The 288,358-nt window shown below is 46.6% G+C and overlaps 1 protein-coding gene across 1 annotated transcript; it reads right to left on the reverse strand.

Annotated features, from left to right (window-relative positions):
- Window positions 1–7,756: 7,756 nt before the first annotated feature.
- Window positions 7,757–236,588, reverse strand: farp2 (FERM, RhoGEF and pleckstrin domain protein 2). The gene is given in 28 exon segments (XM_038816227.1): window positions 7,757–8,258; window positions 9,799–9,950; window positions 22,189–22,296; window positions 30,345–30,508; window positions 32,379–32,497; window positions 39,132–39,214; window positions 41,830–41,850; window positions 46,841–46,930; window positions 49,916–49,984; window positions 51,159–51,289; window positions 55,651–55,888; window positions 57,334–57,415; window positions 62,613–62,746; window positions 63,292–63,381; window positions 65,008–65,192; window positions 107,158–107,542; window positions 108,293–108,350; window positions 115,107–115,175; window positions 121,960–122,123; window positions 128,911–129,006; window positions 130,036–130,183; window positions 142,683–142,797; window positions 147,355–147,452; window positions 149,693–149,771; window positions 152,584–152,626; window positions 179,459–179,563; window positions 236,373–236,534; window positions 236,536–236,588. Coding segments are annotated over 28 exon segments (3,300 nt in total). The 5' UTR covers window positions 236,566–236,588; the 3' UTR covers window positions 7,757–8,176.
- Between the last annotated feature and the right edge of the window lie 51,770 nt (window positions 236,589–288,358).

The following is a 288,358-nucleotide window of genomic DNA, read 5'->3' on the forward strand; positions in this document are numbered from 1 at the left end:
TACTTCTTCTTTACTTCTTTTTATCCATGCATCTAATGCCCCTCTTTGATGGGACTCTTCTTCGACTCTGGCCCTCTTTTCTTTCCTGTTCTGTGCTCCACTCGTTTGTACACGAAATACTCATAACATTTCATTTTCTATCTCAAAAACATAAGACGCATGAGAAAATGGGAAGAAAATGGTAAACAATCGGTCAGTTGCAGACGGATAAACCATATTTCATTTCTTTGTTCCTTCGTATCAAATTATTTCACACTGATTCTCCACTGATAATTTTGTGCAATTTATATCATAGACTTGCAAATTAGTGGTATCTGTATTCAAATATTAGCATGTTAAGGAATAAATGTCTCCTATTCCAAGATTAAATGCCATAGCAGTCCTCTGATCATCCTCTTACTACATCCCACGTAAATATTTCATTAAATATCACCAAAAAACCTATAAAAAACGTAGTTGCACCCGTTCTAGAGCTATTCACTGACCTGAGTAGGTAAAAGAACTAATCTAGATGCACAAAAAGCTGAAGAAAAGACGAGTTATGACTCGAGGAAACGCAGGAATGAACAGCCACGTCTGCTTGTTGCTTTTGATGGTTGCACCACGTACATCATGCGCATGCGTGTGGGGGGATGGGGAAAAGCACCATTTTCTCTAGACAGAAAGGGTACACCATGTTAAAGGAATAAAGGGCTAACAGCTGCCTCTGCAGTGCGGTGAGCCTCCAAAAATTGATTTATCACCGCTGAAATTTAAAAATTACTATCTTATTTCCTTCTCTGATTGAATGCCCCCTTCCAATGGATGCCCGGGGCCAACGCACCGTCGCCCCCCCCCCCCCCCCCCCCCCTCTGCACGCCACTGTCGACAACCATACAACTGACGCCTGTCCTAGAAACAGTAGAATCAACTCCAGAAGTCCCACCTCCGCCAGTTTGCGAGGTTATATAGGCCATTCTCGATGTAAGACATACTGTTCTAATGAAAAAGACGCCGGCCGCGACCGGAAACTCTTCCGCGGCAGATGTTAATGCAGCACTAGGGGCTGACGAACAACAGCTAGAAGAGGGGTGGACTGCGGTTAAGCAGCGGCTATTATACAACCCACCAAAAACTGATTGGGCAAAGGTGACTGCTTGTATTCAGAAGGGGTCAGAGCAAGTATCAGAATATGAAGAAAGGCTTAGAGTGATATGGAAGGAGCACTCAGGAGGGGCAGGAGACTGGGGTCACAAGTATTCTTGGACCCTTGAAGGCTGCCTTTGTTGCTGGTTTGAAAACGGAGTTGTCAATGCATTAAAACTGGCGTTTCCTGAATGAGACCAAGTAGCAACGACATACGAGATATTCATAGACTGATGCATCCAAATTGACCAGGACATGCGAGCTAAGATTTGTGTTCTTCAGAGCAAATTAAAGCCCAAAGAGTTACCATTTCAGTCAACAATTAATGCCCTATCTAATTCAAATGCTCCACGGGAGCCGAAACCACCACAGGGAAAATGCCACAATTGTGGAAAGGATAGGCACTGGGCCAGGTCATGCCGGGCGAAACCATAGGGGCGTCAGGGTTGCGACTTGTTTGCCAATGAGAAAGAAGGATACATGACAGCATTTCTAGCCCAGGAACATGGGGATCGACAGAGACCAATTGGGTACCGTTCTGGAAAACTGGACACAGTAGCCCTCGGATGGGGAAGTTGCCCGAGAGCCATGAAGGCCACATATCAGGCTGTAACAGCTACTGTAAGCATTGTCCTGGACGAAAAACTGACTAAATGCCCTCATACAGTTCATGCGTTACTGTCAATGAATAGTCGCACAAGTCATCCCAGCCAGATGGATCAGGTGGATTTTTGGAAGCCCCTAACCTCCATTTCCAACGAACAAGATGGATAAACCCATCATCTATGTTTCCGCTTCCTGAGGAGCACGAGGGGGGGGGGGGGGGGGGGGGGGGGGGGGGGGAAGGAGAAGAGCATGACTGTGTTGAAATCATGGAGGAAATGGAGGAGGCGCACCTGATAGAAGAAGATCCATGACAAAACCCAGACTTTATTTTATTTACACATGGGCAGTCACAAGCCTGTATACAGTTATGGGAAAGGAGAGTTTGCCCCCAAGGACATCGGCCCAACAAGTTGAGTTAACGGCCTTAGCCGAAGCATGTCGTGTGGCAAAAGACCAGATAGCTAACATCTATACAGACTCAAGGTATGGTTTTGGAGTAGCTCATGACTTTGGCCAAGTATGGAAGAAAAAAGCATCCCTCACCAACACAGTAACATCAATTCAAAATGGGAATGAGGTACTGGACCTACGAAAAGCCTTAAAACTGCCAAAAAAGGTGGCCATTTTGAAATGTAAGGCCCACACTAAAGAGGAAACCGCATAAGCACAAGGAAATGCCCTTGCAGACCAGGCAGCGAGAGCAGCCGCCTCACAATGCAATTCTCCAGAGACCAAAACAAATCTACAAACTGGGAGTGTGCAGCCTGTTACAAGACCTATGTGAAATGCAAAGTGGGTGTTCACAAGAAGAAAAATGGACATGAACGGAAGCAGGTATCAAGCTCGGTGAAGATGGCATTTGGAGACAAGCAGAGACTGACAGACCAGTTACATCATAGTCACTGATGCCCTTTTTGGCCCAACCTGGCCCTTCAACAGATGTTGGCTCGATTCCATAAAAGCTGGTAGGGTCGAGGATTCAAGAAACATGCCCAGGCGGTGGCAGACCATTGCGTCACCTGTCAGAAGAAGAATTCAGGACCTATGACATCAATGCCTCTGTTAAGAGCTCCTGCCCTTCAGGGCCATTCCAGCATGATTACACTACCCTTCCGCCTTTTCAAAGGTACACTGACATCCTGGTAATAGTGGACAAGTTCTCCTGATGGGTAGAGGCCAAAATAGCTACAGCTAGCCACGCGACTAAGGTTTTATGCAAAGAATATATTCCCAGACGGGGAGTACCAACCAGCATAGACTCAGAACCCACTGTTTGCAAAGACGTTTGAAGATTAAGTGGGAGCTACATTGCCCTTATCATCCATAATAGTCAGGACAAGTGGAACATATGAACAGGACTCTGAAAGAACGATTATCGAAGTATCGCCAAGAAGGAATGCAAAGGCCTCAAGCCTTACCACTAATCCTGTGCAGCATCAGAGCAACACCAAACAGAACCATGGGCTGGTGTCCATTAAAAGTAATTACTGGCAGGCCCATGTCCTTGCCAGGAACTATTGGCTTATGAAAAGCGGATTGTCATTTGATGAGTGATGCATTACGCAAATATTGTCAGAATCTATCAAATGCCGTCAGTTCTGCTTCCTTACAGGTATCGGCAACGTGGTGTGACCCTCCCGAAGGTGGCAATGACCTCGTGTCAGGAGTTAAAGTCAAAGGAAGAAAATGCAGAAAGAGCCGTTGGGGGTCGAAGTGGGAGGGACCCTATCAGGTGCTTCTCACAACCCACGTGGCTGTGAAAATCCAAGGAAAGAAGTCCTATAACCATGCCTCGCAAGTTAAAAGTTCTCATTATGATTGAAGCTAATTTTTGTAAAGTATTTGCCGCCATTTTGATTTTTGGTTGTCTTAATTTAACAGGCCATGGCCAACCCACAGAGGCTCGCAAGGAGTTCAATGATAACACTTTTGTTTATATGTCCAAGGTGTATGCCAAAGATTTCAATGACTCCAATTGTTGGGTTATGCATTGCCAATCCCACCCAATCAGGGGAGGGTATTCCCTTTCTGTCTATTCCTTTTAATATTTCCAAAACAGCAGAATGGTACAAGCACTGCCCGTTCTTCCCAAGCTCGTGAGGGAGCCGCCACATGTAGAGGAACCAAATCCTGAATCTTCCTGAAAGAGGGTTCAGTTGTGGAGGTCTGCAGGTTATCCGCTGACTACCTTTTCAGGGTGGTACTAGCCTAACTACGACAGGGGGCAGAATCCTACCTATATAAACCTCCCAACCACTTTCACTCAGAAGGGGTCCGTATGTTTGACAAGTTACCACCCTAAGGAACTGGAGATGGGCTTACAAATGTACTCCAATGTTAATAGAGGCCACTCTGGGTTCTTCCCCACTGACAGGCCTATACAATTCTACTGCCATTGGGAATTTCTGAAACCGCTGGTACCCAGATGTTGCTCACTTTACTTCCTATAATGGTACTTGTTTGTGACCACAGCGCCTATCCTTGGCTTCCATGTTTTTGGTCAGGATCATGTGATCTGGGGTATGTGATACCCACTATTCATCATTCCTTCTCTATTAGAGGTAGCAGGGGAAGAAGTAAATGTGCCATTACTGAACGTGGCAGGTTGTTCGCTTTGTTCCTTTTTATGGTGATGCCAAGGTAGCCAAAGAGTTTAATAAAATGGCATAATCACAGAAAAGAATGATACCTCTGCAGCCCTGTTCAAAATTTCCGCTGAAATGCTAGCTATCCACGCCTTGCAAAATCGAATAGCTCTTGATTGCATTCTCGCCGAGAGATGGGACATGTGCCCTGATTGGGTCAGAGTGTTGTACTTATGTTCCAGATAGCTCCGTATAGATCACTGATTTGACAAAACACATCCAGAAGGTGGTTGATAAACTCAAGCAACCCGGATACAGCATCCTTAGGCGTTGAGCCACTGGGAGCCTCAGTGGTGCAAGGCTTGGTCATGTTATTTGTAATATGTCAAAGGTACCTTGCTATGTATATTTTGTTTCTGATGGTCAAATGTATCTGCAAGAGAACGGCAAGAAGCCCTAAAATGGTGCCTCTGTATTCGCTTAAACAAATACCTCCACAGGGTATATGCGGTTCTTACTATTAGTCCAAAGTGCTTCTGACTCTTTCGAAGCTTGCCATTTCCAGTGTTGAAGGCTGTTCCTAAATAAAGGAACCATCAAAGGCAACTGTGAATGTGTTCCTTTCAGCTTCTTTTTATTATATTTTATTGTCCTTTTCACTTTACTTTAATTGAGATTTATTCTGTTAAGTTTATAAGAATCAAAGGGGGGACTTATAGAATCAAGTTTTATTCATATAGGAGCCAGTTGAATGCATAGAGCTAACAGGCAAAAATATTAAAAGTGTCTTGACTGTCGGAATCCAGTCAGTGTCTCAAATAATGAATTAGCCATTGTATCCCAGTGTATCCAGCACTGAGAACGTATTGCTCTCTGTCTAATCAACTACTCAGTTCTAGCAAGGTCTCCACCAAGCTGTGCAACATGGCAGGAGTGGGAAAACATATACAGTACTTTTACTAAGACTGCACACGTAGACATTAAGCTAGTTTTGATAGGCACCAGTCAATTTTAAGTAATGTCCAATATTTGACCAACAAATCATCCTCCAAGTAACGAGCATTCATTTGAACAAACCAGTAGATCTCAGCTGAGAATTACAACCAAATGAAAGTAAATTAGAGGTTAAACCAGAGATATGAATTCCCTTAAAAATAGGACCTTGTGGTAGAGGTCTTCGTTCCCGAATTCTGCTTGTTTGTGTTAAAGTGATTTCCTCTTGTGCTTTTGGCCATGTGCTTGACTTTTTTTATGCAATGTTCGACATTTTGTTTCTACGTTTTTATTCAGTTCTTATTCAAGTGAGTAATTAACAATAATAAAGTAGTTTTTTGACACCTCCCTCCAACCAGACTACCAATTCTTATCAGAAGGTAAAATAAGAGTCCCAACTGTGTGTATTAAAGCAATCAGATTCTAAAGTCAGCATGTACCAGAGTAATCAGATTCTAATGTCAGTGTGTAATGTCAGTGTGTATCAGAGTAATCAGATTCCGAAGTCACTGTATACCAGAGTAATCAAATTCTAAAGTGTGCGTACCAGAGTAATCAGATTGTAATGTCACCATGTATCAGAGTAACCAGATTGTAAACTCATAATGTATCAAAGTAATTGGATTCTAAAGTCAGTGTGTATCAGAGTAATCAGAATCTAAAGTCAGCGTGTACCAGAGTAATCAGGTTTTAGTCAGTGTGTATTGGAGTAATCAGATTACAAAGTCAGTGTGCACCAGAGTAATCAGATTCTAAAATGTACCAGAATAATCAGGCTTCAAAGAAACTGTGCATCAGAGTAATCAGATTCTCTACTGTACTCCCTATACACACATGACTGTGTGGCTAGATTCAACTCTAACTCAATCTATATGTTTGCGGATGATGACTGTGGTGGGCCATATCTCAAACAACGACAAATCAGACTACAGGAGGAAGATAAATCGCTTGGTTGCATGGTGTACCGAAAGCAACCTCTTTCGAAAAGTCAGAAAGACCAAGGAACTGATCGTCGACTTAAGGAAGCGTAACACAACGCACATTCCCGTCTGCATCAATGGCTCCTTAAGTGGACATGGTCGATAGCTTTAAGTTCCTGGGGGTCACCATCACCAACAGTCTGTCCTGGTCCACTCACGTTGATGCAACAGTCAAGAAAGCCCAACGTCTCTACTTCCTACGGAAGCTAGAGAAATTTGGCATGTCTGCATCGACTCTCACAAACTTCTACAGATATGCGAAACAGAGCATCCCATCAGGCTGCATCACAGCCTGGTATGACAACTGCTCGGTCCAAGATTGCGAGAAGCTGCAGAGTGTGGTGAACTCAGCCCAACGTATCACATAAGCTTGCCACCCCCACATTGATTCTGTCTACACCTCCCGCTGCCTCAGGAAGGCAGACAGCATTATCAGAGACCCCTCCCACTCAGACATTGCTTTCTTCCAGACCCTTCCATCAGGCAGAAGGTATAGAAGTCTGAAGACCCGCACATCCAGACATAGGAACAGCTTCTTCCCCACAGCTACAAAAACTCCTCAACGACTTCCCCTCGGATTGATCTGTTCCCTGTAAGAACACTATTCACGACACCCCATGCTGCTCTTGCTCATGTATTTGCTTTGTTTGGCCCCTTGTTTCGCACTGTAACCATCACTGTTTGTTGATGTACCATTTGTCAATGTTCTCTGTTGATTATTCTTTTTGTCTACTGTGTACGTTCCCTCGGCTGCAGAAAATTACTTTTCACTGTACTTCGGTACATGTGACAATAAATCAAATGAAAATCAAATCAAATCACTGTGTACCAGAGTAAAGAGATTATAAAGTCATCGTGTACCAGAGTAAACAGATTAGGAGCTCAGTATGTATCAAAGTAATCAGAGTCTAAAGTCAGTGTGAATCAGAATAATTACATTCTAAAGTCAGTGTGTATCACAGTAATCAGATTCTAAAGTCACCATGTATCAGAGCAATCAGATTGTAAACTCAATGTGTATCAAAGTAATCGGATTCTAGTCCGTGTGTATCAGAGTAATCAGATTCTAAAGTCAGTGTGCACCAGAGTAATCAGATTCTAAAGTGTACCAGAGTAATCAGGTTTTAGTCAGTGTGTATCTGAGTAATCAGATTCCGAAGTCAGTGTGTACCAGAGTAATCAGATTCTAAAGTCAGTGTGAATCAGAGTAATCAGATTCTAAAGTCAGTGTGTATCAGAGTAATGAGATTCTAAAGTAACCATGTATCAGAGTAATCAGATTCTAAAGTCACTATGTTCCAGAGTAATCTGATTGTAAACTCGGTGAATAATTGTGTAATCAGATTCTAAAGTCACCATTTACAAGGGTAAACAGATTATAAACTCAGTGTGTATCAAAGTAATTAGATTCTAAATTTAGTGTATACCAGAGTAATCAGATTCTAAAATCACTGTGTACCAGAGTAATAAAATTCTAAAGCTATTTATTATATAGAAAGCAATTCCTTTGGCAGATGATAAATGCTGTATCAGATCTCCCTCAACAAAATGTTAAACTGTTAAATAGCAGGAATGAAATTGGTTTCATTTGAAAAGCAGACATTAAACCATCAGTCTGGACCCAACCTCACATTGGGAAGTGACTCTTCCACTGATGCACTACCGCAAATGGAGTTTTCCTTTGAAAGGTAACAAGGTTTGTTCCTGTCGCTGAGTGACTAAGATGAGTTAGTTCACTGTAATCCTGTTGTATTCTGATCCGAGTAGATATGTTTTTCTATGGATCTTTAACCCATTCCCGTTTTCCTTAATGTCCTCCATCAAAGGTTTTCTGGTGCTGTCTCCTGCAGGAATATCCAGATTCTGGATGATGGCATTCCAAACATTTCAGCCCAACCAAGTATCCTTCTGGCTGAGGTGGATTAACCGCCCCGGTGAACTGGCTGCACTTTTAATAACTTCCATCCACCTGGAGAAAGAGTTAATTAAGAGTTCAGTAATGAGAAGGTAATACAGAAACAGCACTGCGAGACGTGTAAGTTTTGAGTTGATGACTGGACTGTGAGGATAGCTGAAGCACTCTATATGGGGGCCACATGATCCTACACACCATTGGCTCAGTTGGCTGGACGGCTGGTTCGTGATGCAGAGTGACGCCAACAGCACGGGTTCAATTCCTGTACCAGTTGCCCCTCGCCTGAGGTGTGGTGATCCTCTGGGACTGTGGTGATATCTACATCTATTTCCCTGCCCCTCCATCCCCCATGGCTATCCTACCCTCACAACCCATTAAACTCAGTCCGGATTATGCATATTAACTGATTTTATACTTCACTTTACAGGATCTGAAAGTTTGGAACGGATTTTTCTTAGCCTCGTCGGTGGATAACTCTGAAATCATCTCACCAAGATCGTTTTGAAAATTAGCAGCAGTGTTATCTGCACTGACTCTGTGGTGTATACCTCTACAGGCTGAGAACTTGCACACTGCTCTATCTCATTTCTAAAGCCATCTCTGTTCCTTCGAAGATTCACTGTCTCAGAAGATTTGCAGAGCATGTTGACTTTTATCCATGATGTGGAGATGCCGGCGTTGGACTGGGGTGAGCACAGTAAGAAGTCTTACAACACCAGGTTAAAGTCCAACAGGTTTGTTTCAAACACGAGCTTTCGGAGCACGGCTCCTTCTTCAGGTGAATGTGTTTGAAACAAACCTGTTGGACTTTAACCTGGTGTTGTAAGACTTCTTACTGGACTTTTATCCAGTACAGGATAACTCGCATCAGGTCCAATTATTGTAATTAAGAATTGTAATGTGCGGAATATTCAACATCATTACAAGTCTGTAGGGTAGGGTAGTGAATCAAACCATCAGTAAAAATAGACATGGGTGCCACAATGTCACCGATAGAAGTGAGCATGTATTTTCCTACAATAAGTCGCCAATATAAAATGAACACATTGATTCATAGTTAACCTTGGAATATTTTCTCTTTCTTTATTCTTTCATGGGATGTGGGCATTGCTGGCAAGGCCAACATTGGTTGCCCATTGCTAATTGTCCTTGAATTGAGTGGCTTGATAGGCCATTTCAGAAGGCAGTTAAGAATCACTGTGGATCTGGAGTCACAAGTAGATCAGACCGGGTAAGGACATTAGTGAGTCAGGCAGGTTTTTTCAACTATCAATGATAGTTTCATGATCACCATTACTAACACTAACCTTTCCAGATTATTAACTGAAGTTAAATTCTGTGGTAGGCTTTGAGCCCATGCCTCCAGAACGTTAGTCTGGGCTTCTGGACATTATCACTATGCCACTGTTTCCTCATGGAACAGACTGACATCAGATGCAGAGTCTAAATATGGATAGAATGGACTGGCATCTGATATAAAATGATGTGTTTGGTCATAACATTACAAATCAATTATAACTGCTACTAACAACTGCATTACTAAGTGCAAGTTCAGTCGTACACAAGACACAGAGACATGAAATCTGAATCTCACCTTTCAAAAGTGTACTCGCTCTCTGCTCTGAAGAAGTAGACGTGAGATTTGAACTGAAGTTTGAAGACGTAATCTTTGTGAATGTGGTCAGTGTCTGTGGGCATGCTCGCAATGTAGCCTAACAATGGAAGACTGGCCAAGGGATAGTCATCCTGTAAACACCAACAAATAACATCTTTATACATTATTTGCCCAAATAACCAACAAGCAATACTAAGGCTTTATGGCTCACACTCTGCTTTATGCCTTTCAAAAGCAACAACACAATTGACTATTTATCTTTTAACCCTTTTATCAACTGTGGTAGTTCAAAGTCATTGCGTTACGTGCTTGCACCTTTAAATGACTATTAGTGAATGTTCAGATTCATTCAATTCTGAAAGTATATGGTGGAACATAGACCAGGAGTGAGCTATTCAATCCTTTCTGCTTGTTTCTCCATTCAATTAGATGGAGGTTGATCAGTCTCTTAAACTCCAACTAACTCATCCAGCAGAGGGCAGCAGAGCAGAGCTGCTGATCAGCTGTTCTGGGGAAATTTGCATACGTGCAGTGCGGTCAGCCTAAGTTGAAGGTGAATCTGCGAAGGGGACCCGAGGAGTTTGAGTGAAGGCAATCATCCAGCAGAGGGCAGCAGAGCAGAGCTGCTGATCAGCTGTTCTGGGGAAATTTGCATACGTGCAGTGCGGTCAGCCTAAGTTGAAGGTGGTTTGTGGAGAGGCTGTTGGCAAGTGACAGTTAAACCCGAAACACTTCGTGAGTGTTTCCCACCCTACCTCCTCCTCTAACCAACCCCCCCACCCCACGGTGGTTGGGAAGCGGGAGCAGGGGCCTGTCGTGAAGGTGAGTGAGTTCCTTTAAATTTGCTTACCTTTGAGCGGGAGCAGGGTTTGAGGTAATATCAGGTAAGCTCTTCCTTTCTTTTTCTTTTTCTTGTTATTTTTTAAATCTAGAGGTGATGTCAGGGAAGGCAGTACAATGCTCCTCCTGCAGAATGTTTGAGGTGAGGGACGCCGTCAGTGTCCCTGCTGATTTCATCTGTGGGAAGTGCACCCAGCTCCAGCTCCTCAAAAACCGTGTTAGGGACCTGGAGCTTGAGCTGGATGAACTTCGGATCATTCGGGAGGCAGAGGGGGTCATAGATAGGAGCTTCAGGGAAATAGTTACACCAAAGACTGGAGATAGATGGGTAACTGTAAGAGGGACTGGGAAGAAGCAGTCAGTGCAGGGACCCCCTGCGGTCGTTCCCCTGAGTAACAAGTATACCGTTTTGGATACTTGTGGGGGGGACGACTTACCAGGGGTAAGCCATGGGGTACGGGCCTCTGGCACGGAGTCTGTCCCTGTTGCTCAGAAGGGAAGGGGGGAAAGGAGTAGAACATTAGTAATTGGGGACTCAATAGTCAGGGGCACAGATAGGAGATTTTGTGGGAGCGAGAGAGACTCACGTTTGGTATGTTGCCTCCCAGGTGCAAGGGTACGTGATGTCTCGGATCGTGTTTTCCGGGTCCTTAAGGGGGAGGGGGAGCAGCCCCAAGTCGTAGTCCACATTGGCACTAACGACATAGGTAGGAAAGGGGACAAGGATGTCAGGCAGGCCTTTAGGGAGCTAGGATGGAAGCTCAGAGCGAGAACAAACAGAGTTGTTATCTCTGGGTTGTTGCCCGTGCCACGTGATAGTGAGATGAGGAATAGGGAGAGAGAGCAATTAAACACGTGGCTACAGGGATGGTGCAGGCGGGAGGGATTCAGATTTCTGGATAACTGGGGCTCTTTCTGGGGAAGGTGGGACCTCTATAGACAGGATGGTCTACATCTGAACCTGAGGGGCACCAATATCCTGGGGGGGAGATTTGTTAGTGCTCTTTGGGGGGGTTTAAACTAATTCAGCAGGGGCATGGGAACCTGGATTGTAGTTTTAGGGTACGGGAGATTGAGAGTATAGAGGTCAGGAGCACAGATTTGACTTCGCAGGAGGGTGCCAGTGTTCAGGTAGGTGGTTTGAAGTGTGTCTACTTCAATGCCAGGAGTATACGAAATAAGGTAGGGGAACTGGCAGCATGGGTTGGTACCTGGGACTTCGATGTTGTGGCCATTTCAGAGACATGGATAGAGCAGGGACAGGAATGGTTGTTGCAGGTTCCGGGGTTTAGGTGTTTTAGTAAGTTCAGAGAAGGGGGCAAAAGAGGGGGAGGTGTGGCGCTGCTAGTCAAGGACAGTATTACGGTGGCGGAAAGGATGCTAGATGGGGACTCTTCTTCTGAGGTAGTATGGGCTGAGGTTAGAAACAGGAAAGGAGAGGTCACCCTGTTGGGAGTTTTCTATAGGCCACCTAATAGTTCTAGGGATGTAGAGGAAAGGATGGCGAAGATGATTCTGGAAAAGAGCGAAAGTAACAGGGTAGTTGTTATGGGAGACTTTAACTTTCCAAATATTGACTGGAAAAGATATAGTTCGAGTACATTAGATGGGTCATTCTTTGTACAATGTGTGCAGGAGGGTTTCCTGACACAATATGTTGACAGGCCAACAAGAGGCGAGGCCACATTGGATTTGGTTTTGGGTAATGAACCAGGCCAGGTGTTAGATCTGGAGGTAGGTGAGCACTTTGGAAACAGTGACCACAATTCGGTGACCTTTACGTTAGTGATGGAAAGGGATAAGTATACCCCGCAGGGCAAGAGTTATAGCTGGGGGAAGGGCAATTATGATGCCATTAGACATGACTTAGGATGTGTTGGTTGGAGAAGTAGGCTGCAAGGGTTGGGCACACTGGATATGTGGAGCTTGTTCAAGGAACAGCTACTGCATGTTCTTGATAAGTACGTACCAGTCAGGCAGGGAGGAAGGGGTCAAGCGAGGGAACCGTGGTTTACCAAAGAAGTGGAATCTCTTGTTAAGAGGAAGAAGGAGGCCTATGTGAAGATGAGGCGTGAAGTTTCAGTTGGGGCGCTTGATATTTACAAGGAAGCGAGGAAGGATCTAAAGAGAGAGCTGAGACGAGCAAGGAGGGGACATGAGAAGTCTTTGGCAGGTAGGATCAAGGAAAACCCAAAAGCTTTTTATAGGTATGTCAGGAATAAAAGAATGACTAGGGTAAGAGTGGGGCCAGTCAAGGACAGTGGTGGGAAGTTGTGTGTGGAGGCTGAGGAGATAAGCGAGATACTAAATGAATACTTTTCGTCAGTATTCACTCAAGAAAAAGATAATATTGTGGAGGAGAATGCTGAGACCCAGGCTATTAGAATAGATGGCATTGAGGTGCGTAGGGAAGAAGTGTTGGCAATTCTGGACAAGGTGAAAATAGATAAGTCCCCGGGGCCGGATGGGATTTATCCTAGGATTCTCTGGGAAGCCAGGGAAGAGATTGCTGAGCCTTTGGCTTTGATTTTTAGGTCATCATTGGCTACAGGAATAGTGCCAGAGGACTGGAGGATAGCAAATGTGGTCCCTTTGTTCAAGAAGGGGAGTAGAGATAACCCCGGTAACTATAGGCCGGTGAGCCTAACGTCTGTGGTGGGTAAAGTATTGGAGAGGATTATAAAAGATACGATTTATAATCATCTAGATAGGAATAATATGATTAGGGACAGTCAGCATGGTTTTGTGAAGGGTAGGTCGTGCCTCACAAACCTTATCGAGTTCTTTGAGAAGGTGACTGAACAGGTAGACGAGGGTAGAGTAGTTGATGTGGTGTATATGGATTTCAGTAAAGCGTTTGATAAGGTTCCCCACGGTCGTCTATTGCAGAAAATACGGAGGCTGGGGATTGAGGGTGATTTAGAGATGTGGATCAGAAATTGGCTAGTTGAAAGAAGACAGAGAGTGGTAGTTGATGGGAAATGTTCAGAATGGAGTTCAGTTACGAGTGGCGTACCACAAGGATCTGTTCTGGGGCCGTTGCTGTTTGTCATTTTTATAAATGACCTGGAGGAGGGCGCAGAAGGATGGGTGAGTAAATTTGCAGACGACACTAAAGTCGGTGGAGTTGTAGACAGTGCGGAAGGATGTTGCAGGTTACAGAGGGACATAGATAAGCTGCAGAGCTGGGCTGAGAGGTGGCAAATGGAGTTTAATGTGGAGAAGTGTGAGGTGATTCACTTTGGAAAGAATAACAGAAATGCGGAATATTTGGCTAATGGTAAAATTCTTGGTAGTGTGGATGAGCAGAGGGATCTCGGTGTCCATGTACATAGATCCCTGAAAGTTGCCACCCAGGTTGATAGGGTTGTGAAGAAGGCCTATGGTGTGTTGGCCTTTATTGGTAGAGGGATTGAGTTCCGGAGCCATGAGGTCATGTTGCAGTTGTACAAAACTCTAGTACGGCCGCATTTGGAGTATTGCGTACAGTTCTGGTCGCCTCATTATAGGAAGGACGTGGAAGCTTTGGAACGGGTGCAGAGGAGATTTACCAGGATGTTGCCTGGTATGGAGGGAAAATCTTATGAGGAAAGGCTGATGGACTTGAGGTTGTTTTCGTTAGAGAGAAGAAGGTTAAGAGGTGACTTAATAGAGGCATACAAAATGATCAGAGGGTTAGATAGGGTGGACAGCGAGAGCCTTCTCCCGCGGATGGAGGTGGCTAGCACGAGGGGACATAGCCTTAAATTGAGGGGTAATAGATATAGGACAGAGGTCAGAGGTGGGTTTTTTACGCAAAGAGTGGTGAGGCCGTGGAATGCCCTACCTGCAACAGTAGTGAACATGCCAACATTGAGGGCATTTAAAAATTTATTGGATAAGCATATGGATGATAAGGGCATAGTGTAGGTTAGATGGCCTTTAGATTTTTTCCATGTCGGTGCAACATCGAGGGCCGAAGGGCCTGTACTGCGCTGTATCGTTCTATAACCTTATCTGGCAAAAGTCTACCAATCTCAGTTCAGAAGATTTTCAATTGACATCACTCCCCAATGTCCCCCCCCCCCCCCCCCCCCCCCGTGCCTGTTCACTCACTTATTTATCAATTTGCTGTTGTAACTTTCTTTTTCCATCTACATTGTTTTTTTAAATAGTTTTTATTCAAATTTTCACAAAATATCAATAACAAAATACAAAAATAAGAGAAGAAACAAACCCCCCCCCCCCCCCCCCCCCCCCAATATATACAAAAAGTAAATAAATTAACACCCATCATCAACATTGAACAAATATACACGCCCCTTCAAAACAAAACGAAGAGACGGACCAACCCCCCCTCTCCCCCTGCTGCTGGTCTTTTTCTACCGTTCTGCCAGGAAATCTAGGAATGGTTGCCACCTCCTGAAGAACCCCTGCACTGATCCCCTCAGGGCAAATTTCACCCTTTCCAATTTAATAAACCTCGCCATATCGTTGATCCAGGACTCCACGCTGCCTCGCATCCTTCCACTGAAGAAGAATCCTCCGCCGGGCTATCAGGGACGCAAAGGCCAGAATACCGGTCTCTTTCGCCTCCTGCACTCCCGGCTTCTCTGCAACCCCAAATATTGCGAGCCCCCAGCTCGGCCTGACCCTGGATCCCACCACCCTCGACACTGTCCTCTCTACGCCCTTCCAAAAGTCTTCCAACGCTGGGCATGCCCAGAACATATGGGTGTGATTTGTTGGGCTCCCGGAGCATCTAACACACCTGTCCTCACTCCCAAAAAACCGGCTCATCCTTGTCCCGGTCATGTGTGCCCTATGCAGCACCTTAAATTGTATGAGGCTGAGCCTCGCGCAAGAAGAGGAGGAGTTTACCCTCCCTAGGGCATCCGCCCACGTCCCCTCCTCGATCTCCTCACCCAGCTCCTCCTCCTACTTACCCTTCAGCTCCTCCACCGAGGCCTCCTCCTCCTCCTGCATCACCTGGTACGTTGCCGAGATCCTCCCCTCTCCAACCCACACCCCCGAGAGCACCCTGTCCTGGACCCCGAACGGCGGCAACAGTGGGAACTCCGCCACTTGCCGCCTGACAAACGCCCTTACCTGCATATGCCTGAAGGTGTTCCCCGGGGGGAGCCCGAACTTCTCCTCCAGCTCACCCAGGCTCGCGAACGTCCTATCTACAAACAGGTACCCATCCTCCTAATACCTGCCCTGTGCCAACTCAGGAACCCGCCGTCAATTCTCCCTGGGACAAACCGGTGGTTCCCCCATATCGGGGACCCCACCGAGGCCCCCACATCCCCCCTCTGTCGTCTCCATTGCCCCAAATTTTGAGGGTAGCCGCCACCACCGGGCTCGTGGTATACCTCGTTGGAGGAAGCGGCAGCGGCACCGTCACCAGCGCCTCCAGGCTCGTGCCCACACAGGACGCCATCTCCAGCCTCTTCCATGCTGCCCCCTCCCCCTCCATCACCCACTTGCGCACCATCGCCACGTTGGCGGCCCAGTACTACCCACAGAGGTTGGGCAGCGCCAGCCCCCTCCCCATCCCTACTTCGCTCCAGGAACACCCTCCTCACCCTCGGAGTCCCCTGCGCCCACACACACCCCGTAATGCTCCTATTAACCCGCCTGAAGAAGGCCTTCGGGATAAGGATGGGGAGGCACTGGAACAGGAAAAGAAATCTTGGGAGCACCGTCATCTTGACTGACTGCACCCTACCCGCCAAGGACAGCGGCAACGCATCGCACCACTTAAACTCCTCCTCCATTTGCTCCACCAGCCTCATAAAGTTGAGTCTATGCAAGGCTCCCCAGCTCCTAGCCACCTGGACCCCCAAGTGCCTAAAGCTCCTCTCCGCCCTTTTTAGTGGGAGCTCACCAACCCCCTCTCCTGGTCCCCTGGTGAACAACGAACAGCTCGCTCTTCCCCATGTTGAGCTTGTACCCTGAGAAATCCCCAAAGTCCCTGAGAATCCTCATCACCTCCGCCATCCGCCATTCCCCCCCCCCCCCCCCCCAAAACCGGATCCGCCACATACAACAAAGCATCCGCTTAGAGCAACACCCGGTGTTCCTCCCCACCTCGCACCAGCCCCCTCCAGTTCCTCGACCCCGTCAAAGCCATGGCCAGGGGTTCAATCACCAGCGCAAAGAGCAGGGGACAGGGGACACCCCTGCCTCGTCCCTCGGTGTAGCCGAAAATACTCCGACCTCCTCCTATTCGTGGCCACACTCGCCACCAGGGCCTCATATAGCAGCCTCACCCACCTGACGAACCCCTCCCCAAACCCGAATCTTTTCAGCACCTCCCACAAATACCCCCACTCTACCCTATCGAAGGCCTTCTCCACATCCATCGCCGCCACTATCTCCACCTCCCCTTCTACCGCCGGCATAATTATGACATTCAAGAGCCTCCGTATATTAGTATTCAACTGCCTCCCTTTCACGAACCCCGTCTGATCCTTGTGAATAACCTGCGGCACACAGTCCTCTATCCTCGTGGCTAAAATCTTCGCCAACAACTTGGCGTCTACATTTAAGAGTGAGATCGGCCTGTATGACCCACACTGCCAGGGATCCTTGTCCTGCTTCAGGATCAAGGAAATCAGCGCCCGAGATATCGTCGGGTGCAAAGCCCCTCCTTCCCTTGCCTCGTTAACGGTCCTAACCAACCGAGGGCCCAGCAGATCCGCATACTTCTTATAGAATTTGATCGGGAACCCATCCGGCCCCGGTGCCTTCCCCGGCTGCATGCTCCCTATCCCTTTGACCAACTCCTCCAGCCCAACCGACGCCCTCAGTCCCTCCACCTGTCCCTCTTCCACCCTCGGGAACCTCGGTCCAGGAAGCAGAAGTCCCTGAAAACCCCGTTGATGCCTACCCCACTTCGCACCACATTCCCTCCCCTATCCTTAACTCCACCGATCTCCCTAGCCGAATCTCACTTCCGAAGCTGGTGCGCCAGCATCCGTCTCGCCTTTTCCCCATATTCATATACCGCCCCCTGTGCCTTCCTCCACTGCGCCTCCGCCTTCCTGGTAGTCAACAGGTCGAATTCGGCCTGGAGTCTTCGCTGCTCCCTAAGCAGTCCCTCCTCCGGAACCTCCGCGTACCTCCTGCCCATCCTCACCATCTCACCCACCAACCTCTCCCTCTCTCTCTGCTCTCTCCTCTCCCTGTGGGCCCGAATGGAGATCAACTCTCCCCTAACCACCTCCTTCAGCGCCTCCCAGACCATCCCCACTCAAACCTCCCCATTATCGTTGGCCTCCAGGTACCTCTCAATACATCCTCGGATCCGCTCGCTCACCTCCTCGTCCGCTAGCAACCCCACCTCTAAGCACCAAAGCTGGCGCTGGTCCCTCTCTTCCCCCAGCTCGAGGTCCACCCAATGCAGAGCATGATCGGAAATGGCTATCGCCGTGTACTCAGTATCTTCCACTCTCGCAATCAGCGGCCTACTTATAACAAAGAAATCAATCCGGGAATATGCCTTATGAACGTGGGAGAATGAAAATTCCCTGGCCCCCTGCCTCGCAAACCTCCATGGGTCCACCCCTCCCATCTGGTCCATAAACCCCCTCAACACCTTAGCCGCCGCCGGCCTCCTACCCGTCCTAGATTTAGAGCGATTCAGCACCGTGTTAAAATCCCACCCCCCCCCCCATTATCAGGCCCCCGTCTCTAAGTCTGGGATCCGGCTCAACATGCGCCGCATGAAACCCGCATCATCCCAGTTCAGGGCGTATACATTGACCAGCATCACCCGCTCCCCCTGCAGCTTGCCACTTACCATCACATACCTACTGCCATTGTCTGCCACAATGCTCGACGCCCCGAACGACACCCTCTTTCCCACCAAGATCACCACCCCCCGATATTTTGCATCCACCCCCGAATGAAACACCTACCCACCCCTTCCTCAATCTTACCTGATCCACCATCTTCAGGTGCGTCTCCTGAAGCATGACCACATCCGCCTACAGCCCCTTCAGGTGCGCAAACACGCGCCCATTTGACCGGCCCATTCAGTCCCTTACATTCCAGGTTATCAGCCAGATCAGGGGGCTACCTGCCCCCCTCCCCCGCCGACTAGCCATAACCCCCTCCTCAGCCAGCCACGTGCCCACGCCCCCCCCCCCGCACAACCCGTTCCCCATGGCGGCAGACCCCCGTTCCGACCCCCTCTACCTGCTCCAGCTCCCTCCTGGCCATTACAGCAGCAACCCGGTACCCCCTCCCAACCCAGCCCCCCCTCCCCCCAGCTAGGACCCCCCCCTAGCTGCATTGCTCCCCCCATTGCACTCCCGTAAGTCGGCCGACTCAGGCTGACCCTGGCCACTCCCGCCAGTCCTTCGACCCCTCCCAGTGTGAGGCTTCCCCTCCCCCCCATTACCCACCAGCAGGCTCTCCTCCTCCCCCATCCGCTCTCAGCGCGGGAAAAAGCCCGCGCTTTCCACCCACCCTACTCTGCCTCATCTGGCACAGCTTCCTTTGCAGGCCCAGTCCCCTCACCCCAACTCAGGCCCCCCCTCCCCCCCCCGCGGGACCCCATCACCCCCCCCCTCGGCACCCCATCCCCCCTCCCCGCCATCAGCCCCCACACCGCGGGTCTGCCCCCCTCCCCGAGCCCATCCGTCAGACCCAAGCAAAAACAGTGCCCAACCCACCCTCAAAGCAACAAAGAACCAAAAATAAACAGAGAACCCCCCCTCGAAATGTAACACAACTATCCCTGACTACCCCTTCACGCGACCCCCCTGTACCCAACCCTCAGTTTTAGTCCAATTTTTCGGCCTGAACAAAGGACCACGCCTCCTCCGGGGACTCAAAGTAGAAGTGTCGGTCCTTGTAGGTGACCCACAGACGCACCGGCTGCAGCATGCCGAACTTCACTCCCCTCCTGTGTCGCACCGCCTTCGTCCGGTTGTACCCGGCCCTCTTCTTCGCCACTCCGCGCTCCAATCCTGGTCCATGCAAACCTCCGCGTTCTCCCACCTATTGCTCCGCTCCTTCTTGGCCCACCTGAGCACACACTCCCAGTCAGCAAACCGGTGGAACCGCACCAGCACCACCCGCGGCGGCTCATTAGACTTGGGTCTCCTCGCCAATACTCTGTGGGCCCCCTCCAGCTCCAGGGGCCCCTGAAAGGACCCTGCTCCCATCAGCGAATTCAACATGGTCACCACGTAGGCCCCCACGTCCCATCCCTCCAGCCCTTCCGGGAGGCCCAGGATCCGCAGATTCTTCCGCCTCGACTGGTTCTCCATCTCCTCGAACCTCTCCTGCCATTTTTTATGGAGCGCCTCATGCGCCTCCACCTTCACCGCTAGGCCCAAGATCTCGTCCTCGTTTTCGGAGACCTTTTGCCGGACCTCTCTGATCGCCACCCCCTAGGCCGTCCGGGTCTCCAGCAGCTTATCAATTGAAGCCTTCATCGGCTCCAGGAGGTCCGCTTTAATCTCCCTCAAGCAGCGCTGAAGAGCCTCCTGCTGCTCCTGCGCCCACTGCATCCACGCTGCCTGGTCTCCTCCCGCCGCCATCTTGTGCTTCTTCCCTCGCACCTTCTTTGGCTTCACTACCACTTTTTAATCGCCCCACTCCTGGTCCAAGCCATACACTGCTGGGGAAATGTTGCTGTCTCCTTCCCACACTGGGAAACGTCGAAAAAGTACCGTTGGGGGCCCTAAAAAGATGGAGGGGAGCTCCTGCACTACTGACATGTCACTTCATGTGTACAAGTCATCACAATATACACATGAGCATACAGTCTACATTGTCCCCGTTTTAGTTGGGGCGACCCAAACTCGCAATCATATGACAATGCCCGATGGCGGTTACAGAACATTAACTATGAACCACCTAATCTAGCGCAAAGCACAATATGTTTTCCCCCCAGCCTTTTAAAAAGTACGGCCCATATATACGCCAAGTCAGTACATTGTCCTTGAGATTGGAGTTTGGTCTGCTCAGGTGCACCGAGCATATAATTGTACCAATTGGCTGTGCTGGGGATACATTCATGTTGTTGTCCACAGGGCGGGTGGCTTGGGTGCATCTGGGGTGAGCAGTGGCTGGAGGACTTGTTGCATTGGTGTCTGGAAGGGGCGCCATTGCCTCCAATGCAGATTGTGGACTCTATTTGTTGAGCCCAAAGGCAGTTGGTGGTGCTGGCTTGGGTAACTGTAGCAAATGATGCTGATTCCTGACATTAAAAAGCACCATCTGAGGCAACCACATAGCTAATGGGTTGGGGCCGGGGCCGTGGCTGTGGAGCACTGCCAGTTTGTCATGGCCACGTGTGGCTTGTATTACGACTGTTTGACTTAAGACCATAAGGCATAGGAGCAGAATTAGGCCACTCGGCCCATCGGGTCTGCTCCGCCATTCAATCATGGCTGATATTTTTCTCATCCCCATTTTCCTGCCTTCTCCCCATAACCCCTGATCCCCTTATTAATCAAAAACCTATCCATCTCTGTTTTAAAGACACTCAGTGATTTGGCCTCCACAGCCTTCTGCGGCAAAGAGTTCCACAGATTCACCAATCTCTGGCTGAAGAAACTCCTCCTCATCTCTGTTTTAAAGGATCGTCCCTTTAATCTGAGATGCTGTCCTCGGTTTCTAGTTTTTTCTGCAAGTGAAAACAGTCTCTCCACATCCACTCTATCCAGGCCACCCAGTTTCCTGTAAGTTTCAATAAGATTCCCCCTCATACTCCAACGAGTACAGACCCAGAGTCCTCAACCGTTCCTCATACAAGCTCTTCATTCCAGGGATCATTCTTGTGAACCTCCTCTGAACCCTTTCCAAGGTCAGCAAATCCTTCCTTAGATAGGGGCCCAACACTGCTCATAATGCTCCAAATGGCGTATGACCAGAGTCTTATATAGCCTGACCGGAATCTTAAGAATCTAATTGAGTTTTAATGTTGCTAATCCTCAGATAACTGTGATCTGGACTATTTCTCTGCAATGGAAATAGGTCACATCCACTTCCACAATTTCCAGTGGTTTTTAGAACTTGCAGTGCCAAAGTCAAAACAGGATTTGTGTTTCTCTTCGTTCTCCCTCTAGCTTCTCTCTTCACCCATCTTATCCCGAGGATGAATGGTGACTCACATTGATTGGTTTGTTTCCCAAGAGTAATGCTTTTTCAAGTGACTGCTCGAAACTTGAGTGGGCACAGTGAGCGTTGGTACGTTATTTAACCATGGGCACCATCACTGTTGAGACTGTTACTGTAGTACATTACATGTACTTCCGACCAGTGTCTCTCACTAAGTTTCAGGAACCCAAGTCTAAGCGACGTTCCTCAGAAATATCATAGCATTTGTGTCACCTCCATGTGTTACATGTATTCAGACTACGCTGGGGAAAGTGTCCTCAAGTTACATAACAATCAAGATTGCAGTTTCAGATTCAATGATGAATTATTATCCTAACTACAGTAGTGTACATCAAGCTACAAGTGTATCCAGTTGAAAGCACGCCTTCGCCAAGGAAACACCCAGATGTCACCAGTCAGGAACTGTACCTGGTGGGTCTTATAGAAGAAGAGGCAGAAGTTGGTGAAGACAACCCAAAGTTTTTGCCACCCATTGCTGTTCTTGAACTTCCGCAACAAGTAACCCGAGAGCTGGTTCTGCAACAAAAGCATCTAAGGTCAACATCATATCTTGAGCATGAATGCAAACATTGTTTTATTAAAGCCTATATATTCCTATAATTCTGCATTGCTAAAATCATCCCAACGCAGTGCTCTGTCTCTCTCTTCTCTCAGTTATCTAGATTCTGCGGCTGCAATCAATTACATTCCATAAGATGGAATCCATTTAAACGCAAAGTGTTTTGATGCTCGACACAGAATCTTTTCAAGAAAATGGAATAAACCACATAGAACGGTGGTGAAAGCAGATAGTACCAGGACAGACAAGGCAGGAGTGGATAGCTAAGGTATAGAGTGTATGATATTTTTCCACTTTTGGGGCCAGCAACGTCCTTTAGTCACCTATGAGACTGTGCATTCCTGTTTCCGTCAAAGTACGCCTCCTCCTTCAGGTACTGTGCCCTAAGAGAGTGTTGGTGACCATGGACTCCCATTGGATTGGTCTATGCTTATGTTTGATAAAGTACTGCAGTGGTCTGCTGTTGCCTTCTGCAGTATTGGAAGGATTCACTGGCTGATAATCAATTACTAGTGGTGGGCAGCATGGTGGCGCAGTGGTTAGCACTGCTGCCTCATGGCACCGAGGACCCAGGGTTGATCTCAGCCACGGGTCACTGTCCGTGTGGAGTTTGATTTTTCACCCCGTGTTTGTGTGGGTATCACCCCCACAACCCAAAGATGTGCAGGGTAGGTGGATTGGCCACGCTAAATTGCCCCTTAAATGGGGACATTTTGATCAAATAATGCCTCCTCACCCTGTACTCGTCTCTCACATAACTCACTAGTTAAATCTCTTCTGATTGCTGCCCCTTCCACAGCATGGTCGTAATCAAAGTCAGTCAGATTCACAGTGGCTGTACCCATGGTGTGTTATCCCTCCTTGGTCTCTCCAAACCCATTAATGCAGGTGACCAAACTATCCTCCGCTAAAACCTCTCCTCTACTGATCTACTGGATAGGATTTTTCCTGTTCGGATCCACTCTTTTTGTAGCTGGATCATCTCTATCAATAGTTTCTAATCCCACCTCTGCAGTAGGATCACCAGTAGGGTTGACCAAGGCTTCCTCTCTGTCGACATGCTGCCCCTCTCTATATCTCCTGCTTTGACTCAAAGTCCAAACTTTTACTTGTCCCTTGAATTTGTTTTTTCTTTTTAAACAGTGCAGAAGGAGGCCATTCGGCCCATCGAGTCTGCACCGGCTCTTGGAAAGAGCATCCTACCCAAGGTCCACATCTCCACCCTATCCCCATAACCCAGTAACCCCACCCAACACTAAGGGCAATTTTGGACACTAACGGCAATTTATCATGGCCAATCCACCTAACCCGCACATCTTTGGACTGTGGGAGGAAACCGGAGCACCCGGAGGAAACCCATGCACACACGGGGAGAACGTGCACACTCCACACAGACAGTGACCCAAGCCGGGAATCGAACCTGGGACCCTGGAGCTGTGAAGCAATTGTGCTAACCACAATGCTACAGTGGGACATTTAACTGCAGTAAAGGTGCTAAATGAATTAGTGGCAACAAGATTGCTTCAATTTTCATGTCCAGATTGCTTCAATTTTTTTCTGTGACTCACTCGAAGCCAGCTGATAAGCATGAGCAGGAATGGGGAATCAGCTTCATGAGGCAGCCACTTAAAGATGAAGGCACTGGACACAACTGGAGGGTGCTCAGATCAAAGCTTCCTTGTGAGGCCCACAAAGAAATCTAAAATGACATTACAGGGCCTCTTGCCCACAATTCCCCGCCGAGGAAGTCTGGTCAGGTGGGTGAAAGCCATCACTGCAGATCAAGTCCTGATGACAAAGAAGGATCCCACTGCCTTCTTGTGTATGACCCACTCACCTACTCAACAGTGCAGGTTAGCCTCGGGTCATACCACAAAGGCAGCAGGATCAGAGGGGGTAAATAGCTGACCTCAATTTAACTGCCCCTCCCCCCAACTTCCTGATCCTGTTTCCATGATGTGGAGATGCCGGCGTTAGACTGGGGTGGGCACAGTATGAAGTCTTACAACACCAGGTTAAAGTCCAACAGGTTTGTTTCAAATCACTAGCTCCTGAGGAATGAAGGAGCAGTGCTCCAAAAGCTAGTGATTTGAAACAAACCTGTTGGACTTTAACCTGGTGTTGTAAGACTTCATACTGTTTCCATGAAGCAGAGCGAGTTCAAATTGGGGCCTCAATGCCCAGTAGTGGGGCCTTGCGGCTCATTAGGTAGCTCAAGGTTCACAGCCCACTCCAGGGCTTGTTGGCCATGGAAGGAGCATTAATGATGTGGCTCAAAAGGTTGATAATCTGCCTGCTAATCCTCTCAACACTTCCCCACTACTCCCCAAAAGGGAAAATAGCGTGAGAAGATACAAAACAAAACTGCCTAGCCGCCCATGTGAGTTCCAACAAGCGTTGGCTGAAATAGGATGGGACACAATAATTAATGATTTACAGGGCAGGTAGGAGCCAAGAGTGACCAGTCCTGTGCTGCTGAATAAGGCACGTTCACTCAAATTGACAACTTGCATTTTGTCAACAGTTTGTCAACTCAGCCAACTACTGGGGAAATGCTGGATCGATGCTCAGTATTAAATATTCTATTATTGATGAGTTGAAACCCTCGGTGATAATGACTGTAAATTGAATTGTTTAATGTTGTTCAGTTACCAGAAATCATCCCATGACTCAGAAACAGAAAATGCAGAGGGGTGAAATGCAGGATTTTGCATGGTTGAGGTGACAGGTACATAAGTGGCAACTAGATAAGGAAGGGAGGAACGAGTGAATGGGCATGCTGACAGTGTTCAACAAAGTAGGAAGAGGTTCATACAGAGCTCAAACGTTAGCAGAGAGCAGCTGAGCTGAATGGATGGTTTCTGTGTTATAAATTCTATGTCAAACAAAACTGGAGAGAGAGAGAGAGAGGGAGAGCAAATATCTAAATGAGGCTTCATATTGAGCTATTTTCAGTTTGCATTTTCCCACTAAGATGATGTTTTTTGATTGTGGCTAGAGTTGAACGTCTGCCAGAAAACCTCACTATTCAGCACAGGCAGTATGTAGACTGATGGATGCTGGAGGAAATCACATGCTCAGACCTGGAAAACGTGCACACACCCTTTCCGACTGCAGCTACTTGATACAAACGGGGGGATAAGTGTGACAGCGTCTTCGTCTTCCTGAGTGCAGCCTACTGAGGCCACTTGTATAGTAACCGCTTCTCTGGCTGAGGTCATATATTCAGCTTCCTCAACATGAACTGGACTTGACACTTCCACGCTACGTGTGACTACAGGAATTTAAATTTAAAAAAAAGAGGCCTAGTACCAAAATACCCCAAGGAGTTTCAGTCTCCTCTGATTCATTGAGCACAGATCACAATGGCAACTGATTAACAGGTTTACCTCAAACATGCGTAGGTAATCAGTCAACGAAAGGCTCTGGTTCCGGTACCAGCACACATGGGTGATGGTGTTAGGCCGCTGGCCCTGAAGCTCCGGTGAGGCGGTAGAGGAACAGAAAACTAAGCAGGTCCATGAGTAAGCGAGCATGGAGGTGGGAATAACAAGTAAGAAAGGCAGAAACAGGATAGCAGTGAGTTAAATAAGGTCAGTTAGAAAGTACTTTATACATCTGTTAGTAACTGAGATGTCACAAAGTGGCCAGTCCTACAGGCAAAAAGTGATCCTCAGTTTACGGGTAAAATGAGATCCCATTCAAGGATTAGCCACACAGAATATTGATTAGAACATAGAACATAACAGCGCAGTACAGGCCCTTCAGCCCACGATGTTGCACCGTCCTGTGAAACCCCTCTAAAGTCCCTCTACGCTATTCCCTTATCGTCCATATGCCTATCCAATGACCATTTGAATGCGTTTAGTGTTGGCGAGTCCACTACTGTTGCAGGCAGGGCATTCCACGCCCTTACTACTCTCTGAGTAAAGAACCTACCTCTGACATCTGTCCTATATCTATCTCCCCTCAATTTAAAGCTATGTCCCCTCGTGCTGGACATCACCATCTGAGGAAAAAGTCTCTCACTGTCCACCCTATCTAATCCTCTGATCATCTTGTACGCCTCAATTAAGTCCCCTCTTAACCTTCTTCTCTCTAATGAAAACAGCCTCAAGTCCTTCAGCCTTTCCTCATATGATCTTCCCTCCATACCAGGCAACATTCTTGTAAATCTCCTCTGTACCCTTTCCAATACTTCCACATCCTTCCTATAATGTGGCAACCAGAACTGCACGCAATACTCCAAATGCGGCCGCACCAGAGTTTTGTACAACTGCAACATGACCTCATGGCTCCGAAACTCAATTCCTCTACCAATAAAAGCTAACACACCATACGCCTTCTTAACAACCTTCTCAATCTGGGTGGCAACTTTCAGGGATCTATGGACATGGACACCGAGATCTCTCTGCTCGTCCACACTACCAAGAATCTTACCATTAGCCCAGTACTCTGCCTTTCTGTTATTCCTTCCAAAATGAATCACCTCACACTTTTCTGCATTAAACACCATTTGCCACCTCTCAGCCCAGCTCTGCAGCTTATCTATGTCCCTCTGTAACTTGTAACATCCTTCTGCACTGTCCACAACTCCACCGACTTTAGTGTCATCTGCAAATTTACCCACCCAGTGTTGATATGGATGATTAGTCTCCACCCCTTTACTTTTCTTCCATCCAAAGTAATTAATTGTTACTCTCCGCTCCTCTCCTGAAAGTGCCAAATCTTCTGGGTCATAGCTCTATGGGCAGAGGCCATCCTCCAACTCAAGTGATTGTTCTTCGTTAAGCATCAGTAAGCTGCTCGATTGTGGGGTCACCGTGGTTAAGCCTGACTCTGTTTCACGTATATAGATTTTCAATCAAGACTCACTGGATAACAATTGAAAGGAGGGCCCCCAAATTGGATGGAGCCCTCCCCCAGTCAGGGGTGAGACCAGTCCTGATTCCACCTTTCTGAGACCAGCTCATACAGCACCACGTAGGGACAGCACCTAGGGCCTTCCTACTCTGCAGGGACTGTGACACACTGGTATTACATGTGCCATGTAAGGAAATGGATTAACATACAGGTGACGTTGATCTTCACAGAGTAGGCATCAGGTCAGTAACAAGCGGCCTCTGTGACCCCTTTAATCCAGAACCTAGCGACGTTGCTAATACCAAAAAAAGTTCAAGAATGGACAATATTTGCAAATATTTCTTAAAGGGACCTCAAAAGTGAGTTGCCAGATATAATAGATCTGGCTTCAGTCATAATTAAATTGTCAATCATGCCCAGTCATGATAATCAAGCTAGCTAATTCTCTGTTTTCCACCCAGTCACAATAATCTAATTCCCTGTTTTCCAGGGCTAGGTTGTGGGTGAAATGCTATACAATGTTATATTGCTTACTCAGAATTAAAGTCTTGGCTTTAAAGACTTGACCTACTTCTTATTGGGCTCATCCCCATTTACCCATCCTTTCAATTTTTCCCTCAACAAAACCCCTTGGTTTCCAGATTATCCAACAGACTGTCACTCATAATATAGCTCATTTGTAGCACTAGCTGTCACTTTAAGAAAATGATCATTATCTCCTCACAAGGGCTGCAGGTTTATACAGTGGAGGAAAGTTTAGAATGGCTTAGCACGCACTCCACAGATGACTCTTATGTAGGCCTCATAAAATTGCTAGAGGAGCCTCGAGACAGTGACTGCGTTTGCTTGGTGAGCCTGCTACTCGGACAGTGGGCTACATTGTGACGTACCTCCTCAAGGTATTAGGAATGGTCATTTGGCCCTGCCTTGTTACATTGGCTGCGGGGAGATCCATGACGAGTTGCACTTATCAAATGATTGTGCACCGGAAGTTTGCAATGTCTGGGTGAAGTGAGCCACAGCAGAAATCTTCTGGATGGTTGGCAGGATTCTAAGACACTCAGATCAGTAGATTACTAAAACCATGAACCATTGGACCACCGACTGACTCATATTGTGACATCCCTGATGTGGTTATTAACCACCTTGAAGAACGCACAGGAGAGACCAGCTGCAACACAGAGATGAGGAAGCAGGAACTTGCTGCATGAGAGAAACAAAAGATGATTTTCACTGTCAAGAGGACACAGGACATGGTGAGCTGAAAGGAAATGAAGCAGTGTAAAGTATTTGCTGCAAGGGCCTGTTCGAATGGAAGAGGAAGGAGAAATGAGTGATAGAGCAAATGTAGTGTGCTTCCAGACCTTGAGATAACCCAGGCTTCATCTATCAACAATCAGTTTTAAAATATTAAAAAAGTGTACACAAGGAGTACAAATTCCAACAACCTGAAATGAGCTCGGGAGGTAGATGACTGTCTGAGAATATTGCAAAATAAATCAAGGCCATTGATTTTTGCGTGGAAATTAAAAGTGTTCCAAAAAGGCGGCATGATGCACCAACTTGCTGGAAACCCTTCTGATTTAGGAACTTAAATTTTGTTTCTCAATCTAGTTATCAGAAAAGGTTGGGGAGAGTTGAGTGGAATGCTTAAACCTCCTGCAGCTCTGTCCTGTCCAAGCATGCACTGATGGGCTGACAACTATCCAAACCAGCACACACTATAGTACTATCTGGGCCAAAGAACAGCCTAAAGACTGCTAATCCCCAACCTTGCTCCCTTGTTGGTGGCAGAGCATTAAGTTCCTGATACAGTCACATGTGAGGACTGCAATCTCACCCGCCCTTTAGATTCTAGGAGCGCGATTCAGCAGAAGCAAGGTAGAGTCCATTGCACAGTGTGTTTAGCAGGGTGTATCTTAGCGGCTACAACACTGAGAAATATCCCGCTACCCAACAACTTGCCATTCTTTTGGCCTTAGTGAGTTTCTCCCTGCCGAGGCCGCACTTAGCGGGGTTTTCCTGCTGGCAAGCTTCAGCTGGCCAGCAGGAAAGGTTCCTTGCAGACCGCGGCACCATTTTGGAAAGCTGCCCCTCCCTCAATACAGGCCCCCTAAGCTCTTTTGACCCCCCCCCCCACCCCCGGCTCTAATCTTGGGGAGGCCCCTGGTAACTGTCACTCACACCCCCCCTCATTGCCAGTTCCTATGTTCATAGAATCTATAGTGCAGAAGGAGGCCATTCGGCCTATCGAGTCTGCACCGGCCCTTGGAAAGAGCACCCCATCTAAGCCCACTCTTCCAACCCATCCCCGCAACCCAATAACCCCTCCTAACCTTTTTGGACACTGAGGGCAGTTTATCCCCTCCCCTGGCCGAACCCCAGGACACCCTGCCCACTCTCTGACCAACCAGGGGGTCTCCAAGGTCTGGGATACACCCCGAGGTGCCGTTAAGACTGGTCCATGTTTGTGTGGACCAGTACTAAACGGCACCCTGGCGAGGTCTCTCAGGCGTGGCAGGTGAGTCCCGGGCATCAGTTGAATCCGGCTTCCAGCTATTTCAAAATTTAAATATGCAGAATCTGGATCTCGTCCAGTGAGAGCAAGTCAGGTGCCAGTCATGAAGCCCAATTTGGGGCCTGTATGCTATTTGTCCACTGCGCCTAGGTCCACACCGAGTGCAACGGGGTCGCTGAATCGTGCCCTAGGTTTCCTTAATGTAAACCTTATCAATTCTGAACCAGACCACAAGACTGAAGCTGTAGCTCTTTATATCTGTGGCCAATAGCAGCAGGGAACATCTCTATCTGGAGAGGTGAAGAATGCATTTGAATGCACAATACTGAAAACAAAATCAACAGAATTGGAGCTATGTCAGCTGATAGGATGGATAACTTCACAACTCAGATTATCCTGTACTTCCTGCTCAGAGGCTGCGCAATGGAGTTAAACATATTCCAGTTTCCAATTAAAGAAAAACATTTCTTTTTGATTTGTCAACTCAAGTTTACGAAAGCCCAAGCAGGAGGTGGCAAAGAGAATTAAATGTTGATATAACTTCAGCTGATAGTCTGTACTCGTTGTGCGCTGCACTGGGTTATCCTGAGGTTTAAGTGGTGGTGAGAGTGCCCTGCTGGGTACCTCCACTGCAACACTGTGGTCCAACATGGAGACACTCGTGTTGCGATGCCAGCACACGTGCATTGTGGTATTAGCACGGTGATGGGTCTGCTTGTCCAACGAGCTGTGGGAGGAGTGAGTATCGTCTTCAGATTCCTGCTCCAGTGACACTTCGTCTGAGGATCCTGGGAACATCAGGATAAATGCATAAAGAGAAATAGCCGTAGTAGTATCATGATTTTAAAGAAGCACTGGAGAAAGCCGTCAAGTTATTATTTAATGAAAATAAAACAGTTGCTACTGACAAGTCAGAAATTATAGCAACGCCTCAAAAACAACTGGGGCTGGATTCTCCGTCCTGCCACTTTTCTGCACGCTGGCGGGATGCTCCGTTACGCAGGCTGGTCAATGGGGTTTCCCATCGTGGGGCAGCCCCACGCCGTCGGGAAACCCCCATGCTGCCGGCAAAACGGAGCATCCAGCGGAGAATCCAGCCCCAGATCTTTAGGCTAGATCAAATATTAATTAAAAACAATCAAATTGGGCTCTTAATTGGTGGGAAAAGGTCAATTTAACAGTCTGTTGGAAGAACTGGGTTCTTGAACTTGTCAGAGAATCTATTGGGTGAGGCAAGTACCTAATTTCTACAACATAACTCAGGTTTGGATCATTAACTCCCAACAGAAAATCAATTCTATTAGATACCTTTACTGTCACTGAAAACAAAAGGATGTGCAGGAGATGTATCATTCAGCTATCTGAAGATGGAGCTGCAGAACGTTTTCTATCTTTCAATTAAACACTAATGCTGCTCCAGTACTGGTGCTGTCCGGGACCACAGTACTGGCACTGGGAGAGGAGATACATGGTTGCCTAACGCTGTTCCAGTACTGGCACTGGGAGAGGAGATACATGGTTGCCGAACGCTGTTCCTGTACTGGCACTGGGAGAGGAGATACATGCTTGTCTAACACTGCAGACAAAAACCAAACCTGGCTAGTTCCAAGATTTCTCTGAAAATGTTTTAAATGTGCAATGACATCCATGAAGACTGTTGAAAGGAAATGAATAGATATATATATATTCATTTTTATCCAACTGAGTATTGCTTCATAGTTGGAAATGGTTTTGATAATCTGTTGGCTTTACTGGATTCTTTTAAGGACCAAATATATATATAAAACAGGAAAAATATAAATCAAGAAAAATTTGTTTATGGATTCTCATTTATATATATATATATATATATATATATATACACATATAATGTAAACATTTGCTCTGGCCAATCATGACCTTTTTTTTCCTGAGCACTGGCCTCCAATTTAAATAAAAATTAAAACTGTAAAATGTGCTAAAACGTAAAATGCACAGTTTTAAGTTCAGCGGCCATGTTTGACAGGGGTGCAGTGTGCACTGGGTGCATCAGGATATTCCACATGCACATTTCCTTATTCACTGAATTGTTTGGGACCTTGATTCAATGTTTTGTACACGCACAACACCTAAGTATTGGGCTAAGAGAGCAAAAGGTGTCTCATGTTCTTCGATGCTGCATCATTTAAGTTTCTCAAAGAGAAGTTGCTCCATTTAATTCTTCCTGTCAGGGTTGCTATAGAAACTGGTCAAGTCCACAACAGATGCACATGCATTCATATTTTTTTAAAGAAGTGCCGTAAACATGTGTCACACCAGTGCCGCTAAAATGAATTGTAACCGTGGTTTACAGATGTTACCACAAATGTATTACAAATAAAAGTTTATTGATAAAGTTTTAAAAAATTAAACATAAACAAGTCAACATACTGTGCCTCATTCTCTTTCCAACAGCTGAAGAGACATCCCAAAAACATGTCAAAGGGACAATAAGGTACTGAGGCAGCACATGGCCTCACAATGCACCTTTGAGTGAATGTGCTTCACTGCCCAGTGAAATATATCTGATATGATTGGTTTATGAACAGATTTAATACAAGTTGCTCTCTTCCCGCACCTTCCACTGATGGTATATTGAGAATACAAACCAGCCATAATTACTTTTGAAAAGTAACTTACTGTTTGATCGATCACAGGCGTTGCTTTCGAGAGTTGTGTCTCTCTTCTCATTTGACTTCTTCACCACCTCAATGGCCGTGTTCAAGTCCTCTATCCATTTTCCCATCTCCACTCGGGAACTAAGAAATAGGTAGAAAGAAATGGGTGAGATATAAGAACAAGGGTCTGCCACCAAAAAGCTGCAGTGACATCAAACTTTGGGCAACCAACAAGCTCTGGTTACCTTTACCTTTATCTGGCCTGAAAGATAATAAATAAAGGAGCTCCAGTTAGCTAGCCCCATTTTTTTGTTTATTTCTCTTCCAACTCTGAACTCTCCGTATCATACATCTAGGGCTGAGAAGATGCCCAAACCTCTCAATTGTACGCTGTAACTTATGGCGGCACGGTAGCACAGTGGTTAGCACAGTTGCTGCACAGCTCCAGGGTCCCAGGTTCAGTTCCCGGCTTGGGTTACTCTCTGTGCGGAGTCTGCACGTTCTCCGTGTCGGCAAAAGGGTTTCCTCCGGGTGCTCCGGTTTCCTCTCTCAGTCCAAAGATGTGCAGGTTAGGTGGATTGGCCATGATAAATTGCCCTCAGTGTCCAAAAAGGTTAGGAGGGGTTATTGGGTTGCGGGGATGGGTTGGAAGAGTGGGCTTAAATGGGGTACTCTTTCCAAGGGCCGGTGCAGACTCGATAGGCCGAATGGCCTCCTTCTGCATGATAGATTCTATGAACTGATAGGAATTGGCAATGAGATGCAATGTCTATATCACACAAGAGACACCATTCGGCCCATCAAGTCTGTGCTAGCTCTTCGTACATCCCTTGCCCTGCTCTATCCCTGCAGTCCTACAAGTTTATTTCATTCATCTGCCCATCTCATTCCCTTTTGAAATCATTGAATGCCTCCGCTGCCAGAGGCAGCCAGTTCAAAGTTATTACTGCCTGCTGCACAAATAGTTCAACCTCAGTTCCCCCCCTGTATCCATTGCATAAAACCTTAAATCTGTGTCTCATAGGCCTTATACCATCTATTTCCAAGTCAGGACGGTGAGTGGCTTGGAGGGGGATTTCCAGGTGGTGGTGTATCTGCTACCCTTGTCCTTCGAGATAGTAATGGTCGTGGGTTTGGAGGGTGCTGTGTAAGGAAGCTTATAGATGGGGAAAGCTTTTCCTTGTCTACATTACCTAAACCTGTTATCTTGTACACCCAAGGCAGCACAGTGGTTAACACGGTTGCTTCACAGCGGCAGGGCCCCAGGTTCGATTCCCGGCTTGGGTCACTGTCTGTGCGAAGTCCGCACGTTCTCCCCGTGTCTGTGAGGGTTTCTCCGGGTGCTCCGGTTTCCTCCCACATGTCCTGAAAGACATGCTTGTTAGGTGAATTGGACACTCTGAATTCTCCCTCTGTGTACCCGAACAGGCGCCGGAGTGTGGCGACTAGAGGATTTTTACAGTAAATCCATTGCATTGTTAACGTATGCCTACTTGTGACATTAATAAAGATTATTATTCTTGTTATCTCTAATAAATCTCTCCTCAATTTCCTTTGCTCCAACAGAAACAACCCAAGCTTCTCCGACCTAACCTTGTAACTAAAATCCCTCATCCTGGAACCATTCCGGTAATGCTCCTCTGCATCCTCCCATGAGAGGGGGGGGGGGGGGGGAGTAGTGAGTAGACTTGGGGAGGGGGGTGCCATTTCTCGCTGCACTGAGACGTTCTGGCAAGTGGGGCTCCTCAGTGCAAAAAATGGGGCTGTGTGCGGCCTTGTTGGGGAGTTCCCCACTGAGGCCCCCAGATGGGCATTGATAGCATTGTGTTTCTCAATGCTCCGAGCGCCAGGAATCACCCAGCTAATCTTGCGCTATGGGACTCTGCCCCCATTCGGGTAGATTGTGCTCAGAATATCTGTTGGCCGCAAGAGCTGAATAAATAGTGTACACACATTTGGACACAATTACATAAGGGCATGTGTGATCATAATTGGAGGTACATGCATAAAAAATCATGTACATATTTACATTTTTACATTCACACCCATAAGATCACTGAAATAGTTACCTATACATATCCTAATCATGAAATAGGCAAAGCACACAACCATGCACAAAAATATTTGTACACGTGTACACACACACATACACAAATCACGCAGGCATATCCTCACTAGAATATACTTAATACGCTTAATATGCTTTTTACAGGCTAAACCTGTACACAGTACTCCAGATGTGGTCTCACCAAGGCCCTGTACAGCTGTACTGAGACTCCCCCACTTTTATATTCCATTCCCCTTGCAATATACTCCAACATTCCTTCCTAATCAAATGCTGTGCCTGCATACCGTTTTGATTCATGCACCAGCACACCCAAAACCCTGTGTATCCAGAGTTACACAGCTCACTCTTATTTTATTTACTCGCTTTTCTGTTCTTCAAAGTGGCGAAAGTGGACAAGTTCATATTTTCCCACATTATACTCCATCTGTCAAATTGTTGCCCATTCATTCAGCCTTAATTTATCCTTTTCTGGACTCAAAATCTCCAATTAACACCTTATTGCTTGATGACATCAACAAATTTAGCTACCATCCATTCAGTCTCTTAGTTGTAAGTAATTGAGGCCCCAGCACTGATCCGTGTGGCATTCCATGAGTGGCAGCTTACCAACCTGGAAAAAACTCAGTAAACCTACTCTCTGCGCTTCCTGTTAACGAACCAATCCTTAATCCATGCTAATGTGTTACTCCTATACCATGAGCTCTTATTTTGTGCAGTAACCTTTGATGTGGCACCTTATCAAATTCCTTTATAGAAGTCCAAGTACACCACATCTACAGGTTCCTCTTTATCCATTTTGCTTGTTACTCTCACAAAGAGTTCTAATAAATTGGTTAAATACAATTTCCCTTTCACAATATCATGCTCACAGTCATCATACTGTGACTTCCTAAGTATCCTGCTCTAACCCTCATGACAATGGATTCTAGCAATTTCCCAACAAAGCTGTTAGGTTAACTGGCTCATAATTTTCCTGCTTCTGTCCAAAACTTTCTTGAATAAAGGTGTTACATTTGCTAATTTTCATACTGTAACCAATGTCTCTGTTATCTCTGCAGCCATTTTTTTTATGACACCAGGATGCAGACCATCTGGTCCTGAGGTCTTGTCAGTCTTTAGATCTAATGGTTTCCCCAGCACCTTTTCCTCGATGATGCTGATTGTTTTACTTCTTCCCTCTCTTTCTCCTCCTGATTTTCAAATATCTTTGGCAAGATTCTAAGCATTCCACTGTGAAAACTTAGACAAAATACCCATTGAACGCTTCTGTCCTTTCCCAATTTTCCATTATTAATTCCCCAGATTCACTGTCCAGAGGACAACCACTAACTTCAATTACTCTTTTCTTTTTAACTATTATAGAAACTCTCACCAGCTGTTTTTATATTTCTACCTAGTTTTCGCTCATACTTTTTTTTTTAAGTAATTCTTTGCCGTGTCTTAAAATCTGTCCAATCTTCTGACATGCCACTAATCTCCGCTGAAATGTATGGTATTCCTTTCAATACAATATTATCCTTCATTTCTATATATTTTGAAAAATATTTTTATTAAGGTTTTGCAGAATTTTTCATAATAAAACAGTAGTAACAATAATAATGAAAGAAACTAAAGTGAACATTAACATAGTGCAAAAAGAGAATACACAATAACAATTAAATAGACATTACCCCCACGCGACCCAGTCTTCCCACACCATCCTAATGTAGCACTCACTCACCCCCCCACCCCCCACGGACTGCTGCTGCTGCTGACATTTTAATTTTCCCCGAGAAAGTCGACGAACGGCTGCCACCTCCAAGAGAACCCTAGCGTAGACCCTCTTAGGCTGAGAAACCCAGCCATATCGTTAACCCAGGTCTCCACACTCGAGGGCTTTGAGTCCCTCCACATTAATAAAATCCGTCTCCGGGCTACTAGGGAGGCAAAGACCAAGACGTCGGCCTCTTTCGCCCCCTGAACTCCCGGGTCTTCTGACACTCGAAAGATTGCTATCTCTGGACTCGGCACCACCCTGTGTTAAGCACCTTGGACATTGCCCTTGCAAACCCTTACCAGAACTCTCTAAGCTCCGACATGCCCAAAACATATGGACATGGTTTGCAGGGCTGCCCTTGCACCTCATACACCTGTCCAGGGCCGGCTCAAGGCACCGGCAACTCGGGCAGTCGCTCGGGGCGCCATGTGCTGGGGGGCGCCAGAGACTCGGGTCCCGCGCATGCGCAGTTGGGCCGGTGCCAACCAGCGCATGCGCGGTTGCCCGGTCCGCCCCGCTCGGTCCGCTCGCCCCGCCCCCCCTCGGGTCCGCCCCCCTCGGGTCCGCCTCCCCGCTCGGTCTGCTCCCCCGCCCCCCCCTCGGGTCCGCCCCCCCGCCCCCCCTCGGGTCCGCCCCCCCCGTCCGCCCCTCGGGTCCGCCCCCCCCCCCTCGGCCTCGGCCCCGCCCCCCCCTCGGCCTCGCCCCCCCTCGGCCCCGCCCCCCCCCCAAGGGCGCCGAAGTTCAGCTTGCCCGGGGCGCCAGCAACCCTAGGGCCGGCGCTGCACCTGCACCATACATTGAATTAGACTGAGCCCGGCACATGATGAGGAGGAATTAACCCTGCCCAGGACCTCTGCCCACAGACCCGCTTCCGACTCTTCACCGAGCTCCTCCTCCCACTTGCCCTTGAGCTCCTCCACCGGGGTTTCCTCCACCTCCTGTAGTTCCTGGTAGATATCTGACACCTTCCCCTCTCCCACCCAGGTGCCGGAGACCACCCTGTCCTGTATCCTCAGTGGCGGCAGTGTCGAAAAGGCCACCACCTGTTTTTTCAGGAAGGCTCGTACTTAAAGGCATTTCCTAGTGGCAGATTTAATTTGTCCTCTAGCGCCTTCAAACTGGGAAAGCTTCCGTCTATGAACAGATCTCCCATCCTTCTGATGCCTGCCCTCTGCCAGCTCTGGAACCCACCATCCATCCTACCCGGGACAAACCTGTGATTGTTGCATATCGGGGTCCAGACCGACGCTCCCTCCACCTTCTTGTACCTCCTCCACTGTCCCCAGATCCGCAGTGTCGCCACCACCACTGGACTTGTGGAGTAACGGGTTGGCGAGAATGGCAAGGGAGCCTTTATCAAAGCTCCCAGACTAGTTCCTTTACATGACGCCGCCTCCAGCTGCTCCCATGCTGCCTCCAGCTGCTCCCACGCTGAGCACCCCCCCCCCCCCCCCACCCGCCATCGCCCACTTCCTAATCATAGCTATATTGGCCGCCTAGTAGAAGTTGCGAAAGTTCAGCAGCGCCAACCCCCCTCCCCTGACTGCGCTCCAACAACGATCTCCTTACTGGCGGAGTCTTATTCGCCCACACAAAGCCCAAAATGATCCTACCCACCCGCTTAAATAAGGCCTTAGGGATGAAGATAGGGAGGCACTGAAAGACAAACAAAAATCTGGGAGGACAGTCATTTTCACGGTCTGCACCTTCCCTGATAGTGACAGCGGGACCATGTCCCACCTTTTAAAGTCCCCTTCCATTTGCTCCACCAACCGGGTCAGGTTGAGCCTGTGCAGGGCATCCCATTTCCTGGTCACCGGTATACCCAGGTAACGAAAACTTTTCTCTACCATCCTGAGTGGCAGCTCTTTCAGTCTCTCCTCCTGCCCCTTGGCCTGGATCACAACCACCTCGCTCTTTCCCATGTTCAGTTTGTACCCTGAAAAACTACCGAAATCCCTCAGGATCTGCAGAACCTTCCCCATCCCCTCTACAGGGTCCGAAATGCACAGGAGCAAATCATCCGCGTATAGCGAGACCCGATGTTCGAACCTCCCCCCCCACCCACCCACCCCCCCAAACCAGTCCCCAATTACAGCAATTTCACCCAGCCAATAAAGCCCTCACCAAACCCGAACCTCCCCAGCGTTTTTCATTTTCATATTTAGCCACGGATGATGCATCCTTGTCAAAGAGTATTTCTTTCTCACTGAAATAAATCTTTGCTGAGTTATTTAATATCTCCTTAAAAGGCTGCTACTGTATCTCTACTGCCTTATCTTTCAACCTATTTTCCAAGTTCACTTTCAACCAATTATTTAAAATGTGAGTCTTGGATCCACAATTCTCAACTTCAAACTGAATATGAAATTCCATCATGTTATGATCACTGTCACCAAGAGGCTCATTTACCATGATGTTCTTGATTAATTATGTCACATTACCAGGTCTCGAATAACCTGCACCCTGGCTGGTGCTCAAATGTACTGCTGTAAGAAACTGTCCTGAATATACTAAGTTAACTCTTTCCAGACTACCGTTGCAATCTGATTCGCCCAATCTACATGTAAATCAAATATGTCCACAATTATTGAAGTTTCTTTCTTACACACTGCATATATTTTTTGCTGCATTTTCTGAGCGACAGTGCAACTCCTGCAAGTGACCTCTCACCTTTTCAATTTCTTATCTCTACTCAAACTGATTCTACATCTTGCTCTTTAGAGCTACTCTACTACTGCCATCCTTAATTAACAGTACTACCCCATTATCCTTTCCTCCCATCATCTGTTCTTACCTTATGTTTTACTGAAATATCAAATATTTTTCACGATTAGGTCCCAGCCTTGGTCACCTTGGCAACCATGGCTCCATTTGGGTATCAGGTCATACAGAATTATTTCTATCCGTGCTAACAATTCATTCACTTGAATAATAAATTAGACACTTACCTGGCTGCTACAACAATTGTCTTCTGAGCAGAGTATATGGTGAAACAATGTGGAACAGACCATTCATTCTCACTCTCCTCGATCTATAAAAATGAAAGAGCTCGAACGGTATGGCCACATTATGAGTTCACAATAACCATATTCAGACAATGCAACTACCTGAGCTGAATTGAACAAAGGTACCCACGGTTATGGTTTTCAAAGCATTTTGTCAGGAAAAAAAATGAGATGATTGAAAAGAAAAGGGAAGGGCTGGCACAAATGCAAAGATTCCACAGACTGGGGGAGATATAAAGAACAGTAAATGGATACAAAGAAAATAGTTAGGACTGCAAAAAAGGGAAAATGACCAAAGAAACTTGCAAACGTTTTTTCAAGTATGTTAAATGAAAGAGGGCGGCTAAGAGTAACGTGGGTGCCCTAAAGACAGATGCAAGTGGTATTGTAATTAAAAATAAATATATGACAGCTTCCTAAATAATTACTCTGTGGAGGATGAGTGATATGAGGGGAAAAAAAATCATGGTGAGAAACCTGCTAGATTTAATATAATCTTTAACAATGGTAATGGAGAAAATAATGAGCCTGAAAATAGACAAATCTACATTTTCATGAATACCCTCTGGTATAACAGAGGAAAATGCAGAAATTGTCACTATTCTTTTCATTTGGGAATTGTTTCCTCAGATTGGATAATTGTGAATGTCACTCCATTATTTAAGTCAGGTGAGAAAGAAACCAGAAAATTATTGACCAATTAGTCCCAATCCCTAAAATTATTATAACTGTTTATTACAGGTGGACAAATTACTTGAATAAATACATCGTGATTTGAGAGAACCAGCATAAATTGATAAAGAGTTGGGTGGTGTAGTAAATAGAGTAGATAGGAGCAGTAAATTGCAAAGGAACATTTATGGGTTAAGCAAGTAGGCAAAATTGGCAGATAGAGTTCAGTGAGGAGCTGTGGACCTAAGAAAGATAAATCAAAGTATTTTCTAAATGATGCAAAGCTGGGAACCGTGGAGAAGCAGAGATTTGGGGGTCCATGTACAAAAATCACTAAAGGAAAAGTGGATAGGCAGCACGGTAGCACAAATGGATAGCACTGTGGCTTCACCACGCCAGGGTCCCAGGTTCGATTCCCCGCTGGGTCACTGTCTGTGCGGAGTCTGCACGTTCTCCCCGTGTCTGCACGAGTTTCCTCTGGGTGCTCCGGTTTCCTCCCACAGTCCAAAGACGTGCAGGTTCGGTGGATTGGCCATGATAAAGTGCCCTTAGTGACCAAAAATTTTAGGAGGGATTATTGGGTTACAGGGATAGGGTGGAAGTGAGGGTTTAAGTGGGTCGGTGCAGACTCGATGTGCCAAATGGCCTCCTTCTGCGTTGTATGTTCTGTGTAATCAAAAAATCAAAGTTGACGACAATTGCAAGAAGCTGGAGTGCAAAGGGATAGAGGTGATGTAATCATTGTGTAAGGTTCTGAAGTATTACATTCAGTTCTGGGCACCCCACCTCAGAAAGGATATATTGATCTGTTGTGCAGATTCAACAGACTGATACCTCATTGATAACACTGAACACATACTATACTTTCAGGAACAATACTGAAAAAAGTTGAGAGAAAAATATCATTCTGCTAACATGCTCAGGTGATGGAAAATGTAGAGAAGTGGTATCTAACGCTAACATGGTATTCGGTTGTCTTAACAGTGTCATTCAATATAAATCAAAGTTCACCATTTTGACCATATACAGGGTGCTAGTCCAGCTGCATCTAGAGTACTCAGCCCAATTTCAACCCCTGACAATGGTGACCCTGGAAAAGTTCCAAATGAGAGCTGCAAGAATGATACCTCGCTTAAAAAACATCAGTTACTCATATAGAGTAAGAGGCCTTGGCCTATTTACTACACTGAAATCACCTGATCAAGGTCTATAAAATACTTAAAGGACTGGATAGCGTCCTATTGATAGATTGTCCCAGTTTAACAGATTGGGGAGGATAATGGGACACTATTTTAAACTATACCAGAATAGGAACGGACTAGATGTTGGGAAGTTCTCCCTGAACGTCGTGAGCTTTTGGAATACATTACTACATTACTGACTGGTGTGGTGGGTGCTGACTCTACATTACCTACAAGAGGAGGCTTGGAAGTGTTTAGTCATGCTACTTTGGCCATGGATGAGTCATTTTACAAGCTTAGGAACAAGATAAAGATTACTTCAGTAGCATTATGGAAAAGAAGATGAACGCTGACATTGGTTCAGCTGGCTAAAAGTAAAATGGCGAGGGCAGAAACCAAATCAACAGGGATAAGAGCAAGCAGCAAAGTGAGACACCAACTAGGAGGATTAAGAGCAACATTTATGAAAGGTTCCAATTCAGTAATGTTGGGAGGGTGTAGGGTAAAGAAAGAAAGCAAAGAGGGAGATCAAATAATGGAGCAATACAACAAGGTTACAGAGCAATCTGTCAAAACTAAGAATGTAAGGGCAAAGAGAGGTTGAAAACATATATTTTTGCCTTTCATTCGCAACACATCCAAAGAGCTTCTAAATCTGCAGGCACTGTGCACAAAGGTCCTAAGTACAAGCACGATTTACACTGAGCAGCTGTTGCTTCATTCAACAGTTGCTGAGAGAAGCAAAGGGATTCCACTCTCACAGAACATCCTCGGAAGGCAATACTCACCGGGGGCTCCAGCACTATCAGCTGGCAATGGTGCAAATACAAAGAAAGAAAATATAATGTACACCAGCAAGAAGAGACTGCTGCACAATTAACCCCTGCTACTAAAGACTAGCATTGAGGATGAGCTAAACGTTCACATTTGCTGCTGGTTTAAGTGGTTTTTATCCTTGGTTTCTAGAATCGTGCAAAGTACAGCAGAGGAGGAGGCCATTTGGCCCATTGAGTGTGTGTGGCGTTTCCCGCCCCCACCCACTTTTCCTAAATCCTTGTATTTTCTCTCCTCCAGATATTTATAGAGGGCGAGATCTACCGGGTGTTATGCTCTCGCTCGAGCGAGATGCAGATGTTAAATCGCGGGAGGGGCCACCTCCCGCGCCGTGCCAGGCGCCAACTGGTTTGCAATCTAACCGGCACACTTCTGTTGGCAAGATGAGGTTTCCGCCGCAATGTGGCAAGAAACCAATAATCACCAATTAATGCCATTCTCCGTACAATTAAAGGGAACCACCCCCGATCTTAGAACATAGAACAGTACAGCACAGAACAGGCCCTTTGGCCCTCGATGTTGTGCCGAGCAATGATCACCCTACTTAAACCCACATACCCGTAACCCAACAATCCCCCCATTAACCTTACACTACGGGCAATTTAGCATGGCCAATCCACCTAACCCGCACATCTTTGGACTGTGGGAGGAAACCGGAGCACCCGGAGGAAACCCACGCACACACGGGGAGGACGTGCAGACTCCACACAGACAGTGACCCAGCCGGGAATCGAACCTGGGACCTGGGACCCTGGAGCTGTGAAGCATTGATGCTAACCACCATGCTACCGTGGCCTCCCGTGATTTAACCACCTCCCCAGCAAGTGGTCACAAGAGTGCCGATTCGTCCACCCTTTTAAAAATGTGAAGCTGACGGAATGGCTGCTGTGGGAATCCGAGGAGGTGAGTAGCCATCTTCGATCCCGGGCAGTTAGCCCGGGGACACTAGGGTTGCTGGCCCAGAGCTTGGGAGGGAGACCCCCATGGGGAGACAGGTTGGGGGAGGAGGGGAGTGAGAGCCACCAGAGGGGGACGACCTCAGTCAGAGAGGGTGGGCTGCCATCGTTGGCCCGGGGGGGGGGGGGGGGGGGGGGGGGGGGGCAGCACCCACAGGTCCAGCATGTTACCCCCTGGATCGTCTGTGCCCATAACCAGGGCAGCTCCGGCTACTGCCTATCTGTCTCACCAATCACCCATTACCTCCACCAACGGGCGGGCACACAGATGAAGTCTTTGCCAACAGGGAATTGGGAATCCTATTAATGTGAGCACTTCACAACTCCCGATGGTATGCGTGACACGTCGCAGGTTAGAGTTATGCCTAGCATCCATGCTGTCACTGAGCGGTGCATCAGACTGCTTAAACTGCAGTTCCGATGCCTCAACTGCTCTGGTGGTGCACTGCAGTTCACCCCAGGAGGTGTGCTGTGCCCTCCATAACCTGGCATAATAGCGGGGCGATGTGCTGGAGGTGGAGGAGGAGAAGGGGAAACATGTCTTCACCAAGGAGGACGCAGAGGCACCGGACGAGGAGGGCTGAACGTCGAGCCCAGGGGGGACCCGCAGGACCAGCGGGAGGATGGAGGACAGGCGACATCCTCGCCCCCTTCACTTAGGACGTGGCTTGGTCCGTCATCTCAACCCCACCACCCTCATCATCCCCTCCCCCCCCCCTCCTTCCCACCCACCGTCCCATCACGCCCATGACCCCACCCGGCCTGCCTCACCTTTTCTTCCACCACCAGCGCCACCTCCTCCTCTGTCCCTGTCCCCCCTCCCCCCAAACGCCCCAATCGCCCTGTTCCACCCTCCCGGGGGGCTGGTTTAGCACAGAGCTAAATCGCTGGCTTTGAAAGCAGACCAAGGCAGGCCAGCAGCACAATTCAATTCCCGTACCAGCCTCCCCAAACAGGTGCCGGAATGTGGCGGCTAGGGGCTTTTCATAGTAACTTCATTTGAAGCCTACTCGTGACAATAAGCGATTTTCATTTCATTTCACTCCAGGGTGATGGGTTTATGTCGGTACTTTCAGTGGGTCCATGTCAAAGGCAGGAGGGCGAAGCACTGTGAGCTGAGCTCCGGTGCTCCTTAATGTTTGCCACAGTCTGACCCTTGCCTGTCTGCTATCTGTGCACTCACCCCATCACCTCCATGTGGTATGCCTTGGGGGGGGGGGGGGGGGGGGGATGTGTTTTACTGCTGTACAATTGTGACCCCAACTGTTTCTAGCCCCAGATGGTGCCATCCCCACGACCCACCCTTCCCTCAGCAGATTTACCCCCCTCCACTCCAGTACCCTCTAGGTGCTTAGCCTCCTATGCTCTACCTCTATGTCTAGGTGTGCTCCAGGATGCATATCAGCAGTGGGAGCAGCCTGCTATTACAGTGTCTTGTAGCCTTTGATGCACTGAGGGCCCTGGGGCCAGGATGCCCCAGCCCACTTGCCGGCGGCACTTGTCCTGCCATGCCACCATGTTCCGGATGCTGATTCCACGATGCATGGTTGTCGGGGAGCAGGGGATAGACACTCAGGGGTGCTGGTGGTCCATCGCCAACCCATAGGGAGGCTCCGGGTCGGCATCCAGATCCGTAACTCCCTCCTTCTAGTTGGTGCCGGTAGAGCCTGGGAATCATCCCGGGATGGAGGGGCAGCTGGATTGAGCTCCGGATGCCCCTGCATCATCTGGTTCTGCCAGCCCTCCAATGTCTACGCTATGGTTTCGCTGCCATCAGCGATGCCCTTCTGTGAGCAGGCCATGCAATCCAGTACCTCGCCAATATCCACCTGCCTGCAGGACACAGTCCTCAATGACTGGAACATGCTCTGGAGCGCCTCAGCGATGCCCACCTCAGACTGGGATATGCTCCACAGCACCCCGGCAAGTTCGACCTGAGATTGGGACACATCCCTCAGCGACTGGGACGTGCTCCAGAGCGTTTCGTTAAGGTCCACCTGCGTCAGGGACACGTCGTCCAGCGACTCGGATATGCTGCCGAGGCCCTCAGACATGATTGTCACTGACTGAGGAACGCCTTGGACACCTACACGAATGCTGCTGATGTCTTGCTGCAGGTTCTCCACTGCGGTCAACACCCTAGCCATGCTGGCCTCAGTGTCACGCATTGCAGATTACCATCTTGATTATATGAGCAACAGCCTTAATAAACCTCTCTGTGCTTTGCCAGAATCCAGATTGTGGGCACCTCCATACCTTTTCTCTTTGCAGCAACAAAGAAATATAAAAATATAAAATATGTTGTAATTAATGGGAGGAGCCACGTTTGTAGCAGGCAGTTTAGCTTTTAGTTTTGCTGGGAGCTTTGGGTTGAGCAGTAGCTTTTGCAAAAAGCTGTCAGATTAAGCAGTAGTCTGACACAGACAAGGAATCTGAAGGCTATTTCGTGACAGGATCTCTCTCTCTTCAAGAAGTATTTCCAAGAAATCTCTATTCAAGTGTTCAGCAAGTATCCCTGTGATTGCTAACTTTATTTACAAGTGGCTTTTGACCTGCGATAGGTTTTGCTTGATTGGAGATAGACAGGGGACTGGATTCACTGATTTTGAGGCTATGTTCCCACGCCAGCGTGGGAACGGTGGCGTTTTACAACAGAACAAATGGCGTAAAAAGGCCACCGATCCTCCATTTGGCTGGGGGCTAGCATCAAGGCAGCATAGAGCACACGGCTCTAGCTGCCGATACGACCCAGAGAATTTCTGGGTCCGTGGCCATGCATGCGCACGGTGGCGGCCTGCAGCGGCCGTGCCATGCAACATGGCGCGGTCCGCTCGCGGGCCCGGCCTGCAAAATAGTGCCACCCTAACTTTGGCCGGCTTGCAAGCCCCGGACCACCCACCAACAGTACCCCCAGCTCCTGACAGTTCCCCCCCCCCCCCCCCCACCGAGTCCGCAGCTGTCACATTGAGTTCCTGACGGATGAGACCGTGAGAGACCCATGCCATCGGAAACTCGGTTGGTCATGGGTAGAGCATCGTTGAGTGGGGCTCAGGCAATGCCCTGAGGCTGTCAGTACATAGTCCTGATGCTGTCGTGAACAGGGATTGTCCGGCCCATCGCCAAACACGATTTTGGCGTCGGCGACCGGAGAATCCCGCCCAAGGTATCAGTGTTGCCTTCTTTTGTTAATAATTGTTTAACTATTAATGGTTAGCTATTTCCTGTGATATTAATGTAGTTTAATCCTGTGTTAATAAAGTTTGTTTTAATATAACATATTGTCAGTGGAATCACTTCTGGAGCAAAGTATCCTTTCTTTACAGTCTCATAAATTAAAAAATAGTGTTTGAAGTTCTTGTCCAGTATCCTAACAGATGTTAGGGTCTGGTCCGGGATCTTAACACATGGCATTCCATGTTTCTTTCCTTCCTGCATCCCCATCATTTCCTCTAAGATTTGTTTAAAGATGTCGAAATTGTGGCACTGAGACATCCTGTTCTATCACTCTACCTGCATGCAGGCTTTTATAACCTGTACTCACTGTCACCTAATCCTTTTTCTTGATTTAATTTGTCTTCTATCATGCACGAGCCAATGTTGTTGGATGTGATGCACCTTATGGCACAGTAATTAACCTAGATTTCCGAATAAAAGGCAGACAGGCTCAGACATGGATATTTATAAATTCATAAATTATAGGAGCAGAATTAGTCCCTTCGGCTCATCGAGTTTGCTCCGCCATTCGATCATGGCTGATATGTTCCTCATCTGTTACCTACAATATTTAGTACAACACAGTCAAAACCTTCACAGACACAAACAATAGGTAACACAGACTGGTGGTTCCTGTGGGCAATTCCTAATAGCTCGATTTAGAAAGGACTTTTAACATTCTACATATCATACGACTTTCTAAATATTTCCATTACCCTTACAACAAAGTTGCTGAACAAGTAATTACGAGCAGAGATTAATCTAATAAAACCTCTGCGATGCTCTGTGTACTTACTATCATTCCGTACAGTGGTAGCTGCCCATGTACTTTAAATTGGTTGCTGGCCGTCACTCCTTTGCTGGTGTACAACAGCATATCAGAAAACTAGAAGAGATGACAAACTCAATGAGTCAAACAACGTAGCTCACCATTTAGAAAAAAAATAACTGATCAAGCTATGAAATTGGACGATTCCATCAAACTGGGATATGCCAAACTGAACAAAGCACTGGTGGTGATTTAATGTGAGGATCCCCACACTTCAAAGCACTAGGTTGGTTTAGCTCAGTTGGCTGGACAGCTGGTCTGTGATGCAGGGCAAGGCCAGCAGCGCAGGTTCAAATCCCGTAACGGCTGAGATTTTTCACGAAGGCCTCGCCTTCGCAATCCTGCCCCCTGCCTGAAGTGTGGGGATCCTCACATTAAATCACCACCAGTCAGCTCTTCCCCTCAAAGGGGAAAGCAGCCTATGGTCATCCATGACGACTTTACTTCACTAATGACCAGTGCTTGTCACACAAGTGTTCAAAACTCAAATAACATTAGACCTCCAGAGGACATAGGTTGGTGAAATGGGCAGACACGTGGCAGATGATATCAAATACAGAGAAATGTGAAGTGATGCATTTTGCTAAGAAGAATGAGGAGAAGCAATATGAACTAAATAGCACAATTTTCCAGAGATTGGAATAACTGGGGTGTATGTACAAAATCTTTGGAGGTGGCAGAACGAGTTGAGAAAGTTGTCAAAAAAGCGCATCAGTCTGTTGGTTTTATTACTGGAGTAGGGCACAAATGGAGAGAAGTTATGCCAAACTTTTATAAACCATTGGTTCGGCCTCAGCTGGAGTTTTTTTCAGTTGTGAACACCACGTTTTTGGAAGGACTGTCAAGGCCTTGGAAGGAGTATAGAAGAGGCCTCCTAGAATGGTACCAGGCATGAGGGGCTTCAGTTACGTGGGGAGATGAGATAAACTGGGATTGTTCTTCTTAGAGCAGAGGTTTGTTGGAGGAATTCAAAATCATGATCAGAATCCCTAGTGCCCATCCATTCGGCCCATCAAGTCTGCACCGACCATCTGAAAGAGCACTCTACCTGGGCCCAATCCCCCACTTGTAAAGTGATCTACGAGCAATTTAGCATGGCCAATCCACCTAACCTGTACATCTTTGGAGGGACAGTAACTAAACAATATAGATTTAGCTGATTGCCAATAACACGAGAGGCAACATAAGGAAACCTTTTAGTTACACAAGTCGTTGCAATATGGAATGCACTTTCTGCCAAAGCACTTATTTTCTCTGTCTGTAGTCCACAGCAGTCAAAATTGAAAGCGAAAGTAAAACAGCTCACAGAGCCACAGCACAGCTCCACCCATAAATTGACATCGCTAAAGCCATGTCTTAAGACAAAAACCTTTCTTAAATGGACACTCCCATGACCCGCTCCGCACCGATCCCCCGCTCCGCACCGATCCCCCGTTCCACAACGATCCACCGCTCCACGCCGATCCACCGCTCCGCGCCGATACCCCGCTCCGCGCCGATCCACACCGAATCACTGCTCCCACCGCTCCGCACCGGACCCCCGCTCCGCACCGATCCCCCGCTCCGCACCGATCCCCCGCTCCGCACCGATCCCCCGCTCCGCACCGATCCCCCCCTCCGCACCGATCCCCCGCTCCGCACCGATCCCCCGCTCCGCACCGATCCCCCCCTCCGCACCGATCCCCCCCTCCGCACCGATCCCCCCCTCCGCACCGATCCCCCCCTCCGCACCGATCCCCCCCTCCGCACCGATCCCCCCCTCCGCACCGATCCCCCCCTCCGCACCGGACCCCCGCTCCGCACCGGACCCCCGCTCCGCACCGGACCCCCGCTCCGCACCGATCCCCCGCTCCGCACCGATCCCCCGCTCCGCACCGATCCCCCGCTCCTCACCGATCCCCCGCTCCTCACCGATCCCCCCCTCCGCACCGATCCCCCCCTCCGCACCGATCCCCCCCTCCGCACCGATTCCCCCTCCGCACCGATCCCCCCCTCCGCACCGATCCCCCCCTCCGCACCGATCCCCCCCCCCGCACCGATCCCCCCCTCCGCACCGATCCCCCCCTCCGCACCGATCCCCCCCTCCGCACCGATCCCCCCCTCCGCACCGATCCCCCCCTCCGCACCGATCCCCCCCCTCCTCACCGATCCCCCCCTCCTCACCGATCCCCCCCTCCGCACCGATCCCCCCCCTCCGCACCGATCCCCCCCTCCGCACCGATCCCCCCCTCCGCACCGATCCCCCCCTCCGCACCGATCCCCCCCTCCGCACCGATCCCCCCCTCCGCACCGATCCCCCCCTCCGCACCGATCCCCCCCTCCGCACCGATCCCCCCCTCCGCACCGATCCCCCCCTCCGCACCGATCCCCCCCTCCGCACCGATCCCCCCCTCCACACCGATCCCCCGCTCCACACCGATCCCCCGCTCCACACCGATCCCCGCTCCACACCGATCCCCCGCTCCACACCGATCCCCCGCTCCACACCGATCCCCCGCTCCACACCGATCCCCCGCTCCACACCGATCCCCCGCTCCACACCGATCCCCCGCTCCACACTGAATCACTGCTCCCACCACTTCAAACAATCCTGTCTTCAAACAAAAACATTCTGTCAAGTAAAAATATTCCATTCAAACTGGAATATGTCTTCAAATTGAAATATGGTTACCTTTATATATAGCAGAATAAGTGGTGAGGACAAGGTTGTGTGGAACGTAAATGTTAAATATGGACAATAAGGGATCAAACGCATAGAAAATAATCACCATAATATACAGTGGAATTAATAACCAACTCTGCAGAGTATGGACGTGTTTCAGAAGTATACACATACAGATGAACTGACAATGACTGATGCAAGAGTACATAATATATGTGGAAATACAAAGGGCTACGCAAGAGGGAAACAAAGAGCTGTAAATAGAAAGGAACCATAGTGAGTGTTAAGGTCTTTCAGAGGGCATTACTAAGAGGAGAATCAGTGATGAGGGACCGGCAGTTCATTATATTAACAGTTATTTATATAGTGCCAACACTCACCAGGAAAAACATCCTCTGCTGCAGCCCTTTTTTGGTAAGTTTATAGAGACAGCCTTCCCGAATGAAATCCTGAACGTACGAGAAATAGAAGAACTGACAGTTATATTACCCAATGAGCCCATTTTCTACATGAGTAATGATTGTGAAAGGCATCATAGCTAAGCCCGATTATCACCTCCCATCTAATCCAGAGATATGAACATCCAAACGGGGTAGGGTCCATCCGATTTCAATCTCAATTCCTCGGTATCAACCAGACTCCCTCACATCGAAGGTAGCCAAGAGTTCAAGCTCCACTCCAGAGACTTGAGCACAAAGTTTAGGCTGACACCCTAATGCAGTGCAGAGGGAAAGCGGCAGTGTTAGAGGTCCCATCCTTCAGGTGAGACATTAAACTTTAGTGGACAAAAGAGACCAGATGGGACTAGTGTGAAAAAGAGCAGAGGCGGTGGGAGAGGGCTGCAGGTGTGGGATTCGTCCTGCTGCCCTAACCCTTATTTATCCTCAATCAACATCACAAAGAACAGATTATCTGCACATTTTCATACTGTTGTTCGTGGGACCCAGTTATGTGCCAATTGCTTCTGTCGATCGTAAATGACAATAGTACACTTGAAAAAAAACTGGCTGTTACACAGAAAATCTGAGTTTATTGTTCTGTAGTCGAAGAGCTGAGAGAAACCAGCTCACTTGGGCCATGGGCAAATCAATAGCAGCAACACTCAACATTGGCAGGTTTGTTTTGTTCGATTTTTGGACATGGGCGTCGCTGGCTTTTGGGTCAGCATTTATTGCCCATTTCTGAGGGCATGGAAGAGTCAACCAGCCGTGGATCAGGACTCACATGTAGGTCAGACTGGGTAAGGATGGCAGGTTTCCTTCCCTATAGGACATTAATGAACCAGATAGGTTTTTATGACAATGGTTTCATGGTGATCTAATTCCAGATTTTTATTAAATTTGATGGTCAGCTGCCCTGCTGGGATTTGAACCCAGGTCCCCAGAGCATTTCCTGGGTCTCTGGATTACTAGTCCATCGACAATACCACTACACCACCGCCTCCCAGTGACAATAGAATGTTCTGCAGCACCCTGTCAACCTACAACAGAAGGCCATCTCATGATAGTGCAACTAGTCAAACACCAGCCAGGCAAAGAGCAAAGTTGCTTGATTTTAATGCATGCCACGAATCAGAAAAAAAAAGGAAAGGAAAGGTGAGCACTCCACATTTCCTGGACTTACCCTTCCTGGCAGAATCAAATTCTCAATGCCAATCAGGTCACGCTGCAGCTCTGTGAGCTTCTGAAAATGCTCCAGCCTGATTAAACTGCTGTGAAGGTGAGCACTCATGTCTCTGACCTCCTTCAGGGCATCTGCACATGGAAATCAACAGCAAGATCTGTGAAACAGTCACTAAACCCATGTCTAATGTATCACAGGAGAAGAATCCATAGAATCCCTGCAGTGAAGGAGGAGGCCATTCAGTCCATCGAGTCTGCACTGACCCCCTGAAAGAGCACCCTATCTCGGCTCCCCCCCCCCCCCCCCCCCCCCCCCCCCCCCCCTCAACCCATCCCTGTAAAATCACACAATGATCATGGTCAATCCACCTAAGCTGCACATCCTTGGACACCAGTGGGCAATTCAGCTTGACCAATCCACCTAACAGACTGTAGCAGCCTGTGACTAAGCCCACATCTGATATATACCACAGGAATCAATAACTGACCGCTGCAGACAGTGACAGGATAGGGGATCTCATCAGACAGATTCAATACACACTACACACCACTGCTAGGATTGACATTTGTTGATTCAACCAGGTTTGCCTAAGATACAGCCCATGTGCTGGATGTGGCCGGCGAAGACCCCTTCGGGAAAAGGTAAGGTAAAGTCACCATAGTCCCAGGTAACCATAGGCTGCTCCTCCCTTTGAGCGGGAGAGCTGACTGGTGGTGATTTAACCTGAGGTTCACCACACCTCAGGCGAGGGACAAGGTTGAGAAGGCGGGGTCTTCATGAATAACCTCGGCCAGTACAAGAACTGATCCCGAGTTGCTGGCCTCTGCATCACAAACCAGCTGTCTAGCCATGTGAGCTAAACCGACCTCTGGAGGCAGTCTGAAAAATTCCTGCCAACCAGCTGGGTTTCAATGCAAGGTTCTGCTTAGAGCTGCTCCTCCAATCACAGGCTGTTTCTCTCCCATGTTTGCTGCTGATAGGCTGACTTCAATAAGGGATTGGAAATAAGGGAGAAGAAAAGTCTCTGAATGGTGGAGCAGTGAACAGTGCGCTGAAGGCTGGTGGATGAGAAAAGGAAGCTTCAGCGGGTACGGCAAGACAGGGGCCTGGGGAGTCAGGTACAGCAGGACTGGGCCTGGGGAGTCAGGTACAGCAGGACTGGGCCTGGGGAGTCAGGTACAGCAGGACTGGGCCTGGAGAGTCAGGTACAGCAGGACTGGGCCTGGAGAGTCAGGTACAGTGGGACTGGGCCTGGGGAGTCAGGTACAGCAGGACTGGGGCCCGGGGAGTCAGGTACAGCAGGACTGGGCCTGGAGAGTCAGGTACTGTGGGACTGGGGCCTGGGGAGTCAGGTACAGCAGGACTGGGGTCCGGGGAGTCAGGTACGGTGGGACTGGGGCCCGGGGAGTCAAGTACGGCGGGACTGGGGTCCAGGGAGTCAGGTACGGTGGGACTGGGGTCCAGGGAGACAGGTACGGCGGGCCTGGGGCCTAGGGAGTCAGGTACAGCAGGACTGGGCCTGGGGAGTCAGGTACGGTGAGACTGGGGCCCGGGGAGTCAGGTGCAACAGGACTGGGGAGTCAGGTACAGTGAGACTGGGGCCCGGGGAGTCAGGTGCAGCAGGACTGGGGAGTCAGGTACAGTGGGACTGGGGCCCGGGGAGTCAGGTACGGTGGGACTGGGGCCCGGGGAGTCAGGTACGGCGGGCCTGGTGAGTCAGGTACGGTGGGACTGGGGCCCGGGGAGTCAGGTGCAGCAGGACGGGGCCTGGGGAGTCAGGTACGGTGGGACTGGGGCCCGGGGAGTCAGGTACAGCAGGACTCGGCCTGGGGAGTCCGGTACGGTGGGACTGGGGCCCGGGGAGTCAAGTACGGTGGGACTGGGGCCCGGGGAGTCAAGTACGGTGGGACTGGGGCCCGGGGAGTCAAGTACAGCAGGACTCGGCCTGGGGAGTCCGGTACGGTGGGACTGGGGCCCGGGGAGTCAAGTACGGTGGGACTGGGGCCCGGGGAGTCAAGTACGGTGGGACTGGGGCCCGGGGAGTCAGGTACAGCAGGACTGGGCCTGGGGAGTCAGGTACGGTGGGATTGGGGCCCGGGGAGTCAGGTAAGGCAAGATTGGGCCCGAGGAGTCAGGTGCAGTAGGACTGGGCCCGGGGAGTCAGGTGCAGTAGGACTGGGCCCGGGGAGTCAGGTACGGCGGGACTGGAGCTCGGGGAGTCAGGTACGGTGGGACTGGAGCCCGGGGAGTCAGGCATTATAGATCATTGAATTTACAGTGCAGAAGGAGGCCATTTGGCCCATCGAGTCTGCACCGGCCCTCACAAAGAGCACCCTACTCAAACCCACGTATCTAGGACACCAAGGGCATTTTAGCATGATCAATCCGACTATGGGAGGAACCGGAGCACCGGAAACCAGAGGCATAGTGGGACTGGAGCCCGGGAATCAGGTATGGCAGGACTGGATTCCAGGGTATCAGGTACGTCAGGACTGGGGCCCAGGGAATCTGGTACGGTGGGACTGGAGCCCGGGAGTCAGGTACGTTAGGACTGTAGCCCGGGGAGGCAGTTACAGCAGGTCTGGAGCACGGCCAACCAGGTACGGTGGGACCAGGGCCCAGCAGTCAGGTACAGTGGGGCTGGAGCCCATTGAGCCAAATACAGTGGGGCTGGAGCCCATTGAGCCAGATACGGTGGGGCTGGAGCCCATTGAGCCAGATACGGTGGGGCTGGAGCCCATTGAGCCAAGTATGCTGGGGCTGGAGCCCATTGAGCCAAGTATGCTGGGGCTGGAGCCCATTGAGCCAAGTATGCTGGGGCTGGAGCCCATTGAGCCAGGTATGCTGGGGCTGGAGCCCATTGAGCCAGGTATGCTGGGGCTGGAGCCCATTGAGCCAAGTATGCTGGGGCTGGAGCCCATTGAGCCAAGTATACTGGGGCTGAAGCCATTGAGCCAGGTATACCGGGGCTGAAGCCATTGAGCCAGGTACTGAGCCAGGCACGGTGGGGCTGGAGCCCACTGAGTCAGGTATACTGGGGCTGGAGCCCAGGGAGCCAGGTACACTGGGACTGAAGCTCTGGGAACCAGGAAAGATGGTGCCAGAGCTCTGGGAATCAAGCAATGGTGGGGCCGGAGCTTGGGTGATGTGTACGTCGGGGCTGAGGAAGCAATGCCCTGACGGCCAGCGCGGACATATTTGCGGTTGACGTTGAAGTTTTGCCTTTTTGGCAGGAATGGGGATGAGACGATGACTGAGTGGGTGTCTGGGAGTGAGTTGGGTGAGTGACTGCGAGTGAGGGACTGAAAGGGTGAGAGGGAGTGAGTGAGGGGCTGAGTGAACAAAGAACAAAACAAAGAAAAGTACAGCACAGGAACAGGCCCTTCGGCCCTCCAAGCCTGCACCGACCATGCTGCCCATCTAAATTTAAATCTTCTAACTTCCGGGGTGTATATCCCTCTATTCCCATCCTATTCATGTATTTGTCAAAATGCCCCTTAAACGTCACTATCGTCCCTGCTTCCACCACCTCCTCCGGCAGAGTGTTCCAGGCACCCACTACCCGCTGTGGAAAAAACTTGCCTCGTACATCTGGGGTTGAGGAACTGTTTGGGGGTGTGAGTGAGTGAGTGGGTGGGGTTGAGTGTCAGTCTGCTGTACGTCCAGTCCCAGTTTTCTCACTCATTCTCACCACCACATAATACATACACATGCACACACCCACAAATCCCAACCCACATACACTGAACCCGCCCAACATTCTGATCATTCTTATTGCTTACTCTTTTTTAACTCAACAATGTATTGCTGTGACATTGTTTTACATTTGTTCAGCAACTGTTTCTTTCTTTAAAATCTAAACTTTAAAAAAAATAAGTTAATTGTTGTGTCAAAACTTATCTTTCGGAAATTTGTTCATCGCCCCCCCGAGTGAAAGATTTGCAAATGTGACCCCGCCGAGTGAAAAGGTTGGACAAGCCTGATCTATACTGTTGTAGAATTGGACCAAATCATCCAATTCCTCTTAGCCTCTGGGCAGTTCAACTCAAGGCTATTCGGTTATCGAGATCTGGTTGGTATTGTATCGCAAAAACACTCGCCCCAGCAGGCCTCAGCCCACAGACTGTAGATATGACTTCCACGGTGCCATTAAGCCTCAGACCTGGGGAAAGCTGCAGCCCAAGTTCACTATCCTAAAGGCTTCCTGGTTCTTTCATTCCCTCTTCTGCACCAGTCTAGCCCCAAGACGGGGCACACCCATACAAACCGCAGGTAATGAAAGAATCAGCTTTCCTACTAACACGGGTGCAAGATGAACAAATTAATCTTCATGCATGCTCATGCAGGTTACTTCCTTTATGGGCCACCAATATAATGTCTAATTATATGGGGGATTCCCCGTCTGTGATATATATGTCACACCGATACTGATCTCTGGACTCAGGTGTCTGACCATGGTGCGTGTATAGTATTGCCGATGACACTGACTTACCCCTACAGTCTCTGTAATCTCGATGGTCAGGGTGATAGTGCTTGCACAGTCTCTCCAGGATGAGTTTGTAGTGCATCAGCCTCTGGATAGGCTTCAGCAGGAATGTGTTCAGGGGGAGGTAACAAACCTTCTGCAGCTCAAACTCTTTGTAAACGCTCTCTAGTTTCTTTGATTGCTTGGTGGCCTTCTCCAGTTCTGTTAGAACCTCATCATGTTTCTGTAGGAAGCTGGCAAACTCCTGAGGTTAAAAACATTGAGAGCTTGTAAGCGAAGGTAATTTTAGTTGTGCAAAAGGGTATGATACATCCACCTACTTCTTAGTGATGGTAAGTTTAAACCTTTCACCACGCACAACACTGACAGGGTGGAGTAAGCAGCTTGACGTCCAGAGCTATTCTGGCTGCTCAGGAAGTACACTACCAGGAAATAAATGTGCAGAGCCCAAAGACGCTGGCTAGACCGGCTCCTCGGAGATCAGGGTGCCATTTTTAAAGGATTTGGATTTGATTTATTGTCACGTGTACCGAGGTACAGTGAAAAGTCTTGTTCTGTGTACAGTTCAGATAGATCTTTCCATACATGAGACAACATAGGACATGCATGAATATACAATGTAAATACATAGACACAGGCATCGGGTGAAGCACACTGAGTGTAGTACTACGCAGTAGAGAAGATGCTGGAGAGATTAGTTCAGTCCATAAGAGGATCATTCAGGAGTCTGGTAAAAGCGGGGAAGAAGCTGTTTTGAACCTGCTAGTGACGTGTTCTCAAACATTTGTATCTCTTGCCCGATGGAAGAGGTTGGAAGAGAGAATAACCCGGATGGGAGGGAACTTTGATTATGGTGCCCGCTTTACCAAGGCAGCAGGTGGTGAAGACAGAAGGGTGTCACTATCTCCAGACAACCCTACAGGCATCAGGTTCCCTCCCCGACCAAGTGATCAACACCCCCCCCCCCCCCCCTTTTCAGGTTCCCCCGCCCCATCCACCCTTTAATAGCCATGTCCCTTTGTGCCAACCTGGCATTGCCAATCTGCTACCTTGGCAGTGGCAGGCTGGTAGTATCAGGTTCGCACTGCCACGGTGCTAGTGCCAGGGCACTGCCCCACCCTGTTCCCAACCACCTGGGGGTTCCAATGCCTCTGAGCCCCCAGCATGGTCATCACGCCTGGTCTCGGTAGATGGAGACCAGTAGCAATTCCCATCGGCTTTGTGTCGAAAGGGGTGGAAAATCCCAGGAGCGGGGGGCTTCGGGCTAAAACCTGGAATTGCGCATTTAAATATGCAAATCTGGTTCACGCGCAGTGAGGATGTGAATCAGATTGTGTCCAGTGCCGCAGGCCGGGAACATTTTGATCAGCTCGGCGCTAGCCGCTAATTCTATTTAGGAGCTCTCCCGCTATTCATGTGAAAAATTGTCCCCAATGTCTGTGTCGGTGACTCGAGAGCGCGGACATATGTGTGTTGTTAAAACAGCAGCTCACACAGATGTGAACACTGAGTGAGGGTAGATTGTCACTCTGGCACTAAGGACACGTCAGTGCCTTCGTGGTAAGGAGACAGGAGTAAAGGTAGCGAAGTTCCGCTGAGGCTGGTGGGAAGGGCTGACTGCCACAAGTCAGTCTCTCGTTGCAGCACAGCTAACTGTGCAAAAACAGAAAATCGCGTTGTTGTACATACCTTCAGGACACACATGTTACGAAGCATGACATCACCGATTCTCTGATAATCTCCTTTCACATGTGCATTGGATCGTCCTTCCCTGAAAAGCAAACATACATGATAAAAGCCACATGCAGAGGATGAGGTCATTGAGAGATCCCTCTCTCAATGAAATCCCCTCCCTGTAGAGTATTCAGCGATTCCTGGATTAAACTATCTTCTCAAAATAAAATTCCATGGCTCTTGGATTAAATCCTCACTTTTTGAGTACAGTGAACCTTGGATTAAACCATCCTGTACAGAATACAGCTGCTACTGGATAAAATATCTTTCTTCAGCAAAAGCTCCATATTATCTATAACCAAAGTGTTGTTTGACCTGGTTTCATTTGACACCAGTTATAATGTAAAATCTGAAATCATGCCTGGACGAGCCTGGCCTCAGATCAGAGAGAAGCAGAGAGGAACTCCTCGGAGGAGTCCAGACGTAGGATTTAAATTGGTGGTACTTCACTTGCGGCATAAATGTTCTCCAAGATTACCACATGGTTGCACACTGGTTAGTACTGCTGCCACACAGCACCAGGGACCCGAGTTCAATTCTGACCTTGGGTGAGGAGTTTGAAGAATCTCCCCGTGGCTGCATGGGATTACTCTGGGTGCTCTGGTTTCCTCCCACAGTCCAAAGATGTGTAGATTAGGTGGGTTGCCAATGACAAATTGCTCTTTCGCGTCCAAAGATTAAGCGGGGTTACAGGGATAGGGTGGGAGAGTGGGCCCAGATAGGGTGCTTATTCCGGGTGTCGGTGCAAACTCAGTGGGCCAAATTACCTCCTTCTGCACTGTAGCGATTCTCTGAGATTCTGCCAAACTGCCAGTGGTTGGGGTTTCTAGGGATATCTTAGAAATATTTTCTTCTTCTAACTCCCATCTCCATCGTAACATGAATCACAGAGACCTTGTATCCAGGTAAAAATGCTGATCAGCTATCCTTGAGACACAAATCACTATTATCTCGGAATTAAATGGTCGCTTATCATGGAATCATAGAATTTACAGTCCAGAAGGAGGCTATTTGGCCCACTGAGTCTGCACCGGCTCTTGGAAAGAACACCCGAAGCCCACGCTTCCACCCTATCCCCAGAACCCAGTAACACCAGCTAACCTTATGGACAATTTAGCATGGCCAATCCACCTAGCCTGCACTTCTTTGGACAGTGGGAGGAAACCGGAGTATCCGGAGGAAACCCACGCAGACACGGGGAGAACGTGCAAACTCCACACAGTCACCCAAGGCCGGAAATGAAACTGTGACTCCGGAGTGTGAGGCAGCAGTGCTAACCACTGTGCACCATGCCGTCCGTATAACAATTTACAAACTACCATTCTCAAGACCCTCTGGCCTCCTCAGATTTTGGAGAAGAGCATTCTTCATTCTTCAAAAGGTTCTTCAAAAGTAGTCATGGGAGAGAATCAAATAGTCGCTTTAGGTTGATTGGGTTATCAGTGACATCATCACGCTTTCTATTTCTAGTGGACCGAAGCAGTGCCTCCCGGCAACTAGACTATAATTTGGACCTTTCTAACATGCCAGTAATTAGCTTTTTGTGATACTGTTCTAACAACACAGTATCTTTGTGAAAGCAATAGATAAAACTTATGGAGGCCTCCCCAAAGACATTTCCTGTATCAATATAAGTTGCCGCGGTCACAGATGACCATAGGCTGCTTTCCCCTTTGAGGGGGGAAGAGCTGACTGGTGGGGATTTCATAGAATCATAGAATCCCTAGAGTGCAGGAGGAGACCATTTGAAAATGAAATGAAAAATGAAAATCGCTTATTGTCACGAGTAGGCTTCAATGAAGTTACTGTAAAAAGCCCTTAGTCGCCACATTCCGGCGCCTGTTCGGGAAGGCTGTTACGGGAATCGAACCGTGCTGCTGGCCTACCTTGGTCTGCTTTCAAAGCCAGCGATTTAGCCCAGTGTGCTAAACAGCCCCTTTGCCCCATCGAGTCTGCACCAGCCCTCTGAATGAGCACCCTACTGAGGCACAATCCCGCACCCTATCCAATAACCTTACCTAGGGGCAATTAAGCACAGCCAATCCACCAAGGACTGCACGGTAGCACAGTGGCTAGCACAGTTGCTTTACAGCGCCAAGGTCTCAGGTTCGATTCCCGGCTTGGGTCACTGTCTGTGTGGACTCTGCACGTTCTCCCCTTGTCTGCGAGGGTTTCCTCCGGGTTCCTCCCACAGTCCAAAGATGTAAAGGTTAGGTGGATTGGCCATGCTAAATTGCCCCTTAATGGAAAAAAATAATTGGGTACTCCAAATTTATTTTAAAAAAGGAAACCCACGCAGACACGGAAAGAACGTGTAAACTCCAGACAGTCACCTGAAGTCTGAATTGAACCTGGGTCTCTGGCGCTATGAGGCAGCAGTGCTAACCAATGTGCCACCATGCCGCCCCTATTGTTATTTTGTGGACCTCGAGCCACTCCGAATGCGCATCCACCAAAATGGGATACATGGAGCTCAAAAGCAGGCTAGAGAAATCCGCATGAACGCGAGGCTAGGGACATCTAGGCTACTCCAATGGATGCAAAGGCACTGCTGCGGGAAGCTTCCAATGGGCCTGACACACAAGGCAGCACTGGGCCACCAGGTCAATGTCCTCATCAATGCCAGGCCACTAGACATAGCTCCTGGCCAGGATTTTCATTGAATAAGATCACCACATCTCAGGGGAGCAGCAAGGTTGAGAATATGGGGCCTTCATGAATAATCTGCCCGTACGAGGATTGAACCAGCGCTGCTGGCCTTGCTCTGCACCACGAACCAGCTGTCCAGCCAACTCAGTTAAACTGGCTTCCGTATCAATATAAATAAAAGAACCATTAAAAATATCTGCTTCTCAAATAAGCGTGTTGTACGCAAAGGCATAAAATTAGTTTGTGTACAATGTTGGAAATTGAAGTACTCTCGGACATTTCTCAACAGGTAAGTGATGAAGTTGTATTAAGATCCCAGACCAGACCCCAACAGTGGCTAAGATACTGGACAGAAACTCCCAACATTTAATTTTGATTTTGCAAGACTGTGAGAAAAGAATATCTAGTTCCAGGCGTGATTTCACACAAAATAGGGATATGGTATATCAAAACAAACTTTATTACTAACACAGTATTAAAATATCTTAACAGCACACAAGAATACAGCTTACAATTACCCTTTACACAATGCAAATCAATACAGTGCCCCCAAACCCTTAACTCTATCTTTATTCCCACTCAAACAACAAAACTACCTGAGCTCTCAATCCACTTTTAAATATAGTTGGCAGACCCAGCTATTTTTGCTTAAGAGATGTTCTTTGAGAATGATTTAAGAGATGGACCTGAATACTGTCAGAACATTGCAGGATCTCCAGCTCAAGCTTTCAGAAACTGTCTTCATAGCTTGATGTCAGAATCAACTTCAAACGCCTGTCTGTCTCAACTCACTGTTAAAACTGCCTTCTCTGTTCACAGGGAAATCTGCTTCTGCTCTGTCCCCAGTCACATCTTCAAATGAACTACAGTGAGAGTACATAAGAACATAAGAACTAGGAGCAGGAGTAGGCCATCTGGCCCCTCGAGCCTGCTCCGCCATTCAATTAGATCATGGCTGATCTTTTGTGGACTCAGCTCCACTTTCCGGCCTGAACATCATAACCCTTAATCCCTTTATTCTTCAAAAAACTATCTATCTTTACCTTAACAACATGTAATGAAGGAGCCTCAACTGCTTCACTGGGCAAGGAATTCCATAGATTCACAACCCTTTGGGTGAAGAAGTTCCTCCTAAACTCAGTCCTAAATCTACTTCCCCTTATTTTGAGGCTATGCCCCCTAGTTCTGCTGTTACCCGCCAGTGGAAACAACCTGCCCGCATCTATCCTATCTATTCCCTTCATAATTTTAAATGTTTCTATAAGATCCCCCCTCATCCTTCTAAATTCCAACGAGTACAGTCCCAGTCTACTCAACCTCTCCTCGTAATCCAACCCCTTCAGCTCTGGGATTAACCTCGTGAATCTCCTCTGCACACCCTCCAGTGCCAGTACGTCCTTTCTCAAGTAAGGATGCTTGTCTCCTGCTGACATCCTAATCTAAAACTCAACTGAACTGCTTTTCTGCAAAATGCCTGGTACTCTAGATTCTCCCATTAATTACGTCATCTTACCAAGCTGAAACACAATGGGCTGGATTCACCGATTTGGAGGCTAAGTGCCGACTCCGGCGTGGAACGGCATGTTTTACGACGATCCTGCGACCAGTGAGGGGCTGGCCGGGTGAAACTCCTGGCTCCCAAGACAAACATGGCTGGAGAATGGCCGGGTCCGCGGCTGCGTATGCGCACGGCGACAACCTGCAGCAGTCGTGCCATAAAACATGGCGCCGGCCGTGCGCGGACCCAACCTGCCAAATACTGCCCCCTTGGCCACCCCCCACCAGTACTCCCAGCCCCCCTTGGAAGTCCCTCCTGGCCAGCAGCATGGCTCCAGGCCGAATGTGGCGGTGCTGGACACAGTCCGCAGCCACCATGTCGGGTTCCCAACCGCTGAGACCACACTCAGCCCACTGGGGGCGAAGCATTGGGGGAGGGCCTTCAGGTGGCGCGCTAACCCGTTCCAACGCTGTGCGGTGCACGACAACGCTATTTCGGAGAGGGTAGAGGATAGAAAACCAGCATCAAACCACCGCCACCCTCAATTTGGCCGTTGGAAAGGGTTCTCCGCCCGATCGCCGATTACGATATCGCCGTCAGTCAACGGTGAATTCCGCCCAATGTATCTAATTAACTGTTCCACAGAAAAATTTATTAATCCAAACAAAAATCCATTAGCCCAAGTTTTTAGGATGCTAATTGCACCTCTGGCTCCCAAAAACATAGTTGCCTTTTAAACCAGGATTTTGTAAAACACTACTGCAGTAGTCATATACACACTAACCCAGGCTTTTAACCCTTACTACACCATGACTGCAGCACCCATATACACACTAACCCAGGCTTTTAACCCTTACTACACCATGACTGCAGCACCCATACACACACTAACCCAGGCTTTTAACCCTAACTGCACCAAATACAATACAATACATATGAAATTCCTACATTCATCACAGTTGTACATGATTTAAAAACTGTCTGTTTTGTGATGTGGTTATTAGACAGCATTGACATATGACCCACAAACATTCAGGGACATCTCTACTGCAGGATGAATCCTAGCAAAAAAGACAAATGAACTCACCAAAGAGCTAGCCGCTGTTCAATCTCTTTCAGAAATCCACGATGAAACTCATAAATGGGGTCAATATTGGAAAACAATAAAGTCATTAGTCCGTCTGGCATTGCGTTCTCTTTAATTACAGCACTACGGAACCACTAGGAGAGAAAGAAAAATTTATAGTAATATAACTCCATTCATGCAAGAGAACATCCCGAGTAAAGCATCTGTTTTTCATAGAATTTACAGTGCAGGAGGCCATTCGGCCCATCGAGTCTGCACCGGCTCTTCAAAAGAACACCCGACCAAGCCCACACTTCCACCCTATCTCCATAACCCAGTAACCCCACCTAACACCAAGGGCAATTTTGGACACTAAGGGCAATTTATCATGGCCAATCCACCTAGCCTGCACATCTTTGGACTGTGGGAGGAAACCGGAGCACCCGGAGGAAACCCACGCACATGAGAAGGAGCCTTGGTTTAGGATCTCATCCACAAGGCAGCACCTCCAACAGTGCAGCACTCCCTCGGGAGAGTCTTCCTGGACTATGTGCTTAGCATCTGAAGTGGGACTTGAGTCGACCACCTTCTGGCTCAGGGTGCCAAGTGTTATTCACTGAGCTGGAGTGAACAATAGTGTAAGTAGAAAAATACTTTTAAAATTTCCAAATTGAAAGGGAAAGCATAGGATGCCCCTTACCACAGTGATGACTTCCAAATCCTTCAGATAGGTCCTCTCTGTGGTCAGGATTTCCTTTGCGATGAAGTAGGCCTTGTCAGCTGGGTAACGCTGTGGAAGAGAAAAAAAGCAGACATTAAACCATCATCACCGGAAGTCATCTTCAAACCAATTGGGCAATCCCATACAATCACAACCAACCCTCAACTCATGGCAGAAATGCTCGAATTGGGATGTGGGCAAAGTGCAACATTCTCCGCCATTCAAAATGCCTGTTGGAAGTAGGAGCGGGTGCAGGAGCAACCGAGTAGAGATCCTGCCACCTCGTTGTTTTGACCAAACAAAAGAGACGGGAAAATCAGACCAGAGGTTTATTCTCTCCTGCCCTCAATCATTTCTGAAGGAAGCATCCATCTTTGACAAGGGAAATGGGATGCACCATTCAGCTTTTGAACCTGTTTCACCATTCAATTAGATCCTGGTTAATCTGTACTTAAGCACCACCTACATTTTTTTTTACAGAGCGGGTAGTATGACTTTTCTTATCCCTCCTCTCACATCAAAACACCCCAATGGGTAGCCCGAAAAAGGCAAAGAAATGACCAAATGCATAAAATTGGGGGCTGGGCTTCAGAATCAACCAGCACTTCAAGGAGTTCAGAGATTCCCAATAGAAATAAACAATTTTTAAGTACTTATATTTTTAAACCAATCTAAAAATCGATAATAATCCTATTTCTTATGCTCTTATAAAAGCATTGTTCTCTGGTATGATGCTAAGCCACCATGAATGTGGTTTCTGATTTGTTCCCAGGTATGTGTTATGCCAGGCAGTGGTCAGTGCCTCACACACAGGTGGCATCTATCTCCTTGGGGACAGGGGGAGACAACAAAATGGCAGCCAGTTGCCATTGGACATGGCTATCAGATGGAGGATGGTTCAGGCTGGCACTCAGGCATGGGGAATGGAGCCTTTCGTGAGATATCAGATGGTAGCTGACTGTGATGATCAAGTGTGTGACCAAGAGTCAGGAAAAGAGAGAAGGCGCAAAACAAAAGAACAGTATTATTCTGTACAAAGGAGTTCGGAAAGATGGGGGGAAAAAAGAAAAAGACTTGCATTTCTATAGCTTCTTCCACGCCTTCAGGACAGCCCGAAGTGCTTTACGGCCAATTATATACATTTGACGTGCAGTTACTGTTATAACGTAGGAAACCGAGCAGCCCGTATGAGCACAGCAAGATCCCACAAACAACATCCTGATCATGACAACAGAATCCGTTTAGCAATGTAGATCGAGGAACGAATGTTGGTCAAGCCATTGGACACTCTCCACAGCTCTTCTTCGAAATGGTGCCATTGGATCCTTTACACCCACTGGAGGGAGCAGGCAGGGCCTCAGATTAATGCCTCAATAAAAGATGCCCAGGCGTGTCAGCCTAGATTTGATGCCCATATCCTGCACTTAGGGTTCTGACTCAAAAGCTAATTAACTCAAGTTGCTAATTAACATCCAGCATAAAGTAGTGGGAGAAACAGTGTCTGTGATAGTGTCAAACAGGCACACCAGTTGGCTACTGGCTACAGGGGAGGAGAGGGGTTTCAAAACTTAACAGCTAAGTCTTTGCTTGACAAATTCAAAATTTTGCCTGGAGCAGAGTTCTTGCTCAGAAAAGTAATAAATAACAAAGTCCTGGATCACTAAATGTCCTTCAAACAATAACCCAGTTCCGCACCTTCCGCCGGTCTTCTTCTTCATCATCCATCCTGGTGCTTCCTGCATCGCTGAGAATTGGGCTCTGCAGTGGTGACAGAGGCTGAGGGGTCAAATTCAGATTAGACATCTGGGACCCAGGAAGCAGCATATTCAAAGGACTCCTCATGGCAGGGGGAGACAGCTGCAGGCTGTCGGCTAAACTACCTGAAACAGATACAAAGCAGAAATACAAAAAAATATAATCCAAGAGACATCTCCGTAACAAAAATAAATCTGAATGGGGAGGATGGGCTGGGTGAGGTGTGAAGATATCAGCTGGTAAAATAGGAAGGTGCCTTAGTCAAACTTTGGAGAGTGAGGCTTTTCTTGGATTGCAAATGTATTGTTAATATTAAGATTTAACTTTAGAATTTCATGGGAGTGGCAAAGGGATCTGCAGCAGACCTCTCTTGACTTCAGGAAAGCTCATGATTGCCATTTCTACCAAGGAGGGCTTACTTCGGCACATCAAGTAATTGCTTTGGGGGGGCTGTTTAGCACAGGGCTAAATCGCTGGCTTTGAAAGCAGACCAAGCAGGCCAGCAGCACGGTTCGATTCCCGTAATAGCCTCCCTGAGCAGGCGCCGGAATGTGGCAACTAGGGGCTTTTCACAGTAACTTCATTTGAAGCCTACTCGTGACAATAAGCGAAGTAATTGCTTTGGAAAGGCTGTTTTCCCATCACTTCGCTCTAGTATTCATCCTCCTATCCAACTGTTTTTGAACACTTCCAATGATTTGCCTCTGCTACCTTGCCTGGTAGACTGTTACACTCATTTTATTTGCTCTAACTTCATCTGTGACTAATTGTTTTTGTTGTCCCCATCTCCCGCTTTAATAATGATAGCCCCAATTAACCATAGCCACTGTAACGCTTCCTTCCAAGGCTGTGGAAAGCTGAGGCCACCGCTTCTTCCCTGTAATTGTACTTGTTGCTCTTTCTGTATCCTGCCCAGTGCATCGATAGCTGTGATAGTCTTTTACTTTGGTTTACCCTGTGGCAGTTCCAATCAGTGGGGCAAGAGACGTCACCTAGCCAATAATCTTCATTCCATGAATGATGTCCACACATGCACTCTGAATTGGTCAGACCTCAGAGAAACTGCATGTCGAGCATGCAGAGTCTCACGGTGTTACAGAAAAGTCTCTCTCCCTGTCTTACCATGATCGATTCCCTGCTGGGTCACTGTCTGTGCGGAGTCTGCACGTACTCCCCGTGTCTGCGTGGGTTTCCTCCGGGTGCTCCGGTTTCCTCCCACAGGCCAAAGACGTGCAGATTAGATGGATTGACCATGCTAAATTGCCCTTAGTGACCAAAAAGGTTAGGAGGGGTTATTGGGTTATGGCGATAGGGTGGAAGTGAGGGCTTAAGTGGGTCGGTGCAGACTCGATGGCCGAATGGCCTCCTTCTACACTGTATGTTCTATCTGGTGCTCTCATGTTATGCGTAACTGTCTATCTCTCTCTCTGAAAGGTTTCCATTATCATTAAACTGTTTTGTTTCATTCAGCATTGGGGAGGTAATTAGATCACTTTTGTTTGCTTCGAAAACTGATAAAAAATGAATATACTGGATAATCCCACTCAGTTTAATGTGCTTTAAGTGTAAAACACAAAATGTATGACAATAAATGTATATTCCACGTATTTCTTTAATCTCATACACAGCCATTCTATTTCAAATCAGCTCAGTATAAACATTACCCGAATAAATCATCTGGATTTTTCACTTAAACTTTTGTTTCAAGAGGTTTTATTAAAAAAGATAAATAAAGATAGAGAGAGCTATTCTATCATTTGGTTACTGGTGCTTCCGGGGAAACTACACATTGCAAATGCTCTGACTGTCAGGCTCGCCTTCAACAGAGTACAAGAGTACCAAGTACAGTCTCAGAATTGTGGAAGAATCTGAAACTTTCAAGTGTAAACTACAATGAAGGCATCAAAAATCGCAAATATAAGTTAATTACTGTTATTGTGAAGGTAATTTTTGACATTCTTCAAAAATTCATTCGAAGACTAGAAGTTTTAGTTACCAAAAACACGATTTTCAACATAAACTTTTCCATTGCTGAGAAAAGACATTTTGTCAAAGTTTTTCATCTTGCGCTTGTCAGGACATTTGCAAGAATACCAATGTCAGGGGAAACAACAATTTATATACTATCTGAGAAGAGGGTGCTGAGTGAGAGGCAAATAGACTCTGATTGGTGGAGGCGTTCTCCATGGCAACACCTCCACCAATCTGAGTCCACTTGCCAAACAAACCGCATTCTCTTCTCCCCCAATATAAAGTTGATGAGTGCGAGATCAAAAGTTTCGACAAAATGTCTTTTCTCAACAACCAAACTACGATTAGACTTTTCGGTGATTTGGCGTGAACGATTCAATGACAAGAAAACGAACGGGATTCTCCATCGGCCAACACCGGAATCAGTAAACATGATTGAGCGGAGAATCAGTTTTGACGCCGAAATCATGGTGGGTGCCAGTTTCGCGGCATATCACAATTCTCCGGTGCCTTGACATCAGCAGCAATGTGTTCCACTCCGCACATACAGTAAACGCTGCTGGCATATCATGAGCGGTATTCTCCGGGGCCTCCGCGATTCTCCACCGGTGGGAATTCCCAACAGCGAGGTTTACTTGTGCTTTTAAAAATTGGGTTACAGGTGCCATGGTTGATGAGGGAGAGGGTGGAGGTAGCACATGGAGAGGCACATCCGTGTGTGCCGGCACTGAGAGGGGGGCTGCCAGGGCCAGGAGGGGGCAAGGATGATGGGAGGGGGAACGGTGTGGGACCGGCATTACCCGCACAGGACTGGGGTGGTTACTAGGCACATACCGCCATTGCCGTGGCCTGCAAGGCAACCATTTTGCTGCATACCCCACTGACCACCCACCTTGGTCCCAGGTTCTGCAGAGTGACACCGACTGTATGGTATGCCCCACCCCACCCTCTGCCATGCCACACCCAACTGATGGTAACCCGCCGGGGAGACATCACACTGCCTGTCCATGGCAATGCCCACAGTAGCCCCTGCAGGGCATTGCTGGAAGGGGACCATGGAGCGTAGCATGGGCACGGTGCGGCACCAGCCGAGGGTATCCCTGCAGCAGGGCCAAGCGCCAGGGCCAGAGGCCGTCACTGACGGGTCCACGGGAGATGGGTCCGCAATGCCAATCTAGGCCACCTTGTAGCTCATTGGACCTGGTTCGGCATGGGGTTACTCACCATGTAACATATCGGTCTTTCATTCCCTGCAGGCAATGGATATTGGAATTCAACGAGCAGCATAGTCGCCGCAGCTCCAGGGCATCTGGAATTGCTCAAGGAGGAGGAAGTTGGAGCGTGCCCCAGAAGAACAGAAGGCAGCGCTGAGGATGAAGAGCTGGTTGCCCAACAGGCCGAGGGGCAGGAGGCGGACGAGGTGAATGAGGCCTCGGGTGTACCGGCAGCGCCCGTCATTCGAGGACCTGTGGGACCGGGCATGCCATCGAAGACTCTGGCTGAGCAGGGGGACAGTGCGATCATGGCGCACCTGGCACTGTAGGGGAATGGGGTAGGATACCCACTCCCAGTGGCCATCAGGTGACGATTACCCTGAACTTATACGCCAGGGGGTCCTGCCAGAGGCGGACTGGGATCTCACAGAGCTCGGTGCACAGGTGAATCCGCACCATCACAGTGGCCCTTTATGCCCAGCAGGCACAATGCATTAATTTCAATGTAGACTGAGCCCACCAGGGTGCCCGGGCAGTGGGTTTTGCCGCCATCGCTGATGTGCCCTGGGTCCAGGGGCTGATCGACGGGATGCATGTAACCTTACGAACACCTGCGGATGACAGGCCGCTCTTCACAAACCAAAAGGGGTTCCACTCGATGGACGTGCAGCTGGTGTGTGACCATCAGGTACACATCATGCATGCTGTACCCGATACCCAGGCGGTGTGCACAACCCCTTCATCCTGGTAAACATGACGGTGCCCAGCCTCTTTGAGGCACATCCCTGGCTAGGGGGTTGGCTCCTGGGCGACAGTGGTTATCCTCTCCGGTCGTTGCTGATGAAACCCCATGAGGGCATTTACGGTAGCATGGTGGTTAGCATCAATGCTTCACAGCTCCAGGGTCCCAGGTTCGATTCCCGGCTGGGTCACTGTCTGTGTGGAGTCTGCACGTCCTCCCCGTGTGTGCGTGGGTTTCCTCCGGGTGCTCCGGTTTCCTCCCACAGTCCAAAGATGTGTGGGTTAGGTGGATTGGCCATGCTAAATTGCCCGTAGTGCAAGGTTAATGGGGGGATTGTTGGGTTACGGGTATACGGGTTACGTGGGTTTAAGTAGGGTGATCATTGCTCGGCGCAACATTGAGGGCCGAAGGGCCTGTTCTGTGCTGTACTGTTCTATGTTCTATGTTCTAAGAGGCGTGATTGAACGGTGCTTCGGCCTCCTGAAGATGCGGTTCAGGTACCAGGACCAGTCTGGAGGGCCCTCCAGTATGGCGCTGGGAGAGTCGCCCGCATCTTGGTGGCCTCCACAACATCATGCAGCAGAGGGGCTACGGGCTGGAGGAGAAGGATGAACACCAGGTCCCATTAACAAGGGTAGAAAGATGTGGGAGAGGGTGAAGATGGGCAGGACATCGGGTTTGGGCAGGCACGGGAGGCCGTACAACGTGTGCATCAGGGCCAATGCATAGAAGATGCTTTGATCGCCTCCAGGTTCACCGATTGGGGAGGGGGGGGGGGAGCCTCGCCAGGGACGCAGATACCGTATCCCAACCCCACACCCCCATTCAACCAGCCCCCCCCCCCCCCCCCCCCCCTCGCCTCAATCCCCTTCTGTGATACACACCTGCCACACTGCGAGCCCTGGGTTGGCTGTTATAGCAGTCATGGTCCATGGGACGGAGGTTGATGTCTGCACACTCTGCGATGAGCTCTGGTGCTCTGCATCATTTGACAACATCTGGCTCCTGGCCACGGTAGCACTTTGCACCGTCCACCTGGGTGATCCCTGCATGCAAGCAGGTGCTGCGGTGTCCCGGTTCCTCCCCTGCAGGCCCCAACACATCCTGCTCCCTCGGGGTGCCCAATGGCCCCCGGGCTACTCCATAGGACAGCGGTGCGAGCGGAGCTAATCCCGGAGGCTCTCCCGCCACCTGGCGCTGCCTGCTCTCTCGACCAGGATCTGCATGCTCTTGGCCATGGAGCGCAGGGAGTGGACCATCTCTATCTGGGCCTGTGCCACAACACGCTGTGAATGTGCCACATCGGCCAATGCCTGGGCAATGCCGCTGCGCTCTCTGCCATGGCCTGCTGTGACTGGGCCACGCTGAGGAGCGCTGCTGCAAAGTCCAGGTGGCTCTGGCATATGGCTATCTGTGAGAGGGCAGCCCCGCCCTGGGTTTAGACCACCACCTGTATAGAGTAACAACATTTGTTACAAGCAGTGAGTGATGTGGTACTTGCTGAAGGATATCAAGGATTCTGCAGAAACCTGATGAGGGTACATGCGTAGGCATTCGCCATGGAGTAGTGTAATTGAAGAAAGGGCAGAGGTGGAACAAAGCAGTACAAGCTACTGAAAGAGAAAGAAGGTGGATGGGGAAAAGCGCTATCAGCAGGAAGACATATCTGTCCAGAGTGTCCAGGGAGCAATTTTCCGACCTGGGAGGAAGAGTGTGCATTTCAGCAACGATATCTTCATTGATATATGCCAGCTGCTGCAAACACAAATGAAACTCCAATGCCCATTAAGTATGGCATTGCCAGTGCTTATGAAGGTGACCATAGCGATGAACTTTTATGTATTTGCCTCATTCCACACTGGGATGGGAGGTGTTTGCAACATTTCCATTTGGCATATTGCTGCAAATGAAAGGTCATTGAGGCTCTTTCAGTTCAGAGAGAGCTGCCTGTGTTTCATTCTCCCCTGTCAGATGAAGTACAAGACTTTGCAAAGAGTATAGACATTCCGATGGGGTAGGGTGCCGTTGACTGTATGCGTAACGTTTTGTGAGCACCATGCGCAAACCTTCACCATAATAAAGAGTACTCCACTTCCACAATGTCCAGCTGGCGAGTGGCCACAGGCAATATATCATGAAGCCCAATGTCCGATATCCTGGCAGCAATCCCAATGCTTTTCATTTTGTGGCCTTCTGTTGTGCCAGATACATTTAAGCCAACAGGCAAATCAAAGGGTTCTTATGGGGCAGCTAGGGCGATCGACTGACCACAGGGCTGATGACTCCAGTGCATAACCCATGCACACATGTGCAGCATTCATACAATGAAAGCCATGGTGTCACACAAAGTGTCTTAAAGCAGACCGCTGGGATGCTGAAACCAAGCTTTCACTGGCCAGTCTATTCTGGAGGAGCACAGTGGTACTCAGCAGAGTGGGTGTCAAGGTTCATAATGATGTGCTGCATGCTCACAATGCCCAGAGGGCAGAGCCCTTACCACCAGCTATACTGTAAACAGCGAAGGAAGAGGCCACCTTGCCAGCCGCTTTCACACCAGGCTCTCCATGAAGCACTAGATAAACTGCAATACCAAGAAAGACAACCCCAATTCCCCACTAGTCCCACACCTTACTTCCCGTCTTTTACTGACCATCACGCTTGGCCACAATGTGAAAATAAAAGCCAAAAAAAAATCCAAACATTTCAAATCAAGTTTATAAATTAAATCATGCCTTATTGCACACAGATGTCAACTAACCATTCTTACGCATTCCTTTACCTGTCTTCTGTGTGCCTTTGCCTGTCCCAGTGCTCCTCCATGGTGCTACCCCAGTGGTTGTAGCATGATTGATAGAAAGCTCCTGATGTTCAGTGGAGGAGACTGCAGGACATTTACAAGCAGTTCTAGGCTGAGGAGGCCCGGTATAGGGCTGTACCGTCTCAGTATGAGTGGCAGAAATCTGGGCGGGATGCAGCATGGGAGGACGAATACGGTCATCCTGAGAGCGGATATCCAGCCCAGGCTCCAAAACGTCACTGCCGCTCTCTCACCTCTGCAATCCTAGCGATGCGCCAAAGGACAGAGAGACTCAACAGGCCCCTGGAATCCACAGCCATGATAGTAGCACTGTGAGCTTGTGTGGCGGTAAAATGATCTTGAACAACCTCAGTAAGAGCTTCCACTGGAGTGGAGACACTCGACATAGGACATGCATCATAGGTGCACCTATAAGCGCAATAAAAGAGTTAGCTACGTCTCCCATACTGAGCTCAAGCTCTTCACAAAGCCCTGAGCAAAGATCTGTTAAGACATTACATGTTCCCTAGCATTGCGCACAGGTTTCCTACCAGGCCTGCCAAAGCGCCAAGCATGGAGTTATGCACACGCAGCAGTAGTCTGTCGCCTGTCCCATCACAGTTCTCATCTGAATTCCCTGTAGTAGAAAACATGCATGTGATCCCATCCTCCAGGGAGCTGTCACCTTTGCTATCCTTGCCTCCTGCCAGGGTTGCAGCCCACTCTTGCCTACCCTCTCTCCAGTCAATCCTCTAAATAATGCGTTGTGTCAATCTCTGATATTAACCAAGTGTCGGTGTTTCTACATTGTCTTCATTTTCCTGTTCTTCCATCACTGACTGATGAAGTTGCAGGTCTCGGGTAACTGAAAGGAGAAAGGTGTAAGAGTAGCGTTGCAGTAAGATAAGGGGAGGTGCAGGTGCTCAAGTAAGACATACGTGCCTACATCACCTGAAACTTGTAAATCAAGACAAATTCTGGCATGAGGGGAAGTGGAGTGTGAGCCAGTCTTCGCCATGGGGAGGTCAGGGCATGCAGCTGCACCTGCTCTCTGTCAGTTAGCTGCTGCCTCTGATTGTGCAGCACTATATCCAGCAAAGGAGGGAACGCCATCAGTGAGTGTGTTGCAACCTGTTTGGATGATGTGGCTGTCAAGTGTGAATACCTGACAGTATGTACAAGCCGTAGATTGTGAGTACGGGGTTCGCAGCAATGCTCAGGGCGTGAGGGTGAGCTGAACAACAAATGTTAGGTGAGTCCGATTTGATAGAAGGGGTGTGGTGAATTGAGTAGTGTGCGAGACTGGTGGTGCATTTGGAAGAAATGGCATTTGAAGACACGCTCACAAGTCTTGGCCTTGTCGGCCCACAGCCGGCAATCATTAATTTTTTCTTCACTTTTGATTTTTGAAGTGAACCTGTATTGAATCTTTGTAGACATTGATCTAAACCCAAGTCTGATTGTGCTTTTATTAATTAATCAATAATAATCAGTAGTGACATTCTTTCAAGATCTTGCTTTTCACAGCTGATATCTGATCCACATCTTTCGTTTCCGTTTCCAAGTGAAACGCTGTGAACGCATTGGAGGGAGCACAGAAGATGTTTACAAGAATGCTTTCAGGAATGAGAAACTTCAGTTATGGGGATAGATTGGAGAGGCTGGGACTGTTCTCCTTGGACAGAAGGCATCTTCGAACAGATTTAATAGAAGTGCTCAAAATCATGAAGAGCATGGACAGAGTAGGTCAGGAGACATTGTTCCCGCTCGTAAAAGAATCAAGAATGAAAGGGCACAACTTCTGGTAGCGACGAAGTGCTGAGCAGTCGCACATCAGGCGGCTCTCCTCACTCGGACCTGCAAAATAGCCACTTTTCACCGAAACTTCACCCAAGAACTTACCAATTCATCCCTCCGACGTTAGTAAAACAGGGGGGGGGGGCGGCGAAGCCTAGCTTTCGTCGGAGCGAGAAGGGCAGACCCGCCGCACACAAAGCTCTCTCTCAATGGGAGGGGAATGATGTGGGCGCAGTAGCTGAAGCTCTGGCACACATGCAGCTCGCCCTGGACATAGCTGAAAAGAGACTGGAGGCCCAGGAAGCAACGATCATAGACCTGGAAAGGGCCGTAACAGACCAGAGAGACCGGATCGTCGCTCTAGAAAAAGAGGTGCCGATGCTGGTCGCGAATACAGGGCGAGGACCAAGAAAACAGGTCAAGGCGACAAAACCTGCAGATCATGGGCCTACCGGACGTAGGGACCCACAATCTATGTGGCTCAAATGCTGGTCAACCTGGTGGGCAGAGAGACCTTCCCCAACCCACCAGAAATAGACAGAGCACACCGGGGACCAACCAGGGGCGGTGATAGCGAAATTGTGCTGGTACCAAGACCCGTGCTGGGCCAGGTAGCCCATGAACTGCAGCTGGGAAGGGCACAAGATTAGAATTTATCAGAACATTGGGGCTGACCTGGCCAAACATAGGGCCGAACTCAACAAGGCAAAGGCCACGCTGTACAAGAATGGCGTACGTTTTGGTATGCTGTACTTAGCCAAGCTCTGGGTCACGTACCAGAGCAAGGAACATTTCTTTACAGCCCCAGCAGAGGCAGATAAGTTTGCCATGGAATGCATGCTGGAGCAGCGGCAACAAGGAAAATGATGACGAGCCCAGGGGAAGAAACGGCAACGTGGCAATGGGCTAACATGGGGGGGGGGGAAAGAGAGGAGAGAGAAGAGTCTCTACCCCCCCCCACCCACCATGACCACAACCTGTACGACAAACAGTAAGCCACCACCTAAGAGACCGTTTTACCCGGGAGAACGTGGCCTCATTCGGAACAACGAGGGTAATGACAGAGGGAAGGTGGAGTGGCACACAGGAAAAGTACAGGGTAAGATGGGGGATAGGGCGGGCAGGAATTCCAGAGAGTGGGCGAGGAAACAAAGGACAGTAACTCCCAGGAGGGGAGTCACACTAGCACTGGGACTCATGCAGCAGACAGAAGCTCCAGCAAGGGGAACAGTGCCTTGTGAGGGGTGGGGAGGGGGGAAACACAAATAACAGGGACAGGGGACAGAGTGGTGGGGAGAAAGCGTCAGGGAAAGGGGGATAGATGGGAATGGGCCACGGGAACGGAGGGGGGCGGGAAGGGGACATACGAACAGATAAGGGCAGAGCGAGAACAGCAGTATGGCTACAACAGGCCGCCACAGCACCGTACGTAACCACCTAGAATGGTCCCTGGGCGAAGGGAGACTCCTGAGTGCAGGGGCATGTCCACGTGGCGGACACACAGTTAGCGGCCATATTGGCTGCCCCTGGACAAAGGGAAACCCCGGAGAACAGAGTCCCGACCGCACGGGTAGAACAGTGACCGCGGCCATCTTGGATGGCCCCCTAACAAAGGGAAACTCCGGAGTGCAGGGGCGCGTCCACCAGGTAAGTATAGTTAATCGCACAGGAAGAGGGGGGGGGAACAAAAACCCTCCTCCAGGATAGTCACCTGGAATGTCAGGGGGGACTGACAATAGGCTATTATTATTAACGGCTCAGTGAAAAGATCTAGAGTCTTCACCCACCTGAGAAACATGAAAGCCGACAAAGTCTTCCTCCAAGAGAATCACCTGAGGTTGAAGGACTGGCTGTGGGTAAAGAAGGGCTGGGTGGGACAGACCTACTGTTCCTGCTACGGGACAAGAGCCGGGGGTAGCCATACTGCTAAATAAGGGAACAATATGGCAAGGATGGTTACGGACCCAGGGGGACGGTATGTCATGGTCACCGGGGCCCTATCCTCGTTAACGTGTAGGACCCGACTGACTGACGGACATGTCGAACCCCAAAACGCAGGAACTCAGTCTCTTTATGGAGCAGATGGGAGCGGTGGACCCATGGAGCTTCACCCAACAGGGGGAGAAGGAGTTCTCCTTCTTCTCCCCGGTACATAATATATATTCGAGGATTGACTTCTGTATAGTGGGAAAATCGGTGCTTCCGGGCTGCTCAAAGCGGAATATTCCGTGACTGACCACGCTCCACATTACATGGATGTGAAGTTGGAGACAGGCAGTGCCTAACGCCCCAGTTGGAGGTTAGGCACAACTTTACTGGCCAACAAGGCCTTCAATGAGAAACTATCACAGGCCATTGACGAATACATAAAGAACAACCAGAACGGGGAGGTCTCACCCTCCACGTTCTGGGAGACACTAAACGCTGTGATCAGGGGAGAAATTCTCGCCTTTAAAGCACAGAGACAGGGAGGAAAGGGTGGCTAGACAGCAACTGGTTGACCCCATACTCCAAGGCTCCTGGTGGAGAGGAAAAAGCTACAGATGGACTTTGACCTGTTCTCCACGAGGAGAGCAGTGCACCAACTCCTCCAGGTACAGGGGACCTTATACGAATACGGAGACAAAGCCAGCTGCCTGCTGGCGCACCAGTTGAAAAAGCAGGCAGCCCCAAGGGAGATCCCACAAATTAGGGATAGCTGAGGCACATTAGAAACAGACCCAGGCAAGGTGTACAAAGCCTTCAACGCTTTCTACCGGGGCTGTACGCCTCGGAGCCCCCAACAGGGGACTTGGGGACGAAGCAGTTCCTCGATGGATTGGACATGCCAGTCGTGGGGGAGGATAGGAGACGGGGCCTGGAAGCACCGCTAGAACTGGGAGAAGTCATGCAGAGTATTAGCTCCATGCAGGCGGGGAAGGCGCTGTGACTGGACAGTTGCCCAGCGGACTTTGACAACAAATTTGAGCGCTGGCCCAGCACCTGCAGGAGATGTTCAGACTCGCTGCTGAGGGACACACTGTGCTGGCACAAGCCTCAATCTCGCTAATACCTAAAAAAGACAAAGATCCAACAGTGCGGTTCATACAGCTTATCTCTCTACTAAATATAGATGCCAAAATATTAGCCAAAATCCTAGCCAAGAGGCTGGAGAACTGCATACCAGAGGTGACTGCAGAAGACCAAATGGGCTTTGCCAAAGGGTGGACAGCTTACATCGAACATCAGGCGCCTGCTGAACATGATCATGACCTCATCCAGGAAGAGAACACCCGAGGTGATCGTTTCCCTAGACGTAGAAAAGGCCATCGACAGAGTCGAATGGAAGTACTGGAACAGTTCGGGCTTGGAACAGGATTCGTCGCCCGAGTGAAACTCCTGTACAATGCCCCCATGACGAGCGTATGGACAAATACCAGCAGCTTCAAGTACTTCCAACTGCACATGGGCATGAGGCAGAGATGCCCGCTGGTATCAACTGCTGTTCGCCCCAGCGATCAAACCACCAGCGATTGCGCTCAGAACAGCAAAGAACTGGAATGGATCCGAAGAGGAGGCACAGAGCATAGAGTCTCACTCTATGCGGATGATCTGCTCCTCTACATCTCGGACCCACAAAGCAGCATGGAAGGAACCACTGCTCCCTTGAAAGAGTTTGGAGCATTCTCGGGCTACAAACTTAGCATGAGCAAAAGCGAGATCTTCCCGGTGAACCCGCAAGGGGGAGGGACAGAGCTGGAGGGGCTGCCAGCTAAACAGGCCTGACACAAATTCCGATATCTGGGGATCCAAATCGCTCACGATTGGACAGCGGTCCAGAAATGGAACCTGACCAGTCTGACAGAGGAAGTCAAAAAGGGCCTGAAGAGATGGAACACACTCCCACTCTCCCTGGTGGGGCGAATGTGGATGATCAAAATGAACGTACTGCCCAGGTGCCTCTTCCTACTTGGATCCATCCCGATCTATATCCCCAAGGCCTTTTTCAATTAACTGGACAAAATAATTATGCCTTTCGTGTGTGTGTGTGTGTGGGTGGGAGGGTAGGGTAATGCAAGGATCCCAAAAAAGGTCCTACAGAAAACCATATCGCGTAGGGGGAAACCAGCCCTCCCAAACCTGCCATACTACCACTGGGCAGCAACAGCAGAAAGAATAATGAGATAGATAAAGGAGCCAGAAGTCGAATGGGTGCTCGCGGAGGAGGACTCTTGCAAGGGGACATCCCTCCAGGCCCTCGCCATGGCAGCACTCCCATCTCCACCCAAGAATTACTCAAACAGCCCAGTGATACTGGTAACACTCCAGTCCTGGAACCAGCTACGACAACATTTCAGCCCAACCAAAATGTCCGATATGGCCTCCATCTGCAACAACCACTGGTTCAGGCCAGCGCTCACAGACGCCTCCTTTAAAAGGTGGAGACAGGACGGGGTGACATTGACAGTTAGGGACCTATATACTGACGGTAGGGTCACAACACTGGACGAACTGATGGAAAGATTTCATCTAGCGGGGGCAACGAATACAGGTACCTGCAGCTTAAAAACTTCAGGCGGAAGAAAACAAGGACATACCCATGGCCGCCATGACAGTCACTACCAGGAGAATTACTGGACAAGGGCATCTTAGGTGGAGGGAACTGTAATGGCATGTACGGATGACTGATAGTGAGAGTCGACACCAAACTGGACGCAATTAGGAAGACGTGGGAGAAAGACTTGGGGTTCAAAATAGGGTGGGGACCCTACACCGGGTCAACTCAACCTCCACATGCGCAAGACTCAACCTAATGCAATTAAAAGTGGTACAAAGAACCCACTTGGACAGATCCTGAATGATTAAGTTCTTCCTGGAGGTGGAGGACAGGTGTAAATGGTATCAAGTGACCCAGCCAATCACGTCCACATGTTCTGGTCGTGCCCCAGACTTGCTGGGTTCTAGACAGCCTTCTTCGAGGCTATGTCCAAGGTGGTGGAGATGAGGGTGGAGCCGTGCCCGAAAATGGCTGTCTTCGAGGTATCAGATCAGCCAGATTTGTTCATGGGGAGGAGGGCCGACATCCTTGCCTTTGCCTCCCTGATGGCCCACCATAGAATCTTGCTCGTTGGCGGTCAGCAGCACCACCCAAAGCTGCAGAATGGCTGTCCGACGTATCAGAATTTTCCCCGATGGAGAAAATCAAATTCGCTATCCGTAGGTCGGAAGATGGCTTCCACAGAACATGGGAGTCATTCACCCGGCTGTTCCAGGGCCTATTTGTGGCCAGCAACTAGGCAGCCAGGGACAAAGAGAAAATAGCCAAAATACAAAAGAAAGAGAGGGGGGAGGACCCGGGGAAACAAGAAAGCAAAACTGAACTCAGCGGGAGGGATGGGGGCAGCAGGAAAAGGGGGAGGGAGACAAGAGAGGGGAACACAGGCGGGGGAAAAAAAAACCAGAGGGAACCACAACGGCCATAGTGAACGCAGCAAGGAGAAAACAAGAACGAAAAGAGGAAACAATCTAAACCCAGGTGAATAACAAAAAACGCCCAAAATGTAAATAACATCATCTTGTGTGAATTTATACTGTGCTATGTATAACCAAAACCCAATAAAAAACATTTAAAAATAAAAAGAGAATGAGAGAGCACAGAATTGAAGTGATTTGCAAAAGATGCAAATGTGATGCGAGAAATTTTTTTTCACAAAACAAGTGGGCCAAGTCTGGAATGTACTGCCTGGAATTGTGGTGGAGGCAGGTTCAATTGAGTTATTCAATAGGATATCAGATGATTATTGAATAGAAACAATGTACATTGGTACGGAGGAAAGGTAAGTCATGATGCCCACTTGGAGAGACAGTGCAGACACAATGGGCCAAATAGATACTTCCTGTAATCCTGTGACATTACTTGGCATAGTCAGTCATTCCTGTTCTATCCAGAGTTCAGATCTACACGAGACTCCATAAGGGATTCTCACACCTGTTAACAGTCACTCACATCAGATCATGGGGACAAGGATGTCAGGCAGGCCTTTAGGGAGCTAGGATGGAAGCTCAGAGCGAGAACAAACAGAGTTGTTATCTCTGGGTTGTTGCCCGTGCCACGTGATAGTGAGATGAGGAATAGGGAGAGAGAGCAATTAAACACGTGGCTACAGGGATGGTGCAGGCGGGAGGGATTCAGATTTCTGGATAACTGGGGCTCTTTCTGGGGAAGGTGGGACCTCTATTGACAGGATGGTCTACATCTGAACCTGAGGGGCACCAATATTCTGGGGGGGAGATTTGTTAGTGCTCTTTGGGGGGGTTTAAACTAATTCAGCAGGGGCATGGGAACCTGGATTGTAGTTTTGGGGTACGGGAGATTGAGAGTATAGAGGTCAGGAGTACAGATTTGACTTCGCAGGAGGGTGCCAGTGTTCAGGTAGACACATTTGAAGTGTGTCTACTTCAATGCCAGGAGTATACGAAATAAGGTAGGGGAACTGGCAGCATGGGTGGGTACCTGGGACTTCGACGTTGTGGCCATTTCAGAGACATGGACAGAGCAGGGACAGGAATGGTTGTTGCAGGTTCCGGGGTTTAGGTGTTTTAGTAAGCTCAGAGAAGGGGGCAAAAGAGGGGGAGGTGTGGCGCTGCTAGTCAAGGACAGTATTACGGTGGAGGAAAGGATGCTAGATGGGGACTCTTCTTCTGAGGTAGTATGGGCTGAGGTTAGAAACAGGAAAGGAGAGGTCACCCTGTTGGGAGTTTTCTATAGGCCACCTAATAGTTCTAGGGATGTAGAGGAAAGGATGGCGAAGATGATTCTGGAAAAGAGCAAAAGTAACAGGGTAGTTGTTATGGGAGACTTTAACTTTCCAAATATTGACTGGAAAAGATATAGTTCGAGTACATTAGATGGGTCGTTCTTTGTACAATGTGTGCAGGAGGGTTTCCTGACACAATATGTTGACAGGCCAACAAGAGGCGAGGCCACATTGGATTTGGTTTTGGGTAATGAACCAGGCCAGGTGTTAGGTCTGGAGGTAGGTGAGCACTTTGGAAACAGTGACCACAATTCGGTGACCTTTACGTTAGTCAAGTGTCAAGGACAGTGGTGGGAAGTTGTGTGTGGAGGCTGAGGAGATAAGCGAGATACTAAATGAATACTTTTCGTCAGTATTCACTCAAGAAAAAGATAATATTGTGGAGGAGAATGCTGAGACCCAGGCTATTAGAATAGATGGCATTGAGGTGCGTAGGGAAGAAGTGTTGGCAATTCTGGACAAGGTGAAAATAGATAAGTCCCCGGGGCCGGATGGGATTTATCCTAGGATTCTCTGGGAAGCCAGGGAAGAGATTGCTGAGCCTTTGGCTTTGATTTTTAGGTCATCATTGGCTACAGGAATAGTGCCAGAGGACTGGAGGATAGCAAATGTGGTCCCTTTGTTCAAGAAGGGGAGTAGAGATAACCCCGGTAACTATAGGCCGGTGAGCCTAACGTCTGTGGTGGGTAAGGTCTTGGAGAGGATTATAAAAGATACGATTTATAATCATCTAGATAGGAATAATATGATTAGGGATAGTCAGCATGGTTTTGTGAAGGGTAGGTCATGCCTCACAAACCTTATCGAGTTCTTTGAGAAGGTGACTGAACAGGTAGACGAGGGTAGAGCAGTTGATGTGGTGTATATGGATTTCAGTAAAGCGTTTGATAAGGTTCCCCACGGTCGGCTATTGCAGAAAATACGGAGGCTGGGGATTGAGGGTGATTTAGAGATGTGGATCAGAAATTGGCTAGTTGAAAGAAGACAGAGAGTGGTAGTTGATGGGAAATGTTCAGAATGGAGTTCAGTTACGAGTGGCGTACCACAAGGATCTGTTCTGGGGCCGTTGCTGTTTGTCATTTTTATAAATGACCTAGAGGAGGGCGCAGAAGGATGGGTGAGTAAATTTGCAGACGACACTAAAGTCGGTGGAGTTGTAGACAGTGCGGAAGGATGTTGCAGGTTACAGAGGGACATAGATAAGCTGCAGAGCTGGGCTGCGAGGTGGCAAATGGAGTTTAATGTGGAGAAGTGTGAGGTGATTCACTTTGGAAAGAATAACAGGAATGCGGAATATTTGGCTAATGGTAAAATTCTTGGTAGTGTGGATGAGCAGAGGGATCTCGGTGTCCATGTACATAGATCCTTGAAAGTTGCCACCCAGGTTGATAGGGTTGTGAAGAAGGCCTATGGTGTGTTGGCCTTTATTGGTAGAGGGATTGAGTTCCGGAGCCATGAGGTCATGTTGCAGTTGTACAAAACTCTAGTACGGCCGCATTTGGAGTATTGCGTACAGTTCTGGTCGCCTCATTATAGGAAGGACGTGGAAGCTTTGGAACGGGTGCAGAGGAGATTTACCAGGATGTTGCCTGGTATGGAGGGAAAATCGTATGAGGAAAGGCTGATGGACTTGAGGTTGTTTTCGTTAGAGAGAAGAAGGTTAAGAGGTGACTTAATAGAGGCATACAAAATGATCAGAGGGTTAGATAGGGTGGACAGCGAGAGCCTTCTCCCGCGGATGGGGGTGGCTAGCACGAGGGGACATAGCCTTAAATTGAGGGGTAATAGATATAGGACAGAGGTCAGAGGTGGGTTTTTTACGCAAAGAGTGGTGAGGCCGTGGAATGCCCTACCTGCAACAGTAGTGAACTCGCCAACATTGAGGGCATTTAAAAGTTTATTGGATAAGCATATGGATGATAAGGGCATAGTGTAGGTTAGATGGGCTTTAGTTTTTTTTTCCATGTCGGTGCAACATCGAGGGCCGAAGGGCCTGTACTGCGCTGTATCGTTCTATGTTCTATGTTCTATGGAATGTCTTGCGCCAATGCATCCAGGTGCTCCGGCTTGATTCCTGGCATTGACCTTCACAGTTACCCAGAACCCAGTTATCCCCCTGCCTTCTAGAAGTTCATTTGGAGGACCAGTCCTCTGCAGATTCTGTACATTACTCCTCAACTAAGGCCTTCAATTCTACGTCAGAAAACGATGGGAGCCCATTCTCTCCCATATTATGCATCTTCTTCCGTTTCCAGGTCAGCATGTTATAGAATGACTCCTGGCATCTGCGCCAGCCACAATGCACCTCCCTTTAACTAGTGACAGCTTGAAATGGTCCAGCCTCTCACCTTTAATCCACGCTGAGATATGCAGCTACTCGACAGCATAGTTTAGTGCTGTCTATACACTATAATCATGCTTGTTAGCAGCCAGCATAAATATGCTCCCTGCACCAGAGTGACAGGCATGGGTAATCCTACATCGCCATCCCCTCCCCCTTTTTGGGGGCTATGGAATTTAGGCCCCTTAAACCCTTACTGGAGTAGCACCTACAGGCTTGACAGGGCAATGCAAAAGGAAAATATGAACAGTTTAACATGGAAATATTTGATGGGAAACATATCCAAAACAATTTAACGGTATACATGAATTTTAATCAGTGAAATTTTGGTACCACAAAATTAGACATGCCACTCCCAAAACATCTGACAATCAGATTAAAATTATATGGGCTTCCCTCATCTTAATTAAAACATCTCGTGGCCAATCCACACGTGTCTTCTCTGCCGTACCTCATGCCTCTCCTTGACGCTCAGGTTTCTGCCAGCATTTACAACTTTACCAACCGCAATCATTCCTCCATTGTTCGCCAAGCCTATGCTATAGTCTATTCCAAGGTCTAGACTCATGAGCCAAGCCTACATTATAGATCATTTCCTGCTTCATACACGGGCATTTCCCAACATGTATCCCCTACCTTCAGTGTTCCATTCCCTAGAACTCCACATCTCAACCACTCCTTGCTGTACTTATAACCTGCCTCAGCAACACCAGCCTACCCTTACACTTACTATCCCATTAGAACACCCAAATTCCATACTTCCTGATTTCACGTATTCTCCAACCAAGCTTTGGGAATGTGGGGTCACAAGACCAGTGTATCTCAAAGTTTTGGGGCTGTTTGTGGAACAAGCGCACAATTTGGAACAGATGCTGAACTGAGATGCACCATGGGGCAGGCCTGAGACAAGGATGAGGAATTAGGGAATGTGAGATCATTTATCCATGACTTGATGGTCTGGGAGATAGAACATAGAACATAGAACAGTACAGCACAGAACAGGCCCTTCGGCCCTCAATGTTGTGCCGAGCAATGATCACCCCACTAAAACCTACGTATCCACCCTATACCCCCCCTCCCCCCAACCTTACTTTTGTTTTAGGACACTACGGGCAATTTAGCATGGCCAATCCACCTAACCCGCACATCTTTGGACTGTGGGAGGAAACCGGAGCACCCGGAGGAAACCCACGCACACACAGGGAGGACGTGCAGACTCCGCACAGACAGTGACCCAGCCGGGAATCGAACTTGGGACCCTGGAGCTGTGAAGCATTTATGCTAACCAACATGCTACCATGCTGCCCGTTGTACGCCTAGTTACTGTGTTCATAGTTATAAAGTGATTGGAAGAGTTTAAGCGGATTATGTACCATGGTAAGAATATGGAAAGATTGAGATGGGTTTAGTGCATCTTCATGGTTGTGTTTATTGTTCTGGGTGTTACTTTTGTGTCTCATGTGTGGAAATTTAGTAGTGGTATGAATTGGCCGGGGGGGGGGGGGGGGGGGGGAGGGGGGGTGCAGTTTAGTTCAGTTGGCTTGATACAGAGCGCAACCAACAGCACAGGTTCAATTCCCGTACGGGCTGAGGTTATTCATGAAGGCCTCACCTTCTCAACCTTTCCCCTCAGGTGCGCTGACCCTCAGGTTAAATCACCACCAATCAGCTCATCCTCTCAGAAGGGAAAGCAACCTATGGCCATCTGAGACCATGGTGATTTTACTTGCATGAACTACAGAGATCAAAGGTATAATTTATATAATTTAGGCGCTTTTCACATTGCAACTTCATTGCAATGTAAGCCTAATTGTGACAATAAAGATTATTATAATTATTATTAAACCAGTGTAGAGTGTGACTTGATATCCCATTGTGAATTGTGAGCTCAATAAAGAATCAGTACATATTAGAATAATGTCGTGTTTAAGTACCTGAGTACTCATGTTGAATCTTGTAACATGAGCTCCAAAGGCCTGATTATGTAGTTACGACAACTAATGTTTGTGTACTCTGTGTTTAAAGTGACAAAATTAATTAGGAAAGCAGTGCCAACTGAAGCCTTGAACACTCCCTCCCCCAACACTCCAAGGTGCCTGCTACCTTTCCCTCAGCATTACTGGGCCTTCAACCCCTATTACACATGGCCAGGTCACAGCCATTCACTGTGCCTCCCCCTTCCCTGTAGAATGAGACTCAAAATCCAAACGTACCCTAAATCTTAGAATGTAATATCTGTACGTTCCTGGGCCCAGGTATTCTCATGCCCCCACCCCCTCCCCCCCTCCTCCAACATCCAATCTTGCTTCCTCCAATGACCCCGTAGTCTCATTCAAGCCAGGAGCCACACACATACTGTTTCACCCACCTCCACCTCAGCACACACTGCTCTCATCTTCCAGTGTGACCAAGGTCTTCTTCAGGTTAGAAGTAGATAATAAGTACACCAGTAAAATGTTTTTACATTTTTTTCATGGAATGTAGGCCAGCATTTATGGTCCATCCCTTATTGCCCTTGAGAAGGTGGTGGCAAGCTGCCTTTTTGAACTGCTACAGTCTATGAGGTTTAAGTACATACCCACAGTGCTATTTGGAAGGAAATTCCAGGATTTTGACCCACCAACAGTGAAGGAATGATGATACATTTCCAAGCAAAGATGGTGAATAACTTGGCAGGAACTCGCAGGTAGTGGTGGTGTTCCCATGTATCTGCTGCTCTTGCCCTTTTCGGCCACAGAGGTTACAGTCAAGGTTTGAGGGCCAAAAAGAGAAGGAAGGAGCCAGAGGAAAGGAAAATCTCACAGAAACAGTGAAGGAGAAGCAATGAGAAAAACAGTTGGAAACTATGCTGACAAAAATGAAAACAGCATGCAATGGCATACAACAATAATTTGTATTCTTAAGCTTCAGAGTTTGGGTACTAGGCAGCTTTAAACGCAGCCAACAATGGTAGCAGGATTAAAATAGAAATGCTCAAGAGATCAAAATAACATTAGTAGATAACTGAGGGCTTTACAGCTGTGGAGTTGATCGAGATCGGAATGGGTGAGGCCGTTTGAAAACCAGGCTGAAAATTTTTAAATCTAATCAGAAACCAATGAAGGTCTGAGAGCACCAGAGTGGCAGGTGAACAGCATTTAGAGAATGCTAACACACAAGCATCAGAGATTAAAGAGGGTAGAAGGAGGGAAATCAAGACTACATTGGAATGGTCATGTCTAGAGGTAACTAAGTCATGCGTATATATGGGTTTCAGCAATGGATGAAACAGTTTAAATACTTTAAACAGCTGGATTATGCACTTGCAATTACGAGGAAAACGTTCCCCGACTTTTAAAACCACAACTTTCAATAGCTCACTTACAATTCGCTACCAAAGGCTTCTTGTGTGACTGCACTGTGGAAAGACTGAGCTCGTTTTGCACCCATCTTGTTAATTGTATCAAATTAAATGAAAATCGCTTATTGTCACGAGTAGGCTTCAATGAAGTTACCGTGAAAAGCCCCTAGTCGCCACATTCCGGCGCCTGTTCGGGGAGGCTGGTACAGGATTGGGCCTAGATAAGGTGCTCTTTCAGAGGTTCGGTGCAGTCTCGATGGGCGAAATGGCCTACTTCTGCACTGTAGAGATTCTATGAGTTGAGACAAGAGCCAAGGTTGGGCAATGTTCCCAGTGATGAAAACAGGCAGCCTTATTGATTGTCCGGATATGTGGTCGGAATCTCAGCCCAGGGTCAAATATTGCAGCAATGTTGCAAACAATCTGGTTTATTCTCAAATGGTTGCCAGGCAGACAGAAATGGAGACACCAGCTAGAGAACAAAGTTTAACGATGGACTGATGACAGTGGCTTCAGTCTTCCCAATGTATAATGGGAAGAAATTTCTGGTCATCCACTATTTATAATTTAGCGACAGTGGAGGAGATAAAAGAGGCACTGGTGAGGTAAGGCTGGGTGTCATCAGCGTGCAAGTGAAAATTAACGCTCTGCTTTCAGATGATGTCACCAAGGGGCAGCATATAGATGAGAAAAAGGAGGGGAGAAGGACAGATCCTTGGGTGACACCAGAGGAAACGGTGCAGGTGCAGGAAGAAAAGCCATTGCAAGTGACACTCCAGTCATGATTAAATAGATAAGAATAGAAGAGCAGTCCCCCTCAGCTGGATGACAGTGACCCCTTGCCAGTCACTCCACCAGACACTTTTGTTGCCAACCAGCCTAGATTACTACCCATGTAGAGAGGGTGTAGTCCACCCAGACTCCAGGGTCAGAGTTGCTTGGGGTGACCCAAGATCATCTTCAGTCTCCCCCAGTAAATGTTTGCAGCCTTCCACTAGCCATGCTACAGCGACTGAGGGATCAATGTATAGGAGCACAGGCAAAGACACCTGAAAAAAAGGCACCAAGGGAATGCAGAGGGAGCTCTTAGTTGACTTTCATATGCAACATGGCAGGAATTAATTTGTAAATCTGGCTGGGAATGATTATTTCATGTTGGCTTTTATTTTCCATTGTGGCCAAGCGGGCAATGTGATGGCGAGCGTAGAGCAGACAATGGTGATGGTGAGGGTAGATAAGGTGTGGGACTGCTGGAGAATGGGGAATTGAAGTTGGGGTTACATATGTCACTTCTTTCCGAAGAGCCTGGTCTGGGGGGATTGTCGTGCTTCTACTCCTCAGCTGATCTCACTGTATCGCTGGTGATGCAGATTGTACTCTTAGTAAGGTGAAGTTATGTAGCATGCAGCAGACTACTATGAATCTTAATATGTGCTCTGACAAGCGCTCCAGAGCTCATCCAGAGGGGTTGAAGGGTGAATTCAGCAGATGAATGGTCTTGCTCATCTCCTTTGGCAGAAAGGCTTCCATTGCGTGCATGCTGTACGTGAGCACTGAAGTCACACACTGGAGTCATCAGTGAACATCTCTTGCTGCCCAGTAGCCACTCTTTGGTTTGCGGTCATGGCTCTCCTGTAGCTGGATAGTGACCGTCACAGAATGAAGGCAGCATGACTGTTCTAATGTACCTGGTATTGACTTGCTTCATGCTCTTCCTATGGTGACACCAGCTGGACATCAAGGCAGTGGGATCCCTTCTGGCCTCCACACAGGGCAGAGTTGGCATCATGTTCCCACAAAGTGATGTGTGTGCAAACAATGGTGGCCGTCACCATTGGGAAGCCTACAATCCGAGTAAAAGAGAATAAAATGTAGGTATCTTTCTGAATAGAGAATCTCAGTGGCCTCACTTATACAACAGTGGAGGGCAACTGTGAGTTATTGCAAAATCTCGAGCTCCAAGTTGGAATGAGCCTGATGCACAGAAATCTATCACCGTGGCCAGCTACACAACTGGCATTCCCATCGTTACCTACTCAGAGGTTGCAAATGTGGCTGCAGCAAGTGTGTTTTTACTGAAATGCAAGCATCTGACACTTACTCGTTGAGGTTCAAGTAGAATTACTTCCTGAACACGTTGAGGGAAATCCGATCTCTTGCCGAGAGCCTTTCTTCCGTTCCTCCTCGCCCCTCTTCTAGATTCATGTTCCGCTCTGTGTCATCTGTTTATTCTCCCAGTCAACTGTATCCCAATGGAAATATTTACTGCAGATCAATTGTCTGAGAGCAACTAACTGGTTTGCAAGAGTCAGCCACAAATATTTAGAACCTGCCACAGCATTCCCTGAAGACCTTTGAAACGTGAAATTATAGAAAGCAGAAAACTTTTGTAGAATCATAGAAACAGGCGGAAGGAATCAACCAGGAACCAACCTGCAAGTAGCTGTTCATCCCTTTAAATAGCATTGATAGGAGGTCCTTCTTGTTGCTGAACATGCGTTCAGCTATGCCTGTTTATAAGAGGGGGGTTGAGCTCCAAAATGACACTGCCAGTGTCAAATCGGCATTGCATATCATAGTGTGCCAGCCCTGTATAGCTCTGGCAGCCATGCACTATGCCGACATTAAAAGTCTAAATCAATATGGTGCCTGACGCATTTCATCCCACTAGTGCACTTGCATAACACAGGTGTCATTTCGGAGCTCTACGCAAGGCATCAACATGCCCAATTTCTGATGCAGAGATTCTGGTAGGTTCCGAAAGACCCCTCAAGTGATCCTAGGAACTTTCACTTCAGAATCTTCAGGACATGAGCAATCCAGTCATGATTTATACCATTTGTTTGGAAGGAAAAATAGTTTCTGGTCAAGTTTCACAATAATGAAGTAACATCCCTTGAATTAGGTGTGCAGCACAAATGGCAATTACAAGCAGGCATGCGAGATGTGGGCATACCCACATGCATGAGGTGAACCAAGGAACAAAACTCATCCGACCCCACCTTCTTGGTCCCTTGCTGTTCAATTGTCGGTTTTGATGATCAAAGCACATGGAGCAGCACAGTAGCAATCACAATTGCTTCCCAACTCCAGGGTCCCAGGTTTGATTCCCCGTTTGGGTCACTGTCTGTGCGGAGTCTGCACGTTCTCCCAGTGTCTGCATGGGTTTCCTCCGGGTGCTCCGGTTTCCCCCCACAGTCCAAAGATGTGCAGGTTAGGTGGATTGGCTATGTTAAATTGCCCTGAGTGTCCAAAAAGGTTTGGTTAGATGGGGTTACGGGGACAGGGTGGAGGTGTAGGCTTAGGTAGGATGTCCTTTCCGTGGGCTGGTGCAGACTCAATGGGCCGAATGGCCCCTTTCTGCACTGTGAATTCTATGATTCTATGAAGCAGGTGGACACCGGAGCTTATTGGAGGATCTAAACTTTGCAGGTAGGTAGAGCAACCAAGGATCTACAACTTCTAATTCAATGCAACCACGCCTAAGAATCCTAGAGCACGTAACTCGCCTCCTGACCTCGCCAAACCTACTCACCACCTACAAGGCACAAGTCAGGAGTGTGATGGAATACTCTCCCTTGCCTGGATGAGTACAGCTCTAAAAACACCATCCAGAACAAAGGAGCCTGCTTGATTGATACCCCATCCATCACCTCAAATATTCACTCTCCCCACCAGTGATGTACAGTGGCAGCCGTATGTACCATCTATAAGGTGCACTGGAATAACGCATCGGTTTCTTTCTCAACCATCTAGATGGGCAGCAAGGTAGCACAGTGGTTAGCACTGCTGTTTCAGAGCACCAGGAACACGAGTTCAATTCCTGGCGTGGGTCATTTGTCTGTCCGGAGTCTGCACGTTCTCCCTGTGACTACGCGAGTTTTCTCCGGATGCTCCGATTTCCTCCCACAAGTCCTGAAAGATGTGCTTGCCTGGTGAATTGGACATCCTGAATTCTCCCTCAGTGTACCTGAACAGGTGCCAGAGTGTGGTGACTAGGGGATTTTCACAGTAACTTTATTGCAGTGTTAATGTTAGCCTACTTGTGACACTAATAAATATTTTTATTATTAGAAGGACAAGAGCAGCAGGTGGATGGGAGCACCACTACCTGCATGTTCCCCTCCAAGTTACTCACTACCTTGATTTGGAACCTCGTGGAATTAATACCTTTGAATTCCCTTCCTAAGTGCATTGTGGATGTACCTGCTAAAAATGGACTACAACGGTGGCTCACCACCACCTTCTCAAGGGCAAGTAGGAATATGTGGATAAGCCGACAAGAGGGGGGGCCACATTGGATTTGGTACTGGGCAATGAACCGGGCCAAGTGTTAGATTTGTTTGTGGGAGAGCACTTTGGAGATAGTGACCACAATTCGATGTCTTTCACTATTGCAATCGAGGGGGATAGGGCCATACGGCAGAGCAAGGTTTATAATTGAGGGAGGGGTAATTATGATGCGATTAGGCAAGAATTAGGGAGCATAAGATGGGAACAGAAACTGTCAGGGAAAGGCACAAATGAAAAGTGGAGCTTATTCAAGGAACAAATACTGCGTGACCTTGATAGGTATGTCCCGGTCAGGCAGGGAGGAAATGGCCGTGTGAGGGAACCATGGTTCGCAAAAGAGGTTGAATGTCTTGTCAAGAGGAAAAGGGAAGCGTATGTAAGGATAAGAAAACAAGATTCAGTTGGGTCGCTTGAGGGTTACAAGGTAGCAAGGAATGAGCTAAAAAAAGGGGCTTAGGAGAGCTAGGAGGGGGCATGAGAAGTCCTTGGCAGGTCGGATCAAGGAAAACCCCAAGGCTTTTTACTCTTACGTGAGAAATAAAAGAATGACCAGGGTGACGTTAGGGCCGATCAAGGACAGTAGTGGAAAATTGTGCATGGAGTCAGAAGAAATAGGAAAGGCATTGAATGAATACTTTTCTTCAGTGTTCACCAAGGAGAGGGGCCATGTTTTTGAGGATGTGTGAGAGATACAGGTGAGTAGGTTGGAGGAGGTAGATGTTTTGAGGAAGAATGTATTAGCAATTTTGAAAAATCTTAGGGTCAACAAGTTCCCTGGACCAGATGGGATATATCCAAGGATTCTTTGGGAGGCCTTTGGCTTTGATCTTTGGGTCCTCACTGTCCACAGGGATAGTGCCAGAGGACTAGAGAGTGGCGAATGTTGTTCCTCTGTTCAAGAAAGGGAATGACCCTGGTAATTATAGGCCAGTTAGTCTTACTTCGCTGGTCAGTAAGTTAATGGAAAAGGTCCTGAAGGATAGGATTTATGACCATTTGGAAAGATGCAGCTTAATCCGAGACAGTCAACACGGATTCATGAAGGGCAAGTCTTGCCTCACAAATTTGATTGAATTCTTTGAGGAGGTAACTAAGTGTGTAGATGAAGGTAGACAGTTGATATTGTATACATGTATTTTAGTAAGGCGTTTGATAAGGTTCCCCATGGTCGGCTCATGAAGAAAGTAAGGAGGTGTGGGAAAGAGGGAAATTTGGCCAATTGGATAAGTAACTGGCTTTCACATAGAAGACAGAGGGTGATGGTGGATGGAAAATTTTCAGACTGGAGACCAGTTACCAGCGGGTACCAGAGGTATCAGTGCTGGGTCCTCTGCTATTTGTGATTTTTATCAATGACTTGGAGGTGGGGACTGAAGGGTGGGTCAGTAAATTTGCTGATGACACAAAGATTGGTGGAGTAGTGGATGAGGTGGAGGGCTGTTGTAGGCTGCAAAGAGACATTGATAGGATGCAGAGCTAGGCCGAAAAATGGCAGATGGAGTTTAACCCTGATAAGTGCGAGGTGATTCATTTTGGTAGAAAAAATTTGAATGTGGATTACAGGGTCAAACGGCAGGGTTCTGAGGAATTTGGAGGAACAGAGAGATCTTGGGCTTCATGTCCACAGATCTCTGAAGGTTGCCACTCAAGTGGATAGAGCCGTGAAGAAGGCTTCACCTTAGCGTTTATTAACAGGGGACTTGAGTTTAAGAGCCGCGGGGTTATATTGCAACTGTACATGACCCTGGTGAGACCACATTTGGAGTATTGTATGCAGTTCTGGTCACCTCACTATAGGAAGGATGTGGAAACATTGGAAAGGGTGCAAAGGAGATTTACCAGGATGCTGCCTGGTTTGCAGGATAGGTCTCATGAGGAAAGGTTGAGGGAGCTAGGGCTTTTCTCTTTGGAGCGGAGAAGGATGAGAGGCGACTTAATAGAGGTTTATAAGATAATGAGGGGGATAGATAGAGTGGACATTCAGAGACTATTTCCTCAGGTGGATGTAGCTGTTACAAGGGGGCATAACTATAATGTTCAGGGTGGGAGATATAGAAGGGATGTCCGAGGTAGGTTCTTTACTCAGAGAGTGGTTAGGGTGTGGAATGGACTGCCTGCTGGGATAGTGGAGTCGGACACTTTAGGAACTTTCAAGCGGTTATTGGATAGGCACATGGAGCGCACCAGAATGACAGGGAGTGGGATAGCTTGATCTTGGTTTCGGAAATGCTCGGCACAACATCGAGGGCCGAAGGGCCTGTTCTGTGCTGTTCTATGAAGAGACAGCAAATGCTGGCTTTGCCACATCCCATGAAAGAATTGAGGTCCTCAACAAAAGTTGTTAGAAATGAGTTTTGAAACTCTGAACTGACCTCAAACTCCTAGGTTCTGTTTCTATTTTTTAAAATCGAAGCCAATCGTACTATCAAGATGGTCTCAAAACCATAAATTCCAAGCTGCGCTTATGTTTTGCCCCAGCAATTTCCTGTCATACCAATGCTATAGTATAATTGTAGCCAAAATCTGAAGTCAAGGTTCACCTGACAGTGGAGCAAAGCTAAAGTCAACATGAAAGCAGTCACATCCAGTTCAGTCTGCTTAACTGCAGATTACTGAACATAAATTGGCACTCCACAGAATAATCAAGCAGTTAAAAATACACCCTCGAAAGCTGAATTAACTCTGTTTCTGTAACCTATAAATTGCTAATGTACTATCACCAGTTCACTCAACACCTTCAGCAAAATTTAGTAACACTACAATTCAGAAGCATTCCTGTTCAAGCCAAAACATGGCATTAAGAACCATATTTGTCAGTAATTTATTGACCAGTACTGTCAATAAATTTAACCACAGTGCCATTCTAGGCTCTTATTGGACTGTTGGTTGAGGTGATGGGCACATTAGTGATCCATGCCCAAGGCAAGATAGGTGTGAAAGTTTGGGTTCCTGCTGGGAAAGGTGCACACATGGATCAACCTTGGCCTGACAACTCCAGAGTCTAATTGCCTGTAGACATTCACTGTGCAAGTTCCCACTGGAAAATTATCTCTCAGGTGAGATCTGAGAGCTTTTCACTCTTATAGAAGGAACCATGTAAATGTTTAGGGCAGGAATAAAATTGGAAGGGGCATGGGGAGGAAAGAGGAATTTTTGTGTACCTACACAGTAAGTCCACAATAGGCTTTGTACAGATTAGCATAGAATGGGCATACGCCAAATTAAAGAGATGCTCTCTCATAGTACTTTCTGATCCTTCAATTGAACAATTTTTGTAATACCGTTTAGAGTTCCATTTTATTCAGAGAAACAAGTGGAACTATATTTATATTTGGAGACAAAGTTTACAGTTTGAGAGCGTCAGTGGTTAGGCCAGCATTTATTGCTCATCCCCAGTCGCCCTTCAGAAGATGGTGGTGAGTTGCCTTCTTCAACTGCTGCAGTCCTCGAGATGTAGGTACACCCACTGTGCTTTCGGGAGGTAGTTCCAGAATTTTGCCCCAGCGACAGTGAAGGAGCAGCGATATATTTCCAAGTCAGGGTGGTGAATGACTTGAAGAGGAACCTCAAGGTGGTGGGGTTCCCAGGTATCTGCTGCTCTTGCCCTTCTGGATGGTAGTGATCGTGGGTTTGGAAGGTGCTGTCTAAGGAACCTTGCTGAGTTACTGCAATGCATCTTGTAGATGGTACACAAGGCTGCCACTGTCCATTAGAGGGTTTGAATGTTTGTGAAAGGGGAAGCAATCAAGCGGGCTGCTTTGCCCTGGATGGTGTCGAGTATCATGTGTGTTGTCGGAGCTGCACTCATCCAGGCAAGTGGAGAGTATTGTATTGCACTCCTGAGTTGTGCCTTGTAGATGGTGGACAGGCTTTGGGGGGTCAGGAGGAGAGTTACTCACCTAGCCTTTGACCTGCCCTGGTAGCCACAGTATTAATGTGGCTAGCTCAGGGGTAGGCCAGAGAGGGACCGACACTGGGACCAGAGTGCCCAACTCAAAGCCACACAAAAAAGAACCCGCAAAAAGCAGGCAGACATCGGGGTGAGAACAGCGGAAAAGAAGGGAGAGGAGGCCAAGTGACAGGGAGTGGGAAGGGAGAGGTAAGGCACTGCCCTCAGACCAACACCAAACAACCACCCACGGTGAAGTAAACGGCCGAGAATGAGACTGGGGGCCGAAAAGGAACATGTAACTTTAACATCTCATCTGACTGTGATCAATGTACAGTGTAAAAATGTAAAATTTTAATTAAGATACTTTCTTAAAAGCTAGTCTAGTTCAGTTTCTGATCAATGGTAACCCCCAGGATGTTGATTTGTTCGTAACTGAAAATGTTAGCTTGTATCACGATAAAAATGCCTAATTAGGATGTTTCTATATACCATCCGGGTGGGCTCTTCCATTCTGGGGAAAGGATAGCAGTTAGTAATAGACATAAGGACTAAACATCTAAACAATCATTTAAAACATTTCACACACTGTTCCTCTTCACTTCCAACCCTTCCACAAAAACAAAAACGGGAAAATAGTTTATAAATGTTATAGTATCTCCCACTTTTGGCACAGAGAAATCTTGCTACTGTGCACCTTTTAAACTCCACACACTTGTTACCCTTCTCCCTCGAGATATTGCCATTTTCACATTGACAAAGATGAAAGCAAAAAGCAACAGCAATGAGCTGAAGCACTTTTTGTCAGTTTAGCTTAAATGTATATTCGAGTTCCTGCACTTGGCGGAATCATTTGTAGAGACCAGGTCAAGACTGAATCCACATGAAAAAAAAGTAAAAATATCCATTTGCTGGGAATATAGTGAAGAGTCACACACTTAGCCCCGTCTGCACCATGTGATCCAGTACTGTAAGAACTGTGTATTACCACTAAAATTAGATTAACATCCAGGGCTACTCTCCAGTACTTGACAGTAAAAGAAAATTAAAGATAGTCACAGATCTTTTTTTAAAAATGTTCTGTGCTTTAAATAACTTGCTAAACTGAAAACTGCCCAATCCAACAAAAGCAACCAGCAGATATCTATCGGTTTTGAAGAGCTATTGGTGACATAAATAGCTTGCAGTTCTGCGGTGCCATTCACATGCTAAAACTTTTCATCAGTTGCAATGGTTCAAGAAGGCAGTTCACCACTCTTCCCCCCCCCCCTCCCCAGGGCAATTAATGCTGTCTTAGCCAGTGACGCCTACATGCCATTAACGGATAAAAAGAAAGCTAATGACGTAGCTTTGAAGTGGTCTGTTATGTAATTTCTGCAGAGTAAGCTCCCACAAACAACAATGAAATGAATGACATGACCATCTGCTATATGGACAAAAGGTTTAGCCTGGATAACAAGGAAATTCCCTTTTTCTTCAAAAAATGTCATTTTCCAACAAGATATATCCATGCTGTTCGTTAAATTTAATCAATGCATACAACTTTCAAAGAAAAAAAGTGGTCCTGGGAAAATGATCTAAAATAGAAAATAATTCAAGTAGTTAATCTTGAAATAACAGAGACTCAGTCATGCTTGCAAGCTTTGATCTTGGGCTACTGCTCAATTCTAAAATGCCAATGTCTTCAGGAAGACCAGTTTGTGGCAAAGCAAAAACAGTGGAGAAGGGCATTATCTTTGAGCTGCATTTAATGAGTATTGCCTTGTCGAATACCAGGTGAAGCTTGACAAGGGTTATTTATACCAAAACCCAAAACATTCATATCAATCAAAACATAAAACTTTAAAAACTAGTAATGGAGAGGTGGGTGAGGCAGGTGTTTCATTCAAGGTTTGATAGTGGGGACCGGGGGGGGGGGGGGGGGGGGGGGGGGTATCTTGGTGGGCAAGAGGATGAGGTTTCAGATGGAGAAGGTGCTGGTGGATCAGGGGGGCAGGTACGTGATAGTGACGGGTTCGTTGGATGAGAGGCTGGTGGCGTTGCTAAGAGTATATAGCACCAATTGGAATGATATGGGGTTCATGAAGAGAATCCACCCGGATTTGGATACCCATGAAACATAGTGCTGGAGCCAATGGTAAGCAGGTCCCAATCAGGCTCACTGACCCAGGCGGGGTGGGTGGACCTGTGAAGATTTTTACACCAAGGAATCGGAGCATTCGTTTATCTCCACGGTGTTTTCAAGGATTGACCGTTTTGTGGTGGGAAAGGCACTGTTGGCCAGAGCTAAGAGGTCATAGTACTTGCAATTGTGATCTCGGAACATGCTCCACACATTGGATGGGTGTGGTATTAGAGAAGGCGGCAGCCCAAAAGTTGGGGTGGAGAATGGATGTGGGGTTGTTGGCGGATGGAAACTTTTGTGACAAGATTGAGGAGTATGTGGGGTTTAATTATAAGGGGAAGATCTCACGGTCGGTGGTTTGGAAGGCTCTGAAGGCAGTGGTGAGGGGGGGCTGAACTGCATTTAAAGCTAAGATCACTAGGGAGGAGAGGGAGGAATGCCAATGACTGATAGAGGAGATTTTATAATAATATTAATCTTTATCGTCACAAGTAGGCTTACATTAACACTGCAATGAAATTACTGTGAAAATCCCTTAGTCGCCACAATGTGGCGCCTGTACAAATTGAATTTAGGGTAAAAGTGAGCACTTTATGGTGTCCCCTCCTGGAGCGGGAGGGGGCGGCGCATCTCATTTTACGTATCACGGGGTGCAGGCGGCCCAGGATTGGGCAGGGCTCCGGAAGTTCAATTTCACTAGCTTGGTAGGGAGGGTGAATGCTGACTTGCTGAGAGGGGTCAATCTCCATCAGTGGCAGGCAGGGTGCAGGCCATAAAGATGAATGTTTTGCGCGATTCTCTTTCTTGTTTCAGTGCCTGCAGGTCTTTTTGCCCAAAAATTCTAGGGTGGTGGACAAAGAACAAAGAAAATTACAGCACAGGAACAGGCCCTTCGGCCCTCCCAGCCTGCTCCGATCCAGATCCTTTATCTAAACCTGTCTCCTATTTCCAAGGTCTACTTCCCTCTGTTCCCGCCCGTTCATACACCTGTCCAGATGCCTCTTAAATGATGCTATCGTGCCCGCCTCTACCACCTCCGCTGGTAAAGCGTTCCAGGCACCCACCACCCTCTGCGTAAAAAACTTTCTACGCACATCTCCCTTAAACTTTCCCCCTCTCGCCTTGAAATCGTGACCCCTTGTAATTGACACCCCCACTCTTGGGAAAAGCTGTTGCTATCCACCCTGTCCATACCTCTCATAATTTTGTAGACCTCAATCAGGTCCCCCCTCAACCTCCGTCTTTCCAATGAAAACAATCCTAATCTACTCAACCTTTCTTCATAGCTAGCACCCTCCGTACCAGGCAACATCCTGGTGAACCTCCTCTGCACCCTCTCCAAAGCATCCACATCCTTCTGGTAATGTGGTGACCAGAACTGCACGCAGTATTCCAAATGTGGCCAAACCAAACTCCTATACAACTGTAACATGACCTTCCAACTCTTGTACTCGATACCCCGTCCGATGAAGGCAAGCATGCTGTATGCCTTCTTGACCACTCTATCAACCTGCGTTGCCACCTTCAGGGTACAATGGACCTGAACTCCCAGATCTCTCTGTACATCAATTTTCCCCAAGACCCTTCCATTGACCATATAGTCCGCTCTTGAATTTGATCTTCCAAAATGCATCACCTCGCATTTGCCTGGATTGAACTCCATCTGCCATTTCTCTGCCCAACTCTCCAATCTATCTATATTTTGTTGTATTCTCTGACGGTCCTCCTCGTTATCTGCAACTCCACCAATCTTAGTATCATCTGCAAACTTGCTAATCAGACCACCTATACCTTCCTCCAGGTCATTTATGTAGATCACAAACAGCAGTGGTCCGAGCACGGATCCCTGTGGAACATCACTAGTCACCCTTCTCCATTTTGAGACACTCTCTTCCACTACTACTCTGTCTCCTGTTGCCCAGTCAGTTCTTTATCCATCTAGCTAGTACACCCTGAACCCCATACGACTTCACTTTTTCCATCAACCTGCCAAGGGAAACCTTATCAAATGCCTTACTAAAGTCCATGTATCTCGATTGTTTGGGCGGAGAAGGCGATACTGCAGAGGGGACAGCAGGCAGTGGTTAGGCCGACCAAATTTGATGTATTATTATTGGGCAGCAAATGTAGAGGGGATTCAGGGATGGAACAGGGAGGTGGGGTGAGGATGGAGGTGGGCTCTTTCAGGGGGTCGGGGTGGCGGGCACTGGCAATGGCGCCGCTCCCCGTGGCCCAGGCAAAGTATTCAGTGAGTCTAGTGGTGGTGGCCACGTTGAAGATTTGGAGTCAATCTAAGCAGCATTTTAGGTTGGGAGCTGGATCGGGGAGGATGCCGATTAGGGGGAATCATGGGTTCGAGCCGAGGAGGATGGACGCAAGATTCCGGGGTTTGGAAGAAACGAGGATCAAGTAAATTAAGGATTTGTTCTGAGCGGGCAATTTACGAGCTTGGAGGAGCCGAGTGAGAAGTTTGGGCTGGCACGAGGTGGACGTTTCAGGTATAAATGCAAGTGCGGGACTTTATGAGGGAAATATCGCCGCCTGCCTCCAAATGGCATGGGAACTTCTGAAAAATTGTAGTTTCGAAACACATCAAAAAGGATTTATGGCACAAACCTTGCTGCAATGACAGATATGTGGGAAATTGCGACATCCTACACAAACTGATGTGGAATTATATTCCCATTTAACTTCAGTGGGAATAGAGAGTACAAAATTCAGCTGAGAAAGGGAAGAACACAAATGGCAAAGTAAATTATGCACATATATTAAAAAAACACAATCAGTAAAGCAAAAAACTGTTATTTATGTCTTGTTTATTGTTTTTATATAAAATTACACAAATTACCAACAACCCACATTGCACCAATCTGTGATGCGTTCACACAACCAGTTATTGTTCGATAAGATTCTGAACTCTCACAAACATTATGCTGTAAACCTGCTGCAATTCTTCCTACATCAGTGGCCAATATTCTTACCAGTAAGGCAAGAAAATTGTAAATTAGGAGTACTAGGTTGTTGGGTTCACAACAACACAAAGTCCATTCTGAGTTCCCTGGAGCAATGTTCTCCATAGCCAATGGAAGCAAGTTTTTACATAATACAAGTCATGAGCAGCTAATAGCTATTTTCTTCCAGTAAAAGGTGTTTTACTTTCTATTAATAATATCAACTGATTGAAGAGTTACAGTTACTGACCAAATCTCTCCACACCTTCATCTGCTCTCCTCTGTTCCAAATACTCCTCTACTAGTTATGCTTAATGGCACTCCCCCGACATCAATCTCTTGACTGAAAACATTTGCTAAAGGCTCAGCCAGTCTCCAAGACCAGGCTCCAAACAGTCACCTTAAACTACCATTGGCAACACAAGGCCCATGTCCAGAATCAGTGATGGCATAGAACATAAACAGAGCAACACTAAAATAAAAAGTGTATAGTATGTTAACAGCTCCATAATTAGATGCTGGTTGGCCACATTGATGAAAAGATCACACAACAATATGGGCAACGGCAACAGTTAGAAATCAGGAGCCCAACGTGATAATCCTCTTCCAATATGAAACGGGATATTCCAGGAGACCAAGAATTCTGTATACTGCCACCTTTTTTTTTAATATAAAAAAGAGCCATTGAATCAAACCTATCATTCCTCATCCCTCAATGTATCGCGACCACACCTGCTCTCTGTACTCTCCAGCCTCTTTGATTCCTCCCACCTACCCTCCAGACTGGTTTGGATTCAGCCTTGTACCTGTATGTGCCACTGTACTTGTCCCATTCTCACTGATCTAACCTTCCCCTCACCCCAGCCCACCTCAACTGGTGAGGCAACCACCCTGCTGTTTTCCCACTATATGAAATGACACACTGTTCAACTTCCAAGTTCGTCATAAACAAGTTCAAATGAACAGAAGTGTATTTTTTAATTAAGAAAAGCAAATGAGAGTAAAAAATATTTTTTATTTAAGATCAGATTCACTTAGTATCTCTGGCCTATAGCTCCAATTAGTAACATTTCATACATTAACTTCGGCCAGCAACATTTATACAGACCAGATGCTAAATGTGGAGTGAATACAGACTGCTATTGAACACAGGGCTTGAATTTAACATTACACCGGTTGAGGACAAGCAGTTTCCAATTCTACCAGCTACTACCACAAAGTCAGCCTCCTGAACTCCATGCTGGGTCCTGCCACTCAGTCATTGCTTATGTGCAGTGATCTTCGGGTCCTGCAATAAATGTCCTTGCACGTTTTATCTTTCACTTTAGACTTTTGTGTTTTACTCAATGGAATGATATTCAAAATAATCACTGAAGTTTAAGCTGGTGAATAACAAGTAAATAGCAAAACATTGGAATTTGTAACTGAGGGACTAAAGTTTAATTCAAGCCCTGTATCAATAGTCATAATTAAAGCGATAAAGTAAAAACAAAATCAGTAATAGTTTTTTCTTTATTTTATCCACCCCAATGACAATAATGAGAATGAGATACCATCTAGATTTAGGGCACTTCATAAAAAATATGACAATATTACATACATTATTTCAATATCCTGTACCCAATTAGTATTTGGCATTTGGGGCCTTGGATTAGCAGGTTCATATAGAAATTTAGTAAAAATTACAAATATAGACACAACAAATAAGGAGCATTTAATATACAAGGCGCCATCACATTCTGCATGTGTCCTGCACAGGCCCCGCCATCTATCTAGAACCCAAACACTTTGAGGATCACACACAGCTACGGGCATGGTGGTCCAACAATTAAAAATCAAAGATCTCAAACTGCAAACCACAACCAAGTCGCACGTTCTTGAGGAGCTTGCAGAATCCTGAATGTGGGCAAAGTGAAGGCACAGGATTTGGCATTTGTGAAATGGAGGGACTTGGTCAGCAGGGATGGGGAGCAAGAGGAGAGAAGTGGGAAAAACATGATTGTTCTCCAATCACATACTGCCCTTCACCAGCCAGCATCCATCAGTGCCCATTGCAATCACAATGCTCAGTATCCTCTTTTGTCGAAGAGCCATCCATTAAAACAACTCCTAAGAAACAGGCACAATAGGAACACAGCAGCACTGAAAAGCCTGACACGTGTGTCAATTTCAGCAAACTCCTTCCATTTATTTCAGCTTATATCCCCATTATCCATCAATTTAGTTGATCTGGAATGAGTAAACCGAAACCTCTCCTCTCACACCCAGAAGACAGAAAAAAAAGAACAAATGAAAAACAGACAGGAGCAGGCCAATCAGCTCCTCAAATCTCTTCTGCCATTTAGTTAGATCATGGCTGCTCAGCACCTCTGGCACATATATGAGAAACCTCTTCTCTCCCTTACGCTCAATTTCCTTGACTAGATATTAATTTACAACACAATTCTAGAATATATCTTAGTTAGGATATCTTGAGCTGGTAGATATACTTGTGAACGAACAGAATTGTCTGTAAAGGTACCAAATCCCAAGTTCACGACTGATCCCTCATTCTAACTGATGTATTCCTGCTGATTGAGGCACCAGGCATCACAATTCTATCAGAATGCTTAGCCTCTTGCCCTCCACATGGCTATCAACAGAACCAACCAGGCAGATCACATCCACCCATTAAACACATTTTCTATGTTGTGCCCACCAACTCCCAAGTCTGTGCTTTTGACTCTGAGCTATTGAGCAAACTGTCAGTAGTTGGCACTGATTCCCAGTGAAGGTTGCTAGTTGGTGTTTCACTGGTACTGATAGTGATCATTAAATGAGGAGATAATTCACCAAATACTTTGCCCAGATTTAGTGCTATTTGCTTTGTGGCTTTAATCATTGATAACGGTTGATTTCAAGGAAATCAACATTTTCTTTAAATTTGCTTGGCATACTATGGCATCACAGGATTGTCAATTTAAGGTTAAAGTGCTTCACAGTGGAGTTTCTCACAAGGAATAAAACCTAACAATGCAACATTTGCAGTACCATTTTAGTCAACCTGATAATCAATGTACATGCAAAGTGTACAGGGTGCAAAGAAAAACAACAGGATCAATCCCAAGCATAGAGGCAATGAGATGAGCAAACAGGTGGTAGAAGCCTAAACTTTAGCTTAGTGAGGTAGCTGACAACAGATCTCAAGAAGTATGCGCAAGATGAAAGGTTAAACTCCAAAATTAATGTCAAAGAAATTAGGAAAATCAGAAAATAATTTATATGAGCAAGAAATAAAATTTAAAGCTAGTGAGCAGTACCATTTCACCCAAGGAATGACTGTTTCGAATAATTCAACAGGTTAAGATAGCAGTCTCAAAAGACATTCTGACCAGGTCCAATTGGCTGAACAGTTGATCCACATCGTTGACTATCCTTCCGGTACAAAACGAATTGTGATCAAGAAACATTTTGCTTCAGACGGTGAAACTCATAATATGGGTCAGGATGGAAACTTTTGCAGCCAGTCATTCCGACACCATGTTCCTTTGGGGCCTGCAAGACTATAATGATGCTAACATAGATGGATGTCAGCAGTGTTTTTTCTTTTCCTTGCTCCCCAGAAAATGGTGGCACGGTAGTCATCATAGGTTTTAAAGATCAAATAAAACCTCTTTCCAGAAAACCTTACATATCCATTACTTTTATTTGCCAACTACCAGAAGTACCATGATTAAACTCTAATCCAATTTGTGGGGATATCTCCAGATGTAGAAGCACAACAACCACCTTCGATGCTGCAAGCTTCTATCATTCTGCAACTTCTATTCCATCACAGCACCTTGCAGAATTCCTGAAAGGGATTCTCAAGATCCACAGTGACCGGGATTGCAGCTCTTGACAAAAAGTTAGTGAGACAGAGTAATGGTGCGCAAGCCTTTAACTCTTGCCACTTATAGGTGATGCTGAAGAATGGAGTTGTCCTCAAAGGGAAAAAAAATCCCTGCAGTTCCTAATCTTTGATCACTACTTTCTCCCTGAAATGGTGAATTTCCTTCCAAACAGTTTTGCTTATAGTTATCCGAGTGGTTCGAATTATTTATGAAGCAAACAATGGCATCTCAAGCTTTAACGTGCCATTCAGATTCTACTATAGCAGTTTTTGGCAGGGCACTAAACTTATTAGGCATGTTATTTTGCCATGTTATTTATTTATGGGATGTGGGTGTCAATGGTTAGGACAGCATATATTGCCCATTCCTAATTGCACTTAAGAAGGTGGTTAGTGAGCTACACTCACAGTATTGTTAGGGAGGGAATTCCCAATGACAATGAAGGAACAGAGATATAGCTCCAGGTCAGAATGGTGGCCGAATTGGAGGGGAACGTCCAGGGCGTGGCAGTCCACACACCTGCTGCCCTTGTCCATCTAGATGGTCGTGTTGTGGGTTTGGAAGGTGCTGCCTTCAGGAGTCTTGGTGAGTTGCCTCAATAATTATGACAATTCCCGTACCAGCCTCCCCAAACAGGCGCCGGAACTTGGCTACCAGGGGCTTTTCACAGTAACTTAATTTGAAGCCTATTTGTGACAATAAGCGATTTTCATTTTCATTTCACAACGGTAGATAAAACAAGTCCTAGAATTACTCAAGTGCACCTTAATGTAGAAAACATTCCAAGGTGCTTTATAAGAGAAAGGGAAAATATACACAAAAAGAATCAATCCACATTGTGCCATGATAGGAGGCTTACGGAGGTGACCAAAAGCTGAATGAGAGAGAAAGGTTTTGAGAGAGTTTTTAAACGTAGTGAGTAGCGGCAGAGAAGTGTAGAGACAGAAATGAGAGAATAGGGCAGAGACAGCTGAAAGGCCTGAAGGAAGGGGAGTAGATCCATAAAAGACCGGAGTCAGAGGATGAGGAGACTTGAGGCCTTTTAAGTTTGAGGGAGTTTCGAACGGAGATCGAAAGCAGCTGCGGAAGAATATTTCAGTTTAATTTGTTAGGGCGTAGGGGCTAATGGTTGGCAGCACCAATTCTGCAGGAAGTGATACAAGTAAATGAATTTTGAACAAGATTATGATGTGTAGGTGACGGGAAGCACACAGGAAGGATATTGGCTGAAGAGTCTAGAGGTGAAAGAAAGCATGGCTGAGGCTTCCAGCACCAGAGAATGAGATGGAGCAGGACTGCTCCATACGGCATGCTGCTTTCATCAGCCAGGGCACTGAATATAAAAATTGGCATGTCATGCTGCGGCTGTAAAGTACCTTTGGTTGGGCCACACTTGGAATATAGTGTTCAATTCTGGTCGCCACAGTATGAGAAGGATGTGGTGGCTTTGGAAAGGGTGAAGAGGATGTTGCCTGGTATGGAGGGCATTAGCTATGAGAGGTTGGATAAACTCAGTTTGTTCTCACTGGAGCGACGGAGGTTGAGGGGGCGACCAGATAGAAGTCTACAAAATTTTGAGGGGCATGGACAGAGTGGATAGTCAGAAGCTTTTTCCAAGGGTGGAGAGGTCAATTACTAGGGGACATAGGTTTAAGGTGCGAGGGGCAAGGTTTAGAGGAGATGTGTGAGGTAAGTTTTTTTTACACAGAGGGTAGTGGATGCCTGGAACTCGCTGCTAGAGGTGGTGGTGGAAGCAGGTACAATAGTGACGTTTAAGGGGTGTCTTGACAAATACATGAAGAGGATGGGAATAGAGGGATACGGACCCCGGAAGTGTAGAAGATTTTAGTTTAGAGGGGCAGCATGTTCGGCGCAGTCTTGGAGGGCTGAAGAGCCTGTTCCTGCGCTGTACTTTTCTTTGTCTTTGTCTTGGACTGACAAATTGTGGAGTTAAATAAATAGACTTCGTGGCGGATGATATGTGGACTTTCCAGCTCATTCTGGTATTCATCTGGGCAAGTGGTCAGTGAGAGGAACAAAGCAAATAGCAAAGAGAATAATTTATTTTGGGATGGATGAATTGGGAGAGCAATTGGTGGGGGGGGAACAAGAACAATTGCTTCCCTCAACCTGGTGCTTAACTGAAGGAAGTCTTGCCTCATTCTTCGGCCTCATGTTATACAGGCAAAACTGACAGCAGAGATGGTCAGGGAAAGAGCCAACAGTGTGCCTTCACATATTTTAAAATGCTTAAATTTATTATCCAGGCTTATTCACATTTCCATTAAAGAAAGTTTTCTAAATATTAGTGTTCCCACTTTAATTGCACCCAATGCTGAAGACAACCCATAAATGGTGCCGGAATTATCGGAGTGACCCACAAAACTGACATAGAAAAGAACAAAGTTAGTCATCAAGATTAAAAGTCTGGGTCAGTCGCGCTATTACATAAGATAGTGTTTTATAGATTCTAATTTTAGTTTGGGTACTTTGATTTCACAGAGCTCCACACAACCATCCAGTGCCGTCTGTAAAGTTCTTTGTGCGTCACGAATTCCACCATCACAGCACATCCTGACAGAGTCAATTTTACTGGAAGAGAGTTTTGTGGCTACATGTATCTTGTGGTTTAGTGTGTAACTTGTACCAATGTTGGTTGGCAACTTGGAAAAACATATTTATACCTACAGGACTGAATTTGATTTTTTTGTTGAAATCAATCAGCTCATTGTGTCAGGTCTCAGCTTGACTACAGCATTGGACAAACCACTGGACTAGCTGCTAAAACCTTACATCAACAGAACAGAGATAGACTTTGGTTAAAGACGAGGCCAACAGCCCAAAACATACCACAATCAAAATTACGCAAGAACTGTAAAGTACCCTGGGAATGTTTATATTTAATCTGCCCTATTTGACAGAGCAGGTCTGTTGTCTGTTTATGTAATGGATAAAATTCTCTTGATTTTATTTTATATGGTCATTAAAAAGAAATCAAATACAACAGTAAAGTGGTCACTAAAGTGAAATTAGTGTTTGGCTCCAAGTCACTAATGCACAAAAATTATTACCCTGCAATGCACCAAGGTGCACCTATGTAAAGGCACCGTTTAATTCAGACTGCTCCCTTCCTCTCGCTCTCCTTGTGCACAGCCATTAACCTCGCCCTTGAAACTGAATGTGAAATTATTGGCTGTGACTTGTGCAAATGGGTTACTGTAAAAGAAATTGCCATCAAGGGGGACACCGCTATCAGAATCCCACGATCCAGATCCACTACTGGTCGAATCTTCTGTGGTTGTGGGGGGATAACTCAACTGTTCGAGTTGGTCAATCATATCACCAAACTGAAATGCAGAGCTGGACTCAGAGCGCACGGAATATGTGGGAAAATTCACCATGGAACTAGCTTCTGATTGATTGCCCGAGTTGCCCATCCTGTACAGTGCAGTTTCAGACAGGCCATTTAACCCGAGATTGGTCAATGAGCTGCTCTCTGACTGGTTATTTAGTAGGGAGCTCGTCTCGGATTTGCTATAGCGCCCATGCAGCCGATTGGCTTGCGCCTTCACCTCAAAGAGGTCATTTGTGTCAATTGTTCGGCCGTTGCCATTGAGATCACTCCCACCCTCAAATTCAAAGTCATCCTCTGAACCCAGCTCCATATTATCACCAACATATTTGCTTGGGCTATGACCACCACTTTGCTTCCCCAAGCTGGAGTTCATCATTGATGGACTGTCTGGTTGACTATAAACAGTAGAGCCCTTAGTGCCATGCCCCAGTCCATGGTAACATGGTGAAAATGCCTCTGACCCACCAGCAAAAAAGGAAATCTCAGCAGGGTCATCGTCAATGAACTCTTCCGTGAATTGCAACTGAGAGTTTGTCAATGTGAAAATTGGCATTGCCTTTCCCCGAAGCTGACTAACATTGAACTCATTCTCAGTAATAAATATACCTGTGGTATAGTCATGCTCATCATTGTCATTTCTCTGAGGGAGCCTCCCGTCACTAACACTGTCTTCTCTAGTTAAACCACTATGCTCAGCACAACCCGAGGAGGAGCGACTGCAGCTGCCTGCAGCTTCAGCAACAGAACCTTGCAAGGAGATCGGAGAGGGCTGATCAGAAGTCTTCCATGCCTCTTCCAACATTGGACCCCTCTTCACATCTGATGGGGTTTTCTGAGCAGAGTGCTTGTTGACTAGGAGGATGTTGCTGTTATTGGGGTGAATGTGCCGACTGTCAGCAACAGCCTTATGTGCAGATTGGATGGACTGAAAAGAGACAGCAGCTGACGAGGGAGAGCCTGGGACCTCTACACCTTCAATGAATGACAAACTCTAGTGGGAAGAAGAAAACAAAATAGAACCAACAGCCACATTTAAATACTGCAATCAATTTATGAACAACTATTAGCATACTGTCACTTTCAAACAGGTCTTGATTTAACAAAGCCATCCTTTACATTACAAATCATTCTTTCTACTTTGTTTCTTATGCAAACCAACCGTACATATACTGTATATCCTTATATTACCTTGTTGTGATAAATGGCATGGGGAAATTTCATGAAATTAGTGAAAACTTAATGACATCCAAAGTTAAGCAATAGGTATGGAGAATTGGAGAATATTTTTGTCAATGTATGTAACAAAACTTCATGAGGTTTAGCATTGTGTTATCTAAATATAATACAACTCCAAAACTGGAAGAGCGGAGGTTTCAATCCCAGCATTAACTCTTACTGAACCCCATTGCCTCAACTGTACGCATCCTGTCAGTTTCCAAGCCAGGACGCCGGTGGATTGCCACATGGAAGGGATGAGGACTGGGCAAAGGGAGGAATTACCAGGTATAATTTGCCATTTAGAACATTCACGTGCCTTGCTGATGCAGCATATTAATGGCAATTATGTCCCAGTCTACCGCCAGTTGCGTCTGCCTCCTGAGTGGCAAGCCCCATGAGAAGGGTGGAAGGGGTAAGTAGAACCATATGGATTATCAGATTTGGTAAGCACTCCAGTGATGAAACATGACACACACACACACACACCACAAACATGAACATTATGAAGTGCCGCAGGACTAACCTGTTTTGGCACATCTGCGCTCAAAATCCGAGCTGAGACTCGTGCTCTGTTGTGCCGCCTGAAGAACAGAGAGTATTTAGTAAGGACGTGAGGAGGAAACCCCTGCACCAGATAGCTCGAGTCTTTGAACAAACACTCAAGGCGAGTATGTAACGCCAGGAGAAAGCACGGGCAAGGTAGGAGATAGACAACAGCAGAAGCACAAAGAGCAGAAAACAAAATAAAGTTCACGCTCACTTGCATCCAACACAGTTTACTAAAGCTTGTCATTTTGAACTGAGGCGTTTTACTTGGGCAAATAGAAGAAAGAGCTTGTTCCTAAATGGCTGCCAAAAGCCCAAAGAGATTAGTCAAATCACATTTGAGATTTTTTTTAAATATAAAGAAAGCACACACATTTCTAATCTGCTACCCTGGACAACATTTCCAACCAGGTTCAAACCTCAAATCTGGGATCAGCAAACACGAATGGCATTTCTAAACTGACATAGTATGCTTAACAATCACATTAGAGAGAGCAAAAGTCACCAGAATCCCAGGTGACCACAGGCTGTTTTCCCCTTTGAGTGGAGAGCTGACTGGTGGGTGTTTAACCCGTGATTCACCACACCTCAGGTGAGGGACAAAGTTGAGAAGGTGGAACCTTCATGAATAACGTCAGCTGGTCAGGGAGCACTTCCAGTTTATTCAAAGTCGGCTAAGAATTACTTGCATTTATACACGAGTAATACCTCAGGGCAGACAATATCTCAGGGAAAAAATTAACTGCACCTAACACATGTTTACAACACCTACAAACTGTGGGTTACACTTAATTGCATCAAAGGCAGTGCCGCATTAAGCAATTTTTGTGACACTGTCCAAGAGCTTCTCAGACCATGTTCTACCCAAAGAGCCATAGAATAGATTCCTGCAGTGCAGGAGACCATTTGGCCCATCAAGTCTGCACCAACCCTCCAAAAGAGTTCCCACAATATCCCCGTAACCCAACCCAACCTTTTGGACAGTAAAGGACAATTGAGCGTGACCAATCCACCGAAACTGCACTTCTTTGGACTGTGGGACGAAACCCATGCAGACATGGGGAGAAAGTGCAAACTCCACACAGAGTCACCCAAGGCCGGAAATGAACCCTGGCACTGTCAGGCAGCATTGCTAACCACTGTGCCACCATAAAATGGCTCTGTGAAATTATACAAAACAGAGGTGGCAGGAGGGTATTCGCTACTGCTGTGGGTGACAAATAAAGCACAACATCATCAACTTAACAGAACAAAACCAAAAAGATAATCTGTCAGTTCACGAAGTATGAAAAATCCAAATTATAGCAGTTAGTATTGGTAGCAATCCTGCCAGAGACACAGGCAAGAAACACGAAAGCAGCAAAGGCAGGAAGGAGACACTATATTTCACCAGGGTGGCAGCCATCCTACGAATAGTGGCAATAATTTGAGGGAAATTCACAGCAATACCCATGTTTAGATGACGACTGCAATTACCTTTGGGCTGGAAGTGGGGCAAAGGGTGGCAAGAACAACTGGCAACTGGCTTAGAAAATGAGTGCTACGGATCTCTCACAGGTGATAGTGTTGGAATTATAGGGGCAGTTAAATTAACGGATTGTCCAAGTTCAATGTGCAAGCATCATTTCACTCAAGAGTAGTCACCCGTACCCAAAATGTTGAAAACATACCCAACTAGGCCACATCAATCAGAATGCTGAATTTGCAAAATTAAATCAAAACATTCTCAAACATGCTTTCCAGTATGTGGTAGAGCAAAAGCAAAGATGTGAGTCGAAACAGAACAGGTTTCAGGGAACAGACCTGAAGTTAAACATTTTACACAGCTAGATAATAACACACAAAAGAGGCTGCAAGCCAAAAAGTAAAACAAGTAGAACTTTAAAAAGAAGAATTGCAAGAATGAAGATGCCAAACAATGGCATTATCCCACTGTGAGCTCAGCAGAGCCCTGCAGTACCTACTGATCTTTTAAAATGCTTGATCTGTAAAGCAATCAGAAAATGCAATTCATGCCTTCAGCTGGTGACATGCAGCTTCCTTAGAGTAGCAAATCATAAACAACCCAAAATATGTTGCTCTCTTGCAGGCTCCCTTGCTCAACTGCAGGCAAAATTATATTCAGGCCACAGGAACAAATGAACACAAACACAGGAACAAGGTCACACGGCAACTCGCACTATCAGTCCTGTTATCTGTGGAAAGGTTTGTATGCTCAGATGTCCCCACTTGGCATACAGCAGGCCCTGGCCACTGGTAGAAATTCAAAGCACAAAATTTGACAAAACAAACAGCAAGAGCTACAAGAAGGGAGTATGAAAGGAAGCTTGAAAAAGAGACCAAAGACACACAAATATTAGGGAAAAGAGGGTGGTCACAAGCAATGCAAGGTCCTTAAAAACTGTAATCAGGATACTGGAAATGGAAATAAGGAAATGGTGATCATGTTGATAAAGAACTTTCTGCCAGTATTTAGAGAAGAGGAGGATGGCATGCCAGACATCCTTTGGGGCTTAAAATGAACTAACAGCGTCGACAAATCTCAAGGACCAGTTAACTTCCATCCCAGGTCTTTAAAGAAAGTAGGTGAGAACACTGCAGATGACCTAAATATAATCTTCCAAATGCCCTCAATTCAGGAACTGTTCCTTTAGATTGGAAAATCGCACATCACTCCCCTATCTAAGGAGAGAAAAGGCGGCAGGCAATCATAGATGATAGTTGTTGAGAAGTGACTCAGGTCTATAATTACGGATAGAGTAAGTGAGCAACTTGTAAACTTCCAGCTCATCAGGAAAAAGTAGAACGGATTTGGAAAGGATAGGCCATTTTTAATTAATCTAGTTTTCTTAAAATAGAAGTGAGGGAAATTTCGATAGCCTAAAGGATTTGCGGAAGGCATTTGATAAATCAGTCATAATAGACCGTTAGCAAAAATTGAAGCTCTTGGAATTAAAGTCAAAATATCAATTTGTTTAGGAAATGAACCGATTAGCAGGAGACAGAGTAAGGATAAAGGGCAGGCATTCTCAGCAGCAGGATGTAACGAGTGGACCCAAGTTTGGCCTCAACTGTTCACCATATCTGTTAATGACTTAAGATGATTCAAACCATTCATCTTTACTGTCAACATAAAGATTCAGCATAAAATTCCAACAAATAAGACAATTAGCAAAATTGCGGGGAATGGCTTTTAACTTAGGCAGATATGAATTCTTCCACTTTGGACAAAAGAAAGGATAGAACCGGGTACCTTCTAAATGGCGAAAATCTAAAACACTGAAGGTCCAAAGAGACTTGGGGAGATTTAGATCATAAAAATATTATGGGCAAATAAAGAAAATAATCAAAATGGTAATATCTAGAGGACGAGAATAAAAGACAGAAATCATGCTTCAGCTTTACAAAGCCTTAATTAAAATATATCTAGAGTAGTATTCAGTTCTAGGTATAACTTAGGAACGATATATTGGCCGTGACAGAAGTGCAGTATGCATTTAACAGAATAATACCGGAACTCCAAAGGTTAAATTATGAGAGGTTACGCAAACAAGGTTTGCATTCTCTGGAATTGGAAGGTTAAGGAGGGATTATTTGATTGAATTCAGAATATAATCTCATTGGACAGGCTCAAGGAGCTAAATAGCCTCCTCTGGTTCACATATTCTAATGCAAAAAGGAATTTCTTTTAATTAGGAGAGCTATTGAAACCAACCCTACTCTGTCACAGGCCACAATGGAAAAACTGAACTTTAACTGTGCAGAAGGTCAGAGTCTGGAGATGTGGCATTAACAAACTGCTGCTCAGTGTATTAGAGAGAAAGAAAGAGCAAGTGAAGGGGTGGACAAGAGCAGGCTATATTGCACTATTTGCTCCCACTTCCGAGTTCCAGTCTCGGGCAGCAGCAGAGGAGGAGACCCACATTACAGAATCGTAGGAGTTTTAGTCTGCATATAATTGTAGAATTGAATAGCAAAATACAAAAAAATTTTATTCATCCATATAAACAAAAAAGACAATTTGGTGCCTTGAAAAGCTCACCCTTCATCATCAGCTGCAAGTCAACCACTGTATCAAACTGATCATTGGGTCAATATGATGGAATTCTCCATTGAATACCATGATGGGAACAAAGCACAAAGTCTGCAGCAGTTCAAGTTGCAGGCCAAACACCTTTTCAATGTAACTAGGGACAGACAATAAATTTGGACTGGCCAGTGTCACCCACATTTTGAAAGAAAAATTCCATACCTGTCCTCTATTGTTAATGGCCCATTCCTTACATGGAAATCAGCATGGTCAGGAAATGAGGAGGAGGAGGAACATCTTGGGTTGAAATCAGACACTACAGCTACTGTAGAAACAGCTACTGTAGTAAACCTTTCCCTCCAGCCTTTCAGAGTTGGCTGCAGGCAATTCTAAAGCAAATGAGCTCAATGTTTACCAGCAACATGCATAGCCTAGTTTAGAACTGGCTGAGGCAGGTAGTGGGGGGTGTCTGTATTAAATGTTTCTTGTGCAGCTGTAATATTTGCTGGAATATTGGTCAAGCTTATAGAATGTTTGATTACCCAAAGGGAATGTAACACAAAGCAACACAAGCAAACATCACAGCTAATGAGGAACGCAATGTTTTTCTAAATGTGTTACAGCACCGTGGTTTAATATTCTTAATGTTGAGAATAAAAGCCCCATTGGATTTAGATCCTAGCTGATTTAGATCCTGTTCAAGCTCTGAAGCATTCGTGCCAATCCTGAACAAGACAAGTGTATTAAAGAATCGAGAATCTAAAGCCCAGCAGTGAGATGCCTGAAACCTCAGCTATCCCACTGGGGGGAAACAACTGCTGAGCGACAATTCCAGGAAAACAGCCTTTTCCCTAGTGCCTTCACCCTAGTGCTCTCATGTGCCACCCAGTAGCCAGCTCATTACTGTACATTACTGGCAAAGGAACAAATCATCCATCAGCACTCTCCATCAGTATGCTTTCTATGGAGAAGGTTAATTAAAAGGAAAATACTACAGTTTTATAGGCCAAGTATGGTAAAAGATCGGAAGACTCCACTCTTGGCCAAACATTGGAGAATGCTAGAATATTATTATTCAATTGGTCAATAGTCACCTTTAGTTCACTCTCCAACGTGAAAAGGTTGTGAAATTCAGTAGTTTTAAATAGGAGCACTTTGCAAAAAGACTGGCAAAAGTGCATTAAATGAGCTTAATAGGGTACATTTGTTACTGCAATAGGTGCATGCTATTAACACTGAGTGTGCCAGGTTTTAAGCGCACTGTATCCTTTATTATCATCAGTTATGCACCCGGTTCAAATCAACATTTGTAAGTGTGTGCTCAAAACTGGAAATTACCCATTATTCTTTCTTCAGGAACTCCAGGACATGTGGGAAGGAAGTCATAAAGAACTTTCCCCAAACTCGTGTCAAGACTCAAATTTAATTAAGGCACACTGGAAGGAACAAGTACATATTTAAAGATCCAAAATCGTCCAAGGGATTGTCCCTGCAGCACTAGAGGGTAAAATACGAGGCATAAAGGGAATCATAGATTACGTGAAGAAATGTGGAAGACAGACAGTGCAGCTTCAAGTAATGAGGACAGTGCCAAGCGCATTCACTGCAACTCTGGAGAAGAGACAGGCGGAGGTTTTTAAAATAATGAGAGTTACAGATAATGTTGAATGAAGTTACTTAAAAATGAGCATTGAACAAGAAACTAAAAGTACAAAATTCAGAAGCCTACAGCAAGATTAGAGACTAGCATAAAAGGTCTTCCCCTCACCAGGCAGAACAGGGATTGTCCACCAGAGAAGGTTGATGATACAGCGCCTTTGCAGCTGCACTGATTGTGGAGATGGGGGGAGTGATTTAGAGAACTGCTCAGCTTCCAGATTAGGAGCCAAGAAGAGGTGGAAAAAGTAGATAATACATTTGGTGGTGGGTGGCTAGAATAACTAGATATAAAATCTTCACCCCAGACTATATGTTATGATTTTTGAGAGAGAAAAAACAGGTCTGGTGAAAACACAGCTGAATGTGGACTTGAGCATCGCCCCTTAAGTGTCGCTATTTAAGAATTGGCCCATCAGGATGGATATGATGGAATGGGGTGGGGTGTGGTGGTGAGGGAAGAAAATGGATAGGCAAGTTTCTAGGTATGGATTAAATGTATTGCCATAAAAAGGAGTTGGCAAGTGGGTGCCCCATGTCTGCAATCACTGGTGGTGGTGGGATTATTTGTTTGTAATGTACATACATTACTTAAATGTGGAGGAAAAATAAATCGATGGATCAGTGGGATCACCATCAGCGAACACATGACCAAAACAAAGAAGTATTTTTGAAAGTTGGGCTGAGAAGCAACAAATGTTAATTTCTTAAAATTCATTCATGGCATGCAAGTGTCAGCATTTGTTACCCAACCCTAGTTGCCATTGGGAAAGTGAAAGATAATGTGATGAGCAGTTGTGATCCCTACTTCATTGGCTTAGAGGTAATGAGGTGAGAGGCTGATACTTGGAGGGATACTAGTTTTAGCAGGTCAGCTTCCGCTGTAAGATGTGTAGGAGACTCTGTACTAATATCAGCCCTAGTATGGATCCTAAAACAACCGTCTAAGCAAAAACTTAGCCACATTCTTACAAAAACATTTACTAAATGTTTACTGTTTACATACAGTGGAATTCAGCTTTAGCAGAAATATCATCTTGGAGACGAAAAGGGAGGCAGACAAGCAATAAATCAATGCTACCTTGCAAACATAAACACTAAATACCTCTGATAAGGAGTAGTCTTAATCACACTCTCTCGCATGTAGTCGACAAGCTGCTTCTGTGTCCTTCCACTGCAAAGGAAAATGCAGGAGATTAATGATGGCGACTCTCTTACACTAGCATTCAGATTTAATGTGTTCCCATGGTCAGGAATGCCAATGGTTTAAAGCACTTTGCTATAAATGGCCACGCTGTGACTGTAGAATGACAAATTCTTGATCTTAGAGGCACTGCTGAAAGTATAGAGAGGGGCCAGGTTCAGCACTGCCCACCCCCACACAAAACAATCAATTGCACAATAAAGTTCTTACAAAACTTCCTTTTCATGCATGAACACGGCATTATTAAGATCTTCTGCTCGTATTTATTGATTCAAAGACACTGTTTGTGGCCAACGATAATGGTTCTCACAGTAACAGAAGTACAGCATGAAAACAGCCAGTCAGCTCAGTCTGTGATGGCATTTAACGTGCAAGCCAGCAAACAAGATTTAGCTACACAGGGTTGCCCTAATACTATATCCTTTCATCCCCTCATCTATCACCCACCTTTTCAATCTAATCTAATCTTGAACAGTAACAGTTTCTCCCTCAAAGGCCAATCCAGAAGCGAATTTCACAGCTTCGTAACCTTGAAAGGTTTCTCCCATCACCTTTTCTAATCTTTTGTACTTAAAAATCCCTCATTCCAGAACTTCAACAAGTGGAAACATTCTGCTTCAGAATATCCCATCCTTTATTTACCAGTTGAATTACTGATAGAGTTGTTTAAACTGGAGGATTTTTGACGGTGCAGGTGGAGAGAAATTAGGAGGATCAGTAACAAGATGACATGGACATAAAGGTAATTGGCAAAAGTGAGAGACGAGTTGGGTAAAAGGCAACAAGTTATTTTTATGCAGTGAATATTAATGATTTGGAATGTTCTACTTGAAAGGGTGGCGGCAACAGTTTCAATGCTAACTTTCAAAGAATGGTAATTGGATAAATAATTGATGAGATAAAAATTTGCAAGGGTGTTCTGATGAAAGGTAAAGTCCAACAGGTTTGTTTCGCATTACTAGCTTTCGGAGCACTGCTCCTTCCTCAGGTGAATGATTCACCTGGAGGAGGAGCAATGCTCTAAAAGTTAGTGTACTCCTGACATATACCTGACATATAGGGCGGTGAGTTATTCACCACAGGATTCCTGACCTCCTGCCTGCTCTTCTAGCCACACTATTTATATGGCTAGTCCAGTTACGTTTCTGATCAATGGCAACCCTCAGGATGCTGGTGAGGGATTCAGCAATGGCAATGCCAGTGAGAGATGGTTAGATTCTCTGGTGTTATTACCTGGTACTTCAGTGCCATGAATGATACTTGCCACTTGTCTGCCCAAACCTGGATATTGTCCCGGTCTTGCTGTATTTGGACATGGACAGCTTGAATACGTAAGGAGTTGAGAATGGTGCTGAACATTGTGCAGTCACGATCATCAGCGAACATCCCCACTTCTGGCCTTATGATGGAAGGAAGATCATTGATGAAGCAGCTGAACATGATTGGGCCTACGACACCCCGAATGAACTCCTGGAGATGACACGACTGACCTCAACCACCACAACCATCTTCCTTTGTGCCAGTATGACTCCAACCAGCAGGGGATTTCCCCCTGGATGCCACACTTGGTCACATGTGGCCTTCATGTCAAGAGCAATCACACTTACCTCACCTCTGGACCCTCAGCTCTTTTTTCCATGTTTGAACCAAGGCTGTAACCAGGTCAGGAGCTGAGTGACACTGGCAGAACCCAAACTGTGCGTCAGTGAGGTTATTGCTAAGCAAGTGCCACTTTAGCACTGTTAGTGACCCCATCCATCATTTTATTGATGATATAGAGAATAGACTGTTGGGTTGGATTTGTCCTGTTTCTTGTGTTCTGGACATAACAGGGCAATTTTCCACATTGCCAGGAAAATGCCAGCATTGTATTGTACTGGAACAGCTTGACTACAGGCACAAGTAGTTCTGGAGCACAAACCTTCAGTACTATTGCTGGAATATTGTCAGGGCCCATAGCCTTTGCAGTATCCAGGGCCTTCAGCCGTTTCTTCACTTCACATGGAGTGAATCGAATTGACTGAAGACTAGTATCTCTGACGCTGGGAATCTCCGGTGGGGACCGAGATGGATCATCCACTCCATGACGATTGTTGCAAATGCCTTATGCTTTGCACATGTGCTGGACTCCCCCATCATTGAGGATGGGGATATTTGTAGAGCCTCCTCCTCCTCCAGTAAGTTATTTAACTGTCCACCACCATTAATAGCTGGCTCTGGCCAAGTGACATTGTTTCCATCAACAACTACCCCTCCCCTTCTCAGTCGTAGAGACCACAGGTTTTAGAGGTGTTGTTGAGGAAGCCTTGGAAAGTCGTTCCAAGGCGATTTGTGCCATGTAGGTGCTGCAGAGCCCTAGGGGAATTGGGAGACGAGCCACTTGCCACAAAATTCCCTCTGGAAGGCATCGCATATATGTGACTAATCCAGCTAAGTCTCCTGGTCATCGATGGCTGCTTGGTGTTAGAGGTGCAGGATCCGATTATGGTAATCCCATTGAATGTCAAAGAATGATGATCATTGCCTGGCAGAAAGTTGTTTGCCACTCATCAGCCCAGCTCTGAACTTCACCTCGGCCTTGCTTCATGCAGATATGGCATGCTTCATTATCTGAGATTACAAACAGATCTGTACACTGCAATCATCAGTGAACAATCCCAATTCAGTACGGATGATTGTCAGAGAACCGGAAAATGGTACAGCTAATTTGAAGGAGTTAAGTTAACATCTACAGCAGAAAGTGGAAGTAGAAAGAACGGCTGATCATTTGATGGAGGGAAGGTCATAGAGGAGGGCGGCTGAAGACACTGTCCTAAGGAACTCCTGCAACAATAGCTCACGGCTGAGATGTGATTGGCCTCCAACAATGACAGCCGCTTTCCGTTGTACTGGGTAAAGCTACAATCAGAGTTTTCCCCTCGATTCCCAAGGACTTCATTTTTCTAGGGATCCTCGTTCAGTCAAATGCTGCCTTGATGTCATCTCGCTTCTTGAAACCAACTCCTTTATCTACATTTGGACTAGGGCTGCAATGAAGTCTGACAGAACCCAAACTGAGGCATCAACAAACAAGTTATTGGTGGGTCAGTGTCACTAATAGTGTCAACACCCATTTCCTGATGATTGGATGTAATTTAACAGCATAATTGGCCAGATTAGATTTGTCCTGCTTGTTGTGGACAAGACATAACTGGGCAATCTTCCACATTGTTGGTTGATGCCAGTTTTGAAGCTGTTTGGGAATAGCTTGCCCAGAGTGCAAAAACTTCTGCAGCCATCTTCAACACTAAAGCGAGACGCTGTCTGGGGCCATAGTATTTACCGTGTCCCAGCCATACAACTGTTTCTTCGCGTCACGTGAAAGGAAGAGGCTAAAGACTGGCATCAGTGATGTTGGGGACCTGAGCTGAATGCCAGAACGTTATATCCAATTGGCACTTCCACCTGACGCTGGTTCCAAACGTTTCCGTCTCGTCTTTTGCACCCACATATTGGGCTCCTCGATGAGGATGGGGGTTTGTGGCATCTCCTGCGACTGACAGATACTTAACTGTCTACACTTTCTATTATAGGTGTCAAATTAACTATCTCATGATTACCTAGATAAGCTACGTTTCATTTTTTTTTTTTTTAAAGTTTTACATGGCCATTTTCAAGTTCTCTGGCAATCATCCATACCCAATACTGTAATTCAGTCAGTAAACAATCAGTAACCCATTCCATTATGAAGGAGGCAGTAGCAGGATGTTTACAAGATCATGATACAGCCAGGCAGAGTCAACATGGTTTTGCAAAAAGGAAATTGTTTTTGACAAATTTATTAGAATTCTTTGTGGATGTAACAAGCAGGGTGGATTAAGGGGAACCATTAGATTTGTGCACTTGGATTTAGTGCACCTTCTAACACAAGGTGTCATATTGAGGTTATTATGGCGCTGGTAATAGTGCTTATGGTATTGGAGTGATCTCTTAGCATGGATAGAGGATTGGCCAACAAACAGGAAACAGAGTTGGGATAAATGGATCATTTTCAGATTGGCAAACTATAACTAGTGCCACAGGGATCAACACTTCAATTTTTTATGATCTATATTAACAAATTGAGACATCAAAACTAACACTTTGACTGCCTTCTCAGATGGGCACAAAAAATTGCATAGCAATATTCAGATAGGGGAGATGTGAATGGCACACTGCTTAGCACTGCTGGCTCTCAGTGCCAGGGACCTGGGGCCAATTATGGCCCTGTGTCTGCGTGCGTTTTCTCCGGTTTCTACACACGGTCCAACGATGTGCAGGTTAGGTGAATTTGCCATGCTAAAACTGCCCTTTAAGTGTCCTGGGATGTACAGATTAGGTGACGTTAAGGGATTAGGGCAGGGGAGTGGGCATAGGTATGGTGCTCTTTCAGAGGGTCGAAGCAGATGGGTTTCAATGGGACAAATGGCCTCCTTCTACTATGTACAAACTCTATGGTTCTATGGAGAGTTCCCTTGGCGTCCTGGCCAAAATTGATTTTGCAACCAATATCACTGTCTGGTAACTAAGCTCACTGAGTTTTATGGGGCCTTGTTGGGCACATTTGACTGCTGCATTTTTCTACATTAGAATGGTGAGTCTTCAAAAATATTTAATTGGCGTTGAGCAAATTGGGTTACCTCATGCCATGAAAACAATAATTTGCATTCTTTCAGTTTTAGATTCAAAATAGAAACAGAAGGTACAGATGCCCAAATCACCCATCTTTGTTTCAGTCCAGATTCTATTTTTATTAGTTAGAATTTCACTCTGAAGCAAACATGACTAAAATCTCCAGTGCCATAAATACAATTGCATCATTGGGACACGGCACATACTAGAGACACTGTAATCTCGCATTTAGCATTTCTGAATATCACAACTATAAATGAAAGGATTTTAAATGAATCATGGATTCCAGGGAAATCAATGTTAAAACCAGAGTTAGGTTTCATCAGCAGGTTGACCTGCATATCTACTGTATAGGGCAAACGATTGCCTTCGTTTCTGGAAAAGGCAATGTAAAGGTTGAAATACTACACTGTACGTGTGCAGGACTGTGCATTGCGAGATAAAATATTTTTTTAAAAATCGTTACATATAAAAGAAATAAAACATCATTTAATTTTTTTTTAATTACACAAATTAATAATTTTAGATTGACCAGGCTCTATCGAGTAGGTGGTGTTGGGTCAGTGCAGGAAGCTGCTGGAATCCTGGGACAACCTGCACAAACTACTTACTGCCACAAGATGGAGCCCATAGCCTTCAGTTCAGAAACAGAGACAGGGGCCGGGATTTCCCCGTACCCGGCAGAGCGGGACGGAGTGACGTGAACCACTCCGGCGCGGGCCGCCCCAAACGTGCGAATCCTCCGCACCTTCAGGGGCTAGGCCCGCCCCAGAGTGGTTAGTGCCCCGCCAGCCGGCGCTGAAGGGCCATCGCGGTCGGTGCGAGCGCGGGAGCGCCAGAGCATGCTGGCGTCATCCCTGTGCATGCGCACAGGGATTCACGTCCACATCAGCCATCGCGGAGGACCACAACGGCCGATGCGGAAGGAATAGAGTGCCCCCACGGCACAGATTGGCGGGTCCCGACCGCGGGCCAGACCACCGTGGGGGCACCTCCCAGGGCAAGATCCCCCCGCGACCCCCCAGGAACCCCGGAGCCCGCCCGAGACGCCAGGTCCCGCCGGTAAGGGACCTACTCTGATTTACACCGGCGGCACTGGCTACAGGCGGGCAGGACTTCGGCCCACCGCGGGCCGGAGAACTCGGGCGCCCCCGGCAGCCATTGAGCCGCGCCGGACCCCGCCATTCTCCGAGGCAGGCGGCGCGACTCACGCCGGGTCGGTTTTGGGAGGATGGGGGGGGGGATTGGGTGGATGGCGGGGGCAGGATTCACGGCGACCCCGGCGATTCTCCCACTGGGGGTGGGGGGGGGGGGGGGGAACAGATACTGGAAGAACAGAGGGAAGGAAGGAAGCACAGGAGGCAGGCTGGAGAGTAGCGCTGGGGAGGAGGCAGGAGGAGAGTGACAGCGAGGAGGCAGGCCGGAGAGTGACAGCGAGTGGCTGGCCAGAGAGTGGTGCCAAGGAGGAGGCAGGCCGGACAGTGACAGCTGGGAGGCAGGCCAGAGAGTGGCACCGGGGAGGAGGCAGGCCGGAGAATAAGGCCAGGGAGGAGGCAGGCGGAGAGTAACAGCGGGGAGGCAGGCCGGAGAATGGTGCTGGGGAAGAGGCAGGCTGTTGAGTGGCGGCAGGGAGGAGGCAGGCTGGAGAGGATGGAGAAGGAGAATGATGTTGTGGTGGAGTGAGGCCAGAGAGTGACGTTGGGAAGCAAGGGCTCCAGCCAGGGTTAAGAGTGGGATAGGTTTTATGAGCTGAATGGCAACAAAAGTAGTCATCTCTGGCAAATGTGAAATGGATTTCCGAACACTGTTTCACTTTGACGAATGTTCAGTGAGTAGGTTGACCTACATATGTACTGTATATGGCAAATGATTGCCTTAGTTTCTTTATACATCTTAACATTAAGCTTGGCAGATTCAGGCATTGTTCTTGGATGTGACAGAAACCAATCCTTGGAAATCTATAATAGCAGCAGCAAGCTAGTCAACAACATGATCATTTAAATAGTGTTGGTAAATCAGCCACATCCCACATGACTAATTTCTATAAACCAGCTGATTAACAATAGCTGTGACGGTTAACAATTAAAATATAGTTAACATCTACCTGTATCTGAAAGAGGAGCCCCTACTGAATAAAACAGATTTGGCCTTTGGTTTGGGCTGGTCCATGAGTCTGAAAAAGGTATGGTACTCAACACAGTTCTTCCAGAAGATCTTACACAGGTCTCGATCAGCCAGCAGAAATTCCAATGTATCCTGGTATGAATCCTGTAATCAAGGCACAGTGTTACAGGTATTGCAATTATCTCTTCAAAATGATCTCCTTTACATGGAAAACCCATCACAAGGCATGCGACAGGAAAATACAGTGGATACAAAGTCAAAGGAGCAGACATTCAGGAACACTGGCCAAAAGCCTGTTCAAAGCAGTGGGTTTTTAAGGAGGATTCTTAAAGGGGAGGGTGGGAGTTGACAATCTGAGGGTAAAAGCAGTGACGGGTTGAGAGAAGTGGTGAAGAGAACAGGATGTCATTTTTCAGAGCTCTTTCGGAGGATACGTGCAGACTCGATGGGCCAATTGGCCTCCTTCTGCACTGTTGGGATTCTATGAATCAACATGTTCATGAAACGGACTCGCTCAGGAGAACGGTGTGGTAGGAGGCTGAGGAAGCGGGCAGGGAAGGGGGCAAAGATAGAACCTTGGGGATCCAGAACTGGCTTGGTCATAGAAGACAGAGTGCAGTGAAAGGGTGATTTTCCGAATGGAGGTCTGTAATTAGTGGTGTTCTGCAGGGATCAGCTCTTGGACCTCTGCTCTTTGTAATATATATAAATGATTGGGAAGAAAACATAGCAGGGCTGATTAGCAAGGATGATACTAAGATTGCAGGAGTTGCGGATCGTGATGAAGATTGTCAGAGAATACAACTAGACATAGATAGGCTACAAAATTGGGTAGAGAAATGGCTGATGGGATTTAACCCGAACAAATGCGAGGTGATGCATTCTGGTAGATACAATTCAGGTGGGAGCGATAAAATAAATGGCAGAACCATCAGGAGCATAGAGACAGCGAGATCTGGGTGTGCAGGTCCACAGATCCTTAAAAGTAGCAGCACAGGTGGAAATGGTGGCAAATAAATCATATGGCATGCTTGCCTTCATAGGACGGGCTATCAAGTGCAAAAGCTCGAAAATTATGTTACAATTATATAGAACGTTGGTTAGGCCACATTTGAAATACTGTGTCCAATTCTGGTCGCACTACCAGAAGGACATGGAGGGTTTGGAGAGAGTACAGAAAAGATTTACCGGGACGTTGCCTGGTATGGAGGATATTAGCTATGAGGAGAGATTGAATAAACTGGGATTGTTCTCCCTAGAGAGAGACGAGGCTGAGGGGCGACCTGACAGAAGTTTATAAAATTATTAGGGGTATCGATAGGGTGAACAGTTGGAGGCTTTTTCCAGGGTGGAAATGACAATTGCAAGGGGTCGCAGGTTCAAGGTGAGGGGGGAAAGGTTCAGTGAAGATGTGCGAGGAAGGTTTTTACACAGAGAATGGTGGTCGCCTGGAATGCACTGCCAAGTGAGGTGGTTGAGGCAGTAACGTTAGCAACCTTTAAGACTTATCTGGATAGGCACATGAACAGATAGGGTATAGAAGGATACAGGCGGTTGGTCTAGATTTGTTCTTTGTTCTTAATTCGAGGTAAGGAGGAAGTTAGACAAAGGAAAGCCAGTAGACATAATCTATTTGGATTTCCAGAAGGCCTCTGACAAGGTGCAGTACAAGAGGTTGTTAAATAAGATGAGCCCATGGTATTAGGGAAAAGATACTGGCATGGATAGAGGATTGGCTGACTGGCAGAAGGCAGAGTGTGGGGATAAAGGGGTCTTTTTCATGATGGCAGTTAGTGACGCGCAATGTTCCACAGTGTCGGTGTTGTTGGGATCACAACTATTGACGATATAAATGAATGATCTGGAAGAAGGGGCTCTGCAGAGGGGTTTGAGAAAAAGTGGGGGATGTTTGTGAAATTTGGGAGAAGGAACTGCGGGCTAAGTTTGCAGAAGATAAAAAAATATGTAGAGGGGCAGGTAGTGTTGAGGAAGCGGGGAGCGTGCAGAAGAACTAGGAGAGTGGGCAAAGAAATGGTAGATGGAATATAATGTAAAAAGTGCCGGGTTATGTACTTTGATAGGAAGAATGGAGGCATGAACTATTTTCTAAATGGGGAAAAGTTTCAGAAATCTGAAGCACAAAGGGATTTGGGAGTCCACTGGTTAACATGCAGGTTCAATTGGCAGTTTGGAAGGCAAAATGCAATGTTAGCATTTATGTCGAGAGTGCTAGAATACAAGTGCAGGGATGTACTGCTGAAGTTGTACAAGGCTTTGGTCAGACCTCATTTGGAATACTGAGGGCAGTTTTGGGCCCCATAACTAAGGAGTGGGTCCAGAGAAGGTGCAAAAGAATGATCCCCAGAATGAAGGACTTGTCATATGAGGAGCAGTTGAGGACTCTCGGTCTGTATCGATGGAGTTTAGAAGGATGAAGAGGGATCTCATTGAAATTTACAGAATATTGAGAAGCCTGGATAGAGTGGACGTGGAGAGGATGTTTCCACTGGTAAGACAGACTGGAACTCGAGCGCACAGCCTCAGACTGAAGGGACAATCCTTTAAAACTGAAATGCAGAAGAATTTCTTCAGCCAGAGGGTGGAACTGATTGCCACAGAAGGCTGTGGAGGCCAAGTCACTGAGTGTATTTAAGACAGAGACAGATAGGTTCTTGATTAATAAGGGAATATGGGGTTATGAGGAGAAGGCAGGAGAATGGGAATGAGAAATATCAGCGATGATTGAATTGGGAAGCAGACTCGATGGGCCAAATTGCCTAATTTTGCTCCTATATCTTGTGGTCTGAGTGCAACAAGATCCAGCAAACTGCAATGACCAAATAGTCTGTGTTAGTTGACACTCGTTGAGGGATGGCCAGATTAATTTTACAATTGACATCATTGACTGGAATGAGGGGAGCGAAGGTTTGGGAGCTAAATTTGCAGGCAACACAAAGATAAGGAGAAAAGTATGTTGTGAAGACATAAGGGTTTTGCAGACAGATATAGATAGGTTGAGTGAACAGGCAACCAATCTGGCAGACGGAGTATTATGCAGGAAAATGTGAAGTTGTTTATCAAGCAGAGTATTACTTAAAGAGAAAACTGCAGAATGCCAAGGTGCAGAGGGATCTCGGTATTCTAATACACGAGTCACAGTTAGTACGCAGGTACAAAAGGCTAATTGGAATGCTATTCTTTAGGGGAATTCAACATGTTATCCTTCATTTATTGGTGCGACCGCATCTCAAACACTGAGTGCATTTCTGGTCTCCTGATATAACAACGGGTATAAAAGCATTAGAGGTGGTTCAGAAGACGTTTACTAGATTGATTCCTGGAATGAGCAGGTTGCTTTAGGAGGACAGGTCGGGCTCGTTTCCGCTGGAGTTTAGAAGAATGAGGGGTGACTTGACTGAAGCACATAAGAGTCTTAATAGTGGGCAAGATGTATGTCGGAATGGATGTTTCCTCTTGCCTTCCGATCTTCATCCCTCAGGCCTTTTTTAAGCGGGTTAATAAGATCACCTTGGGATTTGCATGGGCGAAAAAGACCCCGCGAGTAAAGATTGCGCTGCTGGAATGCAGTGGCGGGGGGGGGGGGGGGGGGGGGGGGGGGGGGCTGGCGCTGTCGAACTTTTGCAACTACTACTGGGCGGCCAACGTTGCCAAGATCAGGATGTAGGTATTGGGGGAGGGGTTGGCATGGGAGCAGTTGGAGATGGCGTCATGCAAAGGCACCAGTTTGGGAGCGCTGGTAATGGCACCTCTGCAGTTCTCACCGGCCCGCTGCTCCACAAGACCGGTGTTGGTGGCGACATTGAAGATCTGGGGGCAGTGGAGGAGACACAAGAGGGTGGAAGGTGCGTCGGTCTGGACCCCATTATGTAATAACCACAGGTTCCTGCCGGGCAGGATGGATGACGGGTTCCAGAGCTGGCGGAGGGCAGGTATCAAAAGGATGGGTGACCTGTTTATAGATGGGAGCTATCCCAGCCTGCAGGCGCTGGAGGACAAATTTAAATTGCCGCCAGGGAACGGCTTTAGGTATCTACAAGTGCGGGTCTTCCTGAGGAAGCAGGTGATGGCCTTCCCGCTGCTGCCGACACAGGGGATACAAGATGTAGTGTCCAGTACCTGGGTGGGGATTGGGAAAGTGTCGGATATCTACCACGTGCTGTTGGAGGCGGAGGAAAACCCGGTGGAGGAGCTTACAGGCAAGTGGGAGGAGGAGTTAGGAGGGGGGTTAGAGCCGGGACTGTGGGCGGAAGCCCTAAGTAGGGTCAATTCCTCCTCGTCATGTGCCAGGCTCAGTCTAATAGTTTAAGGTGGTACACCGGGCACACATGACGGCGGCGAGGATGAGCAAGCTTTTTTGGGGTGGAAGACAGAGGTGCGAGGGGAGCCCGGCAAACCATGTCCATATGTTTGAAGCTTGAAGGGTTCTGGCAGGGGGTTGCCAGGGCAGTGTCCAAGGTGCTAGAAACACGGGTGGTGCCACATCCAGAGGTGGCGATCTTTGGGGTGTCAGAAGACCCGGGAGTCCAGGGAGTGAAAGAGGCCGACATCTTGGCCTTTGCCTCCCTGGTAGCCCAGAGACGGATCTTGTTAATGTGGAGGGACTCGAAGCCACCCGAGTGTAGAGACTTGGGTTAGTGACATGGCTGGGTTTCTTAGCCTCGAGAAAATAAAGTTTGCCTTGAGGGAGTCAATGTTAGGGTTCTCCTGGAGGTGGCAGTCGTTCGTCGATTTTCTTGGGGAAATGTAACTTAAAATGTCAGCAGTAGCAGCTTTCCGGGGGGGGGGAGGGGGGGGGGGGGGGGGTAAATTCTCAATGTCTGTGAAGACAGAGCTGTTCGGGGAATTTTTGCACTATTAATGTTTAACGCTTATTGTTCTTTTTCTGTTTTTGTTACAAAATTTTACAAATACTCCAATAAAAATATTTAAATTAAATAAAGGATGTTTCCTCTTCTGGGTGAGTCCAGAACTTGGAAGGCGCTGTTTTAAAATTCAAGGTCACCTTTTTAGGACAGAGATGAGGACAAGCTTTTTTCTTTCAGAGCATTATGCGACTTTGGAATTCTCTGCCTCAGGAGGTGGTGGAAGCGGGCTAATTGAGTATTTGAAAGGCAGAAGTAGATAGATTGCTGTCAGGCAAGGGAATCATAGACTATCAGAGGTAGATGGGGAACGTAGAAATTGAAACAAACACGATCGTATTGAATGTCAGAGCTGGCTCGAGGGGCAGAACGGCTAACTTTGCTCCTATTTTGTATGACACCAGCGAGATCTCTCCTGCTACTCAAATCATGACATGACATTTCTAACATCCGTGCAGAAGGGAAGGTGCGGTCTTGGAATGTGTCATCTGAAAATCAGCACTCCTCGGTGCTGGACAAAACTGACAGCTGGAACTTAGCTCAAGTCTCTGGAGTGGGATTTGAATCTTCAGCCTCAAAGGCGAGAGGTTTAGCCATGGCTAACAAGTGAGAATGTACAAATGGCCGAAGTTTGATACCAGGGGTGGTGCAAAGCTAGAGGAAGGTAGAGGTGAGGGGACAGGTTGCAAAGTTCTGAATGAACACTTATCATAGAGAAAGCATCTTGGTTTATGACAGTATTGCATTTAAATACAGCTACCCCTTATTTAGCACTCCATGTGTCACTAAAAAACGGCCTGTGAAACAAAAACATGCTAAACAAAATTCATTTCCTATAAGAGGCGTGTACAATAAGTGTGGATAAAATTCCTGATCAGTAATTTTTTTTTACATTAAAAACAAACTGGCCCAAAATCCACTCTTACTATTCTTTCAACTTTCATCCCTGACCCTTCTGCATGCCACTTCCCTCCCCCAATTCCCTTCGCTGCCTTGAGCTTGTAGCCACCCTCCCTGGACCCATTCACTCCCTAGCACTCACCACCCACTTGCTACTTCCTTTTCCTGACTCCCTCGACAATTCCCTCTCACTGCCTCTCTCCAAGAGCCCACGCTTGTGATGAGTACAATGGTCACGGAGGGAAGCGGCAAGGGGGAGGATTGAGAGGCGAGACTGAAGACGGCTGCGAACCCAGAGGTGGTGATCAAAGCAACTGCGTGTTTCAAAAAAACAGACTCAGTATGCAGAAGTACACTGCACACAACTGCACTAAAACGAGAACAGAGGCAACACTATTTGGATAAATTTCATTCATCACAATTGGCATGAAGCAGAAAACACAGTATCAGAACATACTTTAAAGTACAGGCATATCCTGCTTAAGGTGCAATACGTGAACTACAATGGCAGGTATCTGACTTTAAACTATACATAGAAGCCCTACAGTGTAAAAGGTGGCCTTTCAAGTCTGCAGCAACTTTGAAAGAGCACTCTACCCATGTCTACTCACCTGTCCACTTTGCACATCTTTGGACATTAAGGGACAATTTAGCAGGCCAATCCACCTAACCCAAACATCTTTGGGCTGTGGGAGGAAACTGGAGCACCCGGAGGAACCCATGCGGACATGGGGAGGATGGGCAAACTCCGCAGTCACCCAAGGTTGGAATCAGACCCAGGTCTCTGGCGCTGTGAGGCCCCCACGCCGCCCCCTAAACCAGAAGTCGGTGCAGTGGTTAATTTCCACTCGAGATTTTTTTTTCCCCACTGTGTGTGCTGTGCTAGAATTCCAGGGGATTGGCATCTACAGGGCAACTTAGTGTGTTCATTGTCAGCTCCAACTACTCAACTTCCCTCTCTCGTTCTTCTTCATTTTGCCATCCAGTTTTAACAACATTTTAAAGCCCCAGCCTTCTGATAAAAAGTTTGTTCACCCCTGTCAACTTTCCCATTGCTTTCTCCAATGCACATAGAAGATTTTTAATCTTTCAGATATTGAAACCGCAAGCACCAAACAATAAACTCTTCCCAAAGCCTCAAACCGTACATGGACTTCCGGATGGAGCTTGATGAGGAATCTTTTCCTCTTGAAGCTAAGTTTCCGAATCTTCGCCCAGTTGAAGGTGTTAATTTTTGTATTACCCTAGAAGGGGAAAGAGGAAGAAAAAACATTATGATTTTAAGTCTATAAGCATGAGGTTGAACTTAGCGGTGTATCGCCCAGAGATTCAAGGATTAAAATATGCTCCTTACACAATAGCTCCAATGTCATATACTGAGTACCTGGCAAAGAGCATAATCTTCCAATGTTACTCTTTAGGCAGTTCACAGCACTCCAGTTAACAATTATACCAATATACCCTTAGATGGCAAAGAGATAGGTCGAGAGTGATGTATCTGAATCATGGTCTAGAATGTTGCATCACCACTTACAGATTCCCCTACAAATTACACACCATTCCGACTTGTAAATATATCGCCATTCCTTCAGTCACTGGGTCACAATTCAGGAACTCCCTCCGTAACACTGTGGGTGTACCTCTACCACAAATGCTGGCTGAGCCAGCGATGCCTACATCCCATGAATTTTATAAAGTACGATAGTGCTTAGAGCCAGCATTAGACAAAATAATTTAGAAAAGTCAAAATAAAGGCAACTGGGATGATTAGAGGAACTAATGAAAGGAGACTGAAAAGATGATTTAAGGAAGGAAAAAAGGATTCCGAAAAGACATGCAGCTCTTACTTTGTTATTCTTACAAATAAATAGTAGGTGAAATAAACATGGTCTCCGCTGAGATTACATGTCTCCCTGAGCGCTGAGAGCCAGTATGGTGGGATAAAGGCAGCAGGGTAGCACAGTGGTTAGCAATATTGCTTCACAGCACCAGGGACTCAGGTCCGATTCCCCACTTGGGTCACTGTCTGTGCGGAGTCTGCACGTTCTCCCCGTGTCTGCGTGGGTTTCCTCTGGGTGCTCTAGTTTTCTCCCACAAGTCCCGAAAGACGTACTTGTTAGGTGAATTGGGCATTTTGAATTCTCCCTCAGTGTACCCGAACAGGCAACAGTGTGGCGACTGGGGGATTTTCACAGTAACTTCAAGGCAGTGTTAGTGTTAGCCTACTTGTGACACCAATAAAGACTATTATTATGTTTAATTTAAAGTTGTACCTGAAACACCAACACTCCCATGTGGGCGACAGCCAGATTGATTTTTGTCCCCTCCCTGTCTGAGGCAGGGTGAAACCGAATTCCGTACATCTCGAGCTTCCGTGCTATCTCCAGTACCTGGAAATCTGATTCAGCTGGATTCTGGCCTCTGAAACACATACAAAACACTGTGACAAAGAACACAGCTCAGAGTAATTCACTACAGCTCTACGTACAATGGTTTTGTGAACTGTGTTCTTCTGACTGGTTCAAGTGCTGATACACCATTGAAAATTGAGGATGGTGACTTCCGGTTGCGGCTATGACCAGCTAAGTCGCACATTTGGCAGCTCCTGCGACAAAGGTGTTTAAGGGCCGATTGGAGGGCCCCGACGGTACTGTAAAGACGAATCCCGGTGGGGGAAGGCTCCCTGAGGAGAGTGAGACCAACTTTATGGTCGGTACTCGGAGTGGGGCGACAAAAAAAGCGGCAGCAGCTCCCCGAAAAAAGCGGGGGAAGAGGACCAAAATGGCTGCCGGTGGCGCACTAGAAGATTGGAGAAAATGGGCGGAGGAGCAGCAGGCCGCTCTCCTCCGGTGTTTTACGGAGCTGAAAGTGGAACTCTTAGAGTCTATGAACGCGACGACCACAAGGCTGATGGGGGCCCAGGCGACCCAAGAGGCGTCGATAAGAGAGCTGCAGCAGGAGATGACTGCAAGGGAGGAGGAGGCCACGGTCCTCGTGGGAAAGGTGGAGGTGCACGAGGCACTCCACCTGAAATGGCAGAGCCGCTTCGAGGAGCTGGACACTCGAATGAGGCGGAAGAACTTGAGGATCCTGGGCCTAGCAGAAGGCCTGGAGGGGCCTGATCTCCCGAAATATGTAGCGGAGATGCTGAGCTCCCTGATGGGAGAGGGGGCCGGTCCATCGCCCCTGGAGCTGGAAGAAGCATATCGGGTCATGGCTAGGCGGCCTAGGGCGAACGAGCCCCCGAGGGCGGTGCTGGTGCGATTCCAGCGTTTCTGTGATCGGGAGAAAGTGCTGAGGTGGGCCAAGAGGGAGAAAAGCAGCAAATGGGAGAATTCGACGGTGCGGATATATCAGGACTGGAGTGCGGAGGTGGCAAAGCGGCGGGCCCGGTTTAACCGAACGAAGGCGGTGCTGCACGCAAAGAGGATCAAGTTCGGAATGCTGCAGCCAGCGCGCTTGTGGGTCACCTACAAGGACCAGCACCATTACTTTGAGACCCCAGAGGAGGCATGGACTTTTGTTCGGGAGGAAAAGCTGGACCTGAACTAGAACTTGGGAACGCCGGCGGTCGAGGCCGCCCGAGTACCCTTGACTGATCAAGTGGCCCATGTCTTTCTTAGGCCTGGTCGGAACTTGGTTAAAGTTGATGGATCGTTTGGTTTCTTTGAAACTTGTGTTATGGGGGGTTTCTTTGTTCCTTTTTGTGTGTCTCTTCCCGTTGCCAACTTCCCTTAATTATTGTTGTTGTAGGGGGGGCTTTTTTACTGTTTTTTGATCTGTTCCTTTAAGGGTTATGGTTACTGTTCTGTTCGATGGAGGGTGATGGTTAAATACGTTATTATTGGGTAGTTATTTAGTTATGCAGGCATAGTTATGTATTTATTTGAGATTTGTTATTTATATTGTTATATTGTTAAGTTGGGGAGGCGGGACGGGGGGGGTGCAAGTTGGTTATGCGTGTTTTCTTTTTCTCTTTTTTCTTCCTCTCGTTTTAAGGGGGCTTTTTTATGGGCTTGGATGGGGACGGGGGTGGAATTGAAGATGGCGGGGTAGGGTGTGGCCGGGCGAAAGCGCGGGCTTTCCCCTGTTTCCCGCGCGCGGGACGGAGGAAGGGGGAGGAGAGAAGAGTGGGGTGTGGCCAGCAATGGCGGCTTTTCCCGCGCTGAAGCGGGGTCAGAGAGGGATGGCAAGGGGGGGGGGGGGGAGGCCCCTCCCCCCCCACATCGGGAGGAGTCGGAGTGTGGCAGGGGCAGCCGGGTCAGCGAAAACCAGCTGACTCTCGGGAGTACGATGGTGGATACACCGCGGCTAGGAGGGGTCCTAGCCAGGGGGGGGGGGGGGGGGGAAGGGGGGTTAGGGGGGGATACCGGGTTGCTGCTGGAAAGGCCGAGGACGGGAAGGGAAGAACGGGAGGAGAGAGGGGGGGGGGGCCATCGCCATGGGGAACGGGTCAGAAGGGGAGGGTCGACCCGGGGCGAACAGGGGACAGGACATGGCTAATAGACAGGGGAAAGGGACGGGTCGCTCTGCGACCCGGTTGATTACTTGGAACGTGAGGGGGCTGAATGGGCCGGTCAAGAGATCAAGGGTTTTTTCACACCTAAAGGGACTGCAGGCGGATGTGGCAATGTTGCAGGAAACTCACTTGAGAGTAGTAGACCAGGTACGCCTGAGAAGGGGGTGGGTGGGACAGGTGTTCCACTCAGGCTTGGACGCAAAGAACCGGGGGGTGGCGATTTTGGTGGGAAAGAGGGTGTCGTTCGTGGCGGCGCAGGTGGTAGCAGATAAGGAGGGTAGGTACGTGATGGTGAAGGGTAGGCTGCAGGGAGAGAATGTGGTGCTGGTGAATGTGTATGCCCCGAATTGGGATGACGCGGGTTTTATGAGGCGCCTGTTGGGCCTCATTCCGGGTCTGGAGGCAGGGGGCCTGATCATGGGGGGGGACTTCAATACAGTGCTCGACCCTGGGCTGGACAGATCGAGTTCCAGGACGAATAGGAGGCCGGCAGCGGCAGAGGTGCTAAGGGGGTTCATGGAGCAGATGGGGGGGGTAGACCCTTGGAGATTTGGCAGGCCAAGGGCGAGGGAGTATTCTTTTTTCTCCCACGTCCACAGGGTGTACTCCAGAATAGACTTTTTTGTTCTGAGCAGGGGGCTGATTTCGAGAGTGCAGGACACGGAGTACTCGGCCATTGCGATTTCGGACCATGCACCACACTGGGTAGAGGTAGAACTGGGGGAAGCACGGGACCAGCGCCCGTTGTGGCGCCTGGATGTGGGGCTGCTGGCGGACGATGAGGTGTGCGGAAGGGTCCGGAAGGGCATTGAGAGATATCTGGGCACGAACGACACGGGCGAGGTGAAGGTGGGGGTAGTCTGGGAGGCCCTGAAAGCAGTGATCAGAGGAGAGCTGATCTCCATAAGGGCACACAGAGAAAGGAAGGAGAGGCAGGAGAGGGAGAGACTGGTGGGGGAACTTATAGAAGTGGACAGGAGATATGCGGAGACACCAGAGGAGGGGCTGTTGAGGGAGCGGCGCAGTTTACAGGCCCAGTTTGACCTACTGACCACTAGGAAGGCGGAGACGCAATGGAGAAGGGCACAGGGCGCGGTCTATGAGTACGGGGAAAAGGCGAGCAGGATGCTAGCACACCAGCTGCGCAAGCGAGATGCAGCCAGAGAGATTGGGGGAGTGAGAGAGAAGGGAGGGAACGTAGTGCAGAAGGGGCAAGAGGTGAACGGGGTCTTCAGGGATTTCTACAGGGAATTGTACCGGTCTGAGCCGCCCAGGAGGAGGGGGGGAATGGAGAACTTCCTCGATAGATTGAGGTTCCCAAAGGTCCAGGAGGAACGGGTGGAGGGGCTGGGGGCGCCGATAGAGCTGCAGGAGCTAGTTAAAGGGATAGGTCAGATGCAGGCGGGGAAGGCGCCGGGGCCGGATGGGTTCCCGGTGGAATTTTATAAGAAGTATGTGGACTTGGTGGGTCCAGTGCTGGTGCGAGCCTTCAATGAGGCGCGAGAGGGGGGGGTTCTGCCCCCGACAATGTCACAGGCCCTGATCTCCTTGATCCTGAAGCGGGACAAAGACCCTGTACAGTGCGGGTCCTACAGGCCTATCTCCCTCTTGAATGTAGATGCCAAACTGTTGGCAAAGGTCCTGGCAACCAGAATAGAGGATTGTGTGCCAGGGGTAATCCATGAGGACCAGACGGGGTTCGTAAAGGGACGACAACTTAACACAAATGTCCGGAGACTGTTGAATGTGATTATGATGCCAGCAGTGGAGGGGGAGGCTGAGATAGTGGTAGCACTGGATGCGGAGAAGGCATTCGATAGGGTGGAGTGGGAATACCTGTGGGAGACGCTGGAACGGTTTGGGTTTGGGGAGGGATTTATCAAGTGGGTGAAGCTGCTGTATTCGGCCCCGATGGCGAGTGTGGTTACAAACGGGAGGAGGTCAGAGTATTTTGGGCTCCATCGAGGTACCAGGCAGGGATGCCCCCTATCCCCCTTACTATTTGCATTAGCGATCGAACCGTTGGCGATGGCACTGAGGGGTTCAGGGGGGTGGAGAGGACTGACAAGGGGAGGGGAGGAACATCGGGTATCACTCTATGCGGATGATTTGTTGTTATATGTGGCGGACCCGGAAGGGGGAATGCCGGAGGTAATGGAAATACTAGCGGAGTTTGGGGACTTTTCGGGATATAAATTAAATGTGGGTAAAAGTGAGGTCTTTGTGATACACCCGGGAGATCAGGGGGAGGGAATTGGGCGGCTCCCCTTCAAGAGAGCAGTAAAGAGCTTCAGGTACTTGGGGGTGCAGGTGGCAAGGAACTGGGGGACCCTCCACAAGCTGAACTTTTCAAGGCTGGTGGAGCAGATGGAGGAGGAGTTCAAGAGGTGGGACATGGTACCGCTGTCGCTAGCAGGGAGGGTGCAGTCAGTCAAATGACGGTCCTCCCGAGGTTCTTGTTTCTGTTCCAGTGCTTGCCCATCTTTCTCCCCAGGGCCTTCTTCAAGAAGGTAACTAGCAGCATTATGGGCTATGTGTGGGCACATGGCACCCCTAGAGTGAGAAGGATTTTCTTGGAACGGAGTAGGGACAGTGGAGGATTAGCGCTACCCAATCTTTCCGGATACTACTGGGCGGCGAACGCATCGATGGTGCGCAAGTGGGTGATGGAGGGGGAGGGGGCAGCTTGGAAACGTATGGAGAGGGCGTCCTGCGGCAATACAAGCCTGGGGGCGCTAGTAACGGCACCATGGCCGCTCCCCCCCACAAGGTATACCACGAGTCCGGTAGTGGCGGCCACCCTTAAAATCTGGGGGCAGTGGAGGCGACACAGGGGGGAAGTGGGGGGTCTGATGGCGGCGCCACTGAGAGGGAACCACAGATTTGTCCCGGGGAACACTGGCGGGGGATTCCAGAGCTGGCACAGGGCGGGCATCAGGCAACTGAGGGACATGTTCATAGAGGGGAGGTTTGCGAGCCTGGGAGAGCTGGAGGAGAAATTTGAGCTCCCCCCGGGGAACACGTTTAGATACCTGCAGGTGAAGGCATTTGCCAGACGACAGGTGGAAGGATTTCCCTGGCTTCCCGATAGAGGGGTGAGTGATAGGGTGCTGTCAGGGGTCTGGGTCGGAGAAGGGAAGGTCTCGGACATCTACAAAATAATGCAGGAGGTGGAGGAGGTATCGATAGAGGAGCTGAAAGACAAGTGGGAAGCGGAGCTGGGAGAGCAGATAGAAGATGGGACATGGGCGGATGCCTTAGAGAGGGTCAATTCGTCGTCGTCGTGCGCAAGGTTGGGCCTCATCCAATTTAAGGTGCTGCACAGAGCCCATATGACAGGGACTAGGATGAGTCGGTTCTTCGGGGGTGAGGACAGGTGTGTTAGGTGTTCGGGAAGCCCTGCGAACCATGTACATATGTTCTGGATGTGCCCGGCACTGGAAGAGTTCTGGGAGGGGGTGGCGGGGACGGTATCGAGAGTGGTGGGAACCAGGGTCAAACCAGGGTGGGGGCTAGCAATTTTTGGGGTTGGGGTGGAGCCAGGAGTACAGGAGGCAGGGGAGGCCGGAATATTGGCCTTTGCGTCCTTGGTAGCTCGGAGAAGGATCTTGATTCAGTGGAGGGACACAAGGCCACCAAGTGTTAACACCTGGTTAAACGACATGGCAAGCTTCATCCAATTGGAAAGAATCAAATTCGCCCTGAGAGGGTCGGTACAGGGGTTCTTCCGGCGGTGGCAGCCCTTCCTTGACTTTCTGGATCAGAGATAGGAGCTGGAGGCCGAAACAGCAGCAACCCGGGGAGAGAGGGGGGGGGGGGGGGGGGGGGGGAAGGGGGGGGGGGGGGGATAGCAACGAAGGGAGCACGTCAGCAGGGGGTCGCGGGCAATGACTGCCCGAGGCCATCGGCAGAAAGGGAAAAACGGTTTGGTTGCTAGACTGGTAGCGCGGGGGGGGGTGCGCGCGGGGGAGGGCGTGGGGAGGATTTTCCAGGGGGGATTTGTTGTGTTATAATTTAAAATGTAGTAGGGGTAAATGTTTGTATCGAAAAATTTCAATAAAAATTATTTTTAAAAAAAAGAAAATTGAGGATGGTGGAAGGAAAAGAAAAAGTTTTTTTTTAAGACAAAAACAAACTTTGCCTTATAGTGACAGGGGAATAGTAATTATGAATTATGCAGGCCTCGAGGCCATCAGAACATGATCAGAACATAGAGTGGCACAGAAATTAGGTTGATAAGCTTTGCAAATAAGAGTTTTTTTAAACTTCAGCTATTTCTGTTAAAATGGCACATCAGGTGGATATAAACTCAACCCTGTCCGTGCTGACTATCCCTAATCAAGCAGTGTCTTTCCAGATGCTCAGAAATCCTATCCCTCAGTACCCTTTCCATTACTTTGCCGACCACCGAAGTAAGACTAACTGGCCTATAATTCCCAGGGTTATCCCTATTCCCTTTTTTGAACAGGGGCACGACATTCGCTACTCTCCAATCCCCTGGTACCTCAGCCATCATACGTTGTAGCAAGATGCCGAGTCGAGCCATATGAACCCTACAGCAGACTCCACCCGTTTTATACATGTTACCTCACAGGGCGAATGCTCAAAACCAAATATGCGGAATTAGATGGCGCAGTTCCTAAACACTATCTAGCAGGTGGCCAACAACGTAACAAATGAATAAACCAACATCATTCCTATCACCAGTCATATCGAGAGTGAAAAGAGCACATTGCCAAACCAGCCCCTGCTCCCTCTGCCAGTTCACAGCAGCAGGGTTCTAGAACTTGCATAACGGAGGACTTCAACGTCAAAGCAAGTCACTGTTTTTTATCTTTCACATGACCTGTCACCGTGAGATAAAAATCTGTTCCATTGTTAAAAAATATATACTTTTCCTCCACCTTCCCCTCATTTCCCAATGATCAGTCATAGCATTTTTTTCATGTGATGTGGCCGCCACTAGTTGCTGTCAATCCCCATTTTCTGTAGAAATTAATAGCTTGCTTGACCATTTCAGAGGGCAATTAAAAGACACTTAGATTGGTGTGGATCTGGAGTCATATACAGGCCTGCCCAGAACCAAATAAGATTTTACAACAACCAATGATAGTTTTCAGCTACCTTTGCAGGGGCTAGCTTTACATTGCTGATTTCTATTGACTGAATTTAAATTTCACCAGCCGCCATAATGAGATTTCGTGTGCCAGCCAGGACAACACATGTCACGAGCAATGCAATTTAAAAAAAATAAATTTAGATTACCCAATTATTTTTTCCAATTAAGGGGCAATTTAGCGTGGCCAATCCACCTACTCTGCACATTTTTGGGTTGTGGGGGCGAAACCCACGCAGACACGGGGAGAACGAGCAAACTCCACACGGACAGTGACCCAGAGCCGGGATCGAACCTGGGACCTCAGCGCCGTGAGGCGGTTGCGCTAACCACTAGGCCACCGTGCTGCCCAGCAGTGCAATTTTTCACAACAGTCAGCATATACTGCACCAAATTAATCTCCACGTCTAGAGCCCATCATTGAAGTTTTTGCAGCAGAGGGATTCAGGTCCTACATGATTTAAAGATACAGTACCAAGTTGCACCCTTCATTTCAAACTCCAGTTCCAATTGGCAAGAATTCAATAGCAAGCACATACACCACATGATATTGACATTAATATCTATTTCAAAAATATACAAATTGAATGACCCACGCTTTTGCTGGTATTCGGCACAATCCCATCTGTCTCCACACCTAATAGGCATTTGGTAAAGTAAAGTCGCCGTAGTCCATTCCCCTTTGAGGGGAGAACGGAGCTATCGTGTCGAGTCTGGATGACTCTTTGCCAAGCATATCCTTCACCCTTTTTTTCCCCTCCAGTGCCCGTCTCGCCTCCCTTTAAATGCTGCGCTTATTCTTCTGGTACCAAGTTCCATTGTCCAATCACTCTTTGGGTAAAGAATTTGCTTCATTGGATGTAGTTTAGTGACAACTATGTATTTACTCCAGTAATTCTTGTCTCGCTCGCACAAGTTGGAGCATTCTCTCCATGTTTACTCCATCAATGTTAAAGGCCTCTTCCAGGTCACTCCTCTGTCTTACAACTTCTAGAGAAAACAGTCAAAGCCTGTTCAATCTTTCCTCACAAGTACAGCCCCTTTCTTTTGGTTCCATTTCAGCGAATGTCATTCGCACCTGTTCCAGTATCTCTGTTATCATTCTTACAATATGGAGATCAGAATTGCTCACAGCATCCAAAGTATGGCCTAATCAAAGTTTTCTACATGCTTTGGATAACTGTTCTGCTTTCAATTCCATTTCTGCAGAAATTAACCCTCTGTTTTTTAATATCCTTATAAAACTTTATTATTTTTAGTGTTGTAATCTGTATATTTGTACCCCACTTAGACCGGTATTGTCCAAGGAATATTGGGCCTCCTCGTTCTTAACAAAATGAAACATCTCATTCCTATATTGAAATGTATTTCGCAATTACACACCCATTCAGCCTGATTTTCTTCTGATACTTTGCTTCAGTTTTCAATATTATCTCCCAATTTGGTGTCAGCTGCAAATTTTGAAATTGTACTTCCAATTTTGGAATCCAAATCACACCTATAAATGGTGAACAGCATCGATCCTTGTGGAATACCAATTTGCACCATACGTCAATCCCAATAAATACCATGTCCACCACACCCCCCTCTCCCATCTCCACCACTAAAAGTTTAACCTGTTATTTCAAGAAACTAGGTACCCTGGAGTGAGTCAGAGAACAATTCAGTCAACACAGAACAATATAAATTGTGTGTGTTTGGGTTGTAACTCCCATTTCGTGGGTAGCTAACAATCCATTCTAAGGGCCCAAAGCTTTTGCTTACTGCATTTTATAAACTTGTTGGGAAACTAATTTAATATCTCTTTCCCTAACTCGTGCAGATATTGAAGGTCAGAACCACCAATGCTCTATATGGATCCACCTTGAAGGATGACTGGCTGTGACATAATTTTGAATAACTAAGTAAACACTGTAGATGCATATTACCCAATAATTCAAAGGTTATAGAAAGAACTTGAAATTGTGCAATGCAATCCATTGTCACCTGTTTCCAAAGAGTTAATCCCATCCAGCTGCTAGTATGCAACAGAAGCGGCAAGGCTCGGATGTCACTGCGGAGAAAAACCACGCTCGAAGCGACCATAAATATGGCAGAGCTCAGTCCATGTAATTAGGAGTAGGATCAGGATTCACTTGTTGTCAAATCCCAATATAAGTTAACAAGTCAAAGTAATCTTTTATGTACTAGCAATCCTGCTATCACAGAGCTCAGCAAACTACACTTGCATCTTCCCATCAATTTCCTTCCTCAAAACAAATACTTTCTCTTTCATTAAGATACGGAGAGGGCATTTGTTCATTCAAATATTTTCTCCAACAGGGGTTGTAGGATATTCGAGATAGGGACTGGTGAGGCAACAAAGAAATTTAACCACATGGATAAAAGTTTTAAAAGAGGCACTGGGAGGCCGAGAGTCAATATAAATCAGAGACCTGGCATGCTTGGAGATTGAAGCAGGCTGGAATGTTGGCAGCAGTTTCAAATGAGCTGAATGGGAGTCTGGCCAGGAAAATCAGGATAATCGAGGCCGAAGTTGAACATTTCAGCAGGAGTTCTGAAACTCAAGCAGAGGCACACAATGGAGACGTCAAGACAGGTGAAGGTAGAGCTGGGATCTGAAGTGTGCATGTAGATTCTGAACCAATGTCGATGGATATCACCAGGGGAAGCACATAAATGAGGAACAGGAAAGGACCAATTATAGATGTATTAGGGTTCCCCAAAATTACAGTGCAAGAGTAGGATGGACAACCACTGTTGGGAGATGCTCCGGCTACAATCTGTTAACTGTACCTCAGAGAAATGTTCCACTTTGTATGTAGCTTTAATCTGTCTGAAATGCAGTTGTGTTGAGTTACTTTGCTTTGTGTCAGCAATTTCCTAGAGCACTTTTGATGATCTTCTACTAGCAAACTCTGCTCCTATGTGGAATCACACTGATGTTCCCAAACACCACATTACTAAAAAATGGATTCCCAGTTTGTATCGTGGTTATGGGGTCCTGAGCCAAATTAAGTTCCAAGGACCCAAACTTGATCAATGCTGAGTTAGCCAGTCTTGAAGGGGACAGATGAGGAGATGCTACAACACCCAGATCCCTCTCTTCTGATCACAAGCCTCTCTCTCACTTCTTTCCCCCACCCCCCACCGCCAAACCACCTAGTCTGACAGTGTTTGCACTCCAGCAGTCATTGGCTTCAAGAGAGAGCTAGTGAGAGTGTGAGAAGAGAATGTTGCAGATATCATTACAAATATAGCCCAACATCAGTCACCGCCTTCTGGAAGGATGTAGAGCGTTGGTGGATGTAAGAGAGAGAGAGAGAGACATGATCTATATCAGTAAAGAAAAAACATTTCTAATCATCTCATCGTATCTTACAATCATATCTGTACACATTCCATTTTGTACTCCGAAAGAAAATGAATCAGAGTGGTTAAAAGGACAGATCCTTTGTGTTGAAAAATGCTACAAATTAATAATGGCACACCCTCCTCCTCCATTTTTGACATGCCAATATAAAGCATTTAGCTTTGAACAGTGTACTGAGCACCACCAACTTTTCAATGCCACATTAATCAGAAACAGATGTTCTAAAGCAGGGATTTTCAAAGTGCAGGTGGGTCGTGGAACAATCAGTTGCACCATTCCTGCTTTGGCTTCGATCATGGGGGAAGCACCCAACGATCACCACCATCTTTTACACTGAAAATGGCAGCCACTGCTGCCATTTAAATGAAAATAAATGAGTGTGTGGAGTTTTCCGGCCAGAAACAGCAGCAGTGGACAGGTCACACGCCCAGTATGTACACCTGACGTCAAGCACCCTCCATGCACATGCTTTTGCCGCCAAATCACAGAGCAGAGCTTTTTCCATTTTTCAGATGCTGGCAAGAGCACTGTGAAGATGTATTGTTTTATTAAAAGTAAGGAAGAGCCAGAGACACAAATAGGCAGTATACCTTCTGGACAAAATCTCAACTGAATCTGGACAGGGCTGCACAGGAGAGGACAGCGCAGTACAAGTTTTAGCTCTGTACATAGCTCTGGTTAATAGCCTACAAAGAAGAAACTTAACTCAGGAACAAAGCAGTATAACAATGATTTATTGAGGATGGCTTTTGTCAATTGTGCCAATGAAAATAAGGTTAGAAAGCCCATGCGTGGTATATGCAGGGAAGTACTGGGAAATTAGAGAAGTTTCAGGTTTTGAAAAAGAAGTGGTGCGTGAAAAATTCCTTTTGAGGTTGAGACCCAGAGTCAGTTATTATCTTACAACGGAATTCAATTTAAAAGAATATGCTGCTGTAGTTGACATGTAATAGCACATTAAAAACACGCCAAAAGCCCATGAGGCTGTCAGCATTCTGGAGTAGCATCTTTCAGGAGTATCCAGTGCGGAGTAAAACAAGCATTTTGTTGCTAGTGCCCTTCATGACAACCTGCATGTGCGAGGTTGGATTTTCCATTCTCACAAAGATAAAGACCACATAAAGGAACTAACTGAAGTCTGCACCTGATATGTGCATTGCCCTCGCCTCCACGGAACTTGATTAAAGTGAGATTGTGAGGACCAAGCAGGCTCCCTTGTGCATTAAAGGTTTAAGTGAACGTGGCACGCGTCGTGAAGTTTGGCAGGTGTGGGCCCCGAAGGTCGACCGATTGGCAAAAGTAGGCTCTGGGAAATGAAAAACCCCGTTCTAAAGCATGTAAGGAGACCTCACAGCATGAGAATTGCAACTTTATCCTGATGCCAATGCTGCATGTTTCACTGCTCCTGCCTATCATAAAGACGAAAGCTTGAGAAGGAAATGGTAAGATACAAACTGAAATGTGTTGCACATTTGAGGACCAATGGAAAAGCAATAGTGCATTATTGAAGGAACATTATCTTCACTATAAGAGAAGTCAGAGGAACGAAAATGCAGCATAAAAATGATACAGTAAAGGATACTAGACTGAGAACGGTCACACAATTGGTATTTTAATTTGATTTGATTTATTATCACATGTACCGAAGTACAGTGAAAAGTATTTTTCTGTGGTCGAGGAACGTACACAGTACGTACACAGTAGACACAAGAATAATCAACAGGGAACATTGACAAATGGTACATCGATAAAACAGTGATTGGTTACAATGCGGAACAAGGGGCCAAACAAAGCAGATACATGAGCAAGAGCAGCATAGGGCGTCGTGGATAGTGTGCTTATAGGTTCTTATAGTGTTCTTATTTTATTCACAACTAAGATCCGGCAACTGATTCCAATAAACAATACTCACATATTTCGCCGGTGAAATTCTATAATCTTTTCCTGCAACATTTTTTGGTTTGGTGAGAGCGTGTTATTCTTAAGGTATTCCAGCTCCACAGCTTCATCATAATCTCCTACTTCAGCTAAAAAGAAAGGGGAGAGATGTGATACCGCAGCCGATCAAAATTACAGACAGCCAAGTACGCTACAATGGGCCGTTTCTGATTAGAACATAGAACATTACAGCGCAGTACGTTCCCTTCGGCCCTCGCTGTTACTCCGACCTGTGAAACCATCTCTGAGAAGTTTCCTTCTTAACCCTCTCCATCCCATTCTCTCCCCCCTCCTGTAGGGTCCTTCCTAAAACATACCTCTTTGGCCAAACAATTAGTCACCCTCCAAATATTTCCTTCTTTGGTTTGGTGTCAGTCTTTGTCTTAAGCCCTTATGGAGTTTCTTACGTCACTTTACTACAATGGTTATTGTTATGGGCCAGGGTTTAGAGAACCCCAAAGTGTATCATGGAGGTCACCTGACCCACAGCTTTTAATAGATTGTGGTATGTGGAGCACACGGCCCACTTTTCAGGTGTGGTACAGCAGAAATGGAAAAGTATTTTTTAAAGCAATGTTTATTCTGTGAACTCAAGTTAACCGTTTTAAAACAGTGAACATCTTAGCAACCATTAATTCAAATACAACCCCAAAAGATTACAACACTAAGTAATCCTTTAAGCTTTCCTTTTTAACATCCATACGACTTAAAAACAAAACCTTTAACAGAAGCACATCAGGTGAAAGTCACTACTGAAAACATTTATAATTCTGAATTCACCAAGTGATCAAGAGATCGTCTTTTGATGGCAGAGAGAACAGCAGTACACCTGCTTGGTCTGGCTTCAGCAATAACACTGCAAACAAAACTAAAACACACCCTGCAGCAAAAAGCCTGAAACGAAAGTAAAAAGCTGACAGACAACCCAGCTCCACCCACTCTCTGACATCATTGCAGTAGTAAACATCCATTTCTTAAAGGTACTCTCACTACAGATATTTATATACATACCCATTTATAAACACCCATTTCTTAAAAGGTACTCTCACATGAGTTATATAAATAGCAAAAGGATGGTAAAAGGACAAGAGGAGTTGATTAGGGACCAAAGGGGGGATTTTGGACTGTGGGAGGAAACTGGAGTACCCGGAGGAAACTCACACAGACACAGGGAGAAAGTGCAAACACCACAGTCACCCAAGGCCGGAATTAAACCCGGGTCCCAGGCTCAGTGAGGCAGCAGTGTTAACCACTGTGCCACCCCGTTATTTATTGCCATAGATATAGATACCTAGATACAGTGAAAAGTATTGTTCTGTGTACAGTCCAGACAAATAGTTCCATACATGAAAAAACATAGGACATACATAAATACACAATGAAAATACGTAGACACGGGTATCGGGTGAAGCATACGGAAGATATTACTTTTCAGTACAGAAGATGTGTGAAGATATCAGTTCCGTCCATAAGAGGGTCATTCAGGAATCTGGTAACAGCAGGGAAGAAGGTATATTTGAACCAGTTAGTGCGTGTTCTCACTTTTATTTGTTAAATGTAGAGTACCCAATTCTTTTTTTCCCAATTAAGGGGCAATTTAGCGTGGTCAATTCACGTACCAGGCACATCTTTGGGCTGTGGGGGTGAGATCCACGCAGACGCAAGGAAAATGTGCAAACTCCACAGGTAGAGTGACCTGGGGCCGAGATCGAATTTGGGTCCTAGGTGCTGTGAGGCAGCAGCGCTAACCACTGTGTCACATTTGTACCTCCTGCCTGACTGAAGAGGTTGGATCTCAGACATTTGTATATCCTGCCCGATGGAAGTGCTTGGAAGAGAGAATAGCCTAGGTGGGAGGGGTCTTTGACGATGCTGCCTACTTTCCCAAGGCAGCGTGAGCTGTCAGCAGAGTCAATGGATGGGAGGCAGTTTCCAGGATGGACTGGGCTGTGTTCACAGCTCTCTGTAGTTTCTTGCGGTCTTGGGCCGAGCAGTTACTAGGCTGTGATGCAGCCAGATAGGATTCATTATATGGTGCATCAGTAAAAATTGGCAAGAGTCAATGTGGACATGCTAATTTCATTAATTTCCTGAGTAACTCTAGACGCTGTTGTGTTTTCTTGGTCATGGCGTCAACATGGATGGACCAGGACAGATTGCATACCTAGGAATTGAAGCCGTCAACCATCTGCACCTCGGCACCATTGATGCAGACAGGGGTGTGTACAATGCTTCGCTTCCTGAAGTCAATGACAGCTCCTCAGTTTTGTTGACGTTGAGGGAGAGATTGTTGTTGTTACACCACACCATTAAGTTCTCTATTTCCCTGTACTTTGACTCATCGTTGTTCGAGATCCGATCTACTGCGATCGTGTCATCAGCAAACCTGTTGGGAGTTGGAGCCAACACAGTCGTGTGTGTACAGGGGGTACAGTAGGGGGCTAAGTACGCAGCCTTGCGGGGTCCCGGTATTGAGGACTATCGTGGAGGAGGTGTTGTTGTTTATCCTTACTGATTGTGGTCTATGGGTCAGGAACTCGATGATCCAGTTGCAGAGGGAGGAGCCATGTCCCTAGGTTTTGGAGTTTTGATATGAACTTGGCTATGATTATGGTGTTGAAGGCGGAACAGTAGTCAATGAATAGGAGTATTGTTGTTGAGATGCTCCAGGGATGAATGTAGGGTCAGGGAGATGGTATCTGCTGTGGACCGGTTGTGGCGGTATGTGAATTGCAATGGATGTCTGGGACCATGGAGTTGACGTGTCTCATGACCAACCTTTCGAAGCACTTCATAATGATAGATGCCAAGGCCACTGGACAAGAGTCATTGAGACATGTCTGGTTCTTCTTTTGCACTGGTATGATGGTGATCTTCCTGAAGCAGTTGGGAAACTCGGGATGGAGTAGGGAGAAGTTGCAAATGTCCACAAACAACCCCGGCAATTGGTCTGCGCAGGATCTGAGTTCACGACGAGAGACTCGGTCAGAAGCCATTGCTTTCCGAGGATTCCCTTTCAAAAAGGCTAATCTGACTTCGGAAGCTGTGACAGTAGGTATACCACGTCCTCGTCATTCACTCCATTACTGATGGCAGATACCATTACTCCACACTTGAACTTGCTTCTTAAAGACCCCCACTTTGCTTCATTTCCCACTACTATGAAGCAACTTTGCCAACCAGCAGCCCCACCCTCCAACAACTCAACGCTCTATAAAGCCCAAGTCCATCCAAAGCATCAGTACTCTTCCCATATCTGGGGGACACTTCCTGTATCCCCCTCACACTCCTAGACATGGTAGAAAAAAGTTACCCAATAGGCAATCACTTTGATGCTTAGCTCTGAACTCTCCATCGCTGATGTTTTTATGTCTCTATATTGAAAGCTATGAAAGCTGGTTTAGGTCAGTGGGCTAGACAGCTGGTTTGTGATGCAGAACAAGGCCAGTAGCACGGGTTCAATTCCCATACCAGCTGAGAATTCTAAATTCTCCCTCAGTGTACCCGAACAGGCGGCGGAATGTGGCGACTAGGGGCTTTTCACAGTAACTTCATTGCTGTGTTAATATACGCCTACTTGTGACAATAAAAGATTATTTATTGATGCTATTATGTTTTGTAGCCTTTTCTTCTTTTAGTCTTCTGAAGCCCACCATGCCATTCGATCCAATTTTCCCTCGTTCCTTCGAGTTAGAGTGCTATTCTAACTACCGTATATACTCGCGTATCCTTCGATCTCGCGTATCATGCGACCCCTAAATTTTCGTCCCCAAAACATGATTTTATGGTATACCTCATGTATCATGCGAGTGGCTTTTTTGGAAATTAATTTTGGAAACTAAAACTTCCAAATGGTATCATTGTGTGTGGTTTCTGCAGAGTTGCTTCTGCTGTGAAAGCTGTTCGCGATTCGAACAGCTTTCCAGCTGGCTTTACTCGTGTTGTTCAGCCACTTGCCGTTTCCATTCATAAAAACATGAATGGAAACGTCAAGTGGCTGAACATCTTTCCATCAGAATGCTGTGGTCAAAATCTGAAGAGTAGTATTCTGATGGGAAGATGTTCAGCCACTTGACGTTTCCATTCATGTTTTTATGAATGGAAACGGCAAGTGGCTGAACGACGCTAGTAAAGCCAGCTGGATGCTATGTGACTTATCTTGGCCAGCATTTCACACCCGCGATTTTTGTACCTCGCGTATCATGCGATCCCTGAAATTTAGGCTTCAAATTAAGTGCTCAAAAGTCGCATGTTACGCGAGTATATACGGTAGCTTTCCCCAGATTTGCAAACCTACATTTAACATTCAATGCCACCCCCCGCTTGGTGCTCCTTTGCTTCGTCTAACGAAGCAAACAGCATTAAAAAATCTGGTTACACAGCCACTAATTATTAGCCACTAATTACTAAACAAGTAATCAACAAGATTGCTGCGGTGTGCCATTACAAAATTATGTCTGAGAACATAGGGTTCAAAAGGTTCATCAGCCAAACCAATTTGTGGCTTTAGATTAATTGGCTTCAATCAGTGCCAAAGGAGCGAGCACTGTCAGCCTTGAGCGTAATTTCTGCAGTTGCTTTTTGTTGCATTCACATAACACTGATGAACTCGAGGTGGCATCGTCTTGTTTATCCTCAATACTCACACTGCAAAAGATGAGAAATAATGAGTGCGGACGTATTCTCATTGCACATGATTTTGTTCTCTGCAAGGTCCCGCTTAATCTGCAGTGCAAACAAGTACCTAGAAAAGAAAAATGAACACATTACATTGATGGCTTCTCATACAAGTTGGCATTCGCCACAGCACAGCCAGCATCACTAACAGTTGCCTGGTTCTTTTGTATCAACTGCCCACCTGCTGATTAAACCAGGGTCTCTCAAATTATTCATTAAGGTTTCAGAATAGAGTATGTTTCTTTCAAATGCCTGGAGTCCCAGAACTCCACTACATACATCAGATGCAGTGATCCATAACATCAGCCATGGTCCTTTTAGATTTAAAAAAAACGTCAATATGACAGACACCAGCAGCCAGAACAGATCCAAAATGGGATGAGGCAGAATTCAGCCATGACCATGTAGAGGCGCTGAAAATATGATTTTCCCACATACTCCAAGTACTTAGAATCTTTGCAAGCATCCAATTTGGAGCACAGTACCATTGAAACTTACAACACAAGGCCATTCAGCTCATCGTGGCTGTGTTGGCTCTTTTGTAACAGTTGTGTTTAGTCTTACACCCAGTTTTTTTTTTCTCAGTCTATATACCTGTAGGTTGCTGGTCCTTAAATACTTGTCCCTTTGGAAATTACTCATGGGCTAAGCTTTCACCACCAGTGTTCCCGATCCAGAAAGGTAAAGTGAAATATAACTCTCATCCTCCCTCTGAACCTTTTTCCAATTCTGAAACTATAACCTCTGACTATTCATCCACTCACCAGGGGGAATACACTTCCTCTATCTACTCTATTACCTCTTGTCATCTCAGAAAATTCTATTAGATCACCTCTTAGCCTCTCTGCTCCAAGGAGATCAAGCCTAACTTCCCCAACCTCTTATAACTGAAGTCCCTTATCACTGTCAACATCCGTGTAAACCTGAGGCAGCACAGTGGCGGCACTGCTGCCTCACAGCGCCCAGGACCCCTGACCCGGCCCCGGGTCACTGCCCGTGTGGAGTTTGCACATTCTCCCCGTGTTTGCATGGGTCTCACCTCACAACTGAAAAGATGTGCAGGATAGATGAACTGGCCACACCAAATTGCCCTTAATTGGGAAAAAAAAAGAATTGGGTAATCTAAGTTTATTTTTTAAACATCCTGGTAAGCCTCCTTTACATATTTCCTGAAGCACAGTATCCAAAATTGTCCACAATACTAACCAGTGATTTCGAAAGTTTGAACACGATTGCTGTCTCTACATTCTATGCCTTTATTTATAATCTTGCCCTGTTATCTTTAAGAAGCATATACAGAATCACAGAATTTACAGTGCAGAAGGAGGCCATTTGGCCCATCGAGTCTGCACTGGCTCTTGGAAAGAGCCCCCTACTCAAGCCCACATCGCCACCCTGTCCCCATAACCCAGTAACCCCACCCAACACTAAGGGCAATTTTGGACACTAAGGGCAATTTAGCATGGCCAATCCACCTAACCTGCACATCTTTGGACTGTAGGAGGAAACCGGAGCACCCAGAAGAAACCCATGCACACGGCGAGAACGTGCAGACTCCGCATAGACAGTGACCCAAGCCGGGAATCGAACCTGGGACCCTGGAGCTGTGAAGCAATTGTGCTAACCACTATGTTACCGTGCTGCCCAAATGTATATGGACACCAAGTTCTCGCTAATCATTTTAAAATTGTGCCATTTAGAGAACACTACAAACTACATCTCAGATGGCAAATCACCTATCCATCATACCTTTTGCGTGCTGTAACTGCATCCATTCCATATGCATACTGCCACTTTCCCCTTAATTCCATAGGCCTCTCGCAAGGGGTAGTAAATTAGGAGTGAGGATCCATAACTAGAGCAGGATTAGCTGTCTCTGAATCAAGGGGCAAGACTGGGCTCAACAAAAACCATTCAGAAGTGACAATGTGCTCAGCAACGCTAATCTTAAACAGGATTTGTCTATTCTAATCCTCTCACTGGCTATATCAAGTGAGTTGAACACCATTCCAATCTGGGGTTTTACACTCTCAACAAAGAAAAGTGGACAAGATAATCTGATTCAAATGCTCAATGTAGTCCTTTTCATTTCAGTAATATTGTGGGGGAATCCACGGACAGGAGAAAAACTTAGAAGCATAACACACTGCATTATGAAGCATAATGATCACCAGGAAATGGGAAATGGTTAGAAACTTTGTAACTACCATTCTGAGGCTGCAACCCGAGAATAAGACTAGGGGGGTAACGGCATCACGAAACACTAAGAAAATCACCAGTTTGAATGGATCCAGTGTCGCTCATTACCTTGTGTACTCCTCCTGCAGTTGGCCAGGATCAGGGGGGAAAAACTTAACAGAAAGCCTGAATACGGTGTTCTTTGGTCCTGCAAAGAATGAGAAAGACTCAAAAACTGAGACATGAACTTCCCTTCAAATAGAAGCATGGAACAGAGGCAGGGCCAAGAAAGCCTGCCACAGAAACAATTCACTCACATTTCAAGGTGGCTGATTTAAATATGCATGATTCCACGTGATAAAGATTAATTTCCGTCTAAAGTGTTTGTAACTTATTACTTTAAAACTTAGACCCTGTGCAAAGGGTACTTAGCATAAATGTTGTAATGCATGTCAAGCACCCTGTTATGAAGAGGGTTTGTTGAGCTAATGAAACATGCACACCCGCCACACTGTGCACTCGCGCACAATGATTGCTTCAGTCTATATTTAACCCTTTTTGATTTTGCATCCAAAATGTAGGTCCCTTAATTACCCGCCTAAATATTTCTTTAAATGGCAGCTTCCATCATGGGGAGAATCTCACGAGATAATTTCAAAATCTGAGAAAAGATTCACATTCTTCAAAGATAAAAGACATCTGTGTGCACTCAAATGCAGCTCATAAAAGTATCACTTCAAGAGATTTGAATAAAAGATTTCCTGCAATAAATTCTATATCACAAAATGATCTGTTTATTCGGGGTTTAAGAAATGGAATTGATAAATGTGAATGACGAGGTCTGCTCTGGGGCCCTGTTGCTTTCAAAAATTGGCAGTGGAATTTTCTGCAGTCTGGCCCCGATGTACAATGAATTATCAAAGAGGACCTGCTGTTTGTTTAATAAAAGCAAAAAATGGTGAACAAACTCAGCAAGTCTGGCAGCAGCTGGGGAGAGAGAAACAAAGTTAACGATTCAAGTCCACATGACTCTTCTTCAGGCTCAAAACGCAACTATGTTTCTCGCCACAGATGCTACCAGACCTGCTGCGTGTTTGCCCAGTATTTTCTGGTTTTATTTCAGATTTCCGACATCTGCAGTATGTTGCTATTATTCTGTTGCTTGTTTGCCTAGGTTGCAGTTCAAGAGAAAGGTGTTGGGAGTTCATGTGAATGGTCCAGATTTGGAAGCCAAAATAATCAGAAATAAATGAGTGTTTAAAAAACACAAATTGCCCCACAGCTCCCATTTAATTTCGCACATGAAAACAATCAGCTTCTCAAAGGAATGAAAAAAAGGTTTTGATTTTTGATCTGACATGGGATGATGGCAATAACCAGGAATTTCCAAAACAGAACTGTCAATCATTCCTGGCAAAATACAGCTTAAATTTGCAGTCAAGTATCAGGAATCCCTCTTGAACTGCAGCAGGGGACAGCATCTACCATCCAAACACCCGGTATTTTGCTTCAGGGTCATTCTTAGACACTCACTGCGAGACCCGATTTGAGTCATGTCACCGGGGGCAGTAATGGAGTGGAGCCCAGTCCCCTACGCTCATGAATACCATTGGTTCAATAAAAAGTTACTGCATATTAGTTTATTTATAGGTTTGTTTTCATGACAAAGAGATTTTAATGCTGGCTTGGCATCTAGTGCCAGCATCACGCACACCCAGATGAGAGACAGAATGCAGAATACAACTCCCTCTACTCTTCCTCAACATTAAAGTGATGAATTAGAGCATTCGGCAATCACGCAAGCACATTTATATTGAAAAACACAGCAAAATATATCCATGGCAACCTTTGCAGTTGAACAGGTCTATTTCTATATTTTAGGGGTGATTGGTGACTTTTGCCATGGATTGCATTTCTGAGCAATTTGCTCAAGCATCACTTCCAGACTTACCCGACAGAAATTCTATGCGGCTTCTTTTTGTTTAGAAATAGATTTCATTTTTGCTTTTCTTTTTCAATTCCTCATGTTACAGAGCTGCAGGCGAGTCAGCAAACATGTCACAAAGTTCCACTTGCCACATGAAACATCATTCAGCATATGAAACACCAAATTCCTTGCTTGTTACATCTTCAGAACTGCCACAGAACTTCTGAGTTCCTCCTTAACTAATTATACAGTGAGGCTCCAACAGATTGGAGCATAATGTAGGCCCCAAACACAGTACCTACAATCCCAAAAACAGTTGTGTGAATCTCACTGCATTTCACTCTTACTCCCCCCCTCCCCCCCACCAAGAGCTCTTGTATTGATATACTGTCACGCATCGGATTTGTCCTAGTGTTTCTCTCTTTCCTGACAAGGCAGACCATACGCAATGGCGGGAGAATTGTGACTTATCAAAACCTATCCAAAATCTCAGCTGCACCGAATGCCAGCAGTGTCATTAAACTATAGGCAGGGACATACATGATTGCACGCTGGATGACCTTCAAGCATTAGGTTCAAATCTATAAAGGGCAGCACGGTAGCCTTGTGGATAGCACAATCACTTCACAGCTCCAGGGTCCCAGGTTCGATTCCGGCTTGTGTCACTGTCTGTGCGGAGTCTGCACGTGCTCCCCGTGTGTGTGTGGTTTCCTCCGGGTGCTCCGATTTCCTCCCACAGTCCAAAGATGTGCAAGTTAGGTGGATTGGACTTGATAAAATTGCCCTTAGTGTTGGGTGGGGTTACTGGGTTATGGGGATAGGGTGGAGGTGTTAACCTTGGGTAGGGTGCTCTTTCCAGGAGCCGGTGCAGACTCGATGGGCCGAATGGCCTCCTTCTGCACTGTAAATTCTATGATCTGATTTAAACCAGGGTGTCTTCAAATTTATTAGCTGCAAGGTATTTCCCTGGCCAACATTGCCATCCAAGCTAAATCACAATGAGCTAATCAAGTACAAAAATGCACATCGCAACAGCTTTGGGGAGCTGGGTTGAGGGAATGAACAAAACAAAACCAAAAACAAAAGCACTTACTTCGCACTTGTTTCACAATAAGTTTTGCAGGTTCAAGCCAAATCTAAATGAAAAGAAAACATGGAATAAACTGAAAAGTGAATTAAAAAAAAAAGTTAATGAAAATGAAATGACAATTCAGCAAAATCTATAAACTCTATTTGTGTGCAGGGTTGGAAGCAGCAGTGATCCTGCAGAATTCCAACTCATTGGTGCAGTGCTGTGAAATATTCACCGTGTGCATCACTCACAACATCAATGCAAAGACACACCAAGTAATCTCAACAATCCCTCAGGTAACAGCCGTGCCTGAAAATAGCAACACAGATCCACACTATAAAACAGGCAAATGCATTATCAGGAGCCAATTACTGACAGGGAAGAAAATTAATAATATTTGTAATGCTTAAAAATTATGTGCAAGACACCCATCTGAAATTTCCTGATGTGCATCTAGTACTTAACAGAACAACAAATTTTCAAAGCACTGAGTTTGTGGGCCTGGACTGGCTGAAAAATTACACTCTAGTGACAACGCTTGTGTGGGGGGGGGGGGTCTTGTGTCACAGTGGATAGCGTCCCTGCCTCTTAGACAGAAGCTCCGGGTTTATGTCCCACTCAAGACTTGATCACAGAATCCCTACAGTGCAGGAAGAGGCCATTTGGTCCATCGAGTCTGCACCAACTCTTTGCAAGATCAGTCCACCAAAGCCCACGCCTCCTGCCTATCCCAATAATCCCATAAACAAACCTCGGTGATTTAGGGCCAATTTAGCGTGGCCAATCCATCTTGGCCAAACCTGCACATCTTTGAAAAGTGAAAGTGCTAACTCCAGACAGTCACCCGAGACCAGAATTGAACCCGGGTCCCAGGAGCGGTGAGGCAGCAGTGCTAACTACTATGCCATCATGATGGCCAAGGAAAATGCATTTGTAATGCAGCCAAACGAATCAAGCATCAATTTGTATATCCTGATAGGAGAAGGAGAGATTCCTGGTCAACCATGTAATTCAAATAAGTTGGAGTCTCTACCAAAACTATCCATAGATAACATTCCAGGAAATTATGGTGCGTGTGACTTAGTTTGATTATACTGCAAGCGATTCATGTCATTACGTACAAAGCACTATCATCTCCTAGACTGTTGACCTGTGCCACAGAGCAATTGTGTTGTAAAAACACATCTGGTTTAAGGAAAGGAAGTTTAATGTCCTTACCCAGACTAGCCTTTATATGACTCCAGACTCTCAGTTATGCCACTGACTTTCAATAGTTCTCTGAAAAGGCTGAGGGAAGCCATTCAGTTGGATCGAAACAGTTACAAAATAGTCAGCTAAAAATCGAATCAAATGAACTACCCAATATCGACCGTGGCACCGGAAATGACAAAACACACCAGCTCAATGGGTCCGACAAAGTCCTCCTCACTAATATCTGAAGATGTGTGTTAAATTTGGGGCAGTTGCCCCACAGACTATTACGCAGCAACCTGACCTACACATACTCTCAGAGTAATACCCTTAGCTTACATCCCAAACTCCTCCATCACTATTCTTGTATTTCCTGTCCCACTGGGACAGACCTTCTTGAAGTAGCTCAGAGTGAACAGTGCAGCAGCCCTCCGAGTTCACAATGTCTCATGGCATCAGGTCAAACATAGACAAGGAAACCTGTTGATGACCACCTACTGCCCTTTCTCAGCAAATTAATAAGTACTATTACAACACCCTTGACAAGCAAGAGGTCAGTTCCAGCTCCACTCATCCTGGAGTCACAACACACGTGAATCAACCGATATTACTTCTAGAAATTCCCAAATCTTTGGCCCTTGGCTGCCCAATAATTCCAGTCACCAGGGGCGAAATTCTCTGACCCCCCAGCAGGGTCGGAGAATCGCCTGGGGTCGCCGAAAATCCTGCCCCCGGGAAGTGGCGGTTGCGGGAATCACGCCACTCCGATCGGCGAGGCCCCTGCGGCGATTCTCCAGCCCGCGATGGGCCGAAGTCCCGCCGCTGGGAGGCCTCTCCCGCCGCCGAGGTTTGAACCACCTCTGGTGGTGGCGGGATCGGCGCCGCGACCGGGCCCCCGGGGTCCTGGGGGGGGGGGGGGAGCGATCAGACCCCAGGGGATGCCCCCACGGTGGCCAGGCCTGCGATCGGGGCCACCCGCTCAGACTCCGGGCCAGTGCCCTGGGTGCACTCTTTCTCCTCCGCTGCCGCCACGGCCTCCGCCATGGCAGAAGTGGAAGAGAAACGCGCATGCTGCCGGGCGGCGGGCCTGAAAGGCCGCTGGCGCCGGTTGTTTGCGCCAGTCTTCTGGTGCCAACCGCTCCGGCGCGGGGCTAGCCCCCAAAGGTGCGGAGAATTCCCCACCTTTGGGCAGGCCCGACCCCGGAGTGGTTGGCGCCACTCCCCTACGCCGGGACCCCCCCATCACGCCGGGTAGGGGAGAATCCCGCCCCAGGTTTGTAAATTGAAATACAATTACTGTACCAAGAACCATCAAGAAATATGCAGTAAATACAACTAGATAAGCTAATACGTACCACCTACTTTAACTGTCCCACCCTCAGATTAGCACGGTGGTGCAGTAGTTAGCACTGCTGCCTACAGCACTGAGGACCTGGGTTCGATCCCGGCCCTGGGTCACTGCCCGTGTGGAGTTTGCACATCCTCCCAGTGTCAGCGTGGGTCTCACCCCCACAACCCAAAGAGGTGCAGGTCAGGTGAATTGACCACATTAAATTGCCCCTTAATTGGAAAAAGTAATTGGGTGCCCTAAATTTATTTATTTTTAAACTGTCCCATCCTCCACCCGCATACACAAGATAGACAAAGACCGAGGGATGGAAAGCAGTAGAAATTATAACGGTGAAGGTCAAAAGATAAGTATTTGCTTCAACACGCATGGTTGTTTCACAGACTTTCCTCACAGCACGCTGCCTGATTAAAGTCTCTGGTTTACAGCTGGTAATGGTCATCTTTGCAGAATCATTCATTCAGGGTCCCCGCAGGTTAGCATATTCAGTCCTCAGAGGCAGCAGTCTTTCTGGAGAGACACTTCTTATCAAATTGGACCTCCGTTTGAGGTTCACATTCAGCACTTTCTGGAGAGACACCTTATTTTACATCAAACCACAACTCGTAGTTTGACTGCAGTCTCAAGAGAATGCCACCCAGGGCTTTCTGGAGAGTCAGCCCTCAACAGTGGCCTTCTGGAGCGGATTAGTGAGATATTTCTGGAGAGAGTTAGTTAGATCCCCTCATCCAGGCTCCCAGAATCAAAACTGGCCTGGAACTGGAACCCTCAACACTTTGAAAATATTCCATTGAGATCAGATCCAATCACCACCTGTTACCAGGGCAAGACACGGCCTTTTGGGCCAATTCATTGGCCACTAGCCAAATCAATGAAACCCGAGTCATCACTGCAGCCCGTCAGTCTGCAATCATCAGGTGAAATCAGCACAGTCTTCTGCATCCTGTTTAAATTAAAGGCACAGGCCACTGCTTTCTTCAGCTGTGAATTAAAGATATTGGTTGCCGTAAAGACATATCTGTAAATCATCCATGGATCACAAACGTAACAGCAAAAATAAAAGGGGAAAAAAGGGAATAAATAGGAAGGACTCTTACAGTACACCTCCATGCTGAATACCACTTGGAGAAAGCATCGAGGGTGGCTAGAGCAGAGAATATATCTAGAAATGGGGACATCAATATTGATCACCAAAAATGCCCTGGTACTTCACTGCTGACCAAACTGCCTGAGTCCTAAATGGAAAATCTGCCAAACTGGGCTTGTGGTAAGCGAACCAACACATGGGGAAAATTCTATTTGAATTTGCCTTCTCCAGTCTAACTAACACAGATGGCATCTGCTCATGATAGTATTGGTCAGAGTCCGAGACCACAGTCTTCGTGGAGAAGTATTCCGGTTTTTCCACTGAGAACACCAGCCATTCTGTTATGCGCCTTGATGATGCTGAGATTCACAGCAGATCCAAAATTGCATGCTACAGACAGAGCTAAGCAATTCCACAACTAGGTCAGGTCAAAGCTCTGCAGCCTTGCCATATCCAGTCATGAATGATGATGGACAAATAAACTTATCAGAAGCAGGTGGTTCCCTGAGCAATCCCATTCTCAAGGTAGGCATGCACCAGCAAGTTAGGGCAAAAGACAAGGCTGAAGCATTTGAAACCACGCTCAACCACAATGTCAAGTGGCTAACCCACCTCAATTTCCCCTCCCTGCAGATACCACCATCACTGAGGGAGATAGCAAATGGGTGACCAAAAGAAAGAGCAAGAGTAGGAAGGCAGTGCAGGTGTCCCCTGCGGTCATCTCCCTGCAAAACAGATATACCGCTTTGGATACTGTTGAGGGAGATGGCTCACCAGGGGAAGGCAGCAGAGGCCAGGTTCATGGCACCGTGGCTGGCTCTGCTGCGCAGCAGGGCAGGGAGAAAAATGGCAGGGCTATAGTGATAGGGGACTCGATCGTAAGGGGAATAGACAGGCGGTTCTGTGGACGCAATCGAGACTCCAAGATGGTATGTTGCCTCCTTGGTGCAAGGGTCAAGGATGTCTCGGAGCGGCTGCAGGACATTCTTTGGATTGGGGGGGGGGGGGGGGGGGGGGGGGGGGGGGGTGAACAGACAGCTGTCATGGTGCACATAGGCACCAACGATATAGGTAAAAAACGGGGTGAGGTCCTACAAGCGGAATTCAGGGAGTTAGGAGTTAAACTAAAAAGTAGGACCTCAAAGGTAGTAATCTCAGGATTGCTACCAGTGCCACGAGCTAGTCAGAGTAGGAATGTCAGGATAGATAGGATGAATGCGTGGCTCGAGAGATGGTGCAAGAGGGAGGGATTCAAATTCCTGGGGCATTGGGACCAGTTCTGGGGAGGTGGGACCAGTACAAACCAGACGGTCTGCACCTGGGCAGGGCTGCAACCGATGTCCTAGGGGGGTGTTTTCTAGAGCTGTTGGGGAGGGTTTAAACTAATGTGGCAGGGGGATGGGAACCGATGCAGGAAGTTGGAAGGTAGTAAAACAGGGACAGAAGCAAAAGGAAGTAAGAGGAAAAGTGCAAGGCAGAGAAGACATAGTCAAAAATCTAAAAGGGCGACAGTACAAGGTACAGTCACTGAGGGGAGCTCAGTGAATAGGCCCAGTAATAACAAAAGGAATAAAACTGGAGATGTTAAGATTCAAAACAGAGGTAAAAAAAACCAACATAAGTGTACTTTACCTGAATGCTCGTAGTATTCAGAATAAAGTAAATGAGTTGATGACACAAATCATCGTAAATGACTATGATTTAGTGGCCATTACTGAAACATGGTTAAAGGATGGTCACGACTGGGAGTTAAATATCCGAGGGTATCAAACTATTCGGAAGGACAGAGTGGATGGTAAGGGAGGTGGTGTTGCTCTGCTATTTAAGGATGACATCCAGGCAATAGTAAGGGATGACATCGGTGCTATGGAGGATAAGGTTGAATCCATTTGGGTGGAAATCAGGAATAGTAAGGTGGAAAAAGTCACTGATAGGAGTAGTCTATCGGCCACCAAATAGTAACGTTATGGTGGGGCAGGCAATAAATAAAGAAATAACTGATGCATGTAGAAATGGTACAGCAGTTATCATGGGGGATTTTAATCTACATGTCGATTGTTTAACCAGGTCGGTCAAGGCAACCTTGAGGAGGAGTTTATAGAATGTATCCGCGATAATTTCCTAGAACAGTATGTAATGGAACCTACGAGGGAACAAGCGGTCCTAGATTTTGTCCTGTGTAATGAGACAGGATTGATTCATGATCTCATAGTTAGGGATCCTCTCGGAAGGAGCGATCACAATATGGTGGAATTTAAAATACAGATGATGGGTGAGAAAGTAAAATCAAATACTAGTGTTTTGTGTTTAAACAAAGGAGATTATAAGGGGATGAGAGACGAACTAGCTAAGGTAGACTGGGAGCAAAGACTTTATGGTGGAACAGTTGAGGAACAGTGGAGAACCTTCCAAGCGATTTTTCACAGTGCTCAGCAAAGGTTTATACCAACAAAAAGGATGGTAGAAAGAGGGAAAATCGACCGTGGATATCTAAGGAAATAAGGGAGAGTATCAAATTGAAGGGAAAAGCATATAAAGTGGCAAAGATTGCTGGGAGATTAGAGGACTGGGAAATCTTTAGGGGGCAACAGAAAGCTACTAAAAAAGCTATAAAGAAGAGTAAGATAGAGTATGAGAGTAAACTTGCTCAGAATACAAGAACAGACAGTAAAAGGTTTTACAAATATGTAAAACAAAAAAGAGTGGCTAAGGTAACTATTGGTCCTTTAGAGGATGAGAAGGGAGTTTTAATAATGGGAAATGAGGAAATGGCTGAGGAACTGAACAGGTTTTTTGGGTCGGTCTTCACAGTGGAAGACACAAATAACATGCCAGCGACTGATAGAAATGAGGCTATGACAGGTGAGGACCTTGAGAGGATTGTTATCACTGAGGAGGTAGTGATGGGCAAGGTAATGGGGCTAAAGGTAGACAAGTCTCCTGGCCCTGATGGAATGCATCCCAGAGTGCTAAAAGAGATGGCTAGGGAAATTGCAGATGCACTAGTGATAATTTACCGAAATTCACTAGACTCTTGGGGTGGTCCCGGTGGATTGGAAATTAGCAAACGTGACGCCACTGTTTAAAAAGGGAGGTAGGCAGAAAGCAGGAAATTATAGGCCAGTGAGCTTAACTTCGGTAGTAGGGAAGATGCTGGAATCTATCATCAAGGAAGAAATTGCGAGGCATCTGGATAGAAATTGTCCCATTGGGCAGACGCAGCATGGGTTCATAAAGGGCAGATCGTGCCTAACTAATTTAGTGGAATTTTTTGAGGACATTACCAGTGCAGTAGATAACGGGGAGCCAATGGATGTGGTATATCTGGATTTCCAGAAAGCCTTTGACAAGGTGCCACACAAAAGGTTGCTGCATAAGATAAAGATGCATGGCATTAAGGGTAAAGTAGTAGCATGGATAGAGAATTGGTTAATTAATAGAAAGCAAAGAGTGGGGATTAATGGGTGTTTCTCTGGTTGGCAATCAGTAGCTAGTGGTGTCCCTCAGGGATCAGTGTTGGGCCCACAATTGTTCACAATTTACATAGATGATTTGGAGTTGGGGACCAAGGGCAATGTGTCCAAGTTTGCAGATGACACTAAGATGAGTGGTAAAGCGAAAAGTGCAGAGGATACTGGAAGTCTGCAGAGGGATTTGGATAGGTTAAGTGAATGGGCTAGGGTCTGGCAGATGGAATACAATGTTGACAAATGTGAGGTTGTCCATTTTGGTAGGAATAACAGCAAACAGGATTATTATTTAAACAATAAAATATTAAAGCATGCCGCTGTGCAGAGAGACTTGGGTGTGCTAGTGCATGAGTCACAGAAGGTTGGTTTACAGGTGCAACAGGTGATTAAGGCGGCGAATGGAATTTTGTCCTTCATTGCTAGAGGGATGGAGTTTAAGACTAGGGAGGTTATGTTGCAATTGTATAAGGTGTTAGTGAGGCCACACCTGGAGTATTGTGTTCAGTTTTGGGCTCCTTACTTGAGAAAGGACGTACTGGCACTGGAGGGTGTGCAGAGGAGATTCACTAGTTTAATCCCAGAGCTGAACGGGTTGGATTATGAGGAGAGGTTGAGTAGACTGGGACTGTACTCATTGGAATTTAGAAGGATGAGGGGGGGATCTTATAGAAACATTTAAAATTATGAAGGGAATAGATAGGATAGATGCGGGCAGGTTGTTTCCACTGGCGGGTGAAAGCAGAACTAGGGGACATAGCCTCAAAATAAGGGGAAGTAGATTTAAGACTGAGTTTAGGAGGAACTCCTTCACCCAAAGGGTTGTGAATCTATGGAATTCCTTGCCCAGTGAAGCAGTTGAGGCTCCTTCATTACATGTTGTTAAGGTAAAGATAGATAGTTTTTTGAAGAATAAAGGGATTAAGGGTTATGGTGTTCGGGCCGGAAAGTGGAGCTGAGTCCACAAAAGATCAGCCATGATCTCATTGAATGGCGGAGCAGGCTCGAGGGGCCAGATGGCCTACTCCTGCTCCTAGTTCTTGTGTTCTTAAACCAACCTTCAGGTAATTCAAAGTGGCTCCTTCATATCATGTGGACTGATAAGTGCACAAGATCCAGCAAAGATTACAGGCCTTGATAACATCGTTCCAATAGTGATGAAAACCTGTCCTTCAGAACTATGCTTCCAGCCAAACTGTTCCAGTACAGCTATAACTATCCTATTGCTGCCCCATTAGTCTATTCAGACATCAGCAGAGAAATGGAAGGAGTCATCATCATTGCTTCAAGCATCGTTTTCTGAACACTAATCCCACCAATGCTCAATTGTGTTCTGCCAGTCCCACTAAGCTACAAATTAAAACATAGGCAAAAGAGCGGAACTCAAGAAGTGAGGTGAAGTCAGAGTGAATACCCTTGACATCAAGGCAGCTTTCCACTGAGTGTGGCATCAAAGAGCCTGAACAAAACTGAAGTCAACAGGCGTCAGGTTGGAGTCATACCTGGCACAAAGTAAACGGGGTAGGACTGGAGATCAAACAGCTCAGCCCAGGACATTACTGCAGCAGTTCCCCAGGGCAGTGCCCTAGACATAACCATATTTTGTTGTTACATCCATGACTCTTCCTTCATCATAAGGTTATAAGCAGGTATGTGCACTGATGATTGCATATAATTCAGTTGAATTTGCAACTTCAAACAATGAAGCAGTACATGTCCACATGCAGCAAGATCCGGACAACATTCAGGCCTGTGCTGATCAATGGCAAGTAGTTGTGCCACACAGGGGGCAAGCACAAGTCTAGCCGCTACCTCTTGATATTCAACTGCGTTACCGTCATCTACTAACCAACAACATTATGGAGTAATCATTTTTTAAATATATTTTTATTAGGGTATTTGCAAGTTTTTATGAAAACAATAACAATGCTGTTTGCATGGTACAATAAACATTCTCTCCCTCTCCCCCTCCCCCTCCCCCCGAAACCAATCTTCACACACCCCAACCATGAAACAACAATCCGGCCCTCTCTTCCCCCCCCCCCCCAAAACCTCCCCTTTCGAACACTGCTTCTGCTGACCATTTAATTTTCTCTGAGAAAGTCGACGAATGGCTGCCACCTCCGGGAGAACCCTGCCATTGACCCTCTTGAGGTGAACTTTATTTTCTTGAGACTGAGAAACCCAGCCATGTCACTAACCCATGTCTCTACACTCGGGGGCTTCGAGTCCCTTCACGTTAACAAGATCCATCTCTGGGCTACCAGGGAGGCAAAGGCCAAGACGTCGGCCTCTTTCGCCCCCTGAACTCCCGGCTCTTCCGACACTCCAAAGATCGCCACCTCCGGTCTCGACACCTCGACACCACCCGTGTTTCGAGTACCGTGGACATTGCCTCAGTGAAACCCTGCCAGAACCCTCTAAGCTTCGGGCATGCCCAGAACATGTGAACATAGTTTGTTGGGCTTCCCGCGCACCTCGCACACCTGTCCTCGATCCGGAAAAAGTTACTCATCCGGGCCATAGTCATGTGTGCCCTGTGGACTATCTTGAATTGTATCAGGCTAAGCCACATGATGAGGATGTATTTTTTTAAAATAAATTTAGAGTATCCAATTCATTTTTTTCCCAATTCAGGGGCAATTTAATGTGGCCAATCCACCTACCCTGCACATCTTTGGGTTGTGGGGGCAAAACCCACGCAAACATGGGGTGAATGTGCAAACTCCACACGGACAGTGACCCAGAGCCGGGATCGAACCTGGGACCTCGGCGCCGAGGGGCAGCAATGCCAACCACTTCGCCACCATGCTGCCCCCATGATGAGGATGTATTAACCATGCTTAGGGCATCCGCCCACAGACCCGCCTCTATCTCTCCTCCCACTTGCCCTTAAGCTCCTCCACTGGGGTTTCCTCTGCATCCAACAGATCTTGGTAAATATCTGATACCTTCCCCTCTCCCACCAAGGTACTGGAGACTACTCTGTCCTGTAACCCCCGTAGCGGCAGCCACAGGAAGGTCAGAAACGGCTTTCTCAAGACGTCCCGCACCTGCAAATACCTATACCTGTTCCCTGCTGCCAATTCCAATTTATCATCCAAGGTTTTCAAGCTGGGGAAGCTCCCATCTATAATTCCTGCCATTTGCCATCTCCGGAACCCACCATCTAGCCTACCCGGTACAAACCAATGATTATTATAAATCAGGGTCCAAACCGATGCTCCCTCCACTCTGTTATATCTCCTCCATTGCCCCCAGATTCTCAGAGCCGCTACCACCACCGGACTTGTGGAGTATCGGGCCGACGAGAACGGAAGAGGTGCTGATATCAGTGCATGACGCCGCCTCCATCCGCTCCTATACCGACCCCTCCCCCACTACCCACTTCCTAATCATGGCTATGTTAGCCGCCCAGTAGTAATTGCAGAAGTTCGGCAGCACCATCCCACCCTCCCCCCGACTGCGCTCCAGCAACACTTTCTTCACTCACGGGGTTTTACTCACCCACACAAATCCCGTAATAACCTTATTCACCCGCTTGAAAAAGGTCTTTGGGATGAAGATGGGGAGGCACTGAAAGACAAACAGAAATCTGGGGACGACCGTCATTTTCACAGTCTGTACCCTCCCCGCCAGCGATAGCGCGAGCATGTCCCATCTCTTAAAGTCCTCTTTCATTTGTTCTACCAGCCAGGATAGATTTAACTTGTGCAGTGCCTTCCATTCCCACGCCACCTGGATTCCCAGATACCGAAAGCTCTTTCCTACCATTCTAAGCCGCAGCTCTCCAAGTCTCTTCTCCTGTCCTCTTGCCTGGATCACGAACATCTCGCTTTTCCCCATGTTCAATTTATACCCCAAAAAATTGCCAAATTCCCCCCCAGATTCGCATTACTTCCCCCATCCCCTCCAAGGGGTCTGAAATACACAAGAGCAAGTCGGACAAACCCTTTCCAGTTCCTAGAGGCTCTTAACGCCATGGCCAATGGCTCTATGGCCAGAGCAAACAGTAACGGGAAGAAGGGTACCCTTGCCTCGTCCCTCGGTGTAGTTTAAAATACTCCAACCTCAGCCGGTTTGTGTACACACTCGCTACTGGTGCCTGATAGAGCAACCGCACCCAGTCAATGAAGCCATCACCAAACCCAAACCTTCCCAGCGCCTCCCACAGGTAATTCCACTGCGCCCGATCAAAAGCCTTATCCGCATCTGTCGCTACCACCACCACCACCTCCACCTCTCCTTCTGAGGGCATCATAATAACATTTAAAAACCTTTGAACATTGGCCTCGAGTTGCCTGCCCTTTACAAATCCCATCTAGTCTTCCCCCATCACCACCGGAACACAGTTCTCTATCCTTGTGGCCAGTATCTTAGCCAGAAGTTTAGCGTCCACATTCAGTAGAGAAACTGGCCTGCATGACCCGCATTGCTCCGGATCCTTCTCCCATTTCAATGAAATCGAGGCCTGCGACATTTTTGGGGGGAGGACTTCCTTGTCTTTTGCTTCATTAAATGTCCTCACTAGCAGTGGGTTCAATATCTCTGAAAACCTCTTATAGAATTCAATCATGTAGCCGTCAGGCCCCGGGGCCTTGCCCGACTGCATGCCCTCCAGCCCCTCGATTATTTCCTCAATCTCAATTGGGGCTCCCAGCCCTTCCACCAGTTCCTCATCCACCCTCGGAAACCTCAACTGATCCAAAAGCTGCCTCATCCCCTCCTCCCCAGCCGGGAGTTCCGACTCATATAATTTACTACAAAAGTCCTTAAACACCTCATTCACCTCCACTGGGTCCAGGACAGTATTCCCGCTTCTACTCTTTACTCTTCCTATCTCCCTGGCAGCCTCCTTTTTTCTGAGCTGGTGCGCTACCATTCTGCTTGCCTTTTCCCTGTACTCATAAATCTCTGCCAATTTCCCGTACTCCGCCTGTAACCTCCATCACTCCCTCAGCGCCCGGGGCTTCCGGGTATCTCCTGGAGTATCTCCTCCACTAACCTATCCCTCTCAGCCCGCTCCGCATTTTCTCTGTGGGCCCGTATAGAGATTAATTCCCCTCGAACCACTGTCTCCAAAGCTTCCCAAACCAGCGCTGCAGAGGCTTCCCCCGTATCATTTGTTTCCAGGTAGTTCTGGATGGACTTGTTCACCCACCCGTCCGCAGATTGCTTCATCCGCTAGCAACCCCACATCCAGTCTCCACAGGAGGCGTTGCCCTCTCTCCACCCGTAGATCCACCCAATGTGGGGCATGGTCTGACACTGCGATTGCCACACCACCACCCCCGGTATTAGAGCCCTACTCAGAACCAAAAAGTCGATGCGAGAGTATACCTTGTGGACATGGGAGAAAAAAGAAAACTCCTTCGCCCTTGGCCGTGCAAACCTCCATGGGTCTACTCCCCCCATTTTAACGGTGTTAAAACTCCTCCAATAATCAGGTTATGTGACTCTAAGTCTGGGATCTTACCTAATACCCGCCTCATAAATTCCACTCCGTCCCAATTCGGATCATATACGTTCACGAATACGACTCGCACCCCCTCCAGCTTCCCACTCACCATTATGTACCTACCCTCCTTGTCTGACACAATTCTCCCTGCCTCGAATACCACGCGTTTATTGATCAAGATCGCTACCCCTCTGGTCTTTGAGTCCAGCCCTGAGTGGAACATTCTGGAGTCATTATTGACAAGAAACTTAACTGGAACAGCCACATAAATACTGTGGCAACAAGAACAGATAGATAGCTTGTGATGAGGAACTCTCATCCCAAGTCCACAAAATAATAATAATAATCTTTATTATTGTCACAAGTAGGCTTACATTTACACTGCAAGGAAGTTACTGTGAAAAGCCTCTAGTCACCACATTCCGGCACCTGTTCGGGTACACTGAGGGAGAATTCAGAATGTCCAATTCACCTAACAAGCATGTCTTTCGCGATGTGTGGGAGGAAACCGGAGCACCCGGAAGAAACCCACGCAGACACATGGAGAACATGCAGACTCTACACAGGCAGTGACCCAAGCCGGGAATAGAACCCGAATCCCTAATGCTGTGAAGCAACAGTGCTAACCACTGTGCTACTGTGCCCCCATCTACAAGGCACAAGTCAGGAGTGTGACGGAAAACACTCACGAGGCTCAACACTATCCAGGATAAAGTAGCCCGCTTGATCAGCATCCCATCCATCCCCAGCATAGTGCCCGCGGTGTGTACCCATAAGATGTAATGCTGCAACTTTCTTCCTTGACATCTCCTAAACCCGAGACCTCTGCCACCTAAAAGGACAGGGCCAGCAGGAGCACAGGAACACCATCATCTCCAAAATCCCCATATACCATCCCAACCTAGAAATATATCACCCTGCCTTGATCATCGCTGGGTGAATTTCCCACCTACCAGCTCTGTTGGTGCACCTTCTCCTCACAGACTGCACTAGTTCAAACTAGTGGCTCACCACCACCTCAAGGGCAATCAGGCAATAAATGCTGGCCTTGTCATCAAAGCCCACATCTCACAAACAAATAAAAAAACCAACCCTCATGGAAAACACTAAATGACATAGCTCCTTCTCCCCCGCCCTTCTACCCCACCCTCCAAATAATTTCAATAACTAGATAGAGTCGCTAAATGAAAGCCACTGTGATCATCACACCATTACAAAATGGAGCTGGACTGGTTTGACACAGTGAAACATTTAATTGCTTCACCGTTTACCTGCACGGAACATCAAATTCTAGAAACTCCAATGAAACCTTAAAACCTATTTAAGTAAACATTGAAAAAATCTGCTGCTGGTTAACAGAAACAGAAGCTGATTTCATACACCATCAATAAAGGCAGTGCAGAAATTGTGCTGCATATTCCTTCAATCTCCTGTTTTTGGAAGAGGACATAGAAAATTTCAGTGAAGCGCTGAAAAAATGTGCACTGCATTCACTCTTTTCAGATTTGTAGATAGAATCAGTTGCAAATACAAGAGTTGGCAGAGTTCTTGCTTTTGCTTCGTATTCCAGGCAAAATTACTGCACCGCAGTATTGGAAAGCTATTGGAAAGGAACCTCAGGATTTAATCAGTGCATTACTCTATAATTAGCTGAAGATGTTAAGATCTCCCCTTGGTCATCTCAACCCCTCTCAGTGTGCAGCTGTAAAAGCAATAAAGCAATCAATAGAAACCCCCTTTTCCCTTCCTTGCAGCAGTCACTGGTTCCATTGAGCCTGTGGTTTTAAATAGGCAGCTGTAATCACTGTAGGTTGCTTTTTCCCTAAAGCTTTTTCTGTTTCCAAGAGTTTCATTTAGTGTTGGAAAGAAGGCAACGGTGCTGGTCAAACCTATTTGTAAATTCTGGGTAAACATCAAGCACTATGTAAAATTCACCACATCCCATTCTGATTGGTCGAATAAATAGTTACAATAACAAAATATAAAATACTGCAAAACAGTAGTCAGACCACTTTTTAAATGATTAGTGTTGACAAACATGCATACAATGTCAGTACTAAAAAAAAAACCATGATCAATTACAAAGTAAAGCTGTCTCTACTCTTCCCATCCACTCAACACAAACCCTCAGTAAAGCATCTTGCGCCTACAGTCGATTCATGAACCACTGGAAGAGGCTGAGCCAGATTGTCAATCGGTGCTTCACTGGAAACTGTTCTACATAGTTAGACATTCTCACTTCAACTGGATTCAACTGAACATACCCCAGACTCAACAGCAAATCACAAAGATTCTGATGTCTAAAATGAATTTGAATCAACAGAAGAGCAGGTTCCTGACAGTGACACAGGCAATCCCCTTGATCTCCTATACATAAAACCCAAAATGGGAATTTTATACATATCAATATATAGATAACAGATATAGAGTAAAGTCACCATAGTCCCAGATGACCATAGGCTGCTTTCCCCTTTTAAGGGGGAGAGCTAACTGGTGGTGATTTAACCCGAGGATCACCACACCTCAGGCGAGGGGCAAGGTTGAGAAGGCAGAAAAGGGCACAGCGCCTGGATGGGATGGCGAAGGAGAATGGAATGTCTCTCTCTCTCTCTGCTCCCCCACCCCCCTCGGAGAGTTTTTATAAGTAGCTAGGTTACAAATTCCTGTATTATTTAAACACAAATGGAATTTGCTGTTGAACCAGGTCATTCCTCCATTGGTATTTTTTAATAGAAGACCAACAGGAGAGATTTCACAAGTTATTACCAAAGTAGGTTCTTTTGATCTGCAGCCTGAAGTATGTAGCATTCCAATCACTCCTGACAAAGAAATAATTAAACCCCGAGTGATATGAGCCACATTTAAATAGTTAGACTTTGTGATCCCAAAGGCACAGAACTTCACCGTAGCGTGATGCATGGTTATAAAGCTTTAGCCCACATGAGGGCAGAGTACTACCCCAGAGGTATGAGAGATCCACTATTACTCACAAAATAAGAATGCTATTTACATTTTTTTTTTTAATCCATCACTTTGGACTTTGCAGGGAGATTGCTGTCACCCAAATGTTGATGGTAAATTCCTTCAGAAAACATCAGCTGAAAAGATGTTTCACTAACTGACAGTCTGAAAGGGTATCACTCAAACCATGGATCTGCATCCATCCATTTCAGGAAAATCCCACGGCGTTTTACTCGTACATAAAAAGCAAGAGGGTAGCCAGGGATAGGGTTGGCCCACTAAAGGACAGGGGAGAGAATATATGTATGAAGCCAAAGGAAATAGGCGAAGTACTAAATGAATATTTTGAATCAGTATTCACCACCCTCAGTGTTGGGTGGGGTTACTGGGTTATGGGGTTACGGTGGAGGTGTTGACCTTGGGTAGGGTGCTCTTTCTAAGTGCCGGTGCAGACTCGATGGGCCGAATAGCCTCCTTCTGTACTGTAAATTCTATGATTCTATGAAAAGAAGGAATTGGTGGATGTTGAGTCTGGAGAAGGGTGTGTAGATAGCCGGGGTCACACGGAGATCCAAAAAGACGAGGTGTTGGGCGTCTTGAAAAATATTAAGGTGGATAAGTCCCCAGGGCCTGATGGGATCTACCCCAGAATACTGAAGGATGCAAGAGAGGAAATTGTTGAGACCTTGGCAGAAATCATTGGATCCTCACTGTCTTCAGGTGATGTCCCGGAGGACTGGAGAATAGCTAATGTTGTTCCTTTGTTGAAGAAGGATAGCAAGGATAATCTACAGGAACTATACGCCGGTGAGCCTTACGTCAGTGGTAGGGAAATTACTGGAGAGAATTCTTCGAGACAGGATCTACTCCCATTTGGAAGCAAGTGGTCGTATTAGCGAGAGGCAGCGTGGTTTTGTGAAGGGGAGGTTGTGTCTCACTAACTTGATAGGGTTTTTCGGGCAGGTCACAAAGGTGATTGATGCAGGCAGGGCTGTGGATGTTGTCTATATGGACTTCAGTAAAGCCTTTGACAAGGTCCCTCATGGCAGACTGGTACAAAAGGTGAAGTCATACAGGATCAGAGGTGAGCTGGCAAGATGGATACAGAATTGGCTAGGTCATAGAAGGCAGGGAGTAGCAATGGAAGGGTGCTTTTCTGATTGGAGGGCTGTGACTAGTGGTGTTCCGCATGGATCAATGCTAGGACCTTTGCTGTTCGCAGTATACAAATGATTTGGAGGAAAATGCAACTGGTCTGATTAGTAAGTTTGCAGACGACACAAAGGTTGGTGGGTATGCAGATAGCAATAAGGGCTGTCAGAGGATACGGCAGGACTTAGATCATTTGGAGACTTGGGCGGAGCGATGGCAGATGGAGTTTAATCCGGACAAATGTGAGGTAATGCATTTTGGAAGGTCTAATACAGGTAGGGAATATACAGTGAATGGTAGAACCCTCAAGAGTACTGACAGTCACGAGAGATCTTGGCGTACAGGTCCACAGTTCACTGAAAGGGGCAACACAGGTGGAGAAGGTAGTCAAGAAGGCATACGGCATGCTTGCCTTCATTGGCCGGAGCATTGAGTATAAAAATTGGCAAGTCATGTTGCAGCTGTACAGAACCTTAGTTAGGCCACACTTGTCGAGTATAGTGTTCAATTCTGGTTGCCACACTACCAGAGGGATGTGGAGGCTTTAGAGAGGGTGCAGAAGAGATTCACCAGGATGTTGCCTGGTATGGAGGGCATTAGCTATGAGGAGAGGTTGAATAAACTTGGTTTGTTCTCACTGGAACAAAGGAGGTTGAGGCGCAACCTGATGGAGGTCTACAAAATGATATGGGGCATAAACAGAGTGGATGGTCAGAGACTTTTTCCCAGGGTAGAGGGGTAAATTACTACGTTTAAGGTGTGAGGGGCAAGGTTTCAAGGAGATGTAAGAGGTAAGTTTTGTTTTTTTACACAGAGGGTAGTGGGCGCCTGGAACTCGCTGCCAGAGGAAGTGGTAGAAGCAGGGACGATAGTGACATTTAAGGGGCATCTTGACAAATACATGAATACGATGGGAATAGAGGGATATGGATCCCAGAAGTGTAGAAGATTTTAGTTTAGGCGGGCAGCATGATCAGCGCAGTCTTGGAGCACCGAAGGACCTGTTCTTGTGCTGTATTTTCCTTTGTTCTTTGTGCATCAGTGATGTGAAATACCGCCCATCTGTCAGGCTGGGGAGTAAGCTCCGATAGTGAACACCAAAAGGCCAGTGTCAGCATTTGAATCATTTCCCACTGAGGTTGTACCAGCATCAGTTACCACTCACTCAAGCACATCCAGTATTAGCCCTGCCAAACCTTTGATCTCACAGTAAGATGAGAGACGAAAAACAGACGTCAAATTTAGGTCCTTCTCCTTCTGACCATATTTGCTCGGTTTAAATCATTCTGCACCCAATAATCGCAAAAATAGCACAGCACGTATCTCAATATTTGTAAATTCTATAAACAAACTATTCTGCTCACTGTAAACAAATGGCATCAGAGAGGAAATGAGTGTGTTTGGAAAGCTACAAAGTATTTTGTCCGTGGCAATTACATATATAGAAGCGCAAACACAAGCACATACACAACTTGCCCCACAAAATCCAACATGTGTACAGACACGTGTATGTGCTTCCTGTCTCATGTGCCTATAGGCAAAGAAGCACTGATGGATGGATGGATATTGGTGTGGAATTCCCATTTGGTAACCTCTGGGCATAACTAGCACCAGCAGCCTATTTTTAAACTTTAATCTTTAAAAAATGTGTTATCTGAAGGGAATTTGAGTTGCACAGTAGTAAGTTGAAATACTGCTTAAACTGTATCAGCTTAAGTCGGAGTTTTCCTTCAATACTTTGCACTAACCAGATGAACTAGGCCACTTGGCCCATCAGGTCTGCTTCGTTTGAGATTTCAAGTTTTATCATTTGTTTCACTTTGCTGCCCTTAAATCTTTTACCTCCACTTTAATTTCTTATGATGTGGAGATGCCGGCGTTGGACTGGGGTGAGCACAGTAAGAAGTCTTACAACACCAGGTTAAAGTCCAACATGTTGGTTTCAAACACTAGCTTTCGGAGTACTGCTCCTTCCTCAGGTGAATCAAACATTGTTACAAAGTATGTTTTCGTGGAAAGGGTTATGCAAATCTGGAATGCTCCCTCAAAGGTGGTCAATGCTTATCCAACTGAAATATTCAAGGCTGAGATGGATAGATTTTTGATACATAACGGTTTCCAGAAATATGGAATAAAGGTGGGTGAAATAAAGTTGAGGCACAGGTGAACCATGGTCCAACAGAACGGTGTGAAACAATGGCCTCCTCCTGTGCCTATGCCTTAAGTAAGCCGAGTGCCTCATTGAGACAAGCAAAAGAATGACACTGAAAAACCTGAGACACATAAAGATGATCATCAATATTAAAAGGCATTTTGTTTGCAACGGTAGAGAGGTGTCAAATAATGGTACCACTGAGAACAGAGGGGCAGTAGTAATAAACACAAAGCAATATTTATCGGATTTTAAAATGAACAAATTGTGAATAAGGTGCCCAGAGGAATAGCCATTCCATTGAATATATTTTGGTACCAGCCCAGTCAAATTAAACATAGTCAACTGGCAATTTGAGGGAAACTTGAAACTTGCAGCACTCACCATGGATTCTGTTCTCCTCCGACAGCATCCACTGGAATTTCAACTGCCCAGCATCAAGCTTTACTGGGATTGCTCATACCACATGCTTCAAGCTTTGCAAGATTGCAGCCAATCATTGAAGCCATTTACCTCGGTTGCAGTTTGGGGACTTTTTACATTCCATAAGGAAGTTTAAAGGAGAAGATCCCAAAACCAAAATCTTGCACGTTCCAGCTATTTGCATTTCTTCAGGGCTTTGGCTGAACTAGAGCGCATGAATAAAAAGCCCAAAGGAGGGGAACTGTACTACTTCACTGCACATAAACTTCACATTGGGTGGGGCACAGGTCGGAGTTATCTCAAGTAGGAAATTCCTATCATTACCTGCAGCTCTAGAGAAGTAATTTAAATACCTACTTGGAGTGAGTTCAGATGTAGAACAAACAGGATTTCTGCGGCTATTGATTTCCAATCTAAAGTTGAGATACTTTCAGGGCCCCTCCATCATTGGCTTGCCTTTATCCCCATATCCATCTCCCTTACGCTAACAACATGTTCACCAGTACAGATAATGCACAGATGAACCATTCCACTGAGCACTGATGAACCTGACAGCCTTTCATTGTCATCTTAAAAGTTGGAAATTAGTTGAAAACTACATTGTGAAGGTAGTTTCATTTATTTGCTTCATCCCTTCTGCTGTTTTTTTATATATATTCAAATGTCATACTAGATAGAATAAATGGGAAATTTACAGATTCCTTCTTTCGGGTACTGGCCGACCTGCCATAATTTCAAATTTTCCAGCATTTGACAGATTGCCTACTTTATTTTGTTGATCTCTATCTAATGATGTGACAAATGCAGAATTTTAGATGTAGTTTTTTGTATGACCAGCAAGCTTTTAGGAGTCAGAGGTGAAATTGACCACGGTAATGTGTTTTCAGCCTGCTCTAATGCACTGTTGTTTCACGCCGGGGGGGGGGGCCTAGGAGCAGGGTAGGGAGAAGGTGGGTAAAGAGCAAGGGGGGTAAAGAGCAAGGGAGGGAGAGCAGAGGAAGGGAACCCCACACAGGAACGGAGGAGGGTAGATTATAAGGTTGGGGGGGTATTAAAACGCTGGTTACATCAGGTTGCATGTGGGGCAAGCCAGAATAAATACGATGACAGCGGCCATCTTAGGTAGCCCCTGAACAAATGAAAAAAATGAAAATGAAATGAAATGAAAATGCTTATTGTCACAAGTAGGCTTCAAATGAAGTTACTGTGAAAAGTTCCTAGTTGCCACATTCTGGCGCCTGTTCGGGGAGGCTGGTACGGGAATTGAACATTGGCCTGCTTGGTCTGCTTTAAAAGCCAGCTATTTAGCCCTGTGCTAAACCAGTCCCTGGTGGGTGCCGGGTGGGTGCAGAGGCACAGCCACATGGTGAACATGGCTGACCCCACAGCGGGGGAAATAGGGGCATAAATCCTGCCTCCCCCATCAGGATAGTCACCTGGAACATCAGAGGACTTAATGACACAGTGAAAAGATCCAGTTTTCACCCATCTGAAAAGCCTGAGGCCGATACAGTTTTCTCCAAGAGACACACCTGAAGGAGATGGACTGACTGAGGGTAAGAAATGGGCAGATAGGACAAACCTTCCAAAGGCTGGGGGGCGGCCATACTGTTCAATAAGGGGACAACCTGTACAGCAATTAAGAAAGTGACATACTCGTTGTTGGGGGGGGGGGGGGGGGGGGGGGGAGAGAATCAGTGTTTGCAGGGCTAGTGGGGCGGAATATTCCGCGCTAATAATCTCCGACCACGCTCCGCACTAAATGGATGCGAGGTTGGAGACAGGCCAGGCCCATGGAGGCTGGACACAGCCCTACTCGCCAAAAAGGCGTTCTGCGAGAAAATGTCGCAAACCATCGAGGGATACGTAACATGAACAAGAATGGGGAGGTCTAACCCTCCATTTTCTGGGAGGCACTGAAGGCGGTGATGAGGGGAGAAATAATCGCAAAAAGGGCACTGAGGAACAGAAAGGAGGGCAGCCAGGCAGCAATTGATCGACTCTATATTGGATGTGGATCAACGGTACTCCATGGCCCCATTCATGCAGCCCCCTTGTAACTGTCATCTTGAACTTGTGCCCCCTTGTAATTGTGCCCCCTCGCTACAGAGAAGAACCCTGCCGCCACGCTGGCCCAGGCCACAAAATCGCCGACGGGACTGCGGGTCATACAGACCCATCTCACACCAAATACACAGACAACAAAGTCCTGGCAAAGCCCATGGTGCAGCAACTGGAAGGTTGAGACATTATGAGATGGGCTTTGTCAAAGGCAGGCAACTAACAATGAACATTAGACACCTGCTGAACATGATCAGGACTTCACCGGGGGAGGAGACACCAGAAATGATCCTCTCCCTGGATGGGGGGGGGGTTTGAAACCAAAGCTGGGAAAAATGCCGTTCAAGCTTGCCCAAGCCAAATTACGAACTTGGGGATACAAATAGCCCACGACTGTACACGATCCACAAATGGAACCTGTCGAGCCTGATGGAAGAGGTAAAGAGAGACTTGCGATTGGGGTACTCACTCCTGTTTTCCCTGGCGGAGAGTACAGATGATCAAAGTGAACATGCTGCCAAGATTCCCCTTCTTGTTCAGATCCTTACCGATCTTCATCCCCAAGGCATTCTTCATGTTTGTGTGGGGGACAAAGAACCCTCAGATCCGCAAAAGTGTCCTACAGAAAAGGAGACACATGGGGGAGCTCGTCCTTACGAACCTCCAGCTCCACCATTGTAGAGAGAGTACACGGCTAGGTTAAAGATCCGAGAGTAGACTGAGTAAAAATGGAGGAGAGCTCCTGTGCAGGGACATCTCTCCGATCACTGGCCATCCACCCCAGCCAAGTACTCAAAACACTTAGTGGTCATGGCCATGCTCAAAAGTGTGGAACCAATAAGAGAAAGGAGAGGAACTGAAACAGACAATGAAGAAAAAAAAGAGAGAGAGATGGAGGAGAGAGGAAACAACCCAGAACACCGGGAAAACAGGGTTGGAGGACCAAAAGGGCATTAAAACGGGGTGAAAAGCCCTGGAAAACTGTCCAAAACAAGAAGAATACATCTGGGTGACTGCAAACAAGCCCAGTTTTAAAATTAGGGAGTCACACATTAATTGCGGGACAGGGCGACCGGTGCCAGACCGCCGGGGCCTAAAGAAAACAGGCCCCCCCAAACCTGTACATATGTTCTTATGTTAATTCCCAGTTCACATTTTATTCTATATGGTACATTCTCAATAGATTCCTTTCACTTTTGATTTCTTGTTCTTGCCTCATGTCTGTGTAAATGCTGGTGTGATAACATTGTTACCAGTCAAATGTAAATAACTAATGAAAATATTGTTTTTTTAAAAATCCCCTTGCATTTCAGCTAACATTACACTGCCTCTACTTATGTTTACAAAGCCATCCTTTTCAGTGAACCACTCGCCGTTCCTGGACAGTATGCACATTTTGGCATTTTGCCCCTACTTGGAAACCCAGGTGATTTCATGCATGTTAAGAGGAACATTGACTTTTGAACTAGAGAGATGTAATTAGTGGTGCACCACAAGTCAAAGAGCCACTCCTTTGTGCCTTTTAATCAACTCGAGAGCCATGACTGCCACATTTCCTTCTCCACTGGGCGTATTAATTTAAAATCAACAAACCTTGTGGGTTGCAACTCAAGCACCTTTAGAAAAGCTATGCAAACAACATTCAATCCATATCCTTTGCCAATGCACCTCACTCTCCTGCAAGAATGATTAGTTTATCTAACACTTGTCCCTTACAAATTCGGCTGGCACATTAGTTGACCCACGTCTGTCTATCTGTCACATATTCCAGAAGCTTGCCCACTCGTGACACTAAGTAGACTGGCCAAAGTGTTGCCTGGCACATAAAAGAACTGGTGAGACCAGCTGGGCACTGGCAAGATGCAACTTCTACACACCATCAAACCCATCGCACATGCACAATCTCCTGAGAAAGGCAAAGAAATCCAGGGGAAACCTCCGACCAATTTTGAAATCAAACTTGGAAAGATTTGAACTCCTAAACGATCAAACAGGAAACCATGGGTGACAGGGTGACATAGCACCTAGTGACTTACAAACTTCTACACACAGCAATGTATAGCCACCAAGGAGTCACGCAGGAATTCCACCCCTAAATCGCTCTTCTCCTCAATTACAATGCTACTTCTTTGAGCAAGCTTTCAATTATCCTTCTACGAGCCTTGTATCGGATACTATTTCTAATTTCCTTTGTAAGCCATGGATTGGCCTTCTTACCCCCTTTGCTTTTGTGCCAGACAGGAATGAGCAGTTGCTGTAGTTCCTCCATGGGTTCCTTGAATGTTTGCCATTGTCTATCCACTGTCATCCCTTTAAGTAACCCTCCCCAATCTATCAAGGCCAACTCACGCCTCATATCCTCATAGTTGCCTTGATTAAAATTCAGCACCCTAGTCTCCGAATCAACTACTTCACTCTCCATCTTGATAAAAAATTCCAGCATGTTATGGTCGCTCATCCCTAAGGGGCCTCATACAGCCAGATTGGCAATGATTCCCTTCTCATTACATTGTACCCAGTCTAAGATGGCCTGCTCTCTAGTTGGTTCTTCCACATATTGGTCAAGAAAACCATCCTGTATACACTCCAATTCCTCCTCTACAGCATTGTGGCTAATTTGATTTGCCAATCTATGTGAAGATTGATGTGGAGATGCCAGCGTTGGACTGGGGTGGGCACAGTAAGAAGTCTTACAACACCATGTTAAAGTCCAACAGGTTTGTTTCAAATCACTAGCTTCCCTGGCTTGAGACAATTCACACCTCTTTAACCTGGGGTTACCCCTACCTCTGGATCTGTAAAGACTTTAATTACCTGCAAATGCTCGCATTCAAAGCATGGTCTTGCATCTTTGACTTTGTCTATATGTATGTTTCTGGCACATACCTCTTCATTCACCCGAGGAGGGAGCAATGCTCCAAAATCTAGTGAATTGAAACAAACCTGGTGGACTTTAACCTGGTGTTGTAAGACTTATTACTATGTGAATATTAAAATCACCCTGATCACCGATATTCCCTTATTACATGCATCTCTAATTTCTTGTTTAATGCCATTCCCAACCTCACCTGTGCAGTTTGGGGGTCTACATATGACACCCACTAATGTTTTTTGTCCCTTGGTATTTGTCAACTCTACCCATACAGATTCCACATTGTCAGAGCTAATATCCTTTTTCACTATTGTGTTAATTTCCTCTTTAACCAGCAGTGCCACGCCACCACCTTTTCTTTTATGCCTGTCCTTCCTAAATACTGAGAACCCTGGGACATTCGGTTCCCATCCCTGTTCACCTTGCAGCCATGTCTCCGTAATCCCAATTATATTCTACCCATTTATATCTATCTGCATGATTAGTTCATCATACCCATTTATATCTATCTGCGCGATTAGTTTATCCTTTGACCTGCTCTGGTAGACACAGTATTTAAAAGGTCAGTCCAGTTCAATTTCTGATCAACGGTAACCCCCTGAATGTGCATAATGGGGGATTCAGCGATGATAATGACATTGAATGCCATGGGCGATGGTTAGATTCCCTCTTGTTGGAGATGGTCATTGCCTGGCACTTGTGTGTAGCAAATGCTACTTGCCACTTATCAGCCCAAGCTTGGATATTTCCCAGGTCCTAGTGCATTGGACCTGCACTGCTTCAGTATCTGAGGGGTTGTGAATGGTACTGAACATTCATCAACAAACATCCCCACTTCAGACAGTATGATGGAAGGAAGGTCATTGAAAAAGCAGCTGAAGATGATTGGGCCTAGGTCACTACGCTAAGAAACTCCTCCAGTGATGTCCTGGAGCTGAGATGATTGACCTCCACCACTACAATCATTTTCCTTTGTGTTGGGTATGACTCCAACCACCGGAGGGTTTTCCAATTCTCACTGAGGCTCCTTGGCGTCATTAGTCAAATGCTGCCTTGATGTCACTCTCACATCTGGAGTTCAGCTCTTTAGTCCATGTTTGAACCAAGGCAGTAACAAAGTCAGGATCTGCGTTACCCTGGAGGAACCCATACTGAACGTCCGTGAGCAGGTTATTGCTGAGCACTTGGTAGCACTGTTGATGACCCCCTTCCATCATTTTACCGATGATAGATTGGAAATGAAAAATGAAACGAAATGAAATGAAAATTGAAATGCAAAATGAAATGAAAATCGCTTATTGTCACGAGTAGGCTGCAATGAAGTTACTGTGAAAAGCCCCCAGTCGCCACATTCCGGCGCCTGTTCGGGGAGGCTGGTACTGGAATTGAACCATGCTGCTGGCCTGCCTTGGTCTGCTTTCAAAGCCAGCGATTTAGCCCAGTGTGCTAAGCCAGCCCCTTGGAGCCTGAGGGGCGATAATTGACCAGATTGAATTTGTCCTGTTTCTGGTATACAGAACATACCTTGGCAATTTTCCACATTGCCGGGTAGATGCCAGTGTTGGAGCTGTACTTGAACAGCTTGGCTGGGTGGGGTGGCAAGTTCCAGAGCACGTCTTCAGTACTATTGGCAAAATACTGTCAGGGCCCTTGGCCTTTGTAGTAGCCAGTGCCTTCAGCCATTTCTTGATATCATATAAAGTGAATTAAATTGTCTGAAGGCTGACATCTGTGATGCTGGGGACTTCCAGGGGAGGCAGAGACGGATCACACTCGGCACTTCTGACTGAAGAATTTTGCAAATGCTTCAGCTTCATCTTTTGTACTGATGTAATGGACTCCTCCGTCATTGAGAATGAGGATATTTGTGGAGCCTTCTTCTCCAGTGATTTGTTCAACTGTCCACCACCATTCACAGTTGGATGTGGCAAGACAGCAGAGCTTTGATCCGATCCATTGGTTGTGGGACTGCTTATCTCTGTTCACCGCCTGCTACTTATGCTGTTTGGCACACAGGTAGTCCTGTATTGTAGCTTCATCAAGTTAACATCTAATTTTTAGGTGTGCCTGGTGATGCTCCTGGCATGGACTCCTGCACCCTTCATTGGACGAGAGTTGATCCCCTGGCCTATTGGAAATGGTAGAGTTGGGGATATGGTGGGCCATAGGTTTACTGATTGTGGCTGAATACAATTCTGCTGCTGCTAATGATCCACAGCGCCTCTTGAATGTCCAGTCTTGAAGTTGTTTGATCTGTTAGGAATCTGCCCTATTTAGCATGGTGGTAGTGCCACAGCAATTTTGCATGAAAGGATTCCAAAATTCCTTTCAATATCATGGCGAGAGGGATGAACACGGTGAAGAGAGGTCAAACAGAAAAAGGCAAGGAGAGAAATATTTGGTTTACACTTATAACAATCAATGCTCTGTAACCACCCCCACAAAATACTCCAGGCCAATAGACAGGCAAAATGCTCAACATGCAGAATTAATCACCGGGTTCTTGTGCGCATTTGAGTGATGGAGTCCCACACAAAGTCCTACACAGTCAGGTGATGGTGTCTGAGGCACAGTATTCAGGAAATAAGTCTTGCTCACAGTCAATATACATAGATGGTCAAATGATTCTTCCATTCTTTGCACAGCTGACCCTCTTTGCACAGCTGCAATGAACTGAGATTTTGACTGCGGTCATGGGGGCACAGAACTTTCTAGACTACATACCTCATTTCCCCGGCTGTTTCGAAACTCCAGGCCGAAGTAATCACTCTCGACAAGGTTGAGGCGATGGCAGATTTCATCCATCAGAGCTTGACCATAGGCTTTTTGCTGAGGAAAGAGAATCACAGATATCAGAAGAAGTGAAATCCCATCTCAACATCAATTTGCATTTCAATATCACTTATAACATTGTAAAACAAACCCATGCATTTCGGAGGAGTGCTTTCAAATAAAACTTGGCCACATTGCCACATTGGAGCTGGGGGGGGGGGGATTACAGAGATAGGGAATGGAAGGCAATGGAGGGATTGGAAAACATAGATTTCAAAAATCAAACACGTTACTGGACCAGACGTCAGCAAACACTGGGGCAATGAGTGAGCATGACTTGGAGCAGGCAACATGTTTCAGATGAGCTTCAGTTTACGTAGACTGGAAGAGAGGAGGCCAGCCAAGTGAGCATTGGAATAGTCAAGTCTAGAGGAAACAAGGTGTGCATGAGAATTACAGCAGCAGATACAGACAGGCAACATTATGGAGCTAGAAGTAGCTGGTCTTAACCTTGGTGACACCAGGACTGAAACTCGGCTCAAGTACCAAATATGACACCAGTGTGGCAAATGGTGTGGCTCAGCCTCAGTTTCCAGGAAGAGGATGGAGCTAGTAGCTTGAGAATGTAGTTGGTGATAGAGATTAAAAACAATGGCTGCAATCTTCCCAATAATTGGTTGAAGGAGATTTCTACTTGTGCAGTACTCGGGGTGACGCAGCAGTTAACACTACTACCTCACAGCACCAGAAACCCAGGTTGAATTCCAGCCACGGGTGACTGCTGTGTGGAGTTTGCACTTTCTCCCAGTGTCTGCGTGGGTTTTCCCCGGGTGTTCCAGTTTCTTCCCACTGTCCAAAGATATGCAGGTTAGGTGGATAGGCCATGCTAAGGTGCCCCTTAGAGTCCAAAGATGTGCGGGCTACATTGGGTTATGGGGTTGAGTGGATAGGGCAGGGGAGTGGATCTGGGTGGAGTGCTCTTCCAAAGGGTCGATGCAGACTGGATGGGCTGAATGCACTGTAGGAATTTTATGTTTCTATTCCATGTTTCAATGTTAGACAAGCTGAGTAACTAAGTGGATACAGTGGAGATGAGTGCATTGGTAGGGATATAAAGTTGGCTGTCGTCAGCATACACATGAAGCTTATGTTGTGTTTCCAGAAATGTCACTGCAAGACAGCAGGTAGCTGAGGAATGAGCGGGGTGGTGGGTGGGTGAAGTGCAGGCAAAGCTAGATCGTTTGGCAATGGTGTGGGAGCAGGAAGTCACTACAGGTGATTGACTGGTAGAATAGATAAGGGTGCCACCAGATTGGGGCAGTACTACCCAACTAGATGACAGAGGCAAGGTAGAGGATGGTAGGGTCAAAGAGGATAAACGGGTCGAGAATGCTGAGAAACAGTTGTTTACCATGGTCATGGTCACATCTGTAACCCTGATAAGAGCAGTTTTTGTACAGCAGTGGAAACAAGGTTGGACGGATTCAAATATGGAGTCGAGGGACAGATAGGCCCAGATTTGTGAGGCAGAAAGTCGTTCAAGTTCTTTGGACAGGGATAAGGATATCCGGCCAGAGAGGGGAGCAGGAAAGGAATGACGGGAAGGGCCATTTTACTGAAGGGACCACAGGTCATCCCTGCATGGGGAGAAACCAGGGAAACAAGCAGACCCATCCTTCCTCGAAGGCCAAGGGGGAAGTGGGAGCTGGTCACCCTCATACCCTCCCAGCAGAAAGACGACTATAGACAAGCAAGGGGACGAATCCCAACCACACCAAGGGACAAACTGGGGACAACCCCAACCACCAAACTGAACCCGACAAACCAGTGTAAAAATCAAATGCAGACGTAAAAAAGGTAAATATTATCCAGCATCAGAACCCAGTCATGGCTATTACGAAAGCGGTTAATTGGATAATTTTTTCAAAGTGCTGGCACAGGTATAATGGACGGAATGAACATCTTTTATGCTGTATTATTCCATGGTCTGTTTTATTCAATAACCCTTGCACATTCCTGGGCATATCCAGAGCAACATTAATGGAGATAGGGAGCATTCTACCTTCAGAATGCAAACGCGGTATAGCAAGAGACTAATTGATATTGTTACGACACCCTGGGCGAGTGCGCAGTTAGTTCCAGCCCCAAAGACCCCGGCGATCCAACATAAATGAATTAACCAATAATTTGAGTTTTCCAAAGATCTTTAATCTTTGACTACATGGCGGCACAGTGGCGCAATGGTTTGCATTGCTGCCTCACGGCGCTGAGGATATGGGTTCGATCCCGGCCCCTGGTCACTGTCCGTGTGGAGTTTGCACATTCTCCCCGTGCCTGCGTGGGTCTCACCCCACAACCCAAAATGATGTGCAGGGTAGGTGAATTGGCCACGTTAAATTTCTGCTGAATTGGAAACAAAATAATTGGGTACTATAAATTTTAAATTAAAAAAAACCATTGACTGCTCCAATGAGTTACATTGCTCCAATAAAACATTAATAATCTATTAATAATAAGAGGAGATGATGAATATACAGAGTATATAAAGAAATAACTGAATAAGTACCTATTGCCAAAACTTTTGTCGCACTCTCCACCCAGGCACATACAAGACAGACACACGGGAAGGGTAAGAGAAGATCAGGAAAGAAATGGGAATTAAAGGAAAACTTTTGAGGTGAGTCTTCACTGCTGTGGTTGCGGCCTCGGAGTGGAATCGGCTCAAGAAATTCCAGTGGGCATAGTTCCGACTTTCCACCACCAGATGGAGCCAGGTACAGGATGTTCGGATCAGTTCAATTCCCTATGCAAACCACCAGATGTTGCTATACACAGTTTGCTCAGATCAGTGCGCTTCTGTTCTTCGACCACCAGATGGAGCTTTTATCTCGCTGTAAAATAATTACAGCTGCCTTCCTGAGTAAACACAGGGCTGGATTCTTCCACCCTGCCCGCCGCAAGATTGCCACGGGCGGGACGCGGACCATGTAAAGGTCCACTGACCTCGGGCGGGAATTTCCAGTTGTCGGGCAGGCGAGGCCTGAGAATCCTCCCCACAGTTTTTACTCCCTTTATCTGAACTCAGCACAAGAACTCTGGCTGTACTTTCAGGAATGGTCTCAGTCGAAACTTCATTTGGAGCTCTTCCCAGCCCTGAGATCTGGTGTTAGGAGTGTTACCAGTCTGTGGAAAACAGCTGGCACTCCTCATTCCAGAGATCTCTTACATCTGTTTGTGCCTTTTAAAGAAGAAAGTCTCCACAGATTTAGCTAAAATGCCTCTTAAAATAGTCTGGCAGACAGATGGAAGGAGAAAGAAACTCTTCTGGCTTCCGTCACAGAACTGCAACGAAAGATGGAACTCTTCAGAAGACCCGCCATGTTTTTGGAAGTCTCTGACTGGTTCCACCAATCGCAGACAACAGTAGGAGAAGGCCGAGAACTCTACATTCACAAATTGGCTTTTCATGGGGAAAAGTTTAGAACAGAGGTGCGAGGAAACATTTTTTACACAGAGGGTGGTAAATATATGGAACGTGCTGCCTGGGGAGCTGGTGGGAGCAGACATGATAGCGGCATTTAAGGGGCATTTAGACAAATATATGAATCGGGTGGGAATGGAAGGATACGGACTCCTTTATGCACATTTAGTTCAGGCAGGTACCATGGTCAGCGCAGGCTTGGAGGACCGAAGGGCCTGTTCCTGTGCTGTATTGTTCTTTGTTCTATCAAATTGCAGTTCTGGTCGCCACATTACCAGAAGGATGTGGATGCCTTAGAGAGGGTGCAGAGGAGGTTCGCCAGGATTTATGGAGGGTGCTAGCTATGAAGAAAGGTTGAGTAGATTAGGATTGTTTTCGTTGGAAAGACGGAGATTGAGGGGGGAACCTGATTGAGGTCTACAAAATTATGAGAGGTATGGACAGGGTGGATAGCAACAAGCTTTTTCCAAGTGGGGGTGTCAATTACAAGGGGTCACGATTTCAAGGTGAGGGGGGGAAAGTTTAAGGGAGATGTGCGTGGAAAGTTTTTTACGCAGAGGGTGGTGGGTGCCTGGAACGCTTTGCCAGCGGAGGTGGTAGAGGCAGGCACGATAGCATAATTTAAGATGCATCTAGACAGATATATGAATGGGCGGAGAACAGAAGGAAGTAGATCCTTGGAAAATAGGCGACAGGTTTAGATAAAGGATCTGGATCTGCGCGGGCTGGGAGGGCCGAAGGGCCTGTTCCTGTGCTATAATTTTCTTTGTTCTTTTTGACATCGCAGGTTCCGCCACAGAACCTAAAGGGGACAGCTTGGCCAGTTCCATCAGGACAGGGGTGTTCCAGCTCTGCCTAAAATCTGTAGTTTAACAGAAATCCCAATTGCGCAGTACTGTTGAAGCAGCTAACCAGCAAATCCAAGCAGTTGGCAGCACGGGGATGAAAAGGGAACACAGCACAGGCAAAATGTTTTACAACAATGTCCTAACAATATCTTTTGGACAGAATACACAATTGCATAATTAGTTAAATCTTTTAACATCTTGGATGGGGCAACTGCAGGGAAACAAACAGTACTAATATACTGGGGCTTTTAACCGACCAGAAATGGAAATGGACTAGACCAGTGATAAGTGGCTACAAGAGCAGGTCAGAGCGTTGGAAATTCTGAAGCGAGTAACTCACCTCCTGACTCCCCAAAGTCTGTCCAACTAAAGGTCAAGTCAGGGTGTAATGGAAAACTCCCCACTTGTCTGAGTGCAACAGCAGCAAGGCCCAAGCTGGATACCATCCAGGGCAATGCAGCGGATTTGACTGGCATCCCAGCCACCATTCTGACTTTGGAAATGCATAGCCATTCCTTTACTGTCGCTGGCAGCACTGTGGGTGTACCTACACCTCATGGACTACAGCTGTTTAAGGCAGCAGCTCACCACCACCTTCTCAAGTGCAATTAGGGTTGAGCAATAAATGCTGGTCTAGCCAATGACGCCCACATCCCATTAATTAATTTTTTTTTGAAGCCAGATCTACACTGCATCATTCATTGCTAAAACAGTTTGTGTATTCAGCACAAATTAGGTCCCGCGGTCCAGAGCAAAGGAATTTTCTGCTGCAACACACTCTTTGCAATGCTGATGGTGCTTCTGGAAGGTGATTAAGTTAGGACATTGGTGTGAAACATTTTGACTGTGCTAGGTTCCCTTTTTTATCCCCGTGCTGCCATCTGCTTGGATTTGCAGTCTTCTGGTTAGCTGCTACAATTATTAAATCCTGCACTCAGTACTCGAGGGTGCCCACTCTTCCGCCCATTTCTCAGACCATGGCCTCCTTCTGTAATGTAGATTCTAAGACCGGAGCTTCAACTGGGGCATCCCAGCAAATACTCACTACCCCTACACAGCTCTGTCTCTGCCCCATAATGAGAGTTGTTAATGCAGAATACCACTTTCTCAGGAATTCCTCAGCCCCCAATCCCAAATAATTGTTATCCTTAAGCATTTGAACTTTCACGAGGCACTTAGTGAGATTGATGCAATTTTTCGTCCCTTATTAAATGCTACTGAGAAATCACTTACGAGCAAGTACAGATATGAGAGGTTAACTCTTCCAGGCGGGAAATATTTTTGGTTAATATACATACACTGTAGTCTCCAATCTACAGCTTGCTAAATAATTAACCAGAATGCTTTGGTTTTGCTGTTGGCTCCCCTTTACCAGGGGAGCTGGGCTGCTACAACTTGAAATCGTTCACATTTTTTTGAACATCTACATTACCAATGTCTGGGAAATAGTCCCACAGGTATGAGCCCTCCGGAATCTTACTCCAACCTGAAGTCATTCTGCACCGATGACGAGACTCTAGGCATCATCGAGGGGATACAAATACCACAGGAATCAAAACTATATCTGAGCTTCTCCTCAACTGCTATCCACATAAGAATTCACTTTCCTTTCTCTTGGTCTGATTTCAGCTGTGTATTTCCATTGTTGCTCCTTTGATGTTGCTGAACCCACCACATGGGAAGGCCACCTCTAAGCAACGTTACAGACATCCAGGAAGTTCAGTCTCCAGAATTCTGGAGCAACAATTAGATGGGCAGACCTCACAGGGATGTTGAATTACATTCTCCCTATAGGTACTATGTGATGCTCTGGGATGACACTTAAATGGAGACTGAATACCTCATGGACGGCGTTCCCTATTTGTGTTACAATTTGGGCTTAAAATATTAAAGTATACGAGACATGCTGAGATAACAACAATCCCAATATCTAAAAAATACTACTCCAACACAATATATTGGCTGCTGTAGTCTGTAAATGGCCTTTATTATATGGCTCCATTTCAAAGACAGTCGAGGATGTCCAACCCACATTAAAGCGTGCACAATCAAACCAATCCTCAGCATGTGGTGCTGCCTCTGGATGACAGACAAGTTCTGCTTTAGGAGGCTGTTGTCAGAATGTCTTTTGAGAAGTTGATTCTACAAGACCTGAGCTGCTACAACTGGCAACGGTTCACATTTTTTTTTTTTTTTTGAATGTCTACACCGTCAAAAATGGGACAAAAGCAGACATAGCCCCAACAGATTTGGTTGGAGAATTTCATCGAACAACACTCTACCATCAGGCTCTGGTGGTTATATAAGGCTACGCTAGCATCCAGGAAAGTAGTCATTTTGTGATTTATCGAAGCCAGTAAACAGCAGCTCAGTTTAAAAAAATGAAGATTAAAAGCAGATCTTCAAATGAAGTGCCGCCGATAATGCCAGAGTGCCAGAGCATATGTGCAGCATGAGACCAACAGTTTGTTGGAAGATTAGGGTGTAACCAGACGGGGAGCTGCTTGCCAGTAATCCAGATTTTAAAACAATTTCTTTGTGACATTTACAAATACACCTTGAATTTCAGCCCCCATTAATTGTTGTACTGTGCAGATTCCATTCCCTACCCAGTCAACCAAAGACCTGCAAAACAGAGACAAAAGTATGCAGCTCCCAGAATTTTGGGTCTTGTAAATTATACTTACCAAAGACTAAAATTATACCATTGTCTAATTCGATAAATCTTGGAAACAGATTCCCAAGTATAGAAATGTTAACATATATTCTTAGAATGTGAGGGCCTTCTCATTTAGTTGAAGCCCCACTCGTTCCAAAATACAGCCGCAGAAAATGTTGCCAATATTTACCAGTGTCAAATGTTGACTGCTGGGATCAAACTACCGCCACCCTCTCCTTCCGTCCCCAATGCTCCGATTCAGCTTCCACATCAAAGTGAAAACTAACCAGCACCACCAAAGAACAGGAACCATAAACTCGCCTTTGATGCTTTTAAATACGAGGCTTTTAGTTAAAATGCAGAACGTTACTGCCCTTTAATAAATTATTCATTTGGAAAGGCGGTTATGCTTGCATTATATAGAACTTTTTTTTAGAAAAAAAAAAGAGATAAATGAGGCTAGTCTTTTTTAGTTCATTTCTGATTGGTTGGCCCTCTCCCCAGCCAGACGCACAAATATTCTCCAGGTGGCTTTAATGGCCCGTTTATATTGGGAATTGCTTCCTGCACGCACAGATGTTTTAAAGATTCTGTTCAGCGGCATTCACATTAAACAGCATTCACACTAGAGGACTACAGCCAGAGAAAAATATCCGGTTCTCGGATGCACAAGCAGAAGGTCAAGAAACCAACAGCATTGTGAACTCACCAATGAGCGCTCAGGTTTACATTCTTAACTGGAGCTAAGCAGAAAAGAGGCTCGATAAAGAGGCAACAGCATTGTGCAACCACCCAGCACCAGCTACTAACTACAGAAGTATCACAACCCCCTCTTCAAGGATACAATTTGTCTCTGAACACAGCTTTAGGTAGCAAAGGAGCCAGACCAGTTCGCACAACGACACAATAGCAATCCCCAAATGACAAACTCGCAAAGCAATGCAGTCAAGGTAGGGAGGCAGATGGGAGAATCCCATGCATGGGTAGAAATAAATAATATGAATGAGAATTGGGAGGATTACAGAATCCACCAAAATAATCAGGCAAGAAAGTGAGACGAAAGAGCAAAGGTAAAATGTAAATAATGAGTCGCAAATATCAAAATTTTAAAAACAGTACTTGCAGGCCTCTAAAGTACAGATTAAATAGAATAATCATTTGGGCAAGCTCATGGATGTTGCATTAGTCCTCAGAATGAAGTTCTGTGACATGAATGAAGGGAGAATCATAGTAGGCAAGTTAAATGGAATTGAATACATTTAGGCCTAGATTATGTCCATCCAATGAAATTGAAAGACTGAAAAATTGGAATGTATTGTTTTGGTCCATCAGGCCTTCTATTTTCACAGCTCGTCTACAATCCACCCTTACAAAGGCCTCTAGGACAGTGATTTAAGCTTATGCATTTTTACAGAGTTCTCTGCACCCCATGTGTAATCGAACAAGAGAACGGAAGGAGGAAAAGGTTTAGTTATTCTTTCACGGGATTGCTGGCCCCACCCTGACTTCCAAGAATGTTGCCCATTCCTAATTATTGCCAAGAAGGTGCTGGTGAGGTGCCTTTTTTGGTGTAGATACACCCACAGCAGTGTTAGGGAGGGAGTTCCAGGATTTTAACCCAGCGACAGTGAAAGAACGGTGATATATTTCAAAATCGGGAGGGAGAGTGGCTTCCAGCAAAATATAGATAGATTGGAGAGTTGGGCAGAGAAATGGCAGATGGAGTTCAATCCAGGCAAATGCAAGGTGATGCATTTTGGAAGATCTAACTCAAGAGCAGACTATATGGTTAATGGAAGAGTCCTGGGGAAAATTGATGTGCAGAGAGATCTGGGAGTTCAGGTCCACTGTACCCTGAAGGTGGCAACACAGGTCGACAGAGTGGTCAAGAAGGCATACAGCATGCTTGCTTTCATCGGACGGGGTATTGAGTACAAGAGTCGGCAGGTCATGTTACAGTTGTATCATACTTTGGTTAGGCCACATTTGGAATACTGCGTGCAATTCTGGTTGCCACATTACCAGAAGGATGTGGATGCTTTAGAGAGGGTGCAGAGGAGGTTCACCGGGATGTTGCCTGGTATGGAGGGTGCTAGCTATGAAGAAAAGTTGAGTAGATTAGGATTGTTTTCATTGGAAAGACGGAGGTTGAGGGGAGACCTGATTGAGGTCTACAAAATTATGAGAGGTATGGACAGGGTGGATAGCAACAAGCTTTTTCCAAGAGTGGGGGTGTCAATTACAAGGGGTCATGATTTCAAGGTGAGAGGGGAAAAGTTTAAGGGAGATGTGCGTGGAAAGTTTTTTTTACGCAGAGGGTGGTGGGTGCCTGGAATGTTTTGCCAGCGGAGGTGGTAGAGGCGGGTACGATAGCATCATTTAAGATGCATCTGGACAGATATATAAACGGGTGGGGAACAGAGAGAAGTAGACCTTGGAAAATAGGCAACAGGTTTAGATAAAGGATCTGGATCGGCGCAGGCTGGGAGGGCCGAAGGGCCTGTTCCTGTGCTGTAATTTTCTTTGTTCTTTTTAGATGGTAGACGGTTACGTCTTGAGGATGTGAAAAGGTCCAGATAAATGCAAGCTCCTTGGAAGGCACTGTCAAAGGAATTTGCATTTATCTGGAGCCCTTCACCTCTCCAGAGGTCTCAAAGCAACTGTACAACAATTTACAGCCGACAAAATACTTGTGAAATGTAATCGCTTTTATTTTGTAGATAAATTTGGCTGCTACAGTATTCCACTCACAGCAAGAGCTCATAAACAACTGAGATAACTAAGCAGCTACAATATTTCAGGTCAATGATTTTTCATCAGAATTCAATGTTGCCTGACCTAATGAGAATGTGCACATTTTCTGTTCTATTTTTCCAGATTTCCAATATCTGCAGTATTTTGCAACGAAACAGCTAATTCTGTGTTTCCTCCAATAGCCATAACATCTTTTATGCTCAAAGAAGCAGTTCAGGGTCCCCCAACATTTTTTCCAAATGACAACTCCAGCGACAATTCAGCATTTCCTCAGCAATGAACTTAAATATTGGCCTTGAGATTATGTATTCAAGGCCCACACAAGGAGCAGAGGTAAAAAAAAAAATGGCTCAAAATCCATCTTCTTTCTCTGTCCAAGGTCACCCTGACTTCCAAGGTAACAAGAACTTATTACCAAATTGCAGCCAAATCGGACTTTGAATGATGCAGCGTGCAACATAGATCTGTGAAGGAGAAGATACTGGCCTAGATAACAGACAGCTAAAGACAGTTCAGGCTGTCTGCTCAGCTGCTATATTTCTTCCTCTCTGCCAAGCAGCATTACTGACTGAACGCTCCACAGATGTCAGGGCAACTTGTGAAGCGCAACTTGAAGGCAAAACTCAATTAGAGAGGCTCATGCATGGAATTAAAGGTAAGGTGGGCATGGATTTGGAAAGTAACATGTTTGAAAAAGTGATTGGCAATGATGTGGTCGCTTGCAAGTTCAGAGGGGCTGGGGAGCTGGGGTTGCTGAGCAGCTTTTCCTTGGATCAGAGAAGGCTGAAGAGGACCTGATTGATGTGTATAGAATTGTGAGGGGCATAGATAGGAAGGTACCTTTCCCCTTAGTGGAGGGGCTACTAACCAAGGGGCATAGATTTAAGATGAGGGGCAGGAGTCTTGCCCTACACACAGCCCGAATGGAAGCAAACGAATTGAATGCTACAATTACTGCTCACTCAGTAATATAAATAGTATCTTCACAATACAAGAAAGCCTCACTTTATTCCACTGAATCATGACCAAGCACTGTAGTTCATATCCAAATAGCAACTGAACTTTATAACCGGAGAAATATAAGAGGCATAGTCAGAGGTTTCACAGCACACAGAGGTCCTTCAGCCCATCGTGACTTCGCCACCCATCAAGCACTCATTTATTCTAATCCCAATTTCCAGCACTTGATCCGTCGCCTTGCATGCTATGACATTTCAAGTGCTCTCAAGTACTTCTTAAATGAACCTGCAGCCTTTGAACATTTAGATGGCAGCGGCCATAGGTTTGGAAGGTGCTAAGGAAGCTTGGTGAGTTCCTTCAGTGCATCTGATAGATGGTACGCACTGAATAGTGTCAAGCTTCTTGAGTGTTGCTTGGCTGCATCCTCCGATGCAAGTGGAGAGTGCTCCATCACACTCCTGACTCGTGCCTTGTATATGGTGGACAGGCTTTGAGAAGTCAGCAGGTAGAGTTTATCGCCACATGATTCACAGACTCTGATCTTGCAGCCACAGTCTGTGTATGGCTAGTCCAGTTAAGTTTCTAGTCAATGGTAGACCCAGGATGTTAATAGTGGGGGGATTCAGCAATAGTCATGTCATTGAATTGAAGGGAAGCGCGGTAGCATTGTGGATAGCACAATGGCTTCACAGCTCCAGGGTCCGAGGTTCGATTCCAGCTTGGGTCACTGTCTGTGCGGAGTCTGTACATCTTCCCCGTGTGCGCGTGGGATTCCTCCGGGTGCTCCGGTTTCCTCCCACAGTCCAAAGATGTGCAGGTTAGGTGGATTGGCCATGATAAATTGCCCTTAGTGTTGGGTGGGGTTACTGGGTTATTGGGATAGGGTGGAGGTGTTGAGCTTGGGTAGGGTGCTCTTTCCAAGAGCCGGTGCAGACTCGATGGGCCGAATGGCCTCCTTCTGCACTGTAAATTCTATGGCACTGGTTAGATTCTCCCTTGTTGGATGTGATGAATGTAGGAATTTCATATATACTGTATTATATATATCTGACGCAGTAAGGATAAAAGCCTGGGTTAGTGTGCATATGACTGCTGAAGAAGTGTTTTTTAAAATCCTGGTTTGCAAGACAGCCAAGTTATTTTGGGAGCCAGTGATGCAATTAAAGTATCGTAAAAGCTTGGGCTAATAGATTTTTGTTTAGATTATTTTCCTGTGGTGTATTTAGAGAACTTCCGAGTTCAGTTAGTAAGATGACGCAACTAATGGGAGGAACCAGAGTACCAGGCATTTCAGCAGAGATTGTTCAGTTGCTTCCTGGAAATCAAACCATGAAGACTGTTTCTGAAGACTTCAGCTTGGGATCCTGTATTTTACTGACAGGATTCAGGTCCATCTCTTAAATTAGTCTCAAAGGGAATTTCTGCACAGCAAGAATTCCTGAGTGCTAACTGTATTTAAAAGTGGATTGAGATCCGAGGTGGTTCTTCTGTTTGAATAAAAGTAAAGATAACAGTTAAGGGCTATTGTGTCCTATATTGATCAGCATTGTTGAAGGGATAATTGTAAGCTATATTCTTGTGTGATGTTAAAGATAGTGGATTGGCCAGGCTAAAATTGCCACTTTGTGTCCAGGGATGCGCTGTTTAGGTTATGGGTTACAGGGACAGGGCAGGGTGGACGGGCGAGTGGGTCTGTGCAGAGTGCTCTTTCGGAGGGTCGGTGCAGACTCCATGGACCGAATGGCCTCCTTCTGCAGTTAGGATTCTGTTATTCAATGATATTGCCTTTGTTGATCACAACAAAGCATTCAACTATGTAACAGTATACTATTTAAGCTGCTGGAGAAAATTAGCTGACCAGTGAAACTGCTGAATCTATCTCCTCTATCCATGGGCATTCGCTATCTTGCGGCAACACTGGAACCCTTTGAAGTCGCAATGGGGTCAAATATTCTGGTGCTAGCCTTCTTTAGTGCTGTCATATGACTTTAATGCATCTAGAAAAGCAGATCCAACACAAAGATGCGCCAAAGTCCTCGGAGAGTTGCTCTAGTCCCATGATGCCGTACTAGAATTCCATATAGAGGAACACCTTCAGCAGCAAATGGACAGAACAGTCTCACACCCGAGAGAATTTGTACTGGCCATCAGCATCAAGACGACAAATGTTATATTCTGGGGTGTTTTCATGCTACCATCTATCAGCATCGACAATGCTGGAAGTTGTTGACAGCTTCACATATCTCGGCTCCACAATCACCAATCTCTCACTTGATCCTGAAGTCAAAACATGCATCACAAAAGCTGCAGCTGTCATCGCTAATCTGAACAAAATAGCATGGAAGAACAGCAAATTGACTGAGCACCAAGCTACCAAGTCTGTGTCCTCAGTGCAACCTCTATAATGGTGAGACCTGGACAACATATGCTAGACAGGAGAAAAAGATGAACACTTTCCACCGACGTATTGTCTCCATCTCTTGGCAGGACAAAGTCACCAACTCAGAGATCCTGGAGCATTCTCATACCATCAACATACATTCATTGCTAAACCAATCGCCTCTGCACTGACTCTGCCCTGTTCATCGATTGGATGGTGGCAAACACCCAAAGACCATCTGTATGCTGAACTGGTCACTGGTCACTGGGCCATGACCTCCTGGGCATTCATACCTCTGCTACAGGAAAACCTGCAAAGGAGATATGAAGATGGTGGTCACTGACACAGAAATGGATAGCCAGGACCTCTGAAGGCCGACTGCTTAGAGCATTGGAAGAGTGGAAGGGAAACAGAAAGCTTAGTGGCCAAGAGAACCCAAATGAGAAGACAACGAATCATGCAACTTCCCAGTTCACTGTCTTCATCTGCAGCTAATGTGACTGCCATGCCAGAATGGGGTTTCTGAGCCACATCAGGCAAGAATTTTTAAAAATGTTTCCTATTAAGGGGCAATTTAGCGTGGCCAATCCACCTACCCTGCACATCTTTGAGTTGTGGGGGTGAGATCCACGCAGACACTGGGAGAATGTGCAAACTCCACACTTACAATGACCCGGGGCCGGGGTCGAACCAGGATCTTTGGCGCCGTGAGGCAGCAGTGTTGACCACTGCGACGCCCCTCACATCAGGCAATGTTTAATACAGTGTTTGCTATGAAACTGAAGGCTGCCAAGGAAGACATGTATTCAACAATGCAGACATCACTCCTTAACAGATGCAGTTCTGCTTTTCAGCTTTGTATGATACCAGTAGTAGAGAAAAGGGCAATAAAAAAAACTGTGAAGTCCTAAAAAATAAGAGTACTGTAATTCATATTTCAACTATGAGGGGTACCTGGTACAGATGTACACCACAGACTTTATTACAAACGGTGACAGACATCACATTGAGCGGAACGTCATAAGCATTATATCACTGGCTACCTGAGGGTAACAGGTTAAATTTTTAGGGTAGAAAGTTGTTTAATACATCTGAAACAATGAATTATCATTTCTCAGCATTTATTAAAACAGGAAATGAGCAGACAGACAAGTGGAGGAAGTTAGAGTGGAATTGTCTAGCCTGAAGCTACATGCACCAACCATATTTAACAATGAAGCACTGTGCTGGACAGCAGCCACAGTTTACCATCACATGCTATTAAGGCACTGGGTTTTAACTTTTTTTTAAAAATGTAAAATACCCAATTCGTTTTTAAGGGGAAATTTAGCATGGCCAATCCACCTTACCCTGCAGATCTTTGGGTTGTGGGGAGAGATCCACGTATTAATGGAAAGAATGTGCAGACTCCACACGAATGGTGACCCAGGGCCGGGATTGAACCCGGGATCTTGGCACCGTGAGGCAGCAGTGCTAACCACTGCACCAACGTGCGGCCCAGCATTGGCTTTTAACTAACGGTGGAACATAGCTCCAATAAAACTGTGAAAATTTAATGTTAATATTTTCTTTGATAACACTAGAGATTATCTGTGGAATTTCTCCTGAAGCAAGCTTAAGCTCTCACCCTCCCCTAATTTGCCCAGTGGTCCCCAAGCCAAAACAAGCATGCCATTTCATGACCAGCCCCACACTATCCATCTTCATGGGCGGCAGTCCTAAATCATTATTAAACTACTGAAAACCTTTGCTTAATCTGACACAAGGGTAGTCCAAGTTGAACAGAAATTGCGACAAATGTGCAGCAGACCTGGCAGCAGGTGTGGGAAACAGACATGGTCGATGACAGTTCCAACTAAATTGGGAAAAGTTAGAAATGTCGAGTCTTCCAGGACTCAAATGGTGATGAGGCAAGAAAGAAACTAATAATGTATCTTGAGCAAGTGTGCTGCCATCTGAAAGCCTACTATACTGTTCCAGTGAAGTTCGACACAAGCTCGGGGAACAGCTTTCAATTTGGCACTTCTAGTATCAACATTAAGCTCAACAATTTCAGAACGTAATCTCCATCGCCATTTTGTTTCCTTTCCTTTCAGCTTTCTGTTTTTCCTCTGGTTTTTGCTTTCAAAAAGCGACACATCTAGGCATACTGTTGGTTTCTTTTCTTGCCTCATACCATTCCCTTTGGCCCAGTTAGACTAACTCTTTTGCCTTTCCGTCTCGCCTTGTCCTTTTTCCCCACCTACCCCTTGCTCAAACACGTCAAACCTTTTCCAGTTCTGATAAAAGATCAAGCTAAAACCTCAATTCTATTTCTCTCGCCACACATGCAGTCAAACCTGCTGAGTATTTTCCAGCATTTCCAGACTGTAAACTGATCCCTTTGCTCCACTACGCTTAATTCCAATTCAGTGATGGAACCTAATCTGCTATTGTTTTTAACTAAACTGCAATAAAAACGGCTTTCACTAGGCCCTTAGCAACAATTTTGCAACATACGAGCCTGCTTGCCGGTAGATTCGCATTAGGTTTCAGATAAACAAGTCTATGCTGCTGTTGGTAATCTTCCTCATTAATTACCATCAATTACAACAGCTTGCATTTATATAGAACTTTAAACATAGCAAAACCTTGAGCAAGATATAGAAGCCAAGAGTTTGAAGGAAGGAATTCCAGAGCTTTATGACTGTTACAGCACCCTGGGCCAGGGTGCAGTCAACACCAGCCCCACTTGCCCTGATACGCAATATGATGGAGGTTAACTTTTATTTTAATATACCCTAGGTTTTCAGCTGTCCAAGGTTTGTAAATTTTAACACAGTTAACTTTTTATTATTAACAGGAATCATAATTATACAGGCAACAAATACAACTGGTTAACTACTATCTAATTTCGAACCACACCCTCTATAACACAGGAAAGGGTCTAAAATAATGATGAAAGTAAAGAGTCTTTCTTTCACATTAACATTTCCCAGTTAAGTTTCTTCTTCAGTCTAGGCTTTCAGATGGATGTTATCTTTTCTTTCAGCTTATAATGGTTTTCACTGTAGACTCTCAGAAATAGCAGGCCACCAGCATTCGAGAAAGAGGCCGCTTCTTCTTTCAGGGTCTAGAAGCTTCTGCCTTCAGACAATAGGCAGCAGAGCAGAGAGAGAGAGTTCTTTCCACCTTAAGGATTCAGCCACTTCTGCCAGGTTGTCGGAGGAATGCCACTTGACAGAAAACAATCACTGTCGGTTGCTGGGCAGATTATGGTCCCTGGCCAATCCATTGATAACCAGCCAACCAATCGAAACAATCCATCCAATCTCTTTGGTGCCATAAAGCCTGGGTTCCTCTGCCCAAAATACAAAACTTTAAACCTATTTTGACATTTTTCAACTTCCTTACTTCCTCTGCTGCCTTGAAGGTATTTCTCCATGAACAAACCATGGACCAAAAAAACGATAAAGACAAAAGAAATAGGAACCAAGAGGATCAACAGGAAAAACCCTTACAATGATCTAGAAGACTAAAGGCGCTGTCGTCAATGATGAGGTTAAGGGAAAGAGGGAGGCTCAAGGAGGCAGGAGATATCGGGCTGATTAATTGAGAGATTTGGAGAACAGAATGACGTACATTTCGCAAAGCTAAAATAAACTTCCGTGGTCATCAGACAAAGTTGCTTGGATAAAGTCCAAGATACCAGGTAGATAGATTATTGTTGCATCACAACTGACTTCCTAATCATCCTCATATTCTGAACAGGTTAAACTTTTCCTCATCACTATTCGTAAAGGATTTATTCCTGTGAAGTCATGGAGTCTTCCCTTCTGGTAAAGCAACTATTTTAAGAATGCAGTGTGGGTCGAACTCATACATAAAAATACACAGAGTTAATAGAAAGAGTTTCCTGGCAAATCTCAAGAAGGTCTCGTTCATGAATTCAGACAAAAGTTCAATCTTGCATTGGAATCACACTGAACTTTCCATCCACACTCATGACATGACATTTTATAAGCACGTGTGCGATTGTGCCTTGTAAATTATGCTCCTGACAGTTGAGGGACTAATGCAAAGGAGGAAGGGAGATTGGGAGTGTGAAAAACAACCTACAGGGTGGACGCCACAAACCCCAGCTGTTGTTAATAGTGTGTTTAAAGCACATCTGTGCTGTAGTGAGTGGTCTGCTCAAAATAAACTTTCATCCTCCCTGTCCCTAAAGGAGGAACCGAGAAAAATCTGTGCCAGGCATCACATAAGGATGGAGGAATATTATTCGAAACCCAGTTTTCAAAGTTAATGGTTTGGGGAAATGCACCATAGAGAAGTGGCCTACCCGGCCTCTGTACAGCCACATTATCACCTTGAGGTCTCAATTGTAAACAATCTTCTGAAAGTGCACCAAAGAATTTCCATCCTGCAGTTAAAACGCCAATCAGTTGGCTGTTTTAAATTATTGCTCGTGGTAGATTTAAATAGCTTTGATCTTCATTTTCCATACATTCCTGCAAAGCACCTTTTTAACTATGAAAAGTACTTGACTAACGTTGATTTATTAAACTGTGCGTAACTCTTGAAATTGACTTAATTTCAGCCTGCAATACGAGATCTGACCAAAAGTGACTGGACATACAAAAGCTTTAATAACCAGGGAGTAAATGGCAGGAAAACTCAACTCTTCTTGCAACGTGACTGAATTACAGTACAAATACACACTTGGAACCTACAGAATCAAAAAAGACAGCCTGCAACAGGCTTGTGTACACACACACACACACACACACACACACACACACACACAGTCTTCGTTAATACAAAGAAAATTCTGCTTTGCTCAGGGCTAATCTTTGGCCCAGGCCTCATAAGGAAGTTCATACCAACTTAACATACCTCAACTGCTTAATGTAATACAGACACAGATTGCAACCCGAAAACACATGGCCCTTTAGCCATGTATCATTATGCACGACACAAATAGTCAGTGCTCCTCAAAAAGAAGTGCACTACGCAGGGCGTGTACAAACCACAGTCTGCTGGATCTTGGTTTTGGCACAAATCTCACACCACTAATATATCAGTTTCAGAAATATGAACATATAATGAATGGTCAGTTAGCCTTTAATGAAGCACATAGTGGCAGCAGGCTTTGGCGAACTCATTTGTCTTAAATGCAGCTTACCATATTGTCGGTATGATCAGCTGTGAGCCCCACCAAAACACTGACAATGAGCCATGTAAGCAGTAATGATTCCATCCATGCTGTGCTGAATCGGTTGATCACAATTATGGCCCAACCCGAAACACTGAGGCTCCACAAGCCCAACAAATCACAAAACCCTATATCCCTTGTGCTCCAATAAAAGCAACAAAATTAGTTCAGCATCCCCTAAAAGAGCCTGTGAAGAAGTATGTAAGTTCCATAAAATATATTTTATCCCTAGCAGTAATAATCGATTCGGAAATTACAGAAAATGCAATCAAATTCAACTCGTTGCCATACAGCGTATCAGTGCAATACCCGTGATATTTACAACATACATTCCATGCCAGGCTGATGCCAGCCGAGGCCATAAACATTTCAAATTGATGATTACAGAATTTTATTTTGCACAAAGAACTGAAACCTTTGGACTTCGTACGAAAATAAAATCAATATTAGGCAGGGCCTCAAATGACCTCGAAGCACCCTGGGGTCAATACCACAATCTGCAGCATGCAAATTTAGGTGATATAAAGTAGAACAACTTGGATTTATGTAGCTCTCATTGCACAGCGGGAGGACATTCCAAAGTGCTTTGCACTTCAAAATAATTTAATTGACTGCATTCACTGTCAGCATGGCTGCCAATTTGCTGTTTGTGGGACATTGCTATGCCCAGTCAGAAAGGTGACCAATTAAACTGTTTTTGGGATGCTAGTTTTCAGATAAATATTGGCCAGGACGCTGGGGTGAATTCACCTGCTCCACACCACTGTGGTGAAAGCAGGAAACATTGGGGACACTCAGGTCAGGCATATGTCGACAACACTCAGGTCAGTCCAGTCCTTCCTCAGAAGTGTTTTCAGTTTCAGGATTCCAGATTGTTTCGCTTTTATTTAACCAACATACTGTCAGTCTGATCAACGGTTTAGGGACATCTCAATCTTAATATATTTAAATATTCAATAAAAATATTTACCTGTTAGCTTTTACATCTTCGCCATGCACGGCTTAGTAGTTTGCACTGAAAGCTGCAGCTTAACATTTAGCTGCCTTTTCACCTGTGCATTCACTGTACAGATCTCCCAGACCCCTTTAACATGCAGTTCATTAACCCCCATGCATTGTTTATTTAATCTTTTAAACTGGACTTGGGCTTCTGCAAAGCTGATTGGTGATGTGAACCAGTCTAGATATAAGAGGGCCATATGAACCTTAACAAGATCAACATGTTGCAAAGCCAGAGAGGGGGAAACAGTAGCAGCCTCTGAAAATCTGGTACCAGTTATCAATTAGGATTCAGAAGGTTTGGTATTCGTACCTGCACAACAGCCATTTGTCCTGGCTGAGTGGTTACCTCTGCAACCTCACAGCACCAGCGACCCAGGTACAATTACAATCTTGGGTGACTGTGTGGGGTTTGCATTTTCTCCCCATGTCTGAGTGGGATTCCTCCAGGTGCTCCAGTTTCCTCCCATAGTCCAAAGAGTTACAAGGTTAGGTGAATTGGCCATGCTGAAATTCCCTCTTAAAGTGTCTAACGGTTAGGTGGGGTTATGGTGTTACAGAGATAGATAGGGTGGGTAAATGGGCCTAGGTAGGGTGCGCTTTCAGAGGGTAGGTGTTGACTTGTTGGGCCAAATAGCCTCCTTCTGCACTGTGGAGATTCTATGATGGGAGAAATTGGGCAAGAAAAACAAGTCAAGATGGCAGAAGACAAATTTGCAAAGCAAATGTAGGAAAATGTAGGAAAATTCAGCACAATTAGCCAGAAGCATTGAGGAGATAAAGAAATCAGAACATTTCCTGCTGATTTTACAACTTCTGGATCAATTAAATATATGATCTCATCATACCATTCACCTCTCAGAAATATTAGGATTCCATTTTTATACTACACAAACAAAACCTATTACAATGGAGAACCTGCTTAATAATGGAAAAGAAAAAAATTGTCCCTCCAATTAAATATTTTTTTTTTTTAACTGCATCGACTTTTTAGTTAATTTTCGAAAGTTGGTGTCATTGGCTAAGCTGGCATTATTTAGCCATCCACAATTTCCCTTTCGCGATTCATCTTCTTGAGCCGTTGCAATCCATGTGGCATAGGTACACCTACAGAGCTGTTAGGGAGGGAGTTTCAGAATTTCGACCCAGCAATACAGTTCTAGGTGTGTTCCCATGCATCTGCTGCCCTTGTAAGCATCTGCTGCCCTTGTCCCCCTTGGTGATGAAAGTTGCGAATTGGATGGAGCAGTCGAAGGAGCCTGATGAATTGCTGCAGTGCAGCCGTACAGATGGCACACGCTGCTGTCACAGCGTGTTGTGGAGAAGGCAGTGAATCCTTTCAGGTGATGAACATACTGACCACATGGGCTGCTTTGTCCCAGATGGTTGTGGTGGCAACTTTCTGGAGTGTTGTTGGAGCTGAACTCATTGTCAAGTTGACAATATTGCATCACAGTCCTGACTTATGCTTTGTAGATCAAGGACAGGCTTTTGGGGAATCAGGTGGGGAGTTACTTACTGCAGATTCCCAGCCTCTAACTGCTCCAAGTAATGAATGAAATGGCTTTTTCTCCTCAGTTTTTATATATCAAGACTGATGAGGTCACATGACTATGGCAAGCCTATGGTCATATTCCAGAAAGATACTATTCCATGCACCCCCACTTTCATGTAGAAACATAACCTCATACACCATCAGTTACAAGTCAAGCACATAGATGGTCAATGAAAATCAGCACGAACAGAAAACTGGTCATTTTAATCTGATCCACTTTTGCCTGTCCCTACATAGGCATTGCACATGTAATAAGTGTTCCGAGTCTTCCAATGGTGCATATATGGGTTGCTATTGATCATTCATCTGGTTCCTGAGGTAATGTTGCTGCTGTGGCGCTCGTTGCTGATATGTTGCCTTTGTTGGGGAATGGTTATCTCCGATAATGGTCGTTCAGTTCCTTGTGTGGTTAGTGAAATCACATCTTCATCATAGCAGTGAAGGGGCCGCTTCTCCAGTTGCACATAGACGTCTGCTGTTACACCAATATATTTGGCCGTTCATTTTCATCGTGCACAATGGAGTTGATAACTTCTCCCATAGGTTCCACGTTGCCAAGCAGGCTGACCCGGACCGAATTGAATGTTCACACTCCTCACCGGCTCTCCAATTCTCAACTCCGGCAATGATTTGACTGTTTTATTAAAGTGAAGGTTGGTTGTTGTTTCATTTTGATTCTGTCACTCATGTCAATTAGCACTTCCGGCTTCACTCATGTCTTAGCTATTGGAGGAATAGTTTGGGTGCTGCATGACAATAGTCGTTGAACCGGACTACTTTCCATCCCCTCTGTATGTGTGTTCTTCCATCGCTAGAATTGCCTGGTACATACCAGTGCTGCATCTATTCAATTTTTGAATTATACCTTTAGCAATTTTCACTACTGCCTCAGCCTTTCGATTTGATTCGGGATTGTGTGATGAATTTCCCAATCATTTATGAACTATCCTTCAATCATGAACTGAGAGCCATTGTTGCTCATTACAATGCCAGGAACACCATAACAACTGAAGTGTGCTTTCAGGCATTCTACAATCCCACTGGTGGCCATTCACACCACCTTGTATAACAACTGGGACAAGATAGTCAGTTCCAATGCGAGTGAAAGATCAGCTTCATCAATGATCTGGCTGGTTGAGTCATGAGCAGTTTTTTTAGCTTGCTTAACTTGATATTCGTTACAAACACTACACTGACTGATGATACTTGATCTCATTGCTCATGTTTGGCCAGTAGAGCACGACTCTTGCCTTCCTCAGACTAGACTAGATTCCTTGGGTGTGTGCGGATGAGCTTCAGCATCACTTTCCTCATTTCCTTAGGGAGGATTTTTTAAATTCTTTCATGGAATGTGGGCATCACTGGCAAGCCAGCATTTGTTTCCCGTCCCTAATTGCCCTTGAACTGAGTGGCTTGCTAGGTCATTGCACAGGGCAGTTAAGAATCAACCACACTACCATAGTTCTAGAGTCATATGTGGACCAGGCTGGGTAAGGATGGCAGATTTCCTTCTCTAAAAGGACATTAGTGAACCGGATGTGTTTATATTACAATGATGAGAGCTTCATGGTTATCATTAAGGAGGCTAGCTTTATATTCCAGATTGACTAAATGCAACCAGCTGCCATGTTGGGATCTGTAGCCCTGAAGAGCACTAATCCAGTGACATTACAACTACCACCGCCATCTCCCCTAAAAAAAATCTGCTTGCAATTTACTTCCAAATAATATCTCTGCAAACAGTGCAAAGTCACACTGCAGCAGATAGAAATACAAAGAACAAAGAAAAGTACAACATAGGAACAGGCCCTCCAAGCCTGTGCCGACCATGCTGCAGTCTAAACTAAAATCTTCTTCACTTCCTGGGTCCGTATCCCTCTATTCCCATCCTATTCATGTATTTATCAAGATACCCCTGAAATGTCACTATCGTCCCTGCTTCCACCACTTCCTCCGGCAGCGAGTTCCAGGCACCCACTAGCCCCTGTATAAAAAAAAACTTTGCCTCGTACATCGCCTCTAAACCTTGCCCCTTAAACCTATGCCCCCTAGTAATTGACCCTCCACCCTGGGAAAAGTCTCTGACTATCCACTCTGTCTGTGCCCCTCATAATTTTGTAGACCTCCATCAGGTTGCCCCTCAACCTCCTTCATTCCAGTGAGAACAAACCAAGTTTATTCAACCTCTCCTCATAGCTAATGCCCTCCATACCAGGCAACATCCTGGTGAATCTCTTCTGCACCCTCTCTAAAGCCTCCACATCCCTCTGGTAGTGTGGCAACCAGAATTAAACACTATACTCAACAAGTGTGGCCGAACTAAGGTTCTATACAGCTGCAACATGACTTGCCAATTCATATACTCAATGCCCCGGCAAGCATGCCTTATGCCTTCTTGACTACCTTCTCCACCTGTGTTGCCCCTTTCAGTGACATGTGGACCTAGACACCTAGATATTCTGACTGTCAATACTCAAGGGTTGTACCATTCACTGTATATTCCCTACCCGCATTAGACCTTCCAAAATGCATTACCTAAATAGTCTGAGAAAGATGCTTTGCAGTGGCTTGTAGTTAGACTCGCTTCCAAAACAGGTACGTGCTTATTAACATGCTCACAAGCACAGACAGCTAGGCATTCTTCTTCAATTTGTGTATAGAGACGTTCAGTTTGCATTAATGTTGTAGATGCAAACACAACTGGTTGTCCTTGCTGCTCAATAGTTAATCCAAGTCCTGTCTCACTGAGTGACCTCGACATTATCATAGTACCTCAGTACTGGCATGACAGCTTGATGAGAGTAGAAGCTGCTTCTTTTCTTGTGCCCCAGAAGCACGTAGCATCCTTTGCAGTGAGCTTGCAGTAGAGGTTCCGATGACAAATTGAACAAAAACTTCATTAGGTGGCTCAAAAATCCAACAAATTGTTGCACTGCCTTCACATTTTTTAGTTGCGACATTGCTGCTACAGCTCTCATCTTATCAGGATCAGGGCAAAGTCCTTTCGCTATCAGTACATGGCCTATGGACTTGATTTTAGTCATCCAGTTTCAGTTTCTTCTTATTCAGCTTCAGGTTGGTTCATCCAGTGAGCTATTTCCAGCAGTCTCTCTAGATTCTGTAATGGCTTCTTCCATAGAAAGTAGATTACCTACAATCGCTTCCATTCCTGAAAGAACATTGACTCACTCATGCTGTCAGCATTGATATTCTTCTGGCGTAGCAGTATTGATAAACAGCATGTGCAACTATCAGTACTTTCCAAACGCAACCCAGACCATAGTCAGGAAACTGCTGCATTCATCCAGCTTCAGACTCCTATTTATTGACTACAGCTCCGCCTCCAACACCATAATCCCAGCCAAGTTCATATCAAAGATCCAAAACCTCACTCTGCAACTGGATCCTCAACTTTCTGACCCACAGACCACAATCAGTAAGAGTAAACAACAACACCTCCTCCACAATAGTCCTCAATACAAGGCTGCTTATATAGCCCCCTACTCCCTGTACACACACGACTGTGGGGCAAAATTTGGTTCCAACTCCATCTACATGTTTGCTAACAATGCAAACTTAGTGGGCCGGATCTCGAATAACGGCGAGTCAGAATATAGGAGGGAGATAGTGAGCCAAGTGGAGTGGTGCAACGACAACAATCTCTCCCTCAATGCTAGTAAAACTAAAGAGCTGGTCATTAACTTCAGGAAGCAAAGTACTGTGCACACCTCTGTCAGCATCAAAGGGACCGAGGTGGAGATGGTTAGCCGCTTCAAATTGTAGGGGTAAACATCACCAAACATTTGTCCTGGTCCACCCACTTCGACGCTACCACCAAGAAAGCACAACAGCGCCAAAATGTCCTCAGGAAACTCGGAATGTCCACATTAACTCTTACCAATTTTTACAGATGCACCATAGAAAGTATCCTATCTGGCATCGCAGCCTGGTATGGCTGTGATTATTAAAATATTATGGCAACTGCTCGGCCCAAGATCGTAAGAAACTTCAGCGAGTCGTGAACACAGCCCAGTCCATCACACGAACCTGCCTCCCACCCATTGACTCCATTTACACCTCCCGCTGCCTGGGGAAAGCAGTCAGCATAATCAAAGACCCCTCCCATCCGGCTTACTCACTCTTCCAACTTCTTCTATCGGTCAGGAGATACAAAAGTCTGATAACACGCACAAACAGACTCAAAAACAGCTTCTTCCCCATTGTTACCAGACTCCTAAACGACCCTCTTATTGACTGACGTGATTAACACTACAGTCATGTATGCTTCACCCGATGCCACTGTTTATGCAGTTACATTGTGTACCTTGTGTTGCCCTATTACGTACTTTCTTTTTATTTTATTCTCATGTACTTAATGATCTGTTGAGCTGCTCGCAGGAAAATACTTTTCACTGTACCTCGGTACACGTGACATTAAACCAAACCAATCCAATCATTTGCCAGTATCCATCCTTCACATTCCACAGAAGAATCCCCACAGTGCAGAAGTTGGCCATTCGCCCCAAGAGTCTCCACCTGTCCTCCAAATGCACCCTAACGTCAGCCCACTCCCCACCCTATTCCTGTCTCCCCACGTAACCTTCAGACATTAAGGGACAATTTAGCACGGCCAATCTATCTAACCTGCACATCTTTGGACTGTGGAAGGACACCGAAACACCTGGAGGAAACCCATGCCGACATGGGGAGAATGTGCAGTTTGCACAGTCACCGTCACCCAAGGTCAGAATCTAACCTGCGTCTCTGGCACTGAGGCAGCAGTGTTAAGCACTGTGCCACTGTGCCATCCATCTAGGGAAGTAAAAGATCTTTACCTTGGAAAGTTGTGGTAACTTTCCCCAAACGTAAGTCGACTCTGTCCCCTGGGAATTGCTTAATCAGTCCGACAACTACTGAGACAAAGTTTTGACAAAGGGTCATCTGGACTCGAAACGTTAGCTCGTTTCTCTTCCTACAAATGCTGCCAGACCTGCTGAGATTTTCCAGCATTTTCTTTTTGGTGGAAGATGGGGCCAGATATTTAATCTGGGCAGAGCTCCTTTTCAGTGGTGCTGCGGGATAGATTGTAAACTAACAGACTGAGTTTGCAGTACAGCAAGACAAGATAACTGATTCCACCAGCTAGACTTCCATGTCCCATGATGCTCACCTCTTCATACTGTCTTTGACAAGGGATGTGTACCTCTCGCCTGGGTCCTCAAAATTGTTAAATTAAGACTTGAAAGGAAGGTTGCTGAGCCCTTTGTCCTTGCATACAAGTAGAGTTCAGTTGACCAACTAGGGCCATGAAACGCACATGGCTTTTTATAGCTCTCTTTGAATTTAGTCTGAGCAGCCCATGGGTGTGTGTGTGTGTGTGTGTTTTGGGGGGTGGGGTTATTAGCATAACTCCAGACATAAAGAGGTGCAAGTTTCCCTGATACTGCCAGGTAGCCTTTTTTGATCGAAGGTCTCAGGCAGACATTGCTTCAGCCGTTTTAAAAGATCGTTGTCCAATTTTTCATATTTTACAAATAGCCATCAGATCTATGTATATTTTATAATCCCCTCACACTAACCTGCTAATCTGGCCTGTAGGAACTGTCACTTTCTTGATTCCTCCCATCTTTTCAAGCTCCTAGAGCTTGTGTTTCAGATTTGAGAGCAGCTGGAATTCTCCACAGAAGGAGCCAAATTCACTTATCTACTTCAAGATGATAGTCACCAGGAAGACATCCAAGAACTGTGAAAACATCTTTGCAGTTTTTTTAGGATTTGTTCAACAGTCAATGGTTTTGAGCCACATAAAACATTGCAAACGTCTTCTGCTGCAGGAAGGGTTAATAGTCCAAGCCTTTGATATGTCTCAACTGAGATGAGTGGAATTTGTTAAGTGCAAATTTTCTTTCTTCTCATTGCATTTGGTTTTCGACTTAAGTTTCCCTCTTGTAATGAGCATTGTCCCATCATATTGCCTCAACTTTACCTTGGACAGTTTTATTTTTGGCTCACCATCTTGAGCACAGGTCTGTGAAGCTCATACGTTGCACCTAGCCCCAGTGTCTATCTCACACTTTACATTAACTTGATTGTTTCCTTGTCCAGTCACCAACACAATTGTCAGAAACCATTTTGTTCCATATAATCCGAGGGTGGCAACCTGTTCCAGGACAAACAGCGATTTGTCAGGTTCATTATCCAACATCTCTCAAGCTACCATCTATATCGGGTTGCACTTCTTTCCAGCAAACACTTGTATACAAAGTGACTCAGCTTCTTGCAGTCACCCCAACGTGTGCTTCCTCGTCTTCAAAATGGTCTCCTCCGCAATATCTACATCCAGCATTATGACATTCATCTTCCTGCTAGCCCTTCTGCAAATAGTTCTTCCTTTTCTCCACTGTTTTGTTGAGAGGCAATCAAAATGCTATTGAGAACCTGGTCAGTTCTCCCATCAATACTCTGCAGCTGATGATTGAACACTTCAGAGCTTCTGCACATATCAATAGCTTTCTTGAGAATACATTTCTCTTTACTCAGCAGACTAGTTCTCAGGATCTCTTGTTTCTAAAACAATCTTGGTTTGGCCAGATCATCCTTCAGCTGCTCAAGATCACAAGATTCAGCTCGGCATCTCAATGCAGTCACATACTAATTGTTACTATCCCAGTTGGTGGTATAGCTGGACAGGAAGATCCCAGAATGGATCCCTGGTTCAAAAACCATATCTTTTTCATTTAAAAAAAAAAGAAAACAGAGGAACAGCGTCACAGGAGCGTCAATTAGTTTTAGCGATAAGAAAGCAACCATGCCCAAAGATGTACTGGTTAGGTGGAGTTATGGGAATAGGGTAGGGGAGTGGGCCTCGGTGGGCTGCGCTTTCAGAGGGTCGGTGTAAATCCGATGAGTTGAATTACCTCCTTTTGCATTGAATAGATTCTATGATTCACTCAACATGAAAGGTTGGATTATGTCAGAATACTACATTAACACTGATTACAAAGTATGGTCTACAATGGTCTCAGTAACACAAAGTCCCTTTAAGCGTGCAGATTGGCTGCGGTCAAATACACTCTCCATTCTGAACCCAAGTAAATGACTATGGATTTTTCTTCAAAATCTCCCCAGACGATTGTCATAAGAGATTCAAAACTCCACTCCTAAAAAACATGCTTTAACATCTTATTTCAGGACAATGCTTTCCATCAACTGTTTGTATTCCAAATTCCAGTCCAGTTTTTCCAAATTTCCAGTTTTTTAAAGTTTCTACTCCACTTTTGAAATTGTCTTTTTTCTTTTTGCAGTAATGATATTTTAAACCTGGGTTGCGATGCATACAGACAATCTGATTGCTGTGATTAAGGTGTCTTAAAAGTGAGGCAATCATTGATTTGCAGGTGAAGTGTTTTGCTAACAGATAGTGAGCTAATTGTACATTGTTTACTTTTGAAGGACAACTGGGCTGTAGAAAATTTATGAGGGGCATTGTCTTTGGTCCTGGCTAAAAAGGTCATGAGAAGAGACAGAAGAATAGCTTATGCTTTGGGTGCAGAGGATGTAATTAAGGGGAGTAGCCACGTCTGTCTGCAAAAAGTTAGTTCTTCCTGGGATTTTAATCTGAACAGATATATTTCAGTTTTGGTCCAACATTCTCTTGCCAAAAATTCCACACAGAGAAAAGCAAGTAGAAGTTTGGTTGTTAACTTTATTCGTGAGTGGTATTTGAACTAGATTGGCTTGCTTTATTGGAATATAGAGGCAGGTTTAGGAAGTTAAGATTTGCTTCTTTCACTTAAGAACTGGTTAAACTGTTAACTGTAAAGCTATTTCATTGTTGTTTTGTTTAATAAATTTAGAGTTCCCAATTCTTTTTTTCCCAAAAGAGGCAATTTAATGTGGCCAATTCACCTATCTTGCACATCTTTTTGGGTTGTGGGGCTGAGACCCACGCAGACATGAGGAGAATGTGCAAATTCCATACGGATAGTGACCCGGGGCCAGACCTGGGTCCTCGGCGGTGTGATGCAGCAGTGCTAACTACTGCACCACCACGTTGCTCCCATATTTCTGTTTTTAACGTAGTTAATTCTGTAAGTTTGTTTTAACACAAAATATATCATGATTCAGCACTATAACTCCTATATTGCAGTAACATTTCTCACTATTTTACAAATTGCAAATAACTGGGTTCTCATCCGGGATCCTAACAGACTGCTGTTCACAATTGCTTTAACCCTCAATTTCCAGACTATTTAAATGGCATCACCTTTTTGATTTACCCCTGAAGTCTACTTTCCCAATTTAGTGCTGGTTACTACAGCTGTCTCTTTCACTCACAACATTTTGCCTGTTTCCCCCTTGAATTCTTCAGAGCAATCCCTTGGTCTCTGTTTTCATAATTTCAATCTTCTTAAGACATTATGTCTTTATCAATTCCTTAGTTATCTGAACTGCATCTGGTTCTTGGGCAAGCCTGCATCTTTGCAGCTCCCTTGTCCTGTCCAGTTTCTTCTGGCAGAGTTGAGAAATTTTCATTTCCCCGGTGTCTTTTCTACTACTACCTGGCTTCCAGTTGAATGAAGAACAAAATCTTTCTACCTTAAAAGCCCCCCCCCCCCCCAGTTGCTTTGCAACACTCCCCTGCTTCTGCCTTTTATTTGCTCCTCATGTCATAACCCTCTCTAAGCACAATTGTAACTGAAACCAATGTCCACACGTACAAACACCTTTGTCCAGCATAAATCTAACTATAAGTTTTACCCTTACAGCCACAGAAACATTAAATTAAACACAACTTAAAACTATACCATATTTTTAATGTTAGCAGTTTCAAATTCTTAGGGGTGCACATCACCAAAAATCTGTCCTGGTCCACTCACGTCGACGCTATCACCAAGAAAGCACAACAGCGTCTATACTTCCTCAGGAAACTAAGGAAATTCGGCATGTCCACATTAACCCTTACCAACTTTTACAGATGCACTATAGAAAGCATCCTATCGGGCTGCATCACAGCCTGGTATGGCAACTGCTCCAGGACTGCAAGGAACTTCAGAGAGTCGTGAATACCGCCCAGTCCATCACACGAACCTGTCTCCCATCCATGGACTCCATCTACACCTCCCGCTGCCGGGGGAAAGCGGGCAGCATAATCAAGGATCCCTCCCACCCGGCTTACTCACTTTTCCAACTTCTTCCATTGGGCAGGAGATACAGAAGTCTGAGAACACGCACGAACAGACTCAAAAACAGCTTCTTCCCCACTGTCACCAGTCTCCTAAATGACCCTCTTATTGACTGACCTCATTAACACTACACCCTGTATGCTTCAACCGATGCCAATGCTTATGTGGTTACATTGTATGTCTTGTGTTGCCCTATTATGTATTCTCATGTATTTTCTTGAATTTTGTTTAATTCCCTTTTCTTCCATGTACTGAATTATCTGTTGAGCTGCTTGCAGAAAAATACTTTTCACTGTACCTCGGTACATGTGACAATAAACAAATCCAATCCAATTATAAATCCCTTAAAATTTAAATTTGTTTTCTTAACATAATCAATGCTCTCCCCCACTTCCTGAGTTATGGTGTTACAAACACTCAGCATTCAAAAGTAACATTAGTAGAGGCAAGTTGATCTTTTTGGCCTCCAAAATCACACCAGACTGGCTTTTCTGCTCCTGTGAGATGTACGCTGCAATAAAGCTTGCAGCACTTCTCCCAGCACTGATAAGAGTCGCAACTAGATTTCTTCATAGTTTTGCCATTGAAACTGGAAGAATTTCTCATTTATTTTCAAATCTGTCTTCAACTCCATAGGAGTAGATACTAGAATATACAAAGCCATACTGACTTACCCAGTGACCAATGCCCAATACAAATTTGCAAACTGCAGTTTTAATGATTTTCTGCTGTTTCTAACAGCGATCAAAATTCTCTCAATTTCAGCTGCAAACTCCTGATATTGTGTTCCAGGTGGTGGATCAAACGGCTTCTGCTTTCAAGCCTTTATACACCAAGGATGACTTCAGAGGTTACATGACTATGACAAGCCTCTGCCCACACTGCACAAATTTATATGATTGGTCCAGTAAAGCAACTGATAATGATGATTAAATATTGATAGTGGGGTTTCAGTGATAGCAATACCGTTGAATGTCATTGGGAGATCGTAAAATTCTTGGTGACCGCCATTGCTTGGCAGTTATGTGACACAAATATTATTTGTAACTTATTAGCCCAAGCCTGAATACTGTCCAAGCCTTGCTGCATGCATTCAGATTTGGTCATAAGTCAGGATAGTTGCACAGAGTTCAGTTACATTCACAGCACAGATACTGAAGCCGTTCGCCCCCAACCCCCTTCAATCCACCACTGGCAGCTGTGCTTTCAGCTGTCTATCAAACTTTCCGCCATAATCCCTTCCATAAACCAAGAAGCTTTAAGATGCTTCTTAAAAGTTCTCTGACCAAGCATTTTGTCACCAGCCAGAATATTCTCTTATAAAGCTTGTTGTCAATGGTGGCGATCCTGTAGAGCTCCTTGGAATACCTAACTATACTGAAGGTGTGGAGATGCCGGCATTGGACTGCGGTGGGCACAGTAAGAAAGTCTTACAACACCAGGTAAAAGTCCAACAGGTTTACTTGGAATCATTTGATTTCGGAACGCAGCTCCTTCATCAGGTGAGTGTGTTTAATGAAGGAGCTGCGCTCTGAAAGCTAGTGATTCCAAGTAAACCTGTTGGACTTGAACCTGGTGTTGTCAGGCTTCTTACTATATTCAAGGTGTAATATAAATGGATGTTTACTTATTGGAGTCAATTGTAAATAATACAAGAAAAGTTGTCAAGAGTTAATCTCCACTATGTGAAAAATTCTGAAAATTTCCAACAAATTATTCAATTCCAAGCACATTTTTAGTTCTGAACCAGATGCTTGAATGAACAATTGCAGGAGCCAGCCTCCCACTGCTTTCTCACAAACTCCAGTAGATTAGCTGTTAAAGGACATACAATGGAAACATTAATCCAAGAAGCTTTGGGCTCATATCAATAAAAGCTTCAAATGACCACGAATGTCCAAAATCTCAGCCTGCAATTCAAGGAACACTACAGTCATTTTCTATTGCAGTTTTTTTCCTCCCCGTTTTTTTTCTGGTTCCATTATCAACATCAAAAACCAGGGCAGATTCAGGAAATGACAAGAAAAATCAGTAAATGCTCATTTTTCTTTGGAGCAGCGACTGAATTCAAGAAAAGCAGGGCCCTCAAAAAATAAAGATAAGGCATCATTAAACTGAAAGTAACCCACAGCAGCACTTCACAAAGGCAAATCTATATTTCACCATAACTGTACATTTTAGCAAGACTCAGTACATGCTATTACTCTTGAAATATAATCATTGTTCCAATGTAGAGAATAAACAGTCAGCAGTAACAAAGATTTGAAAAACAACAACGTAACATTTCACATATCACACTAGCCATTAAACCAAAGAAACGTCATTGTCCCATATTGGTACCAATACAAAGCTATACCAGCTCAAATGTAGAGAACTGCAGCAGCAAATTTGTACTTGGCAAGCTCCTACAAATTGCAATGAGATAATTGACTAGGTAATCTGTTTTAGGCGATACTGATCGAGGGAAAACTCTCAGCCAAGAACTCCCCCGTTCCTTTTTGAAGAGGCATCAAGCTTTTGATTGCAACCCATTTCTCAAATGGGAAATAAGCACAATCTCCCTAGGAATGGGAGAACGTAGTTGACCTTTACAGACTATTAAATTGAGAAAGAGAAGTGTTTGACATGAGAGGAATCCTCATCTATCCATGACAACTTTAGTAATTCCATAGAATTTACAGTGCAGAAGGAGGCCATTCGGCTCATCGAGTCTGCACTGGCCCTTGGAAAGAGCACCCTATTCAGCCCACACTTCCACTCTATCCCAGTAACCCCACCCAACCTTTTTGTTTGGACACTAAGGGTAGTTTAGCATGGTCAATCCACCTAACCTGCACATCTTTGGACTGTGGGAGGAAACCGGAGCACCCGGAGGAAACCCACGCAGACATGGGGAGAATGTGCAGACTCCGCACAGACCGTGACCCTGGGACCCTGAAGCTGTGAAGCAAGTGTGCTGCCCTAATGGAAGATGTGTGGAATAGAACAAACCAAGCAATATTGCGTCTTTCACTAATTAAAAAGTACAGAGACATTTCACAAGAATGCTACAAAACAAGATTAGGCTTTGAGCCACACAAGGTGATATCAGGACTGACGGCCAAAAAAGGTAGGTTTTGAGAAGAGTTTGTAAATGACTATAAGTTTACAGAGTCGGGCAATGTTATGAGGGTGGAAACATGATGGCACAGTTACATAGTCAACAACTCATCTTGGGGTCAATGCTGTACACAGTCTGGTTTAGTCAGAGACAGTTACCAGAGAGGGGAGTGGGAGTCAGGGAACGGAGGTTGCAACAGGGAAAGACGACAATTACTTCAGTCTTCCTAATTTTTAATTGAAGAATATTTCTGCTCATCCAGTACTAGAGGATTCATTTTTAAATTGGCCATTTTATGTACAATGCATGTAAGAGAAAGCTTTATCAGGAATAAATACTCCAATTTCCTCAGAGTACTTACATTTCAAGTAGCTGTCACCAGGATCCAAGCCATTATTACTCTCATCTAATTTGTATTGGGAAGAGGCCCATTCCAGCCTCCAGTCTCTGCACATCTACAGAGTCTTTATGACACTATCAAGATTGCAGTAAAAGAATGTCCGGGAAGAAAACTTTGGGTGTAGAGTGCGGCAGGAAGCAATCCAGGAACAATTATCTGTAGACTGAAGCTCCGATTGTTCAGGCATCACTGAAATGGAGCCTCTCTTAAAGCTACACAGCATATTTTCTTGGGTCTCCGCTCAAACCTTAGAGCCTTCCTGTGTGAAAACCCTTAGACAGCACAATGCCCAGAACAATACCAACGGACTGTGCACGCTTGAGCAAGGAAGAAATCAATTTCTACTTTTTTCTCTATTCTGGGATTTCATAGAATTTATCATAGAATGTACAGTGCAGGAGGCCGCCATTCGGCCCATCAAGTCTGCACCAGCTCTTGGAAAGAGCACCCTACCCAAGGTCAACACCTCCACTCTATCCCCATAACCCAGTAACCCTACCCAACACCAAGGGCAATTTTGGTCACTAAGGGCAATTTAGCATGGCCAATCCACCTAACCTGCACATCTTTGGACTGTGGGAGGAAACCGGAGCACCCGGAGGAAACCCACGCACACACTGGGAGGATGTGCAGACTCCGCACAGACAGTGACCCAAGCCGGAATCGAACCTGGGACCCTGGAGCTGTGAAGCAATTGCGCTATCCACAATGCTACCATGCTGCCCACTTTAAAACTCTCTCGGTGACCAGACATGGAATGACGTTAACAACAAAGGGATATTAAATTTTGCACTCTGCAGTCGTGTCCAAAGCTAACAGCAGGGTTCTCATTTTATGGCAGTCTAACAAATAGCAATTAACTCAAACTGCAAGTCTTAAACAAATGAAAGCCGAACTTTTATATGATTTGGCATTAACTCTCAAACTCATTTTCGTGGTCAGAATAAAAATATGCTTTATTCTACAGATAAGAACTCCAGTGTCAACTCACAGGTAATCAGATCAATGGTGAAGGTGCAGAAGGCATTTCTGGTGCACTATCAGGTGAAGGTGGGAGCAGCACTACTGGCACACCAGTGCAGACAACCAGAGCACTCACTAGAAGCAATAGGCGCAGTTTTTCTACAGAAGCTCATCAGTAACATATTCAAATGATCACAGACACCATGAAGATACGCAACAGTAACCCAGAACCAAACTCGCAGCAACAACTTTGCTAGTATTACCTTTAAGATAACAAAGTATACAAGGAACTTTAAAGAAAGGGCATTCAACAGAAGCTGAGTAGCAGCCTTCCATCTCGTAAGGCAATGTCCTACACCTTGGTGGTCAACTGTGTGGCTCAGGAGCCCCATTCTGACATAGCAGTCTCTGCAGAAGACGACAGTGGGCTGAGGAAGTGCATGTCTCTCTAGTTTCTATTTTCCCTGGGGCCCCTTTTTTGGTCAGATGAGCTTTTCATCTCTGCTCGCCTCACCTAATGTCCTTCCAAACTGTCAAAGGGAAACAAAGCGGGAACGGAGATAAATTGCAATAACACGGAATTGTTTGTGGACGAGGCATCCAAAAGCATTTTAGAACCAGTGAAGCATCTTTGAAGAGTTGTCACAGTCGTAACACAGTTGTCACAGTAGGGGGCAGCACGGTAGCATTGTGGATAGCACAATGGCTTCACAGCTCCAGGGTCCCAGGTTCGATTCCGGCTTGGGTCACTGTCTGTGCGGAGTCTGCACATCCTCCCCGTGTGTGCGTGGGTTTACTCCGGGTGCTCCGGTTTCCTCCCACAGTCCAAAGACGTGCAGGTTAGGTGGATTGGCCATGATAAATTGCCCTTAGTGTCCAAAATTGCCCTTGGTGTTGGGTGGGGTTATTGGGTTATTGGGATAGGGTGGAGGTGTTGATCTTGGGTACGGTGCTCTTTCCAAGAGCCGGTGCGGACTCGATGGGCCGAATGGCCTCCTCCTGCACTGTAAATTCTATGATTAAATTCTATGATTAATGTAGGAAATATGGCAGCCAATTTGAACACTGCAAACTCCCACATTGAAACAGCGATCATGACCAAATAATCAGTTTTTGTGATAGTGAAAGAGGGATTAATAGTGGCCAGGACACAGGACAACTTCTGTGCTCTTCAAAATATCAGCAGGGAATCTTTTTCATCCACTGACAGCACAGACGGGACGAAAATACAACACCTGACAATGCAGCCCTCCTCTGTACCGTACTGGAGTGTCAGACGAGGTTGGAGTTTGGCCCGAATCCACAATCTTCTGCTACAAAGGCAAGACCGCTACCAACTGAGCCAGAACTGACGGGTTGAGGCAGGAACCAAAAGTTAGGCTATTAGGAGGTTTTACGGTGAAGAGAGATGCAGCAAGGTAAAAGGGTCCAAAGAAGAGAGTTCCAAAGTGCATGGATAGGGTGACTGGATGTGTCACCATCCATTGTGGGGTAGAAAGCTTCCAAGTATTACAGCAATGGGACACAAGACCGGAGAAATTACAGTGAAGCTTTCGAAAAATTTATAAACAAGTTGGTAGGCAAGCAGATTGACTTTAATCTTACCAACATTTAGCAAAGAACATGTTCTGGATCATTTCCAATGTTGCATAGGCCCATCACACAGCACTTCAAATGGTTATGCAGTCAAGGTGGGTGGAGGACAGTCACCAGCATGCATGTGGAGCTGAACTCATGCTTATGGATAACAATGGTGGAAGGACAATATGGGAATGAGGAATTAGAAGAGGTTGAGGAGAGAAAGGTAATTGTGCAGGGTCAAGAAAAGCATTACAGCTACACTGGAAAAAGTAGGAATAAAATCACAAGAGGGCAGTGCTATGAAGGTGGATCATGGAGGAGTGGTGGTCAAAAATGATGGGGTAGTCAGCAAGAGACTTAAGGCATCAAGGAGGTTGAGAAAAATGAGGGATCTGGTGTTAGTCAAGATATAATTGGCACACATTGAACAAAAGTAACCCGGTGCATTTTGAATGGGGCTGAAATCATTAGCTTTAATTGCCTTTAAATCCTGTAAACAAAATGGTAAACAAATAACAGCAAAGAATTCCTGAGCAAAAGCTTTCCTTTCAAAATTACAGTGAAACAGCTCTTTGAATCAGACAGAAGCTTGGAGGGGGTACAATCAATGCTCCCCTCAAGCTGTGGTGCACAAGTCAAGACAACAATAGAATCGTGCCAGACAGGGAACAAAACAAATGGGTTGTGCACAAGCAATGTTCCCTTTTTAGATAGCATTAGTTGGTCATACAAAGCAAACAGAAGCTAAATGGAACCAGAGTTACAATTTGAAGTTTATATTGCAGAATGCGTCCCCTCCCACCTCTGTGGAAGCAATATCACCCAGTTCCCTGTGCACTAAATCAAAACCATTTGTACAGCAGAGGATTTGACAATGACTGCAAAAGGAAATGGGTAATCAATGCCAAAAAAGAACTAAACACAACATTGCCCTGATTTGTGCATCAGCATTTGCTGCAACACTGGGATTATGATTTTCCATTTTGGCCACAAAGCCTCTCTCTACCCAAAATATCAAAAATCACAATGAAACAGGCAAAAACACAGTCATTCATCCCCTGGTCTGCACTTAATTAGCTAATGACTGATCTCAACTCCACCCAGCCCACCTTTGTTCAGTAACTTTTAGCACCCTTATCCATTAAAAAATGAAGCTTTTTTGTGGGGGTGGCAGTATTCCAGATTTCCACGACCGTTTTTGTGATATGCTTCCTGATATTAGCTCTCAAAGGTTCAACTATAATTTTAAAGTTATTCCAACACTCCCTGCCGTCCCGTGCTCCTTCAGTAAGGACTTCCTCTTCAGAGGAAAGTCTCTCTTCAGCTTATCAAATCCTTTAATCATTCTAAACACCTTATTTAGATCACCCTTAATCTTCTATACTCAAGGGAACACATCCAGTTTATGCAACCTGTCCTTTTAGTTTAACCCCCTACGATCAGCGTCTTTCTGGTGAAACTGCACCTCATGACTTCCAAGGCTCATGTCCAGAATGGAACGCAGCGCAGGTACTTTAACTGGGGTTGAGCCAGAGGTTCATACAACTGTCACATCATTTCTACTTCTTATATTCAAAACGATCAACATTCTTTTTATTTATTTATTTTAATACCTGTACACTAGTTTTAGGGACTTCTGTACATTGGCCTCAAAATCTCTCTGCTGTTCTACAGATCCTCACTTTTCAACATTTAGAAAGTTAGAGCAGAGCATTTTCTAAGCTGCATTATGTGGCAGATACCAACACTCCCCCCCCCCCCCCCCCCCCCCCCCCCCCCACCACCACCACCACCACCACCTTCAAGAGAAGCAACAGGATCTCAGGATGAGTGCAGCGATTGCCCTAGAGACATCGGAATATGGGAAACACATTATTACATTCCAAACGTAATAATGCAATCTTCCTTTCCCAAAGGCCAGGAGAAAATACAAAGAATTGCATTCCCTCTGAAAACTCTGATAACCACCTTCAGACCCTTGCAAGGAAAGCAGGGTTACTTAATTAAAAGCATACTACTGCTAATACAATACACACCAGAGAATCAGAGACAGGTTGAACCAGTCCAAAAAATAACTACACCCACACAAGTTCCATTCCTCTTTGCCAGATAAAGGCTGACTAGCCTGCAATGATAGGAAACTCCACCTAAACCTTGAGCAGACACAAGTATCGTGGAGGCCATGATAGCCTACCAGCCAGGGCTGTGCAAACAAACAGAAGGTAACTATCCACAGACAAATACATGGCTAAAATACATATGGGAATTTTGCCAATTTAAATAGGTAGTTTATAGCTAACACTGGAAAAGCACAAGGGATCCTTTTCTAATTTCCTGCTGGTATACCCATTCCGATGCCAAACACAATTCTTTAGTCTTCCTCCCCAAAATGAAGAGGCTTAACGACAGTAATTGAATCATAATCCTGCATCATAGTAGGCAATCAAAAATGGCGAGAGCTAAGAGTCTTCTGAACAGAGTGCACTTTGGTGTACTTTTCATGGTGTCACTGCAAAGCATCATGAACAAATTTCAACCATACTTCAATGTATGGGCAGCGCGGTGGCCTAGTGGTTAGCACAACCGCCTCACGGCGCTGAGGTCCCAGGTTCGATCCCGGCTCTGGGTCACTGTCCGTGTGGAGTTTGCATATTCTCCCCGTGTCTGCGTGGGTTTCGCCCCCACAACCCAAAAATATGCAGAGTAGGTGGATTGGCCACGCTAAATTGCCCCTTAATTGGAAAAAATAATTGGGTAATCTAAATTTATAAAAAAAAATACTTAGTGTAAAACTTTTAGCCCACCAAATAAAGTCTTTCTTACAATATTTTTCACTGAACTCAATACAGTGCCACAGCATGCAATACAAATTGCACTATGAAACCACACACACAGATTTCCATTATCACATTCCCCTGTACAAAGATCATGTTTCACAATACTGGGAACAGAACTACCATTCAGACATTTAAATATTTCTCAGTTAGAAGGTGCTGGGTAGCCTTCAAATAATCTTTCCCACATTTCCCTCCCCTCCCCCCAAAAGCATTTTAAAGCTGGGATGAGATCTTTTACTGGCTCTTCATCTTCCTCAGCTTCATCCTTCAAAGTTTTCTCAATTCGGGAACTGTTCCTTTAGATTTGGAAAACTGTGCATGTCACTCACCCTTTTAAGAAAGAGGGGGAGATATTATAGACCAGTTGGCCCAGCACGAGTGGTCAGGAAATGATTTTAAATTAAAAATAAGGCAACTGAATGCCCTGAACTTTCAGCTGCTCAGGGAGATTCAGCATGATTGGATCAGCATTTTCTGTTTATGTTGATGAGGTGACGGGTGGCTATGTATTTTACCTATTCAATTTTGAGAAGGCATCTGCCATAAAGCATTCTTAGTTCATAGACTTGAAAACAAATTACTGGCTTGGTTGAGTGGCAAGGGACAGAGTGGGGATAATGGGCAGGTACTCTGGGTGGCAGAATGTGACTGGTGGTATTGTGGTAGGAGAACAACTGTTCATCACATTTATTAACAACTTGAGTGACTGGATAGAAAGCCACATATCCAGCCTTACCCGAGAAGAAAGCGTAAAATTACAAAGAGAGATTGAGAGATTAAGTGAATGGGCAACACAGTAGCACAGTTGCTTCACAGCTCCAGGGTCCAAGATTCGATTCCCGGCTTGGATCACTGTCTGTGCAGGGTCTGCACGTTCTCCCGTGTGCTTGGGTTTCCTCTGGGTGCTCCGGTTTCTTCCCACAGTCCAAAGACATGCAAGTTAGGTGGATTGGCCATGCTAAATTTCCCCTTAGTGTCCAAAAAATGTTGGGTGGGGTTACAGGGATAGGGTGGACTTGAGTAGGGTGCGCTTTCCAAGGGCCGGTGCAAACTCGATGGGCCAAATGGCCTCCTTCTGCATTGTAAATTCTATGATTCTATGAAAACTGTGACAAATAGACTTCAGTGTAGGTAAATGTGAGATCAACCACTTTGAACCCGAGAGATATAGAACAGGGTATTTTCTAAATGTGAAAAGCCAAAAATATTGGAGGTCGAAAGAGACCTGGGAAGCCAGGTACATATACCATTAAAGTGTCATGACAGTTACAGAAAATAACCAAGTCGCGCGCGAACACACTTTCTCACTCTGTTCGATATCCTTGTGGCAGTTCCACACAGTTGGCATCAGAATTGATAAAAAGTTTGTGGGCTCAAGGTCCATAATCAAGGGTTTTATTATTTTTTTTAAAAATCGAACGATAGTTTTCATTACAGCAGAGATCTTCATCCCTTTGAAACGTTAACCAGAGAGGCAGAGCTTGATTTAAGTGAAGGTTAAAAGATTCCCACATCACTTGGAAAAAAGGGAGTTCTCACCCAGTGTCCTGCCAACTTTCCTCCCTAAACCAGCATCAAATAACCCACAGATCGTCAACAGTCTCATCATCTTGCTTTTGTACAACTTGAAGATGACCATCAAAGGTCAATAATCTAATTATAAATCCTCTACCCAGAATGCAGCATGTCACCACCACATCGAACATTGTCCTCAAAATCCTAATTACCCCAAGCATCATCAAAAACAAATTAATTAGTTCTCCAGCTCTGTCTTTGCAGCTACAATGTGGAGATGCCAGCGTTGGACTGGGGTGAGCACAGTAAGAAGTCTTACAACACCAGGTTAAAGTCCAACATGTTTGTTTCAAACACTAGCTTTCGGAGCACTGCTCCTTCCTCAGGTGAATGAAGAGGTATGTTCCAGATATATATATATATATATATAGACAAATTCAAAGATGCCAGACAATGCTTAGAATGCGAGCATTAGCAGGTAATTAAGTCTTACAGATCCAGAGAGAGGGGTAACCCCAGGTTAAAGAGGTGTGAATTGTCTCACACCTCTTTAACCTGGGGTTACCCCTATCTCTGGATCTGTAAAGACTTAATTACCTGCTAATGCTCACACTCTAAGCATTGTCTGGCATCTTTGAATTTGTCTATAATATGTTTCTGGAACATACCTCTTCATTCACCTGAGGAAGGAGCAGTGTTCCGAAAGCTAGTGGTTCAAAACAAACCTGTTGTTTAACCGGGTGTTGTAAGACTTCTTACTTTGCAGCTACAAGTCAACAATATTACATTTGGAATAAAAGAATGCCCTGCTTAGTTCTATCAGAAATTGATCCCGCACCATGGTGCCTGCTATGAAAATAAAGCTGGGTGCTCTGTTCCACAACTGTATTATTGCACAAAACTATTAGCTTTGGGCGCCTACAGCTTACTCTTTCTGTCACTTGCTCCTGAATCAGACAACACACAGGGTATTTTGCAAATTGAAGCTCTGAATTTAAACTCAGCAGGGTTTTGCTGACCTTGAACAATAAGTTTTTCTATCAAAAAGTGAAGCTCCTTCCACACAACAGAAATATTTATTTAAACCCAACCATAGATGAGCAAAGCCAGCTGTATCTAGTATAGTTCCTATCTTCATTGTTTGTAAATGAAAGACCATCTAGAATAATTGATTATCCCTGGAGTAAACCCACACCTATTCACAATCAGATCAGCTACTGTGCCAGCTCAGAATTCCTGAGAGCACTAGGTAGGGATATTATGATCCAAGTCAGACCCCAACGGTGGCAAGGATACTGGACCAAAACCCGATATGTTATGTACTCTGGGATAACACAGGCTGCAACTGGATGCAGCTTTAACCAAAACATACTCCAGACCTTGAAGTTAGTTCAATCTGATTTACTGAACCAGTAGCACAGTTCTCTAGGAGTTCGACTCTCTGCTAACCCATGTGTGGTTACTCTGTCTGACTGAACCAGACTAGCTCTTAGCCACGTGCTGGAGGTGTGATACTGTACATACACCCTGACTCACTCTGTAGATGTTCTTCAGTAGAAAGAGGCGGAGCGCGAGTGCCTCGTGCCTTTTATAGTCAGATACCACCCCTGAGTGTCCTGCTGCTCATTGGTCATGTTCTGTTCTGTGTTCATTAGCTGCCCGTCTGTATATCATTACCTGCATGTCTGCATATCATGACAACCCCAACATTTTTATTTATTTTGTAAGACTGTGGAAAGAATACTTTGTTCCAAGAGTGATCGCACAATGAAATAGGGATTTGGTATTTTAAAACAAAACTTTATTATTAATACACTGTTAAACTATTTTCACATCACACTTGAAAATACAAGGGGGGAAAACATGCAGCTTTCTCAATCCATCCCATATCCCAAAGGCACAGATTAACACTTGCTTTCCAGAACTGATTTGACTCATGTTAGAACCCCTGTAGACTAGCTGGATGTCTTCAAAAAGCTGTTTCAACTGATTTGTTTCAGCATCTCCCTTGTCCTCAGACAAGTCTGCTCCACTTTAAGTACTATTACCCATTTTTTTAACTATCCGACTGGGAGCAAAATACTTTACTTGTGGTCTAAAAGGGTAGCCAGATTAAAACTCAACTCAAAAGGTTTCTCAAAATGTCTGAATACCTTAGCTCCACCCAGTAATGACATCATCTCACCATGCTGAAAACAAATTAACTCCCCAGGATGAAAACACTTTAAACACCCCCCCCCCTCACCTCCACCCCCTGCCCAGTCAAACAACAGTGCATTAGTCCCAGCTTTTACAGTGGTCAGTTTAACCTCTGGCTCCTATAAGCTTTCTAGTCTTGTAAATCAAGATTATTTTTTACAAAACACAACTACTGCAGTCAATCGCACTCTAACCCTGGCTTTTAACCATTAAATTGGCAAATGTTTCTAATCCAACGTATCCAAAATCATGCATTCATCACTGGGATCAAACACGGGATCTCCTTGGTGTGATGGCCAAGTGTCATTTGGGGCAGGTTACCCAATCCCAACAAGTGATGGGGGGGATTATCTGGTGACAATATACTCCAGTCTCTCATTTATTCAGCTGGAAGAATGTTACAGACAACTGTGGGAAGACAATTAAGCGTGATGAAGGTTCATCTCAGTTTTCCTCGAGGCTACGCCATGGTAGCGCAGTGGTTAGCACTTCACAGAACCAGAGCCCGAGGTTCAATCCCCAGCTTGGGTCACTGTCTCTGCAGAGTCTGCACGTTCACCCCGTGTCTGCGTGGATTTCCTCCGGGTGCTCCGGTTTCCTCCCACAAGTCCCGAAAGACTTGCTTGTTAATGAATTGGGCATTCTGAATTCATCCTCAGTGTACCCTGTCATGAGAATGTCACTTTAAGAAATGGTAGTCTGCTGAAGTTACTGCAGTGATGTCAGTGTGGGTGGAGCTGAGCTCTGGCTCTGCTTTTTAGTTTCATTTTGAGAAAAGCTTAGGTATGTTTGTGTTTTTTCGGTTTTGTTTCAGTGTTGGAGCTGCAGTCAGCCACAGAAGGTGCGATGTTGCTCTCTCTGCCATGTAAAGACTATCTCTTGATCATTTGGTGAATTCAGGAGTGATTAACTGTTCTCGATAGTGAATTTAAACCTGATGTGCTTCTGTTAAACGGTTTTGTTTATGTCTTACATAAGAACATAAGAACTAGGAGCAGGAGTAGGCCATCTGGCCCCTCGAGCCTGCTCCGCCATTCAATGAGATCATGGCTGATCTTTTGTGGACTCAGCTCCACTTTCCGGCCCGAACACCATAACCCTTAATCCCTTTATTCTTCAAAAAACTATCTATCTTTACCTTAACAACATGTAATGAAGGAGCCTCAACTGCTTCACTGGGCAAGGAATTCCATAGATTCACAACCCTTTGGGTGAAGGAGTTCCTCCTAAACTCAGTCCTAAATCTACTTCCCCTTATTTTGAGGCTATGTCCCCTAGTTCTGCTTTCACCCGCCAGTGGAAACAACCTGCCCGCATCTATCCTATCTATTCCCTTCATAATTTTAAATGTTTCTATAAGATCCCCCCTCATCCTTCTAAATTCCAACAAGTACATTCCCAGTCTACTCAACCTCTCCTCATACTCCAACCCCTTCAGCTCTGGGATTTACCTAGTGAATCTCCTCTGCACACCCTCCAGTGCCAGTACGTCCTTTCTCAAGTAAGGAGCCCAAAACTGAACACAATACTCCAGGTGTGGCGTCACTAACACCTGATGCAATTGCAACATAACCTCCCTAGTCTTCAACTCCATCCCTCTAGCAATGAAGGACAAAATTCCATTTGCCTTCTTAATCACCTGTTGCACCTGTAAACCAACCTTCTGTGACTCATGCACTAGCACACCCAAGTCTCTCTGCACAGCGGCATGCTTTAATATTTTGTTTAAATAATAATCCCGTTTGCTGTTATTCCTACCAAAATGGATAACCTCACATTTGTCAACATTGTATTCCATCTGCCAGACCCTAGCCCATTCACTTAACCTATCCAAATCCCTCTGCAGACTTCCAGTATCCTCTGCACTTTTCGCTTTACCACTCATCTTAGTGTCATCTGCAAACTTGGACACATTGCCCTTGGTCCCCAACTCCAAATCATCTATGTAAATTGTGAACAATTGTGGGCCCAACACGGATCCCTGAGGGACACCACTAGCTACTGATTGCCAACCAGAGAAACACCCATTAATCCCCACTCTTTGCTTTCTATTAATTAACCAATCCTCTATCCATGCTACTACTTTACCCTCAATGCCATGCATCTTTATCTTATGCAGCAACCTTTTGTGTGGCACCTTGTCAAAGGCTTTCTGGAAATCCAGATATACCACATCCATCGGCTCCCCGTTATCTACTGCACTGGTAATGTCCTCAAAAAATTCCACTAAATTAGTTAGGCATGACCTGCCCTTTATGAACCCATGCTGCGTCTGCCCAATGGGACAATTTCTATCCAGGTGCCTCGCTATTTCTTCCTTGATGATAGATTCCAGCATCTTCCCTACTACCGAAGTTAAGCTCACTGGCCTATAATTTCCTGCTTTCTGCCTACCTCCTTTTTTAAACAGTGGTGTCACATTTGCTCATTTCCAATCCACCGGGACCACCCCACAGTCTAGTGAATTTCGGTAAATTATCACTAGTGCATCTGCAATTTCCCTAGCCATCTCTTTTAGCACTCTGGGATGCATTCCATCATGGCCAGGAGACTTGTCTACCTTTAGCCCCATTAGCTTGCCCATCACTACCTCCTTAGTGATAACAATCCTCTCAAGGTCCTCACCTGTCATAGCCTCATTTCTATCAGTCGCGGGCATGTTATTTGTGTCTTCCACTGTGAAGACCGACCCAAAAAGCCTGTTCAGTTCATCAGCCATTTCCTAATTTCCCATTATTAAAACTCCCTTCTCATCCTCTAAAGGACCAATATTTACCTGAGCCACTCTTTTTTGTTTTATATATTTGTAAAAACTTTTACTGTGTTTTTATATTCTGAGCAAGTTTACTCTCATACTCTATCTTACTCTTCTTTATAGCTTTTTTAGTAGCTTTCTGTTGTCCCCAGTCCTCTAATTTCCCAGTCCTCTAATCTCCCAGCAATCTTTGCCACTTTATATGCTTTTTCCTTCAATTTGATACTCTCCCTTATTTCCTTAGATATCCACGGTCGATTTTCCCTCTTTCTACCGTCCTTCCTTTTTGTTGGTATAAACCTTTGCTGAGCACTGTGAAAAATCGCTTGGAAGGTTCTCCACTGTTCCTCAACTGTTCCACCATAAGTCTTAGCTCCCAGTCTACCTTAGCTAGTTCTTCTCTCATCCCCTTGTAATCTCCTTTGTTTAAACACAAAACACTAGTATTTGATTTTACTTTCTCACCCTCCATCTGTATTTTAAATTCCACCATATTGTGATCGCTCCTTCCGAGAGGATCCCTAACTATGAGATCATGAATCAATCCTGTCTCATTACACAGGACAAGATCTAGGACCGCTTGTTCCCTCGTAGGTTCCATTACATACTGTTCTCGGAAACTATCGCGGATACATTCTATAAACTCCTCCTCAAGGTTGCCTTGACCGACCTGGTTAAACCAATCGACATGTAGATTAAAATCCCCCATGATAACTGCTGTACCATTTCTACATGCATCAGTTATTTCTTTGTTTATTGCCTGCCCCACCATAACGTTACTATTTGGTGGCCGATAGACTACTCCTATCAGTGACTTTTTCGCCTTACTATTCCTGATTTCCACCCAAATGGATTCAACCTTATCCTCCATAGCACCGATGTCATCCCTTACTATTGCCCGGATGTCATCCTTAAATAACAGAGCAACACCACCTCCCTTACCATCCACTCTGTCCTTCCGAATAGTTTGATACCCTCGGATATTTAACTCCCAGTCGTGACCATCCTTTAACCATGTTTCAGTAATGGCCATTAAATCATAGTCATTTACGATGATTTGTGCCATCAACTCATTTACTTTATTCTGAATCTTATGGATGTTAAAAGGAAAGTTTAAGGGTTACTTAGTGTTGTACTTTTTGGGGATTGTATTTGAATTAATGGTTGCTAAGATGTTCACTGTATGTTTTAAAAAGGTTAACTTGAGTTCATAGAATAAACATTGTTTTGCTTTAAAAAATACTTTTCCATTTCTGCTGTACCACACCTGTAGAATGTGTTTATAGAATGTATCCGCGATAGTTTCCGAGAACAGTATGTAATGGAACCTACGAGGGAACAAGCGGTCCTAGATCTTGTCCTGTGTAATGAGACAGGATTGATTCATGATCTCATAGTTAGGGATCCTCTCGGAAAGGAGCGATCACAATATGGTGGAATTTAAAGGGCCGTGTGCTCCCCATACCACAATCTAGTAAAAGTCATGGGTCAGGTGAACTCCATGATACACTTTGGGGTTCTCTAAACCCTGGCCCATAACAACCCGAACAAACGCCGGAATGTGGCGACTGGGGATTTTCACAGTAACTTCATTGCAGTGATAATGTAAGCCTACTTGCGACAATAATAAAGATTATTATTACTACTACTAGGAGTGATGGCAAAAGTCACAAAAAGGAAACTGTTCAGAGTCACAGTGCGCTTTGGCAACAATCAAGCTGAACATCAATACATAAAGTCAGACATGATGAAAGTGAGGAGCTACTGTTCACATGATGGAAAAAGAACAACATTAAGCAACTGTGTTTGAATTCATAGAATGACCTACAAGTTTAACAAAGCTACAGTGTCTTCACAAACTGACTGCTGCATTTCCTACATTATAACAGTGACTACACTTCAGAAATACTTAACTGACTGCAAAGCATTTTGGAACACTCCAAGATCGTGCAAGTACAAATACAGCATAGCTGGATTAACAACTCTGGAACAGTGCAAGCAAGGCAGGCATTTGAAAATATGGAGGAATGCAAGTACTTATCATAGAAATCATCGAAAATTTAGGACACAGGAGGCCATTCAGCCATCATAATTGTATCAGTTGAGAAACAGCTCTGATCCCACCTTTCTGCATTAGGTCTGTAGCCCTGCAGGTTAAGGTTCTCCAAATGGACATCCAAGTACCTTTTTTAACTATAATGAGAGTTTTTGTCTGTACCGCCCTTTCAAGCGGTGAGTTCCAGGTCCCTATCATCCTCCGGATAAAAAAATGTTTCTTCACCTCTCCCCTAACCTTCCCTCAGTTACTCCTCTGCTATGGTAAATAGGCCATCTCTTTTCATTGAATCCAGTCCCTCAATTTTGTACATGTCAATTACATCACCCCTCAACACCCTCTATTCCAAGGCAAACACGGGATGTGAGTGGCACTGGCTAGGCCAGCATTTATTGCCCATTTGCCCTCAAGGTGATGGCGAGCCACTTCCTTGAACTGCAGTCCACAAGATGTAGGTATACCCTTAGTGCTGTTAGGGAGAGAGTTCCAAGATTCAATCATAGCAAAGTGAAAAACAGCAATAGAGTTCCAAGTCAGGATTGTGTGATTTAGAGATGGTCTTGCAAGTGGTTCCCATACACCTGCTGCCTTTGTCCTTTGAGGTCACAGATTAGAAAATGCTAACAATTGATCCTTGGTGAGTTGCTGCAGTGTAACTTGTAGAATAAATGGCACACACTGCTGCCATTGTGAGTCAGTATTGGTGAAGGGGGGGGGGGGGGGGGGGGGGGGGGGGTGGTGCATGTTGAAGGTAGTGAATGCTGTACCAATCAAGCGCACTGTTTAATCCTGGTGCCATGTTTTGAATGTTGTTGGAGCTGCATTCATCCAAGTGGAAACTATTCCATTACACTCCTGAGTGCCTTCTAGATTGAGGACAGGCTTGGAGGAGTCAGGAGGCGAGCTTCCCACTGCAAGATTCCCAGCTTCTGACCTGCTCTTTTGCTGCAGTATTTATATGGCTGGTCCAGTTCAGTTTCCAGGCCTTGTATCTGGGTAGAATGCTGATTAGCTAGTCTTTACACCCCAATTTACCTTGTGCCACTCCCCAGCCTTTTCCCCATGCTCATTGTTTTTCAGGCTATAATCCAACTCCCTCACAAATGTCTCAATTGATCTCAGCCTGTGCATTCACTATCAATGACTCGCTGCATGAAAATAATTTCTTCAGACCACCATTGCTGCAGTTGCCAATTATCTTAAATCTGTTTCCTCTCGTTCTCGATCCTTCCACTATTAGGAACAGTTTCTCTCTATCTATTCTGCCCAGACCCCTCATGATTTCAAATTGCCTCTCAACTGTCTCGTCTCCAAGGAAAACAGTCCCAACTTCTCCAATCTATCTTCATAATTGTAGCTCCTCATCCTGGGAACCATTTTCTTGAATCTTTTCTGCAGTCTCTCCAATGTATTCACATCTCTCCTAAAGCATGGTGCCCAGACTGGGGTCAATATTCTAGTTGAGGCCAAAGCAGTGTTCTATACAAGGTGAACATAATTACCTTTCTTTTGTACTCTATGCTCCTATTAATAAAGCCGAGGATGATGTATGCTTTATTAACCATGCTCTCAAACTGTCCTGTCACTTTCAATGACCAATGCACATTCACACCCAGGTCCCTCTGACCCTGCACTCTCTTTAGGATCATACCCTTTATTTAATTTGTCTCTCCATGCTCTTCCTACCAAAATGAATTATTTCACACTTCTCTGCATTAATTTTCATCTGCCACTGAACCGCCCATTCCATCAACCTGTCGTCCTTTCAAAGTTCTACACTATTCACAATGCTCCTAGTTTCACATCATTTGCAAATTTTAAATCATGCCCTATACAAAGGTCTTTGTCATTAGTTATATTGGGAACAGTAAGGATTCAAAGGACGACTCCTGGGAAACTCCACTACAAACCTTCCTCCAGCCCAAAAACATCCATTAACCACGATTCTGTTTCCTGTCACTCAATTAATTTCATTCCCTGTTGCTTTTGCCACTTTTATTCGAGTTAGAACTGTGCTCACGAGTCTGTTGTGCAACACTTTATCAAATGCCTTTTGGAACCCATGTACAGTATATTTTGTATGAGGTTTTTTTACGACATCTATACTAAGCTTTCCTTTCACTCATACCCCCAGTTCAAGTATCCCTGCAATAAAATTGATCTTTGCCATTTGATATTGCATATACTTCTACCAAACTCATTTCTTTCAAGTTAAAGAGATCATTCACCTGGTTATCCTCATAACAATTCTTTGACACTGTGGCTAACCCTTGAAACTCCACTGTACACTACATTCATGGCTAGATTGTTCCAATTCAATGTTCTCCTTCATCTCTACCTCATCCTTAAATCCTCAAAATTAAAAGCATTCAAGAGGCAGTGGCTCAAAGCTGATATGATCCAAGCATCCATTATTTAAAACATTTGCTTGCAAGTTCACATACTTGAGGTGAAGAAGATAGTTAGATCTTTGCAAGACAGGAGCCAGTCACTCTGAAAGATAATTAATGGTTTTGTGGCTTCCTGGGCTTTACCACTAGCTAATAAGGTTGTAGGATGGAGGAAGGAGGAAGCATTGGTGGTTGAAGAGTAAAATCTGCAGAGAAAGCATACAGGAGCCTGAACACACAACTATAAACGAGCTACAAAAACAGAAAATACTGAGCATTCTCAGCAGGTCTGACAGCATCTGTTGAGAGAAAAGGGAGCTAACGTTGAGTCTGGGAGACTCTTTGTCAAAGCTGGGCTTTGCAAAGAGTCATCCAGACTCGAAACATTAGCTCCCTTTTGTCTCTCAGATGCTTTCAGACCTGCTGACTTGTCCAGTATTTTCTGTTTCTGTTTCAGATTCCAGCCATCGCAGTAATTTGCTTTTATATTAATATAAATGAGTTGCTTGGCCAGGCAACTATACAGTTTAAGCATAGCATATTCCAACGCCACCTCTAATGATGTGACAATGCAATTAAACATTCCAGTCACGACTTCCGGTTGCGGCTATGACCAGCTAAGTCGCACATTGGCAGCTCCTGCGACAAAGGTGTTTAAGGGCCGATTGGAGGGCCCCGACGGTACTGTAAAGACGAATCCCGGTGGGGGAAGGCTCCCTGAGGAGAGTGAGACCAACTTTATGGTCGGTACTCGGAGAGGGGCGACAAAAAAAGCGGCAGCAGCTCCCCAAAAAAAGCGGGGGAAGAGGACCAAAATGGCGGCCGGTGGTGCACTAGAAGATTGGAGAAAATGGGCGGAGGAGCAGCAGGCCGCTCTCCTCCGGTGTTTTACGGAGCTGAAAGTGGAACTCTTAGAGTCCATGAACGCGACGACCACAAGGCTGATGGGGGCCCAGGCGACCCAAGAGGCGTCGATAAGAGAGCTGCAGCAGGAGATGGCGGTGAGGGAGGAGGAAGCCACGGTCCTCGTGGGAAAGGTGGAGGTGCACGAGGCACTCCACCTGAAATGGCAGAGCCGCTTTGAGGAGCTGGACACGCGAATGAGGCGGAAGAACTTGAGGATCCTGGGCCTAGCAGAAGGCCTGGAGGGCCTGATCTCCCGAAATATGTAGCGGAGATGTTGAGCTCCCTGATGGGAGAGGGGGCCGGTCCATCGCCCCTGGAGCTGGAAGAAGCATATCGGGTCATGGCTAGGCGGCCTAGGGCAAGCGAGCCCCCGAGGGCGGTGCTGGTGCGGTTCCAGCGCTCTCTGCGATCGGGAGGAAAGTGCTGAGGTGGGCCAAGAGGGAGAAAGCAGCAAATGGGAGAATTCGACGGTGCGGGATATATCAGGACTGGAGTGCGGAGGTGGCAAAGCGGCGGGCCCGGTTTAACGAACGAAGGCGGTGCTGCACGCAAAAAAGGATCAAGTTGGAATGCTGCAGCCAGCGCGCTTGTGGGTCACCTACAAGGACCAGAACCATTACTTTGAGACCCCAGAGGAGGCATGGACTTTTGTTCGGGAGGAAAAGCTGGACCTGAACTAGAACTTGGAACGCCGGCGGTCGAGGCCGCCCGAGTACCCTTGGACTGATCAAGTGGCCCATGTCTTTCTTAGGCCAGGTCGGAACTTGGTTAAAGTTGATGGATCGTTGGTTTCTTTGAAACTTGTGTTATGGGGGTTTCTTTGTTCCTTTTTGTGTGTCTCTTCCCATGCCAACTTCCCTTAATTATTGTTGTTGTAGGGGGGCTTTTTACTGTTTTTTGATCTGTTCTTTAAGGGTTATGGTTACTGTTGGTTAAGTACGTTATTATTGGGTAGTTATTTAGTTATTAGTTATGCAGGCATAGTTATGTATTTATGTATTTATTTGCGATTTGTATTTATATTGTTATATTGTTAAGTTGGGGAGGCGGGACGGGGGGGGAGCAAGTGGGTTATGCGTGTTTTCTTTTTCTCTTTTTTCTTCCTCTCGTTTTAAGGGGGCTTTGTTATCGGTGTGGATGGGGATGGGGGTGGAATTGAAGATGGCGGGGTAGGGTGTGGCCGGGCAAAAGCGCGGGCTCTCCCCGGTTTCCCGCGCGCGGGACGGAGGAAGGGGGAGGAGAGAAGAGTGGGGTGTGGCCAGCAATGGCGGCTTTTCCCGCGCTGAAGCGGAGTCAGAGAGGGATGGCAAGGGGGGGGGGGAGGCCCCTCCCCCCCACATCGGGAGGAGTCGGAGTGTGGCAGGGGCAGCCGGGTCAGCGAAAACCAGCTGACTCTCGGGAGTACGATGGTGGATACACTGCGGGCTAGGAGGGGTCCTAGCCGGGGGGGGGGGGGGGGGTGGGGGGGGGATACCGGGTTTGCTGCTGGAAAGGCTCTGAGGACGGGAAGGGAAGAACGGGAGGAGAGAGGGGGGGGGGGGCCATCGCCATGGGGAACGGGTCAGAAGGGGAGGGTCGATCCGGGGCGAACAGGGGACAGAACATGGCTAATAGACAGGGGAAAGGGACGGGTCGCTCCGCGACCCGGTTGATTACTTGGAATGTGAGGGGGCTGAACGGACCGGTCAAGAGATCAAGGGTTTTTTCACACCTAAGGGACTGCAGGCGGATGTGGCAATGTTGCAGGAGACTCACTTGAGAGTAGTAGACCAGGTGCGCCTGAGAAGGGGGTGGGTGGGACAGGTGTTCCACTCAGGCTTGGACGCAAAGAACCGGGGGGTGGCGATTTTGGTGGGAAAGAGGGTGTCGTTCGTGGCGGTGCAGGTGGTAGCAGATAAGGAGGGTAGGTACGTGATGGTGAAGGGTAGGCTGCAGGGAGAGAATGTGGTGCTGGTAAATGTATATGCCCCGAATTGGGATGACGCGGGTTTTATGAGGCGCCTGTTGGGCCTCATTCTGGGTCTGGAGGCAGGAGGCCTGATCATGGGGGGGGACTTCAACACAGTGCTCGACCCTGGGCTGGACAGATCGAGTTCCAGGACGAATAGGAGGCCGGCAGCGGCGGAGGTGCTAAGGGGGTTCATGGAGCAGATGGGGGGGGTAGACCCTTGGAGATTTGGCAGGCCAAGGGCGAGGGAGTATTCTTTTTTCTCCCACGTCCACAGGGTGTACTCCAGAATAGACTTTTTTTGTACTGAGCAGGGGGCTGATTTCGAGAGTGCAGGACACGGAGTACTCGGCCATTGCGATTTCGGACCATGCACCACACGGGTAGAGGTAGAACTGGGGGAAGCACAGGACCAGCGCCGCCTGTGGCGCCTGGATGTGGGGCGCTGGCGGACGATGAGGTGTGCGGAAGGGTCCGGAAGGGCATTGAGAGATATCTGGGCACGAACGACACGGGCGAGGTGAAGGTGGGGTAGTATGGAGGCCCTGAAAGCAGTGATCAGAGGAGAGCTGATCTCATAAGGGCACACAGAGAAAGGAAGGAGAGGCAGGAGAGGGAGAGACTGGTGGGGGAACTTATAGAAGTGGACAGGAGATATGCGGAGACACCAGAGGAGGGGCTGTTGAGGGAGCGGCGCAGTTTACAGGCCAGTTTGACCTACTGACCACTAGGAAGGCGGAGACGCGATGGAGAAGGGCACAGGGTGCGGTCTATGAGTACGGGGAAAAGGCGAGCAGGATGCTAGCACACCAGCTGCGCAAGCGAGATGCAGCCAGAGAGATTGGGGGAGTGAGAGAGAAGGGAGGGAACGTAGTGCAGAAGGGGCAAGAGGTGAACGGGGTCTTCAGGGATTTCTACAGGGAATTGTACCGGTCTGAGCCGCCCAGGAGGAGGGGGGGAATGGAGAACTTCCTCGATAGATTGAGGTTCCCAAAGGTCCAGGAGGAAAGGGTGGAGGGGCTGGGGGCGCCGATAGAGCTGCAGGAACTAGTTAAAGGGATAGGCCAGATGCAGGCGGGGAAGGCGCCGGGGCCGAATGGGTTCCGGTGGAATTTTATAAGAAGTATGTGGACTTGGTGGGTCCAGTGCTGGTGCGAGCCTTCAATGAGGCGCGAAGAGGGGGGGGCTTTGCCCCCGACAATGTCACAGGCCTGATCTCCTTGATCCTGAAGCGGGACAAAGACCCTGTACAGTGCGGGTCCTATAGGCCTATCTCCCTCTGAATGTAGATGCCAAACTGTTGGCAAAGGTCCTGGCAACCAGAATAGAGGATTGTGTGCCAGGGGTAATCCATGAGGACCAGACGGGTTTCGTAAAGGGACGACAACTTAATACAAATGTCCGGAGGCTGTTGAATGTAATTATGATGCCAGCAGTGGAGGGGGAGGCTGAGATAGTGGTAGCACGGATGCGGAGAAGGCATTCGATAGGGTGGAGTGGGAATACCTGTGGGAGACGCTGGAACGGTTTGGGTTTGGGGAGGGATTATCAAGTGGGGAAGCTGCTGTATTCGGCCCCGATGGCGAGTGTGGTTACAAACGGGAGGAGGTCGGAGTATTTTGGGCTCCATCGATGGGTACCAGGCAGGGATGCCCCCCTATCCCCCTTACTATTTGCATTAGCGATCGAACCGTTGGCGATGGCACTGGGGGTTCAGGGGTTGGAGAGGACTGACAAGGGAGGGGAGGAGCATCGGGTATCACTCTATGCGGATGATTTGTTGTTGTATGTGGCGGATCCGGAAGGGGGAATGCCGGAGGTAATGGAAATACTAGCGGAGTTTGAACCATGTACATATGTTCTGGATGTGTCCGGCACTGGAAGAGTTCTGGGAGGGGGTGGCGGGGACGGTATCGAGAGTGTGGGAACCAGGTCAAACCAGGGTGGGGGCTAGCGATTTTTGGGGTTGGGGTGGAGCCAGGAGTACAGGAGGCAAGGGAGGCCGGAATATTGGCCTTTGCGTCCTGGTAGCTCGGAGAAGGATCTTGATTCAGTGGAGGGACACAAGGCCACCAAGCGTTAACACCTGGTTAAACGACATGGCAAGCTTCATCCAATTGGAAAGAATTCAAATTCGCCCTGAGAGGGTCGGTACAGGGGTTCTTCCGGCGGTGGCAGCCCTTCCTTGACTTTCTGGATCAGAGGATAGGAACCGGAGGCCGAAACAGCAGCAACCCGGGGAGAAAAGGGGGGGGGGGGGGGGGGGGATAGCAACGAAGGGAGCACGTCAGCGGGGGGTCGCGGGCAAGGACTGCCGAGGCCATCGGAAGAAAGGGGAAAAACGGTTTGGTTGCTAGACTGATAGCGCGGGGGGGGGGGGGGGGGGGGGGCGGGGGGGGCGGTGGGAGGTTTTTTCCAGGGGGACTTGTGGTGTTATAATTTAAAATGTAATAGGGGTAAATGTTTGTATCGAAAAATTTCAATAAAAATTATTTAAAAAAAAAAAACATTCCAGTCACTTTGCAGTCTAATAATTTAACATGCCTGGCATCAATTGATGACCATCACAACCATGTTGCTTTCTGCTTAACGTTTAACTACCAGTGCATTGTACGGCATAGTGGTGCAGTGGTTAGCACGGCACCGAGGACCCTGGTTCGATCCTGGCCCCAGGTCACTGTCCATGTGGAGTTTGCATTCTCCCCATGTCTGCATGGGTCTCATCCCCACAACCAGAAGATGTGAAGGGTAGGTGGATTGACCACACTAAATTTCACCTTAATTAGAAAAAAGTATTGGGTTAAAAACAAAAACTACCAGTGCACAACCACAAGCGAAATTCAGCCTGGGCTATATAGACGTACAAGTACAGGTTCAAGTATTGCATCCACAGATATTTTCTTTGAACTTTGTGATCAAGTTACAAGGAAAGTGTTAATACCACCCAACACAATGGAAAAGAATTGTGCCACTGGACACTCAGGTTCAGCAAACATGATTCACTTCATTGTAAGTGTGAGCCAGCAAATTTATTATCAGACTAATTTCTAAAATGAATCCTACAAATTACCTTCACCAAATTCAAAACTGATGCTGGGAGTACAACTTCCAAGGAACTTACCTTCTAAAGCTTGAGTTATCCATTTGATAATTTTGGTATTTTTCCCACCTGCTTCCCGGTTTCATTGTGGTGCTGGTTCACTCTAGTGAATTGGTTCACACATACCAGCTGGACGGCAGGCTGCTAATGTTTTTAAATCTAAATTTCCATTTTCACAATGGTCATTAAAGCAACAAAAATGCAGGCAAAACCCAGTGGATGATATAATGAAAGTAGAGACAATCATATGATGGGGTGGAATAACACTCCATGTGGCGCAGTGGTTAGCACTGGGACTGCGGCGCTGAGGCCCTAGGTTTGAATCCCTGCCCTGGGTCACTCTCCATGTGGAATTTGCACATTCTCCCCATGGCTGCGCAGATTTGGGCAGCACGGTGGTGCAGTGGGTTCGCACTGAAGCCTCACGGCACCGAGGTCCCTGGTTCAATCCCGGCTCTGGGTCACTGTCCGTGTGGAGTTTGCACATTGTCCGTGTATGCATAGGTTTCGCCCCCCAACACCCAAAAATATGTGCAGTTGTAGGTGGATTGGCCACGCTAAATTGCCCCTTAATTGCAAAAAAAAAAAAAAAATTGGGTACTCTAAATTTATTTTTTAAAAGTCTGCATGGGTTTCACCCCCACAACCCAAAAGATGTGCAGGCCACACAAAAATTGCACTAATTGGAAAAAAATTTGACCTGGGTACTCTGAAAAAATTTTTTTTAAAAGAAAATAGTATTTGTGATGCAGCGTAGGAGTAACTTGAAGATAATTTGTGATAGGTATGGCATGCTGGGAAGAGTGGGTCATTTGGCAGTTATAATTTCCAAACTCCCACCCCACCACTGAGCTTTCCTAGTGTCATGCCAGGTCTGGTAATACTTTGATTAATCAACTCAATTCATCGCCCCAGAATGGCAACGGCAAACTAAATGGATTATGGTCTTCTTTTATCTTTTAGTTTTCCTAACAGCAGGTAAAGAGCGCCCCCTCATAGAGACAATGTTTTCAATTATTCTCAAAAAGAAAAGCAGGATTTTCTGTAAACAAAAGTGCACAAAAGCACTCAACTTCTCCTTTGGTAACAAAATGTTCTTACCTCTACTTCAACCTGCTCCTGTACCTCATCCAGCAACTGGACCACAAGCTGAATCCCTCTGCCCCGGGCTTTGAGAGGTGTCATGGAGAGGCTTTGCCCTGGCTCCAAAGTACTAATTGCTGCATTTGTTTGTGCTCCGAGTCGAGTTCCAGGAGTCTGCAAACACTCGATAAGTTCCTTCCATCTCCTCCATGGCTCGTCAGTGGGCAACAGATGTAATCTAGGAAAAGATAAACGGTCATGCCTTATACATTTGCTGCCAGATCACAACTTCTTTTCAACCATATTGTAATTTGTCACTTGGTGCAAAACAATGTTAATTCTTCTTGATGTTACTAAAATCAGACTGCGGCTGACGTCAGGAATATGCACAAAAGTATCATTGTGCAAACCAATAGTGCATTAACAACTGCTTCAGACTAGCATCAGAAAATATCCTAATAAATAATTTTCTCCGTCTACACTTTGACAAAGGAACTGTTTTTAAGCTGAAGGATCAGTTTGTAAAGTCCATTCACAATCTGTCGACATATTATTATCGGTAGCTATCCAGTCACATACACAGATTGTGCTACTGCACTTCATTTGGACAAAGAGAAAACCAAATCATTTCAAATTTTAGACAAGGCATCAGTGAGTGATACTGACACGAGGGTAGAAAAACCAAAGTCAGACAGATCACTAGGCAGAAAACAAAGAAACTTGCATTCATATTGCACCTTTCACCTTCTCAGGATAGCAGAGTCTGCATGTTCTTCCCGTGTCTGCGTGGGTTTCCTCCGGGTGCTCCAGTTTCCTCCCACAAATCCCGAAAGTCATGCTGTTAGGAAATTTGGACATTCTGAATTCTCCCTCTGTGTACCCGAATAGGCGCCGGAATGTGGCGACTAGGGGCTTTTCACAGTAATTTCACTGCAATGTAAGCCTACTTGTGAGAATAAAGATTTTTTTTTTTTTTAAAGCCTCATTTTATCTCCTTCACAGGCACTAGTCCCAGATATCTAATCTCCAGTGCTGTCTATCTCCATTCGCTTCTTCTGCCCCAGTCCTGCGCTAAATGCATGTCTCGCTGCTAAACCATGAAATACTCTGGTTAGCCAAATCCACAACCTGCTCACTACTTTTTGCCAAAACGCACATTTTTTGCCTTCATCCAATCTCATCCACCGTGCTGACCAACCAAAGTAGTCAACTCCAGTCTATCCAATTCCAGAACATTAAGTGCGACTAAATCAAATGACACACTCTTTCCCCAACTATCCATTAACCACTAGTTAACTATACCTAACCTACCATTTTGACTGCAGTCTATGTATCCTCTTTTTAAAAAAAAAACACTGGATAAAATTGAGCAGTTGCATAAAGGAACATACCACTGATCTAATTTTTGCAGAAATTGTGTTTTGTTTAAAACTAACAAAAGCAGTTCACATTGTGGGTCTTAGTCACAAACTCCCAAAACCCAGGAGCAAAAATGATTACACCAACAACACTAACAAAAACAGAGTTGTGTCTTCCAAGTCTTTTTTCGAACCAGAAACTTCTGAATGACTCTGGTTATGCCAGCATCCATCAGCTAAAGATGAGAAGTACATATTATTTAAAGATTCAGGATTTATAGAGTTGCAGTACATTTATTCATAACGATTCTACAACCTAAGTATTTTGTTCATAGATCCTGCTCTAAAATGGTGGAAGTCATCAAGATTGTCAATGAAATGCCTCACGGAAGTGTTAAAACATCTCTGAAACATCTTAACTGTACACTTTTACTGATAACAGGAGAGCGCTACTCTGATTCATCCACACTGTTACTCAGATGGGTCTCATGCTCCTTACTCAGTTTCCTATCAACCCACTTTCCCCTCCAAGCCACACACCATCCTGACCTTGGAAATATATTGTCATTCCTTCACTGTTGTTAGGTCAAAATCATGGACTTCCCTCCCTAACAGCACTCTGGGTGTAGCTACACCACATGTACTTCAGTGGTTCCACAAGGGCAGCTCACCACCACCTTCTCAAGGGAAATTAGGGATAGGCAATAAATGATGGCCGATCCAGCAACACTCACATCCCATGAATTAGTTTTTAAAAACATTTGCTGTCATGAGTCATAGAATTTACAGCGCAGGGGGCCTTTCGACTCTGCACCAGCCCTTGGAAAGAGCATCCGTCTCAAGCCCACACCTCCACCATATCCCAATAACGTGACTCAATCCTTTTGGACACTAAGGGCAATTAAGCATAGCCAATCCACCTAACCTGCATATCTTTCAGGACTTGTGGGAGGAAACTGGAGCACCCGGAGGATACCTATGCAGACACAGAGAACATACAACCTCCACACAGTTACCGATGGGTGGAATTGAACACTGGTCACTGGTGCTGTGACGCAGAAGTACGAGCCACTGTGCCATCGTACCTATTTGCAGAGTTTGCCGATTACACACTAAATGGCATAAAAACAGAAAATTCTAAAACATTCAGGAGGCGGGCAGCACACGTGCAAACAAAAATAAGATTCACATATTAGCTCGATAATCTTTCATCCAAACTTATTTTTGATGAAAGGTCATCGATCCGAAACATTTTTTTTTTTACTTTAAATCTCCAGGAACCACACTATTTTGCTTCAGCATTACTAACCACGTGACACCATCTTCACCTGCTGCTTCAGTTTGTGATTGAATTATTTTTTCAGGTCATGAAAGTTCCACATTTGTGTGGCGCAAATTCAGACATGTGATTTTGCACAAAAAATAGTAGCCGCCATCGGTGAGAGATCCTGTAACAGCCAGCCTTAATTAACCACCCGCTGCAGACAGCCCTGCCCTTGTACGAACGAGGAACCATTGCGGAACCACTATGGTATCGAGATAGAGGATCAGACATTGTCACTTTGAATGGCTGAACAGGTGGGATGGGCTGAATGGCCTACTTCTGCTCCTATTCTCTATATTTCTATTATGGGTAGCGAGCACATGCAAATGCGCACATGCAAAAACCACAGACGGTTAAATTACTATTCACTGTTTTATTAAATGGGACAGCAAATTTGCATAATTTGAGATGCACTATTACACAGTGATAATGTTCTTCGATCCCCTGAACATACAAAACACAGCAGGAACTGTTGGTACAATACCCAGATTATAACAATTCACTGCAAATAAAAATGTAAAAAAAATATTTAAATGATATCACTGATCTCATGTCAGAAATACATGCTGTTTTGCCCCGAGGCCAAATTTCACTCGGGGATCATGAGGCTCGAATTCTGGTTCAATGCCAGCACTGCGGTTGTGAAAGCCTTCTGGCCAGAGCAGCCCCATCATTGACCGTCCGTTACTTCAAAAACAAGCCTGCACTCGCCCACTTCTCTGCTGGCCTGCAGTCACCCAAGCCCTTCTACATCGAGCTCACATCAAAATGCTCGCACCCCAAAACCCGCCTGACCACTTCTAATCCCACTTCTGAAAGATACCTCGCATGCCCCTACCTTGCTCAGCCTTGAACCAATTTTTAAGCACCGGACTTGCTTCGCAGAATACTTGCCAAAAATATTTGAACCGTATTTAAAAGAACATGGGCAATGTTCATGTAGCTTAACACAAAACTAGAATTGTGGTCTCACCTTCACCGGTACATGAACTGAAAAACTTCCTTCTTAAAATCGACTTTTCACAGTGTTCACTCATAAAGAGCTTTAGGGCCTTTTAGAAAATACTTGGCACTGTGCTCCTGGTTAATCTTAAGGTTATACGTTGAAAATTTGCGGTTGACTGTTGCGACAGCACATCTTCCATTACAGGACACCTTCTGTTTAATGCCTCATTTGAAAGACGGACCTCTGACAGTGCAGCATTCCCTTGGTACTGGTCTGGAGTGTCAATCTGGAGATATGTGCCCAAGTCCTGAAGTGGGACTGAGGAGGCGACGGTACAACCCACTTAGCCTGTATGGACAGTCCCCATACAATTTCTGTTTCTCCTATCCAATCAAATCAGCTTTAGGACTCTAGCACCACACCACCTCCTCACCCCTGGCCTTCAGCCAGCAGCATGTCCTTGCAGCAAGCTGTTAGGGCTAATAGTGTTCTAGGAAAGGCAGCAATGCTTAACCTCACGTTTGTTTTTAATGAGTTTTGTCACCACCTTTAAATCTGGTTTACCAAGAAGCATAGTTCCAAACCTCATCACAGCACAGTCTAGCCACAAGCTGCACTCTCCGCCAACCAACAAATGGGTAGCTGGCACAGAGGAAGGATTATTAAACCACCCAAAGTTAAAAACACAACTATACAGTGAGCGTTTCTCTCACCATCACATTGGTTCGAGAACATGGAGCACCACAATTAAGTTACAAAAGACCAAAATAGAACCTCCCTGATTCACTTGTGGGTGGATTGAGGATAACTGCAGTTAACTGTAATTGCTCACCAAGTGTTCATGTTTGGTGTTTGACTGCGGGTTTGGCCACTACCTAGTACATTTGTGATTTGCTGCAACATTATTTGTCCCGTCAGCTTCTTCAACCGAATCATTGACCTATCGGAAATGAGACTGTATTGAAACCACCCCTCCCACCGCCCCCGAATCTTGGATGCTCCTTACAAACTGTGCCCCATCTAAGCCCCTAGCACGAAGTGAGTCCCAGTCAATATTGGGGAAGTTAAAGCCTCCCATCACAACAACCCTATTGTTTTTACTCCTTTCCAAAATCTGTCTACCTATCTGCTCCTCTATCTCCCGCTGACTGTTGGGAGGCCTGTAGTTAAACATTGTGACTGCATCCTTATTCCTGATCTCTACCCATATAGCCTCGCTGCCCTCGGAGGTGTCCTCCCGTACTACAGCTGTGATATTTTCCCCAACCAGTAGCTCAACTCCGCCACCCCTTTTACATCCCCCTCTATCCCACCTGAAACATCTAAATCCTGGAACGTTTAGCTGCCAATCCTGTCCTTCCCTCAACCAGGTCTCTGTAATGGCAACAACATCATAGTTCAAAGTACTAATCCAAGCTCTAAGTTCATCTGCCTTACCCATAATACTTCTTGCATTAAAACATATGCACTTCAGGCCACCAGACCCGCTGTGTTCAGCAACATCTCCCTGTCTGCTCTTCCTCAGAGCCATACTGGACCTATTCCCTAGTTCTCCCTCAATGCTTTCACCTTCTGAATAATGACCTGATAGAGGTTTAAAAATTATGAATGGGTTTGTGCATAGGTCCACGGAGGCAGAACTCCCTTCACCAGAATACCTTTTATTAACGAAACCAACAGCAGTACAACCAGTTGCATTCAGCTTGCTGTCTACACTGTGAGTGCTGAGGATCTGACACTCCCTGTTGTACACTAAGAAGAGGTTCCCTGATTGACCCACTAATCAGGGAATTTGCATTCCAATTGGCCAATCTCAAATGACTGGTCTAAGTCATTACAGTTTGATATGGTAAACAACAAGTTGTATGTATAGAACACCTTTAATATAATAAAACAGCCCAATATAATTTAATAAAACCAACTGGGGCTGGTTTAGCTCACTGGGCTAATCGCTGGCTTTTAAAGCAGACCGAGCAGGCTAGCAGCACGGTTCGATTCCCGTACCAGCCTCCCCAGACAGGCGCCGGAATGTGGCGACTAGGGGCTTTTCACAGTAACTTCATTGAAGCCTACTCGTGACAATAAGCTATTTTCATTTCATTTCATGTACATGCTGAAAACATTGATCAGGTAAATATTAGGTCAGGTGGCCAAAAGGTTGTTCAAAGTGGTCAGTTTAAAGGAATGCATGAGCACGTGAAGTCAGGGTAGATTGTGGCTTTCAGAAGGGAAAAGCACTGCTGCCTCATAGCGCCAGGGACCCAGGTTCAATTCCAGCCTTGGGTGACTGTCTTTGTGGAGTTCTCCACATGTCTGCATGGGTTTCCTACATGTGCTCCGGTTTACCCCCGCAGTCCAAAGATGTGCCGGTTAGGTGGGGTCACGGGGATTGGGCGGGGAGAGTGGGCCTGGGTAGGGTGCTCTTTTGAGGGTCGGTGCAGGCTCAATTGACCAAATGGTCTCCTTCTGCACTGGAGGGATTCGATGGAACATTATCAGAAAAGCAAAAAAAAAATTGCAGAACAAAGGAGAAAAAGCAGTGGAGTGGCATTTTGTGAAATGGGACAGTACAGACTAGTGGGCTGAATGGCCCCCTCCCACGCTGTAACCATTCTGTAATTCAAATTCAAAATTAGAGATGCTACTTAAAAAGGGAGGCTGCAGCCATGCATCAGAGTAGAGTTTGGAAGTTGGCAATCCTAATCTTCACACAATTGCACAAATTGATGACTTAACAACTTGCATGTATACATGTTGTAAAATATCATAAAAAGTGCTTCACAAACAACACTGAACACCAAGCCCTAAAAGTGACATAAGGACAAGTGACCAAAACCTTGGTTAAGAGGTAGGTTTCCATGAGTTACGGGAGGGAATTCCAGAACTTGCTTCCCAGACAGCTGATGCCACAGTCACCAAATGGTGCGACAATTAAAATCAGGGGTGCACAAAAGACCAGAATTCTAAGTGGTTTAGTGGTCTCATTGGGTTGAAGGTGACTACAGGAACAGGGAGGGGTAATGGCTCAACAGAACTTAGTGAGATTAGAATAGACAGCAGAGTGCTTGGTGTGCTAAATTTAAGAGAATGGAAGATGGCAGGCCTGCCAAGCAAGCATTGGAATAAGCAAGTCTGGAGGTAACATAGGTATGGATGAGGGTTTCAACAGTCAATGGGCTGAGATAAGAGAGGAGACAGATGATATTAAAAAGATGGGTTTGATCTTCCCGGTATTTAGCTGCAATATTTAGTATATAGCAAATAGTGGATAGTAAATAATGAAAGGGAAATGGAGAGGTTTAGGAAAGGAATTTCAGAATGTGGTGCCTAGACAGCTGAAGACACAGCCAACAATGGCAGGTTGAAGAGTCTGGGGAGGGCTGTGGGGCTGAAGGACTGTATGGAGGGCTGAGATTCTTGCTTTGGGGACCAGGAGCTAATGTAGATCAGCAATAACAGCAGACCTGGGTTGCAGGACTGGGTGCTACACAGGATACAGGCAACAGGGTTTGTGCAGGTATGAGAATGGGACATGGTCAGGAGATTATTAGAACAGTCAAGTTGAGGTGACAAAGATATGGATGTTTTCATCAGAAGATGCTCCAGGACAGTGACAAGACAAGAATAGTGTTACTCTTCCCAGTATTTAACGAAAGGAATGGCAGCTCATCTGAAACTAGATGTCAGAAACAGTCGGTCAGCACAGAAGCAGTGGAGGGATGGACAGGTGCTGATGTAGATCTGCTTGTTGTCAGAAACAGGCAAATCCAGAACCATGTTTTCAGATGGTGGGGCACTGAGTTATTGAGATCTACAGCACAGATAATGCCCTTCGACCCATCACGTCTCCACCGGTCAAAAACAACCACCTAACTATTCTAATCCCATTTTCAAGCACTTGGTCCATAGCCTTGTGTGCTTTGGCATCGCAAGTGCACATCTAAATACTTCTTAAATGTTATGAGAGCGTTTCAGACAGTGAGTTCCAGACTCCCACCACCCTCTGGGTGAAAAGGCTTATCCCTCACATGCCCTCTAAACCTGCCCTTTAACTTAAATCTATGGCCCTGGTCATTGATTCCTCCACCAAGGGGAAAAGTTTCTTCCTGTCTACTTTATCTATGCCCCTCATAACTTTATACATCTCAATCAGCATGTCCTCTCTCCATCTCTTCTGCTCCAAGGAACACATCCCAGTCTATCCAATCTCTCTTCATAGATCGCAGAATTTACAGTGCAGAAGGAAGTCATTCAGAATTTACAGTGCAAAAGGAAGCCATTCAACCTATCGAGTCTGCACCAGCCTTGGAAAGTGCCCCCTATCCCCGTAACCCCACCTAATCTTTTGGACACTAAGGGGCAATTTAACATGGTCAATCCACCTAACCTGCACATCTTTAGATTGCGGGAGGAAACCAGAGCACCGGGAGGGAAACCACGCAGACACGAGAAGAAAGTGCAAACTCCTTACAGTCACCCAAGACCGGAATTGAACCAGAGTCCCTGGAGCTGAGGCAGCTGTGCAAACTACTCTGCCACTTCCTGCACTCAGCTAATTTTGGATCCAATTTGCCAAATTTCCTTAGATTCCATGGGCTCTTGCCTTCGCTATCAGCCTGTCATGTGCCTTGCCAAAGTCCAGGTAGACTGCATCAATGTATTGCCCTCATCTACACACCTGGTCACCTCTTCAGAAAATTCCATCAGTTAGCAAGACATGGCCTGCCTTAACAAAACCATGCGGACTGTTCTTGGTTAATCCCTGCCTCCCCAAATGCAGATTAATTCCATCTCTCAGAAGTAGTCCAATATTTTCAACGCCACTGGGTTAGACTGACAGGCCTGTAGTTTCCAGGTTGATCCTTTCCTGAATAAAGGTACCACATTGCCTATCCTCCAGCCATCACACCAGCACCCCTACTATTTCCTCCCTTGCCTCATTCTACAGCCTGGGATACATTTCATCTGGCCCTAGAGATCTGTCTAATTTGAAGCAAGACAGAGTACTCAGTACCTCCTCTCTCTATGGCTGTGTGGAGAGGAAAGCACCTAATTTCAATTACCAGAAGGGTTTCAGGACAGTCAAACATTGGAAATATGCGCACAAGTCCTGAAGTGGGACTGAGGAGGCAAGGGTACAATCCGTTTAGTCAGTATGGACAGTCCACATACAAAGTTCCAATTTGTAATACTCACAATTTACCCAACCCCACCTGACACATTGTCGGTTAAATAACATGGCAATATAGTTTTGTCAACAGGTAGCACTGGGTCATATCTGTTTCAGTTAATTTCCAGCTGAACATGTACTTTCCGGCTTTGTGCTGAATACGACCCTTTCATGTTGTGTACGGAGTTTGTGCTGGAGATACGACTACTCAACTCTCCCAGATTTGGTCCAATCTTTATGGGGGCATATCTGAGGTGCATATCCCTGTGGGGTGGGGCCACATGCGGGTTTTGAGAGTGGAGAAAGAAGGCGAGGGTTGAGCCAACCCCATGGCCAGGTAACATGGGCAGGACGGGTCTCAGCCACAAGGCTCCATTCAGGTCCTGCTCACCGGGCTGGGGTGAGGCGGAGATTTTTTTTTAAATGCAGGAACTCTGAACCCGGGAACCCAGCTACCCGCAGACCAGAAGCTCAGGCTCATCCCCCAAGTGCAGTGCCAGAGGAGAGCGAGGGAACGTCCCGAGGACAGAGAGACAGCCGGACCAGGGTCCCTGCCTCCACCATCTCTCACTCACCTCCGCCCTCACAGCCGCGCTGTCCAGCCGCTCGCCGCCGCCGCCGCCATCTTCCTCAGCAACCGCACCGCTCCCTGATTGGCTGAGGGCCGACCCGCACAACTCCGCCTCCCATTGGCTCAGATGGATAACCAGCCCAGCGCCGATTGACTGGGTCCAGAGGGCTGGATGCTGATTGGACAACACGGCCGGGCGCCGCTCCCCATTGGTCAAAAGCGAGACACTGATTGCGGTTATTGCGGCACCTGATTGGCTGGACCGGAGTTCGTTAGAAATTGGATGGGGGGGTGGAGCAAGGGGAGGGGGGTGGAGCAAGGGGGAGGGGCGAGGAGGGAGGGGCAAGGGGAGGATGGGAGGAGGGGCAAGGGGAGGGTGGGGGGGAGGGGCAAGGGGAGGGTGGGGGGGAGGGGCAAGGGGAGGGTGGGGGGGAGGGGCAAGGGGAGGGTGGGGGGGAGGGGCAAGGGGAGGGTGGGGGGAGGGTGGGGGGAGGGGCAAGGGGAGAGGGAGGGGCAAGGGGAGAGGGAGGGGCAAGGGGAGGGTGGGGGGAGGGGCAGGGGAGGGTGGGGGGAGGGGCAAGGGGAGGGGGGGGGGGAGGGGAGGGGCGGGGGAGGGTGGGGGGAGGGGCAACGAGAGGGAGGGGGAGGGGCAAGGAGAGGGAGGGGGAGGGGCAAGGAGAGGGAGGGGGAGGGGCAAGGGGAGGGAGGGGGGAGGGGCAAGGGGAGGGGAGGGGCAAGGGGGGGGGGGGGGAGGGGGGGGGGGGGGGGGGGGGGGGAGGGGGGGGGGGTAGGGGTGGGGGGTGGGGGAGGGGCGGGGGGAGGGGCGGGGGGAGGATGGGGGGAGGGGCGGGGGGGAGGATGGGGGGGAGGGGGCGGGGGGGAGGGGGGGGGGAGGGGCGGGGGGAGGGTTGGGGGGGAGGGGCGGGGGGGAGGGTGGGGGGAGGGGCAAGGGGAGGGTGGGGGGAGGGGCAAGGGGAGGGTGGGGGGAGGGGCAAGGGGAGGGTGGGGGGAGGGGCAAGAGGAGGGTGGGGGGAGGGGCGGGGGGAGGGTGGGGGGGGAGGGGCGGGGGGAGGGTGGGGGGAGGGGCAAGGGGAGGGTGGGGGGAGGGGCAAGGGGAGGGTGGGGGGGAGGAGCAAGGGGAGGGTGGGGGGGAGGAGCAAGGGGAGGGTGGGGGGGAGGAGCAAGGGGAGGGTGGGGGGGAGGAGCAAGGGGAGGGTGGGGGGGAGGAGCAAGGGGAGGGTGGGGGGGAGGAGCAAGGGGGGTGGGGGGGGAGGAGCAAGGGGAGGGTGGGGGGGAGGAGCAAGGGGAGGGTGGGGGGGAGGAGCAAGGGGAGGGTGGGGGGAGGAGCAAGGGGAGGGTGGGGGGGAGGGCAAGGGGAGGGTGGGGGGAGGAGCAAGGGGAGGGTGGGGGGAGGAGCAAGGGAAGGGTGGGGGGAGGAGCAAGGGGAGGGTGGGGGGGAGGAGCAAGGGGAGGGTGGGGGGGAGGAGCAAGGGGAGGGGGGGGGGGAGGAGCAAGGGGAGGGTGGGGGGGAGGAGCAAGGGGAGGGTGGGGGGGAAGGAGCAAGGGGAGGGTGGGGGGGAGGAGCAAGGGGAGGGTGGGGGGGAGGAGCAAGGGGAGGGTGGGGGGGAGGAGCAAGGGGAGGGTGGGGGGGGAGGAGCAAGGGGAGGGGGGGGGAGGAGCAAGGGGAGGGTGGGGGGGAGGAGCAAGGGGAGGGTGGGGGGGAGGAGCAAGGGGAGGGTGGGGGGAGGGCAAGGGGAGGTGGGGGGGGAGGAGCAAGGGGAGGGTGGGGGGGAGGAGCAAGGGGAGGGTGGGGGGGAGGAGCAAGGGGAGGGTGGGGGGAGGAGCAAGGGGAGGGGGAGGAGCAAGGGGAGGGTGGGGGGGAGGAGCAAGGGGAGGGTGGGGGGGAGGAGCAAGGGGAGGGTGGGGGGGAGGAGCAAGGGGAGGGTGGGGGGGAGCGCAAGGGAGGGTGGGGGGGAGGAGCAAGGGGAGGGTGGGGGGGAGGAGCAAGGGGAGGGTGGGGGGGAGGAGCAAGGGGAGGGGGAGGAGCAAGGGGAGGGTGGGGGGGAGGAGCAAGGGGAGGGTGGGGGGGAGGAGCAAGGGGGAGGGTGGGGGGGAGGAGCAAGGGGAGGGTGGGGGGGAGGAGCAAGGGGAGGGTGGGGGGGAGGAGCAAGGGGAGGGTGGGGGGGGAAGGAACAAGGGGAGGGTGGGGGGGAGGAGCAGGGGGAGGGTGGGGGAGGAGCAAGGGGAGGGTGGGGAGGGAGGAGCAAGGGAAGGGTGGGGGGGAGGAGCAAGGGAAGGGTGGGGGGGAGGAGCAAGGGGAGGGGGGGGGGAGGAGCAAGGAGGAGGGTGGGGGGGAGGAGCAAGGGGAGGGGGGGGGGGAGGAGCAAGGGGAGGGTGGGGGGAGGAGCAAGGGGAGGGTGGGGGGGAGGAGCAAGGGGAGGGTGGGGGGTGAGGAGCAAGGGAGGGTGGGGAGGAGAGCAAGGGGAGGTGGGGGGAGGAGCAAGGGGAGGGTGGGGGGGAGGAGCAAGGGGAGGGTGGGGGGAGGAGCAAGGGGAGGGTGGGGGGGGGAGGAGCAAGGGGAGGGTGGGGGGGGAGAGCAAGGGGAGGGTGGGGGGGAGGAGCAAGGGGAGGGTGGGGGGGAGGAGCAAGGGGAGGGTGGGGGGGGAGGAGCAAGGGGAGGGTGGGGGGGAGGAAGCAAGGGGAGGGTGGGGGGAGGAGCAAGGGGAGGGTGGGGGGAGGAGCAAGGGGAGGGTGGGGGGAGGAGCAAGGGGAGGGTGGGGGGGAGGAGCAAGGGGAGGGTGGGGGGGAGGAGCAAGGGGAGGGGCAAGGGGAGGGGCAAGGGGAGGGTGGGGGGGAGGGGCATGGGAGGGTGGGGGGGAGGGGCATGGGAGGGTGGGGGGGGAGGGGCATGGGAGGGTGGGGGGGAGGGGCATGGGAGGGTGGGGGGGAGTGGATGGGGGGTGGAGGGGAGGGGCAAGGGGTGGGTGGGGGGGAGGGTGGGGGGAGTGGCAAGGGGAGCGTGGGGGGAGGGGAGCAAGGGGAGGGTGGGGGAGAGGAGCAAGGGGAGGGTGGGGGAGAGGGGCAAGGGGAGGTGGGGCGAGGGGCAAGGGAAGGTGGGGAGAGGGGCAAGGGGTGGGGGGAGAGGGGCAAGTGGAGGGGGGAGAGGGGCAAGGGGAGAGAGGGGCAAGGGGAGTATGGGGAGAGGGCAAGGGGAGGGGGGAGAGGGGCAAGGGGAGGGGGAGAGAGGGGCAAGGGGAGAGAGGGGCAAGTGGAGGGGGGAGAGAGGGGCAAGGGGAGGGGGGCAAGTGGTGGGGGGAGGGAGGGTGGGGGGAGGGGCAAAGGGAGGGTGGGGGGAGGGGCAAGGGGAGGGTGGGGGAGGGGCAAGGGGAGGGTGGGGAGAGGGGCAAGGGGAGGGTGGGGGGAGAGGGGCAAGGGGAGGGGGAGAGGGGCAAGGGGAGGGGGAGGGGCAAGGGGAGGGGGAGAGGGGCAAGGGGAGGGGGGAAAGGGCAAGGGGAGGGGGGAGAGGGGCAAGGGGAGGGTGGGGAGGGGGCAAGGGGAGGGCGGGGGGGAGGAGCAAGGGGAGGGTGGGGGCGAGGAGCAAGGGGAGGGTGGAGGAAAGGAGCAAGGGGAGGGTGGTGAGAGGAGCAAGGGGAGGGAGGGTGGGGGGAGCAAGGGGAGGGAGGGTGGGGGAGCAAAGGGAGGGAGGGTGGGGGAGCAAGGGGAGGGAGGGTGGGGGGAGCAAGGGAAGGGAGGGTGGGGGGAGGAGTAAGGGGAGGTAGGGTGGGGGAGGAGCAAGGGGAGGGAGGGGGAGGAGGGAGGGGAGATAGGGGGAGGGGAGGAAGAAGGGGAGGGAGGGGAGGGGCAAGGGGGAGGAGCAAGGGGGAAGGAGGATGAGCAAGGGAGGGGGAGGAGCAAGGGGAGGAGATAGGGGGAGGGAGGGGAGGAGCAAGGGGGAAGGGGGATGAGCAAGAGGGAAGGGGGATGAGCAAGGGAGGGGGGAGGAGAACAGGGTGATGGGGAGGAGCAAGGGGGGAGCGAGGGGATCCAAATAATATTACTGACGTATCAAAATCAATGACAGACAATACCAAAGCAACAAATACATGCAGAATTGGAAATTACGAATCGTCAATCAGAAGCACTGAAATTGCAAAGTGATCTTTCTAAGTCAATGACCCGAGACTCTGATTTTAAAATACTTGTCGGTGATACCACAAAAGGTGCAGTAGCTGGAAGAAAAGCAAGTGAACAATTTGTCAAAGACCATTCAAATTCTACTGAGAACTGGATTGAGATAGTTCGGGAATTGTGTAAAAATGTTGACGGGTTATTTACATCCACTTTACACAAACTTAACATCGCAACTTTCTAACCACATAAGTTATTACACTATGAAAGTAAAAGTTTCTTAGTTCATATATAACAAGCCATGTTATATAATTATATAATTATATTATATAATTACAATGACATAACCAAAGCAAAGACTGTCATAATATACACACAATCACGGTAGCATGGTGGTTAGCATCAATGCTTCACAGCTCCAGGGTCCCAGGTTCGATTCCCGGCTGGGTCACTGTCTGTGTGGAGTCTGCACATCCTCCCCGTGTGTGCGTGGGTTTCCTCCGGGTGCTCTGGTTTCCTCCCACAGTCCAAAGATGTGCAGGGGATTGGCCATGCTAAAATTGCCCATAGTGTAAGGTTAATGGGGGGATTGTTGGGTTACGGGTATACGGGTTACGTGGGTTTAAGTAGGGTGATCATTGCTCGGCACAACATCGAGGGCCGAAGGGCCTGTTCTGTGCTGTACTGTTCTATGTTCTATGTTCTAAGTATATGATGGTGCACAGACAGACATTGATTGACACACAGGATGACCAATGAACACACAGAACACAGCAGCCAATCACCAGACAGGACACGGCCACTATAAAGCCAGAGGGCACTAGTTTTCCTGCTCTCTTGGGATGCAGCCTCTGAGACAGTCAGAGCTCGTGAGCAGCAACTAGAACATACACCATGTGGTAGTAAGATAGTCTGGTCAGGCTAGCCTCAGGTCTCCAGTCAAATCAGCATAGTGTCAACCCACAGTTAAAGTATGTTTAATAGTTAAGAGTTCAATAAAATAGCGTTGCATTTCTTCAAGTGTTGGAAGCCTGTCTCTCTCACTGCTACAGTAAACGCATACCCAGCATACCCAACACATCAAAGACAATGGACTGGATTCTCCATCCCACCACGCGGATTTCTAGTTCAGCATGCCAGCGGGATGCTCCGTTTCGCCGGCTGGTCAAAGGGATTTCCCATTGTGGGGCAGCCCCACGCCGTCGGAAAACCCCTGGGCTGCCGGCAAAATGGAGCATCCCGACGGCGGAGAATCCAACCCAATAGCTTCACCAGCATCATCAGAATCTATAAATAGTAACATTATCATATCCCAGTCTTGTGTTTCTTTTTCTTTTTTTTATAAACATTTTATTGAGGTATTTATGGTTTTATAACAACAGAAGAAACAATGTACACACAAATATAAACACAGTGCAAAAGTCGTCTTCCTCCCTCACAGGTCCCACCTTTACTAACACCCTATTCTAAACTGTACTAAACACCCCTTCTGCTGATGGTTAATTTTCCCCAAAGAAGTCGACGAACGGCTGCCACCTCCGGACGAACCCTAACATTGACCCTCTCAAGGCGCACTTGATTTTCTCCAGGCAGAGAAAGCTAGCCATGTCAGATAGCCAGGTCTCCGACTTCGGGGCTTTGAGTCCCTCCAAGCTAATAGTATCCGTCTCCGGGCTACCAGGGAAGCAAAGGCCAGAACTTCTGCCTCTTTCTCCTCCTGGATTCCCGGGTCTTCCGAAACTCCGAAAACCGTCACCTCTGGACCCGGTGCCACCCTTGTTTTTAACACCTTGGACAGAACATCCGCAAACCCCTGCCAAAATCACCTAAGCTTCAGGCATGCCCAGAACATATGGACATGGTTCGCTGGCCCTCCCGAACATCTTGCTCACCTACCTTATACCCCAAAGAACCTGCTCATCCGGGCCCTGTCATAGAATTTAGAGTGCAGAAGGAGGCCATTCGGCCCATCGAGTCTGCACCGGCTCCTGGAAAGAGTACCCTACCCAAGGTCAACACCTCCACCCTATCCCTATAACCCAGTCACCCCACCCAACACTAAGGGCAATTGTGGACACTAAGGGCAATTTATCATGGCCAATCCACCTAACCTGCACATCTTTGGACTGTGGGAGGAAACCGGAGCACCGATGGAAACCCACGCACACACGGGGAGGATGTGCAGACTCCGCACAGACAGTGACCCAAGCCGGAATCGAACCTGGGACCCTGGAGCTGTGAAGCGATTGTGCTATCCAAAATGCTACCGTGCTGCCCTAAGCCACAGGTCATGTGGGCCTGGTGAACGACCTTAAACTCTATCAGGCTGAACCTGGTACATGTTGTGGACACGTTTACTCTACTCAACGCGTCCGCCCAGAGACCATCCTCTATCTCTCCTCCTAACTCCTTTTCCCATTTGCGTTTCAGCTCCTCAGTCTGCATTTCCTCTGACCCCATGAGTTCCTTGTAAATGTCACCCTCCCTTCTCCAACCTGATCTGTTGGCGACGAATTCTGGTTGACCGCCTCAAGGGTGGGTCGGGGGCTGCCTGCTCTGGAATGGGCGGGGCTGTGTGAGTCACAGAGGATGACAACAGAAGAGGTAGATCTGCGAGCTCTTGGAAGAGTATGTCCCGAGGGGAAAGATTGAAAAGGTTCATCCTTACCCTGCAGACGCTGTTGAAAGAAGTAGCGTTCAAAACGTTCGTTGACTTCGATGTCACAGTGGCTATCGAATTGGAGCAGGACTGTTTTGAACTTGGACTTGTCCTCACCTTCAGCAAATGTGAGGGAGTTAAAAATGTGGATGGCGTGGTCCCCTGCCGTGGAGAGAAAGAGAGCAATCTTCCTGGCATCTGAGGCGGCTTCAAGGTCGGTGGCTTCGAGGTGCAGTTGAAACTTCTGCTTAAATATCTTCCAGTTAGCACCAAGGTTGCCGGTGATGCGGAGCGGCGGGGGGAGGGCAGACGCTGTCCATACTACCGGCTGGCTGATCGCTGGTCAAAGGCAGACTATCTCAGGGTAGGTCCATCAAACTGTAACATCACGCACTGGTACCATGATGTGTTGGGTATGCTGGGTCTGTGAGGACTGCGTTTACCATAGCAGTGACTGAGACAGGCTACCAACACTTGTAGAAGTAGAACTCTATTTTATTTAACTATGAGCAGTTAAACATACTTACACTGTGGGTTGACACTATGTTAAGTTGACTGGAGATCTGAGGCTAACCTGACCAGACTATACTGGTAGCACATGGTAGATGTTCGTGTTGCTGATCACGGGCTCTGGCTGTCTCAGAGGCTGCATCCCAAGAGAGCGGGAAAGCTAGTGCCCTCTGGCTTTATAGTGGCCGTGTCCTGTCTGGTGATTGGCTGCTGTGTTCTGTGTGTTGATTGGTCATTCCGTGTGTCAGTCAGTGTCTGTCTATGCACCATCATATATTTGTGTGTATATTATGACACAACCCACATTCTGGAAACTACCCTGTCCTGTATCTCCTTGGTGGTAGGAGCGGAAAGGTTGAGACCTGCCTACATAGGAAGTCTCGCGCCTGTAGGTACCTAAACTCATTCCCTCCTGTCAATTCAAATTTCTCCTCCAAATCCCTCAGGCTGGAAAAGCTCCCCTCTATAAACATATCTCCCATCCTCTCAATCCCTGCTCTCTGCCAACTCCGGAACCCTTAATCTAGCCTCCCCGGGGCAAACCGGTGATTATTGCAGACTGGAGACCAGACCGATGCTCCCTCCGTTTCCACATGTCTCCTCCATTGCCCCCAGACTTTCAGGGCCGCTACCATCACAAGGCTGGTGGAGTACCGTGCCGGTGGTTACGGCAGAGGCGCCATTACCAATGCCCCCAAATTAGTGTCCTTGCATGATGCCGTGTCTACTCGCTCCCACACCAACCAACCCACCTCCCCCCCCCCCCCCCCCCCCCCTCCCCCACCAACCACTTCCTGATCATGGCAATATTCGCCATCCAGTAATAATTACTAAAGTTCGGGAGTGCCAGCCCGCCCTCCCACCGGCTCTGCTCTAGCATCCCCTTTTTTACTCGCGGGGTCTTACCCGCTCATACAAAGCCAGTGATCTCCTTATTGACCCGTTTAAAGAAGGACCGTGGAATAAAGATGGAGAGACACTGAAACACAAACAGGAATCTCGGGAGGACCGTCATTTTCACTGTCTGCACCCTCCCAGTTAGTGACAACAACGTCCCACCTTCAGAAATCTTCCTTCATTTAGTCTACTAATCGGGCCAGGTTTAACTTGTGTAACCGTTCCCATTCCCGCACCACCTGGATGTCTAGGTACAAAAAGTAAACGGTAGAACATAGAACATAGAACAGTACAGCACAGAACAGGCCCTTCGGCCCTCGATGTTGTGCCGAGCAATGATCACCCTATTTAAACCCACGTAACCCGTAACCCAACAATCCCCCCATTAACCTTACACTACGGGCAATTTATCATGGCCAATCTACCTAACCCGCACATCTTTGGACTGTGGGAGGAAACCGGAGCACCCGGAGGAAACCCACGCACACACGGGGAGGACGTGCAGACTCCGCACAGACAGTGACCCAGCCGGGAATCGAACCTGGGACCCTGGAGCTGTGAAGCATTGATGCTAACCACCATGCTACCGGTAGCTCCCCCAATCCCTCTGTCTTGTGATTACAGTCAATTCTGTTGCATCCAAGGTTTTGCTTTGCGACTAGGGGAGCAGAAAACTGCGTTGGTAATCGCCGTACATCTTCAGCAAGAAAAGACAATTATACACTTACAGCTGCTGACCCTCCTTTGTTTGGATGATGCTCATGCCCAGCATCGTGATATTGCACCAACTCACCATGAAAGGTCAGCTTGTCTCTCAGTGCGCCGTGAACCTTTGAAACTATCATCTTCAAAATGCAGCAAAACAGAGTCTTTGAATATTTTTAAGGCTGAGCTAGATAGATTCTTGGTTATCAAGGGGGTGAAAAGTCATTGGGAGTATGGCAGGAATGTGGGGTTGAGGTTACAATCAGATCAGCCATGATCTTATTGAATGGGTGAGCAGACTGGAGGGGCTGAGTAGCCTACTCCTAACGTGTATGTTCATATCATTACAATCCCGAGCAAGACCCCAACAGTTGCTAGGATATTAGATAGCAATCCCAATAATTTATTTAATTTGTAAGAAGTTGAGGAAAGGATATTTCGCTCCAGGAGTTATTCCACTGAGAAACAGGAATGTGGTATATGAAAACAAACTTCATTATCAACACACTATTACTAACTTTAACATCATAAAACAATTAGCAGAATTCTCCATTGGCAGGAACCTCCAGTCCACCGGCAGCGCACCCATGCTGCGGATTTCCCGACGGCATTGAGTGGTCACAATGGGAGACCCAATTGGCTGGCTGCAGGAATGGAGAATCCCATTGCCGGTAGTGGGGGGGGGGGGGGGGGGGGGGGGGCAGGGGTGTTCCACCACTGGAACATGCAGTGGCCATAGGCCTGGTAATTGGCGGACTGGGGAATCTCGCCCTCTTTCAATTATCAGTTAAACACGTCTTAATAATCCAAGAAAACAATCCTAACTGCTATCTTTATCTCCACTTAAACAACACCCATTTCAGGTCAAAATCCACTTATAAATACAATTAGCCAATCCAGAAATACTTGCTGTAAAGAGATGTCTTGGACAAACCACTTTGAAACATAGATTCTCCAGGAAATAGCTTGCCGGATCTTGCCTGTTTCAAACTACTGTTTAACCTACCAACCTTTTCAGAAATGGCTGTTCTGTTCATAGGCAAAATTCTCTTTAACTAAACTGCTTTGAGAGAAGCTGCTGGCCAACTCTCAGACAGATCTAGACTGAACTCAAACTCCAGAAGCAGATTCAGACCCTTGCTCCTCCCATTAACTATATCATCTCAGCTAGCTGAACACAATGGGCTGGATTCTCTGATTGTGAGGCTATGTCCTCACACCAGCGTGGGAATGGTGGTGTCTAACGCCCAACAATTCAGCAACAAATGGCCACCGATCCTCTGTGTAGCTGGGGCTAGCATGCCAGCAGCGTAGAGCACCTGGCTCTAGCTGCCAATACGGCCTGGAGAATTACCAGGCCTATGGCCACGCATGCACACATCAGCGGCCTGAAGCGGCAGTGCATTGCAACATGTCGCTGGCCTCGGGGCAGCACGGTGGCACAGTGGTTAGCACAGCTGCCTCACAGCACAGAGGTCCCAAGTTCGATCCCGGCTCTGGGTCACTGTCCGTGTGGAGTTTGCACATTCTCCCCATGTTTGCGTGGGTTTCACCCCCACAACCCAAAGATATGCAGGGTAGGTGGATTGGTCCCGCTAAATTGCCCCTTAATTGGAAAAAAAATGAATTGGGTATTCTAAAGTAAAAAAACATGGCACCGGTCGCACGCGGAACCTGCCTGCAAAATAATGCCAATCCTTTGACTGGCCTGCGCGCCCCGGACCACCACCCCCTACAGTGTCCACAGCCCTAGGTAAAGTCCTCCCTGCCCATCGATCGGCCCTCCCCCGACTGTGGCGGCGCTAGACTGAGTCCGCAGCCACCATGCCGAGTTCCCATTAACTATATCATCTCAGCTAGCTGAACACAATGGGCTGGAATCTCTGATTGTGAGGCTATGTCCTCACATGCCGTCGGGAACTTGGCCGGTCGGGGTGGAGCTGAAGGGCCGTCGATACGTCGTGTGGCATACACCTAGCGTATGCCACTTTGGAGCATCGTGAAAGTGGCGCTGCCCCGATTTGGTCGTGAACGGGTATTCTCCGGCTGTTGGCCAAACACGATTTTGGCATCGGCAACCGGAGAATCCCGCCCAATGTCTCTAATTATCTACTCCTCAGGAAACTTTCTTTATATAAACAAAATTCCATTAACCCAACTTTAGCAAACAATATCCATGCCTGGAACTAATTATGATCTTATATTTATGATGCTTTAATTGCACTTCTGTCTCCAGGGCAGCGTGGTGGGGAAAATCCTGCATTCCAGTTGCAATACTTATGTGATTAATAGGAATTTTGGATATATTGTACAATATGTATTTGGTGCTGTCATGAAAATGTCACTTTAAGAAATGTTTGGATGCTCATGTTACTGCAGTGATGTCAGAGTGTGGATGGAGCTGAGCTCTGGCTCTGCTTTTTAGTTTCACTTTGAGAAAAGCTTCGGTGTGCCTGTGTTTTTTTGGTTTTGTTTTCAGTGTTGGAGCTGAAGCCAGACAAAGCGGGTGTACTGTTGATCTCTCTGCCATGAAAAGACTATCTCTTGATCATTTGGTGAATTCAGAATTATAAATATTTTCAGTAGTGAATGTAAACCTGATGTGCTTATGGTAAAAGGCATTTTAAGTCTTATGGGTGTAAAAAGGAAAGCTTAAAGGATTGCTTAGTGTTGTATTCTTTGGGGGTTGTATTTGATTTAATGGTTGCTAAGATGTTCACTGTATGTTTTAAATAGGTTAACTTTAGTTCATAGAATAAACATTGTTTTGCTTTAAAAAAATATGTTTGCATTTCTGCTGTACCACAATCTATTAAAAGTTGTGGGTCAGGTGAATTCCATGATACATTTTGGGGTTCTCTAAACCCTGGCCCATAACAGTGCAGTAAGGGTAAGTCTGGACTAGTGTGTGTATGACTGCTGCAGTAGTCATACACACACTAAAGAATCCTGGATTGCAAGACAGCTAGTCTTTTTGCAGCCAGAGGTGCAATTATATCATCGTAGAAGGGCTGCCTTTCAAAGTAGGATTTTTAAAACATGACTGCAGCAGTCACACACACACTAACCCAGGCCTTTAACCCTCACTGCACCAATTACATATAATACAATGTCTCTGAAATTCCTACGTTCATCACAATATGTATGTCCGTATGCAAATATATGACTGACTTTGGCCCACCAGCCATCAAGGAGTGGAGGTTATCCGTGACTGCTTTGTAACTGGTCATGGTAGGGCTATTCAAAACAAATATCTTGCCTGGGATGATTTTTTTGACTTGAACCTCCAAAATATTTATAAAGGTTTTCTCCAGTTTTACCTAGCACCAGCTGTCTTTCTGTAGCATAACCTGGAAGCAGAGGATGGCTTCCTGAAGATGAAGGTAGGACACTAAGGAAGATCTTTCAGACAGAAAACTAAAATCCAAGTGGCCATTGTGGAAATTGGCAGAAATTAAGTGTAAATTGTTTGGGTATGATTACCCTCCCATGCTCTCCAAGACTGAACCGTATGTCCAGTGGAAGAATGACATGGATATATGAGCATGTGTTACCTCCCTACTAAAGGGGAAACAAGGTATAAACTTGGCGATGATGTTGCTTTCAACAAGAGGAAATATCCCAAAGGAAAGTATTTTGTGAGACGGATGGCCATCAGTGGGACCTTTTATTAGGATTTGTGGATGCAATCCAGAAGAAAGGTCTTAAATCCCAATGAGACCTGGCCAGAATTTGATAGATTTCAACAGGCAAATAGTTATTCCATGGAAGACCATATCATGGAATTTAACAGATTGTATGAAAGATCGATGAAACTCAATTCATCCAGCAGAGGGCAGCAGAGCGGAGGTGCTGATTGGCTGTTGCGGGGGAAATTTGCATCAGTGCATTGCGGTCACTGTATCCAGGTGTACCTGAGCAAGACACCTTCCGTGTTCAAGTGAAGGCAAGAATCCAGCAGAGGGCAGCAAAGCGGAGGTGCGGATTGGCTGTTGCGAGGAAAATGTGCAGCAGTGCATTGCAGTCACTATATCCAGAAGGTTTACCTTAACAAGACACCCTCCGTGTTCAAGTGAAGGCAAGCATCCAGCAGAGGGCAGCAGAGCGAAGCCGCTGAATGGCTGTTGCGGGGAAAATTTGCATTAGTGCATTGCGGTAACTGTATCCAGAAGGTGTACCTGAGCAAGACACCCTCTGTGTTCAAGTGAAAGCAAGCATCCAGCAGAGGGAAGCAGAGCAGATCCGTCGATTGGCTGTTGCGGGGGAAATTACGGTCACTGTATCCAGAAGGTGGTTTCTGGAGGAGCTGTTGTCAAGTGACAGTTATATCGTCACAGTTTTAGCGTGTGATTGGTAACAATTTTTCTTTTTTTTTCCTTTTTCATTTATCTGTTATTTGATATTATAGTTGGACTAAGTTAAGCTTAAGATCTCAGACACGAGATCTCAGACCCATGTTATGCTCCTCTTGCTCAATGTGGGAGCTCAGGGACGTGGCTGATGTCCTTGGCTCCTTCACGTGCGGGAAGTGTGTCCAGCTGCAGCTCTTGTTAGACTGCATGACGGCTCCAGCCCCAGGGCTGCGGATGGACTCATTTTGGAGCATCCGCGATGCTGAGGAGGTCATGGATAGCACGTTTAGCGAATTGATCACACCACCACAGATTAGGATTGCTGAGGGAGAAAGGGAATGGGTGAACAAAAGGCAGAGGAAAAGCAGGAAGGCAGTTCAAGTGTACCCTGCGGTCATCTCCCACCAAAACAGGTATACTGTTTTGAATACTGTTGGGGAAGATGGCTCACCAGGGGAAGGCAGCAGTGGCCAGGTTCATCACCGTGGTTGGCTCTGCTGGACAGAAGGACGGGAAAAAGAGTGGAAGGGCTATAGTCATAGGGGATTCAATTGTAAGGGGGGTAGATAGGTGGTTCTGTGGTCGAACACGAGACTCCCGAATGGTATGTTGCCTCCCAGGTGCATGGGTCAGGGATGTCTCAGATCGGCTGCAGAACATTCTGAAGGGAGAGGGTGAACAGCCAGTTGTCATGGTGCATACAGGCACCAATGATATAGGTTTAAAAATGGGATAAGGTCCTACAAGCAGAATTTAGGGAGTTAGGAGCCAAGTTAAAAAGTCGGACCTCAGAGGTAGTAATCTCAGGATTGCTACCAGTGCCACGTGGTAGTCAGAGTAGAAATGAAAGAATAGGCAGGATGAATGCATGGCTTGAGAGATGGTGCAGGAGGGAGGTGTTCAGATATTTGGGACATTGGAACCGGTTCTGGGGGAGGTGGGACTACTACAAATTGGACGGTCTACGCCTGGGCCGGACTGGAACCAATGTCCTTGGGATGCTTTTGCTAATGCTGTTGGGGAGGGTTTAAACTAATGCGGCAGGGGGGTGGGAACCAAATGAGGAGGCTATTGGACAGTAAGGAGGTAGTAACTAAAGTCTGTAAGGAACTAGATCATGGTCAGTGTAACTAGGGGGAAGAGTAGGCAGGGAGCAGATGATAAATGCAAAGGAACTGGTGGTCTGAGGTGTATTTGTTTTAATGCAAGGAGTGTAGTCGGTAAGGCAGATGAACTTAGGGCTTGGATTAGTACCTAGGAGTATGATGTTATTCCTATTACTGAGATTTGGTTGAGGGAAGAGCATGATTGACCCAGGATATCTATGCTTCAGGCGGGATAGAGAGGGAGGTAAAAGGGGTGGAGGAGTTGCATTACTGGTCAGAGAGAATATCGCAGCTGTGCTGAAGGAGGGCACTATGGAGGACTCGAGAGTGAGGCGATATGGGCAGAGTTCAGAAATAGGAAGGGTGTGGTAAAAATGTTGGGGCTGTACTACAGACCTCCCAACAGCGAGCGTGAGATAGGTACAAATATGTAAACAGATTATGGAAAGATGTAGGAGCAACAGGGTGGTGGTGGTGGTGATAGGAGATTTTAATTTTCCCAACATTGACTGGGATACACTTAGTGTCAGAGGTCCAGATGGAGCGGAATTTGTAAGGAGCATCCAGGAGGATTTTCTAGAGCAGTATGTAAATAGTCCAACTCGGGAAGGGGCCATACTGGACCTGGTGTTGGGGAATGAGCCCGGCCAGGTGGTTGAAGTTTCAGTCGGGGATTACTTTGGGAATAGTGATCACAATTCCGTAAGTTTTAGAATACCCATAGACAAAGCCGAGAGTGGTCCTAAAGGAAGAGTGCTAAATTGGGGGAAGGCCAACTATACCGAAATTCGGCAGGGGGTGGGGAATGTGGATTGGGAGCAGCTGTTTGAAGGTAAATCCACATTTGATATGTGGGAGGCTTTTAAAGAGAGGTTGATCAGAGTGCAGGACAGACATGTCCCTGTGAAAATGAGGGATAGAAATGGCAAGATTAGGGAACCATGGATGACAGGTGAAATTGTCAGACTGGTTAAGAGGAAAAAGGAAGCATACATAAGGTCTAGGCGACTGAAGAATATCAGGAATGTAGGACCAATCTGAAACGAGGAATCAAGAGAGCTAAAAGGGGTCATGAAATATCTTTAGCAAACAGGGTTAAGGAAAGTCCCAAAGCCTTTTATTCATATATAAGGAGCAAGAGGGTAACTAGAGAAAGGGTTGGACCACCCAAGGACAAAGGAGGAAAGTTATGCGTGGAGTCAGAGAAAATGGCAAGTATTCCTGAGTCTGCTAATTGTATTCAAAAATGGATGGTGCCCTGAGATGGTTTTGTGTTTGAGTGGGAATAAAGATAGCAGTTAAGGGTTTTTGTGTCTCTGTATTAAATCATAGAATTTACAGTACAGAAGGAGACCATTCAGTCCATCGAGTCTGCACCGGCGCATTGTTGAAGGGTTTGTTGTAATATACCATATCCCTATGTTGCGTGAAATCACTCCTGGAGGGAGGTATCTTTTCCTCACAGTCTTACAAAATGAAAATAAAAGATTTTCATATTTCTGCCCAGTATCCTAGCCACTGTTGGGATCTGGTCTGGGATCATAATACTTCATAGGATGTTGATCTGCTAGTCGGGAATCTGACTGTTCAGTTACATGAAGAACCATGACAGGTGTTCGTGACCCTGAGTACACTTCATCATTGAATCAAGGGACACCTGCCAATGATCATTTACCTTCTGAAAGGCTTGCTGCACCTGTATATTAACTTTCTGTGATTCGTGTACAAGGACAATCAAGTCCCATCTGAATGCAAACGTTTTCCAGTCCTTTCCAACCAAAGTGGACACCTTTGCTGCACTGTATCTGCCATCTTCTTGCCCACTCACCCAACCTGTCTACATTCCCCTGCAGCCCCTCCTCACCACATACTCCGCCACCTAACTACATCATCAATAAATTTGGATACATCACACTCAGTCCCCTCATCTGAGTCTACAATTGGAAAATAAGTGACACCAAAGTCCTTGTGTTACACTACTAGTTACAACCTTCCAACTTAAAAATGTCCCATTTATTCCTCCTTTGTTTCTATCCATTACCCAATTATCAATCCATGCCAATATCATGAGTCTCAATTTTGTGCAATAACTTCTTGGGTGTCATCTTCTTGAATGTTTTTTTGAAAACTCAAATACACCAATCCACAAGTTTCCCCTGCCCCACAGTTATATCCTCAAAAATCTCAAACAGATTTGTCCTTTCATTAATCCTTGTTGATTCTGAATAATCATATTGTGACTTTCAAAGTTCCCTCTTACCATATCCCAATAATAGCTGGTAACATTTTGACTAGTACTGATGTTAGGCTAAAAACCTATAGCTCCTTGTTTTCTCTCTTTCTCCTTTCTGGAATAGCAAGGTTATCTTTGTTAAGTTCCAATGTTTGGGAACTGTTCCAGAATCTAAGGAATTCTTGGAAGATCAAAACCAATTGCATCCATTATCCCTGCAGTGACCTCTTTTAGACCCTGAGGTGCAGGTTGCCAGGTGGAAGAGATTTGTCACCACTTAATCCCGGTTAATTTCTCCAAGAAATAGGAGATGAGAGTAGACATCAGACATAAGTAAAGGACAAGGGTGATAGTAGGGTTCAGAGAAGAGATATAGTTACAGAACATGGGTGTGAAATTACTGTTAAAAATTAGTTGAGTGGAACAACTAATGGAAAGGAATTAAATTGTCTCCACAGCAACACAAAATAAAGTGGTAGAACTGGAGTCAGTAATTCATAGTGAGGAGCCAGATGTCAAAAGAGATTATTGAGACATGGCTACATGAACTGGACGGGCAATTCAATGCGGAGGGTATAATGTAGTTAGAAAGGATTAGCAGAGACCCACAAAACGTTTGTGGTCACATTTCAGGTGCAGTGCTGTGTCACTCACAATGTGGAGATGCCAGCAGTGGACTGGGATGGGCACAGTAAGAAGTCTTACAACACCAGGTTAAAACCCAACAGGTTTGTTTTGCATCACTAGCCTTCGGACTAGCTCCTTCCTCCGGTGAATGAAGAGGTGGGTGCCAGAAACATATATATAGACAAAGTTAATGATGCTAGACAATACTTTGAATGCAAGTATTTCCAGGTAATTAAGTCTTTACAGGTCCAGATGGAGCGACTGGAGAGAGGGATGATCACAGGTTAAAGATGAATTGTCTCATGCCAGGACAGTTGGTAGGATTTCGCAAACCAAGGCCAAATGGTGGGGGCTGAATAATGCGACATGAATCCAAGGTCACAGTCGAGAACTTGGCTATCAGTTTCTGCTCGGTGATTCTGCGTTGTCACGTATCCTGAAGGCCACCTTACTTACCCGAAGATCAGAGGCTGAATGTCCTCGACTTCTGAAGTCGTCCCCGACTGGAAGGGGACATTCCTGCCTGGCGATTGTCGCGAGATGTCCGGTCATCCGTTGTCGCAGCGTCTGCATGGTCTCGCCAATGTGCCACACCTCGGGACATCCTTTCCTGCAGCGTATGAGTTAGACAACATTGGCCGAGTTGCACAAGTATGTAATGCGTATCTGGTGTTCTGACAAGTAATGGTGGTACCCATGTCGATAATCTGAAACATCTTGCAGGTTGCCTTGGCAGGGTTGTTTGGTGTTGTGCTCGCTATTCTCCTGAAGGCTGGATAGTTTGCTGCAAACAATGGTTTGTTTGAGGTTGTGCTGTTGTTTGAAGGCAAGTAGTGGGGGTGTGGGGATGGCCTTGGCAAGATGTTTGTCTTCATCGATGACGTGTTGAAGGCTGCGAAGAAGATGTTGTAGTTTCTCCGCTCCAGGGAAGTAATGGATGACGTAGGGTACTCTGTACTCCCAACATCTGACCTGGGCTTGCAAAATCCTATCAACTGCCCTGGCATGAGACAATTCACACCTCTTTAACCTGAGATTATCCCTCTCTCTAGTCGCACCATCTGGATCTGTAAAGGCTTAATTACCTGCAAAGACTCGCATTCAAAGTATCATCTTGCATCATTGACTTTATCTATATATGTATTTCTGGAACCACCTCTTCATTCACCTGAGGAAGGGGCTGCGCTCCGAAAGCTAGTGATTCAAAACAAACCCATTGGACTTTAACCTGGTGTTGTAAGACTTCTTACTGTGTCACTCACAGCCAGGGTCCCTGCAGAATCCGTTTGTAATGGGCTGCATCAGCCACTGGTCTTCTCACTTCCCCTCCTCCTGGCTCTATCACTATCCTGTCAGGCGGGGTGCTTTGTCTGACTGCTTTCCCTTCTCCATATTATTTCTCGCCACCTCCTCTTTCAGGCATGAGACGAAAATGCAGGAATTATATAAATGACACAAAATAGATTTTTATGTTTATTACTAAGGACCATCTGGTTTGCATTCCACCATTACAATGATAGTGATGCTGATGGAGGGGCGTGGGTTAACTCACTTGGCTGGGTGGCTGGTTCATGATGCAGAGCGACCCCAGGAGCACAGGTTCAATTCCTGGACCAGCTGAGGTTATTCATGAAGGTCCCGCCTTCTCAACATTGCCCACCCCTGCCTGAGGTGTGGTGACCCTCAGGTTAAATCACCGCCAGATAGCTCTCAAAGGCGAGAGGAGCCTATGGTGCTCAGGGGGCTATGGTCAACTTTCACTTAATTTCGATAGTGGTACTGTTGCCTAATAATTGCGATCAATCTAAATTAGTCTACACATCCAGCATGACATGATGGAAATCCAGTGATGAAAAGATTTGATAGCTATAAGCTCAAAGGCCCCTGTTCCTCTGGGGACATGCTTCACTTATATGTCATGACTCATACGCTTTATACCAAAATATGTTGGTGGTCTGAGGAGGAGTGGGAGGAAGATAGTAATCTCAAAGCCACGCCTGATGTCGTCAATTGTCCTGATTTCATTCATCAGAGGCCTCGAAACTGCTTTTCTGATTAAAGCCAGTTCCACAATAACGGGGAATGGATGATATGATTCCCAGTCTAATTGCCCAGTGGGAAACCAAGCCTTGGTCTTGATGTTAGGAGTGTTCATTTGCTTTACAGTGGAAAAGCTGTGAGATACAGTGGAAATCTTTATTCTGTGATCAAACAATACAATAGAAAGCAATAAATAAGAAATAGATACATCGGGCACGATTCTCCATCGGCCAATGCTGAAATCGCAGCCGGCGTTGGGGGTCACGCCAAATTGCAACTTTCCGTTGCCTTGACAACGGCAACAATGTGCTTCACTCCACACGTACAGTAAATGCCTGACACTGGCCTGCTGGCTACTGGGGGCGTTTGGGGGGTGGGCCATTGGGTTGAGGTGACCCCTCACGGGACCAGGGCGGTGTCCAGGTACAGACCTGCAAGTCAGCCACCTTGCTGCGCACCCAACTAACCTGCGTTACACAGCCCACCCAAGGGCAACGCCCACAGTAACCCCTATAGGAGGGCACCGAACGGGGGCCAAGGAGCATACCACTAGCATAGAAAGTGCCAGCTGACAGAAGGACGGGCGGCAGAGGTCCCCCCACGTGTCAGACACCATCGGTGTAGAGATGGGGGGTGAGGGGGGACGTTCAGGGCGACCGTCACCTTGACGGCCACTGGAAGCGGATGTCCTCCGCCATTCCCCCCAGTGCACCATTACCTGGCAGATATGTCATACATCCCCTTGCTCAGCCGGAGTCTTTGACGGCATGCCCAATCCAGCAAATGTCCTCAAAAGACAGGCGCTGCCAGTACACATGAGGCCTCACTAGGTGCTCTATTTGCACCTCCTCCTCCTTGGTGTGGAGATGCCGGCATTGGACTGGAATGAGCACAGTAAGAAGTCTTACAACACCGGGTTAGAGTCCAACAGGTTTGTTTTAAATCACTAGCTTTCGGAGCCAACAGTTCGCTCCGCAGCCCATGTCCAATGCCCCCTCTGTAGGAGCTACTGTAGGTGTGACACTTGGGTGGGCTGTGTGTTGCACAGCCGGTGGATGGCGGCCGGTTTGGGAGGGGTGGTATGGGGCAGGGTGGAGTGCAGGGGTGGTGGGGACTGGGGTGTAGGGGTGGGCGCGTTGGGCCAGGGTGGAGGAGTGGAGGAGTGGGAGTGTAGGTGGCTGGGGTGCGGGGGTGGGAGTACACATACGGCTACTGTCACTCTGCAGAACGAGGGGCCAAGGTGGCTGATCAGTGGGCTGCGCAGCAAAATGGTTCCCTTGCAGGTTGCGGCAATGGTGGTCCGTGCCTGGACCCTGCCCCAGTCCCATGGGGAGATTACCCCAGCCCCATGGCCCTTCACGCCACCCTACCTCCCACCCGGCTATTGCCTTCCCCCCAGCCCTGGCAGGGACCCCCCCCCACCCCAGTCAGCCTGACCAGTGTCCAGCCCGGCAGCTCACGGTTGCATTTCTCCGTGTCCTGCCTTCTCTCGCTCCCTCATCAGCCACGTCACCTGTTTCTCGGTTTCTAAAAGCACAAGTGAACCTCGCTACCGAGAACTCCCCCCAGTGGAGGAAAACAATCACGGAAGCCTCGAATACCGGGTCAGGCCCGCTAATGATATGTAAAAGGTGTTTACTGTACATTCGGAGTGGGTCGTATTGACGCCGCTGTCGAGGCACCGGAGAATTGCGATGCAGCGTGAAACCAGCGCCCGCCATGATTTCACAGTTAAAACCGATTCTCTGCCCAATCACGTTTCTCAATTTTGGCGTCAGTCGACGGAGAATACAGCCCTTAGCCTCAGGAACGGAGAATGTGGCTGATAATTTCTGTTGTTGATGTAAATGATTTTTCTAATGACAGACAGCATACTCTCTGATTTGGGGCATTGGTATCCATGGGCTGTCATATGGTGCCACCTACTGTTGGGCATAGGGCTGGCAGCAACTGCGCACAGATGCAAAGGGAGGTCTTAAACCTGAAAGTTAAGACTTCTGTACAGAGAAAAGAACGTTTACTGCTCCCACCTTTTACGGGAAGTGTGTTTGTGGGGAAAACGGTTGCGGTGTGCCATCAGACAGCCTTTTCTTTTCAATTTAGGAGCAATTTAGCAAGGCCAATCCACCTACCCTGCACATCTTTGGGTTGTGGGGGTAATCTGACAGTCTTTCTTAACCCAGTTCAGAATTTGAAGGCGCAGTTTCAAATCTTTCACTCAAGATGATTGCACCATGAAGCAATGGGAGGATTGGATTAAGCTTCTTGGACACACAAATCATTGGAGCGCAATTCACAGAACCTTACAATTTCTTTTTTCAATAATCTTTATTGTCACAAGTAGGCTTACATTAACACTGCAATGAAGTTACTATGTAAAGCCCCTAGTCGCCACATTCTGGCACCTGTTCGGGTGCACAGAGGGAGAATTCGGAATGTCCAAACTACCTAACGGCACGTCTTTCGGGACTTGTGGGAGGAAACTGGAGCACCCGGAGGAAACCCACGCAGACACAGGGAGAATGTGCAGACTCCACACGAATTCCCAAGCCGGGAATCGAACCTGGGATCCTGGAGCTGTGAAGCAACAATGCTAACCACTGTGCTACCATGCTGCCCGTGAGTCAGTTTGATGAACACAATGAAGGGTTACTGGTGTTTCATTGACTATTCAACTCAGCAAAGATCAGCCCATGATGCCATTATCAAATACCGGCTAGATGGAAAACTCTTTAACCTCAGTCACCAAAACTAAACTGACCACCGGAGGTATAAATGATCTACAGTTTGCGGATGACTGTAATGTGTTGTTGCCCATCCTGCACCAGATTTGCAGGGCAAACTCGATCTCTACAATTCTATATTACTCGGCCTGTCCTTGAATGTTGCTAAAACAATGCTCATGTCTCTACTCACACCTGGAGAGTCAAATATTCCAACTTCCATATATGTATAAGGAGAGACTCTGGTACATGTTGAGCACTTCCCACAGCTGGGAAGCCACCTCTCTCAAAAGGCCATCACTGAGTATAGGGTGGATACGTGGGTTTGAGTAGGGTGATCATTGCTCGGCACAACATCGAGGGCCGAAGGGCCTGTTCTGTGCTGTACTGTTCTATGTTCTATGTTCTATGATGAGGAGATCCAACACCAGATCACCTTCTCAAAGGAAATTAGGGATGGGCAATTAATGCTGGTCCACCCAGCGATACCCACATCTCATGAAATATAAGAAAAACACTGCATCAGCTCAGCCTTGTACCAGAAGTGGCAGTGAGTATTTGAAAACAAAGACCTCCCTAAGTCCGTCTCTAGTGGCTACTCTCGACACTACAATAACCTTTACAATGTTGATAGTTACGATAATACCACAGGTTCCAAGGTGAGAGGGGAGCATAAAATTGCATGGATGAGATTCCACTCCTCCCCCCCCCCCCCCCCCCCCCCCCCCCCGCCACCACCGGATTCCCGCCTGCCCCGACCCAGACCCAGCACGGTACCATTGTGGTTAGCACAATTGCTTCACAGCTCCAGGGTCCCAGGTTCGATTCCCGGCTTGGGTCACTGTCTGTACAGAGTCTGCACGTTCTCCCCGTGTGTGCATGGGTTTCCTCCGGGTACTCCAGTTTCCTCCCACAGTCCAAAGATGCGCAGGTTAGGTGGATTGGCCATGCTAAAATTGCCCTTAGTGTCCAAAATTGCCCTCAGTGTTGGGTAGGGTTACTGGGTTATGGGGATAGGGTGGAGGTGTGGACCTTGAGTAGGGTGCTCTTTCCAAGAGCTGGTGCAGACTCGATGGGCCGAATGGCCTCCTTCTGCACTGTAAATTCAATGAAGTCAACATAAGTCCGAGTGTACGAAGCAGTTGTTGTCATCACACTCCGTACCGTGGAGAGCCCAGAATGTGATGTAGAAGAGCGCAAGAGAAATTCCATCAGCAAAGACTCCACCACATTCAATGGATGGACTGTTTAACAAGTTCAACAAGAAATCAGATAAAACTAATGGAAAATAAACTACGACAGACTGGGTACTGTGCCCGATGGCCAAAATGAACCTCTCCAGTCAGGTCATCCTGATGGTGGGAGGGTAGAGGATGCCCTGTGGGGGGTGGGGGGGGGGAGAATCGGTGTCAAGGCTGGGGGGGGGGATCTCCAAGCAGCCGGAGAGGAGGGCGCCACAAATCTGAAGCGGCCTTCAGATTGAGGACCCCCCCCTCCCTCCCTCCCGCTATCTTCCTGCCCAAGATGGGGAAAAGTTTTTTCAAAACCTATTCTTACCCACTCCTGCCAGCCTAGAAATTGAGGTTGGGTGGGAACAATCCCTTCAGTGGCCACTAAGTGGTGAAAGGGAGGTGAGGATTTCCAGCCCAATGTCCTGTCCACCCAAGCATTAAATTGTGTCTGGGTCGGGGCAGGCGGGAATCCGGTGGGGGGGGCGGGAGGGAGTGGAATCTCATCCATGCAATTTTACGCTCCCCTCACACCTTGGAACCTGTGGTATTATCATAACTATCAACATTGTAAAGGTTATTGTAGTGTCGAGAGTAGCCACTAGAGAGAGCTACAGTTACAACTGTAAAAGGCTGTGATGCTCGACCTTAGGGGAGGTGTGTATGCAGGAGTTAACTAGTCAGAAGAGCAGATATTGCAAATAAGGTTAGATCATAGTTTAAACCAGTAGTAAGATTATTATTATATTATAGAATTTACAGTGCAGAAGGAGGCCATTCGGCCCATCGAGTCTGCACCAGCTCTTGGAAAGAGCACCCTACCCAAGGTCAGCACCTCTGCCCTATCCCCATAACCCAGTAACCCCACCCAACACTAAGGGCAACTTTGGACACTAAGGGCAATTTATCATGGCCAATTCACCTAACCTGCACATCTTTGGACTGTGGGAGGAAACCGGAGCACCCGGAGGAAACTCACGCAGACACGGGGAGGGTGTGCAGACTCCGCACAGACAGTGACCCAAGCCGGAATAGAACCTGGGACCCTGGAGCTATGAAGCAATTGTGCTATCCACCATGCTACCGTGCTGCCCTTAGCAGTGGATGAGCGCAGTTAGATGTTATTGATCAGTTGTGTAATTTTAAGGAGCTCTTGTCGAATCCAAGTATGGTAGTGAGAATAAAATCATAGGTTTGATTAAGTTATTTTGTTGTCTTTGTGAACACTGCACAAACCATCCTGAAATAAGCAACACAAAGAACACCACAGAACCCACTCTTGGGGGGAGTGTAAGATTCTGCCCCGTGACCGATGGCGATATGGCGATATCACAGGGAAGTGGCATTGTGGTGGATGATCAGCCATGATTTAGCACAACGGTAAAGTGACCTAAAAGGCCTACTCCTGTGTTCATGTTCTAACACTGTGCAATCATCAACAAATATCTCCACTTTTCACCTCATGATGAAAGGGAGGTTATTGCTGAAGCTGCTGAAGAATTAGGCAAGAATTAGGGAGCAAAAGATGGGAACAGAAACTGCCAGGGAAAGGCACAAATGAAAAGTGGAGCTTGTTCAAGGAACAAATACTGCGTGTCCTTGATAGGTATGTCCCTGTCAGGCAGGGAGGAAATGGCTGTGTGATGGGCGGCAAGGTAGCACAGTGGTTAGCACTGCTGTTTCACAGCACCAGGGACCCGGGTTCAATTCCTGCCGTGGGTCATTAGTCTGCACGTTCTCAGTGTCTACGCGAGTTTTCTCCGGATGCTCCGATTTCCTCCCGCAAGTCCTGAAAGATGTGCTTGCCTGGTGAATTGGCCATTCTGAATTCTCCCTCAGTGTACCTGAACAGGTGCCAGAGTGTGGTGACTAGGGGATTTTCACAGTAACTTTATTGCAGTGTTAATGTTAGCCTACTTGTGACACTAATAAATATTTTTATTATTAGAAAGACAAGGGCAGGAGGTGGATGGGAGCACCACCACCTGCATGTTCCCCTCCAAGTTACTCACTGCCTTGATTTGGAACCTCGTGGAATTAATACCTTGGAATTCCCTTCCTAAGTGCATTGTGGATGTACCTGCTAAAGATGGACTACAACGCTGGCTCACCACCACCTTCCTCAAGGGCAAGTAGGAATATGTGGAGAGGCCGACAAGAGGGGGGGCCACATTGGATTTGGTACTGGGCAATGAACCGGGCCAAGTGTTAGATTTGTTTGTGGGGGAGCACTTTGGAGATAGTGACCACAATTAGATGTCTTTCACTATTGCAATCGAGAGGGATAGGGCATACGGCAGGGCAAGGTTTATAATTGGGAGAGGGGTAATTATGATGCGATTAGGCAAGAATTAGGGAGCATAAGATGGGAACAGAAACTGTCAGGGAAAGGCACAAATGAAAAGTGGAGCTTGTTCAAGGAACAAATACTGCGTGACCTTGATAGGTATGTCCCTGTCAGGCAGGGAGGAAATGGCCGTGTGAGGGAACCATGGTTCACAAAAGAGGTTGAATGTCTTGTCAAGAGGAAAAAGGAAGAGTATGTAAGGATGAGAAAACGAGGTTCAGTTGGGTCACTTGAGCGTTACAAGTAGCAAGGAATGAGAGAAAAAAAGGGCTTAGGAGAGATAGGAGGGGGCATGAGAAGTCCTTGGCGGGTCGGATCAAGGAAAACTCCAAGGCTTTTTACTCTTATGTGAGAAATAAAAGAATGACCAGGGTGAGGTTAGGGCCGGTCAAGGACAGTAGTGGGAACTTGTGCATGGAGTCAGAAGAAATAAGAAAGGCGTTGGATGAATACTTTTCTTCAGTGTTCACCAAGGAGAGGGGCCATGTTTTTGAGGATGAGAATGTGATTCAGACAGGTAAGCTGGAGGAGGTAGATGTTCTGAGGAAGGATGCATTTGCAATTTTGAAAACCTGAGGGTCGACAAGTCCCCTGGGCCAGATGGGATATATCAAAGGATTCTTTGGGAGGGAAAGGATGAGATTGCAGAGCCTTTGACTTTGATCTTTGGGTCCTCACTGTCTACGGGGATAGTGCCAGAGGATTGGAGAGTGGCGAATGTTGTTCCTCTGTTCAAGAAAGGGAATAGGAATGACCCTGGTAATTAGAGGCCAGTTAGTCTTACTTCGGTGGTCGGTAAGTTAATGGAAAAGATCCTGAGGGATAGGATTTATGACCATTTGTTAAGATGCAGCTTAATCCGGTATAGCCAACACGGATTCGTGAAGGGTAACTCTTGCCTCACAAATTTGATTGAATTCTTTGAGGAGGTAACTAAGTGTGTAGATGAAGGTAGAGCAGTTGATTTTGTATACATGGATTTTAGTAAGGCGTTTGATAAGGTTCCCCATGGTCGGCTCATGAAGAAGGTAAGGAGGTGTGGGAAAGAGGGAAATTTGGCCATATTGGATAAGTAACTGCCTATCACATAGAAGATAGAGGGTGGTGGTGGATGGAAAATTTTCAGACTGGAGACCAGTTACCAGCGGTGTACCACAGGGATCAGTGCTGGGTCCTCTGCTATTTGTGATTTTTATCAATGACTTGGAGGAGGGGGATGAAGGGTGGGTCAGTAAATTTGCTGATGACACCAAGATTGGTGGAGTAGTGGATGAGGTGGAGGGCTGTTGTAGGCTGCAAAGAGACATTGATAGGATGCAGAGCTGGGCCGAAAAATGACAGATGGAGTTTAACCCTGATAAGTGCGAGATGATTCATTTTGGTAGAAAAAATTTGAATGCGGATTACAGGGTCAATGGCAGGGTTCTAAGGAATGTAGAGGAACAGGGAGATCTTGGGGTTCATGTCCACAGATCTCTGAAGGTCGCCACTCCAGTGGATAGAGCGGTGAAGAAGGCTTATAGTGTGTTAGCGTTTATTAACAGGGGGCTTGAGTTTAAGAGCCGTGGGGTTATGCTGCAACTATACATGACCCTGGTGAGACAACATTTGGAGTATTGTGTGCAATTCTGGTCACCTCACTGTAGGAAGGATGTGGAAGCATTGGAAAGGGTGCAAAGTAGATTTACCAGGATGCTGCCTGGTTTGCAGGATAGGTCTTATGAGGAAAGGTTGAGAGAGCTAGGGCTTTTCTCTTTTGAGTGGAGGAGGATGAGAGGCGACTTAATAGAGGTTTATAAGATGATGAGAGGGATAGATAGAGTGGACGTTCAGAGACTATTTCCTCGGGTGGATGCAGCTGTTGCAAGGGGGCATAACTATAAGATTCAGGGTTGGAGATATAGGAGGGATATCCGAGGTAGGTTCTTTACTCAGAGAGTGGTTAGGGTGTGGAATGGACTACCTGCTGTGATAGTGGAGTGGGGCACTTTAGGAACTTTCAAGCGGTTATTGGATAGGCACATGGAGCACACCAGATTGACAGGGAGTGGGATAGCTTGATCTTGGTTTCAGACAATGCTCGGCACAACATCGAGGGTCAAAGGGCTTGTTCTGTGCTGTACTGTTCTCTGTTCTATGTTAAGATGGTTTGGTCTAGGACACTACCTGAGGAACTCCTGCAGTGATGTCCTGGAGCTGAGATAATTTACCTCCGACCACAACAACCATCTTCCTTTGTGCCAGCTATGACTCCAACCAGTGAAGAGTTTTGTCCCTGATTCCCATTGACTCCACTTGACTGATGGAAATGAGGCTATGGCAGGTGAGACCTTGAGATGGTTGCTATCACTCAGGAGGTATTGATGGGCAAGCTAATTGGGCTAAAGGTAGACAAGTCTCCTGGCCCTGATGGAATGCATCCCAGTGCTAAAAGAGATGGCTAGGGAAATTGCAAATGCACTAGTGATAATTTACCAAAATTCACTGGACTCTGGGGTGGTCCCGGTGGATTGGAAATTAGCAAACGTAATACCACAGTTTAAAAAAAGAGATAGGCAGAAAACGGGTAATTATAGGCCAGTTAGCTTAACTTTGGTAGTAAGGAAAATGATGGAATCTATCATCAAGGAAGAAATAGCGAGGCATCTGGATGGAAATTGTCCCATTGGGCAGATGCAGCATGGGTTCATAAAAGGTAGGTCGTGCCTAACTAATTTTGTGGATTTTTTTGAGGACATTACCAGTGCAGTAGATAACGGGGAGCCAATGGATGTGGTATATCTGGATTTCCAGAATGCTTTTGACAAGGTGCCACACAAAATGTTGCTGCATAAGATAAAGATGCATGGCATTAAGGGTAAAGTAGTAGCATGGATAAAAAATTGAAATTTTATTTTTACCTAATTGGTTTTTTTCTCCAAGGAAGGGGAGACTATTAAGTAATGGGTTAAAAGACATTGCAATTAGTTGTCTCATTTATGTTAAGTGTTCAATAATTGTCTCATTTATGTTAAGTGTTCAATGATTGACACTGATATGTAAAGGGGCTTTAGGTGGACTCTGGAGCTTGTGATGATCTGTAGAGTTCTGTGCAGAGTTAGTTTGAACCATTAAAGGTGTGTTGGTGAAAAAGGAGCTGAACTCTTGTCTCTTCATACCACAGCATCTAGTACATGTTAACAAAGAACTAACGTTTTGAGTCCAGATGACCCTTTGTCCAAACTGTGTCTCAGTAGTTGGACTGATTAAGCAATTTCCAGTGGATGCAGTAGACTTACTTTTGGGGAATGATTGGCAGGAATGAAGGTTATAGCTTCACCATGATTACAGATTCCGAGGGAAGTATTGCAGTTGGCACACATTCAACATCCTGGGGGTTATCATTTTTATGCGCCAGGGTTTAGAAAACCCCAAAGCGTATCATGGAGTCCATCTGACCCACAACTTTTAATAGATTGGGGAGCACACGGCCCACTCTATAGGTGTGGTACAGCAGAAATGGAAAAGTATTTTTTAAAGCAAAACAATGTTTATTGTATGAACTCAAGTTAATTTTTTAAAAACATACAGTGAACATCTTAACAACCATCAATTCAAATATAACCCCCAAAAATACAACACTAAGTAATCCTTAAGCTGTCCTTTTAACATCCATAAGACTTAAAACAAAACTTTTAACAGAAGCCCATCAGGTTAAAGTTACTACTGAGAGCAGTTGTTAGTTTTAAATCACCAGGATCGATCTACAGTCTTTAGATTACAGAGAGAGAGAGAGACTAATACCCCTTCTGGCTGTGATTGCAGCTATTGCAGCAACAAAACTAAAACACACCTGGCAGCAAACAACCTAAAATGAAAGTAAAAAGCTGACAGACCGCCCAGCTCCACCCACTCTCTGACATCACTGCAGTAATAAACACCCATTTCTTAAGGGTATTCTCACTACAGATACTTATATACACACCCATTTATAAACACCCATTTCTGAAAGATACTCATACATGACATCATTGATCAGAAACTGAACTGGACTAGCCATATTAATATTAATATTGGCTACTAGGTCAGGTCAAAGGTTAGAAATCCTATGGCGAGCAACTCACCTCCTTACCCCCCCCAAATCCATCTACCAAGAAATAAGTTAGGAGTGTAATTGAATACTCTCCACTTGCGTGGGTGAGTGCAGCTCCAATGACACTCAAGAAGCTCCACACCATCCAGGACAAAGCAGCTTACATGATTGCTCCCCCCTCCAAAAATATTCAAACCCTCCACCACCGACGAACAGTGGCAGCTATGTGTACCATCTACAAGACTGAACAGCAGTAACTCACCAAGATTCCTTAGACAGCACCTTCCAAACCACTACCATCTAGAAGGACAAGACCAACAGATACCTGGGACCCCATCACCTGGAGGTTCCCCTCCAAGTCACTCACACCATGATCTGGCAATATATCACCGTTCCTTCACTGTTGCTGGAGTAACATCCTGGAACTCCCTCCCTAGCAGCACAGTGGGTGTACCTACACCTCAGAGACTGCAGTGGGTTCAAGAAGGCAACTCACCACCACCTTCTATAGGGCAACTAGGGCTGGGCAATAAATGCTGGCCTAACCAGTGAAGCCCACAGCCCATAAATCAATTTTAAAAACATTTTTTTTTAAGATGCCAAAGGTAGGGCATGTGGGACTTAGGAAAACACATTGGGTATTAACTGACTCAACAAAGGAAATGTTGACAGGTGTTGATCATATATCAAAGGGCAGTGGTAGTGAACCAGATTCTGAGAATTCGAAGACTGAAGATGACCTTAAGAAAGAGCAGTCGGAATTTAATAGTAGTGACAGTGATGAAGAGTCAGACAAGAGTTTTGAATTTGATTTCAGTTCTTATTATGAAGTAATGATAAACAGCTGTTACTGAATAGATCTATCACTGACTAGAACATAGAACATTACAGTGCAGAAGGAGGCCATTCGGCCCACGAGTCTGCACCGACCCACTTAAGCCCTCACTTCTACCCTATCCCCATAACCCAATAACCCCTCCTGATCTCTTTGGACATTAAGGGGCAATGTATCATGGCCAATCCACCTAACCTGCACATCTTTGGACTGTGGGATGAAACCGGAGTACCCGGAGGAAACCCACGCAGACACAGGGAGAACGTCCAGACTCCGCACAGACAGTGACCCAGCGGGGAATCGAACCTGGTACCCAGGTGCTGTACAGCCACAGTGCTATCCACTTGTGCTACCTTGCTGCCCAAAAGACTAATCTTTTTTTTAGAAATTTAGAGCACCCAATTGATTTTTTCCAATTAAGGGGTAATTTAGCGTGGCCAATCCACCTACCCTGCACATCTTTGAGTTGTGGGGGCGAAACCCATGCAAACACGGGGAGAATGTGCAAACTCCACACGGAGAGTGACCCAGAGCCGGGATCGAACCTGGCACCTTGGCGCAGCAGCACTAACCAGTGCGCCACCGTGCTGCCCTCACTAACTAATCTTGACCAAATGGCAAGTAGTTCTTAGAAAGCTAATATAGAAGACAGCAAACCGGAAGAAGAAAGTTAATTGGACTTTTCTAAAAGTAATTTGTTACAGTCTCTTGCAGTAAACCAACTGCACCAAGTACATATAACACAATGTATCTGAAATTCCTACATTCATCTCAACAGAAACGAGAGACCAATTTGCCCTTGCCGAGACAATCTAGGCATCAGTCAATGAGTCGTTTTTAAAGACAGGTAAGCTGTAATTTTTGTGATTTTATAGCCTTCAACAACGTTACCACTGACGGCATGTGCATAGATTGAACAAGACACACAAGAGAGACAGTCTGATGGCTGTGTGTGAACAATACAGGTGGCACGGTAGCACAGTGGCTATCATTATTGCTTCATATCTCCAGGGACCCAGGTTCGATTCCCGCCTTGGGTCACTGTTTGTGCGGAGTCTGCACGTTCGCCCCATGTCTGCGTGGGTTCCTCCAGGTGCTCCAGTTTCCTCCCACAAGTCTCGAAAGAGATGCTGTTAGGTAATTTGGACATTCTGAATTCTCCCTCTGTGTACCTGAACAGTGCCGGAATGTGGTGACTTAGTGTTAATGTAAGCCTACTTGTGACAATAAAGATTAATATTATGATATTGACATTGCCATCCTGAAGTGTAAGACATATCAAGAGCATATGCCATGTCAGCACAACACACCACTGATTCCTCATGATGTTTCTACCCATCCTTGGTCCAAATCACATCAAACCTCTTTCATATCCATGGTACTGACTTCATCGTCCGTGTCATCTACTTTGCCAAGCACCTCATTATTTGACAATTACATAACATATCAAGCACAATTGTCGCCCACACTCTAACTGTCAGTTTAGTTGGCATGCCGAGAGAGATCATTATAGATAACAGTCTGCAATGTATGGTTAAGCCTCTGAAGGATCTGTGAGAGAAGTGGATTATCAATCACACTACTTCTTCTTCCACATTATCCTAGCTCGAACAGCGTAGCTGAACAAATGGTTCACATGGTAAATCCCTAATTCTCAGACCAAGCAAGACCTACATATTTAAGAACAACACTTTTAATTGAAACTATTCTATCACCAACAGAGCTCACGTCTAGCAGACTAGTGCATACCAATTTGCCTATTCTTACCCATTCTACTCTCTCGGAAACTAGAGAGCAACTTTTAAAACTGCAAGAGAACTTGCACAGTAAAAAAGCAGGTCCAGGATTGCCGAGTTTATAGTTGGGGCAATAAGTTTTCATCCAGGATCTCACAGAAGGTATGTGGTAACTAGCCAAAGTGACAAAGATTCATGAAGGTCCTATGAAGTCATTACAAATAAAGGCGGAATGGTGAGACATAACAGAGGACAAATCAGATCCATTCCAGCTCCTCAACCACTGCACAGTCTGACAAGATCCAAAATGAATCCAAGGACAATATCCAAGAATGACAGTCCTACAGATTTTGTGAGCAATTAAAAATACTCCCAGACAAGGTGACCATTACAATGTCTAGGAGTACCTGCAGATAACCTCTGTGTTTTAGAGACTCACAGATTTCACCAAAAGGGGGCAAACAATTCATTCTTCCCATCCACACGTGCCGACTTCCGTATGTCCTGAAGTTCCACACCTGCCAATCCTTCAAAATGCTCCATGTGAGACATTCATTGCCCATCCCTAATTGCCCTTGAATTGAGTGAATGGCTAGGCCATTTATAATAATAATAATCTTTATTAGTGAGCAATTAAAAATACTCCCAGACAAGGTGACCATTACAATGTCTAGGAGTACCTGCAGATAACCTCTGTGTTTTAGAGACTCCAGATTTGTCAGTTCTATACACTAATGCACCGGTAACTAAATATGAATATGTATCATAAACATTTATTCTTCTTGGAAGAGAGAAGATTTATTTAAAATAAAGGGGAATGCTGTAATATGACTTAAAGGAATTGCAGCATGCCATTGCTAAAATGGAAGTTTGTCATGTCATCCAATCTCAGTTTCACTTTGACCTGCGAACATATCACAACACAGCCAGCTCTGCTGCTCATGACTTCCAGCTTTCTACCTTTGAAATAGCTATGCTTATATGTGTCTGGTCAAAATAAATTCACCCACAACATGTTTGCATAATCCATTATGAGTGATTGCATTTTTTAAAAAAATGACACATCACATTGCCAAACCCAATCAGTAAAACAAGTCCCTTGTTTGCGAATGTCTGTTACTTTGCAACAAATTACATCACTCCACGAGTTGCGACAATATGCAGAAATAATCTCCAAACGTAAACATTCACCAAAAAGGGGGCAAACAATTCATTCTTCCCATCCACACGTGCCTGCCCTCTGTGCCGACTTCCGTATGTCCTGAAGTTCCACACCTGCCAATCCTTCAAAATGCTCCATGTGAGACATTCATTGCCCATCCCTAATTGCCCTTGAATTGAGTGGATGGCTAGGCCATTTATAATAATAATAATCTTTATTAGTGTCACAAGTAGACTTCTATTAACAGTGCAACGAAGTTACTGTGAAAAGCTCCTAGTCGCCACATTCGGACGCCTGTTCGGGTACACAAAGGAAGAATTCAGAATGTCCAATTCACCTAACAGCACGTCTTTCGGGACTTGTGGGAGGAAACCGGAGCACTCAGAGGAAACCCAAACAGACATAGGGAATATGTGCAGACTCCACACAGACAATGAGCCAAGCTGGGAATCGAACCAGGGACCCTGGAGATGTGAGGCAAATGTGCTACCTACTGTGCTACCCTGCCGCCCTTTTCAGTGGGCATTTAAAGAGTCAGTCACAAGTAGGCCAGACCAGATTAAGATGGCAGATTTCCTTCCCCAAAGGGCACATTAATGAACCAGATGGTGGTTGGTAGATTATTTGATTGTACCTTTAGGGTAAACAGCAATGCTTTCAAATTGCTGTGTTTCCATGCTAATCCCCTCTGTCGAGTGCCTTGTGAATATTGAAATATTCATCTCAATTGTGCAAGGCAGAGCTTTCCAGATTCCCTGCTTTTGGTGTCAGCAAAAATGACTGAAGATATTTGTGGGATTACCATCTGTGAAAGCTCTCGTAGTGAACAAGAGAAGCTGGCAGTTACTCACTCTCACATGTCACATACAACTCCCTGCCCCCATCTCTTCCGTAAATCTAGCTCTATTTAAAACTAGAACTGTATCAGGAAGCTGATAGTTCCGTCTGATAAGTTGGAGATGCTGATTCATTTCTTCTTTTCCACAGCACAGATGTACAAAAACGTTTTGCAAATTTGGTCCCAATTTAAGAAACATGTTTCTTTTCTCTGTTCTGTGCCAACTGTGATAAAAACACCTAGGGTACTGGGACTGGACTCGAAACTCACCAAGCCAATGTAATTTTCAGATATGGAGGAAGATAGAATAGGTCTTGTTTTTCTTTACATGTGTAAATATACATTTGTGCGTGGGTGTGTGGCATATGTGTGGTGGGCAATCAGGGTGGTGTTTATGAGTGAGTGTGTGCATGTAAGTGGTGTCAGTGTTTGTGGGATGTGTGTTTGTTGGTGGAGTGTGTGCTTATGCATGTGTGTTGAGATACGTATTTGTGGCATGCGGGCATGTGGAATGTGTGTAAGGTGTGTGTGTGTTTACAAAGTACATGAGTGCGTATGTTTCTGGTTTGGGTGGGTGCATGTTTTTGTGAGGGCCACGAAGAATCCAGCACGAGTTTGTAGAACAGAAAGAAAACTATTTACAATAACATATATATATACAACAGCAGCAGTAACTCCCTTGCTGCTCACTCCCCTGTAGCTGGTTCCATACTGGCCAGCTTTATTTATGCAGGGACCTGCTAATGATTTCTCCACCCTCCTCATTGAGGAAGCTCATACTCCCATAGGATTGTGGGATTGCCATTAGTCCCCAGCCAGTGGTAAGCAGACAGGTTATAACACGTGTTAGCGTGTAAGTGTATGTGCCTTCTTGTAGTGTGTGTGCTTACGGAGGTGTGAGCGTGCATGCTTTTCTGAGTGTGTGTGATACCAGTGTGTGTGAGCGTGCGTGCACTGCAGTGTGTGAGTACGTGCGAGTGCGTGCGTGTGATTGCAGTGTTTGTGTGCGTGAGTGTGGTGTGATGTGTTTGTGTGTGTGTGTGTGAGTGTGGTGTGTTTGTGTGTGTGTGTGTGAGTGTGATTGTGGTGTGTGTGTGTGCATGTGTGTGTTAGGACACCCTGGTCAGGTGCATGGTCAATTATAGCCCCGCTCGAGCTAGTCACAACACAAGTGAATTTGTTTTTTCTTCTTTTTAGGGTATCCAATTATTTTTTTTCCAATTAAGAGGCAATTTAGCATGGCCAATCCACCTAGCCTGCACATCTTTAGGTTTTGGGGGTGAGACCCACACAGACACAGGAGAATGGGCAAACCTCACACGGACAGTGACCCAGGGATGAGATTCGAACTCGGATCCTACGGCGCCGTGAGCAGCAATGCCGTGCGGCCCGCAACAATACAAGTGAATCAACCAATAATTCTTATAAAAATTCCCAATGTCATATTCTACAGCAGGCTGTACAGGTTGGAACCCGAACGGGGCAGGAGAGGATGAGGCACCTTGGAGGGGCTGAATCCAAGGTGGACGGGGAGCAGGTAGAAGGGCGGGGGGAGCGGTAGAAGGGCGGGGGCCCAAATCGGGCTTGAGGATATAGTGGAGGCTTGAAGGCCATGCAGGCGGGTAAGGCCCGGGTTCCAGACGGGTACCCAGTGGAGTTTTATAAAATGTTCTCGGGGATATTGGGGGCCGGTGATGTTGAGGATGTTCAATGATGCAAGAGAAGAGGGGTGTGCCCTCAACAATATCACAGGCAACAATTTCGCTGATTCTTAAGCGGGACAAGAACCCAGAGCTGTGTGGGTCCTACAGGCCTGATCTCCCTGTTGAATGTAGATGCCAAGTTGCTGGCCAAAACCTTGTCCTCCAGGATGGAGGATTGTGTTCCAGGTGTTATTGGGGAGGACCAGACTGGGGTTTGTTAAGGGCAGGCAGTTGGTGGCCAATGTAAGAAGGCTGTAAATGTGATCATGATGCCCCGAAGGTAGGGAGGTGGAGGTAGTGATCGCAATGGATGCAGAAAGGCTTTTGATCGGGTAGAATGGGACTATCTGTGGGGGATACTGGGACGGTTTCGGATTCGGCGGGGCTTTATTGACTGGGTCAGGTTACTGTATCAGGCCTCCTGTGGCAAGTGTACGGACGAATAGGACATCGGACTATTTTAGACTGCACCGGGATGAGACAGGGATGGCCCCTCTCCCTACTGTTGTTTACGCTGGCTATAGAGGCATTGGCAATTGCTCTGAAAGCGTCAAGGGGCTGGAGAGGACTGGTCCGGGGGAGGGTGGTGCACAGGGTTTCGCTCTGTGCAGATGACCTGCTTCTCTACGTTTTGTACCAAATAGAGGGGATGGAAGAAATCATGAGGAATTTGGCTGGTTTTCAGAGTAGAAGCTTAATATGGGAAAGAATGAGATGTTTGTGGTCCAGGCGAGGGGACAGAAGAGGTGACTGGGAGAGCTGCTGTTTAGGTTAGTAAAGGGAAGCTTTAGGTAACTAAACATCCAAGTGGCGCGGGAATGGGACCAGCTGCATAAATTGAATCTGGCCCGACTGGTGGACCAAATGAAGGATGATTTTCAGAGATGGGATGCGCTTCCAGTTGTGTCTGGCTGGGAGGGTGCAAACGGTGAAGATGACGGTCCTCCCGAGATTTCTATCTGTATTTCAGTGTCTCCCCACTTTATTTCCACGGTCCTTTTTAAGCAGATCAACAGAGTGATCACGGACTTCGTCTGAGTGGGCAAGACCGCCGCGAGTAAGGAAGGTAATGCTTGAGCGGAGTTGGCGTTGCCAAATTTTAGCAACTATCACGGGCAGGATCAGGAAGTGGGTGGTGGGGAGGGATCGGCAGGGGTGCGTATGGCGGTGGTTTCATGTAAGGGCACCAGTTTGGGGGCGTTGGTAACTGCGCCTCTGCCATTCCCGCCGGCACCATACTCACCAGTCCAGTGGTGGTGGCGGCCCTGAGAGTTTGGGGCCAGTGGAGGCGGCTATGTGGGAGCAGTGGGAGCTCGGTCTGGGCCCCAATCTGTGATAATCCCGGTTTGTCCCCGGGGAGTATGAACGGGGGGGTTCCGGTTATGGCGGAGATCGGGGATTGAGAGGATGAGGATATGTTTATAGAGGGGAGCTTTCCGAGTATGAGGGCGACTGAAGGAGAAGTTTGGGTTGGCGAGGGAAACAAATTCAGGTATCTGTAGGTGCGAGACTTCCTTCTGTAAATAGGTGTCCAACCTTCCCGTTCCTCACCGCTAAGGGAGATTCAGGGCAGGGTAGTTTCCAGAGGGTGAGTTGGAGAAGTTAGCGTCTCGGACATTTATAAGGAGTTTATGGGATCGGAGGAGACGCAGACCGAGGAGCTGAAACGCAAGTGAGAGGAGGAGCTGGGAGGTGAGATAGAGGATGGTCTATGGGCGGACGCGTTGAGTAGAGTCAATGCATCCGCAACATGTGCCAGGCTCAGCCTGATACAATTTAATGTTGCTCACCAGGCTCACATGACAGTGGCCTGGATGAGCAGATTCTTTGGGGTGGAGGACAGGTGCGCAAAATGTGCGGGAGGACCGGCGAACCATGTCCACATGTTTTGGACATGTCCAAAGCTTAGGGGATTTGGCAGGGGTTTGCGGACGTCATGTCCACGGTATTAAAAACAAGGGTGGCGATTTTCGGTGTGTCGGAAGACCCGGGAATCCAGAGGGAGAAAGAAGCAGATGTTCTGGCCTTTGCTTCCCTGGTAGCCCGGAGACGGATATTATTAGCATGGAGGGGATTCAAAGCCCCCGAAGTTGGAGGACCTGGCTATCGGACATGGCTAGCTTTCTCTGTTTGGAGAAAATTAAGTTCGCCTTGAGAGGGGTCTCTGTTAGGGTTCACCCGAAGGTGGCAACCATTCGTCAACTTTGCGGGAAAGTAATTGTCAGCAGACAGGATGGGGGTGAGGGAGTAGTTTAGATTAGAGTAGGGGGTCATAAGGGTGGAACCTGTACAAGAGGTAAATGGCTTTTGCACTATGCTTATAGGTTTCATGTATATTGTTAATTTTGTTGTTGTCACTATACCAAAAATACCTCAATAAAATGTTTATTAAAAAAAAAATTCTCAAAGTCTTTGACCCTTGGCTGTCCAATATTAGAGACATCAGGTTTGCAAGTTTAGACACAATTACTGTTTATTTATAACAGGAACAAATATGAAATATGCAATAAATACAACTGCTTAATGACAAACTAATACCTGATCCCCTTTAACTACCCCACCCTCTACCCACACACACATGACAGACAAACACAGAGGGGAGGGAGGTGGAAGGATGCAAAATAATGATGATAAAGGTCAAACGATAAGAGTCTTTGCTTCAGATGGTAGATCTTTTAGTAGCTTTGCTTCAATCCCGGCCTTCAGTTCAAGGATTTTACTGGATTAAAGTTTCTGGTTTCCAGCCTGTAATCTTCCTCGTAGTTTAGCAATATCTTACTCATAGATTTTCCAGGAGAGGCCTCTTGCTTCATGTTAAACTTTGCTTCCTGGCCTCTGTCTTATCTGGAGAAAAAATGGTTGTTTCACAGCAGCCTTTTCTGCAGAAAGAGTTATCAGATTCTGAACGTTTCCTGCGCAGCCTGTAATGGTTCTCCTGTAACCAGATTCTCCAGGCTTTCCACCAGTTCAGAAACACAGTGCGCTGGATTATCCATTCCTGCTTCTGTACTGATGTCAACGGAGGATCCGTACCGTAGTGTTTCACAACAGAAAGATAGGCGCGAAACCCGCGCATACGCCTACACACCCCACACACGCACCGATCGTGCCGGAAAAGATGTTGCCGGCAGTGCTGGACCACATACCCGCCCACCCCAACCCCACAGCCCACCTCCTGGCCACCCCCATCACTCCCACGAGCCCTGGCAGAAGCCCCCCCCAGCCAGCGGCACAGATCCCGATCGAGATTGGTGGTGCTGGACTCTATCCTCATACCTTCCCTCTCTCTCCTCTCTCCATAACCGCCATGCCAGGGTCATGACCACTCAGGCCACATGTGGCCCACTGCCATTGAGAATTTGGAGGCATCGGAGATGGAGCATCATGGATGGCCCGCTAATGACATTCCAACGGGGGTGCGACTGTGCGCGGCAAGCGTCCCGATGACGCTGATTGGAGAGTGCGGAGCATCACGATCCGGCGCCTGACATGATTTGGTGTCGGGAGCCTATTCTCCGCCCGATTGCCGTTCCCGGTTTCGGCGTCGGGCAATGGAGAATCCCGCCCAGTGTTTCTGGAGGAGAGCAGAGTGGAAATAAAGTGGGTCTTTGTAATAATAATATCTTTATTGTCACAAGTAGGCTTACATTAACACTGCAATGAAGTTACTGTGGAAAGCCCCTATTCGCCACATTCCGGCGCCTGTTCGAGTACGCAGAGGGAGAATTGAGAATATCCAAATGACTAATAGCACGTCTTTCAAGACTGTGGGAGGAATCCGAGCACCTGGAGGAAACCTGCGCAGACAAGGGGACCATGTGCAGACTCCGCACAGACAGTGACCCAAGCTGGGGATCGAACCTGGGACCCTGGCACTGTGAAGCAACAGTGCTAACCACCGTGTTAATCTAGGCTGCATAAATGAAATTGAAAGTTCTTTAGGTCTTTGAACCATTTCATTGGGAACATACCGAATCACCACCTGTTACAAGACAGAACACAGCCTTTTGGGCCAATCCATTGACCATCAGCGAAATCAGTCAAACCGAGACTCAGCCAATCTCTGATGTGGAAATGCCGATGTTGGACTGGGGTGAGCACAGTGAGAAGTCTTACAACACCCGGTTAAAGTCCAACAGGTTTGTTTCAAACACGAGCTTTCGGAGCACTTCTCCTTCCTCAGGTGATTCACCTGAGGAAGGAGCAGTGCTCCGAAAGCTAGTGTTTGAAACAAACCTGTTGGACTTTAACCTGGTGTCGTAAGACTTCTCACTGTGCTCAGCCAATCTCTGTCATTGGTGCCGGTCAGTCCATAACTCCAGTCCAAATCAACATAAGCTTCTGATTGAATTAAAGGCACAGACCACTTTCTTTAAAGACACATCTCCATAAATTATCTGTGGATCAAAATGTAACAACAAAAAATAAAAGAAAGGTGAAATAAGGGAATAAACAGCGACAATTTGTATACATCCAGAATAATCTTTTGTACAGCATCATAATTTTTTGACTTCCACTCTGACAATGAAGCAAAGCATAAGCTTCCGTGTGCCCACCCCATCAGTTTACTCTGTATGGGGAATGTCTACTTTTCTCATGGCCACCCATTTGGGTTGCTATTTTCTCAAAAGCCCCAAAAAAGATTTCTACTCCCTTCTCTTCGGATTTTGGGAGGACCTGTATAAATTTAAACATATCGCCACTGGGATCTGTTCTAGGATGAAGCTTCCCCTATTTTCTGGCAGCCTCCCGCTCATTTCCAGTGCCTTGAGGTGGAAGTCTCGTCACTTTTTCTTTTTAAGACTATAGGAACGTAAGAACTATGAGTGGAGTAGGCCATCTGGCCCCTCGAGCCTGCTCCACCATTCAATAAGATCATGGCTGATCTTTTCGTGGACTCAGCTCCTCACCATAACCCTTAATTCCTCACTGTTCAAAAATCTATCTATCATTGCCTTAAAATATTCAACATGATTTACAATCCTTTGGGTGAAGAAGGTCCTCTTCAACTCAATCCTAACTCGCTCCGCACTATTTGAGGCTATGCCCCCTTCTTTAAGTTTCACCTGCCAGTGGAAGCAAGCTCCTTGACTATTCCTTCATAATGTTATGTTTCTATAAGATGCCCGCTCATTCTTCTAAATTCCAATGAGTATATTCCCAGTCTACTCAGTCTCTCTTCATAAGCCATCCTCTCAACTCCGGAATCAACCTAGTGAATCTTCCTCTGGACCCCCTCCAGTGCCAGTATATCCTTTCTCAGGTAAGGAGACCAAAACTGTACACAGTACACAGTACTCCAGGAGTGGCCTCACCGGCACCCTATACAGCTGTAACATAACCTCCCGGATTTTAAACTCCATCCCTTTAGCATGAAGAACAAAATTCTATTTGCCTTCTTAATTACCTGCTGCACCTGCAACCAACCTTTTTGCGATTCATGCACAAGGACAACCCAGGTTCCCTCTGCACAGCAGCAGGCTGCAATTTTTAAACCATTTAAATAATAGCCCATTTTTCTGTTATTCCTACCAAAAAGGATGACCTCATATTTATCACCATTGCACTCCATCTGCCAGACCCTTGGCCACTCACATTAAACTATCTATATCTCTCCTTCAGGCTTTCAGTATCCTCTGAAAACTTGATCTACCAGCCATCTGAGTGTCATCTGTGAACTTAGACACATTAACATGGTTCCCAACTCCAAATCACTGTGTAAATTGTAAACAATTATGGTCCCAACACGACGATCCTGACCCACAACCACTACCACTGATCGCCAACCAGAATAACACCCATTTATCCCCACCTCTTTGCTTTTGGTTAGTTAACCAATCCTCTATCCATGCTAACAAATTACCCACAATTGCCGGGCACTTTTATCTTATGCAGCAACCTTTTGTGCGGCATCTTGTCGAATGCCTTCTGGGAATCCAGATACACCATATCCACCAGTTCCCCATTATCATTACGCTTGTAATGTCCTCAAAGTATTCAGTAATTAATCAAATATGACCTGCATTCATGACCCATGCTATGTCCTGCCCAATGGGACAATTTCTATCCAGATGTCTCGCTTTTTTTTCCTTGATGATAGATTCAAGCATTTTCCCCACTACAGACTTTAAGATAACTGGCCTATAATTACCCACCTTCTGTCTACCTCCTTTTTAAAATAGTGGCTTACCTACATTTGCTGTTTTCCAATCTGCCGGAACAACCCATGTTATTTGTCTCTTCCACTGTGAAGACCGACACAAATACTGTTCAATGCCTCAGCCATTTCCTATTCTCATTATTATTACCTTCTCATCCTCTAAAGGACCAATGTTGACCTTAACCACAACTTTTTCATTTTATATATTTTGTTGAATCTGTTTTATATTATTACTCTCATAATCTATCTTACTTTTCTTTATAGATTTTTTTCGTGGCTTTCTATTCAACCTTTAAAGATTTCCCAATCCTCTAATTTCCCACTAACCTTATACCACTTTGTATGCATTTCATTAATTTGATCCCTCCTTTATTTCCTTAGATACCACAGCTGATTATCCTTTTTGCTAGTCCGTCCTCTTTACTGATATATACTTTTAACTGACACTGTGAAAATCGCTTTGAAAGTCCTCCACTGTTCCTCAATGGTCCCACCACAAAGTCTTTACTCCCATCTACCCACCCTAGCCAACTCCTCCCTCATCCATTGTAGTCTCATTTGTTAAGCACAGAC

Source organism: Scyliorhinus canicula, chromosome 13 (genome assembly GCF_902713615.1).
Source record: "Scyliorhinus canicula chromosome 13, sScyCan1.1, whole genome shotgun sequence".
Classification (NCBI taxonomy): Eukaryota; Metazoa; Chordata; class Chondrichthyes; order Carcharhiniformes; family Scyliorhinidae; genus Scyliorhinus; species Scyliorhinus canicula.